The 288,358-nt window shown below is 38.4% G+C and overlaps 3 protein-coding genes across 6 annotated transcripts; all 3 read left to right on the forward strand.

The window, feature by feature from the left end:
- The first annotated feature begins 3,679 nt into the window (after window positions 1-3,679).
- LOC106058624 (insulin gene enhancer protein isl-1-like) lies at window positions 3,680-134,707 on the forward strand. 3 transcript variants are annotated; one of them, XM_056008673.1, is made up of 7 exons: window positions 3,680-4,193; window positions 62,145-62,213; window positions 75,268-75,457; window positions 88,446-88,825; window positions 101,552-101,814; window positions 126,109-126,613; window positions 127,381-127,521. In XM_056008673.1, exons 3-6 carry the CDS (start codon window positions 75,327-75,329, stop codon window positions 126,598-126,600), a joined length of 1,266 nt encoding a protein of 421 aa, XP_055864648.1. In that variant the 5' UTR covers window positions 3,680-4,193; window positions 62,145-62,213; window positions 75,268-75,326; the 3' UTR covers window positions 126,601-126,613; window positions 127,381-127,521. The 3 variants fall into 3 exon arrangements, with proteins under 3 accessions (XP_055864648.1, XP_055864629.1, XP_055864639.1); XM_056008654.1 differs by lacking the exon at window positions 3,680-4,193 and adding an exon at window positions 39,144-39,726; XM_056008664.1 differs by lacking the exon at window positions 3,680-4,193 and adding an exon at window positions 39,147-39,726 and having other exon boundaries at window positions 126,109-126,300; window positions 127,381-134,707.
- Window positions 6,814-7,275, forward strand: LOC129925807 (uncharacterized). The gene has a single exon (XM_056026520.1). The coding sequence runs from the start codon at window positions 6,814-6,816 to the stop codon at window positions 7,273-7,275; it is 462 nt and encodes a 153-aa protein (XP_055882495.1).
- Window positions 134,708-231,751: 97,044 nt separating the features above from the next.
- LOC129922489 (uncharacterized) lies at window positions 231,752-236,167 on the forward strand. Of its 2 annotated transcripts, none has more exons than XR_008774491.1 (2): window positions 231,752-235,260; window positions 235,439-236,167. XR_008774491.1 is itself a non-coding variant. In XM_056008867.1 (2 exons), exon 2 carries the CDS (start codon window positions 233,077-233,079, stop codon window positions 234,619-234,621), a length of 1,545 nt encoding a protein of 514 aa, XP_055864842.1. In that variant the 5' UTR covers window positions 231,752-231,978; window positions 232,157-233,076; the 3' UTR covers window positions 234,622-235,261. The 2 variants fall into 2 exon arrangements, 1 of the variants encoding a protein (XP_055864842.1); XM_056008867.1 differs by lacking the exon at window positions 235,439-236,167 and having other exon boundaries at window positions 231,752-231,978; window positions 232,157-235,261.
- Window positions 236,168-288,358: the final 52,191 nt, after the last annotated feature.

The following is a 288,358-nucleotide window of genomic DNA, read 5'->3' on the forward strand; positions in this document are numbered from 1 at the left end:
GCCATCTCTGGTCACACTTCTCTCACGTAAATATATACCTACCTCATCATTTTCCTGACTGTAGATACATCATGCTAATGTGCTTTCCTATAAAATCCTGTACTCTCATAAATACTAAGATCTCATAGTCACCGGGGGAAATACTATTTGAATTTTAAATAGTCATGTGATAGCCCAGACACACGAAGCACGAACACATGACATGAGCACTTTATCGATCATGTGACAAGAGCAACCAATAGATCACCAAACAGATCACATGATATGCATATACTTATAGCACTAAAGTCACTTAAATCTAACACTAGTTATGGTTTCGACAATTAGCTAGAAACCTGTACATCTTTGAACTGAGCCTTATGCCTTGGCTACACATTATAAGCATAACTGCAAGTTTTAATCAAATCGCTGTACCATAAACAATATATATTAGTGGCCTAAAGTTCACTTTTTATTGAAACAAACATATAATACTATTTTGTATATCGTCTTATTTGTCGAAATTATCTCCTTGTGTACACAGTGAAACATACCTAACTGTACAGTCTTACTAAACATGAATGTGCTTTAAATCCAGCCATCAGACACTAACAGTTGGGCTCCGTTTTCCTTCATCGGTTCATAAAAGTCTCTGTTAGACTAACCACAATTGATTAGTCAATCAGATCTCTCCATTCTTCCTTTCTCCCAGTCATCATTAGTCACATCCGGTTCGTCATGTTTACTAGAAGTTGTCTCCCATTGTTTCTACTGCCTGCATCTCTATTCTTTTGAATGCTTGTCTGAAGGTCTTCTCAAGTCAAGTCTTCTCAAGTCAAGTCTTCTCAAGTCAAGTCTTCTCAAGTCAAGTCTCCTCAAGTCAAGTCTTCTCAAGTCAAGTCTCCTCAAGTCAAGTCTTCTCAAGTCAAGTCTTCTCAAGTCAAGTCTTCTCAAGTCAAGTCTTCTCAAGTCAAGTCTTCTCAAGTCAAGTCTTCTCAAGTCAAGTCTTCTCAAGTCAAGTCTTCTCAAGTCAAGTCTTCTCAAGTCAAGTCTTCTCAAGTCAAGTCTTCTCAAGTCAAGTCTTCTCAAGTCAAGTCTTCTCAAGTCAAGTCTTCTCAAGTCAAGTCTTCTCAAGTCAAGTCTTCTCAAGTCAAGTCTTCTCAAGTCAAGTCTTCTCAAGTCAAGTCTTCTCAAGTCAAGTCTTCTCAAGTCAAGTCTTCTCAAGTCAAGTCTTCTCAAGTCAAGTCTTCTCAAGTCAAGTCTTCTCAAGTCAAGTCTTCTCAAGTCAAGTCTTCTCAAGTCAAGTCTTCTCAAGTCAAGTCTTCTCAAGTCAAGTCTTCTCAAGTCAAGTCTTCTCAAGTCAAGTCTTCTCAAGTCAAGTCTTCTCAAGTCAAGTCTTCTCAAGTCAAGTCTTCTCAAGTCAAGTCTTCTCAAGTCAAGTCTTCTCAAGTCAAGTCTTCTCAAGTCAAGTCTTCTCAAGTCAAGTCTTCTCAAGTCAAGTCTTCTCAAGTCAAGTCTTCTCAAGTCAAGTCTTCTCAAGTCAAGTCTTCTCAAGTCAAGTCTTCTCAAGTCAAGTCTTCTCAAGTCAAGTCTTCTCAAGTCAAGTCTTCTCAAGTCAAGTCTTCTCAAGTCAAGTCTTCTCAAGTCAAGTCTTCTCAAGTCAAGTCTTCTCAAGTCAAGTCTTCTCAAGTCAAGTCTTCTCAAGTCAAGTCTTCTCAAGTCAAGTCTTCTCAAGTCAAGTCTTCTCAAGTCAAGTCTTCTCAAGTCAAGTCTTCTCAAGTCAAGTCTTCTCAAGTCAAGTCTTCTCAAGTCAAGTCTTCTCAAGTCAAGTCTTCTCAAGTCAAGTCTTCTCAAGTCAAGTCTTCTCAAGTCAAGTCTTCTCAAGTCAAGTCTTCTCAAGTCAAGTCTTCTCAAGTCAAGTCTTCTCAAGTCAAGTCTTCTCAAGTCAAGTCTTCTCAAGTCAAGTCTTCTCAAGTCAAGTCTTCTCAAGTCAAGTCTTCTCAAGTCAAGTCTTCTCAAGTCAAGTCTTCTCAAGTCAAGTCTTCTCAAGTCAAGTCTTCTCAAGTCAAGTCTTCTCAAGTCAAGTCTTCTCAAGTCAAGTCTTCTCAAGTCAAGTCTTCTCAAGTCAAGTCTTCTCAAGTCAAGTCTTCTCAAGTCAAGTCTTCTCAAGTCATGCTAATCTTGAAACCTGGTCGTACAATCTTTGTTTTTTTTAAAGACGATTATTCGGAGGTCGCCGAAAGGTCTAAAATTTTCAATCCTGCAACAAACTTCAGTCTTTGAAAAAGTCGTTATTTGGAATAGATATTCGTTTTCTGGGTCCCTCATACTCGTTTAATCAATAGAAGGTAAAGGTTATATAGAAACTGCGCACACCGTTAAAAAAAAGGACTTCATTGTCCCGGATATTAATTAGAAGCAATTAATAGGTAGGTCTCCAACTAGAGAGGCATGAAGCCAAAAAAATAGAGACATAAGCCCATATAAGAGAAATAAAGACGCCCCCCCCCCCAAAAAAAAAAAAAAAAAAAAAACATACAATAATAAAGCTAGAGGCCTTGTTAGAGTTGAGTCTTAACTTCTATTTTTTTTACTCTTGCATTGTGAGATTTCATGTATTTCTAGGATTGCTTAATGTCGCGTGTCTTTAAAAATGTGTATGTTTTTTTTTAATGAAATAAAGTTGAACATATTAAAATGACTAATATAAATACCATTTCCACTTCAGCCTTACAATGGATAGCGAGGGAGAAAAAAACAACTGTCCCCGAGGGGGGGGGGGGGGGAGGGAGAAGAAATTCTCAGAATGATGTGCACATTGAATCACAAAAAAAATTTTCATTTTTCTTCCTTCTACATTCCGACCAAAAATCGAATTCCTCCACTTGCATTCCCTCCCAGCTCCTTGCTCATGAGATGGATCTAGGCAGCCATAAGTGCTCTGTCCAGAGGAGTACGAGTCCATTAAGTAATTAGGTCAAGGGTTAGAGCTACGGGGTAGGGTGGAGGCCGGGGGTTTATGCGCGTGTGTTGTTGGGGTGGGTGGAAGGCGGGATGTATATGTGTGTGTGTGTTTTGGGGGGGGGAGGGGGAGGCTGGAAATGTAGCTACATTTGACGTGCATCAGTCGTGTGGCTCCTCGCGCTGGTCGGTCTGCGGGGCCCTACTCTATGCATCACTTCACCAGTGGTTCCCACTCCCTCCTCCGAGTCCCCTCTTTCTTTGTGTCTGGGAATAGGTGCACGCTAGTGGTGAGAGCCTCCTGGCACCCGTCGCCAGTGTTTGGTAACAGGTCTCAATGGATGCTCTCTCTTAACTGAAGATCAATCTATGTCCTTCAGTCTGTATTACAGTATATATCCCCAAGTACTTACCTAATGAATGAATTTTAAAAAAAAGGTCAACAAACGCAGAAAAAGGAATGTCAGTTCTCTGACACCATAGTGTAACGGAACTGAAAGGGCGTTGCACTTTGATAAAAGGGAAGATGGGGCTGATTTGGTTAGGGGAGGGGATCTCCCACACCAGACGCATTATCTATATTAATATTGCAAACACTCAACTCCCTCTAAATAACAAATGTCATTCCCATGTACCCCCTCGTACAACCCGTCCACCCTCCCATGTATGGACTGTTTTTCAATTTACCTTAATAGAGTGGCACAGGGAATAACTCCACATTGTGTACGAGGATGGTCACTGGGGCAGGAACTTGTGTTGTGTTTTTCCCGATTCGCATTTTTAGTTACTGTTGATTCATTGCAGTTACATTTGGAAAGTATCGCAAGATTTCAGGATGGCCATTCTCTTATTAGACAAGAACTTTATTTGGTGTCCGTTGTCTAAATTGTACGTTTCTTTTTTACAGTTAAATTTCCAAATAATAATAATAATAGTAATTGTGAAATAAAATATAGAATCTGCATATAATTTAAATTTAAATACCTCCGAAAGGTCACGTCTGCTAAGGATCCGTGTTTGCTAATATTTTTATTATGTTATCAAAACAAATATTGTAGTGACATATTTCAGTTTCAAAAATTGTGTAAATAGGCTAGTTGATTTGCGTCTACAATTTGTGTTTGAATGGCGAATTCTTATTGGAGTATGAAATGGTAAACAGGCATCACGTGATTATGGTACCGGAAATGATTCGACACTATTAAACTGGAAACGTCTAGACTACAAAGCTTTCAATGATGACCATGAAACAGGTGAGAGTTGGCGTGCACGCGCTGCTTCTGAGAGTAATAAAAATAATAAGTACGAAAATTCACTGAAACAATAAATGTGTGTGTGTGTGTGCGTTTGGGTGGGAGACTAAAAAGAAATAATATCTAGCAGACGATTTTAGGATCAAGAAAAATGATCATTCTGTTTGTTTCTATTTCTTGGAGCTCTTCTTTCCCCCACCCTATGTATTCACTAACACATGAAACTGCAGGTGATATATATAACACTATTAAAACTTTGTGATGTTGCTATGTTGCTTTTTGGGTGCATATTACTAAATTTCACAAATCTCTCTCTCTCTCTCTCTTATATACTTTCGAAATAAATCCTCTCCCAACCAACAGTTGAAGCGTCAACTGTGTGGAAAAGAGAATTTTTTTAAGAGCTTTGGGAACTTAATCGCGTCTTTGATGTGAGAGTTTTATCTCGCAGAGAAATGTGTCTGTGTTTATTTGTGACAATTGTATATGTATTTATATGTGAGCATTTTATCGTTGTGTGCATTTATCTATGAGTATTGTTTCTGTATTTATTTGTGAAAGATTTATATGTGAGAAGTTTATCTTAAGATGATAATCCAGTGTTTCTCAAAATGTGAGGCCCCTAGGGGAGCAGAGACTCTCTCAAGGGGGCACGACGTCTCGACCAAAAAAAAAAAGTGGGAGAGGGTGTCTGGCCGCGAAAAAAGTTTTTTTGTTTTTGATTGTAGTTATCGATCCATGTAAAATATTAGTAAAATGACCTCATTATCAATGTTTTAAAAACTAAAAAAATGTAAGGAAGGATCGTCGTTTTAAAATAAAATATCAACCATTTTCGAGAGAGGCAATAATATTGGCTCAAAACAATTTGAAGAAGGCGTCTCAAAACATCTCGGCTTATGTGATTCTTCTGGACTCTCTAGGCTCTGAATGATCGAATTTCTTTGGACTAAAAAGCCTCGTTATAATGACAACCTTTGTGCGAAAATAAAAAGATCCGCGACAGAGACTTCTGACTTAACAGGATCTTAAAAACGATCCCGCTCCTTACAGACGTCCGTGTGCTATTTATGTACCTCGAATGTCCCTCACAAAATATTATTTGCTGGCGCTGCCTTTTTATTATAAGACTTAATTTGACCCTCGACTTTTTAAAAATACTAGAGGATAAAATAGTGCGCTTTGAAAGAAAACACATTAGTGGCCTTTATGACATTCTATTTTCTTACGGGAAAAAGGCTTTTTGTTTTTTAAGACACCAGGAGAAAGAATTTCTAAAGATGAGAACTCGTAATACGTTTGGAACCGTGAACCCTTGGAGTGGAAACATGCTGAATTTCCAATTCTATCTCCAGGAAGAATTTCTTCTAGCATCCAAAAGACTTAAAAATAATGTAGGTAACACTATTTCCGAAAAATACAACGGGCTTGCTTGAGCCAAATTTCAATGATTAAATTTGGCTTCTAAACACGTGTTAAACTAATTGCAAGAAAAACTGCAGTCTGAAAATAGTGTTAGAATTATAACTTTTAAGTCTTTTTCTTTCTCATTACATTCTTAAAATCCTCCCGAACAGCACTGTGGGAGCCTACATCGCTACTCTAGGAACACGGCTGTTAATGGGGGCAGGGCCGGTCTTAAGCCAGTGGGCCCCGCGCTTTCATAGGCCCCGCGCTAATTATATGTGTAATTGCATAATGGTGCAAAATATACGAAAAAGTCGTGGAGATTATTATTCAAATCTCCTGAAAATAGACAAAATTGTAATTTTGGGGTGTCATTCAATATGGAAAATACAAATCTTACGCGAAAAAACAAAAGCATTGTCAGCTTTCATATTTAAATAAAAATATCATAATAGGGCGAATTTTAACCAAAACCGTAAGTTGCAATACTTTATTTACATTAATAGTCACAGGCATATAAAAGTAGACCAAAATCTATCTCAATCTCATAAAAAAAAATCAAAATCGATATATTTTTTTTATTTTTATTAGATCTAGAGACCTACATCTAGAATTACAATGAATATGTTATATAGGTCAGATCTAGAGACAGGTTCACTGGCGGATCCAGAACTTTGGAGTTGGGGGGGGGGGGCGATTTTTTTCCAAACCCTAACCCTAACGCCCAGTAAACCCTAACCCTATGCATAAACGTGCGTACAGCATATATATATATTCGATATATGAGAATAAAATAAGACTTTTTCAATCTTCGGTGAAAAAAAAACAGAAAAAAAACAGTCATGTTGAGGCCTTTCTCTTGCAAGCTTGGGGGTCTGGGAAAGCACTGTTAGTTTCCTCAGTGGGGTTCGGGGCGAAGCCCCGACACCCAAAACCGTTTTCTTGCATTTTTCACTGCAGAAACGCATTCTCCTGACATCTACAGCTCATTACTTATTAGTAGGGTTCGGTGCGAAGCCCCGACGCAAAAAAGCGTTTTCTTGCATTCTTCACTGCAGAAACGCATTCTCCTGACATCTACATATTATTATTCATCATTGAGGTTCGGGGCGAAGCCTCAACGCTTAAAGTGTTTTTTTGGCATTCTTCACTGCAGTAACGCAGTAAATTTTTCAAAGACTAGTTGCGATTGTACAATTTCCAGCGGAGCGCAATGTCACTTGTGTTATGGAATGACCTGCTCTTCCAAGTCCATTTACTTTTAGTGAGTAAAGAACTGCAAGGTGAAACAGTAGATTTGAGCACTGCAATGGACTCGTACAACAACTTGATGACTTGGCTAAAGAAACTGAGAGTTTATAGGTTTGTTCAGATTCTTGTGACAGCAAAGGAATTGGCTGAAAACATGGAAGTAGTTGCAATCTTTCCAGCCAAACGTCAACGGAAAAGGCAGTATGATAAACCTGTGGAAAACTTCACACCTGGAAATGCTGAAGATGACTACATGATAAATTGCTTCAACAGAATTGTGGACATTGCAATTCAATCCTTGCAGCCGAGATTTGAACAGCTGAAATCAAACCACAATCTTTTTGGATTTTTAGTCAGCTTCAAGAGCCTTCAGCTTGAGGACATTCAACAGACCAGTCAGCAGATATATGTGGGCGAGAATTAGCAGTTGAAATGGAATTTTTAAGGCATATTCTACCAAATACCACCAAACCCCTGTAGAGATGTTAGCTTATTTGTCCACTAATGAAAGATACAGTGCTTTTCCAAACTACTTTGTTGCACTCAGAATATTTTAGCTATACCAGTAACTGTGGCATCTGGTGAAAGAATCTTCTCGCGCCTTAAACTAATCAAGAATTACTTAAGGTCAACAATTCACGAAAAGAGATTGAACAAGTTGACAATTCATGCTATTGAGCGTGATCTATGTAGGAAACAGAATTTTGATGATATACTGTATCATGGGCGTAGCCGGGGGGGGGGGGTTCTTGGGGTTCAACCCCCCCCCCCGAAATGAAATCCCCCCCCCCCTTCGTGGGGGGGGGGGGGAACGGAATTAAGTGACTGATTTTTGCTTTAATTCTGTTTATTTTAGGTGAGATTTTAATACTAAATCATCACTTACCACAGCACAGCCGATGGGGTTTTGAGTTAAAAACCCTGTACCAGGGGGTTTTGAGTTTAAACTCCCCTACCAGGGGGTTTTGAGATTTTAAAAAACCCTAGCAGGGAGTTTTGAGATGCAAATACCTCTACCAGGGGGGTTTTGAGTTTAAAACCCCCTACCAGGGGCTTTGAGTTTAAAACCCCCTACAGGGGGTTTTGAGTTTTAAACCCCCTACCAGAGGTTTTTGCAGTTAAATCCCCCTCTTCTATAAAACAAAACCAAAAAAATGCAAACAGCAATACCCAAATTCCAACAGCACAATTAAGGAAGATTTTGATTTTAAAACCCTCTCCAAAATTTACGATAAACCCCTCTTCAATATAAAAAAGCAAATTACTCGTTCAAAATTTTATGAGCGTAGCCAAAGGGGTTTTGAGTTTAACCCCCCCTCCTCCAGTTGGGGTTTGAAGCTAAAAAGTACCTCTTCAATATAAAAAAAAAAGCAAATTACAAACTATAAAATCTATGAGCGTAGTCAAACGGGTTTTGAGTTTAAATCCCCTCCTCCAGATGGCTTTTTCTTTAAAGTTAAAAACCCTTCCAGATGGTTTTGAGTTTAAAATTCCCCTACAGAGCGTTTAGAGTTGAAAACCTTTCTCTTCAATATTATTTTAAAGCAAACTACAGTCACCAAATTCTATGATCGTAGCTAAATGGGGTTTTGAATTAAAACTCCAGAGATTTTTTAGTTTAACCCCTCAGCAGATGATTTGACGAAAAAACTTTCCTTTTCGATATAAAATCTAAAGCGAAATACAGGCATGTAATTCCAAAAGCGTAGTCAAGAAAGGTTACACATTTCTACCAGTGGCTTGGGCTCCATTAAAAAAGTGTGAATAGTCTTCTGCCGAAATTGAAAAACATTAAATGTGGCTCAACAAAGATGGCTAAGACAGATTTTAGGAGTCAGTCATAGAGATCGGGTCTAAATCAAAGAAATCATATGCCGAACTGGGAGTCGAATCCTTAGTAAGGTTGTGACAGAGCGTCGCATGAGGTTTTGCTGGACATGTTCTTCGACAAAATGAATTACGCAAAATAAGAGTTGCGGAAACAGCTTTCCGGAAAATGCGCCGAACGGCGTGAGAGGGTCTAAGTCAGTAAGAATAGCACATTAGCTTTTTGAAATAAAACTTTTTAATAGCAAGATAATGCACTGTAGATACCTCAGAATATGCATTTTGTTGGCTTTCAATACCAGAAATAGTGCTCGGCGGCGGGGCTTTGCCCCGCGCTGGGAAGGCGCTGCGAGCTCCCCCAGACCCCCTTGCTAGCAAGGGCGGGGAGTCTACAATAAACAATAAACGTCTTCCGAAAGGGTCAGAATGTAATAAAGATTAATTATGTACACACACACACATATAATTTTTTTCCGCGGGGGGGGGGGGGGGGGGCATCCCCCCCAAAACCCTTCCCGAAAAAAAATCCTGGCTACGCCCATGTACTGTATGACTTCGCTTCACGCAATGCTCGTAAAGTAAAGTTAATTTGATCGTGAATAAAATGTAAAGACGAATTGGTAATAGTTTAGATGCCCAGATACCTTTACTGACCACCATGTTGTTTTTAAGCATATTTATCTCCCTTATCTATATTAAACTTTCCTTAACTTTTTTAAAAGAGATTTTTGTTCTTATGCTGTCAACTTATGAATTTTTAAGTGTATTTACTGAAATGAAGGTCTAAAAAAATGTAAATAATAAATTGATGAAGTTGTTTCTTCTTTTTTTCAATAATTTTTTTTTAAAGAGAGTTTTTTGTTCTTATGCTATCATTTTAAATGAATTTTAATATTAGATCTAATAGCTGATAGAAAGAAAGACAAAACAGCAACAGAAAAAGAGTAGGCAAGTAATTCAAGGGAGATAGTCTAGTATTAAGCCCATAGACATAAATAAATATAGACTGGCCCAAGGAAGTAACTTCATGTAACTTGTATTCGGATTTCCGAATTATGAAAAATTGCATGATCTTCATTCTTAGAGATTAAACAAAACTACACTGCCTCCTTATTTACAATATATATATATATATAGGTGTGTGGCTGAAATAGATATGAATACTTAACTTTTATACTGCTCATAAATGCTGTATAATAAAGTACACAAAATTGCAAGTCACAAATTTTCGTTTCATAAAACTCTTTAATCGGCCAGTCTATATTTATTTATGTCTATGATTAAGCCTTAAAACCAAAATGGCGTATTTCCAATGATAATATATGGTAATAAGAAATAAAACTTAAAAATATATATTCTAAAAACTATTTATCTCCGAGGAAATCAAATTACATATTTGTAATCTGCATTTTTTTCAGCATATTCTTAAAATATAAGAGAAACCTGATTTAGCGTTTCTAGTCACGTAAACTAATACCGACGAATTTATTTTCTTATAAAAGCCTTTATTTTAACATTATCCTTATCCCTACCCAGACTAGGCCCCGCGAAACCCGTCCTGCTAGGACCGGCCCTGAATGGGGGCGTGATTGAAATTTCTGTTATCTGGGCGGCGCCAACAGGAAAAGTTTGAGAAACACTGTGTTGATCTGTCAGATGTTTATGTGAGAGAGGTTTAACTTTGAGGTGCTATATGTATGAGGTTATTGTGTGAGATATTGTGTATGCTAGATCTGTTGTCAGGGACATTGTTAAATATCGAGCTAAATTCCGTACATTCAGCAAGATTCAAATTCCAAACCCTTGTATCGAAGTCTCAATCGATCATTGATCTCTTGGTAACTCTGCGTATTGTTTATGTGAATACTAAAATTAACACAATCATTTTTGCCTGTCTCGATAAGACATTGTAAAACTGGCAGCCTTAGATTCTGTTCAATCTTCAGAACTCCTTCTCTCACCTTACCGAGGTGACTTTAATAGTTCATTCTTTACCGAGGAGACTTTAATAGTTCATTCTTTACCGAGGAGACTTTAATAGTTCATTCTTTACCGAGGAGACTTTAATAGTTCATTCTTTACTGAGGTGACTTTAGTAGTTCATTCTTTACCGAGGAGACTTTAATAGTTCATTCTTTACCGAGGTGACTTTAATAGTTCATTCTTTACCGAGGTGACTTTAGTAGTTCATTCTTTACCGAGGTGACTTTAATAGTTCATTCTTTACCGAGGTGACTTTAATAGTTCATTCTTTACCGAGGAAACTTTAATAGTTCATTCTTTACCGAGGTGACTTTAGTAGTTCATTCTTTACCGAGGTGACTTTAATAGTTCATTCTTTACCGAGGTGACTTTAGTAGTTCATTCTTTCCAGGAGACTTTGTGATCTTTTCCTTCAACTGAGTATTAGAGTTCAAGAGAAAAAAGAGATGACGCTAAATGATAAGAGAGAAATATAGATAGATAGATAGATAGATAGATAGATAGATAGATAGATAGATAGATAGATAGATAGATAGATAAAGTGAGAGAGAGAGAGAAAGAGAGAACAAAAAGTGGAACTCATGGTGTAGTGTGAATCTATTTGCTCCTTGTGTGATCAGATTATCTCTAATCCACAAAGCTTTTAATTTTTTAAATACCATAATAAAAAAGGAACAAGTGAATGTCTGTGTGTTAACATAAGTGTGTATTTGTGTGTGTGTGTGTGTGAGAGAGAGAGAGAGAGAGAGAGAGAGAGAGAGAGAGAGAGAGAGAGAGAGAGAGAGTTCTTCTCAATCCTCTTCTTCCCAAGCCCTACGGTTTAAAATTCTAGCGGACTTTGAATAGCCCCAAGCTTTAGGCTTGGAGTTGTCCTCTGAGAATTAAAACCTTTTCCACGTGGCTACAGCGTATTTTATTATTATCTTTTTAAAGATGATTTGAACCACTGACACGAAGTTTCCCTTGTTACGTACATTGATTTTTTGTTCTTGTAGCCTCCCTTTTTCTTTCAGTCTATCACTTCCTTCTCCCTCTCCCCTCCCCCCCCCTTTTTTTTTCGCCTCGATAAACTCCCTTGTTGAAACTTTGCTTCCCCAAACATGCAAAATTGATGTTTCTACGCCCTGATCGTCTGGCCAAAGGTTTTATCACATTTTGACTTGGGTTGATGTTTTCATTTTCATTGTTGGTGTTGTTTGGTCTTTTAACCGATGTTAATATAGGTGTTTTATGTTGTTACTGTTATTTTTTCTTATGGGTTCAAATGTTAGATAGGTATTTTATGTGGTAACAGGTCAGGTGTTATTTGTGTTAATATGCTTTGCCTAGGTGGTTATGGGATTAAATAGGTGTTTTATGTTGTACTGTTCTTGTTTATGTGTTAAAATGTTGGTTTGATATTTTATGTGGTATCATGTCAGGTATGAGTTATGTGTGTTTGTGTGTTACATAGGTGTTTATAGTATTGTGTTAAATATGTATTTTATATGTCATTATGCTATAGATCTTATGTTAATATGCTAGATAAGCGTTTTTACATGGTACTATGTTATTTATTATGTGGTAAAATGTTGGATGTATATTTTATATGGTAATTTGTTTGAGAGGTATTTTATATGGTAAAATGTTGGATAGGTGTTCTATGTGTTAATGTGTCTCAGGGATGTTTATGGTAATATTTTCCATATAGGTGTTCTATGTGGTTATAGTTTTCATTGCCGTGGCACGTGACCTGCTTATCAACAAAATATTACTTTCTAGTATTATTATCATTTTTTTGTAACAATATGTTGGTAATGTTTGTATGTAACACTATGTTGGTAATATTGCATGTGAAGATGTGTTTGTCATGTTTTACTCCACTCCTAGAAAAAAAAGTCAACATCAAGCTACAAGGTTATCATGGTGGCCTGTCCTCTGTGTTCGCCAACAGATGGCGCCTCTATTGTGTCTCTGGAAGTCCTATGTATCCATGAAATAGTCTGTGTACACAGTCACAGAAACTTGATATGTTTGTTTTAAAACGAATCATTTCATAAATACGATTGTTGGTCTCCTACTGAACAAAGGAAATCAACGATCGATTGAAAGTGCTGAGAATATGTTGTGGTGTTACCAGATTGAATTCTTTGAGTTTTCCAAAGCGCCAACGTGACATAAATTTTTTTTTAAAACAATAGATATAAAACAATGTTGTATTTTTTCCCCTAGTAATGCCCAGGTAGCTGCAGTATCTCACAACATACAGTTTGAGAACATCTGGTCTACTGAGCTCATTAGAGCCAATAAGAGCCAATCGTGTGATACAGTCAATCGTGTCAGGGAGTATTTCTGACACCAATTAATGTGTCGAGTATTTCTGTCACAGTTTGTGATCATTAACAAGTTTTTCTTTGCTACAAAACATGTTGATCATTAAATTGAGAAATGAAATTTATTTTACCCTAAGAGATATTGGGAAAAGGGGGAGCTGTGGCAGGGACATATTAAGTAGCCATTGCTGGCCATGTTGTTTTATTTTTCTTTTAATACAGGCCTAGTTCATTCTTTTCTACTTAGAAAGTTTTTAAAAGAATTTAAAATGCGGTCTCAATGTCTAAATGTCTCAATGTCTAAATGTCAAAGTATAAAGACAAAATGTTAAAAAAAATACATAAAGAGAGTATGCACTATGTCCAATAACAATGCATTATGTCCAATAACAATGCACTATGTCCAATAAGTATGCACTATGTCCAATAAGTATGCACTATGTCCAATAAGTATGCACTATGTCCAAAAAGTATGCACTATGTCCAATAACAATGCACTATGTCCAATAAGTATGCACTATGTCCAATAAGTATGCCCTATATCCAATAAGTATGCACTAATGACCAATGTAAAGAATTAGAACTGAGACATTTAGATTTACTGTCTCGGGAAATGTACATTTCGATAACCAGAAGGAAACATTTCGTCTGTCATATAGTTCCGGTACACACTGAGGAGATTTGTTAACAGTCGAGAGTAACGTACATGTAAGTAGAACTTCATTGTCACGTGCTGACATGATCCCAGCGCAGGATTGAATCTGATCATTGAATGGAGCCTCGTCTTGCAGATGCCGTGTGGCTTTGTGTTCTGTACTTCCTTGTCTATGGACTGTTTTGTGAATTGAATCAATACATCTCGTTACGAAAGCAGTTGATATGGTGTCATGACACAAGACGCCTAGAAGTTGAGTTGAATCGGGTTTTTCCTAAGTGACATGACGAGTAATTAAAAAGTAGGATTACGAACTAGAGAGAGTAACGGACTAGACGCCTTAGAGGACGACACGACTGTGCCCTTTTGTTTATTCATTCAATTGTTTGAAGTTATCAGCCTGAGTTATTAAGTATATTCATTGTTCAATCTGTTGTTGTGTCTTCAACGAACTCGCATGCAATATCAACATCTAGAATCTAGAATTATCAACAAACAGACCATCAACAATTGATACCTCTCCAGTAAAGTACGATCCATCATTCCAAGGGGTGATATTTCTATTCAGCAGATTTAGTTTAGCTGGGCGTGGAACAATGGGGATTGTACTTATCGAGACGTGTCCTTCAATGTCAAACTGTTTGTTGCCTCCCCTGTACAGAATATGTAGACCTTAAGAAGAACTGAATACATGTAATTATTATTTTGTTTGATACCGACAAGGGAAATTAATCCTTCAGAATTCACATAAATGGCTATGTCACGGATGAATGTGTGTATGTATGTATAATCTATTTTTACACTCTGCGCGAATGACCGGAAGTGTGTTTGTTGTCAGCGAGTGGTCCGACAAAGTCCAGCTTGTGTGAGATGTCGTAAAGCTGATGAAAGTGTGTATGTGTTTGGTCGAGTGTGACTTGTTTATGTATAACTACAGCTGAACCAGGGACACCTGGAGACGTATCCAGACCTAAGGTAGTTTGTACCAAGTTATAAGTAGATAGAGTTATATAATAGGAAAGCTGTAACAGGCTACATTTTGTAGGGTTTAGTACCCTTCAATAAGAGCTAATGTTTTTTTTTCTTCCACACGCATTCTCCGATCAAGTTGATACTTAAGGAACTTTTTATTGCTTCTAACAAAACATGAATAGTTTAAAAGGATCACCAATTATTCAATTAATTATTGGTAATTAATTTTTTTTAAATATCAAATAATGGAACTAATTTATACATTATTGATAGATATAGTTTTAATGGAGAATTCCTTTCCCTTTCATAAGCTTTATTTTTTAAAAAGATTTTTGTATTTTGCTTCTTTTTTAGTTAGCAACAGTAATCAGTCAATTTGACTTTTTTTTTTTTACTCTCTATTTATTTCGAAATCTCTGACAATCTTCTTTATTTCCTTTTCTTGCGTTCCATTACATCGTCACCGCATTTCTTTTTCTTTGTTCTGGTAAATCTCTTAAATACCAAAGAATCCACCAAGAGGAGAATATTGTGATTATTCTTTAGTAGGACAATCTGCAGCATACCTAGTGCTACAGGTATTTACAACTCTAGCTTAGACTTAGATCCTTCTGCGCTGTTCGGCACGCTGTCACTGTCAAGATCTAGCATTGGCAATGTCTGAAGCCTCTTCCCCCAAGCTGCATTAAACTTTCAACAAACATTCTTATTAGAAAAAGACATTAACCAACCAGTCGATGACCTCTGGAATTTCATTAAAAACCATCTTAAAAGCATTATAGAAAATCTTATACCAACTAAATACACATCAAACAAAATAAATAAATGCTGGTTTAATAATAAACTAAAGAAGCTTTGTAAACAGAAGGAAAACCTATATAGAAAATTTAAAGAAACTAATGCAGAAAGAGTTTACAAAAAGTATATAAAAATTAAACACTTAACCCAAAAAGTAAGCAGACAGCTGCAGAGTGAATACATAAACAATGTAATATCTAAAGATAACAACAAAAACCTATGGTCATACATTAAGTCTAAGAAAATGGAAACAACAGGCGTAGCGCCATTAAAAGATGAACATAACATAATACATAATGATAATGAAACTAAAGCAAACATTCTAAACAAATACTTTGCATCAGCATTCTCAGCCCCAGGAGACAAAGACATATTACTGAATTTGAACCAAGTAGACAACATAGAAGATATAGTAGTACAAGAAAATGGAATTCAAAAACTATTAGCCAACACCAAACCAAATAAAGCTTCTGGACCTGATGGTATTCCAGCTAGATTACTCAAAGAACTAAGTAATGAGCTAGCCCCAGTGTTCAAAATACTCTTTCAGGCTTCACTTAACCAGGGCAGCGTACCAAAGGACTGGAAAGAAGCTAATGTCACCCCCCTATTTAAAAAAGGAGAAAAATCTGACCCAGGAAACTACAGACCAGTATCACTTACCAGCATCACATGTAAAATCCTAGAACACATAATATGTAGCAACATCATAAACCACTTAGACAAACATAATGTCCTCACACCATACCAACATGGCTTTAGGAAATATAGATCATGTGAAACACAACTAATAGGACTAATTGATGATTTTTCAAAAGGTTTAGATAATAGTGAACAAATAGATCTTACTAGATTTTTCTAAGGCTTTTGACAAAGTTCACCACCATAGTTTGCTTAAAAAATTAAAATATTTCGGCATTAATGGTCCACTGCATCAGTGGATTAAACACTTTCTGATAGGGAGAGAACAAACTGTAATAATAAATGGCTCTAAATCAACACCGATAACAGTAAACTCAGGTGTACCTCAAGGAACAGTCTTGGGTCCACTACTATTTTTAATTTACATAAATGATTTACCAAATTGCATTACTTCTGGAACAAAAGTCAGATTATTTGCAGACGATTGCATAATATATAGAACAATAAAAACAACACAAGACACAGATATTTTACAAAGAGAATTAGATGAATTACAGAAATGGGAATCAAATTGGAGCATGTCTTTCCACCCAGAAAAATGTCAGTTGTTAAGAGTAATAAAAAAACTAAAACAAATTAATTCCACTTATCTTATTCATGGCAAACCAGTAACACAGACTAAAAACGTAAAATACCTAGGTGTTATAATAAATGAAAAACTGTCATGGAATCCACATATTGATGAAACTACAAAAAAATCAAACAAAGCATTAGGATTTATTAAAAGAAATTTCTATAAATCAAATAAGAACATAAAACTAAAATGTTATTTAACCTTGGTTAGGCCAATAATAGAATATGCATCCTCTGTTTGGGACCCCTCAACTCAAGAAAACATTAAGAAACTAGAACAGACACAAAATAGAGCAGTGCGATTCATAACAAACGAATATTCACATTTGACTAGAGTAACACCTTTAGTAAAATCACTAAATTTAGAAAGCCTTCAGGACAGAAGGCTCAAAAGTAAAGTAGCAATAATACATAAAACACTGAACCATAATCTTCAAATACAAAAACAAAATTTAATAAAATACTCTGAAAGACACAAAGATAAAGGCACATTCCTCGTCCCATATGCTAGGACAAATTTGTACAAATACTCCTTCTTCCCTAGTGCTATTAGAGCATGGAATAGGTTGCCTGAGCTAGCCAGGAAAACCAGTGACTTGGCAGAATTTAAGTCATTGGTTAATATGCATGAATAAATGCATGACGCGTAGGACGTAATCATCTTCTTTTTTGAAGTAACGTCTGTATTATATAAGATAAGATGTCACTGTTTGCGCTCTCCTTGTAGTGGCCTCCATGTCATTGCAACTCTTGGTATTCATTTTGACGCAATAACGATTCATAAATCTCCTATTGGCCAATTAGCAGTCGCGGTGGCTTAGCTTCCGAACCTGGGATCCAGGGTTCGAATCTCGGTGAAGACTGGAATTTTGAATTTCGGGATTTTAAGCGGGAAAGTAAATGAGGTTGGTCGTTGTGCTGGCCTCGAGACACCGTTGTTAACCGTTGGTCAGGGGAAACAGGTGACCTTAACATCATCTGCTCTATTGATCGCAATGTCTGAAAAAGGAACTTATAAGCCAATTACTAAGTGTATTGTTATTGATCTCCTTCAGTAGTGACGTCATCTCGTAGAGAAAAGCAGCCTAGTAGTAAAGGTAGTATGCGCTGTGGTGATGGTAGAAGAACCAGTTTTGACGGCATATCTAATCATTTCTCTAAGTTATAATTCAGTCCTTATAAAAAAGATGCAGCTTAAAATCCTATTATTTATTAAACTAATCTTAAATGTCTGTGTACATTCTTATTAACCAATCGAACTTAGAAATGGGACATGGCAATATTGCTAATAGTCTAATTTTTTTTCTCATTGTGGGACATGCATTGGAAACCTGACATTGAACTATTATGGGATGGCATTAAAACAAAAATACAGTTATTTATTATTTATGGAGACATACATGCTTTTCCAAGAATTGTCTATTCAGTCCAAGACAAACCCGTACTTTAAAAATCGCTCTTTTGTTTTAAAGATTTAAAAATAAAAACATGTAAAATCTTCAACAAACAAAATATAATATTAAATTGTTTCCCCTGTAATTCCCGAGCAGCACTGATCTAAAAAAAAATGTATATATTCAAACATCCTGAAAAATCTTAATAAATATTTATGGATGAGAAAAAAATCCAACGGGAACGATTAAACGGATAAGACGAATAAATATTTGATTGGTACACTTAACAGTCAATGCCTTTTTGTGTTTGTATTCTTTTGGTGCCTTCTTTGTCTAGCGTAACAGCAGATGGCGCTGTAGAATGAGTGGATGAATAAAGGGGGGGGGGGTGAGCTTATCACGATTTCTGATGCGCACAGCAAAGCGAGTAACGTGCAATGTATAGAACAAAACGAGGAGGCGACTTCCAACAGCAAACTTTTTTTTTTTCTAAACCCAATCATGCCTAACGTAATTAGTTGCTGTAGTAACAATTGGTGGGGAAAATGAACACGATCGGAGCAAGGAGCAGTGAATAGTCAACTGTATCAATTCATTTTAACAAGGCAAAGTTAGGCCTTTATTAGACCAAATGTACCTTGTAGACATTATTTTCTATTATATATATATATATATATATATATATATATATATATATATATATATATATATGTATATTAGGAGGGGGAAGTTTGTCTTTGAAGTCCAAGGTTCGAATCCTGGGAATTTAAGGTCGCCTCCACGGTCCACCCAGCTTCAATGGGTATCTGAAATGAGTTTGGGAAAAGTAAAGGGCGATAAGTCGTGGTGCTCTCTTCCGTTCCGTTTCTCTCCCCTTCAACCGCGATCCCCCCCCCCCTCTTAGTTCACGTCATTGATGCAATCTCTGCCCACTCACGTGCGTACCGAAATACTTTGTGGAATAGGCTTGGTCACTTCAGTCCACTGAAGTAAGTTGATGACTTAGTGGGCGATCTATTCACTTGGAATGTCACGGTATAGGCTCATATGTCTGTGGGCCGTTACACATATGTTAGTGCGTGTGTGAGCATGTTTGTGCTGCTAGGAATAGTAGCGATGTCCTGTGGTGATTAAGTTCCGGACCAGTTTGATTGGAACTAAGATAGTCATGCATGATTGATGATAGCTGTCGACAAGGACATGCGCAGCCGAAAGGTCTAAAAGTCAGAAAGGAAAAGTTTTATTTTGTGTTACGTTCGAAGGTTTTGGTTTGTTGTCTGTTTTATTTGATTATTTCAGTTTGTCTTTTGTACGGGTGTCGATATTTTAATGTTGTAGAAACAACATAAAGAGTTAAATTGTTTAATTGGTGGAAAGTGTAGACTAGTGCAGAGACAGGCAAAAGAAATTAGTTGAACTGGTGGACGAAATGAGCTAGAGTTGAGTCTATAATCTGAGTGGAAGAACTGGGGTATTCTGGTTAAATCCTTTGGCTGCGGAGTGGTGGGGTCTTGAGCCCACTAGGGCAAGCGATTGTTTTCTGAATTTCCTTAATCCCGGTAGAAACATGTCTCGAAATGTATCTTATATAACTGTAATGATTGGGTCATCATGTTGTGGTAATGATTGGGTCATCGTGTTATCGTAATGATTGGGCCATCATGTTATCGTAATGATTTTGCCATCATGTTATCTTAATTATGGGGTCATCCGTCTTTGACTTGAAAAATTTTATTGTAGAATTTTCCTAGACTCCTTAAACCAGTTTACGAAGAACAACCAGCTATTAATGCCAGGCCACAATGTAATGAAACAGGGCTACAATGTAATGAAACAGGGCTACAATGTAATGAAACAGGGCTACAATGTAATGAAACAGGGCTACAATGTAATGAAACAGGGCTACAATGTAATGAAACAGGGCTACAATGTAATGAAACAGGGCTACAATGTAATGAAACAGGGCTACAATGTAATGAAACAGGGCTACAATGTAATGAAACAGGGCTACAATGTAATGAAACAGGGCTACAATGTAATGAAACAGGGCTACAATTTGAAACCTGTTCATGGGAAAGTATTATTATCTTAACTTCTTTGGTTTTCTTTAATTAAAAAAAAAATGTGCAGATGTTTGTGGAATTTAGGAGTAAAATTCTAGGCTAAGCCATTTAATAGAATTCGGACACAAGGTTTTTTGGTTTGAAACCCTGTGCTTTAGTCCCCGACCACCGCTATACTTAAATACTGTTCTTATAAAAAATGACTCCCGTGTTTGCGTGCCGTTCCACTCCTGATAGTTGTGTGTGAAATAGTGTGTAATCTCATAAACTATTTCTCCCAAGGTTTCACCCGAAGCTCTGTCCACTTCACACGCACATAAATTGTCCAGGAAGTATTTGTGTCTTCCAGTCTCTCTGTCATTTCTGTAATAAACAAGGGAAGTAACTCGGTCACCCTAATCGTATGCCCCATGAACGCCTTGGACAATATCCGACTCTGACAAGATGATGCAAGAGGGATCCTATTTTCTTTTGTTCTTCCTTCATCCTTTTTTATTTCTTTTCTTCTTTTTTTTTTCTCATTCTTTCCGAAAAAAAAAATATGGTGTTCGCTCCTCCATCATTGGTCCGCACTGTCACAAGTCCTTCTTCAAGACCGGAAGTACTCCTCCTGTCTCCAGACATCACGAAGGTAGGTCACGTGATGCCGGGCGACGTGTAACGCCCAGGTGCCCATTACCGAGGCGAGCGCCTTTACGAGGAGCTCGCGTGCATGGTGTCATGAGCACGAGTAAGGAGTGAGTTAAATCGACATCCCGACTTCCGAGGAGGGGACACTCCGCGCAGTTGACTTTGAAATCCCCGAACAATGTCCTCCGCAGCCTTAGTGGACGGCACACCCTCTCTTGGGCTCTAATGGACCTCCCGGATATAAAAAAAAACGTCACTTCCTCTACTTCGACATTTCCGGCATAGCTGAGCAAGGTCTCCAATTTAAAAGAGCTCCAAGATCTTCCTCCGCTTTTTTTTCCCTCTTGTGTTTGGCTTGTCTTTTGGATCTTGATGCAGACGGCTTATAGCGCTCTGGTGTTGGCCTCCAACAGACATACACCCAGTGTCATGTTGAATAGGATTCTTGGGTTGATTAGGTTGATGCTATGTTTTTAATTTTACGTAGTGTAAGGTAAAATAAGATTAATTCAAACTAAATCAAACTAAAAAAAAAAGGATTTTTAAACATCCTTGTATTTTGAAAAAAAATGACCGTTTGGCAATGAAATTACCCAGACAAGATTTTGTCCCAGCTATCAAATGATAGAGCGATCATATTTAATTAACTCAAAGTTGAACTAGAATACATAAAATAACAAGATTAAAAAGAGAATTTTTTTTTTTACTCTCGTATAGGATTTAATCTTCAATTCTAATGGAAACAAACGTCAATATCTAAAAGAAACAAATTAGTAAAATGATGTCTTGTTACAAAGATCTCCCAATGGAACCAACGCAGCTCCACAAATCAATGTGAATGGCTAACCCTTTATAAATGTAGTCGACCACTTTGTAAAGCCCTACCTGGGCAATAGTGTCCAACAATGCGTCACTGTCTAGAGAAATAGACAACCGTCTTGCTAAGGCCAAGGGCTCTTTTGGTCGCCTACAATTGAGAGTATGGCGGAGTAGGTGTCTCCGCCTAAATACAAAATGGAACTTGGACAGTGATTTCGAAAACGGCTCTAATGATTATTTTAAAAATTTGACGGATTTTGTATAAAAATTACTAGCTAACTGGCCACACATTGAAAACTCTGGTTTGATCGTTATAATTTTCCAAAATATAATCCACTTAAAAGTAAATTAGGCTATTTTGAACTGGCGAGTATTCCCACATTCATCGGGTATTCCCACATTCATCGGGTATTCTCTCATTCGACTCAAATGTTAATTTGTATGCAGTAAAGATTTGAATGAATAAATAAGATGTTCATGAACAACTTGCGCGCCGTCTTATTAGCTGGACTGTAATAGAAGAACTTGACCGATCAAGCTCAACGGAAACACTCCTTGCAATATTTAAAGCAGTTCAATAGAAGACATAAATGTGCCTACAAATAATGCTATTCATCAGTTTTATAATGGAAGAGTGGATGAAAACGAAAGTAACGTTTGTATGTCACTTGTATTTGTTATTGTACATTTAGATTGTGACGTTGTTCGTAAGTTGTTTCTAACGCTATATAGATGAGTGTCGTCACGTGATAGACCGTATGAGTGACGAGGGAGAGGCGTGTTAATGAAAGCAAGGACATAATCCCAATCATAAATATCTGCTGGCTATGCTACAGGACAGATGGTCGGAACACTTTGGTCGGGATGCTACGATCGGAACAATACGGTCACCCTGGAGTGGAACGAAGCCATGCAGTAAAACATCCCATGTGAAAGGTAAAAAAAAAAAAAACGGGGGCCACTGCATTTGACAAGCTGTCCTTCTAATTGTTGAAGACAACTCTGCATGCAAGTTTTTCCCCGTAGAGCGATTATCACTCATGTTAGTGGAGTTATCCTTCTTGTTGGTGTCTGAAAGCCCTCGGGTTAGATGAAATTGTCTAATTACAGATCTATAATAATCTATATTTTCGTAGGATTAGGGGTTTTGGGGTTTTGTTCCCTTCACTACTTGATTGCATTTTTTAGATTTGACTATCCTGGGCTTCTCTTGAAAGGAAATGAGAGATGGACGTGCTCTACAGGCTATTAAATTTTTTAAAAAATTAATTAAATGCTTTTAAATGGCGAAAGACATTTTGTCTCTGCTCCTCAAAGTAACTTTAAAAAAAAAATGTAGAACGACTTGACGTTTCCCTTCAAGGAGGTAATACTTTTCTAATCGGTTCATAAAGGAACACGAATGGTGGAAAAATTCCTGGTTAGTCTACAATGTACGTCTTTACAAATACAAACATGACTTAAGAGCATTGTTCTGAACATAACACCAAGTTCTGAACATAACACCTAGTTCTGAACATAACACCTAGTTATGAACATAACACCTAGTTCTGAACATAACACCAAGTTTTGAACATAACACCAAGTTCTGAACATAACACCTAGTTCTGAACATAACACCTAGTTCTGAACATAACACCAGGTTCTGAACATAACACCAAGTTCTGAACATAACACCTAGTTTTGAACATAACACCTAGTTTTGAACATAACACCTAGTTTTGAACATAACACCAAGTTCTGAACATAACACCAAGTTCTGAACATAACACCTAGTTCTGAACATAACACCTAGTTATGAACATAACACCTAGTTCTGAACATAACACCAAGTTTTGAACATAACACCAAGTTCTGAACATAACACCTAGTTCTGAACATAACACCTAGTTCTGAACATAACACCAGGTTCTGAACATAACACCAAGTTCTGAACATAACACCTAGTTTTGAACATAACACCAAGTTCTGAACATAACACCTAGTTTTGAACATAACACCAAGTTCTGAACATAACACCAAGTTCTGAACAAAACACCTTGTTCTGAACATAACACCTAGTTATGAACATAACACCTAGTTATGAACATAACACTTAGTTCTGAACATAACACCAAGTTCTGAACATAACACCTAGTTTTGAACATAACGCCTAGTTATGAACATAACGCCTAGTTCTGAACATAACACCTAGTTCTGAACATAATACCTAGTTATGAACATAACACCAAGTTCTGAACATAACACTTAGTTCTGAACATAACACCAAGTTCTGAACATAACACCTAGTTGTGAACATAACACTTAGTTTTGAACATAACACTAAGTTCTGAACATAACACCAAGTTCTGAACATAACACCTAGTTTTGAACATAACACCAAGTTCTGAACATAACACCAAGTTCTGAACATAACACCTAGTTCTGAACATAACACCTAGTTTTGAACATAACACCTAGTTTTGAACATAACACCAAGTTTTGAACATACATAACACCAAGTTCTGAACATAACACCAAGTTCTGAACATTACACCTAGTTTTGAACATAACACCAAGTTCTGAACATTACACCTAGTTTTGAACATAACACCAAGTTCTGAACATTACACCTAGTTTTGAACATAACACCTAGTTTTGAACGTAAGCTACACATTGACATTTGAATCCATTTGTATATTATGTCGCACCACACTCTAATCTCAAATTTTATCATTAGTAAATATAAAATGAAAAATGTACCAGTAGGGAGGGGCGATACAAGCAATCGCCCTCCGCCCAGTTGACAAACCAATACTTTTTCTTTTTGTATTTTAGTTAAGAAATTACAAAATTAAAAAAAAAAAATGTCACAAATATAATTTATAAACTTATATGCCATAAATTAAATTCTTTTACCAAGTCACCCCACCCCCTATATATATATATATATATATATATATATATATATATATATATATATATATATATATATATATATATATGCTGTATGTGCGTTTATGCATAGGGTTAGGGTTTACTGGGCGTTAGGGCTAGCATTTGGAAAAAAATCGCCCCCCCCCCACTCCAAAATTCTGGATTCGCTAGTGATTCAAACAAACATATCATTTAACATAGAGTTACAAACATATCATCATTCAAATAGAGTTACAAACATATCATCATTCAAATAGAGTTACAAACATATCATCATTCAAATAGAGTTACAAACAAACTTATCATAAATAATAAAGAGTTCACGATACAAACTATATACCTTTCTCTCAAATGTTTGACATGTTTCGGATGTTCCTTCAGAGTTGAAGATAATCTACTTCCTAGTCCCTACCTCCCGCAGGACGAAGGGGAATGGCAGCGAGAAGAGTATGAACGCGGGACTATCAAGATGACAGTAGGGCGTACACACCGCACGCTAAGGCAGCCATTGACTAATTATTGTGTGTCTGTAATGATTGGAAAGACTAGTTAACATAGTTTAAAGACAATTTTTTTAAATGTAAAATTAATATAGTACAGTAAGTGTCATTAACAGAACATTATGTAACGCTGTTTGGCCTGCTAGTCTGCCTCATATGATAAAAGTCTTAATACATCTTTACTAGTCTCCCAGGTACACAAGGGGTCGACAATCACTTGTTCACGTCCTCAAATTATGTCCCCCAAGCTCGCAGCGTCAACGCCCGTCCCCTTGTCAGCTTGAGCGGTATGGGGCGGTAATCGGAAGACCCGGAGACAATACCCCAAAACCATATGCTTGCCCCTTGTCACGGTATACCTTATTAGAGCGGGAACGGCCATCTTTGATTTATAGGCAGACGTGGATGTCTCCAGCTGTTTGATATCACGTGACAGTTGTTGTTGTTTTTTTTGGAAAGGGGGAATATCGAGGATTCATTAATCTGCATAGTTTCTTTGTTCCGTTGGTAATACTTACATGTGACCAACTCCGTCACACATGGGTGGTTTAACTAGAGTCTCTGGACTTGAAGGCAAGGTGTAAACATACTTTTTGACTTACTTATACTATTTGAATCAAATATTTTTTAATGTGTTCTTTCATTGCTCGGTATAATCCTTATTGCAGATGTCTATAGAAGTTTTAGCACATTGATTGAAGTTAGAAGATGTAAGGGTGATGACTTACGATGGAACGTTAGCGCCACGTCACGAGGTCGTCTTTGAGTTCGTCAATTTAAATGTATATTAATTTATTTTTTTTTGCGTTACACGAGGCTTTCAAAGTTTGTTTTCCTTACAAATTGTGTATTTAATTTAGTGATTTAGTGGTAATACAACGAAATAGTACTTCAATGAGATAATGGCACTATAGATAGTGAGTAAACGTGACGTAAGACAAACAATGCACAGAACAATATGACACGAGTGAGACAAGGCAGAAAGCAAACAGTATAGAACAAAGACAAGACACAAAAGAAAACAAGATGTATCTACATTGAATTCAATTGCTGTGTAACAATACAGAGCGCATTACTACATTTGAAATAAAAACAAATCTCTAATGTGTCAATTTACATATTATGACATTGTGATCTATTTTGACTTCCGGTATAATTGCATATACAATGTAACTTAAGATAATGTTTAATTTAAAAAAAAAAGAAGCTAAAACGTATTAAATAATATCTAATTAAATGTTTCCTTTAATGACTTTTAAAATAAAAATATATAGCTTAGAAATAAAGATGTATCTATTTCTATTGTATACTCATTGTAAGGTTAATCTATATATCGGACATAAAGAAAAAAAAAGTTCCCCTTTCAGACCTATGTGGCAGATGATGTAAAGGTCATCTGTTTCTGTGGCCTACGGTTAACGAGGGTGTCATGTGGCCAGCACAACGACCAATCGCCTTTACTTTTCCCCAACTAATGTCAGATACCCATTAGAGCTGGGTGGACTCAGGGGCGCCCAAAGATCCCGAAATTAAAAATAAGAACCTATAGTTGCTTTACAATCTAGACCAATAAGTTAAAAAAAAAAGTCCCTCCTCTTACAAAATTCTGCACATTCTAAATCCTCATATTATCTTTTTTTGACCTGCACTTAGGATCTAGTTTGTTTTTAGAAAAACACAAAAGTTGCCGTTGTGCCTAAACTTTACAAGCCGCAACGTATGGACAGTAAGGTGAAATCGGATTTTTTTCAAATCTCTTCTAGTTTTAAAAAAGAGGAATGGGAAAAACCAGAGAAATTTTATTTAAAATCAATGAAAAACAAAATCATCATTTGAATGTGTATTTATTATTTACACAAAAAAAGTGTTTTTCTTCAGAAATAAGGGTATGTGTGTGTGTGTGGTGGATCGGGTGAGGTAGGGGGCAGGAATGGTACTATCGCCTCTACCCCTCCTCCAACTGGATCCGGCAGTGTACATAGATCATAGTCATTTTAGATTTCAATAAGCTACCATAAATAAACCTCTGGGTAATGTGACCCTCTCTCCCATTCCCCCTCTCTTGCTGTCTCCTTCTGTCTGTCGGTATGTGTCTCTCTTGCTGTCTCCTTCTGTCTGTCGGTGTGTGTCTCTTTGTCCTTTGATATCCTCTGGTTAATCCGACACAATCTGAATAAATGGGAGGTAAGGCGATTAGTGAGTCGCGTTCATTAGGGACATTTCAAAGCAAAAAAAAAAAAAACGTCTTTAAAAATCGTATGAAACGAAAGAAAGAAACAAACCATCTCTGTCTTTTCTAAAAGTCTAAATCTGTACAACTGAAAAAGGTCAGACCTACCTTAATTACAATGGTAGTCACCTACAGCAGTAGATGAGACTCTGAGTAGTTACAAAGCATACGTATATCAACTCTGTTATGTCTGTCTGATACATCCCATTCTCAGATCAAGTTGAAACTTTACACAATTATTGTTTGTACCTAACAAAACATGAATCAATTAAAATTATTTAACCAATTAGTCAATTAATTATTTGTAATTGGTTATTTTGTTTGGTAGCGAAAAAGGAAATGCAAGCTAATTATTGAGAGATGTGGCTATATATGTGGAGTTATTTCCCATATGACGTTCTGTACACGGCTTTTCCTCCAACTTCCCAATCTCGGGTCAAGTTGAAATTTTGCACAATTATTCATTGTGGATAACAATTCACGAATCAATAAAAGAAAAATAACCAATGAGTTAATTGGTAATTAATTTATTTAAATTAATAGACAAAAGGGAGATTATTCCTGCAGTATTGAAATTTATGGCAGTGGTTTTGCGTTTAGTACACATTAGCAGTATTTTATCTTTCATGTATTTTTACCCCAGATGTGTGTTTTTTTATTATTTTAGGCTCTGAACCTCTAGTAACTTCTTTTACCGGGACGTATTGAATAAATAAATGTAGATATATATGAATATATAGTCCACCATTTTAGATTTAAAACTGCCAAATGCAAAAACTTTATAGGTCTTCAACTGGATATATCATAGATGACACATTCAACTACTCTTTACTCAATCATTTGATTGGAACAATGGTTTTAAAAAATATAATTTTTTTATGGATCTATTATTTTTTGTTACAAATAATAGTAAATAGCGCCTAGATCTATTTATGTATGGTGCCCTAACGGTCCAACTGACCAAAGGATAGGTGAAGGTGAAGACCAAAGTCAATTACTAGCTACAAATTATTTATCTGCTTTTATCGACTCACTTCCGTATTGTTAAGACAATATCACAGATCATGGAGCTATAAAAGAAAATACATTATTTGCTGTATAGGTCTTCATATACTAATAGAGTTGGGATCTTGAAGAGTTCTATTCTCAGAACTACAAAATGAATACAAACAAACAAACAAAAATAAAAAAATAATGAAATAGGTTTATTGGCGTGCAATGTATCGATTGCTATTTGTTTAGACTCTATGATAGAATTAGATTTACTAGATGTATGGCCGGCCTCTTTCAGATTTTCTTATACATAGAAATACAATAGAGAGGTGTGGAAGCAGCACCTACCTATATATATATTCTTATAATCCTCTTTCGTAACTAAAATTTGGGAAATTGGGGTCAAATTCGACACCTGCCTTATATATCTACATTTGCAGCATTGCAGCCCATTTGAAAACAGCAGAATTGAACATTTCTCTATATTTCAAAGAAAGTGCCAAAGAGGTTTAGTTTTTTTTTTTCCCCAGCTCTTAGTAGTGTTTCTAGAAGTACATACATAGATTTAAAAGTGTTCGTTTCCCCAGCTCTTAGTAGTGTTTCTAGAAGTACATACATAGATTTAAAAGTGTTCGTTTCCCCAGCTCTTAGTAGTGTTTCTAGAAGTACATACATAGATTTAAAAGTGTTCGTTTCAAATTTGTGTAACAAGTAGTTCCATCACTAGATGATAGCGAGGCGAGATCCACGTGACATGAGTTTAGTTGATCTATTGCATAGACACACACGCGCTAATGCAAATGCACAATACTCACACATTAAAGTTTTTTTTTTGAAGAATGCACTGATCACGTGAGTGTCACGTCCACCTCCCTGCTCTCTCTCTCTCACACACACACACACAAATCCCCCATACATGACATTTGTGAACAAACTGATTCTCATGTCCATCGTAATCCTGTGGCATACACAACTATCTTATCTGATGTGGACAACCCAGGCCTAACTGGATCAACAACCGAAGGATGCGAGGGAAAGGGAAAAAAAAAACGCAATCTGACCCCCTCCCCTTCTCCCGTCCCGTTTACTTCTATGTTTGAGGACCCAGACACGCACATATACACAACTCCGCGTGGAGTGGGATGAAGAAGCAAGAGGGAGGGGGGGGTAGGAAGAGATATGTTGTGATGCAGTGTTTAATAAGCGATAAGACCACACGCCAGTGTTACAAACATATCTGGGTCTGTTTACATTTGGTTGAGAACCACTTCGGCGTATCGCCCCAATCACCCCTGGCAACGTTAACGGGACATAACTCTGGTGTGCTTTCAGTATTTGAGGATAACTCGTGTATCTGAAGGTCTATTGAAAGATTGGGACTAGAGAGAGAGAGAGAGAGAGAGAGAGAGAGAGAGAGAGAGAGAGAGAGATGGAGTAATGCCGAAGAAAATGCCTGTGACTTTATGACTGTGGGTGTGGAAGCGAGAACGAGCGATAGAGAGAGAAAGAGGGGAAGAGAAAGAAAGAGAGACAGAGAGAGAGAGAGATTGAAAGGTGTGCACCAGTTTGAATGTTTCGACTAACGCCCGAGATAAGTTTTATCTTCTTCTGACCGAGCAGTTTGACCACAACATCAACACAAACCCCCCAAAAGTTTTGACCTTATGTCATGACTCTCAGGAGCTGACACACTATTGTTTGGATGTGATGACACACTATTGTTTAGATGTGATGACACACTATTGTTTGGATGTGATGACACACTTTTGTTTGGATGTGATGACACACTATTGTTTGGATGTGATGACACACTATTGTTTGGATGTGATGACACACTTTTGTTTGGATGTGATGACACACTATTGTTTGGATGTGATGACACACTATTGTTTGGATGTGATGACACACTTTTGTTTGGATGTGATGACACACTATTGTTTGGATGTGATGACACACTATTGTTTGGATGTGATAACACACTATTGTTTGGATGTGATGACACACTTTTGTTTGGATGTGATGACACACTTTTGTTTGGATGTGATGACACACTATTGTTTGGATGTGATGACACACTATTGTTTGGATGTGATGACACACTTTTGTTTGGATGTGATGACACACTATTGTTTGGATGTGATGACACACTATTGTTTGGATGTGATGACACACTATTGTTTGGATGTGATGACACACTATTGTTTGGATGTGATGACACACTTTTGTTTGGATGTGATGACACACTATTGTTTGGATGTGATGACACACTTTTGTTTGGATGTGATGACACATTTTTGTTTGGATGTGATGGCACACTATTGTTTGGATTTGATGACACACTTTTGTTTGGATGTGATGACACACTATTGTTTGGATGTGATGACACACTATTGTTTGGATGTGATGACAAAAGAATAACTGAAAACCCACACACACGCAAACAGCAACACAGCCAAGCTCACATGCATCTTCACACACACACAGGGCTAAACTTAGGTTCATACAGCTATACACACAGTCCTATTATATTTTTCTGTTAGTCCTACTTTAAGAGATGTCCATACATTTCAGACTTCACCGTGTGGCCAAACAAAAAAAAAAGCATTGATAATATTCTGCCAATAAGATTATAAGAAAAAAAAAGTAGGTGGCTGTATATTTTGTCTGTGTCCAGGCATATTGTTCCCAGACAGCTAGTTTAACGACAATTCATTTCCAATAAATGATCCAATATTTTTTCTAGGTAACGTCTGTTTTTCACAGGTAAAATTTCAATCAAATTAAAAACATCGCTAAATCTAATTGCTATTAAATAAAATTCCACAGACCTGCAAGTATCTCTAGACAAGACCTGGATATTGGACTACTTCTTCGTAATTGTCTTAAGAATTCAGTCTAAGACTCTTGGAACTCAAGGCCTATGGAAGCTTGCTTCTATTTGCTTGTCTAAACAAAATTTCTGCCTGGGAGAGATCCAAGCACATGTAAATGTGTACTTCCTTATTACCGGTGCATCGTATCCCAAGACGTTCTGGTCAGAAGCGAGGCCAAAGGCCGAGCACACCAGGGAAACTCTCCATATTCTTTCACTGTACCACATCAGATGTGAAGGTGTCCGCAATAAAAACGACCCTTTAAGGAGCGGTGTGTGGATAATGAAATGTTGGGCTTTTCTTCAAATCCTCACCCCATTGTATTTGACTTGATCCTTAAGCACCCCAATCGAGGTTCTGTTTTGCTTCCATATTGACTTAATCGTCTCCTCTAACGACCGCTTTCACTGGCACCTTCACGGAGGTCACACTACCACCCAAGCTATACGGTGAGGCCTGAAACCCATTGCCCGGGAACATGCCTCTTTTACAATATAGAATAATTTCAACAGTATAGTGACTCGGTCGTTGGTTTCTAACAGCTTGAAGTCCTAAACAGATGTAGGCCTATTACATTCTGAGTGACATGAACTTAAACTAAACTTGAGCAGACTTCTTTGAAAACAAACTTGAATAGAGCTAAGTGTACATAGATTCACTTGCAGACATATCTGTATGTTAGTCTTTGGCTGCCCTATCTGCTAGCCCTAGGTAGGCAAGCAAAGGGAAGTTCAAGGGAAGTTCAAGCGTACTTAGCCTCTCAACCACGATTTCCTTATAAATTATAATTTAAAAACAAGCCAATAAATAAATCATGTAATTAATGTTGTCATCGATAATGAATAAGTGTACAAATTACTGTGCTGTTTGGAAATATTAACGATTGAAGCTCCTGAGCTTGAGGAGGGAATTCGCACAGTAAGTGTAAACTCTTTTGAGTGTTATCATGTCAGTTCTGCTATCTTCTGTCGCCAACCTTTTTCTTTCAGTGTCTTTCAAGGTCTCTGTTTATTCTTATAGACACATTTTAAGGTATATGTGTGTGTGTGTGTGTGTGTGTCTTTGTGTTGCTTTAGACGTCACGTCTATCTTTAGAAACCATACAAAGGGAGCTCACTCAATACCGTTAGATGTTGGATAAACAACGTCAACGGTTTACTGACTTATCTTTCCTTGGCATTAATGGCCGACTACTTTGGTCCAGCTCTCTCTCGGACCCATTGGTCAGTTCTAGATCAGACTTACAATCTCAATGTGGCCCGCTTCATATTTGTCAGTTTCGTTTTCCAGCATGTCGAGATGTACGGAGATACCAGAACATTTAGCGTCAGAAGATGGACGAAATGACACTTCCGGTAGTGTCAACCAATCATAGGAGGGTTTTTTTTTAGTTTTATTTTCTTTCTTATTTTGCATCTTATCTTATAAAATACAGACGTTATTTGAATAAAAGAAGATGATTACGTAATACGCGTGTCTCTAAGTCAATATAATCATGGATGTTAATCAATGACTTAATTTCTGCCGAGTCATTTGTTGTTGTTTTTTCTGGCTCAGGCAACCCATTCCATGCTCTAATAGCGCTAGGGGAGAAGGAGTATTTGTACAAATGTGTCCTAGCATATGGAACAAGAAATGTGCCTTTATTTTTGTATCTTTCAGAGTATTTTATTAGGTTTTGTTTTTTGTATTCGAAGATTATGGTTCAATCATGTGTTGGCGTCGACAATGAATAATTGTGCCTAATACTTTGCTGTTTTTAAATATTGAAGATCCTGAGTTTGAGGAGCGAATTCAAACTGTATGTGTTTGTACATCGTACACTACAAGGTTGTGACAGTGTGGCTGTGTACATCGTTGAACACTGGCTTGTGACAGTCACATTATAATCTATTTGTTTATAAATCTGTTTATATATTTGTATGTGAATTATTTTTTTTTTGTTTCCATGTCTAGTTTTGCTTTATATGTCTGTATATCAGGACTCATTAGTTTGTGTGAGCCTGTGTTTGAGGGTTGTTTGTACATGAATATTGAGAGTCCCATGCATTGCCAAAGTAATGTGAATGTAGAGTAATGTGAATGTAGAGTAATGTGAATGTAAAGTAATGTGAATGTAAAGTGATGTGAATGTAAAGTAATGTGAATGTAGAGTAATGTGAATGTAGAGTGATGTGAATGTAAAGTGATGTGAATGTAAAGTGATGTGAAAGTGATGTGAATGTAAAGTGATATGAATGTAAAATGATGTGAATGTAAAGTGATGTAAATGTAAAGCAATTTAAATGTAAAGTGATGTGAATGTAAAGTGATATGAATGTAAAGTGATGTAAATGTAAAGCAATGTGAATGTAAAGTGATGTGAATGTAAAGTGATGTGAATGTAAAGTGATGTGAATGTAAAGTGATGTGAATGTAAAGTGATGTGAGTGTAAAGTGATGTGAATGTAAAGTGATGTGAATACCTGTTTGAATGGAAATGATGCCATAAGAGATGAAGACGACTTGTAGTATGGATATGAATTGTATTTATTAATATAATTGTTAGCTTTTGAAATTAAACTAAAAAAAGGTCTAGACAGTATTTACAGTGCGTCGTTTGTGAAAAGAAGTGCAGAAATATGAGTTTCATAATGTAACAATACACATATAAAGTAAACATCTCTCTCCTTTACAAACAAAAAAAAAGGGGGGGGGGTAGTTGTTGACGACATTTGTTACATTTCTTTCAACCATAAAAAAAATAATGTTTCTAGGCCAAAAACTGCTGCAGGAAAAGTTTGGTTAACGATCATGAATTTCTCGTTGGGGATAAAACATGAGCACACTTTTATTTTATATGTACAAGAAGGTGAGCTTCAATCCATCCATCAATCAATCAATCAATCAATCAATCAATCTATCTATCTATCTATCTATCTATCTATCTATCTATCTATCTATCTATCTATCTATCTATCTATCTGTCTGTCTGTCTGTCTGTCTGTCTGTCTGTCTGTCTATCTATCTAGTATTATTACCTTTTCTGTTCTGTGCTAACTCCTGGTAAATCATCATAAGATCTCAATGTGATTATATAACTTTTAACTAATACAACATACAACATAAACATATACAACATACAATGCAAGCTAACTGAATCACCAAAAAAAAAAAAAGTTACAAGATTTGTGTTTGTAAAATTTTCTCTGTTATCTGTAAGATTGTGATCAGCCTTCTTCACAGTTCACTGAAATCAATGTTTGAACTGAGTCACTTCCTAGCAGACCACTTTAAGAACTTGTGGGTTACAATCAAAAGACTTTTACCTATTTGGAACTGCAGCTGATACATCTTACAGTGTGTGTTATGTAACTCCACCCTCAGACTATCTCTTTGTTTTCCTCCCAGTCCAGTTGATGGGCATACTGGACGCTGGTCAACGGGTCATTGATCAAACCTTAGTGGATATCCAACATCAAACTGCTCCTCCCCATAGAGTGTCCCTTCCCCCTCCCCTGGGCCTCTATCGAACACCTCATCACCAGTTCTACCGCGCGGCTTCACTTAGGTCTGGTTGTTAAATGGCAATAAAATTATTCCGGTAACGATTGTCCGGCTGGCCGGTTGGAGGCGCGGTAATTTGTTAGGAGCAGGGGGTTTGCGTGTTTTTGATAAACATCAGTTATGTTGTCCGGTGGTCGCCTAATGATACCGCTGGCCTCTGGTCAGTTTAATGGAAGGCTAAAAGTACCTATTATGTTTGTTGTTACTGGACTGGTATTAGTGTTGATCAGAGCAGGTGGAATAGAGTCACCTTTTTTTTTCTTAGATAAACTCTTCCAGGGAGTTTTGTTTCTTGCTCTTTCTCTCTGTCTTTCTGTCTTTCTATCTCCGTCTCTGTCTCTCTTAGTCTTTTTCTGCTTCTCACTCTCTGTATATCTCTGTCTCTCTTTGTCTCTCTCTCTCTCTCTCACTCTCTCTCTCACTGTCTCTCTGTCTCACCCTGTCTTTCTTTCTCTCTCTCTCTCTCTCACTGTCTCTCTGTCTCACCCTGTCTTTCTTTCTCTCTCTCTCTCTCTCTCTCTCTCTCTCTCTCTCTCTCTGTGCCTCGTTTACAGATTTTTAATTATATTAATATTTTTTTTTTCTTTTTTTTTCAGTCTGTCCTTTTTCCATGTAACTATTTGTCTAACATTTTCTGTCTGTCCACATCATTCAATCTTTTCTCTCTCCCTCTCTCTCTTTCCTGTCTGTCTCTCTCTCTCTCTTTTTTATTATTATTGTTTTTCTTCCTGTTTCTTCTTACTTTTTCTTCATTTCATTACTTTCATCATTTCATTACTTTCATCATTTGATTGCTTTCTTCATTTCATTACTTTCATCATTTCATTACTTTCATCATTTCATTACTTTCATCATTTCATTACTTTCATCATTTCATTACTTTCATCATTTCATTACTTTCATCATTTGACACTTTTCTTCCCTTGTTCCTACCTTTCTTTCTTCTTTCTTTTAATCCTTTCCCTCTCAGGGGAATCAAAATGAGAAGAATCCCCTCCATTCCATCTCCCTCTTTTTCTTCCTCCAATCCGCCTAGAACTCAATCGAACCTGTAAGTTCTAGACCTGGGCCTTGCACTTCCCAGCTTGTGATGTCATCTGACAGCTACTGTCCACATCTCAACTGCCGTATCTCAGACTGCTATAATGTCATGCCAGTGACACATCCTGTTGTGACCAATGTCCACACTGACAAGACATTCGAGTATCTCCAATTATTTCAGTGACCACGTGAACACACACACACACACACACGACCAATGTGTGAGGTGGATGTGGGGTGAGGCGTGTCTCATCATGAACATCAAGTGACAAGTTTCTTTTATGTCTCTGTCAACTTAATCGGAACATTCTTTTTGAAAAAGCTGATATCAACTCACTCTGTCCGTCTGTCTGTCTGGTACAACTTGTGTTCTCGTTATTTCTCCCACTTCCCATCCTCCGACCAAGGTTACAATTATTCACGAAACACGAATCTAGTAAAAAAAAAATATTAACCAATTAAATAATTAATACGTGTTAATTATTTAATTATGTGTTTGATATAGAAAAAAAAGGGAAATAAATTTACTTGTTTTGCCTGAGTTTTGACTCCGAGGTCACGGCAACCTATATACAAAGTAGCTATGCCTCTCGTCATAGACAATTCACTCTTCTCTTTCATGTTTACACCCTGCAGTCCAGCACTAGAGTTAGACAAATAGAGTCCAAATAAATAGAGTCCAGATAAATAGAGTCCAGACAAATAGAGTCCAGATAAATAGAGTCCAGATAAATAGAGTCCAGATAAATAGAGTCCAGATAAATAGAGTCCAGATAAATAGAGTCCAGATAAATAGAGTCCAAATAAATAGAGTCCAGATAAATAGAGTCAAGATAAATAGAGTCCAGATAAATAGAGTCCAGACAAATAGAGTCCAAATAAATAGAGTCCAGATAAATAGAGTCCAGATAAATAGAGTCCAGATAAATAGAGTCAAGATAAATAGAGTCCAGATAAATAGAGTCCAGACAAATAGAGTCCAAATAAATAGAGTCAAGATAAATAGAGTCAAGATAAATAGAGTCCAGATAAATAGAGTCCAGATAAATAGAGTCCAGATAAATAGAGTCAAGATAAATAGAGTCAAGATAAATAGAGTCAAGATAAATAGAGTCCAGATAAATAGAGTCCAGATAAATAGAGTCCAGATAAATACAGTCCAGATAAAAAGAGTCCAGAGAAATAGAGTCAAGATAAATAGAGTCCAGATAAATAGAGTCCAGATGAATCTATTTCTACAGCTGTTCATCACTACAGCAGTACCACTTGTACCATACTCCTTGTAGAGAGACAAGCGCATCTCTAACATTGTAATGAATTAATCAGAAGACAGGACTCGAGAAGATGACGAAGCAACATTGAATCTCACTGATACTCTTTCAGTGCAAACAAAATGACTTCATTGAGAAATACTTTTTCAACGTAAAACAATCTCACTGTTTCGTTGTGGCTTGCATTTAAAAAAAAAACAAATAACTTAATATAGTACAATACACACTATCCTGTACAATGCCTGGTTTTAGGTATGTCTCCTCTCGAGTGCTCTTTCCTGAACAGAAGTCTCTGCTTTCATATCCCGTGGAAAGACTTAAGTGAGGATGGCCTTCTCGAATGGTGAATGCAATAGAGCAAGAGGGACTGTATCCAGGATGTAACGATTTCAGGGTACGTTGTGGAAGAACAGCCTCGTTATGGACCGAGTACGTGTGTTTGTATTGGATGAATAGATTCTGATGTAACCACGAGACTGAAAGCTAAAGCTTATGGGCTGACAGAAGGGGGGGGGGGGTGAAGTCTGAGACATAGGGACGAGTGTTTTCTGTAATTTTGTTTACATTGTTCCTATTTTTTTCACTAGTTTTTCACTAGTGTTTCACTAGTGTTTCTAATGATTGAAAGCTGTGTATAGTGTGAATTAAAATTTAAGTTCATTTTTTTTTTTAAACATTTGTTTTAAGTTCCTATCATGTCATACGCATACACAGATTTAATTGAACTAGCTGTTTGGAGCTATAGTCTAACAGTCAACTAGTTGAAATAGCTATCTGAAGTTATAGCCCAACAGTCAACCAGTTGAACTGTCTGGAGCTATAACCTAACTGTCAATCAGTTGGACTAGCTGTCTGGAGCTATAAACCAATTACCAACCAGCTGAATTAGCTGAAGCTACAGCCTAACAATCAACCAGTTGAACTAGCTGTCTGAATTTATAGCCCAACAATCAACCAGTTGAACTAGCTGTCTGAACTTCACAACGACCTGTACCAACAAGCCTTCTTCCAAATCAGAAATGATTTTTTTTAAGGGTTAAAACAGAATTCTAGTCCAACGTAGACCAACTTATTCCATGATAATCCAGACAATGGCTGTGGGTGGGGTTACTTTGACCTGGGAGAAACACTTGACTAAAAAAAAAAGAGACAAAGAAAAAAACAAACTTTAAAAAAAAAAGAACGTAGGAATCACTAGTTCTCAAGATGTGTTCTGACCAGAAGTCTATACACATGAACAAGATTGAAGTCCTTTGTTTTAGTAACTTAATAACATTGAACAGTTGCTTTTAAGTACGTACATTCGATTCTGTGGCTGTGGTGAGCTCCCTTGGTGAGGCCAGTTATAATCATCAGGACACAAGTTGAGCCTTGTTTCATTCTAGCTCCAAGGTGTCATTCCAATGAGCTGAGCTGTTAGAACAACTCTCTCCTTAGCTCATGAAATGTCTCCAACTTTTAGGAGAGAAACAAATACCTACCGAAACTCTGGTTGCTCTCATGGATCTAGAGTCTTGATAGCCTTAAGACTTAAAGAGTTTCTCATGTAACAACTGATTAATTAAGTAGCGCCTATGTTTTTAATTAATAATCCTGACTGATTCTTTGTGTTTGGTCTGCGTATATTTTGTGTAGATAGCTCCTGTCTTTGGGAGTAAAGGAATGGAACAGAAGAAAATGAGCCAAAAAGAGAGAAATCTTTTCTTTCTTTTTTTTTATCAGGCTATGACAGATTTTACGTGGTCGTAATCTCCATCTCTTTCCCGTGGACATTCCGGAATATGTCGTTATTTCCCTACATACAAGCCTGCTACCATTAGTAGCCTCCACTGTAGGCGCTTTTTTTTTTCCCCTTTCATAACATCAAGGGAAAGAACTCGAAAAAAAAAAAAGACATCGAATGGCTACTGTAGGCAAACACTGTCCAGGAGAGGATGTCTAGGGAGGGAACTCTTCCTCCCAACACCAAGCGACGAATAACGGTTGGCGTACCGCCTCTGTGGGACTGCCAAACCCAACAAGGCCCCGCCCACTTGGCGTTATTGATTAGGCCACGTGCCGGCCTGTTTCTTCCTCGTCAGCCAATCCCGTCCTCTCTCTCTCTCCGTCCCCCCCCCCCCTCCATTTCCCTGCTCTTTCACTTCTATTCTTACCTCGGCCGTGCTGTTTTTCACTTGGCAGTTCCCTCCCTGCCTCCCACCTCCCTCTCTTGGATGTTTTTTTTTTCTTCTTCTCTCCTTTTCTGTCGCAGGGAGAGACTGACTAGAAAGCGGGGACGGGTCTAGGTTTAGTTTCTTCAGGCCTGGCACGTCTCGCTCTGAATTGAGACTGGATTTTTTTGTTCTTTCAATGTTTCCTAGATGTTCGTAGTTTGTTCATCTATTTCATTCTGCCATATTGGTGAGTGTAGTGAATTCTGTGACCAGACAAGCTTTATTATACCCCCTTGTGCACCCCCCCCCCACCTTTTTTTTTTTTAGATTACTTTTTTTTTTGTTTCATGTTTTAAACAAAAGAAAAACTTGTGTATTATCTCCCCTGTTTGATACCGAGTACTAGAAATAATCTGTATTCCCCTCCATTGGAAGTTGTATTCTTGTTATATCGGCCTGTTACACACATTCGGATTATATATAATATATCTACACTAAAGGAGGCAAGTGTATTGGAGGTTTATCTGTGCATTGTGACCACAGCCCACTATATCTGATTTCTACCAACCGCCACCATTTCGCCCTCCAGGAGTGAAACCATGGCCCTGGAGGCCCCCATCACAAGTAAGTGTTTCTGTAGTTGCTAAGTGAATTAGTCTGACTTAGAGTTAGCTAACCAATACTGCAGGCTATTTATATCTTGTTTGTGTGAGAGCGAGTCAGCACTCTTAGTCTTGGAAAACAATGCCCTATGGTTAATGGTCTTGAGAGATCGGTCAATTCTCAATGACTGACCATTATAACTTAGTGTTGACACTTAAGATTGCTAATTATTTATTGTCTTCAGAGTTAAGTTTGATACTAGGACACACCAAGATAGAAGATACTCTAGGCCTATACACTTAAATAGTTTCACTTATCTCTTCTGTACGATTGATACACAAGTCTAATAATCCTCGATTAGTAAGCCTTTATATTGTATTTATACACTTCAAATGTAGACCACCTAGCAGTTATTGGCTGTATACAAACATTTTAAATTTATCGCTAGGATTTCAAAGTCTTAGTGTCGCCATCTTAGGACATTTAATTTGGAGTCATACATTTGTTTAACATTAACAGCGCATTGAATACCAACACTGTCTTTAACTTATGACATCACACACATACTAAAAAATAATACTTCATTCTTAGAAACATATTATGACTAAACAAAGATATTGTATATCGGAAACACACATATTGTCTAAATAATACCAATTTATATCGGAAACACACATATAGTCTAAATGGTATCAATTGATATCGGAAACACATATATAGGTCTACAAAATGATTATTCATCTTGGAAATACATGTAACTATACTAAACATTAATTCGTCGTCTTAAAGACATATATATACCGGATAATATACAATAATACCTAATTATACACTACTAGCCTTTATATTTTGCGTATTTATTGGATAATATAATTTAAAAAATATTTCTTGTAGTCAATTACTCTGAAGAACACTAGATTACAAGAGAAACTAGATCGACATTAACCTGCGGTGTAGAGGTCAAAGTTTACGTAAGGTCTTAGGTCATAGTCTATCCTTAGGCCGTATATTGGTATCCATAGCAACGCATTGCTTTCATCTTGCACTTCTAACAATGCACCGAAATAAGACGCTGTAAGGGAGACAATTCTCTTCTTACGCTATTACGTCAGTACACTAAGTCATTTCTTCTCTGTCATCTCTTGCACCAAGGTTAGTCAACTTAAGAAACATAATAGAAGTGTCATTGGTTACTGGTCCCCCCCCCCCTTGTAGTTGTCTGCATCCTTCAGTACCAGTGTCCCCGCAGTGACTTACCACTGATCTAGAGTTACGATGACAATGTCTATGTCAACAAAGAACAACTAAATCTAGATCTAGACTTTATCCACTGAGCAATACAATCTGTACATGTGTCTGTTAGGAGAACACCGCGTTCAACAATATAATGTGTCGCATGTTTTTAGAATCCTCATAACATAGATGGTAATACAGCAAGTAGGAAGAGGGTTAAAGAAGAAATAAAAACAAAAAATCTTTTAGATGTACAGATTAGACTTTTAGTGTGTGTGTGTGTGTCTAAATTGTAAGCATGCAGAGACCAGGCTAAAGGTCTAAAGGACCAAATAACAAAATAGCTCATTTTTTTCACTGCCGTAGTTTTAATGGCGTCAAAAAGTCGTCACCGAAGATTCAGTTGTTTTTGTTCTGCATATTTGTCCGCGATGTTTAGTCTTTGTCTACGTGTGTCTGCAATGTGTGTCTGCAATGTGTGTCTGTGTCTGTCTACTTTGTGTTCTGAGTGTGGTCTTCATTTATTTCTTCGTCTCTTGCCTCCATCAATCTTGTTCTATCTTTCATTTCTACTTTGAATGTGACAATGTCCTAGTGAATTGAATCTAGTTCACCATGTGCACGCGTGTATGTGTGTTGATGTGAGGTATGTGTGGGAGCTGCGTAGTAGATGTGTGTGTGTGTGGGTGTTCTAAAATCACCAACACCCCAAAGAACGCAGGCAACACACACGACATGGAAACAAAGTCTCCACTACACAAACATCTAATACACTTATGAGTTATTCATGAGAATCAAACCGATTTCCCTGGTTGCACTGTAGCCGTTTGTGATCAATTGCATCTGGCATCAACACATGTCATGGGCGTGAACAAACAGTGACAACAAACAACCAATGTGACAGTGATCAACTGCCTTTCATTCATGTAGACCCCGGACTTTATTTACAGTTAGGCTAAGACTGTAGCAGTGACAATTATATCTTGATTTTACACAAACTTAATTTAAATGTAATTAACATAGGTGCTTACTTATTTATACAAAAATAAAAAATAAAAGAATTGCAATTAAAAAGCAAATTATTGATAAAAATGTTAACCCATTTTAAACATATAATATTAATTAATATAAATTAAGGTTGTCTTTACGCAAGTGGTAGCCATTAATACACTATTTAGAAAGATTATTAGCAATACAAAGGGAAAAACTTCAACAGATCTCACAACGAAGTAACCCTCATATTCCTCTCGTAGACCTATCGATTCTATGCCTTTTGATTATGTTATACACAGAACTTATGCCGTTAACAGTTTCTGAAATCTAAAATTCACTCAATACATATTATATGTAGATAAAAAAGTTTCCCATTCGAACCTTGTGATTTCTATGGCACGTAATGTGAAGATAATGTTTCTCTCACTGACGATTAACGAGGGTATCATGTAGCCACAGCGACAACCAAAACGCCTTCTCTTTTGGGTGGACTCATGGACGAACTAAAAATCCCGAAACTCAAATTCCCAATCTTCATCGAGATTTGAACCCAAGACTTCTCGGCTCGGAATCCAAGGGCCCCACCACTCAGCCACTTTCCCCACAGAGCATGATATTAAAACATATATATTTCTGTGCCCCAACAGTCCAACACACTAAGTGTTAGGTAAAGGTAAAATAAAACAGTAAGGAAAAATATTGTTCGAGTCTTACATAAGTCTATTGACTAATCACAGTATTGAGATTTTTATTTGACCAATACATTATATGCATCGGACTCCAAAGTTTATATCATCTTTTTGTAAATAATAATTTTAAATGTCTTTTTCTGAATATTTTCATACGATATTTCAACACAAATTTTACTTTAATATTTAATGTAACGAAATGGAGTTTATAAAACTTTGATCAATTTTCACGTTTAATATACGTCTATAATTTCCAAATAGACTTTTAAAATAGTTGTAGTCATTGTAACTAAAGGCCTTCTAGTCTTTCTAGTCTAATCTATATATTAGTAAACAACCTACTAAAATACTCAGAAAGACACAAAAAAAATAAAGGCATATTTTTTATTCCAAATGTTAGGACCAATTCGTACAAATGTTATTTCTTCCCTAATGCCTTTAGACAATTGAACAGTTTTGGCTGAATCCTCCAGGACAATGAATGACTTTGCAGAGTTTACGTCTCTAATTAACAAGCACAACTAAATTAACACACGCTATCGCCTAGGACGTCAGTATCTTCTGTTTTGAAGGAACGTCTGTAATTTATAAGTGTGTGTGTGTCTGGGTTAACGAAGCCGTGTTAACTATATTTATATATAGTAGATTATGAATGCAGTATCTGGTCATAGTGCTGACTATAATCTTTTTATTTCTCTGTGAAGTTTTCACACGAAATTCAAACCTGATTTTTTTTAAGCTAAAACTTTTTTAGTCTGAAACAATGTTTAATTTATATCATTTATTATATTTATTATTATTTTATTTTTAATTAAAAAAATATTATGAGATCTTATGAATCTGTATTCACGCTAAAAAAAAAAAAGAATTAAAAAAAAGCATATACTCTATTTGCAATGATGGATTCCCTGTACACATAATGTGGCGGTGATGTTGTCTGCTTTGACCATATTGTACAGTCTGAACAGGGATTCGTTCAAATGTTTTTGTGTGTTACTGGATTTAAAATAGAAAGTGAATTAAAAAACAAAAAGAGTCTTCATTACATATTATAACCTACATTCTCAATTCTTCATGGAAATGACGTGGTATATAGCACCATTAGTAATGATTACATCTATTGATGTTTATTGGCACATGTCTAGGTCAAACATTGACATATCGGTCAATCGATCTTGGCCTTGATAGGAAGTGGACACTGAATTTAGCGGAAGTGAGTTGATGTCTAAAATAAAATCAATATGATCTTCGATATTTTGGAATGTACCCCCCTCCGCTCCAAAAATAACAAACTATAGAGATAAACTAAATAGAGCAGATATTGTGTTTCAATCCAGAGCGCATCGACCATATACAATTTTGTTTCTAATTTTAAACCTTCTGAGTAATGATGGTCTAAACGTGTAGCTCCGTTACTGAATGGAGACGGTACATTTAGACTTCATAGACTTACTACACCAAGCAAATAGTTCAATTGATAGTCGTCGCAAGACTTAGTTTTAAACAAGTTAAATTTGTTTTTTTTTTTTAAATTTCATTGAGTTTTAGCTCGGAATAAATATCTTGATTTTTCTTTAGGTCAAAAACAATTTTTGTTAATTAAATGTCTCCTCAAAATGAGCTCAGAATTTGTTGTTATGCCTATTATTATGAGTAAGCCCACTTCCTGGTTTTAAACCTAATTCTAAAATTTGACATGGCTGCAAGAGTATCAACTTATCATACAATCCCATTTGGGCTAATTTTGCATTCTCATCATTTAAATCCCTTCATGGACTACCAGCCCATTAGTGTACAATGTATAGCTCATAGCTAGAACTTACTTTCTAATTGACATTTTCTAATACACCAAACTGTACAGTAGTAGATTTTAGTTTTAATAAAATATTCTTGAAGAATTTCGTGTATTACGTAGTTCGGTCCAAACTTGACAAGACTTCATTACAAGCATTCTAGATCGACATTTATCTGTGTGGGAGTTCATTAAACAGATTTTTTAAAATTAATTAAAATTAAAAGCCAGAAATAAACAGAAGCCATAGGATAAGGTTATAGATAGCAATTACTATAAAAACAGTCTTTTAGCATTTCATTAACTCTTTCTCTACTGTCTACTGAGCTTCATATGAATTTACTGTGGGGTATTTACTTGGATAGAGTAAAAGAAAAAAAAAACACTTTTGAGTACTGAAAGGGTTAAAGCCAAGCAGTAATAACATCCCTTTGTTCATCAATGATTGTCTGTTTTGTTGTATTAATTATGGACTTGTATACACTGGCGCGTTGAATAAAATCAAAGCTAAAAATAAATTCGTTAGGCCTGGACACACACTGGTCTAAATAAAGATAGATGCAGACACTGTTCCTCGCCCCGTTTCTATATCCTCACACGTGAACACAATGACACCGTGAGGTGGGGACACAATGGGGGCCTCACGGGAAAACAAAAGGTCTTGTGGGGGGGGGGGGGGCCTTCTGCATGTATTTTACACCCGGGCTTCGGTGTGATGTAACTTTGTCTGGTGCTGTTTATATCTGAGTGTTGATACATCTGCGTGTTTATGTGTGTGTATATGTGCGCGTGTGTGTAAGTGATGTGTTAGCAGACGGCTGACTCCGGGGGAGGAATAACCCGTGGAACCGATCTGGTCACCGGAAATTGGTCTCTTTGTGTCTGAGCTTCCACTTTTAGATCACATTTCAAGGTGTGTGCTTGTGTGTGTGGAGGGGGGGGGGGCTAGATGCGTGAGGGTCGGGGATCGGGTTGATGAGGTCTGATGGTGAAACCTTCCGTGGAGATCAAACATGATGATAGCCAATACACATTGGGACACGCAACACCCAGTGGCACATATGTACTGACACGACCTCAAGCAAACAGTCGCCAACTAAAACACGTCACGCAGTCCAGATCAGAGCCAAATAATTCGTTTATTGGTTGGTGTTAATGTGCGCAAAGCGATATAGAAAACTATAATTAAGCTATGTCCTTCGTCGTAACTAACACACACACACACACACACACACACACACACACTCATCTCTTTCATCTAGTTGCCATGGTTACTTTTTTGATTACGATCCTATTCTCGTTAACAATAGACCAACTAGATTGTGTTCGTTTGAATAGATTTGGAGAGACATTAACTCAGTACTGTAAAGATGATGATTTCAATAAAAAGCCACATATTTCTATCATTCAACTTCATTACATTTTTAAGTTTCTACATACAATTGACCTACTTAAATTGTTAAGGTTAACACCACCCACGCATGCACAAATATTTAGTGATTCAAAGGTAATTAAAAAAAGAAAGCAAAGAATAACAGCGAATTAGAAGAAAAATAGCGATAGTGAAAAGAACAGTGAGAGTGATGAAGACAATATGTGAATATCTAATTCAGGTTTAAGTTATTTATTCGAATAAAAAGCCACTATCTCTAACATTATTTTAACAACTTTTTTTTTTTTGGTTGATAACCGATATTTTTAGCGACTATTGTAGGGAAAAGCGGCAGTTTGTCTGTCAGTCCGCCTGTCACGTTTAGTTCTCAAAATAAAGAACGCGCAATTAAGAATCCTCATTCACCATCGCCTATAGCAGCGGTTCTCAACCTTTTTTTTCTTAGCTCGGCGACCCCTTTTTAGAATCCTCCACTCGGCCGCGACCCATCCCCCTCCCCACACACACAGCAAAAGAAGAATAAACAAAAACAATGCATATTTTCGATGGTCTTAGGCGACCCCTGGCTATTCGTTAATCGACCCCCAAAGGGGGTCGTCATCCACAGGTTGAGAAACCCTGGCCTATAGTCCTATACCTTGATTAAAATATGGTTTTCTGAAAGCGAACCCTATTGTTTTTAAAATTGTATTCCATGTATTATTTTTTGAAAAAACATAAACCATTTTTAAAACAAGAAAAGTAAGTCTATAATGGTATTAACAATCGCTTTTTTGTTAGACATCTTCTTCATTAACATTGATATAGAAATTTAATTACTCATGTGAAGTGTGTAATCTAAAATAAAAAAATATTTTTACAAACATATCAACTCACTTCATCAGGCTGGTAAAAATTTTGAACACATTATTTCCATTCTCGGATTAAGTTGAAATTTACACAATTATTTATTGTACCTAACAAAACATGAATCAATAAAAACATTAACTGATTCATCAATTAATTATTGATAATTTATTATTTTGTTTGATATTGAACAAGGAAAATAAATTGTACAGTATTAAGATATATGATTGTAAATGTGGATTTCTTGCGCTTAGATAACTTTTTTAAAAGTGTTTTTTTTTTTTTTGCTTGTTTTTCGTATATTATACGGCTGCAGAAGTTTTTCAGAGTGCGTGCATTTTTTCTTTGTAAAAATAAAATATGCACATTGTGCACACCTTCTTTGCACATTTTCAAAAAAAAAAAGATTTAAAAGACAGCGCTGGTTAATCCACATGATATCAATCGATGTACGTGTACATTTTAACGTAATTTGTGACTTGCAAGGGTGACAACGAGTTTGTGTGTACTATTAATGTTCCATATTACTATTACCATTATCTCTATAGGATTTAATCGTACATTACTGAATGCAATTCCAATCAGACAACTCTAGCACACAGAGTCCCATTACAAAATAAGAGACATGAGAATATTTTTATTCTAAAGTTAACAAGAGTAATGTGCTCTTTGTTTACATTTGGTTTTTAAAGATCTGGTTTACATTCTTGAAAGCAAATAGAAAACAATTGGATAAAAGAAGAAGAAAATGTAGAATAAAAAAATTGAAGGCATTTCGAAATAAAGAAAAAAAAACAACAACGTTAAAACGCTAGAATTGTCCACCAAATGATAAGCTCAAAGACTTGGAAAAGTAACTCAGCAATGCTAAAGAAGTAAACATAAGTCAGAATTTGTTTTTAAATCTAATCAAGCACAGTATTCCTAGTCGCAGATATATCAAGTTCTAACATTCCTTAAGAAATGTCATTAGATTGAACCTACGAGACTGCAAAAGAATGATGTACGAACTCGGATCTATCGTGACGTCAGAACGAAGTACATACCTGGCCATCAGACAGACATCCACATGGGCGTATCAATTCCTCCGAATTTCGCATACAGGATACATCTGAGAATCCATATATGAAAATCCCCATAAATTAATACGAAAACTACAGACATGGGTGCTTTTATTTAAAGTCTGTCTAGACCATTGATATACACTACAAATAATTTAAGTGTTGACTGTTCGCTTTGCACTTTGACAGACAATTTGTGCACAGTGACCATTAGAACAGAGCAAAGTAAATATAAAGTTGGACTTCTCCAACACACTTTCTTTGTCCACACGTCCATGAGTTTAGTTTTCTTATTTTGGGCCATGAATTTTCTTTCCTACTATTAACCTCCATCTGAAAACGCTATTTTTTTTGTTGTTATGAATGTTTACGAGCTCGCGGATGAGGGATTCACCAACGGAAATACTTTAGAATTCGAGACATTCGATAAGAAGCTATTTAATACCCCCTCCTTTTTTTTTTCAAAGTCACACCTGTATGATTCCTCTCTCTCCCCCCCCCCCCCCCCTTACCGTACCCTCATCTGATGCTATGACGATGTTAGAAGAATAGTGTGGACGTCACTGGTACACATCCCATTTTGAATGCGGGGCCGTTAACATTTCAAGGACCACATCACTTCAAAATGTCCAGTGGAAACCTGTGTGGTTTTATGGGCAAGGGTCAGATCTAGTCCGCAAATGGGGCATCACTGCTGAATTATTTTCTATTCAATAATTGTCTCAATTTAACACTTGTAATGTGTGTTGTCCTTATTCCTAGAGAACTTTAACCCTGTCCTCTCTAGTCTTCAGTCACAAAAACATTTGCTTTCTTCCTAGAGTCTTCTCCCCCAGCAATGTTTTCAAAGCCTTTTAGTCATTGAGACCGGGGACTAGAGAAAAATAAATTAAACAACATTCAGGCAAGGGCGTGATGGCCCAGCGGTATAGCGCTTGACTTTCGAACCGATGGGTCTTGAGTTCGACTTCCCGGTGAAGACTGGGATTTTGAGCCGAGATTTTGAGCAGGGATTTTTTTGGGAAGTGGCCACATGACAACTTCATTAACCGCCTGTCATAGAAACAAATACTACCCACATAGATCGTATTAAGGTACCTTTACTTTGACAGTCAGGCTATCTTAACACACATTCACTTTAACTTGGTCATCCACGCGAGAAACTATTACAAAAATCACTCTGGAAAGATGGAACCCACCGCCCGTCACCTGGGTGCCGTTTCTGTATCCTTTACGTCGCCATCTGTCTGGAAGTCTGGAGCGCGTGAGAGTTACAACACTCAACACGTGATAACACTGTAATTAGTAGCATCAAGTGAGGGAGCAGATAGGGGTGGTGGAGAGAAATCTTTATCATTAGCATAATTAGGTCAAGACGTGTTTCAAAATGTTTCAATAATTGTAAGTAAACAACAAGTGTGTGTCTAGTATCAAAACGTGCTTCAACAGTTATTTAAACAACTTTTCCGTGTGTCAATAGAATGCACTTTGTTTCTTCGCATTCATATACGACATCCAACAAATGACCTTGAGTCTCAGACTAATGAGACAAACACAGATACTCATCTACTTTCTCTGCTATATGCAAATCTTTTTTTTTTAAACCGAATTCCACACACTTTTTTTTCCTTTATTTCTAAGGTAACAAATGTAAAAGTTCTCCAAACTTCTTAAGTTTAAATCGTATGGCAGCGCTTCACTGAGCTTGCCACATTCAACTGAAGCTAATCAGATCGTTGATAGGACATATTATGTTTTAATCTCTGTGAAATAACAGCGTCATTTGTTGGTGACTGGAAATTTTATTTCGTCTTTTGAAACCATGAACTTATTACAATTTATTGTAGATAAAAAAACTATCTCATCCATAACAGGGATCCAGAAACCCGAAAATGATCCCTATGCAACAGGGAAAGCATTCATAATAAAATAATACCTATAATAAAAATACAATAGTAATATAATAATAATATCCACATGAACATAATAATATTAATAATGATATAATTATATATATTTTGCTATCTAATAATACGCCTTTTTCCCCTCTGCAAACTGCATAAGTCACACAGTATGCTATATTACCAGAACAAAGGACCTGACAAAACAGTCGCCAAAAATGCATTTCTGTTATTCTTAAACTTTGGGCATTTTATAAATATAAGTCGCAACATTTGTCCTAATACAAGATCCTTACAAAATTTAGTGTTGAACAGACCCTGCGTTTGGCCAAGTAACCTGTTCAATTGGATACATTATCAATTAAACGTCTGAGTCTAGATCACCTTGACATGACGTTGGGTGTCATGATGTGCAAAATAAGATAATTTGTTTTTAAATTGAATATTTTGACTTTCGTATGCTTTCCATACAATTGTTCACAAAGTCTTACTATACAAACACCTGCTCTTTTTTTTTTTTTATTATTGAAAATAACAAACAAACACAAATCGCCAAGCCTACTGTATAGTATAGGCCCACGCTAGCTTAGAATAGAACAATAGATTTAATTACAATAAAAGTGCAGTGAATTAAAGCTTGTGAATGAATGCCGGGATGGGGAAGAGGGGGGGGGGGGCGGAACGCTAGCAGTTGGTTCAGTGAAATATAATACACCCTTATTTTTAATCCACACCTGAAACTTTAAGCAGATTTGATGCAAAATATGAGGTTCTGGCTTGAACACGGGCGCTCGTGGTGCCGCGCTGAAGTCTGGCCGAAAAGTAACAATTAATTTAAAGTAATTTTTGTGACGAGAATATATAATGTTGTTTATTTTCTGCCCCTCCCCCCTTTCGGTAGGTACTTCGTTGCGCTTCCTTTTCACACACAACTTCCCCACGCTACGCAAACGCTAAAATGTTTCATTCGTAGCTTTCTTAACAAAGTCTAAGAATGAAATAACCATTTTTAGCGGCCCCCGAAAGGGGAAAAGACGCTATTAGTTTTGTGTGGCCTGTCTGTCCTTCCGTCCCGCTTAGATCTTAGAAACTAGAAGAGAAAATAAAAATCGAACATCATGATATTTTAGATCATTCAAAGTTCTGATGCAACGGCTACTTTTTTCTTTTCCGAAAGCGAAAACTCTAATCTTTTAAATCAATTATGCAAGCAGCTTTTTCATAAAATACACCATTTTTACAACTATTCACTATTAATAGTAACAAACACTGGAGGACTTTTAGTCAGGGAGGTTACCTTTTGCAGTTATTTAAACACATTTATGCAAATGGTTTTAGATTTTTATAAAAAAAAATGTAATTGCAAAGTTATGTAAGTTCTGTCATACTAAATATGACATTTACAAAAAAAAAAAAAAAATCTTTATTATTTTTTTAAGAGAAAAATCTATTTACTATGCAAATATGTTGGACATAATTTAAAACAACAATTAATTAGTATTTTTTTCATATCATCGCGTGGACAGAACACTAGGAAACAGACACAAACACGAAACTAATTATAAGACATCAGTTAGGCCAGGTTCACCTATGACTATATCTGCTGGACCTTTGGGGCATCACACAGAATTTGTCAACCTGTCATTTTTTTTTTTTTGGATAGAATTTCATTCTGATATTCTTTCTAAAAATATTCAAACCTGCCTTTTTACCTTCCAGGGTGGACAACTTCTGAAAAAATTTAATACCGTTATTCTTCTGAAAATATTGAAACCTGCCTTTTTTCCTGCCTGGGTGGACCACTTCTGTTGCCGATTTTGAGTTTGTGTTTCCACACAAACTGTCTTTGTAACCTTGTTCTATATTACTACTTATTAAGTTGAGCACAAAAAGAGGTTCTGTACCGTAAGTTGTTTCTTTGCAACAAATCGATCAGGTCCAAGTGACCACCTCATCGGCATCACCACCAGATGTTAAGTTTCATTCCTATATTCGCTCAGATAGCATCAGCTTACAATGCAATGGCGGCGTATCTAGAGCAAGCCCACTTGTAGTTTTCCCCTCATAATACATTTTTTTTATAGCTGGACTCTCCCACACTTACTAGCACTTCAGCGGTCCCGATATATATTATCATGTTATCTTCAGTCTCAGCAGCTCTCCTCCCGGGGCAAGCAGCTCTGTCTGATAATAACGCAGATATTTTCTTTTGATAGTTAATTTCACACTGGGAAGAAGGCGATTAGTAAAATGTAACTCTAAATCAGGTCACATGCATAATTCATATCTGTTTATATGTGTGTGTGTAACCTGAGCACTGAACACGAGGCTCTACAATGTTGTACAGACAGCTCAAGGAACTAGAGTTTTTACAAACAACAATCAACAGAGTTCAATTCAATTAAACATTCATTAGTTACCAATATCTGTCTTTTGTTTGTTTTTTTTTGTTTATGTCTGATGTAACCAGTAGCGAAACAAGATACTCATAGGCCCCAGTAGCGTAGCAAGATACTCATGGGCCCAAATAGCGTAGCAAGATACTCATGGGCCCCAGTACCGTAGCAAGAGGTACCCATAGGCTCGGGTTGTTTAAAAATATATGATCGTGGGGCCCGTCACGGGGTTAAGAATGAAAAAAACAACAAATTAATTTATTCAGTATGCTATCTGTGCATTTGCACTAAGGCTTTCTACTACATGCGTATATTTTATTTCAAAAATATAATTTAGTAACGATAAATAGATGATGGACGCTAAGTAAAATTATGTAGAATTCGATACATTGAAACTTTAGAGTAACGGTTATGAGCCCGGATACATTGATCCCCTATGCGCCATTGTTGGTACTCCACTGGTTTTAACTAAACTTTGGCGAACAAGCCAAATCTGGCCAGCAACCCCATGAGTTCTGTGGCCAATATATATAGACAATTGTTCAGACTTCCCATTCTTACCTCAGTGCCAGAGGTCTAAATAACGCAATAGAGCAGGGATTATAAGATGTGAAATATCTATTTCTAAACAACTTAAAATTGACTATTCTGTAAATGTGTCTAGCATTACTGTAGTGCCGGGCGTTGTCAGAGGGTAAAGGTTACTTATTTTTCTAAAGACACAGTGCGTAAACGTGCGGTGCGTAACGCTTGGCCTCATTTTCGAGTAAGATGATTGTCGTAATCGTGGTTGTTGGTGGCTTACCTCCATGTTCTTATGAGATCGCCTGATTGTCGTAATCGCATCAACTCTTGGAGTTAATAGCATAACAAGGTTGTGATCTCCAGTGGCAGTGTCGCAAACCATTCACCGTGACAACGAAATCGTGTACGAGTCCGCTTGGATAGTCGGACTACACAGGTGGAGGCGTTTTGGATCAATTCGGTCAGAGGCAGACTTGTCAACCAAGAGGGTTATAAAATGTGCACTCAACACCAAGGAAGCGTAGAGTCAGTGATGTAACAAGGTTCCCCCATAGAAACCTCTTTAGGTTGAGCCTTGACAAAAAACTCAATCGATCATCTTATATGTATCATACATTTAGAAGCAATACTGTCATGACACCCAAGTCAGTTACTCCATACGAGTAAAAGTTTCATGACATCAATAGGAGAGTGTCTTCTTTAAAATGACTACTGTAACAATATCAATATAGATGCAAACATTAACCACATTCACCTATGTGACACACGCACATACAACTATTGAACAGTGAAAACTATTGCTCTTTCAATTTTATCAGTAGATATCAACTTTCTATTTATTAATAAATATTATAATAAAATTGCGATTTCCTGGTCTTTCCAAGTCTGAAGTGAATCTATTTGTACATTTGATGTTCTTTCTCACTCAATGGAAAGACGCGAAACAAATTGTGTAAAAAAAAGTTTCTACAAAGAAATTCATAGTCTCATTTTTTTAAAATTATCATTCTCTTGCAATGTCTCTTACATTACTGACTTCCATTACTAGCTTATATTACTGACTTAGATCCTCTCGCGCCTTCGGTGCATTAGGCACCACACTGTCTCCGTAGAAATCTTCACCAGCAATGTCTGATACCTGTTCCCACTCGTGCATAAAGATGTTTCGAATCCAATCAAAATTTGAATGAAAATAAATCGAAATGAAAATCAAACGTTTATAAGTAAAAAAAAAAATTAATTTGAGTTCAAAATTGTACGAAATGTTTCCTTTGTGTTTTTAGGGTAAACACGTAGTTTTTTAATGCTTCAACAAATCTGTTGACTCTATGTGTAGAGATTTTACAATAATTTTGAATCCTTATTTTAGTTTTATAATTTTGTAAAGACCTTAATGATTATCTTAGCTCAGAAATTATAATGAAATCGGTTAAAAACTACAAAGTACTACTACTTAAGACAAAAACGAAACAAAACAAAACCTTCATGAATGACTCATTTTGTGAAAACAACAACACAACAGCTTAATATGTGCTCTAATCTGTAACCCAGCACACAATACTATGCAAGCTTCATGCATGATTAAATTCATTAATTGTATCTTCCATATCAATTTATTGTATTGTACCCATTAAAAAAAAATTTCTTTAATTTTTATTTGCTAAAAAAATCAAACTTATCTGTGTACCTACAATTTATAAATGTCAGACTTTCGCTCATTCTTCTTGGACTTATGACAGTCTACAATTTATAAATGTCAGACTTTCGCTCATTCTTCTTGGACTTATGACAGTCTACAATTTATAAATGTCAGACTTTCGCTCATTCTTCTTGGACTTATGACAGTCTACAATTTATAAATGTCAGACTTTCGCTCATTCTTCTTGGACTTATGACAGTCTACAATTTATAAATGTCAGACTTTCGCTCATTCTTCTTGGACTTATGACAGTCTACAATTTATAAATGTCAGACTTTCGCTCATTCTTCTTGGACTTATGACAGTCTACAATTTATAAATGTCAGACTTTCGCTCATTCTTCTTGGACTTATGACAGTCTACAATTTATAAATGTCAGACTTTCGCTCATTCTTCTTGGACTTATGACAGTCTACAATTTATAAATGTCAGACTTTCGCTCATTCTTCTTGGACTTATGACAGTCTACAATTTATAAATGTCAGACTTTCGCTCATTCTTCTTGTACTTATGACAGTCTACAATTTATAAATGTCAGACTTTCGCTCATTCTTCTTGGAATTATGACAGTCTAAAATTTTGGTGGGATATAAATACTAGTGAATAAATAAATCACCACCTACTTTTGAGTCATTTTTTCTCCCCTGGAGACCATTTGAATTTAACAGCAGTCACCTTCCACAAGACCAAGACTATTGCTCCTAAAACATTTTTAAAAAATAAAAAAATTGAGGTTTCAATTCTGAAATAATGAAATAAATAGTCTAGGTCACAAGAGATCTGCGCAATGTTACATATTTCTGCGATATATTTGACAAAATAAACCAGGTCTGTTTATGTTTCTCCTGACGACAGAGCAAAGAATTGTTTCCTGCTGTAAGCTTGCATTCTCTTCAATGGTGCTAGGAAGTATTTCAAACCTGCAAGTTGGATGAGTAGGCCGAAAAAAAGAATATAAGGGTTTTCTTAGATTTTGTCAGTTGATGTAGATCTGTGGGAAAAACATTACTAGCCATTGGTCACACAGTGAAAATTCGACCGTTATAATTTTTAAAAAATATAATCATCTTAAACATTAAAGTTGGCCTACCTCCAGAGCACTGGTTCAGCGGGAATTACTACAATCGGCTCTAATTTATTCTTTGTATTTAACATGAAGTTAAATAAATAAATAATCGTGCCTGGATATTATGCGCGCTGTCTTCTGTAGACTGATGTGATACAATGTATGTAATCACAAAGAATTTTTTGAAATATAAACTAATGTTAAAGACTTGACTAGATTCTAGATTAAGAAGTGCGAAACTCAGCGGAAAGACTCCTACCAATTATAAAACATTACAAGTAATTAATGGAATGAGAATTCATTGACCTGCATCAGTTTCATGAAATAGAAAATGATTTTTTTTTAAAGAAATTTCTATACATTATTTGTTGAATTAACAATTTGTAGAGAAGTAATGATCGGTAGTCATACATATAGGCTCCCCTATTTAACAGTCTGCAAATAGTCTACTAACTCTCTGCTTGAACTGCCTATATGTGTAGATTTGAACCTTTATCTCAATACGTCATTTCTTATTTACCTGTACTCTCCCTACGTTCAGTGTCAGAGGCTAAACCTGAACCAAAAAATAAAAATACTACCACCACCAAATCGAAAGTGCCAGAATGTTATCGCTCCAAACAACGTGAGTGTTGATAACATTAATTTGTCGGCCGTGAGTTCTTCAGTTATCTCTTATTCTTTTCTTCCCGTCTTTCTCAGCCCCCCGCCGCCTCCATAGTTTTACAGTTTTGTGGGTTATTTTTTTTAAACTTATGCTCGCTATAAAATCTCTACTATAGATGATTCAGATACTCAGTACATCTTCTTGTTACATTTTCTTAACCTTCCTTTTGTATGGTGTCTTGGCTTAGAACAAAATTTAAAAAGAAAAATGTTGTTGTGTTCCCCCCCCCTTTTACCTTGGAGTTCCAAAGGTAAATACACTCTCGACGTGTGCTCTAGACGAAATACAAAGGATCCAAGTTTACGTGTTATAGGCTTCACTTTGGGCGCATTGTGTATTTCATAGGCTGCGTGTTTTTCAAGGTCTATTGCTAATCCGTGCATTTCCATTGTTTAAACAGCTGTGAGCGCACGCACTAGCTAGCAATGCGAGCAGCCGTCTACACGCGTTTATATGTAGATAAATATAATACAACTCACACTGAACATACCCTGTTTTAATACCTAAACAATGCACAGGCACGAGACCTATCCATATCCTACATACCTAACGTGCAGACACTTGGGTTATTATTTCACCAGAGATACTATTTAAATACTTCACTTTATTTCTTATTAACAGCTAGATCTATGAAAAGAATATGTTTAGAATTTAAAGACCCTACATGTGTTCAGAAATATTCAAAAATGGTAACATAAAGTAAGGCATCGTACATGGTTGTGGCTGACATTACCAGTGCGCCATGATTCCAAGATCTCCTCATCAGTTTTAAATTCTAAAGAAACTCTAGTTCTATTTGTGACATTAGGTCCTTCAAAGAAAACACTCAAATAATTAGACTAATTGTTATATGGATTGTTATATTATTATATCGCGGAACAGCTAGACTGTAGCTTCCAGCCACAGAATGAAAATGATAATGACTTTAATTCGAACGTAGAGAGCTCTTTAACCTTGATGGTGGTGGTGATGGTAGTGGTGGTGATGGCGATGGTGCTGATGGTGGTGGTGGTGGTGGGAAGGGGCGTTTCGGAACCTATTTGAGATGATTCCGTCTCTTAGAAACCGCCGCAAAGACGCGAGCCTCAAATGTCATCGGTTACTATGATCGAACATTGACACTTTTGGAAGTAAATGTCAAGTTGGTGGACGATCCTCTTGCCACAAGACAAGTGACCTTCTCGTGTGAGTCACAAGCCCAGGCACTCATTCGCTCACACGCGTACTGATAAGTGAAATCGCTTGGTGAGACACACTTCAAGTGAGGTCAAAGGGAGCCAATTACCAAAGAAGGTGGCAATGATTGTTGCTCCATCTCGTGATCCTGTGGCAATGATTGTTGCTCCATCTCTTGATCCTGTGGTAATGATTGTTGCTCCATCTCTTGATCCTGTGGTAATGATTGTTGCTCCATCTCTTGATCCTGTGGCAATGATTGTTGCTCCATCTCTTGATCCTGTGGTAATGATTGTTGCTCCATCTCTTGATCCTGTGGTAATGATTGTTGCTCCATCTCTTGATCCTGTGGTAATGATTGTTGCTCCATCTCTTGATCCTGTGGTAATGATTGTTGCTCCATCTCTTGATCCTGTGGTAATGATTGTTGCTCCATCTCTTGATCCTGTGGTAATGAAACAAGAATTATGTGATGAAGATCGCGGTGAGACTTGTAGGTCCTACTGCCTTCGGCGTGTCCTACAGGGCTACAGTTCAAAACCCAGCCTCTCTGTTTTAATCTCACTCTAAACCAGAACTGTTGTACACATAGCGCAGGGTGAAGGGCCGCGGATCAATGCCAGGAGACACGGATGAATGGTTGGGCCAACAAGGTAACCACGGATGAATGGTTGGGCCAACCACGGATGGCCGGATGTATGGATCCATACATGGAATCTTTGCCTGTTGTTACACATTAAAAGAACGTGGCGGTGGCGGAGGGTGCCGGTCAGGGCTTGTATGTGTGAGTGTTTGGATACTGACAATGAACTTATGGATTTTTGTTCCCTCTGTGTTTGTTCTGGGTGAGTGGAGCGAGTTGACAGGGTTCTGACTTGCTCGTGAGTGACTTGAGTCTCTGGCATACTTCTGTTGTAATGTCAAAGTTCAAGTCAATGCCCATCATCTATATAGACTGTCAAAAAAACTCTTAAATTATACTACACAATAGAATGGTAGTAAAAAAAAAATTAAAAATTTGAAAATAGCGTGTGCGGTGGCTGAGTGGTTAAGCGCTTGGCTTCTGAACCGAGGGTCTTGGGTTAGATTCTCGGTGAAAAATAATATTTGTTAAACTTAAGGCTCTCTAGAGCCGAGAACTAATTGTGTCGTCTGTCCATAAGAGTCGTCCATTGAGCACAAAGGCAAGTTTTTTTGACCAGGGCATGTAGCCTCTGAAGCCTCGCTCACATGGAGTAGATAAGGATGATCCATTCCATACTACAGCTAATAGCTTATTTCTGTGTGTAGGTCTATTAAGTTTGATTTAATTACACCGCCAAGCTTATTTAGAGGATACGTTTATTTATTTTTATTCGAGTTAGTGCATCAGATGACCTTGGAAAAAAAGTAAGCATTTTTACTGACTATTCCCTGCAAGCAGAAGGTCTGTCTCGCGCAGGTCCCTGCAGTATACACAATAACCTAAAATGTTTACAAAACTGAGTTAAGAAGATACGAAACAAAAGAAATCTAAACATTTTACTTGGTAATTTAAAAACAACAACATCATAGAGTAACGAGGTAAAAAAATTTAAATAACTGTAAACACACAGCGCCCTCTTGTGTCGCAAATATTTACAAGCATGCGCCTCTGGGTTCATTTATGACTTTTCTTGGGTCGCGTTCTAGGCATGGGTCTGGTATGTAAAGCCCCAACATCTCCCCCCTCCCCCCAGCCAAACGTGACTCACAGTAAGTTCTGTATGCGAACACATTTCCCTTTTGTTCCTTCATACGGGTGGTGATAAAGTGCGCCCCATGTTTACGCCACAGAGTAGGAGAGATAGGCAACAGTGCACCCGGTGTCCGTTCGTTTGATCTCCGTGAATCATTTATTTACAGCAGTGGTGAACAGTGGTGAACTTAGGGGACGTGTTAGTTGAGTGAAAACAAAATTCAAAGAATGAGAGAACAAGGGCCGGGGGGTTAAAAAAAGAAATGCGCCGATTTGGGGGGGGGGGGTGTTGTGGCGGCGTCAACAAAAGGGTCCTTGCATATCTTATCGCAAACAAAGTTTGGAAGAAAAAAAAATATGTAACTGTCTCATTAAAATTGTTTCTGCATGAGACTATCCCACAAACGACTTGAGTCATGCACAAAAGAGAAGTCTAAATCTTTATTTTATTAATGAAATGATAATTTTCTTCGAGTCCGTCATTTAGGAATGAAGCATTTTTACAACTAGCGTACCGAAAGTAGACCAGAAAAAAACACATATTAAGTAACATGTATTTTATAACATCGAAATGGCAATTGCCAAAACTTTATGTAATATAGGCCTATAAATCTTGCTGAGACATACAATTCCTCATAGGCCAGTCATGGTCAGTACAAGTCGCTACCATTAGACCATATATTTGCACATTTAATTCTTATAATAGACGTTTTTGCTTTCTTGCAGCTTTCCACATTTAGTGAGCGTGGGCTCTAATTAAAAAAGGGCATGCATACAATCATTATAATAATTATATCTTTTATATAGCGCTACTTGCATGTTTATAGCATGCTCAGAGCGCTATGGTCCAATCTCATTTGTGGACCAGTTTGGGGTGTGGGGTATCTGGGATTCCGTGCTGCTCGAGTCGGGTGTCGAACCTCGAGCCCCCTTCATAGTACCCAAGTTCAAGCGACGACGCTCCCGTGTTAAACAGTATAGCATATATGGAAATTAGGGTAAATAACAATCCCGCTTTTAAGAAGAATGTAATGTTTTAAAGAAGAATGTAATGTTTCAAAGAAGAATGTAATGTTTCAAAGAAGAATGTAATGTTTCAAAGAAGAATGTAATGTTTCAAAGAAGAATGTGATGTTTCAAGAAGAATGTAATGTTTCAAAGAAGAATGTAATGTTTCAAAGAAGAATGTAATGTTTCAAGGAGAATGTAATGTTTCAAAGAAGAATGTAATGTTTCAAAGAAGAATGTAATGTTTCAAAGAAGAATGTAATGTTTCAAAGAAGAATGTGATGTTTCAAAGAAGAATGTAATGTTTCAAAGAAGAATGTAATGTTTCAAAGAAGAATGTAATGTTTCAAAGAAGAATGTAATGTTTCAAAGAAGAATGTAATGTTTCTAAGGAGTAAAACTATTGACGCAGAAAAAAAAGAGAACAAAATGAAACATTCCAGACATCGCTACTCGTGCTACAGTCAAACTATTTAGTATCTGTTGTGATTGCAAATGTTCACTCTTCAAACTCAACAAATGACAAATCTCGTCACATTCTCTAATGCCAAGTGACATTTTCATTTCAACGGAGCCGTCAACTTGACGGGAGTGTTTACTGTAAGTTTGCCCCTGCGACAAATGACCTCATAATGACAGACAACGACAATGCAGACACCCTGGTTATCAACGTGACCCGCCTTGCTCTGCACTGGAGGGTGTGTTGCACCTGGTCGTCTCCAGGTGACTGTTGCCTACCTGAAGTAATCAAGCAATGGGGCGTCTATTTTTTCTCTCCCTCCCTCTTCTTACTGCGTTACCCGGGGGGCGTTTGTGTGCCATCAGTGCTGGGATCGCCTATAGGCAACAAAAAGTTATAGCTTAGGGTCCCATATGCTTGGGGGCCTCCAAAAATGGCTACAGGAATATTTTCAATCATTGTGAGGAAAAATTGCCTTACAAATGGCCTGAATCTCTAATAGCTTAGGGCCTTCTAAAGTCTAAATCCAGTCCTGGTGCCATGTGAGTAGTGGAGCCCCAGTAACACCTTCACTTTTCATGATATTTACTGTATGCGCATTATATTTTAGTTACCATGGATACGCCACAACAGGTTCTCATAACTGTCATGATACGTAAACAATTATCTTATTTCTTGCTGTTACCACAGACTCTTTCTTGCTTAACGAGTTATTTGTATGCCTTTGTCGCACAACGATTCTTGAACGATGATATCTAAACTACGGCCCGCGGACCACATACGGCAATTGCCGAAATACTATCCGACCACTCAATAACTGCCCATGATGAAGCCTCGGAGGATCCCTTTCACTGGATGTAACGGAATACATCTGTTGAAAATATTTATGGCTCTCACCTCAGGTTGAAACACACCACTGGTGTAGAGTATAGATCATTTGAAATTTGCTCTACCAGAAAACATGAGCGGGATTGATTCTGTATGCAGGGCCGGATTTAAGGGAGGGTAGGCGGGGCTACAACCCAGGGGAACCCACAAGACAGGAGCCTCCACAAAATTCTACATTTCGACAGGTTAGAAACTAGAAGGTGTTTTTTTTTTCTTTTTTTTTTTTTCGCGTTATTAGCAACAATGCTTTAAATCTTACAGCAGTTGGCAACACTGTCGTGGATATTAAGTGTCCGCTTACAATGTGTCCATATTCTCGTAATATACTTCGAATTAACCAATGACATTACCTAAACCGTAAAATTGTACTCTGTTTAAAAACTAAAATATACATTTTAAATGTTTGTTTAAACGAATGAAAATTTAATTTACAAGTACTTTCTTTTTATAAAATAGCATGCTTTTAGATGTTAGTATTTTTTTTTCTAAATTAGAAAGTGTATTTTTATAAAAGCTTGCGAAAAAGTGTATGGGCCTCCATAAAAATCCGGCCCTGGCTGTATGACTTTATGTTTAATAAACTAGTTCACGCATATAAAGTCACTCCAAGAAATAGAAGGTCCTAATGGAAGGTCCTAATGGAAGGTCCTAATGGAAGGTCCTAATGTAGATCTATTAGAGTATGAAGTCGTTACAAGGGATCAACGACCATTTCATTCAAAACAAAAAGATTGTACTTCTGAAGTATATTTACACATTTCATTTATTATGTTCATCCCCCACCCCCTCACTCTGAATTATCTATTGCTGCTATGTACGTGAACAATATGTAGGAATGGATATGGTATGGCTTCTGTGAGAATGTCTATATATAGTTGTAACCCTTGTGTCAATATATATGTGTAAACAATTTGCATATTATTCCACAGAAAAGCGCCGCCTGGCTGGCGGGACAGAGGTTGTGGTCTGTAAAGGGGAGACTATCCTGAAAGACAAGGGTGAGCACCTTACTTATTTTACTGTGATCATTTTTACTTTGAATTAAAACTAGATCTATATCGAACTTTTACTCTTTTCGGGAAAACAAAACAGAATTTACATTAGCAGAATAATTTGTCTGATTGGTGAGTCTGTTGCTTGATTCAGAGTTACGTCTCACTAAAATCATGGGGCCAGGTCTAAGTAGTCTGGACACTCAGGATTCGCGTGAATGTTTTGGTTCGTGTTATAAATCATGCTGTTTTCCCTCTATGTAGGTGTGTGTGTGTGTTCGCGTGCTCGCGTGCGTATGCATGTGTGTGTATGTGTGTGTGTGTGAGCTGCTTGATGTGTGTCCGTTTTTGGCACAGTTCTCAGACTCACTAGTCGCTTTATGTTTCCATTGTCAATGGATCGTAGACTACAGACCTGGTCAAGACTGTCCTGCTATTTTAGCGAGATTTCATTACAAACTTTTGTGTTCTTCTCTTGATAGACTACTTCCTGTTTCCATCTACATTTAGTACAACAAACAAAATATAACAAATACTTTTAAAAAAACAACAAGAACCGCACAAATTCTGCCATATTGATCAACACTGCAAGATTTATCTCCCTTTTCTATTAAAAAAAAACATATCAAAATTAATTAATTAACTAATTGGTTAATTCAAATTGAATCGTGAGTTGTCATTGACAATGAATTATTGTGTACAAGGTTTTAACTTGACTGGGAGGTGGGAGAGATAACGTGTACAAGATGTGTACCAGACCGAGTAACTTACTATAAGCTATAGGTACTATAAGTACATATGCTAAAAATAAGCTACATTTCTGAACTATTTTTTTTTTACAACCTATAAGCTATAAATACATGACACAATACATTTAATATACAATTCATATAGAGTACGCGAAGTTTTAATGCCTGAGTTAATATTCATTGATGAGGGAAGGAATTAATCAACAGTTCAATGGCTTTTTTCAAGAAATTAATCATTATATATCATGGGCGTAGCCAGGATTTTTTTTCGGGGAGGGTTTTGGGGGGGGATTCCCCTCTCCCCCCCCCCCCGTGGAAAAAAATTACATATATATGTGTGTGTGTACATAATTAATCTTTATTACATTCTGACCCTTTCGGAAGACGTTTATTGTTTATTGTAGACTTCCCGCCCTTGCTAGCAAGGGGGTCTGGGGGAACTCGCAGCGCTCCCCCAGCGCGGGGCGAAGCCCCGCCGCCGAGCACTATTTCTGGTATTGAAAGCCAACAAAATGCATATTCTGAGGTATCTACAGTGCATTATCTTGCTATTAAAAAGTTTTATTTCAAAAACCTAATGTGCTATTTTTACTGACTTAGACCCTCTCGCGCCGTTCGGCGCATTTTCCGGCAAGCTGTTTCCGCAACTCTTATTTTACGTAATTCATTTTGTCGGAGAACATGTCCCGCAAAACCTCATGCGACGCTCTGTCACAACCTTACTAAGGATTCGACTCACAGTTCGGCATATGATTTCTTTGATTTAGACCCGATCTCTATAACTGACTCCTAAAATCTGTCTTTGTTGAGCCACATTTAATGTTTTTCAATTTCGGCAGAAGACTATTCACACTTTAGGCCTATTAATGGAGCCCAAGCCACTGGTAGAAATTTGTAACCTTTCTTGACTACGCTCTTGGAATTACATGCCTGTATTTCGCTTTAGATTTTATATTGAAAAGGAAAGTTTTTTCGTCAAATCATCTGTTGAGGGGTTTTAAAATAAAAAATCTTGGAGTTTTTTTGTTGTTTTTTTAATTCAAAACCCCATTTAGCTACGATCATAGAATTTGGTGACTGTAGTTTGCTTTAAAATAATATTGAAGAGAGAGGTTTTCAACTCTAAACGCTCTGTAGGGGAATTTTAAACTCAAAACCATCTGGAGGGGTTTTAAACTTTAAAGAAAAAACCATCAACTCAAAACCCCTTTGGCTACGCTCATAGATTTTATAGTGTGTAATTTGCTTTTTTTTTATATTGAAGAGGTAGGCTACTTTTTAGCTTCAAACCTCAACTGGAGGAGGGGGGGGGTTAAACTCAAAACCCCTTTGGCTACGCTCATAGAATTTTAAATGTGTAATTTGCTTTTTTTATATTGAAGAGGGGGTTTATCGTAAATTTTGGAGGGGGTTTTAAAATCAAAATCTTCCTTAACTGTGCTGTTGGAATTTGGGGATTGTTGTTTGCATTTTTTTTTGTTTTTTTTTATAGAAGAGGGGGATTTAACTGCAAAAACCTCTTGTAGGGGGTTTAAAACTCAAAACCCCCTGTAGGGGGTTTTAAACTCAAAGCCCCTGGTAGGGGGTTTTAAACTCAAAACCCCCTGGTAGAGGGATTTGTATCTCAAAACCCCCTGATAGTTTTTTTTTAAATTTCAAAACCCCCTGGTAGGGGGGTTTAAACTCAAAACCCCCTGGTAGAGGGTTTTTAACTCAAAATCCCCTCGGCTGTGCTGTGGTAAGTGATGATTTAGTATTAAAATCTCACCTAAAATAAACAAAATGAAAGCAAAAATCAGTCACTTAATTCCGTTACCCCCCCCCCCCCAGGGGGGGGATTTCATTTCGGGGGGGGTTTGAACCCCAAGAACCCCCCCCCCTGGCTACGCCCATGTTATATATATATATATGACTCTCTCTCTCTCTCTTATTCGTACTTGTTTATAATGTAGAGAAAGCAAAGTATTTGTTTTTACATACTTCAAACATACTAAGTGTTTCAGTTATTTATCATGCGGTAATAGACTTTCTGAAACACAAACTGTCCATACAAAGTGCAACACAGCGAGTGTCTACGTTAAGAGGGGAGACCAGATGCAGGGGGGCGCCACGTTCTGTTTGTCTTTCTGATCTGGCCTCATTAAAAAATAATGAAATTAAAGAGAAGTTCTATCTCTTCTAGTACACATCCACAATCACAGGCACACTAGCAACAATAACACACACACACACACACACCCATGGCAATGTCACCACTATGTTGAGAGGTGTGAGTCTGCGCGTGTGTGTACTGGGGGTTGGGGTGGTCAGGACAGGAGGCAGGAGACTACGATAAGCTATGCTAACGGAGAGGTGGGGGGGTGGGGGGGGTAACAAACCCCTAAGACATCGGTGGAAACATGATTTTTCACTTAGCCCTGGCGGGGTCAATCGATCTGTGAGTGCTTTAAAATTCCAAGCACAGATTTCTAAGTTGAGTACTGTCATGGCTTGGAGCCGTCATTTTTCAAAGAGCCTGCGCTCGCATGCAGGGTTGAGATGGGTTGAGATGGGTTGAGATGGGTTGTTTGGAAGGATGAAGTGAAACAAAAAATATGGAGGGGGGAGGGTGTGACAAGTCGGATTAAAGTATTGGCCGTTTTGGGTGTCTAGGGGATTTTTATGGTTTGAGAATCCTTACTTGCACATATAAACTACAAGCACAGCGTTATAATGCAGGCAACAAATACTATATTTTAGATGTAAAATTATGTACAGTTTATTATACAAAGGATAATTAAAAGGTAAAATGCTGTACAGATGCTAGAATGGGATCTAGCGTATTTACATTAGGAGACTATCATCATCAGATATTAGAACCAAGTGGTCTGAGTGTCATTAGGCTGGTTGCTTAGCTTTTGGTCCTGTGCTGCACTGGTGAGACGGGTGTGGCTGGTACTGATGCTGTCTGCTGGTGGGCTGGCGTAGTGGATCCAGGCTCCGTGTGCAGTCCAACTTGTATGGTTGCAGAGCTAAGCTGCGTCTACCAATCAGTCAAGCCAGTGACGAGTCTGTGGCTAGCGTTGTTACTTGGACTCTTGAAGGATGAGTAGGACTGATGTCTACAGATCTGGTGCCAGCAAATCTGTTATCAGCTTTAGGTTTCTAAGATTTCAGGCGGATGTAGCCTATAGATAAAAGCTGCAACGATATGATGTATGCGTCGGTTTAGCCATAATGATAACACTGGGAGGTAGATGCCTTTCCGTGAAGGACATCTTCAGACTGATGTGGAGAAACTATAATCTAGTTTCATAAATATCAAAGGGAACTAACAAATGAATATAGTGTCCCATCAAGGGGGATAACAATAATAATGGGGACTCCCATAAAGGGAAATAACAAACAGTAGTAAGTGATATGTGATATGTAATATGAGTGACGCTCACCAATCACGGTGAATAGCAAGTACATACATCACTAAGATAAATGAGATGAAAGGGGAAGGAGAGATCAACGTCTGATACTCGCCGATGTTCCCACATAAGTAAACATAGAGCACAAGTAGATACATACTCAGTAATAAGACATGTTTACAGAAATGCTTTGATAACTCCCTGCCAAGGAATTAATCAATGATAATATATCGAAAGCTCGTGCCGAGCGCTAATATATTAGAGTTCAATTAATAATAGTTAAAGAGCTAAATACATCTGGTAAGAATTGTTAATAGACTCTAGTCCAGATGTCTTGAACATTTAGCCACATAGTCATGATATAAAATATAAGTATACAGTAATCTACTTACATTATCCATGATAAGAAAGCACAAATATGTACACAAATAATGTAGTAATAAATGCACAAATATATATATATATTACTAAGTAAAATGGTTCTCAAGCACTTTACTAAGTTACATACCACCAATCCAAAGTGAAATAAGGGAATGAAAATAGTCCAGAGCTCAAGCAAGAGATAGATGTGCTCCCTGTGGGCTCTCCAGCGTGAATGAGATCGGACGATGAAGTTTGTCCATATACACGTGGATAGAAAAGAGGGGGGGGGGTGAGTGGCGGGAGATAAGTGCAAAGGTGGTCTAGACTATCTGGCGTCTTTGACAAAGAGATCCTCGCTTGACCGTGACGGCGTTTCCGGGAGATAGACACCGCGCGAAGGCGCGAGTTGAAAGTCTAGGGAGTTCGCCAGGTGGTCAGAGGATAGAAAGGAGGAGGGGGGGTATCAGAGCTCGGCTGGATCAAAGGAGATTATATCTTGATAATGGCTAGTGCTAGACGAACAGCGTTGCCCGAGGCGTTGAGTTGAATGGGCACTTTGAAGTGACCAGCCGCTCCCGGAAGGGGGGGGGGGGGTCAACGGATGTTTGCCGCGATAGATGGGGGGAGTGTACTCTTGTCAAGAGTCTAGTGTGACACGTGTCAAGGTGGGGATAGTCATCGATGCCAAAGGGGTGGGGTTGGATTGGAGGGGTGGTGGCTGTGTTTTTAGCGCTTGATTGGCTAAATTAATAAAATTGATGATTAATAGCGAGTAAATAAATTAATTAAATGCTTAGACCTGAGTGATATCTTGAGTGAGCTAAAACGGTTCGTCACAACCCTCCCCGCGTAAGATAGGTCTTTGTTAAAAGATCTGTAAAGTGCTAACGTTGATATCACTCAAGTTTCGTCTACTGTCGGTCGTAGCATTTAAGAAAATTCTCCCAGTAGTTAAGAGGTTGCCAAGGTCCAGAGGGGTGTCCGTCCTAAGGGTCCGCTGTCGCCTATGTTCTGTCCGCAGGCGGATTGCCACGTGGAAGGGGCAATTCTGGAACCCTGGGGAAATAGGCCGGGTAGATAGGACTGGGTACATCTCCTTCTTGGGGCAGACCAGTAAGTGGCATGGACGTTATGGCGGAGGGCCCAATGCGCGTATGTTGGACGGGGCTTATCTCTAAAGCCATAGTGAGGCGTTTCTTCGTGAGTGCGATTGATCGGCTTACCTCTAATTTTCCAGACACGGTCAATGTCAGGGAAGAGTGGCCTTAAAGTGTGGGTGGAGCTGTGATGAGGCCCACTTTCACGAGAGTGAAAGTTCACTTTCCTCTGTGACTTCCTGGCAGGATAAGTGCCAGGGATGAGTGGTTTGATAGCTGAAGAGCGGGAGTTACAAGGACTCTCACGAGTGTAGGTATTTCGCTTACCTCGTGACTTCCTAGCAGTGCCAGTGCCAGGGATGAGCGGTTTGATTGCTGAGGAGCAGGGGTTAAACGGACCTTCACGAGTGTAGTTATTACGCTTACCTCGTGATTTCCCGGCAGTGTCAGTGCCAGGATGGCGCGGCTTGAGCTTGGCTGAGGAGCCAGTAAAGGATTTGTTAGAGAGGCGACCAGGGCTTCCAACCGGCTGGTTGCTGCCACCTTTCTGCTTTGTCGTTCTACCGACGGGCAGAGAGAAGTATGGTTTATTGACAACTCCTAGAGGTATGTACCTGGAGCCTAGAATGAAGTCATACACTGGCGATTCCATGACAACTGCTTCAATGGTACCATGCACGTACTTGCACTCTACGTGGACCCTAGCAATAGGAAGAACCTTTGGAGGGATCTCACGGTCAATGGACTGAATCGTCACAGTTCTATCTGTGAGATCAGCTGGGTCAACCAGTGCTTTGCAGATAACTGAACTTACCGCACAGCCTGTGTCAAATAAGGATCGGACGTACCGCCCATTTACCAGAATGGTCTCTATCCCAGGGGGAGATGAGACATGTTGAGGAAGTAACGGTAGGACTTCCGTTTCCGTTAGGCCAAGAGAAGTGGGTTCAGGGGCCACAGTCAGTGTTGATATGACGTATGGGTCGCCCGCTGTTCTATCAGTCTGTGTTTGCTGATTAGTCACAGAGGGTTTGAGGACCGAGGTCATTACTGAAATGGTCTGTGGGGCCTGCTGCTTTTGGCGGTTGCGGTTAGATTTGCGGCTACTCATGCTGTTGTTGCAGTCATGGTAGGCTTGGCTAGGTTTGTTGCCACGCGTGCTGTTGTTACAGTCACGGTGGGCTTCGTTCTGGTTATGACGAGGCTTAAATGCTGGGCGATTACAGTTTTCGTGCGTGGCTGGTTGTTGGATTGGTGCTTTTTTAGGTGGGGTTTTGCTCGAGGGCATTGGCTGAATTGGGGCATCGCAGAGGCTATTAGACTGAGCAGGAGGGTCGGGCTGAGTAGACAATGTGGTATTGTTGAGAGGAGGGGTATCAGGCATGAATGTTTCATCCTTAGCAGTGACCTCTGTGTCCGTTTGGGCAGTGTACCCAGTTGGGACATGAGCCATGGTCTTACTCTCCTCTGCTTCCTGGTCTTGTCTTGCGGATGTGCTGTTCAGCTCCAAACTCTGCGGTCTATAGCTATCTCTGATTTCTAGTATTTCCTTCTCTTTGGCTATGGCTACTTCTATTTTCCTTCTCTCTCTTTCCATAGCTATTTCATGTTCCCTTTCCATCTCCTTCTCAAATTCTGCCCTCACAAATTCTTTCTGCTTTGCCTCATCGTCATATATGACGGCCGCGAGTTCTCTGAGTTCAGCTATTTTTTGTTTCATGTCAGAGTCCGCTTTAGAGCGTGTGCCACTGGCCATGGTGGTGAGGGGTGCTAGGATGGTGAGGGGTGGGTAATGAAGGGGAAAAGCGGAAGGTAGAGTAAGAGGTGGAGACGATGACGGAGCTGCTGAAGCAATTACCTAAGAGTTATAGGAAAGGTGGTATCAGCCTTTGTTTTGTCTTTAAGAACCTGTAAAAGAAGTACAATTACAGCAATACAAAATTAGAAAATTAAAATAGCTCTGAATGACACTCTATAGTCTTGTGCTCTAACAATGATGATAGTTAAAATACTGGGGAGTTGCCTGCTGTGCTTGCAGTATTAGTTGGGTTAATCCCGGACGAGGCTCGCCATTGTGACAAGTCGGATTAAAGTATTGGCCGTTTTGGGTGTCTAGGGGATTTTTATGGTTTGAGAATCCTTACTTGCACATATAAACTACAAGCACAGCGTTATAATGCAGGCAACAAATACTATATTTTAGATGTAAAATTATGTACAGTTTATTATACAAAGGATAATTAAAAGGTAAAATGCTGTACAGATGCTAGAATGGGATCTAGCGTATTTACATTAGGAGACTATCATCATCAGATATTAGAACCAAGTGGTCTGAGTGTCATTAGGCTGGTTGCTTAGCTTTTGGTCCTGTGCTGCACTGGTGAGACGGGTGTGGCTGGTACTGATGCTGTCTGCTGGTGGGCTGGCGTAGTGGATCCAGGCTCCGTGTGCAGTCCAACTTGTATGGTTGCAGAGCTAAGCTGCGTCTACCAATCAGTCAAGCCAGTGACGAGTCTGTGGCTAGCGTTGTTACTTGGACTCTTGAAGGATGAGTAGGACTGATGTCTACAGATCTGGTGCCAGCAAATCTGTTATCAGCTTTAGGTTTCTAAGATTTCAGGCGGATGTAGCCTATAGATAAAAGCTGCAACGATATGATGTATGCGTCGGTTTAGCCATAATGATAACACTGGGAGGTAGATGCCTTTCCGTGAAGGACATCTTCAGACTGATGTGGAGAAACTATAATCTAGTTTCATAAATATCAAAGGGAACTAACAAATGAATATAGTGTCCCATCAAGGGGGATAACAATAATAATGGGGACTCCCATAAAGGGAAATAACAAACAGTAGTAAGTGATATGTGATATGTAATATGAGTGACGCTCACCAATCACGGTGAATAGCAAGTACATACATCACTAAGATAAATGAGATGAAAGGGGAAGGAGAGATCAACGTCTGATACTCGCCGATGTTCCCACATAAGTAAACATAGAGCACAAGTAGATACATACTCAGTAATAAGACATGTTTACAGAAATGCTTTGATAACTCCCTGCCAAGGAATTAATCAATGATAATATATCGAAAGCTCGTGCCGAGCGCTAATATATTAGAGTTCAATTAATAATAGTTAAAGAGCTAAATACATCTGGTAAGAATTGTTAATAGACTCTAGTCCAGATGTCTTGAACATTTAGCCACATAGTCATGATATAAAATATAAGTATACAGTAATCTACTTACATTATCCATGATAAGAAAGCACAAATATGTACACAAATAATGTAGTAATAAATGCACAAATATATATATATATTACTAAGTAAAATGGTTCTCAAGCACTTTACTAAGTTACATACCACCAATCCAAAGTGAAATAAGGGAATGAAAATAGTCCAGAGCTCAAGCAAGAGATAGATGTGCTCCCTGTGGGCTCTCCAGCGTGAATGAGATCGGACGATGAAGTTTGTCCATATACACGTGGATAGAAAAGAGGGGGGGGGGTGAGTGGCGGGAGATAAGTGCAAAGGTGGTCTAGACTATCTGGCGTCTTTGACAAAGAGATCCTCGCTTGACCGTGACGGCGTTTCCGGGAGATAGACACCGCGCGAAGGCGCGAGTTGAAAGTCTAGGGAGTTCGCCAGGTGGTCAGAGGATAGAAAGGAGGAGGGGGGGTATCAGAGCTCGGCTGGATCAAAGGAGATTATATCTTGATAATGGCTAGTGCTAGACGAACAGCGTTGCCCGAGGCGTTGAGTTGAATGGGCACTTTGAAGTGACCAGCCGCTCCCGGAAGGGGGGGGGGGGGTCAACGGATGTTTGCCGCGATAGATGGGGGGAGTGTACTCTTGTCAAGAGTCTAGTGTGACACGTGTCAAGGTGGGGATAGTCATCGATGCCAAAGGGGTGGGGTTGGATTGGAGGGGTGGTGGCTGTGTTTTTAGCGCTTGATTGGCTAAATTAATAAAATTGATGATTAATAGCGAGTAAATAAATTAATTAAATGCTTAGACCTGAGTGATATCTTGAGTGAGCTAAAACGGTTCGTCACAACGGGATTAAATATCTCAGTACAATGATGTGTTCGTTAATAGCAAACATATTTCCCACAAAGAAGAGCGAGCTTCTTTATATATGGATGTGATAGGTATATTTTTAACAGAAATCCACATCGTTTGATTTACATTGATGAAACTTGACAGGAATAGAACTTAGAGCAGGGCGGAGGATATCGGATATGTTAGAACTAAAGCTCTACTTTTAAAATAAGGGATATTTACATTTTTAGCGGCTCCCGAAAGGGGAAAAGACGCTATTAGTTTTGAGTGGAATGTCTGTCCGTCTGCCCGTCTGTCCGTCCCGTTTAGATCTCGTAAACTAGAAAAGATAGTGAAAATCCGAAATCATAATATTTTAGACCCTTCAAAGTTCTGTTTCAACGGCTAATTTTTTCTTTTCTGAAAGCGAAAAATCTAATTTTAAAAATTAGTTATGCAAGCAGTTTTTTCATAAAAATACACCACTTTTACAACTATTCACTATTAATAGTAACAAACACAGGTTGCTTCTTAGTAGGGGAGATAGTCATATACCATATTTTTAACATGTTTATGCAAAAGTTTTAGAATTTTGTTTTACATTTGTATTGCTAAGCCAAGCAAGTTATGTTATACTAACTACTACATTTACACAAAAAAATGTTTACTTTTTTTTTCAGAGAAAAAATCTATTTAGTATGCATATAAGTTGGACATAATTTAAAACAACCATTAATAAGTAATTTTTCATATTATTGCGTGAACTGCAGCATCCATACAGTACTTTAGAATACTGAACTAAAGGATTTTTTTTTTAAGGAAACGTTTTTTTTTTTCTTGAGGAATAAGAGATTGTCCCTTTAAAAAATAATTAGAGCAATTATATATTCATTATAAGACATTAATCAGGCCAGGTTCACATCTAACTTCACTTTCACTTTCACCTATCCTTTGGTCTGTGGACCGCTGGGGCACCACACAAGATCCGTCAACCTTCTTTCTCCGTTCTTCTCTGCCTGGGTGGACCACTTTGGGGCCGATTTTGAGTTTGTGTCTCCACACAAACTATCTTTGTAACCTTGTTAATCAAGTTTTTACTTCAGTTGAATTTTTTTTTTTCTTTTTTGTTTGTTTTATCGTTTAATATCAATATGGACACGAAGATAAATAGAAAGATTCGTTTGAAGTGAATTATATCGATCTATTTTCAAGAGTAAGGGTGAGGGTGAGCAACAAGTTCAGAGCGATAGACTTTGCCAAGGTTGCACTAATTTGGAAACAGTTTCCCTTCTTTCTCACAACGAGGTCTTCAATTGTTTGTTTCAATAAGAAAAATCTTACTGCAATAAATAGAACTATTTAGCAAAAAACAACTCAAAATTTCTTGTATTTGATTAAGTGCCAGGTATCGAAACAAATATTTGGGAAATTGGTTAGCTTGTCAGCCTTTCTTCCTGTCCATCTTTCTATCCCACTAGACCTTCTCATTTCCTTCCATAAATCAGAGTTCTTGTCCTGGACAAAAAAAAAAATATACCCACACACCATATTACCCTTATCAGCTACATACGGTATTCACTCACTCGACAGCCTCTCGCGGCCTCATCACTTCCTTCTCTTATGAAAATTAGCAGGCAACACGGCGACTTCAAGGGGTGATAACACCAGTTAGCCGGCCGCGCCCACCTCTCCGAGTTAGCTGCTCGTCTTTCCCAACATTAACATTTTTCTTGGTGTCTGCTTCTCTTGGCTCGTTGTATCTTGGCTCTAAGAACGGTAACTGCTCACACGCTGGCAGCAGACGATTGTAAAATAGTGCAGACCTATGTCATTATTTCCTCTTTCCATCACAACGACTGAAATAAAACCATTGAAAACATTGTAGCGATAGAGAATGATATAAAGCAATACAGCTGTTAAGCAAGATTGAAAGGAATTATTGAATAGCAGTAGAGAGTAAGTTCTTTTCCTGAAAAGTTTAACCCTAGAGGAACCAAAACAAAACGAAACACAAAGTCTCAAGAGAAAGACACCAATGTTCCAATATGGTTTCACGATTAGATCACGATTAAGTCCTCTTGTAAGTAATGTTGTGCTATTTCTAGCACGCTCTAAGTCGCCCCCCCCCCATCACTTTCTGTAGTCCGATCAACAAGACATGCCAACTATTATTTGAAAGTTTAATTAAAGATTTATTTCTATTCTCATGACTGTATGTATAAAGACTCACTAGCTGATACTCTCCGGCACATAGTTTTTGGCCCGTGAATTCTAGTATTCCTAGAATCGTCCAACAGACAATATATGACTTTTTGTCTACTTAATGTTACACGTAGATGTAGATCTTATAAGGTTCCCATCTTCTATATGGACTATTCATTCTTTTGTATGTTGAACTTGCCTTGCGCTCTCACATTCCGATTCAAATGTTCTCAGGCTAAAATAGTGACAGTAACACTTTCAGTAGCATTGATCTTGTTTTTTTTTCTCGCGTGTTTTTTTTTTCTCCAGAAAGGTAATTTAATATTAAGACTTCTCAGGGAGGGATGGATTATTTGATGTCCACCTATGCACACCCGCATCATCATCTGAAGAGATCTGGTTTGTTAATCTTTCCCAATGGCTGACCGCTTCTTCGACTTCTGTATAGATACAATGGTGGACTAGAAGTTGTACATTTTACACAATGTGGGACCAGATGGCCTTAGACATGTCATGTTGACATGGCGCAATTTAAAATACAATTTAAAGACGAAAACACCCATCCTAGGATGGCGGTATTGTGTGATTTGTGTGATGGCGGTATTGTGTGGGGCACATCGAAAAATCCCGTTGATCTGCACGCCGAGACAGACTTGTAACTTATGTGAGGTGTGCACGTTCAGTGTGTCTGCGTGTTGTTCAAAGGCTGACGATGAGTTAGTGCGTGAATCAGGCCTTGAGTCTTAGTTGAAACTATGCGTTTTAAATCCTTTAGCACGATGTAGCGTACTCAATAAGAAATGGCGCAGTTGTTTTATCATTTTAAAGTGTTGAATTTGTCACACACACACATATATATATATATATATATATATATATATATATATATATATATATCTCTTGTATTAAATATTTGGCTCGTATATGTTTGGGATGAATGGAAAAGAGCAAGGGGGCTATTCCGACCTGGTACTACAAGGCTTATTTGCATATATTTATAAATTTTAGATACGCGAAATTGATGTCTTATTTATGTTAAGAAAAAAATATATTTTATTTTTTGCTGAAAATACTACAAGAGTCTAGTATAGTCAATCAATAAAATAGATGTATTAGCTTGTGCTTTTCACAAACGATATACAGTGTACGTCATATGTTTGACACTATATCTTCATCTACATCTAATATGTTGTTTTCTATGTCCCACAGAGAAGAGAAATGTGTCCGTGTGTGTGGGCTGCGGGTCTCACATCACTGACCAGTACATCATGCAGGTGTCCCCTGACCTCTGCTGGCACGCCTCCTGCCTTAAGTGTGCCGACTGTGAGCAGTACCTAGACGAGTCCTGCACCTGTTTCGTCAGAGACGGGAAAACCTATTGCAAGAGGGATTACGTCAGGTGAGTCTCATCTTTGCTGGTCAATGGTCAGTTAGTTTTGAGTGGTGGCCGTATGAAACAGAGGGTATTTTTTTTTTATCTTTCCTAGTGAAATACCTCACCCCTTTTTAAGATAAAAAGGTTTTGATCAAACGCTTGTTTCTTTGAATGTGACGCTTAAAATATGATATGCGTGTAGATAGGGCCCGACATCATTGTATAGTTTCGTTACTTTTTAGCGGCCCCCGAAAGGGGAAAAGACGCTATTAGTTTTGTGCGAAATGTCTGTCCGTCTGTCCGTCTGACCGTCTGTCCGTCTGTCCGTCCGTCCCGTTTAGATCTCGTAAACTAGAAAAGATATTGAAAATCCGACATTACAAAATTTTAGACCATTCAAAGTTCTGATGCAACGGCTACTTTTTTTTTTTCTGAAAGCAAAAAATCTAATTTTTAAAATCAGTTATGCAAGCAGTTTTTTAAAGAGAAAAAGCTAATTAGTATGCATTATAAGTTAGACCTAATTTAAAATGAATAATAATGTTATAAACTTCAATTTTATGAACATTTTTTTTTTTTGCGGAAATTTTTTTTTTTTTTAATTTTATTTGAGGATTCGAATAAGAGATTGAGCCTTTTCAAAACAATTAGATCAATTATAAGACATCAGTTAGGCCAGGGGAGGCGCGGTGGCTGAGCGGTAAAGCGCTTGGCTACCGAACCGGGGGTCCCGGGTTCGAATCCTGGTGAAGACTGGGATTTTCAACTTTGGAATCTTTGGGCGCCTCTGAGTCCACTCATCTCTAATGGGTACCTGACATTAGTTGGGGAAAAGTATAGGCGGTTGGTCGTTGTGCTGGCTACATGACACCCTCGCTAACCGTAGGCCACAAAAACAGATGAACTTTACATCATCTGCCCTATAGACCACAAGGTCTAAAAGGGGAACTAGTTAGGCCAGGTTCACATCTAACTTTACATTCACTTACACCTATCCTTTGATCTGCGGGACCGTTGGGGCACTACACAAGATCTGTTAACCTTCTTTCTCCATTCTTATCTCTCATTTGTCTTTGATATAATTTCATTTGGATGTTCTTTCTGAAAATATTGAAGCCTGCCTGGGTGGACCTCTTTGGGGGCCGGTTATAAGTGTCACCACACAAACTGTCTTTTGTAACCTTGTTTATTTTAAAAAAATTAATTTCAATTCTAGTTAAGCTACTATGCATATTATAGAATTTTTTGCAGTGTTTTGTTTTGTTGTTTTAAAGTATGTGCTTGTAAAATAAAGATCTTAATTAAACATTTCAATTAAACCTTTCTTTTGTCATGTAATACCTTTGATTATTAGATTTAAACAATCTTTGAGCACGCGCCACGGTAGCTTCATTAAAGGATTATGTTGTGCAGATAGATCGATGTAGCTGCGTTCATTCGCCTCTCTCCGCCCTTCATAATGAACACTTACAAACAAGGTGAAGCAAATCATTTTATTTTCAAAACCTATTATCGAAGTAGAATTATGGCTTTTGCTATCATGAGTATTGTATAGTGCAATTCACGCTCCTAAGTTTGTGATCTAGTGATGTATCAACAGAGTGAGCCCTTCAAGTACTTCACTATTGATTCACTGCTTGGCATTAGAAGCTCTTATCATTTGATTTTTTAAACCAACCAATCACTCTGTTTTTCTCACTTTTTTCATGTTTACGTAAAAAAAAAAAGCCCACACTGTAATGTTTGATTTGAATAATCACATTAGTCAGGTGTTTGATACCAAATTGTCTCCCTTGTGTGTGGAGCTCACACCTGTCATCAATAGAGTCCAATCACAAGATACATCTCTCATTAATATCGATTTCCTCGTATTGACTCCCCCCCCCCCTTTTTTTGTGTAACTGTGTGTTCCTTTAAGTTTTTCTTCTACTCCAACTGTCTCTCACTGATGTGTCTTTATGAAGCCTAATGACTGACATTCACCAATGGAATGGGGGAGAAACGAAGCGCCCGCGCGTGCAAAAGATGAGCTCAGAGCGAGTTCTGTTGTATTCCATGATGGTGTGCTGTTTGTATGTGTGTGCTAGGAGGTGGGGGTTGGCGGTTGGCGCTGAGTATGGAAATAAAAGATAGTGAAATATCGACCCGTGAATATTCAAACTGCCCCATTGGGATCGGAAACAACGCCCCCCCCCCTCCCGTGAAATACCTGGGTCTATTGAACCGAACCCTTTCGACTAAATGGCGACTGGCATGAATAATAGGGCAAGTCAATATGCCATGGCCGCCACTGTTGTTAGTGTGGATGGTCGTTTAGGTGCTCGGTGGGTCCATCATAGTAGCACACAGTAAGTAGTCAAATAGAGCAAGACAAAGAAAACAACTTAGCACAAACATTTGTGTACATTAAAAGCATAAGCACCCAAACACACACACGCTAGTATCAAAGAAAAAGTTTTATCTATCTAAATAATATTAAATATATATCTGTATTCCTATAGATAGTTATATATATATATATATAGTTGTAACTGGACTGTGATGCTGGCCAGTGTAGCCTCTGTGTAATCAACCGGCTCATGCGACACAGGCCTGTGTATTTAAAAAGGGACGGATGTAAACATTCTCCGTGTAGGTCAACGGTGTTTGTTGTTATCTGACTATGAACTATGTGTTGTCATAAAAAACAAGGTTGGGTCAAGTCTGGCGGACTGAGAGGGGAACAAGTTGTGTCTAGCTGTTCTATTCAGACATTGACTTCTGCCCATTTCTAAAGTATTTGATTTCTCTTCATTATTTATTACACTCATTAAAGTGTCTCGTTATATCAGAGCCCAAGGTGTCTGGTTCTTGAATTAGCTACATTGTTTTGTCAAAGGGTTATAGAGAATCGTAACAATATATATATATATTTGTGTGTGTGTGTGTGTATATATATATATATATTTATATATGTACGTGTGTGTGTATGTGCGTGGTTGTGTGTGTGGGTGGGTGATTATACAGTTTCAGTATTAAGTACATACTATGTTCAATTGAAGAGCTTAATTAGTTGTAATGCATTTTTAAAATTGTTTTGTATTCAAGTTAGAAGTATCTTCATTAGCTCTGGAGTAGAATTTGTAACATTTGGCCCATATATTCATAAAAATCATATACACATGCACAAAACACAGTCACAATCATATATATGGGTTCGAATCTCGGTGAAGACTGGATTTTAAATTTTGGGATTTTTTAGGGCGCCAACTCTAATAAGTACCAGAGTTTAATTGGGGGAAGTAAAGGCGGTTGGTCGTTGTGTTGGCCACATGACACCCTGCTCGTTAATATATTATAGACAGACAGACAGACCGATATATATATATATATATATATATATATATATATATATATATATATATATATATATATATATATATATATATATATATATATATATATATATATATATATATATAGATTGATAGATAGATAGATAGATAGATAGATAGATAGATAGATAGATAGATAGATAGATAGATAGATAGTAGCTTGTCGGCATAAATGCCCTTAATTTTAAAATCTTGACTAATATGATAATGGCTCAAACACAATAGTTAAAATACTAACATTACCATCGATTGTCTATGAATATGTGGTATACATTTAATTTTTTATTAACTTAAAGAAACTCAAACAACTTTTTTTTTCTGAAAGTTTGAACACTTGAAGCTTTTTTGTTAATATGTTTGTTAGTTTGTTTGTTTTTTTATTCTATAAAGTAAAAAAAAATTAACATTAACGATTCTTTGAAAACTATGCAGTTAAGACAAAAATGGACCAAAGAAGCTTCACATTTATTCAGTCAGAAACCCACTTTCCGAGACGTGTAAATTTCGTTTCATTGATTAGGAGATTTAATGTGTAGCTCTTCTGGCGTGTAACTTGATTTAATGTGCTGTACAAATTGAACATGCCGCACCACAAGCGCGCACCCCGGCACGCCACTGGTGTGACATTATCCCCACTAGGACATCAATGTTAGATCATGCCGCGATAACGAGGGACTTGTTTCTTCTAGCACACTGGCTCACATTTAGAATGATTTCCCAGGGGGGAAGGGTGGTGTACGGGAGCAGGGCGACCGTTTTTTTTTTTTTGGGGGGGGGGGGGGAGAAGGGTTCCTAGAGTAGTGTACACTCTCCTCCCCCCTCCCCAATCTGTGAAAATTAAGAGTTTTTCACAATAAATTTTGTTTTGTTTTGTGAACGTAGCCTCCTAGCTAGCACTGTTTGGGTCTTCTTGGCTGATTGGTGACCAGTTCGTTTGTTTTTAATGTCTATTTGAACAAGTAATAAGAAACTTGAGTTGACATGACCTACTATGTGATGCAGTGGCCAAGTTGTTACGTTACGTTTAATCTCTTTTTAAATTAACTTTTGTTTAACAATATAGAAATCAAAATCAGAAAAGAGAGAAATAGAAAGAGAGAGAGAGAGGAAGGTAGGTATAGAGGAATCATAGAGAGAGCAATGAGAACTTTGAATAAAAAAAAAAGTAAAAAAAGTTTTTAGTGATTAAAAGATACATCGTTAAGTCTCACATTTAACGGTGTTATCTATACAAAACATGCCCTTCAGAAATTCTTCAAATAGATCCACTTGTATTGTTCTAGTAACCATTGTTACTTTTAAGACAGTGTTGCATATATCGCCTCTGTTTTCTATAGAGACTTTGCTTGTCTCTGAAGACATTTTGACAACAAATTGGCTCGACAAGAAGCGTTGACATACTGGACTAGACATTTTTGTTTCACTATTTCACTGACTATGTTACTAGAATCTCTACTTCTAAATTAGAAATGGACTCTATTTATTTTTCATCTTGCCTCGTCTTATGAATTTTCTTTCTGAAATTTTAACATTCCTGACAGATTGACATTCATCATTAAAACGAATTATCTCCACCTGATCTTATCTCGTCTGCATCATTCGTTCGTCTGCGTCTTGTGGTTCTCTCCCCTTCATAATCGTCATCAAACTTCCATTGCCTTCTCAATTAAATAAATTCCCCGCCTTCAAGATCTGGATTTTTTTTTTTTTTCATTTTCACCCTACTTACGTTTTTTTTTTGAACCAATCTCTGAGAGTCTTGAAGCCCTGGTTCCGACCCCCACATTCCAATTGCCCTCATTCTCTTGTGCTTGATCAAACATGCCAGCTACGTGCCAAAACATTGGGGCGTCTTTGGCGGAACCGGCAACAACTGGCAGCCCCCAGAACGCCGCCGGCATCACCCACCGTCACCACAGCATCAACAGCGTCCTTCTGCGATAAATACTTATGTACATCTTATTCACTCACTCTTTCAAACACTTTCTCGCTCTCACCAGCTCACTCTCAATCAGTTTCACTCACTGACTTCCTCTCTTCCTCCTACCCACTCTTCTTCACTTACTCCTTCCGTCACACTCACTACCTCCAATCATTCCACCCTCTCTCCCACTCTCTCTCCCTCTTTCTCTCCCTTTTCCCTCTTTCTATTTTCCCCTCTCTCCCCCTCTCTCCCCCTCTCTCCCCCTCTCTCCTTCTCTCACAACCTCTTTCTCTCTCTCTCTTCCTCCCTCTTTCTTTGTCCCTCTCTCGTACTCTGCCTTCCTCTTTATCTCTCCCGTAAGCACCCACTCTCTTTCTCACACACTCCCCTCTCCCACCCTCTCTCCCACTCTCTCTCTCCCTCCCTCATTTATTTCCTCTCTCTTTCTCTCCCTCACTCTTTAATTTTTTTTTTTTTTTAGATCTGGAGAAATCGACGTCATAACCTAGTGCGGTTTTTTTTTTTTTGGTTATTTCTTTAACTTTGTATTTTCCCTGTATGCGTGTCAATCTGTTCGTCCGTCTGCTCGAGTCTGTCAAGCAATAAAAACAGTTGCTAATCTAATCCTATACTCTCTATTTCCCCCAACTCGATAGACCCTCGATGTTAACTATGGGCTCCGTGAAATCACAAACCGGCCCTGTATTTTGTCTTTAAGTAGAAAAATAAAAAATGCGTCTTTTTTGTGTGCGTGTGTAACAGGTGATGAGGATAAATAATGCTTGGTAAATAACTTAATTCAGAATTAGTTCGTTTAGTTGGGCTTGGGAGAAGGGGAGAGAGATGGGGGATTTGAAGGGATAAATAGCTTCATACCGGAAGAATGGATTGACAGAAAGTAGCAGCGATAAAGTGGCCGAGTTAGAATTGAACGGAATGTGGGAAAAAATAAAATATAGTCAATTTTCAAAGTGAGGAGAAGAATAAATGGTTAGGGAGGGTGGGGGATGGTGGGCGGTGGAGGGTCATTCATAAAAACTGATGTAGGTGTGTGTGTGTGTCTGAAATGTCTGCAAAAAATAGTTGTAATATTGTATTATTGAATAATATCAAATGTTGTCTTCAGATAAGCTCCCGGTGGGTATCATTACAGCTAAAGCGTATCCTTAGATAAGTAGTTCGTTGTACTCAAAGATAATGTGTAACTGCATTATTGGATAATGACATAACGTCATTACAAAATATATCACTCTGTATCCCAGGACAAGAGTTACCAACCTGACATTCTGAATGTCTTGTAGACATTTCCCAGGACAAGAGTTACCAACCTGACATTCTGAATGTCGTGTAGACATTTCCCAGGACAAGAGTTACCAACCTGACATTCTGAATGTCTTGTAGACATTTCCCAGGACAAGAGTTACCAACCTGACATTCTGAATGTCTTGTAGACATTTCCCAGGACAAGAGTTACCAACCTGACATTCTGAATGTCTTGTAGACATTTTCTGGTGACGTTGCAGCATTCGAAGATATTTTAGTTTTAGTTCTAAATGGATCATGGCCCACACATTATGCATGCACAAGTCTCAGTGAGACTTAACACTAAATGGATCATGGCCACACATTATGCATGCACAAGTCCCAGTGAGACTTAACACTAAATGGATCATGGCCACACATTATGCATGCACAAGTCTCAGTGAGACTTAACACTAAATGGATCATGGCCCACACATTATGCATGCACAAGTCTCAGTGAGACTTAACACTAAATGGATCATGGCCCACACATTATGCATGCACAAGTCTCAGTGAGACTTAACACTAAATGGATCATGGCCCACACATTATGCATGCACAAGTCTCAGTGAGACTTAACACTAAATGGATCATGGCCACACATTATGCATGCACAAGTCTCAGTGAGACTTAACACTAAATGGATCATGGCCACACATTATGCATGCACAAGTCTCAGTGAGACTTAACACTAAATGGATCATGGCCACACATTATGCATGCACAAGTCTCAGTGAGACTTAACACTTAATGGATCATGGCCCACACATTATGCATGCACAAGTCTCAGTGAGACTTAACACTAAATGGATCATGGCCACACATTATGCATGCACAAGTTTCAGTGAGACTTAACACTAAATGGATCATGGCCCACACATTATGCATGCACAAGTCTCAGTGAGACTTAACACTAAATGGATCATGGCCACACATTATGCATGCACAAGTCTCAGTGAGACTTAACACTAAATGCCACTTTTTATTTTACAAAGCTTATATCAGCTCTCCCTCTTTCTGTCTGTCTGTCTCTCTCTCTCTCTCTGTCTCTCTCTAGTAAAAATTTTTTGCAAGCTATTTCTCCCACACATATTTTCGGATCAAGTAGAACTACTTTAAACGTTACATAGTTATTCATAAACAGAGACATGATAGGAATCATTATAAAACAAATTAACCAATATGTCAATTAATCATTGGTAATTTATTATTTTCTTTGACATCGAATAGGGGAAATGGCTTCTACATTATTGAGATATATAGTTGTAAGTGCTGCGTTCTTTTCCTTAGATTAGCTTTTTTTTTTTAAAGGATTATTTTTTTTAAATTTTGCTTGTCCATATCAGGATTAAATTGGTGATGTTTAATCTAAAATAGGAGTCTGAAGGAACACAATACATTTAACCAGGCAGCAATGGGTTAAACTGTTTTTTATCGTCTTACTACTCTTCTTCCATGTATCGAGACATCGATACACTTCTTGATCATCGATACACTTCTTGATCTATTTACATCCCCTCTCATGTGCTTTCATCCTATACAGTTAGTATAAGAAAACTAGAGCCTCATTTTTTAGCCCCTTTCTACTACGCCTCTGAATTTTTGTTCATAAAAAAAAATATCCGCCCACTTCTCCGGTTCCTGCAGCTTGACTAGATCCCCATCCAAATTAGCTGGAGAAGGAATTGAGGCCGGTGTTCTGTTGCAACGTACCATGGTGGTCCCGTCAGACCCGGGGCGCTGCTCCCTGCGTGGCACGTAAGACGATATTTCTCATGTCTTTTTAATAGGTCTAATGAGACGAGGGGGGAGCGCGGAGCAACACACTTGTTTTTGTGTCTCTTTTTTTTTGGGGGGGGGGGGGGCGGGGGCGCGCCCTGTGCATGAGGGTACTGTCTTGGTTTTTACAAAAGGGTTGTAAACAGTGTCTCGACTTAGACCATTCTGTCTAGCTAGCATCTACTAAACAATCTTGGCCCATACTATAACAGACACCTACAAATTACATTCATTTTAGTCTACAGAGCTATATGCATTGTAAAACAATATCTTCGACTTTAGTAGAGATTTAGATACAGGGAGGCAACTGTTTCAATGGCCAAATTGTTTGTGTATCTAATGTACAGGAATATTGATTAGTGAAGTGTCTGGACACATCCATATACTCATTTATTGTTGTTTTTTTTTTTTTTTTTGCACTCTTTAAGTCCTGTCAAAGTGAATTGCTAAGCACTTTCGGTAGTAGCTCAAATAGTTTGTAGTTTTTTAGTTGGCAACAGGGATCGCGTCCTTGACATTGTTTATTTTGTCTACTTCCAAATGTCTACGAATATTCTTTGTCTTACGTTTTTCTTTAGGTTTCATTATGCCTACTTTTTTTTTCTTTCTTTAAGTTTCATTATACTTTCTTTTTCTTTCTTTCTTTAAGTTTCATTATGCCTTCTTTTTTTTTCTTTCTTTAAGTTTCATTATGCCTTCTTTTTCTTTCTTTCTTTAGGTTTCATTATGCCTTCTTTTTCTTTCTTTCTTTAGGTTTCATTATACCTTCTTTTTTTTTCTTTCTTTAGGTTTCATTATGCCTTCTTTTTCTTTCTTTCTTTAGGTTTCATTATACTTTCTTTTTCTTTCTTTCTTTAGGTTTCATTATACCTTCTTTTTCTTTCTTTCTTTAGGTTTCATTATGCCTTCTTTTTCTTTCTTTCTTTAGGTTTCATTATACCTTCTTTTTCTTTCTTTCTTTAGGTTTCATTATGCCTTCTTTTTCTTTCTTTCTTTAGGTTTCATTATACCTTCTTTTTCTTTCTTTCTTTAGGTTTCATTATGCCTTCTTTTTTTTTCTTTCTTTAGGTTTCATTATGCCTTCTTTTTCTTTCTTTCTTTAGGTTTCATTATACCTTCTTTTTCTTTCTTTCTTTAGGTTTCATTATACTTTCTTTTTCTTTCTTTCTTTAGGTTTCATTATGCCTTCTTTTTTTTTTCTTTCTTTAGGTTTCATTATGCCTTCTTTTTCTTTCTTTCTTTAAGTTTCATTATGCCTTCTTTTTTTTTCTTTCTTTAAGTTTCATTATGCCTTCTTTTTCTTTCTTTCTTTAGGTTTCATTATGCCTTCTTTTTCTTTCTTTCTTTAGGTTTCATTATACCTTCTTTTTTTTTCTTTCTTTAGGTTTCATTATGCCTTCTTTTTCTTTCTTTCTTTAGGTTTCATTATACTTTCTTTTTCTTTCTTTCTTTAGGTTTCATTATACCTTCTTTTTCTTTCTTTCTTTAGGTTTCATTATGCCTTCTTTTTCTTTCTTTCTTTAGGTTTCATTATACCTTCTTTTTCTTTCTTTCTTTAGGTTTCATTATGCCTTCTTTTTCTTTCTTTCTTTAGGTTTCATTATACCTTCTTTTTCTTTCTTTCTTTAGGTTTCAATATGCCTTCTTTTTTTTTTCTTTCTTTAGGTTTCATTATGCCTTCTTTTTCTTTCTTTCTTTAGGTTTCATTATACCTTCTTTTTCTTTCTTTCTTTAGGTTTCATTATACTTTCTTTTTCTTTCTTTCTTTAGGTTTCATTATGCCTTCTTTTTTTTTTCTTTCTTTAGGTTTCATTATGCCTTCTTTTTCTTTCTTTCTTTAGGTTTCATTATACCTTCTTTTTCTTACTTTCTTTAGGTTTCATTATACTTTCTTTTTCTTTCTTTCTTTAGGTTTCATTATGCCTTCTTTTTTTTTTCTTTCTTTAGGTTTCATTATGCCTTCTTTTTCTTTCTTTCTTTAGGTTTCATTATACCTTCTTTTTCTTTCTTTCTTTAGGTTTCATTATACTTTCTTTTTCTTTCTTTCTTTAGGTTTCATTATACCTTCTTTTTCTTTCTTTCTTTAGGTTTCATTATACTTTCTTTTTCTTTCTTTCTTTAGGTTTCATTATGCCTTTTTTTTTCTTTCTTTAGGTTTCATTATGCCTTCTTTTTTTTTTCTTTCTTTAGGTTTCATTATGCCTTCTTTTTCTTTCTTTCTTTAGGTTTCATTATGCCTTCTTTTTCTTTCTTTCTTTAGGTTTCATTATGCCTTCTTTTTTTTTCTTTCTTTAGGTTTCATTATGCCTTCTTTTTTTTTCTTTCTTTAGGTTTCATTATGCCTTCTTTTTTTTTTCTTTCTTTAGGTTTCATTATGCCTTCTTTTTTTTTTTCTTTCTTTAGGTTTCATTATGCCTACTTTTTTTTTCTTTCTTTAGGTTTCATTATGCCTTCTTTTTTTTTCTTTCTTTAGGTTTCATTATGCCTTCTTTTTCTTTCTTTCTTTAGGTTTCATTATGCCTTCTTTTTCTTTCTTTCTTTAGGTTTCATTATGCCTTCTTTTTTTTTCTTTCTTTAGGTTTCATTATGCCTTCTTTTTTTTTCTTTCTTTAGGTTTCATTATGCCTTCTTTTTTTTCTTTCTTTAGGTTTCATTATGCCTACTTTTTTTTTTTTCTTTAGGTTTCATTATGCCTTTTTTCTTTCTTTCTTTAGGTTTCATTATGTGTACTTTTTTTTTCTTTCTTTAGGTTTCATTATGCCTTCTTTTGTTTTTCTTTCTTTAGGTTTCATTATGCCTTCTTTTTTTTTTCTTTCTTTAGGTTTCATTATGCTTTCTTTTTTCTTTTCTTTCTTTAGGTTTCATTATGCCTTCTTTTTTTTTTCTTTCTTTAGGTTTCATTATGCCTTCTTTTCTTTTTTTCTTTCTTTAGGTTTCATTATGCTTTCTTTTTTCTTTCTTTCTTTAGGTTTCATTATGCCTTTTTTTTTCTTTCTTTAGGTTTCATTTTGCTTTCTTTTTTCTTTCTTTCTTTAGGTTTCATTATGCCTTTTTTTTTCTTTCTTTAGGTTTCATTATGCCTACTTTCTTTTTCTTTCTTTAGGTTTCATTATGCCTTTTTTTTTTCTTTCTTTAGGTTTCATTATGCTTTCTTTTTTCTTTCTTTCTTTAGGTTTCATTATGCCTTTTTTTTTTTCTTTCTTTAGGTTTCATTATGCCTACTTTTTTTCTTTCTTTCTCTTGTCTCTATTTGATTGCTTGAAGAACGGAAACGGAACCTTACATTCAAAAACGTAATCTAAGAACAGATAACTGCTAGAGAATTCGTAGTGTAATATATATAACTGAGGAATGGCGTCGCTCTATAAATAGATTAACAGCGTCTTCCGGTTTTGAAACCGTTCAAAGACTTGAAGCATTTCTAATGGCGATGCACAATCGTGGCAACGGATTTATAGTCATTTGAAATGTAGGTTTTCTTAAGGTATTCAAATTTAAGTTATATACGTTTGGTAATGTTAAGTCTACTTTTGATTTTGTGTTGACGATGAAAACCACGTGACCAACTCATTTTCTCCTCCTACCCTTCCCCCACCCCCCAACCAAAAAAAAAAACACAACGTTTTTGAAGCATTCAAGAACGACATGGACACAAAAAAAAACCCAACAACATAAATATCAGTTTTGACGGGTTGAGATGATCATGGCGCATCAAGACCTGTCAATCCAAGCATTCTTTGAGTTATTCACACGAGTAGAAACAATCCTTGACGTGCTTGCTACTTATCCTTCATGCTCGCACATGTGCTGTTCTTGTAAGGGCAGGTTGCTAAATTGTTACAAATTATCTGCAAGCCAAGCCTGTGTGTGAAATATAATCTGTGTTCAGCTTTTTTTTTTTCTTGCTTTTTTTTTAGCTTTCTATTTTAGAGATTCTCATAAATTAAGAATCCGGTTTTCCGAATACGCAGTGACGTAGCAAGGGATTTGGGGTCTTCTTTAGTGGCCCCTGCATTTTGACATTCGACATCATGACATGAGATAATGTACTTAATTATAAGTCTGGTATGGTATACATGCAGCATGGTCACTAATTTACATAACAACATGAATAGCAAGATAACATGGCATTGGTTTAATATTTAATGCAAAAAAAAAAAGTTTCGATGCTTATTTGGGAGCCCCTCTATTGGGGGCAGGGAAATTCGGACCCTCACTCCCCCCACCCTAGGCACGCCACTGCGAATACGGAAGTCTCACCAAGCTTTATCTTTTAAAAAGCATTTTTGTCTTTATTTTCAGCATTGCATTATCATATTTCTAAAGCATTTTTAAAATGTATATAGTTCGCAACTTAATATATCAAAAGAGAGTCCTTATTATTGTTAACTTTCTTTTTTGTCTTTTTTTTCCATATTTCGCATTATCTTCCCCCATATTTCTACATATCGCTTTCTCTCTCTCTCTCTCTCTCCTTTTTTTTTTTTTTTTTTTTGTCTTCTATTGAAGTTATTGCTTAAAGAACGTAGACGGGATCCTACAAATCAACCTGAAAACAAAGAGAGATAACTATGAGTATGAAGTTCCCTATTATTGAAACTTGTTTTCTAAACTCTCTTGTTTTGTTCCCCAGGTTATTCGGCACCAAATGTTCCAGGTGTGGCTTAGGATTCTGTCGGGAAGACGTGGTCATGCGGCCCACGAAAGGCACAGTGTTCCACCTCAACTGTTTCCGGTGCATCGTCTGCAACAAGCCGTTAGTCACCGGCGACGAGTTCGCCATCCGCGAAGACGGACTGTTCTGCCGTGCCGATCACGACGTGATAGACCGCTCTGTGACCGCCTCCCCGTGCCAGGACATAGGCAGTCCGGGCAGCGCTTACGGCGGCACCAACAATAACAACAGCGGACTGTGTAATAATAACAACAACAACAATCAGAACAGTCACAATAACAACAACAATAACAACACAGTGGGCAGCGGAGGGAAAGAGACGGAGAATAAAAAATCTGGTAAGTACGAACGTTGTACGTCTGTGGGTCCAGGGTTCCAATCCTTAGTCTGTTTTTAAGAATTTCAAAAAATCACTAAGGTACAGTGACTGTCAATGTATTCTCTTGGCCAAGGGTTATATTGTGCTTAAAGATTAAGGTTACGTTAACATATCCCAGAGATTCTCAACCTTTTCCGGTCCGGAGGTCAAATCAATTAACGACATCCATGTCACGGACAGGGTCAACGCAAAAAAAGTCGTCGCCGTTTCGGTTTGCGTCGCAAATAAAGGTTTTGAGAGGCTGTACAGCACAGCGTTACATGCCGGATATGACCCGCGGGCTGTAGGTTAGGCATCACTGACGTATCGGATTAATTGTCCATTAACTTAATCAGCGATGGAGATCATATTAATATATAATGAACTTGAATCTTTACATCTATAACAAGATGTACATGTGCTAACAACACCAATATTTGCCTCCAGATTGTAAACTTCGATCTGGCTAAATATGCCACATGTTTGATAGATTTGAACAGTTTGAATCTCTGTTGACAGTATCAGAAGAACAAGACTGTCTTCTCTTTATTTAGGTACAGGTAAAATAAGCTTCTTAAAAACCTTATCGGAATGTTGCTTCAACTTTCAGTTGACAACTGCTAGTTCACCTGCCATCGAATATAGCTTAGAGCAGTGGTCCCCAAACTGTGTTCCGCGGAATTCTAGTGTTCCGCAAGGCCTGAAGAGGTGTTCCACGAACTAATAGACTAATGAACTAGTAGGCCACTCGTGAATTAATCTCTCTAAAAAATTAGCAAAGTGTTCTCGCTACTCAGAATGTGCGATGTGTTGTTCAGAGAAAGTCTGGGAAACACTGACCTCTATGATGACTAGCCAATCAACTTCCGCATTCAATCTTGGTCTTTCCTTTCTTTTGGCTTTCGTAAATGTATTTATGTAGAAACGTTTCTTCATTGAACTGCTACAATCTATTGTCTAGAGTGACGTCCCTTGTTATCTTTCAGCATCAATGCAAAGCTTAGGACGACACTGTCACACAAAAGAAATAAAACTGATTCAAAACGACAACTCATTTAGCTCAATGCGGACAATGTGTTGATCGATTTAATTCCATTCGCAAGTAGGCCTATTTCCGTGGATGTAAATACAAAACAAAATGAAATCAAAGAAACATAAATAAAGATTTCAGAACTGTTACCATGGTATCAATCTTAGTACTTTTTATTTACCTAGAATTAAGTAATTAAAAAAAAAGATGAGTGTTGACATATTAAGATAGACCTTTTGTTAATGTCTGTAGATCAACAGACTCAATAATATGTTACCAACATGTAAACCGATCAAAGTCTCTTATAAGTTTCTTTTAACAGGTATAATTATTTAATAATTTAGTAGAAAAGGAATCATTTGTATTTCTTGTTATTGTTTTTGTTTGGTTTTGTTTTTCGAATTGTTTGAAAGTCTGCGCCCGTCTGACCTGCTCCCTAAATGTAATGACGTCTGGAACAATGACCGGACAGGCAAGCAGACGTTCATATTAGACCTAGCACATTGCTCCATGTTTGCTAAACTTGTCATAATCTCCATTCCCCTGCACCAGACTTGCGCGCACGATCTGTCTCCAGTTACCATAACAACAGACCAAGGGGGCAGAACGTCCTCCCCTCTCTATGTGTCTCGTACGCTCCTTTCGCCTTTCTAAAGGTGTAGCTCACTTCCCCCCACCCACCCATTTTCAATCTTTTTCTTTTTTTTTCTCCTCCCAAGTCAATTACAAGTTAAATGGACAGTGTCCCTCCCTAGCTGACCGTTATTAACATCCCTACAGTGGCAGACACCTAATACTTAGGATTTGTTTACTACCGGGGAAGATTTGTTTATACAACGCCTCTGCCTCGCACCCCACCCCTCCTATTCTCCCGCTACTATTTAGTACGGGCAGACGATGAGACACAGCGGCCATCGTATCGTTCGGGCGCGATAACGGGGCGCTGGACCTTCCGCCCGCCCAATTATTACAAACAGCAGGCGACAGATAGAGCGTCCCTCGGCCGTATCGATGCTTATCTCAGGGGTATGACTGGACATAGGGTGACGTCAGCGCGAATTCTGTTTCAGGAGGCGGAGGCGGAAAAGGTTGTTTGTTGAAATTTTCATTATGTTGTCAAGGGGACGTTTACATCTTGATTGTACCGGAAGACCATGTTTGAATGCTTGTCTAAAGATCGCGTGTGGAGCACTGTTACAAAGTCAGCAGAGCAGCTGCAAGCGTTATTTACATTATTCGGACTGGCCAATGTGCAGTAATGTCATAGACGACATTTCTTCTCAGTGTCTAGCTTCTAGTTGAAATGAGACAAATGAAGAAAAAAATCGATAAATCTCTAGTTTGTGTCCACTTCCGGTTGTAAAAGTACAAGAAATTCGTATGCGAAAATAAAACGTTTTGGACTTTTCCAGCTGAAGATGATGACGGCGTAGCCCAAACCTCCAGCAGGACGGCAGGGGGTGACGTAGGGCGGGGTTCGAACTCGGAATGATTGAGACGATGTGTCAGTTCATCGTTTGTTTTGTTTTTTCAATTAACGTTGAACAAAGTAAATCTATTTGAAACATACTGGCAAAGGGAATAGGGCAAAGGTTGCACTGAACATACACGAAATAGAGTGCAGCCTTTTTTGTTTAAAATGATTAAATTGGCTTCAAATAAATCAAAAAATTAACCTAGGCTTAGGCAGAATGAGTCAATGCAATTTATCAGTGACTATATATTATTGTTATATATTAGTGTCGTGTGTGTGTGCGTGATGGTTGACAACTCCCTTATCACCCCCTTCCAAAAAAAAAAAAAAGCCCCTCCACTCTCTGTATTCACAATGTTCCAGATTTGCTCTTATTTTGACCTACCTAATTAATACAAACATCTAACCAGCACATAGTGGGTGTACAAACATCTAACCAGCACATAGTGGGTGTACAAACATCTAACCAGCACATAGTGGGTGTAAAAACATCTAACCAGCACATAGTGGGTGTAAAAACATCTAACCAGCACATAGTGGGTGTACAAACATCTAACCAGCACATAGTGGGTGTACAAACATCTAGCCAGCACATAGTGGGTGTACAAACATCTAACCAGCACATAGTGGGTGTACAAACATCTAACCAGCACATAGTGGGTGTACAAACATCTAACCAGCACATAGTGGGTGTACAAACATCTAACCATCACATAGTGGGTGTACAAACATCTAACCAGCACATAGTGGGTGTACAAACATCTAACCAGCACATAGTGGGTGTACAAACATCTAGCCAGCACATAGTGGGTGTACAAACATCTAACCAGCACATAGTGGGTGTACAAACATCTAACCAGCACATAGTGGGTGTACAAACATCTAACCAGCACATAGTGGGTGTACAAACATCTAACCAGCACATAGTGGGTGTACAAACATCTAACCAGCACATAGTGGGTGTACAAACATCTAACCAGCACATAGTGGGTGTACAAACATCTAACCAGCACATAGTGGGTGTACAAACATCTAACCAGCACATAGTGGGTGTACAAACATCTAACCAGCACATAGTGGGTGTACAAACATCTAACCAGCACATAGTGGGTGTACAAACATCTAACCAGCACATAGTGGGTGTACAAACATCTAACCAGCACATAGTGGGTGTACAAACATCTAACCAGCACATAGTGGGTGTACACACATCTAACCAGCACATAGTGGGTGTACAAACATCTAACCAGCACATAGTGGGTGTACAAACATCTAACCAGCACATAGTGGGTGTACAAACATCTAACCAGCACATAGTGGGTGTTAAACTCAGAAAAAGTAGTCATTATTTCCAACACAAAGTAATTAAATGTACTCTGTGTCAAAAACAGTCCCATGTATAATATCTTCCACAATGACTTACAGCAATTGTCTAACCAACAGGAGACTGATCTTTTTTTTTTACGAAGCTTACAACGGTCTGGGGTGAACTACCCAGGACTGGGTTGGGCATGGAAAGAGGTAGCACGGGACTCTGTTGTAGCCAGAAGTCTCCATTGTAGTCGCTGACTGCTCCCACAGTGGACTTTTGTTTAACAAGGGCACGCAACTCTGTGATTAGAATCGATTGTTCCCTATTAATCATGATTTGTCGGCGAGTCTTTGAACTTTATTAGGAATCATGGCGTACTTAACGCCCCCACCCCCCTCCACTACTTCCAACGGTGATTCTAACCCTTCTTCATTCTCAAGCGTGAACTGAATCTCCCGCCCCCTAGCAGCTTCTTTCAAACGTTGTGTCCAAACTGGATCTGATTTACCTCCCTTTTCTAATGTCTAAAACGATTTATAGCTTGTGGACAAAGAGAGACGTATGGCAGGAGGGGGGGGGGGGGCTGGGGGTGAGTGTGAAGGGGAATCGATTGAATGACAACCTGGTTTGACGGTTGAAGTGAGAGTACATTTCAACAGGGTCAAGAAAATTTCTGCCCCTGGAATCGTCCGTTGAGTTATTGAGATGTTGAAAAGGGGTGGGGGTGGGGGAGGAGTATTGTTACGTTAATTGACCCATCGCTCTTTACCAGTGGAAGATTTAAAAGACTTTTATTGGGGCTAATATTATCTTCTTGTTCGCTGAAATTCTATTCGGTTGAAGTTGATGGTCTTTAAACAATGCAATGGTAGTTTGTTTGTTTGTTTTTTTCCAAAATTTATAATTTAAAAAAAAAAAAAAAAAGGTGACGATGGCGGCCTTGAGAGTTAGCCAGACTTACACTGTACCGCAGACACGTAGTCCCTTTTAAATCCCATTCACAGCACTGACCACGAGTTCATCAATAGTAAACTCCTTTACCAGTGTTTACCAGAGAACATACTGTTCATTTATTGTTCTTGTGTTATCTTCCGTTGTGATTTTACGTACATTCAAACAGCGTATTCTCAGTGTTAGATTAAAATAAAGAAAGTTTTAAATCTCAAACTCGATTTATTTTTCATGCATAATTTTTAGTTTTTTTTTGTAAAGTTTTAAATATTTTACAGATTAGAAAAATACTTAAATAATTTTTTTTTTTAAAAAAAAAAGCTCTTATTCTTTTCTCCAGTAAATTATTAAAATGAATGATTTTTTTAACGACGGATGGTGAAAATTTATGACCTGAAACTATCAACTGAAGTGGCTGGCCGATTTATTTTCCATATTGGAAGAAATGGAGGGAACATAGGTGGAAAATTGAATGGCGGACGTCGGGCAGAAGCGGAAGTTCACGTTTTGATTTTCAAAAGCCCAGAGTCGTTCCGTGTTTGGTGTGGCTCTGGGTGTGTGTCAATAGCGGTGGTCTGTTTGGGGGGTAGACCTGCTGGAATCGTTAACGTCAGTTGTTCAGACTAATCAATAAATTATGGGATGGATTGTGCACAAGATCAGAGGGTGTGATGGCTAGTAGAAATATGTGTGTGTGTATTGTTTGGATCGCAATAGCAATGTTCATAATTTATTCGAGATAATTTAGAGTTGTTCTGACGGTGGTAGAGATGTATTTGTGTTTGCGCGCGAGAGAGAACGATAGAGAAGAGAGAGAGTGAGTGAGAGAAAGTGAGAGAAAGAGAGGGGAAAAAAAGAGAGAGGAGAAAAAAAAAGTTTCTATAACACGTTGTACGTAAAACTTCAGATTAAAAATAATCAAAATATTTTAAAAATACTTTTAAAAGAAAACTTAAGGAAGGAACTGCACATTTTACAGCCATATATCTCAATACTGTAAGATTATTTCCCTTTTTCTGTATCAAACAAAATAAAATTATTACCACTCATTAAATAATTGATTGGTAAATTATTTTATTGATTCATGATTTGTTAGGTACACTGAATAATTGTGCACAATGTCAACTTGATCCGAGAATGGCAAGTGGGAGAAATTTGTACGAGACAGACTGACAGACAGACAGACAGTGGTCGGGTGGGTAGTCACGTAACTGCCGATTTGATGTTCAGGGCGTAAGTCTAGGTGAAAGAAAACATTTTTCCATTCATAGTGAAGAGCAGTATAAGCTTGGCCGACTTTCTGATCGCTACCATCATAGCCAGCATTATAGAGTTCCTCCATTGTGATTCGATGATGACCACTGTAGTCATCCAGGTAGGGGGTGGGGGCTGAGAGCCTTGCACTGGGATTTTATGCCTCCTAGTGTGGCTGGTGAAACCTATGTGAGTCCTGAATGTTCGGCTGCACCCTGGGCAGGTTATTACGGCTGGAGTTAGTGTCATTGGCCTTGCTTTGTTTCTCTGACGCTTTTCTTCTGACAGCACTGTTCTCTTGTCCAATGCAAAATGTGCACCAGTTTTCATAGCGCGACGCCATGATGCTCTATCAAGTGCTTCCGTCGGCAGGTGGCCGTGTCACTGCTGCTGAAGGCTTACAGAGAAGAGCTTTGGGCGTAGCTTCGCGTTAGCATACCCTCTCAGTTATACCATAATTGATTTATAATCAATTCTTTTTTGAAATCTTCATATATATTAATATGATTATTATTCATTTAGCGATTTTCTTTTATTTTTGCAACCAGTGCCAATTTACTAACAAAGTTCGGCTAGACAGGTGAGGAAACGGTATCTGCCGAATCGCAAGCACAAGTTTCTGTTTTAACAAGATAGTGAAAGAGAAGTTCAATGTCATATAAAGCTTCTCCAAATGTCATGTGTGTGTGTGCGTGTGTGTGTGTATGTACAGATGCGATACAAAAAAAAAAGGTAGCAACGTGTGTATGTTTATTTTTAAATCGAGATGTTATCTATCCAATTTTGGCGCACATATCAAACCACTGGCTCGTCAAAGATGACAGATCTTTTTGTTGGCGCTATGTAGCATTTAATCTCTTATTTAGCAAAAGTTTATTTTAGCTAAAACCCATAATTGAACGGCTTCCGTTGTTCGGTAAATCTAGTTTCCATTGAGCGCCCTCGACTTCTGGCCTCCAGCAACACTCGTTACGTTACGAGATAGCGCCAGACAGTTTCACACACAACTTCCCACACAAACAACCATTGAAGAAACGCTAGAAGACCCCCTTCTGACACCATTTTAAATAAATAAATATATATATATATATATATATATATATATAATATATATATATATATATTAAAATGTCCAATGCCATTTTCAATTCGTGTCTCCCTCTCTCTCTCTTTAAATATATATATATAATACAGATATATGGCAGAGTGTTTATATACATGTAGTTCGTTTTAATTTGTTTCGAAATTCACTCGTTCAGTTCGTACATTTATGAGCCACACCTTTGAGTTGAGGACATAATCAAGCATAACGTTGTATATATATACACACATACGGCCCAAAACAAAACAGACATTTATTTCTTCTACGTAGGTCTACTAGCGGCACGTCAGCTCTGAATGGCGCGTGATTTGCCCACTGCTGATTGATGGCGTAACTCTGAGCAGACGATTTGTCAGGACTATTCAGTTTAGTACAGCGAATCTCAAATAGAGCTGGTTGCTGGTTTTCTCTAAATTATTTGCGTTTTCATTAAGATATTTTATCTCTTTTTTTTCCCTTGCTCTCTCCTGTAAACACACACACACACAAACGTGAACATTCACACTTATAAACAATCACATTAAAAACACGGAATACATTCGTTAGGTTAAGAATAAGGAAACAAACTTTTATTCAGATCACATGACAATTATATGTATGAATATATATTTCAAACACATTTTTTTGTTCCTACAAATTTTCTTCCGATAAATTGTTAGAACCGCCAACACTCCATCGCGATCGTCTGTTACTGGCTTTCGTTCTAGGATAAGGTTGAATAGGATTTCTGTTTCGTCCGTCAAGCCTGTTTATAGAAAACTGCCAGTCATTTGTTTGCTTTAACTTGCAGATGTGTACAAAGTTCTGTCCCCTTGGACGTACCCACAAAAATACAGTACAGTGTAAAGAAAAGTGAAAGAAAAGAATGGAAGTTAAAAAAAAAGAAAAAACACTTCCCATACATTATAATAATGTTGAAAAAGTCTTTTTTTTTTTTTTGGTGTGTGTTTGTATGGGGGAACGCCTAATCTGGCCAACTGTGAGACATGTTTGCTTCTTTTTTAAATACAAAGTCAGAAAACGAATCTTATCAGTAATTAATTTTTCGGTGTTACTATATCTTTAGCCCCCCTCTTCCAGTTAGGAGAGTGGAAAAGGCTGAGGGGAGGGGGCGCTAAGAGGGAGAGAGGCGGGTGATACACGTGTCGTGATGGCTTGTTTGAGAGGGGCTGTCATTCTTCGAGGCTGAGTTTGTCTCTCCCTACCCTCCCCCAATCATTTATTCACCTGTTTATTTGCACAGGTCGTCAGAGCGCCCCCCCCCCCCTCCCTTTTTTTTTTCGACGCTGCACAAGAATTGCTGTAAGTATTAGAAGGGGAGTCAAAAATGAAGAGGGCGCCGAATTGTCGAGTTTTGTTTCGATTTTTTTTTTCATTCATTGATCAAACTTTGTATTGATGGCGCTGAAAGCCTTTGAATGAGAAAACTAATATACTTATTAATTTTTTTAAATTTTAGTTTTGAACCCAAGATCATCTATTTTTAGTGAACTCCGTGTAATTTTTTGCCCAGCACATATCAAGACATATGTCAAGACACATATCAAGATACATATCAAGACACATATCAAGATACATATCAAGATACATATCAAGATACATATCAAGATACATATCAAGGCACAAATCAAGATACATATCGAGATACATATCAAGACACATATCAAGATACATATCAAGACACATATCAAGATACATATCAAGATACATATCAGACACATATCAAGATACATATCAAGGCACAAATCAAGATACATATCGAGATACATATCAAGACACATATCAAGATACATATCAAGACACATATCAAGATACATATCAAGATACATATCAGACACATATCAAGATACATATCAAGACACATATCAAGACATATATCAAGATACATATCAAGACACATATCAAGATACATATCAAGATACATATCAAGATACATATCAAGATACATATCAAGACATATATCAAGATACATATCAAGACACATATCAAGACACATATCAAGAGACATATCAAGATACATATCAAGACACATATCAAGACCGTGATGAAGGCTAAGAATTCCACGTGAAAATAAAAAGCATCTGCCCATTATATAAATATATATATTTCACTTTTAGTGATCAGTGATCAGTTTTAACTATATATATATATATATATATATATATATATATATATATATATATATATATATATATATATATATATATATATATATATATATATATATATCACTTTTAGTGATCAGTGATCAGTTTTAACTATATATATATATATATCACTTTTAGTGATCAGTGATCAGTTTTAACTATATATCTATATATCACTCTCTGAATCATTTCAAACAAGTGAAGTTCTATATTCTGGGTTTGGCCAAGATCATTCGTGATAGTAGGCTTCACTACTGACTTGCCACGTCGGCCACGAGCTATTGGTCTCCACTGCCCACAGGTAGCGACGCTGCGGTTTTGAATCCTTCTGTGACGGTTGGTCTCGGTAATGCACCGCAACATTTATAACATTGCTTTTGCTTTTTGTCTGCATTTTGATGCTTACGATACGGCGTGATTCTTGAAGCAATAAAATGCAGTAGCGTAGTGAAAAGAAGAGAAAATGAAATGAAGAAATGTGGCACCGGTATAAGGTTACCTACAGAAAATATATGAAACTATTAGGAAATAATTAGACAAAGTACGTAAATTACCTAAGCGTTGAAATGTCCGCTGGCGATTTAAATTTACTTTGTGCTATAAAAGAAAGAGTTTCCTAATTTGATTTGAAAGTGCTCAAAGTGCAAAAAAATTATTCTATCCATCCATCCATCCATCCATCGATCCATCCATCAATCCATCCATCCACCCATCCATCGATCCCAGTGGCGTTACAACCCATGGAGGGCTCTGGCTTGCTTCAGCACATCCTTCCATTCAGATCTCTCTTGAGCCTTTCAATTCCATGCCAGAACTTGGATGTAGACCTGTCAATTCATAGTATTCGTTGTATTCGGTTTTAGTCGGTACGCAATTTTTGCCCTTCTATTCTCTTTCTGGGTGACCTGGGCAGCGAAAACTAGAATGTTATACATTTTAAACTACAACGCTTGACGTCACTTCCTATATTCTGTTCACCAGAAACACCAAAAGCTATTTTTAGCTATACGCCTAACATGTGAATCTCCACTTAAAAACAACAAATCGCTACAATTACACTCGTCCTATTTTATACAGCTCTTCGTCATTTTAGAAGCCTTTCAGCTACTTTCAGCTACTTTCAGCTACTTTCAGCTACTTTCCTCTATGCCAGTGAGGACAAATTAGCTCCTGAGTTGATCTTTATATCGCACCTACGTCCTAATTCCCAGTTTACTTGAGAAATTATTTCATGCATTTACGTATATGGAACTATTTACATCGCACTAAACCAAAGAGCAGGTTTTAAACATATCGAGTTATTAAGGCATCTGTACATTTATTGAGAACAGATTTTCAAATTCCGGATATTGAGAATGACAAAGAGGAGCCGTGTAGAGGTTTGTCATAACGATGTACTTAAAATAGGTCATGTTCCTGTGTAGTGCCCGGTCTGGGTAAAGGGAGGCTGTAGGCAGTTTTTTTTTTCTTTTTACATGAGATTTCTTTATTCTCTTTAAGCTTCAATACAAATGAACATCATCATCATTATCATCATCATCATCTGTCCCTTGACTTTCGTCGTAGGGTTACTGAGTAACCCAATCCCACTTTTCAGCAATAGGGTATCAAGAGAGAGGCCGGTTCATTATTTTATGTTTGCGCAGCAGATTTTTTTTTGGGCGACCTTATAAATATTATTGGACCTATGAGCAGTTCACGTTGGTGAGAGTACATTTTATATCATGTCCCTTATTTTTGTATATTCAACATGGATATTAGTTGTTATTTTGTGTGTGTATTTCTGAAACGTGAAAGCCCCTTTAAAAGGGAGGCCCTAGGTGGCAGCACAGTCTAGCAATGTCGTAAATTCGGCCTTGCTCTAGTGTGTTCCATGACTTTACACATGTGCTTGATTAGTATACTATGTCGTGTGTCAGCAGCACGCGCACTAATGCATACTCTCTGTCGTCTGTGAGAATCTGTCTACCTTATTTGTTGGGGTTTTTTTTTGTATCCCCATATGTGTCTAAGGAGATATGTCTTTAGGAAAACAAAATCTGTATTATTGTAGCCTCCCCTCATTTCTGCCAATTTTTTTTTACCTAAAAGTATGTATGAGGAGGGGAAAGAAAGAGTGACAGGGGAGCTACAGCAAGCACAACACGTCTGTGTCAATCTGACATGTCATCCCTGAGTTTTGGTTTTCCAGTTTCTCCGCCAAGCAAAGGGAAATAAACCTGGAAGTCGTCTGGTTAATGGCCCCTGCTTTTGGTTCGATCAGCGGTCCTCACACATAAACAGATGGGAAGCTAAATAAATGCTGGAAGCTGGAACGTTGGTTGTGTTTCTTTTTGCTGCAGACGTGAGCCGAAGTAATGGTTCATAGATTTTAGAACGTTAAGTCTATACATGCAAACACTTCTACAAGAACACACACACCTTATAGCACGCAACTAGTATTTCCTTTTTTTTTTTTTTTTACACTAACGCTCTTGGCAGGGTTTACAAATATGAGTTTTTATTTTTAGATCTGGGTTGTTATTTATATAAATATATAAATATAACCTTCCTCGCTCTACCGCTCAGCCACGTCACCCCGCCCACGCCCCCGCGAGATTTTTTAGTCTTTTATTTTTCAACCATAAAAGACAGTCCAAAAAACTTTGTATGATTGTAGATTCTGACCATCTTTGTAGATCTAGAATAGCATAAAGTGACAATATAAACGTATTGATTATATATAAAATTAACTCACACTGTGTGTGTCTGTAAGTGTGTGTCTGTGTCTGTAATGTGTATGTGTGTGTATCCAACTGATAGATGGAATGATACTTGTCTTCCGTTCCTCTGTTCTTCTAAATAATTGTTTCGTTGTTTTTTTTCTCTTTTTAAGTCTTTTCTTGTTTTCAATTCCCCCTAAAGATATGTCAGACAATATATTTGCTTTAATATGACATATCTACCATCGTTTGACCATGCTAAAAATACCTTCATTTTTCTCGCTACTAATTCATAGTTTTAAATATTTTGTTTGTTTTCCTTTTTCTGTGTGTGTTGTCATTAAAGAAAGCAAGTTATCCTGATCATGCACGTAACATCCAATATCCACGAAAAGAAAATCAAAATGAGATCTGACTTGGCGCCAGAAGACAAACTACAGTTTTGGTAGAATGTTTGAGTCGTAAACAAAAACACATCCCAGAATTAGGTATTTTTAAGAACCAAAGTAAAGAAATTTGAGAACTTTTGCTCATTCTTAAAAAAAAAAATTTGTTTGCTTGTTAGTGAGGGTGGGTCTCATTTATTAAAGTTTTCTCTAGCACTAATCTATATATATATTTCTAGACTTGTCAAACGTATCAAAAAGAAAACTGTCTCAATAAACAGATCGTTCATGTTATCTTAATAATACAGGTCAGTCTTTTAACATTGACTAAATTTTGATCCACTTCAGGTCGCGGCGACAAGTCGTCAAGGAGTAGCCACAAGTCTGACCACAAGACCACGCGGGTCCGCACGGTGCTCAACGAAAAGCAGTTGCACACTTTACGGACATGCTACAACGCCAACCCCAGGCCCGACGCCCTGATGAAAGAGCAGCTGACCGAGATGACCGGTCTGAGTCCCAGGGTGATCAGGGTGTGGTTTCAGAACAAGAGATGCAAGGATAAGAAGAGATCCATCCTGATGAAGCAGATCCAGCAACAGCAGGAGAAGGTGGGTCTGTGTGTCTGTGTATACATTGACGTGTTGCATTCTGTCACCTTCTTGTAGGTGTGTTTAAGTCGATGTGTGTTTTTTATGTCGTCACGTGTGATAACATAGTACTAAGGTCGAACCGGAAGTTAAACATGTCGCTACTGTTCGTGTTACTTGTAACAATCCCAAGACCTATAACTGTAAATTGCAAGCACATACGAGACAAGAACATATCACTGATATCAGAGCTTATGTGACTATTTATGTTAGTTCTGCTTTCTTGCCAGCAAAAAATTATATTCCTGCGGTATACTACCAACTTCGTCACAATGTTGAGCTCTTCTCTTTCAAATCTAATTGTATTGAAACAAGTTTTCAAAATTTGCATCTTTTTTTTTTTTTTTCGTCAATGTTATATCCGCTGATGTAACTAGCTTCTTCTTCGTTCTCTGGTAGTAGCTTTTATACATAATATTAAAAACATTAAAAGCGTTTTGTATTTCCATAATTCACTTATTTAATCAAAATGACATTCTTACCGACTAGAGTTACAAAAGAGTTTTTCATATTTTCAAATGTCCTTCTTGTAGTTTATAGTTAGCGAGACATTCACTTAGCTACATCTACCCACAGTAGCACTGAAGTTTATAGTTAGCGAGACATTCACTTAGCTACATCTAGCCACAGTAACACTTAAGTTTATAGTTAGCGAGACATTCACTTAGCTACATCTAGCCACAGTAGCACTGAAGTTTATAGTTAGCGAGACATTCACTTAGCTACATCTAGCCACGGTAGCACTGAAGTCTCAGGAAGTGTCGTGTGCCTACTTTACGTTTCTCATGAATGCCATTGACATTCAGATTGTGAAGCTAGTTAAAGGTGACCATGAGCGACGCACAGTTTTGCCGTCATGTGATCATAAGGTACTTTTGGACTGGAAATCACTGCACTAACATCATGTTGATCTATCTGGGATGCCTGAAAAACTCGAATACAAAAATTGATTTGTACTTTAAAAGACTATTGCTGACTGCAGTATAAGAAACTTCTGTAAGAAATGAATGGTAGATAACCTTGAGCCCTTCAATGTTGACTTGACATAAAGAGCGTCTTGTCGTAGTTTGAGAAACTCGCTAAACGTAAGAATTCAAAGCGTCGTCTTATATGACGTCATTCTGGACAAAAAAAGCCTGCACTCTCTAATGCCAAACGTTAATGAAAGTGTTATGGTGAAACTAGCTTGGCACTTTATAGGCGAACACGTTTTTGTTAAATTTAACGACATCATTCGCCGTTTTCGTACGACAATAATCATTCCCGACAACCACAGGCAATAAAGTTCGATTTTCTCTCTTTCCCAACTGCTTAATTTTATTGTCATAAGGCCAAATGCCTATTTGAATATATTCATTGCCTTTTATTTCTAAAGTCTTTTTTTTTAAACGTTATTTTAAATTTACTTTCGTGTAAGTAAAAAAAAAAACAACCCAGCTACAAAACAAAAGACAGCTATGCATCCAATAAAAATGGCTAAGCCAGACACCTAGAGGCATGCGTCTAGAGATTTCCACTTTTTTTTGTTGTATTCACTTCATTGCCAACATTCCTTCATGGGGCAATAAATAAGGGCCTCATCGAGACGCAATCGCTAGCTGCATGTCTCAGGAAAGACTGTTGGGTGATCTTCTATCTAAAAGAAAGACAATACCTTTCACACACTCATTCCTCTTTCTCGTAAACCCCCCCCCCCACCCCTTAATTCCTTATTTCTCACCCCAAAAGTGTTCCCCCACTTTTTTTGTCTGTATTGCCCTCCCAAATATCGCACTCTGTACCGTTATGTTACGATCCTGAATGAGGGTGTTTGGAAAAAAAAAAGAAGTGGAGGGGGGGGGAATGGGAGGGTGAAAAGGAGTATAGGAGATGGGGGGGGGAGTTAAAGGAGTTGGGGGAGTCTCGGTGTTGAACTGTAAAATACCCCAGCACTAAGTTTTATTCCTCGGGATTTATGCAAAATTTATGGGTATTTCTCTACTTTTTTTTCTCTAGGTTTAGAGGTTTGGAAGGAGCTAAATGCGAAGGGGAGGGGGGGGGGGTCTCTAGGAGTTTTAGAATGTTCATCAACAACAATAACAAAATTAGAGATGGTAATATGTTGGTAAAATGTCCAATGCCAATTTAAATTCGGCAATGAAGAACAAATTAAACAAACAAACAAACAAAATACCCAACACTATAAGAACTGTAACAATAATTTCCAAATAGATAAAAATAAAAACAAAAACGAATCTATTGTGCTCTTCTTCTTTATAAGAAAATGTTTAGTCTTGTGTTCAGTTTGAGATCTGCCTTTAGAAATGAAGATTCTTACGGTGCAAGACCAAGCCTCCTGCGGACCTCAAGGGTCGGTGCGGTGCGAGGAAAATTCCAACCCCAGGGCCATCGAGACATTTGTTTTTTTTTTACAATTTAACCATTTTGTTTGTTTTGTAACAAAGCACAAGTGCTACGACTGTATGGGACACATACCACGTGACCGTGGAGTAATTTTTTAGGCAAAACGAAGCAAAATGAAATGCAAACGTAGATGAAGCAATGTCTTCAAATAAATGCTACTTGACAGAAAAACACAGAATTTTGTTCCGAATTGCTAATAGAAGTTACGTCTGCCTCGACTTCACAACGAGGCGGTGATGCATATTGATGAAAATCAAAAACGTTTTTAAATGCAAATACATTTTATAGTGCAAAAGCGCAGTGCCGTATTTAGGCTTGAAAAGGCCCTATTTTTTTGTTAAAGGCCCTTTTGATATTTTTAAGTCCAGATATTATACATCAGAACTAAATATTCCTTATATAAGCTATGGTTTTTGTTGCCTATACGTCAATCTGGCCCTGCAAAAGCGCGTATTTTCATATGTAGTGGGTTAATGGGTTTTGTGTAGTGTAACTAGTAGAGACACACTCCATAACAAGGTAGAGAGACTGGATGTGCCAATCATGAAGTGAAATAAAGAGAACAAATAAAAATTCTTTTAATTATTGTGAAAAAAAAAAGTTCGTTGTTGATCCTGTCAAACCATGGTCAAACTATACCTTTTAGTCAACCTTCTTGTCTTTTCTTAGTAGCGCCCTTATGTTACAGTTACAATAGTTACTAAAGTCATACTAGGAGACGGATCAACCCCACCCCCCTCCCGGTCCGATCAGCGCACCCCGGCACTCGTCCTCCCCTGGAGGCTAATGACTGTATCAGATCTTCGAGAAACAATGAGAGACAAACAGAAGAGTGGAAGATTGCAGATTGGAGCAGCGCCGCCTCCACGAGTCTCAAACAGACTTGGACGATCTAAAGATGAGCTTAATGTCGATGTCATCGCCGTTGAGTTTGTATTCCTCCGCGTTACACGAACAAATGTCCCCTATTTACTCTTGGTCTATAATTCAAGTTGGCAAGGCTTGCGTTGTGAGGTCGTACTGCTCCGCTGAAAAAGAAAAACGCACACAAAGAATGAAAAAAAAAAAAAAAGCTACTTTTGTGTGTGTGTGTGTGTGTGTGTTTGCTTTGTGTTCGTTGGTTGTAATGTCAGTAGTCGGGACTTCAAGTCATTGTCGTAATCGTGGTAACATAGTAATAAGTCAATAATCTTTGTTTTGATAAACTAGCATCTGCATCGGCCTAGTAAGAACAGCCCAGGAGAAATATTAAAACTCAAACTAATATAGAGGTTCATTTATTTTGGTAATTATTAGTGTTAAGTAAATGGTAGTGTGTGGCTGATCTAAAGACGTCGACGACTTAATGTGGAAATTAGGGGGGGGGGGCACCCAGATAAAGGGAGTCGTTGCATCATGACTTTCTAACATTTAATCTTGGGTAACAGTCCAGCTGGAAAGCTGGGTTTGTCCAGGTATGACCCACTATGTCTTTTATTTACTCTAATCTTGGTGTATTATAAGTTGGTATTGATTTTAGTAGAATAACATGTAAAAAAAAAGTTTATGCAATTATTTTCCAAAAAAAAAATCTAACACAAAAGAAATAACACACCCCCCCCCCTCCCCAATGCCAACTGTGAAACAAGAGGGTAGAAAACAAGTCATTCTACAAGAAACAAATTGAGAGAACAACAACTTTTTAAAATGTCATTGAACTAATGTGCTAACAATGAGGCCAAAACTAGAACTGCACCTTTTGTGTTTGCAGGCGTGGTGACGGAAAGATACGCAGCTAGGGTTCCAAACCGAGGGATTTCGGGTTAGGCTATGATTTTTAATTTCGGGATCCTTAGGGTCTCCAAGTCCATCCAGCTCTAATGGATATTTGACGTTAATAGGGGAAAAGTAAAGGCGATTGGTCGTTGTGCTGGTTACATGACACTCGTGAATTGTGGGCCACGGAGACAGATGACCTTTACATCATCTGAAGGTCTAAAAGGGGAACTTTACTTTTCTGCTATTGGACTACTATATTTCTGAGAGATCATTTGGCACAGAACTTACACGAATTACTTCTGGAAATTACTTTTTTTTGTTGTAGGAAATAAACTTTAACATGTCCAAAAATAATCTCGAACAAAATGAAGTCTAAATAAATAAATAGAGCGACTGTAGAATAGGGTCAGAAATAGCCTCAGAAATAAAGTTCAATATAAAGACTGCTGTAGAGCGCATAAGACTACCGGAGAGCCTTGGAGAGACCAAGGGATAACTAGAGAGCCTTGGAGAGACCAAGGGATAACTAGAGAGCCTTGGAGAGACCAAGGGATAATTAGAGAAATTTAGAGAGGACGAGATTTTTAAAAATGAGGATGAGGAAGCCTTTGTCAAAACAAAAGGAAAGTAAAAAAAAACAACAACTGAGAACGAGAGAGTGAGAGAGAGAGTACGAGAGAGAGAAAGAAAGGAGAGAGAGAGAGACGAGAAGACAATATAAAAATAAAACATTCCAGAAGCCAGCTCGTCCAATTGGTTACATGTTTTGATTGTCAGGGTAACACGTACGTAATGAGCGTGACGTCACTTGATTGACAACTGACATTCTTAGGTGACGTGTCAGGGATGGGTGGTGGGGTATCCTCATTGGACGTTTCAACGTTGTATCTGTTGTTATGAGAACCTGACATATTAGAATAACGTGTACTTAGCGTTATACATACACGTATCTGACGTGATACAAACTAGTATTTTGTATTATACAAACAAGTATTGCAAATTATTAAAAGAAAGTATTGAGAATTATACAAATACGTAACACATACTATAATGACAATGTTGGGTATCACTAGTTGTAATGTAGCCACAAACAACTAATACAACCTCTCCTGTAGGCGTTATAACTAACTTTCACACACATTTGAATGAAAGCTTGATATCTTATAAACAAAATCTAGATTTATTTTTTTAAATAAAGATTTGCATTCTCTGTATCTCATTGTAGAAATGTACCAAACCACAAACTTATTCACAAGGTGTTAAAGAATTTAAATATATATGTAGATCTAGATCTCATCTCACATAGAATCTATTTCAATAAGCACCCGAGTACATTTCTGTTGCCTAGAGGTTCAGCACCCGAGTACATTTCTGTTGCCTAGAGGTTCAGCACCCGAGTACATTTCTGTTGCCTAGAGGTTCAGCACCCGAGTACATTTCTGTTGCCTAGAGGTTCAGCACCCGAGTACATTTCTGTTGCCTAGAGGTCCAGCACCCGAGTACATTTCTGTTGCCTAGAGGTTCAGCACCCGAGTACATTTCTGTTGCCTAGAGGTCCAGCACCCGAGTACATTTCTGTTGCCTAGAGGTCCAGCACCCGAGTACATTTCTGTTGCCTAGAGGTTCAGCACCTGAGTACATTTCTGTTGCCTAGAGGTCCAGCACCCGAGTACATTTCTGTTGCCTAGAGGTCCAGCACCCGAGTACATTTCTGTTGCCTAGAGGTTCAGCACCCGAGTACATTTCTGTTGCCTAGAGGTCCACCCCCAGTACATTTCTGTTGCCTAGAGGTTCAGCACCCGAGTACATTTCTGTTGCCTAGAGGTTCAGCACCCGAGTACATTTCTGTTGCCTAGAGGTCCAGCACCCGAGTACATTTCTGTTGCCTAGAGGTCCAGCACTCGAGTACATTTCTGTTGCCTAGAGGTCCAGCACTCGAGTACATTTCTGTTGCCTAGAGGTCCACCCCCAGTACACGCTAGAAAACTCTAGAGCTATTACATTTCTCTATCTCTAGTTATGCTGACAATGATGACAAATGTCGACAATTCTTTTCGGAGTAAAACTCCAAAGTTTTATTTTCTATTTTCCAGGCTAATATTAAATATTAAATGATTAGATCTAGTTTCATATAGGAAGAGGGAAGGGGGGGGGGGTCGTTCATGTCAGGGACGTAGAATATATCTACTGGTCAACAGATCCTATCCTTTAGTTTGCGAACCAAGCGCAAGGTGGACGGACATTGCCCATCTAATTTACGTTTACACTTTGGAGACAACTCTGAATGGACTATAAATATCTAGCCTCTTACGATCTATTCACTCCTGTCATAATGGTGGTTTAGACAAAACTCACCCCCCCCCCCCCCCTCAAAACAGAGCATTGTGGTTTTTTTTTTAATCTCTTTCACTAAGTAGAGAAAACACAAAGTACATCATGACTTCTGCTGGTTCATCCTCTCATTCTACCGCCCCCACCCCCGGTCACACACAAACGCTCATCACAAATCTACCTCCTGTTCAGATCAGACATGGCCGTGGTTGTCTTCCCCTGTCTACAAGTCTTAATGATGTGTTTTATGCCAAACATTACTACCCACGTGTTGCTCTGTTGCGGTATCCCCTCCCCCCCCTTTTTTTTTTTTCTCTAGTTTTTTTTCTTTTGTGGGTCCAGGTGTTGCGTGAGGATCGCCTTCATCTCCCCTCCCCATCCCCTTTCCTCGAACTGTAGCAAAGGGCTATGTTGTTTTTTAAATTTCAAAGCCCTACCCCAGTCTCCTTGCAGGGCCTTTATGTTAGGGGAACAAACTGAAGTCTAATGTAAGATTGTTGCATAAAATTCTTAGCGGGAATTAAAATACCGCACCTGCAGATGATACTCAGCAGTGCGTCACCTTGACCTTTAGGGCCACGCTGGCCATTGCTTTCAAGTTAACAGTACGATATTGTCTAAGTGTCGGCATCCTTTAAGACATCAGTACATTATCAGTCTCAGAATAGTCCGTTAAGGAGAAGCTACTGCCTGAAGCAAACTGACAACCTAGCGACAGACCAAGTTCTCACTCCTTAAAAGTGGAACAACAGTCTTGCCATACTAACAGCTCTGTCGCCAGAGACTAAACTGGCCCAAGCAGTGTGTACACTCCAGAATGTTCCTATTAGGCGATTTGACTAGACCAGACTTTTTCTTTCAAAGCATCCAATGATTTATCTTGCTGCGACATCATGACACAATATTTGGGCATCTCAGACGTGTCTTTAAGATTACATCACACAACCAAACACCCCACACACACACACACACACAAAGTCTTTCCGTTTACTCCCCCCCCCTCCCCACCTCTTTTCAAACAAAAATAAAAAGAAAGGTGACTACAAATGTTCTTACTACTCCCCTCCATCACCTCATGGCCATTAAGAGACATGTATAAAAACGTATCTTAAAGAGTTGGACCGATGTCCGGTTTTATTTCACAGTGTGTCATTCGTTACGGATCCGCTGGATTTATTTGTCCACATTGATACCTTCAGTTCTGCGAGGTGTGACCTCTGATTGTTTACGTGTGATTGAGACCTTAAAATAGTGTGTGTGTGTGTCAATACAGGTCATTCACCGCTGGTGTGAGCCAAGAAACGTCATGTCAAATAATGACGTGTTATGTTGACGTCACTTCAACGTGTCTCCCAGTCTGACGTCGTACGTCCTGTGTTTGACTCTAAAGCTGTTGTTGTTATTCAATGAAGGAACAAGTTTACAGTCAAGATGGCGACGATGATAGAAAGAGGAGGGGGGGGGGGACTTGGTGAAAGAGAAAAAATGAAAATGGGGGCTTCCGAAGTGTCCAGGCTATTGTTCAAAAGCGCGGACGAAAGTAAACATCTGCACAGAAGTGGACGCTCGAGCCACTGACCGCTAGCTGAAAATGACCAATGCTCCCTTTGTTACAGAAGCCGAAGAGCAATCATTGCGTCCTCCCCGACCACAATTGACCAATGGTCAGAGGTGATGCTACATCATTTTACTCTTGTTTGCCGGTCGTGGAAAGGGATGTAATTAAGATGAATTCGAGTAATTACATCAAGTGAGGAGGAGGGAGAGAGGTCAGATCGAGCCCACCCGTTCTCTGAGGCAATCGTCTGATCAGCCAACAAACACGCAACACTATGTCGCCTCTGCAATCCTGAAAGTGGCTCTTGAAAGTAATCGGCCTTGGGGGCGCGAGGCTAGTTTGAGGTCGCCACGAGCGGCGTGCGAGTGAAGTGTCCGAGGAAAGTGACCTCTTGTGATCGAGTCAACAGTGCCTTCACCGATGATTGAATTTGCACTTTCACGGAAAAACCATGGGCAGGGCATCGGGTGAGGATTGAAGCAGAGAGGGGTGGGGCGGGTCATACAAAAATGTTAAATTATTCGGAGTTGCCTAAAAAGTCGATCTGTCCCAATATGGCCGACCGCAAGTTGTGGAGGGGGCTCTAGTTAAATTAAATGTAATTACATTACCAGCTCGCATGTTTGTACGCTCTTGTGAGTTTGTGCGTGCCTGCGCGGTGAAAAGGGAATAGTGTGCGTGTGTGTTTGAGCCGTACATCTGACTTAAGTTCCTTCCCCTCCTCCGCTGTAATCCCAATCATCCTCTGCCCCCCTACCAACCCCACAAGGAGAAGAGCCACAGGGCGCTCATATTTTGTTTTTACGATAAGTTTACGAACACACGCAATGCGCCCCGCAATATAATTATTATTCACATCCAGCAAACGCTTCGGGGAGGTGGGGGGGGAGGACTCTGTCTTCGGTCTTTTCCCCCCTCTCCTTCTTCCCCCCCCCCCCCTCTCTCACACACACACAAGCGACAATGCACATACAATTTTCATGCAAGGCGCCCTTGCGACTTTCCTCCAACCACCACTACCACAGATAACCATCGGGTAGCGTGAGGGTGTAGGGCAGGGGGGGGGGCGAGCCAAGGAGAACCGGAACGCAATTAATTTGTGGTTGTCGTGAAAAAGGAAGTGGTTAGACAAGTGAATGTAGAGCCAGTGCCCTAATACTTCTCTTCCCGTGAGCCCACAGGACTACTTCAGGCGGCACCGAAACAGCGGGGAAATCCTAGGGGAGAGAATACTGTGTGTTTCTACATTTCTTTTTGATGGGGGATGTGTCTTTTCATGCAAAAGTCTCTATAACTCGATGGTTGTAATCACTAGAACTATATATTGACATGTAGCTACTCCACACCCCCCCCCCTTTACTTTATTATCTCTTCTTACCACTTAATTGAACCATTTTCAATACATAGTTGTAGTTATTAATATTTAATTTTTAATTAATTCTTTTTTTTTCACGGTCAGTCACGGATCAGTTATTACCGCCTCAATGGATTGGCTATGCATGGACGTAGGTTTGCTTCCCTTGAATGGATTTAAGGTTGTTATTTATAGAATTTCTAAGTGAACGTTATAAGTTTGGTGCAGGTTCACGTGACTATTCAAGGCTTTTTTTTTTTTTTTTTATATCATAGGCAAGAACTTCCGAGATGGATTTTGTTAGTAATTTACTGAGTTTGGAAATCTAATTAAAGGTACCGAGTGTTTTATTATGTACAGAGATTTATGAATTCCCTCAACCAATCATTGCTACATGGTAGTTCTGCGCATCTTGTACAGTAATGACTTCCTGAATTATTTCTATCCTATTCATTGTGTGAATCCACATCAAAAATAATTTATTGTAGGATTTTTAGTCGAAGCCATTCTTATTGTATCTGTCTGCCTGAGTGTCTATCTACTAATTATAAGATATGTTCATCTGTGTGCAAGACAACATTTGTACAATTCCACGGTTTGCTGCTTGTTGCTGTATTTACAGAGCTTTTATCAACTCACTGTCTGTTTGGTAAAAAGTTTGTACACGTTATTTCTCCCAACACCTAATCTCTGATTGAGCTGAAATTTTGCACACTTATTTTGTTTTCCCTGACAACACAAGAATCAATAATAAAAAAAAGCTTATCAAAAACAATTCGTAAAAATATTTCTATCGCACAGTTTCATATGTTTGGTCATTCATACATTATATGACTCATTCATACATTATATGACTCATTCATACATGATATGACTCATTCATACATTATATGACTCATTCATACATTATATGACTCATTCATACATTATATGACTCATTCAAACTAATTGATACAATTACACTTAATTTAAGCTTTTTTTAAAAATAAGTATTTTAAAATGTTTTTCTTGTTTAGACGTTTGTGTTTCTTACTAGTCGAAGATATGACACTTTTTACTTCAATTCTCCTTTCGATCCCCTGGGTACTGAGGCTGAGTGGAGAGACCTAACTCAGAGGCTCGGTACAAGGTCAGGAATTTTTGTGTTACTGGAGATTTGACTCTGACAAAAACGCTAGGAGGATGAGAGAAGCGCTAAACAAAATCATTTTTTAAAAAATATGGTTAAACTTCAAGCAACAGTCAGGAAACAACAAAATCATAACAAATGTTATAGATACAAGTAGGTGATTGCCGTATTTGACGCTTTATTCTATGCGTACGTGTCATGTTTAAAAAATCCGCTCACAATCATATACACGTATCTTTAAGTTTTATAGAGTTAAGATTCTTATTGACTTTTTTGTTGTACTGCCATGCAATGAAATACAAGGTAATATTTTTTAGCTAATTCGTTAGTTCTGTTCGCTTTAAACTTCTCGTAACTGATTGGAGCTGCTTGTAACTGTAAACAGTTATATGTTGAGATTTTGATGATTCGAAACAAAAAATAGTGCGTGTGTGTAAAAGACAGAAGAGCAGAAGTAGAAGAAAAGAGAGAGAGAGAGAGACAGACAGACAGAGAGAGAAACGAAATTGTCAGAAGGACCGTGGCCCAATAACGAGGGCAGTTGAGCCTCTTGTTCCGGCTGTTCCCTCGCTAAGATCTGAGAAGGAAATCGCCAAGCAGACTATCATTGTGCCGTCACGCTATGGCCGCTGTCCAGACAAACACAGGAATTAAGTCACCCAATCTGCACCCCCTCTTCAGACCCCCCTCTCCCCGAAACGTTCCCTGTCCATCTCACGATTCTTGCATGCGCGCATGAAAACTCATCCGCCGAACGGCTCTCACGTCATCTGCAATTAGATTCCATTAGAGACCAGTTTTTTTTTGTTTCGGGAGTGACGGGTTTGTGCGGAAGAGGAGTGAAGGCTCACCGCACTAAGAGCCACTGGGAGCATAAGATTTAGATCGGGGGGTGGGGGGAGGGGTGTATTTCGAGGATGAGGACGCCTGAGCCAGGGATGTGAGGGCAGGGTGAGATTGAAGTGGCTCTAACACCCACTTCCAATGCAATGAATATAATAGGCAACACCGTTTCCTGCGTCTGATTTATGCAAACACATAGGTTTGGTGTGGAATAAGCCGACAAATTAACCCTTTCCCCCCTTGAACCAAATGGTAGCGTTGGACTGGTAAATGAAGATACTCAGAACAGGAAGTGGCGAGACACAACTCAAAGACTAAAAAAAAACCCCATCCAACTTGAAGTAAAAAAACAACAACTCTAAAATAAAATATTTCGAGAACGTTAAAGGCCACAACGAAAGAAAATTTACAACAGAACTTTCTCTTTTTTTTTTACAACTAAACGTGACAAACAGACGGACGGACAGACATCACAAGAGCAGTATGCGGATTTAACCTATTGGAGCCGATAAACATTTTCTCGCTTGGCGGTTGAAAGGGTTTCACTGTTCAGATGCAGTCTTGGAGATGGCCATTCTGCACGAAAGCTTAACATCTTTGCCACATCAACTGTTCAAATGGTTGCAGGTGTGCAAAGTCTGTGACATTGCAACACCAAAAGTCTGTTTTTTTCCCCCGAGACTTACAGTCATTCAATATAAGAATTCTTCCCCCAACTCCGTTTTCCGCCCCGCCCCCCCCCCCCAATTTTTTTTTCCTCCTTTGGCGATTATATAAAAGCATCACCATTCAAAAGTCTTCTCTAAAGGGTTGTATACATTTGATTCAATGCCTAATAGTATTTCAAATCTCCATGAAATAATAGTTAGTTTACCACACCCACACACATACTCATACACCCACAAACACACACAAACACACACACACACATAAAACAATTCTATATCTATTTCTAACGGAAATTGGAGATATTAAATTAATCAATGTCAAGGACGCTAAATTGAACTTCACTTCTGCAACTCTATGAAAAAGAATTGAGCTGTTTCTTGAACAATACCCCAAAGTGTGCAAGTTGATTTGTATCACTTCTCCTTTATAGCTTTTTATCTATTTGTGTAAAGTCTAATGCTTGTTCCATATTGAAATTATTCTGTGCTATCAACGGAAGAAATTTGATTTTGTAGTGCTCAAAAGTGCTCAAAAGTGCTCAAAAGTGCTCAAAAATGATCACATTATTTTTGTACACCGGATACACTAGCTATTTTAGTTTGTCCGCCATGTAAGAAAATCACCAATAATAAATAGCAGCTTAAAAAAGCCATTTAGGTAAAACTTACGGAAATCAAGTCTCATGAAAAAAAAATTTAATTTAAAAATGTGCAGTAGATTAGCCCAAACTAAACAGACATGTCGACTGTTTTAATTATAATTAGCATGTAAGTCTTGAATACAAAAAGTATCACCGTAACCATGATACAATAACATGATAGCTCATCCAGTGGCAGATGGTCAGTTTATTTGATCAAAAGGCGCCAATGGACAATGAAAATGTGAACACAACACAGCGCCGTGTTCTTATATTGTCCCGTTATCTCTTGGACTGTGCTGTGGGGGAGGGGGGGTTGAAGGTATAATGAAACACTAATCCAGGAGATACGAACGAAAGAATTGGGAGAAGTTGGATTCTCGCCCATGCACGATCCCAGAATCCCGAGTTGAGATCAGGCGTGTACCGGAAGTCAGGAGTCGACGTCTCCCGAGTGCTGAAGCCCGATCAAAGTGAATCGACTGGTCTCCCTTTGTATCACGTGGACAATGCCACTCATTATGGTCGATCTTTTCATAAATTTGTGAGTCCTCAACCTGTGATCCGAGGACTACTGGAGGTCGAAGAACTGCTGATGGTATGAAGACTTTTGGTGGTGTGAGGACTATTGGACTATTGCTGGTGTGAGGACTATTGGAAATCTGAAAACTATTGCTGTGTGAGAACTATTCCTGGTGTGAGGACTATTGAAAATCTGAAGACTTTTGCTGGTGTGAGGACCGTTGGTGTTGTGAGGAGTACCAGAGATCTGAAGACGACTGATGGTGTGAGGACCGTTGGTGTTGTGAGGAGTACCAGAGATCTGAAGACGACTGATGGTGTGAGGACCGTTGGTGTTGTGAGGAGTACCAGAGATCTGAAGACGACTGATGGTGTGAGGACCGTTGGTGTTGTGAGGAGTACCAGAGATCTGAAGACGACTGATGGTGTTGTGAGGAGTACCAGAGATCTGAAGACGACTGATGGTGTGAGGAGTACCAGAGATCTGAAGACGACTGATGGACCGTGTTCACTCGAGACCAATCGTAACAGAAGGCCTGAACACTGATTTGCAACGTCACAACCTGTGGGCAGTTTAGCTCGTTGCTACATCACAGGTCTGTACGACGAGGCAACCAGCTATTGGCCTTAAACTGCCCACATTTGTGACGTAGCAGGTCAGTGTTGAGGCTTTCTGTAACGATTGGTCTCGATTCACTTCCATGTGGGCTTGCGAGCCAGTAGTTTGATTCTTCATTAGATCTATATAACTATTGGTAATATTCATACCTTATTCAATAGTATCTTCTTATCCTTGGTTTGAGGTTATCACTATGACGACCAAGATCAAAGTGGCCCTTAAGTAACATTGTATATCAGAATAGTTCAACGCCATCCTGAGTTAGACTAAGCGGGACATTGAAGTAGGACTTGGGAGAAAGCCTAGTAACAACGTGGGGAAGGGTCTGTCACGTGGGAGTCTGGGGGCTGAGGGAATAGCTAAGTCTATTGTTACTTTCATGTCTAGAATCCAATCCTTAGCCAACAGTTGTTCGCTGGCACTGCCAGAATTGCGATTTGTTCTAAGGAAGCCAAACAGTCGTAGTGACAGGTCTAGTGCAGTGCCGCTGTCTGATTGATGTCAAGAGTCTTCTTGGTTATGTCAGGGGTCTCGAAGATATCTGTGAGATCAGTTGTCACCTCCCCTTGGGGCCGAGGGCTCATGTTATAATAGGGTATATTGAGATTTGAATATTTGTGTTATTATTTGTTGACTCGCCTCCTCTCTGTTCAAACAAAACACACACACACACACACACATTTACACCCAATAACCCAGTCACACCGCCCAGTCCTTTTTTTTTTTAAATAATTCTTTTGCTGCCGATCAAATAAAATAAAAAAATAAATATAAAAAAAACTAAACCCCAATGATAAGATCCGAAACAAATTTGTTTGCGGTGTTTGTGATAGTATCTCCCAAGCTAGTTGAGAAGCTACGCCTTCATTTCATTTTGTGTGCCTCCTTTTTAAACAAGAGAGAAAAAAAAAAGTTACATTCGAAATGTCTTTTATTCTTGTGTTAACACCCTATCACCCCTCCGTCTCCAGCTGCCGTAGCTGTGTCAGCCGTAAATTTGTCATGAAGACGGTGCCAGGAACAAAGATTAACAGTTCGTTTTGTGTAATCAGTATGATGATTATTTTATTCCCTGGACTGAATAGATTATAATGACAAAAAAAAGGCCTTTCACGGAGTTTTGTTAAGGTGACGTCATCGACACGTCGTTATTCCGTCTCGCGCGAAATGTCGCGCGGCAGATCTACGTCACGGCTCGCCGCTCACAGGACTGCGTTACGGCTCAAGGCTCCCGCAGCGTAGGTCATACAGTACAGGGCTTCCCCGTTTTTTTTTTTTTTTTGAAACTATTTATATTTTTTTTTGTTGTTGTTGAACTGCCCACAACAAAAAGTCTTAGAGTACACCATATGTGGTTGAACTGCCCAAACAAAAAGTCTTAGAGTACACCATATGTGGTTGAACTGCCCACAACAAAAAGTCTTAGAGTACACCATATATGGTTGAACTGCCCACAACAAAAAGTCTTAGAGTACACCATATGTGGTTGAACTGCCCACAACAAAAAGTCTTAGAGTACACCATATGTGGTTGAACTGCCCACAACAAAAAGTCTTAGAGTACACCATATGTGGTTGAACTGCCCACAACAAAAAGTCTTAGAGTACACCATATGTGGTTGAACTGCCCACAACAAAAAGTCTTAGAGTACACCATATGTGGTTGAACTGCCCACAACAAAAAGTCTTAGAGTACACCATATGTGGTTGAACTGCCCACAACAAAAAGTCTTAGAGTACACCATATGTGGTTGAACTGCCCACAACAAAAAGTCTTAGAGTACACCATATGTGGTTGAACTGCCCACAACAAAAAGTCTTAGAGTACACCATATGTGGTTGAACTGCCCACAACAAAAAGTCTTAGAGTACACCATATGTGGTTGAACTGCCCACAACAAAAAGTCTTAGAGTACACCATATGTGGTTGAACTGCCCACAACAAAAAGTCTTAGAGTACACCATATGTGGTTGAACTGCCCACAACAAAAAGTCTTAGAGTACACCATATGTGGTTGAACTGCCCACAACAAAAAGTCTTAGAGTACACCATATGTGGTTGAACTGCCCACAACAAAAAGTCTTAGAGTACACCATATATGGTTTCTTTTAGGCAGTTGACATCTGTGAGGCGATCTTATCTGCCAATAATCTAAATGATGGTCTGATCAGAATGGTTCCGTGTGACAGTAGCGCCGGGACGACCGAGGGCCGTTTGATGGTTCCTGGAAAGCCTGCGAGGTTCAGTACCACTGGTTCATCCGTTGTCACTTAACTTCGCTGCTTAGCAGTTGTTACTTGAACGCGATGCAACTTTTTTTTTGCGTCTCCTGGTTTTAAAAGTATTAATTTGTTTGATATTTTTTATTCCCCTGGTTTAAATGTGTAAACTTGTTTGATATTTTGAAGGTCTTAAAACAGACAGGTCGTTGTGGTGATCGTCGCAAAGGTACAGCATATCCACAGTTGGGCCACCACTCAAGCTCCACTGATAGCTACTTTGGACTGGACTCATTTTTCGTGGAAGTTTGGCGTTGCTGTTTTTTGTATAGAGTGTGTCGGTGTTTTTCTGACGTTATCATGAGTATAAGGATAGGTGGACGTATGGTTTGGTTTTATAGGCTGAAGAGATTCTGATGAAATCACGAGGTGCTCTTTCGTAGTTTAAGTAAATAAATAGAAATATGAAAATTGAGGAAAGGAAAGAACAAATGAGAGACTAGTGACAGTGAGACGTGTTCTGTTTAAATACATTTTGGGTTTCTACATTATCTTCACTGAAGTTGAAAGCTGTGTATATTTGCCAATAAAGTTATATTCAATATTTTGTTTTCAGAGGAAGTTTGTTGAAGTATGTTTCAAGTTGTACTGGTTCGTTTGGAACAATTTCAATTTGTAGAACTTGGTCATTAATGACATTTATTTATCGTCTGCTCCTTTCTTAAGAAAAGTTCTCATCTTTTCATTTATTCTATTTTCTGTTTATCTCTGTTACGTCTTCATTTGGTGTCAGAAGTAAAGTCAATTGATTTCGTAAACATTAAGCAACAAATCGTTTTCCTAAAAAAATTGTTTACCCTCATAGATCTAAAAAAAAACAACAACTTATCATCTCCATGTTATCTAGCTCTATTTATAACTGCCTTTTTACATGTTGTCTAGCTCTATTTATAACTGCCTTATTACATGTTATCTAGCTCTATTTATAACTGCCTTGTTACATGTTATCTAGCTCTATTTATAACTGCCTTATTACATGTTATCTAGCTCTATTTATAACTGCCTTATTACATGTTATCTAGCTCTATTTATAACTGCCTTATTACATGTTATCTAGCTCTATTTATAACTGCCTTGTTACATGTTATCTAGCTCTATTTATAACTGCCTTATTACATGTTATCTAGCTCTATTTATAACTGCCTTATTACATGTTATCTAGCTCTATTTATAACTGCCTTATTACATGTTATCTAGCTCTATTTATAACTGCCTTGTTACATGTTATCTAGCTCTATTATAACTGCCTTGTTACATGTTATCTAGCTCTATTTATAACTGCCTTGTTACATGTTGTCTAGCTCTGTTTATAACTGCCTTGTTACATGTTGTCTAGCTCTATTTATAACTGCCTTATTACATGTTATCTAGCTCTATTTATAACTGCCTTATTACATGTTATCTAGCTCTATTTATAACTGCCTTGTTACATGTTGTCTAGCTCTATTTATAACTGCCTTGTTACATGTTATCTAGCTCTATTTATAACCGCCTTGTTACATAGTGTCTAGCTCTATTTATAACCGCCTTGTTACACAGTGTCTAGCTCTATTTATAACCGCCTTGTTACGTTGTCTAGCTCTATTTATAACTACCTTGTTACATAGTGTCTAGCTCTATTTATAACTACCTTGTTACATAGTGTCTAGCTCTATTTATAACCGCCTTGTTACATAGTGTCTAGCTCTATTTATAACCGCCTTGTTACACAGTGTCTAGCTCTATTTATAACTACCTTGTTACATAGTGTCTAGCTCTATTTATAACTGCCTTGCTACAGTCCATATTTTTGCTGTTGCTGTTTATTCACGTAGCTGCGAGGAAAGAGTTAATACCTCCATGCCTAATCGATACTTTCTTTTTCAGTCCAAAGGGGTGTAATGACCCGTGGTGTCGTTATGGTTTAATACAGCCACACCCCAGCCACACCCAGTCGCATCCAGGCCCTCTTCTCCTCTTTTCATTGTACTACATATTCAAACAATATCGGGATTGTACTAGCAGGAGATGATAGGAATACGTTTGGCATTGACAAATACGAAGAAATATAACAAATTATTTTAACCTTAGAACATTTCTTAGTGTATAAAACATCAGAATGAAGTAAAAAGTATTTTTATGCATGTCCCATAGCATCCCAGATATCAAACTCATTATTGATTTAACACGCATGACTAGATTGACCTAGGAACACGCGTAGGACGTCATTTTATATTCTATTTTGAAGTAACGTCCGTATTTCATAAGTTTAGAAAAATGAAAAAATAACACTGGTCAATATGGAAATGAAACTCTCGACAATGTTTCGTTCTTAGTGCCATGTTCTATTCACTAAGCTAACAAACTATGAGCGAAACATTAGCCTGAAAGAACTTCGTTTCTGTCTGTCACACTTCCACATTCCCTGTGACTTTGAAGAAAGCGTGAGAAGAAACTGAAAAACCCAAATACTATCATTTTATTTAAGTTTATTCAATCCTATTGTTTCCCAAATTTGTTCAAATTATTCAACACAAAATGTAGAAGTACGTTTCAAGTCCCCCCCTCTCCCCTACTTTCTTTTTTTTCTTCCCTCCCCCCTCTCCCACTTTTGTTTCTATGTCCAGGAATAACGCCACGAACTAAAAGGAAATCACCGTAATGAAGGCGCGAAGCAGCGCTCTTCATGGCGGAGTGATTCCGGAAACTAACGATTGGATCTCATTTCTCGTGCGTATTGATTCCTCCGTTGCACACAATCGCCAACAGCTTAAGATTCATACGCAGTAGTTCATACAAAAAATTATTTATAATAATATTAATAAAATCATACTCTAAGCCTCACTCTCAACCCTAATCAACGACCATGAGGCGATATTAGAATAAAATGCATAGAATTTCTCGTTATTCAGCGCCCTCCCTCACAATACACACACACACACACATTTGATTCCAATGAAAACAGTGTGTGTGTTTCCATTCGTTTATGTGGGAGAGGAAGTCGAAGGGTGCTTGAACAGATTTAGGTCGCTGGGTACGTGGACCAGGTTTGTGGACGGTGAAACAAAAGCGCCAGGGAAACTGGGGAAAAACTGGATCTGTTGATGACAAAATGATATAATGGTTTCACTTTTTCTGCCCGATTGATAGCTGGGATTAGTGCGTCCTTCATTCACAGCTACAGCCGTGAGAACCTGAAATGTGATCGCAGTGGTGGTTGTCCGGTTCTTAAAATGCCCGACTGAAAGGCTTGGACGACTGCAGATTCCATATAGAGGATTGTGGCCAGGGCGTGACATAAGCGCTACAGATTATTGTCTTTACCTAATTCGAACCCTGTACAACGTGACGACTTCATCCTCTTCAGTTCTGCACAAAGTTTGGTAATAATCTTCAGTTCTGCACAAAGCTTGGTAATAATCTTCAGTTCTGCACAAAGTTTGGTAATAATCTTCAGTTCTGCACAAAGTTTGGTAATAATCTTCAGTTCTGCACAAAGTTTGGTAATAATCTTCAGTTCTGCACAAGGTTTGGTAATAATCTTCAGTTCTGCACAAAGTTTGGTAATAATCTTCAGTTCTGCACAAAGTTTGGTAATAATCTTCAGTTCTGCAGAAAGTTAGGTAATAATCTTCAGTTCTGCACAAAGTTTGGTAATAATCTTCAGTTCTGCAGAAAGTTTGATAATAATCTTCAGTTCTGCACAAAGTTTGGTAATAATCTTCAGTTCTGCACAAAGTTTGGTAATAATCTTCAGTTCTGCAGAAAGTTAGGTAATAATCTTCAGTTCTGCACAAAGTTTGGTAATAATCTTCAGTTCTGCACAAAGTTTGGTAATAATCTTCAGTTCTGCACAAAGTTTGGTAATAATCTTCAGTTCTGCAGAAAGTTTGGTAATAATCTTCAGTTCTGCACAAAGTTTGGTAATAATCTTCAGTTCTGCAGAAAGTTTGATAATAATCTTCAGTTCTGCAGAAAATTTGGTAATAATCTTCAGTTCTGAAAGAACGTCTGAAACGACAGAAGATTTATAAGCAATGTAACAGAGTTTAAATATTGAGTAGTATCGTGCTAAATATCGCTCGACAATGATCCTATACCTTTGAATGTACATAGGCCCAGCAACACGTCCTTTAGTCTGCACACCAGAAGCACCAAAAATAGATACTTATCGTTACAATATCTCTATTCAAGTTGAACTTCATGGAACCTTCAGGAACACGGACAAGTGCCGCGGAGCTCAAAAAACGCTCTAACGATTTTTCTAGAAATTTAACAGTTGATTTACATCGCTGACAAAAGAATTACTATTTATTATTTAATCTTTACTTATATTTTTTACGTAACCTTATTTAAATCACATCTAGATTCTGGATCTAGAAGTAGATCTAGATTTACACTAGTTCTTAAGAATTCTAAATCAGAAGTCCAGGTCTAGTGTAAGATCTAGATGTTCATATAAATCACAAAAGTATTAATTTCTCGCTGGCTGAATTCGTAACGATTTACGTTCACGCAACCGATGGTGTCGAAATGACAGGCTCGATATAAACCAAATAAAAAGATATTTGATTATACTTTAAGTTGTATAATAGAGTATAATTAGTATTTTTAAAATGTTTTTCTTGTTTATATTTATCAGCCATATATGGGAATCTCTACTGTTACAAAATTAGTTCATGATTAGACGAGTAATTTTAATTTTTTAATTAGTACTATTAACAAGTTAAATAAAAGGAAAGTCTCTAATTTAGTTGTTTCATTACACTTAATGTCTTCTAGACCAAGTATTACACAATCGTCACAGTAAAAAGTGGTCATGTTTTATCGAATACTATTTTTCTTGAAACTCACAACAGTTGCTAACTAACAATTTCAGTTGTTCATGCAATATTAATCAATAAATCAGAACCATCTACCCAGAGTTCTAAACACAGCCACTTCCGGTCTTAGTTGCAAACAAAAGCCGAAAAGAAAACCGTGAGGTTGGAACAATGACCCGTCACGACGCGACATAGACGCGGCAAATCTCTCTCAACGTCCCGCAACCATTTGACAAATTAAAACTGATCCAGCCCGACGCCGGCCTGGCCCTGGTTCACAATGGATGCCAGACTTGAACATGACGACAGCTCAGCCTACTGCTGCCCGCCTCAATTCTTTCTCCCTGGGAAATGTTCTGAGGACTGGGCTATCTATGTGCTGACTGATGGCCTCCTAGACTCGAACACTGGAAGGAGGGAGAAGAGGGGAGAGACTCAATAAGACTTTCATTTTGTGTGTTGCCTTTGATTTCTGTTGCTTATAGATCTTTTTCTCTTCTCTATTTAGTATTGACACATGGAAACATTAGGCAAAGGAGGGGGTGGGGGCGGGGTTCAATATCTTAGCTTGTATTTGTGATGAACTGCGCAGTGGTTTCTAGATTAGGCAATTCCTCAAAGAGTTTCATTTCGGTTTTTGCTAACTCCTTTAAGTAGTGTAGACAACCCTGCATGACTTCTTACACTAAGATTTATTTGTCAGACTCTTTCGACAGATAGACTTAAATGTTTGACTCCTGAGTCCTTACACTAGTGCAGAATGAAATATTTAACTAATTATTGTTGACTTCCTTTCCTGTCTCTTATACTAAGATCTACATGCCTAATTCTTACACTAAGACCTACATGCCTTACTATTACACTAAGACCTACATGCCTGACTCTTACATTAAGACCTACATGCCTGACTCTTACACTAAGACCTACATGTCTGACTCTTATACTAAGACCTACATGCCTGACTCTTACACTAATACCTACATGCCTGACTCTTACACTAAGACCTACATGCCTAATTTAAATAGATATCTCCGTGATTCTGCACAGCTTCCTCAGAAAAGCTTTCTAGATTCTACGTCTTTGGTTTATGAACTGCTTTTCCTTGTCTGCGTTTTATTGTCAGTTTGTTCCATTACTTTGGCGGCTGAAAGGAAATCTAATTTCAACAAGTCCAAGAAACAAAACTTTAACTCTCTGGAATACAAATTGATTGGATTCTCTATGGTTTTAGCACTTGATGCCAAATTGTTTATGCAGCATTCTATTAAAGTACTTTCAACTTTTAGCCAAATTTGAATATTGTGTGTATGTGTGTGTCTGTCTGTCTGTCTCTGCTAACATTTTAGAGATTTAGTATTTTTTGAAGACCACGAATATATTTGTTAATATTGATACGAGGAGTGTATATTATTGAGCCATTCACATGTGTGAATACCTCGTATGAAATCATTGGCGTTTCTGAAGGAATCAATAAATAGACCAATATTATACCGACTAATAAGGAAACCCTGTCAGCATACGTTTTAAGGAGTTCTTCACAAGTGATCTCTTCAACTAAATGCCTACGTGCAATTTTAAATTATTTTTGAAAAAAATTATTTACACAATATCGACTCATTTTTTTGTCAAGAATGGCGATTTTATGATCACAAGGAAGAATGTCATGAAATATAGGATCTGAGATTAAAAGGACCCGTCCACCCCATCCACTTTTTGAGAGTTTCCTGTCAGCTCGTGATTCCACTTGACCTTAATTGACCAAGGTGTTAATGTGACCTTGGGATATTGACTTTAAATTGCTTAGCACATTTTTAAGATTTATGATCGTTGAAAACAACAAAAAGGGGACAGGGACGGAAGGGGGGTGCGGAAAATGGGGGTGGGAGGGGCATCTGTCCAGTCAATCTCACGCCTAACAACATCTCCAGTTCCAGATCGCCAACATTTTTCCTCTGTCCACTGGGCTCGAGTTACAAGCGCAGACGTTGCTCCAGGAAATGTAAGAAATTAATGACCCGTCCCAGGGCATGACAGCACCAGAGCGCTGGACCAGGGCACGGCAACACCGGGCGTTGGACTAGGGCTAGTGGATATTTGATGACCGAAACGAGCTACTCTTTTGGTCATTTGTTCAGCTGAACACTGCCGACCACTCCAGAACCGGACAAGTGGGCGGAGACCCGGACGTTCCCTGAGGTCACGCAGCTTGTCATCACATCTTCGGCTAGGGATTAGATCTCTCGTTCTTATGGTATCAACCCAGAGAGACTACTTCATACTATTTAATATTTAAATATATTAACTTTAATAATCTTAATCATACCATTTCATATCACTAATCTCATTCTGATTGCATCATAATATTTCGTATCATCAATCTTTTTTACATTGCATCATACTGAAGGGACGTCTGAAACTTGTATAACAAACAAAGAAACAAACGAACATAAAAATAATTCAATTTTACTGTGTTATAGCTTAAATACGCAAATTTTTCTCTTTGCCTGTAGTCTTTGCGTTTGTTGTTTTAAAATACGTTGTATCGTTTACATAACAGAAATTGAGAAACGGTTTTATTTTTTCATCAGGGGATATTGTGTATTCAATTAATATTTCATTCCGTCGTTTGATTTTATTTCATCAATCACTCTTTTACTACATTATAGAATATTTTTTGTAATAAAACAAACAGAGTCAGTCTTTATACTGTTTTTTTCTGGAAGATACTATACTAATTGAGAAAATGGTTTTAAAATATTTTTGAATTTGATATTTTATTTGAATTAACTTGTAAGGCCTTTTTTTTTTCAATTTCAACATTTCCCATGTCTCTGATGATTTAAAGCAAAGTGACGAGCGTATTAAAGAAGAATAGCTGCTTCCCCAAGTAAATTCAAAAGATGAAAAACCACTCAATTTCTGTTTGATACAACCTATTTTAAAACAACAAACGCAAAGACTACAGGCAAGAGAAAGTTTACATACAACCACAACACAGAACACATAGGCAGATTTTTTTTTCTGTGTTTGTTTGTCTATGTGTTTGTTATACAAGTTTCAGACGTCCCTTTAGATTTAGTCCCAGTTCAAATCTCCCGCAAGGACAGCGGCAGATGGTAGGATCCAAGCTCGGGACGATCCGGACGACACTCTGAGAAGCGCCTCATGACTGTCACTTTTATGTACAAACTTATCATTTCGAATGTAAAGTTCAAATGAATCAAGTCATACAAATCTAGTAGCGGTATTAGGATAATTCAATACAAATCTTCCATGTCTTTGTTTCCTTCATGTTTGGCTTTTAGTTTTCTCTGTTTCTATTTCAAAGACTTATTTCTTTCCTATTTTCAGAATGGAGGAGGCTTGAACCGACCCCTTCAAGGTGTCCCCATGGTGGCATCCAGTCCTGTCCGCCACGAGCCTCCAGTCGGCATGCAAGGTAACCCCGTGGAGGTCCAGAGCTACCAGACCCCGTGGAAAGCATTGTCCGAGTTCGCCATGCAGGGAGATCTGGACCAGCCGCACGCGCCCTTCCAGCAACTGGTGAGCAATCTCAACATCATGAACAACACCGCCGCCCCATTCCTGGCGCACCCGGCACCCCACCACTACCACCACCCCTCGGAGTTCAGCCAAAATAATGTCTACACGGGCTACCATCCGCCCGACCAGCTGGGCGACCACCAGCCGCTCTACCACCTCAGCCACCACGGCGGCGGTCACCATCACCCGCACCACGGCAGCCATCAGCGGCTTAGCGACCTGGACGATGACGACGACAGCAGCAAGATGCTGATGACGGAGGAGGAAGACGATACGGTGGTATATCTTGAGGATCAATGAGGCTGGGCAACAAGTGAGGACCCCCATTTCTTCATTCATTAATCACTCCCAAGTTCTTAACGACAAGTTTTTTTCATTTTGTTAATTCTCCCTTCAAATTTACCTGGTTTTCTTTTTCTTTCGTTTCTTTTTTTTTTTTTGTTCCACATTTTTATTTCCCTTTTTTTTTTTTATTTTTGCCCCAAACAATGTGAATGAGATAAATTAAATTTACACAAAACTGACACAAAAAAGTCCCATGTCATTTAGATGACAACAGTGTGACATCCTCATGACATCACCGTATCGTCTGGAAACATTGTTGGTGCTGGGTTAGGTTTTTTGTTTTGTTTTACCAAATTTTCTTTGCCATTGCCTTGTGTCATCATCGTCCAATCAATTTGACAGAAAAACAAAATGGATCCACCTACAGGTCCCATCACCTAGCAACGAGTAAACAATCCATCAAACACTTCATCATTTACTTTTTTGTTTTTAATTATGCCAAATGAAACAAATATTTGTTTTGATTTTATTAATTAATCTTTATGAGTCAAATATGTGTGTTTTGTACTAGTATTTAACGGATATAAAATAGTTTAGATAATTATGTGCTTGTGTGTGAATTTAGTTTAAAAAGAGAGGGGGGAAAAGACAAAGAAAGAGATGGAGAGAGAGAAATAGAGAGCATGACAGACAGACAGACGAAAAGTAACATAGTCACTGTAAAAAAGAAAATCCTTGACCTATTTTTTTTTTACAATCTGCATCGTAACCTTTCATTTCTCTTTCTTTCTACAGATGTCATCTTTTGACCATATGGACCCTGGCATGCACAGCCCGCCCCACCACCATGACTTGATGATGCACCCCGGACTGACCGGTAGTCCCGGACACGGAGACTTAATGCTACATCGTGTCTACATGCACTCGGACGACATGGTCGGATCTGTGGGCTCGGACTTCTCTGGAACGCCTTCGGAAATGTCCCACAGTCCAATCTCTCACTGACCAACTAAACAATGTGTTATCGTGTGATGTTTGATGGATTCTATAGACCATAGAGCCCGAATGTCATTTCACTGACCTCTCGGCCAAATAGAGGGCCATGTTATTGCTAGGATGGCCTTCTTCCGTAAGGTCTGCAGGTCATTATACAAGAACCTCGTCTATTCAGAGGCTTTTTTTAAAGTCACAAAACAGACCTCAACGACCTGACTGGAGCGAACATCAGGCGTCACGCCTATTTACCTTCTAAGATCATTGGAGCTCAGACTCTTTCGACGTCTGCTACAGTCACAGCTCCAGACACTTTTCGCCATCAATTCGTGAAGGAACTAGCGATCTAAGATCACCACTAAGGAAGATTTAAAAAAAAAAAAAACGAGATACAAGGAACTTCCAAGTGGTTAAATGTTCAACAATGAAAGGAACAACAACAACAGTACAGAGTGCTTCGCCGAGAACAACAACAACAGTACAGAGTGCTTCGCCGAGAACAACAACAACAGTACAGAGTGCTTCGCCGAGAACAGAGTCGTGAGCACCCATGACTTTTCAGTGGACATTGTGTTTCGTCACTATATCTACTTCAATCTATTTTGTTATACACAGTTATACTGGTTCAACGTACGACGTGAGACTTCACGGATTGGGTTTTCTTGTAAACTTGTCTCCACGCAAAGATATGTAAAGATATACCTTATACGTTTAGATTGGATCATACAGACGGATTGATCACTATGATATGTAGTGTCACTATAATGTGTTTGGATATGTTTTTTTAAACATTTAATGGAATGATTGCGCTCTAGTGTTTCAACTATTAATGGCTAAATAGTGTATAGATTTTTTTTCCTTGCACACCATACATACATCTCTGGCATCGAAAATCTATTAGATCGCATGAGGATTTTTTGTCAAAAAGAAATTGGTTTGATTTCAATAAATAACGGAAATAAGAGTTCATTAAGAATTTAACATGAACTGTTTCTATATTCCAGAGAGACTTCTTGAGATATTTAGTCTAAAACTATGTCTCGAGTCTCGAATTGAATCATTGTATAAGTACAAGTATTTTAGCCGCTACACTTAATGACACATACATCAGTGAAAGGTTTTCAGTCAATTGATAAAATTCTGGAATATTTATTGAGCTCATAGTTTTAACGAATCAACGAGGAAATATTTAGGGGAGGGGGGGATTAAGCAAAACAAAAGTTGTTTGGATTCCGACCTTTTGAGTTCACAGCATCATTACCATTGCAAGAACATTGGGATTTAAAGAAAAAAAAAAGTATATGTGGTCAAAATACATTGGGATGGAACGGGGTGTGGGGGGTCAGTCAAAGAATTGCGTTAGAGGAGAGGCGGGACAAGGAGGAGCGTGTCTTCGAGTTCGTTTGTTTGACATGGGAAGAGACCTTTATTTAAAAAAAATATATATATTTAATGTCAAAGGTTGGGACTGTACTTGTAACTTTTGTTTCTAATTTTTTTTACATTGAATGTGAATATGTGTTGATGTGCATGCTTGTATTTGTCGGTTCAAATAGAATTCTACATATTACAATAAGAGAATAAATTATACAAAGTGTGTGTGTAAATGACGTCACGTAGATCTTTTATTTGGAAGTGAATTTAAGTGTGCAGTGCGTGCAGCCTTCACGTGACTCAAAGAACAACAATGATTGGCTACTTGTCCAATTGGTATGCTGGGTGCATGAACTGACCTGTACATATGGTGGACTCTCTGAATACAATCTATTTTTAGTCGTGTCTATATTTCAATCGTATTTATCCTGAATTTTCATGTCCAACCCACCGTGTTATTTATTGAATGACAATTTATACTTGTATTGTTCTCATATCATCTTGTCGCGGAAACATTTGCTCAAACTGAATTTACAACCTAGAAACGAAAATGTGTTTGTTTGTTTTTATATCTCGTGACAAACAATGATAGCAATAGGTACTGGTGATGTGATGATGAGGGTCAACTGATGATGTGTGTTCATGTATGACTATTAATTAGGTGAAATATAATAGTCTTTTTACACAAAAGTTGATCTTTTTTTTTGCTTCAATTTTTGAACGAATTAGTTTTTTAGTCGCTTTTTCTTCTTTCTTTTCGTGTTTGTTTTTTTCTATCATTTTTCTTTTTTTTTTTAAATTACTTCCGTTCTCTTAACTCTTTGTCTTCACAGATACAAGGCTATAGGTGGGAGGGGCTACCATTAGCCAGAGTCTTTTTATATCTATCTAGAAAGAAGCAACAGCTTCTGCATCATTATCCTAAGTAGATCTCCTTTCAGGCCAGCAGAATCACCATTATTAACTTCTGTAGTTTCCTGTAGGTATAAAGCCAGGGGCGTAGCTAGGAATTTTCCATCGTCTGGGGGCCCAGGGGGCTTGACCTCTTTGAGGGCCCCTGCATTTTGCGTAATAATTAATTTTTAATGTAAAAAGAAACAATCACTTTCAAATTCTCCCTCCTCCCCCCCCCCCTAGCTACGCCACTGCATAAAGCTAGAACTTAATTCCTAAAACTGACTAGATTAAAACTCCCAAACAAACAGACCTTCGCCCCCCTCCCTCCCCCACTCTAAGCCCTTGGGGCTCTTCCTACCTGCCTTTTTTTTCGTATGTCACTGGCAGTGGCAAGAACTGACCACAGCTGAAGGTAGCCACTGACAAATGGGTGACCTGTTCTTGTGGGACGCGTTGACATTAATTTGCCTTGACACACAGTGGACCATCGCTGGGGAATCCCAGAGGCCGGCTCCTTTGATGGCGGGCGTGGTACAAATTAGATCTTTACGAGATGTCCACTAGGTCGTTAATCTTGGCTTGGAAAAACAAAACATGGCGGAAAGATAATTAATATCTAAAGGACACAAAGATTAGATTGCGATAATTGTTGACTCAGTAAAGTGTTACAAGTGATACTGAAAACATATAACAATTCTACGTTTTCATACAAGATGTCATTCAATGATTTAGTTTGATAGCATGTAAAAAAAAAAGCAATGTATATAAATATTTTAAAATCAATTCTTTTTCTATGCTCAAATAATATAGTAAACTATACATTCGTATTTTATTTGGAATTTTTAAAAATAGGATTTGTATGGAGATTGAACACATGCTACTAGAGTTATAAGGACGTCACTCTAACGAACTTAACTAACCGGACCTACAATAAACGGTCAAAGACTAATGTATAGATGTAGGTCTCTAACTAATTGAATCGCAAAGAAAAATGGATGCCATTTATTGCCTTCCTTTCGTATAATTTTGATCAATTCAGTGATCCATGACCTGACCTTTCTGAAATGTTAATAAAACTGTGTTGTAAAGCAGCACGAATTTAGGTGCGAATTTTCAGCTCGATAGGAAAATGAAAATTAAAAAAAAAAAATATGTTAAAATATTTAAAATTCTGCGTCTTTAGAATCTATTATATCAGTAAATAATGTATTTTATTCGATGTTATCAGAATTATTACATAATGTATGATCTGTCAGATGAGAATTTAAAAAAAAAGGTTGAAATTCCAGAATGTTCCTCAGTTCATCAAGTTCTTATGGACTTCTTTGGAGTGGGTTAAAGAAGTTTCTCTTTGGCCACATCTCGTAAGTCAGTGGCCACTAACACGAGTTAAACTGACATTTAGAATCGCTGAAAGCGCACCCGCGTTGATGGTAGGAAATATACGTATGGAAAGCCTTCCACTCGCCAGTTCTAATGGCTGTAAGACTGGGAAATAAGGGGAGGTGAATCACAACTCCCTATTACTGCTTCGTTTTCCGCATTACTCGTTGCAAGATACAGGATCATTAGAACAGTGAAAATCTTGGTGAAGTGAATCCACTGACACACAACAATGGACATCCACTCGTGGAGCGGTACACTTCAAAGGGACTATGGCGACATTTTTGTGATGTCTTCACGGTTGTTTTGTTCTAGCCACGAAAAGTAGACACCATGTTTTCAGGTGCATTTCACCTTGTTCTCTGAGCCGCTCAGGGGCGCATTGACAAGTAGTACCAGGGATTATCTAACTACGACTTGAAAAAGTAGTCTCTGTAATTTTGTCCCCAGCTTTGTCAGTGGCGGCGCGATTGTAAAACGTTGCCCTTTCAGACCTTGCGATCTATAGGGCAGATGATGTTGAGGTTATCCATTTCTTTGGCCAACGGTTGACGAACAAGGTGTCATGTAGCCAGCACAACGACCAACCGCCTTTACTTTCCCCAACTAAAGTCAGGTACCCTTTAGAGTTGGGCCGACTCTGGGGCGTTTTGGGGTGCTCGTATATTTGTGACATGGTAGCGACGCTGTTACTAAAGTAACAATTGCAGTGACATTACGATAAGAACACACAATTCAACAGGGTCACAGTAACAGCTGAAATAACTGAAGCTATTGGCAAGCATGGATAGCCGTGTTCACTGGATGGCCGTGTTCACTAGATGGCCGTGTTCACGAGCTGAATCCCAAGTTTTTCTAACCTTGTAACTCTGTAAACTTCCGAAACAGACTGACATCTTTAAAAGCGAGAATTTTGTTTGACTTTCTCAAAACGATTCTTGCATTTAGACATTATTAGCGCATAGACTTACATGAAAATAATTCTTATTGCTGCGTTTGGTTGTTTCGGTTGTTTGAGCATAGATGGTGAACACTCGTCATTGATACTTCAACTTCAGTCTGTGGCGGCCCTAATTGCGTGTGTATGTAAAAAGTGAGGACGCTATCCATTTATCTGGATAATCTAATCTGGATAATCTAAACTTATCCCTAGTTTGACCCAACACATATTTTACCAAGCAAAACATGACGCGTAAGGTAAAGGCTCACATCTTTGTCCACCACTCCATACCCGCTGTTGTCACTGGGGAAAACCCATTCTTGTTTTCAAAGTCTGTGACTTTCTTCATGTCAGTGTCCCTTTCATTTGTTATGTGTTCATTTCAATGTTACTGTACAGGACGAGCCCATGGACGAGAGATACAGAGAATTTGGGGGAGGGGGAGTGTAAGAGAATCTTTTTTGTTTTCCACATGTGTATGTGTTTGTGTGTGAGGATAACATTTTATTATTTTTTTAAAGTAGTTCAAATGTTTCGATTAGCTTTTTCGGCACCGTATGTAGATTGCAATCTCCCCGCCCCGCAGTTTCATCTACACGCGCCGTCTCTGGTCAAAAGACATTTGTTTTAGTAAGTGTCACCTGTCACTTGTCACTGCCTTTCCCCCGTCTACTTTGAACATTGTCTTAATGACCTCTGTCCAGTTGGCCTGTGTCGGGATGTGTTACTTCATTTGGTCAGCCACGTCCGCTGCCAAGTGACCAATTGCTACTCTCTTTTTCTCCTTTCCAATTCCTTCCCCCTCACATCTGTGCGATGTCCCCAATGCATTAATTCATAGCTCTATATATTTATTAGTGGAAGTGTGTATATTCCTTTTTTTTTTTTATTTTACAAGTGCATACACTACAGACCAATTGAACATAGGTGAACTAAATCTAAATGTATAGCTCTAAACTATTGGCCATTAAGTACAGCATACCCATTGCAAGTTTTCAGTACATTTTGTATACTGACCACTAAACAACAAACCAAATCCACTAAGGGATTGTGCAATCAATCTAAACTTCTTAACAACAAACCTTTTGTTTCTTTTTCTTAGTGTGTGATTTATTTATTGAAATATACTGTGACTTACGTTCCGGTTGTAAATGATGAATGATTGTATGGTATGTGTGTGTTGAAAGTTGTATATTAACTGTATTCAAATTTCTGAAACCAAGTGTACGTTTGTTTATAACAATAGCGAAAACTTTTTAGCACGTTCTGGATCAACACTACCATCATATGGGAACCACTCGATATTTTTTTTAAAACTTAAAAATGATTCTCCTTCGTGAAGTTGTAATTCTTTTTTATTTTTTAGGAAAAGAAAAACAAAATATTCAATATGCTTCAATAGAATTGGTTTGTAAATTAATTCCTGACATTGTTTTTGTGGGATATAAAAGACATTTCATTTTAAAAAATTCACTTGACTGATAATTACTCCACAGTTGTTGTTTTTTTCAGTCGCAGCAAGCCAATTGTTTCAAGACTCTTGATTCAATCAGATAAACCAAACTATTTTGCTTTTGTTGGCTGTTAAGATTAAGATAAGTTTTACAATTATATAAAATCAGTTGAGACCGAGGCTCTCATAACGTGGGATATGGTTCAATAGATTAATTGGCTTCAATTTCTTTAGTCCAAGCTGTTTGTTCCACTGACAACTTACCAGTGCCCACGAAAAGGGGTAGGTGTGTGTGAGTAGTGTGTTTGTGTTGAATGTGTGTGGTATGAGATGTGTGTGTGTGTGTACGCGTGCGCGTGGGTAGGAGGAATATAAAGTTCTCATTTTCTGTCTTTTTATTTCGGTCATTAGAAAATCTGTTTTAAAAAGCAACAGAGAAAGAAAGAAATATATTGTATTGTTAATTCCTAGCGCATTTAGTCAATGACCCCCGGACTATTTTGAAGTCTGCCAGGGATCATTCTCTTCCAGGACTATTGTACACATTTACGTTTCTTTGATGTTAATAAATATATTTCTAATCAGTTTCTAATTATTTTTATTTCACAAGTGGTAAAAACAAAAAAATATTTGTTATTAACGTTGCTAGTTTGTGTCGTAGTCCCTACATGTTATCAATATTTGTGTCTCCATTTGTATAATAGTTATGTATATGCATTCAATACATTTGTAAATAGTATACATTTATTTACTATACATTTATTTTTATGAGTTATATAAAAAATACTTTTGTGTTTCTCCTGTACAAAATCAGATGTTCTATAATTGTTTAGCCGTGGAGTCAGCCAACGAGAAAAGGGCTGGTACACATGTACTCTAGTGTTTGTCTCTGAATTAATGTTTGACTGGAGAATGAGAATGTCCGAAGTCTATATATGAATACAATCACATGTGTTATGGTATAACTATTGTATAATTGTCACTATCAAGTATAACTTTGTGTGCACGACACACTGAGGTTATTGGATAGAACAAGATATAAAAGACAATAAAACACAAACTTTTAGATTGCTTTCTGCTTTTTGTTTCTGTGGGCATTTCATTGTGATGTTTGTGGCTCTTTTGGGAGTACCTGCTGTCCGTATGTCTGTCTGTTTCGTCTAGATTTCAAAATCTAAAAGTGATACTAAAACACACACATATATATATATATATATATATATATATATATATATATATATATTTATATATATATATATATATATATATATATATATATATATATATATATATATTTATTTATTTATTTATTTATTTATTTATTTATTTATTTATTTATTATTTATTTATTTTTTTATTTTTTTATTTTTTTTATTTATATTTATATATATAATATATTTAATTTTCTTCTGCTAAAAGGGAACCCTTTTGTTTAATTATTTATTATGAAACTGTTGGTTTTTGTTTCAAACATAAATAGTTTTGTACAAAGACCGCATCACAAATGAAAATAGTAGAAACGATTAATACAGCGATTGGATCACACGATAACATACTAAGTATTACTTTATGGCCATATCACAAGGTCCTTAAGACTCGCAAAGACCTTCCTTCAGGGAACAATACCAGGAGAATGAAGAAGAGGTATACAGAAAAAGCGAAAACTACTTTAAAAAAAAACAAAGCTTATATTAAGTCTGATTGTATATTAGTTTGGATCAGTCATATATTTATATGTACCGTTGACCAGAGGCGGCCTTAGCAGTGCGCGGGACCCTGGGCGAATGTCAGGGTAAACTAGATATATGGTACCAAGTCACGCTAACAGGATCGTCCGCCTCTAACACTGAAGGTCTTATTATTGTTACAAAATATACAATCTTACGTAAGTACTCTACTATTGGCCTTTTAACTACATTAACTCGAAATGTTCTCCAGTTTAACTTCTGAATCTGATAAATCAACAAAATGCTATGTGAAAGACATCTGCTCTTTGTGGCTAACATCAAGCGTGCAGTCAAGGATGACGGGAAAATATGGCACCAGGTCCATCAGCTCGTTTTGAATCTTCTATCCGAGGTACTGGTCGTGAGCCTCGGCGTTTTAATTTATTGAAGAATTTCTTGCATCATGTTGCATGGTTGGGTCGATTTTGTGAAGCATCTCAACCAAGCCTAAAGACTGTTCGACGTATAACGTTTCTTAGTTCTCCCACGAAATGCGCTGCTGTTGTTTTGTTCCAAGGTGAACTGTTCAACAGTGATAGCCGCTTAGAATGTACAGGTCATAAGAAGATGTCTTAATCCAAACTGAACGGTATTTCGAAACCAAAAATGTCATGTTATAAACTTACATGGTAATTGGTATCATATAAATGCCCAGTAATATTGAGCAACAAGTTGGTGTTTATGAGATCTGGTCTAATATTGAGCAACAAGTTGGTGTTTATGAGATCTGGTCTAATATTGAGCAACAAGTTGGTGTTAATGAGATCTGGTCTAATATTGAGCAACAAGTTGGTGTTTATTATATCTGGTCTAATATTGAGCAACAAGTTGGTGTTTATGAGATCTGGTCTAATATTGAGCAACAAGTTGGTGTTTATGAGATCTGGTCTAATATTGAGCAACAAGTTGGTGTTTATGATATCTGGTCTAATATTGAGCAACAAGTTGGTGTTTATGAGATCTGGTCTAATATTGAGCAACAAGTTGGTGTTTATGAGATCTGGTCTAATATTGAGCAACAAGTTGGTGTTTATGAGATCTGGTCTAATATTGAGCAACAAGTTGGTGTTTATGAGATCTGGTCTAATATTGAGCAACAAGTTGGTGTTTATGAGATCTGGTCTGGTTTTCGAACCTGACGGATGACAAGGGAATCTCCTATCGCGGGGCACCCCCTCAGATGCGGGGCCAGGGGCGCCCCCTAGGGCCTCTACCATTTTTAAGCTGAACATAATAAATCTGTGAGATTAGAAATATTTTTGCCAATTGTTTTTGTTTAGCTTTTAGCTTTCTCAATGCGCTATGATCCTATCACTTTCTCAATGCGCTATGATCCTATCACTTTCTCAATGCGCTATGATCCTATCACTTTCTCAATGCGCTATGATCCTATCACTTTCTCAATGCGCTATGATCCTATCACTTTCTCAATGCGCTATGATCCTATCACTTTCTCAATGCGCTATGACCCTATTACTTTCTCAATGCGCTATGATCCTATCACTTTCTCAATGCGCTATGATCCTATCACTTTCTCAATGCGCTATGATCCTATCACTTTCTCAATGCGCTATGATCCTATCACTTTCTCAATAAGCTATGATCATATCACTTTCTCAATAAGCTATGATCCTATCACTTTCTCAATGCGCTATGATCCTATCACTTTCTCATTTGCGCTATGATCCTATCACTTTCTCAATACGCTATGATCCTATCACTTTCTCAATGCGCTATGATCCTATCACTTTCTCAATGCGCTATGATCATATCACTTTCTCAATAAGCTATGATCCTATCACTTTCTCAATGCGCTATGATCCTATCACTTTCTCAATGCGCTATGATCCTATCACTTTCTCAATGCGCTATGATCCTATCACTTTCTCAATGCGCTATGATCCTATCACTTTCTCAATACGCTATGATCCTATCACTTTCTCAATGCGCTATGATCCTATCACTTTCTCAATGCGCTATGAATCTATTACTTTCTCAATACGCTATGATCCTATCACTTTCTCAATACGCTATGATCCTATCACTTTCTCAATGCGCTATGATCCTATCACTTTCTCAATACGCTATGATCCTATCACTTTCTCAATGCGCTATGATCCTATCACTTTCTCAATGCGCTATGATGCCATCACTTGTCTGGACCAGTTGTGAAATGGGGAAAGAAGGGGGGGTGGTAGCTTTGTGAATGTTAACTTGGTCGTTTTTTAAATGCAGTTCACTCAGGGCTGAGGAGTCCTCAAGGGGACTAATTCAACTTATACCACCACGTCTGTCAAGTACGATTTCTTTCCCTTATTCAAGATACAAACAAAATAATTAATTACCAATAGTTAATTAACTAATTGGATAGTACTTTTAATAGATTCTTGTGTTGTCAGTTAAAAGAAATAATTGTGCAAAATTTCAGCTTAATCCGAGATTGGGTGTGGGAGAAATAATGTGAACAATTTGTTTACCAGACAGACAGAAAGACAGGAGTCAGTTGATATATCATTTGTATATACATGGAAGGGGCAGTCACTGAAAGAGATTCTATCCAAGACAAAAGATGGAAAGAAATGGAGAAAGACGTTGAAAAGATCTTGTGTGTGTGTGAAATATTCCTTGGATGTCAGACGCTTGTTTGTTTCTTCATTCCAAGAATTTGAAAAGCGACCGAAATGTAAAACAGGTGGGGGGGGGGGGGGGGATAGAAATACAAATGAAACCAATAAAGAAAAAAATCTTAGCCTACTCTCCATCTTTACCTTTAAGTAGTTTTTTCCAATTCTTAGACTGCTTAGTGAAACATTAAGCAGTATAAAAATAAAAGAACATGTGACGTCATCAGTCATCGAAAATTTGAATATAGATCATGGAGGCGATTTAGAGTAGAAACTCGATTTATAAAGGAGTCATGGAAGTTAGTCAAGTTACTAAGTTTGAAGTTACTCATCAGTAGTATCGTTGTAACTTTGCCTTGTACTATGCTTTGAAAAATAGTAGCGGTCAAACTAGAGTTTTCCCAATGTGGTTAATTAGCTAGTAATTCTTTTCCAAAAGATATACATCAACTGTCAAATTTCTAAGAAAATCATTAGAGCCGTTTTCGAGAATCCAGTGCACTTTTTGTTTTTTGATCCGATAAAGAGTGAGAAGAGGAACTTTAAAATAAAATTCTCTCTCTCTCTCTTTCTCTCTCTCTCTCTCTTTCTTTCTTTCTCTCTCTCTCATTTTTTTTTCATCCTTCTTGACAATGACTGACTATATGATTGAATCATGTTCATCCATCCAACATATAATCATAACTGACCACTGGTCACTTTCCAGTAGCACTAATCTTTAAGTGAAACCCATTACCCAAGAATCGAAATATCTCTTTACTCTTTTTTCTCGTTACTCTCTCTCTCTCCATCCCACTCTCTTTCTCTCCTCTCTTCCCCCCCCTCTCTCTAACTAGAGCTGGACCTCAAGACCACCATTTTATCGCTTCTAATGGACGCTCCGAGCACGTGCCTCCCTGGACAGTCTCTCTCTCTCTCTCTTTGCTTTCGCACGTGCCTCCAAAAAGAAAGGGGGGGGGGAGAGGAAAAAGGGGGGGGGACTACTGAATGGCAAGAAGTGAGTGATGGCCAAAGCACCCCACCCCTTTTTTTTTTTCTTTTTTCCAACCATCACCGTATTAGCTCCCTCCCAACCAGGAGAGACTGATCTATTATTTATGTGGAAAAGTCTTCCCATTACGAGGTGCTCTGGGGCTGGTAGCATTATGACCGATAGCTTGAGAGAAAGATGAAAGCCGATTGGTTGGCCAAAGTCCATCAATGAAAAAAAAAAATGTTAAGAATAAAGAAGGAAAAGAGAAGGGGGGCTTAAAGTAAAAGCAAGGTGGGGGGAATCAGGGCGCTAGACGGAGCTCGTGTAAGGGTTTTATTAAAGGCGAGGTCGACAAGGAAGACGCCATTCGGTCACAAAATTAACGATCTCCCTCGAGCTGGCTTTTACTGGATGTTTCTCAAGTACAGGAAACTTCCGGTCAGAGTCTTAGAATAAACTGGAGAACCGGAGTCTAGGAAACGGCGCGCTGGCAGGTAAACCAGGAGGGTGGTGACGATGAGGAGGAGATGGGGAAAGGTACAAAGCAACAAACAAACAAATAAATCGTATGGACCTACATGGCGGAGGGGGAAGAGAGCGGTGTGGCAGTGACCTTAACGAAATGACCTTACAAAAGAAAGGGTTCTTTGACATTATAAGATGATTACAAACTTAATACAATACACCAATGTCACATGACTAAATCTATTAATATGTCAATGTAAGATATAGTAAAAGTAAGTAAAGTTCCCTTTTCAGACCGTGTGATCTATGGAGCAGATGATGTAAAGGTCATCTGTTTATGTGGCCCATTTTTAACTGTCATGGGGTCAGCACAACGGCCTACCGCCTTTAATTTTCCAAACTAATGTCAGGTACCCATTAAAGCTAGGTGGACTCAGAGGCGCCATAAAGATCCCGAAAGTAGAGCTCCCAGTCTTCACCTAGGTTCAATCCCAGGACACCAGGTTCGAAAGCCAACCACTTAGCCACCTCATCTCGTAAAAAAAACATATTGATATCCTAGTTCTCTTGACTTGTAAGACAGGTAACACTAATACAGAAACATGTTTGAAACCTAAAGAAAAGCTACTGTCGAAGAATTAGGAAACTTGAATGACATCCGCCCTCCTCAGTTTCCGGTGAACCAATTGTCTAGTGAACCATTTTGTTCGGTAAACCATTGGACTAATATAGTAATAAAAGACTAAAAAATGAAGGGCATTACTTTTTCCATACGCTGGGACAAATGCACATAAGCACTCTTTGTTTCTAAGTGCTGTTACAGCATAGATTATAAAAAGTGGTTGAAATGAGAGAAAGCCAACGATGTAGGAAAATAGATACGCTTAGGGCATACATACTCTTTTTTTTTTAAGAACGTCTTTGAATGATATTATAAGATAGATCAATTTATAAGATAAGATTATATTTTATATTTACATCCTGCGTCAGCAACATCTGGCATCATAGCAACAGTATTTGATGTTGGAGTTTCGAAAAGTCTACAGCCAGGTAAATGTGAGCTCAAGATCCATCAATCTATGGGGCAGACGATGGTAAAGAATTGTTTAGCCTCTTCAAGGACCAGTGGTCAACTATATGGTCACTTACAGCCACCAGTTCCTATACCCCCGCCCTTTCCACCTCCCCTAATAAAATGTGCCAAAATACTTTGTGTATGACTGTATTTGTGTTATGGTGTGCGTGTGTGTGTGTGTGTGTTTCTTTGGTGATGGTGAGAAAACGTTAGCAATTGGTTGGTGGCTATACAATGTAAATGATGCAAGAAAAGCGCCTTGTCGCAAGCTGTCTTAAGTAGGCTAGACGTCTCCAGAATGCCAGAGTGAAAAGACGTGATTTTGTAGTGAATTCGATTTTGCTCTAACTACCATTTTTATGTTATTACTAAAGTCTACCACATTTATTTTATTTCCAATTAAATGTGTCCATATTCTAATCAAAGGTCTATATTCTAATCAAAGGTCTATATTCTAATCAAAGGTCTATATTCTAATCAAAGGTCTATATTCTAATCAAAGGTCTATATTCTAATCAAAGGTCCATATTCTAATCAAAGGTCCATATTCTAATCAAAGGTCCATATTCTAATCAAAGTTTCTATTTAGTTGTGTTCACAAAGAAGTTGTTCAAGCTATTTCAAGTTGTATAAGTTCAAATCTAATATGCCTGCAACCGTTCAGTTGTCTACCAGCAGTTTGGTGCTACAAGTCAACAACCATCAACAACTGTGTGTGGGTGACTAAACCTAAGGTGGTATTGTTATATTAGATTGTATTGATGTTTCAAATGAAAAGTATTGTATCTCTTTGATTTCATAGTGACATTTTTATATGAGCTTGGACATTTTATCTGTGCCAGTCTTTTCAAACAAACTCAATCACAAGGAATTCAAACGTTCACTCTAGAACTAGCACTTTCTGCACCTCTGTCGCACTTTTTTTTTTACCAGTAACCCCCTCCTAGGGGAGGACGGGGGGGGGGGCGTGTCTCAAGCTCAAGCATGCCATTGTTTTAATTGCTACTCTACTCTTGTTATATTTCCTTCAAAGAAAGAACATATCGCTTCGTGTTTATCTTATAAGCAAAATGTCAAAAGTTGGCCAGTGGACAAAATGTCTTTGACATAAAGGCGCCCCCACCCTTACATCTGGTCAACGATATAAACTTTGCACAAATGGCGCCCTCTGGTAGATGAAAGACATCAAAAGTAGCGTGCACGTGCCCGGTGCCGACATTTTGTGTTTCTTCTAGTACCCCCTCCACCCTTTGCCAGTTCGCAAGGTCTTCATCGCTGCATCGCCCCTGGAGCTAGTTTGTTATTGCAGTTGGGATTCTTGGAAGTTAATCGCCGTAATCGGCGCCCTAACCTGTGACTATGGGGCGTAGTAGGGAGGGGAGGTGTGGGACATGGAACAGAAAGAAAACTCTTTATGTGGACTACCTACATCTTGGCCCCTGAAAGAAACCTACACTGTCTGACGCCTACTGCACTTCATAACCCATATCACGTGACAATAATGTGTGTGTGTGTGTGTGTGTGTTTTCGGGAATGAGGAACTTAAAATTGTTGGATTTGAAAAATAATCTGTACAGAGATTTTTTTTTAAAGGTTATGTTTTTCTATAAAAAAAAAAAAAAAAAAACAAGCAAATATACAAAAATCCTTTTTTTTAGAGGCAAGCCGTTACATTGAACATGTATGAATCTATGTCAGAAAAGTCAATACATTCTTAATTAGCTTACACCCGAGCTTGTTCATAACGCAACATCGCCTGAGGGAAGAGGTAACTGCAGGATGGGTTCAATTTGTTACGGAATGATCTCATCTTTGTCCTTCTCTTTCTTTTGTTCCCCCTCTAACTGGTTGCGTTTTAATTTTAGTTTTGTTTATTTTATTATTTTGTTTCAATAATATTTATTATCTTTCCATAAGAACCAACAATTATAGGCACTAATGTGGTTAACGTACAGAGGATGATCTCCCTTTTCTTCAGACATAAAAATAAACATTTCTGGGCGAGTTCGAGATCCTCGTAAAATAACACTCCTTTCTGGCGTTCAGTTCTTCCGCAAGACTGCCCATCAAGAGTAGGCGTTACCTAAAAACTCTGAAGACGGTCATCAGTGACAATCATTATTACTGGCATGTCATAACCGTCACACTGACACGTGCGTGTGCGTACAGTGGTGGGTGGGAAGGGGCGTGGATGCAGTAAGGGAAGGGAGAGGGGGCACGTGGCGATTGATGAAGCGGTTGCCTGTTGTGAATGTCAAGATGGGGGGGGGGGGGGGGAGGGTAGCTGTCACAACAGTGGGGTGCTGGAGTGGACACACCGAGATCCGCTGAAGAGCTCTTATAAGCATCGAACGCAAAACAACATGGAGTCCATGACAACTTCACATTCAGGGAAGGGGTGAGATGTAAAGGGACGCTCATGACGTTGCAAGGCATGACGTTACCACACACGCCCTTTAAAAAATGACAGTGGCAAAGCGACATTTTCGTTTGGACAAAAAATAATGCAATTAATCATATGTTTGTATCATTGACACAAACACACAACTGAATTTTCTGAATGTCGGACACATAACAATTAATCAACCATTAGTCTGGAACATGGAGAAAAGAATAACTGAATTAATCATTTAACTAAAACTTTACCGTAAGTGTAAATGAATTGACCATAAATGTGACTTGGACCCCTTCTCCCCTGCCAGCCTCCCAAAAACATCAAGGACACCTTGTGAATACCTTGAATCTGATCGGCAGAAATGCATCCTGGGAGAAGAATAGCGCCGAGTTTTGGCCAACGTGTAACAACGTGTTCAACACAGCCAGGGAGAACTGGACAAACTATTACACTCGAGTACATTCTTACAATTCTAAACAAGAAATAGGGTTGATCTCAGCACTTGGTGACACGTCATACTCGAGTCGAGTACAGCCAGTCACTGCTGTTAGACTTATGCCTTCCCTACGGAAATAAACTGCTCACTACTACTAATACACAAAATCCCAGAGAAGACTATATTAATAAGGGAGATAATTTTCATATATATATATATTAATTATTATAGTATGTTTGTTTTTTTCAGAAATGTTATTAAAATATGTGTATTACTAAATGAAATGTTTTCAGTTATACAAGCTTCTTGCATTAAAAAAAATTACGTTTGTTTTAAAGGAGAAATAATGCATTTAGTGTACCGCAAGTACCTGCGGACCGAGCCCCACCGGCACCTTTGTCTCGGAGGTCACGGTTCCGCAAGGTTGTCATTCCCGGAAGTGGTAATGGATGTAAGCACTCCGATACCCATAAAATGCTTCCTATTGTCATGCGTCTCAAGTAGCCTCTGACAACCAGTCCAACTCCTGGCCTTCACGTGTGGCTCAGATATTGAGTCCGGCGGAACTGTTGTCACTAACAGAAGAAGGGGCAAATGCGAGTAATTGGCGCCTTAACCAGTAAGCTTCGGGCAGGAGGGGCTAGTTAGCCATGGCTGGCTACCCACCTAGGAGAAGGAAAACTCTGAATTCAAACCTCTGTTGCCTTGCAGCTTTACCCAATCATGGGAAAGGGCTTGTGAGTCAACCCTGAGGAAAAATCAGGAGCTGGCCACCCTAAGGCAATTTGCAGCACCCAGTGCTACACTCTGGCAGAACCTGCGACGCCGCTGACCCCAAACTGTATCGGCAATGCCGTTCTTTTGGATACATCAGCTGCGACGAGAGGGGGGAACTGATGTGTGGGCGACATCGTTCCGACCGGAGCTAATGCCCAGGCATTCATCTCATTTCCATGAGATGATCCATAGTCGCTTCGCGACTGAAGGAGGCCATATATATATATATATATATATATATATATCATGGCCGCCGCCAAACATTATTTCCGGTATTGAAAGCCAACAAGATGCATATTCTGAGGTTCTACAGTGTATTATCCTGTTATTAAAAGTTTTAGTTCAAAACCTAATCTGCTATTCTTACTGACTTAGACCATCCCACCCTGTTCGGCGTATTTGACGTCAAGCTGTTTCCACAAAAATCTGTCACTGGCAATGTCTGAAGCTTCTTCCCAACTGCTCTGAGGACCTCCATGAAAGTGTGGCGCCAAGTTGTACTACGATGTCATCTTATTATGCGTAATTCATTTTGTCAGAGAACATGTCCCGAAAACCTCATGCGACGCTCTTTCACAATCTTACTAAGGGGTCGACTCCCAGTTCGGCATAGGATTTCCTTGATTTAGACCCGATCTCTATAACTGACTCCTAAAATCTGTCTTAGCCATCTTTGTTGAGACACATTTAGTGTTTTTCAATTTCGGCAGATGACTATTCACTGCACTTTATTAATGGAGCCCAAGCCACTGGTAGAAATTTGTAACCTCTCTTGACTACGCTCTTGGAATTACATGCCTGTATTTTGCTTTAGATTTTATATCGAAAAGGAAAGTTTTATCGTCAAAACCATCTGTTGACGGGTTTTAAACTAAAAAATCTCTGGAGTTTTTGTTTTTTTTTAAATTCAAAACCCCATTTAGCTACGATCATAGAATGTGGTGACTGTAGTCTGCTTTAAAATAATATTGAAGGGAGAGGTTTACAACTCTAAACGCTCTGCAGGGGAATTTTAAACTCAAAACCATCTGGAGGGGTTTTAAACTTTAATAAAAAAAGCCATCTGGAGGAGGGGGTTTAAACTCAAAACCCCCAATCGGCTTGGCTACGCTTAAAAAATTTTAGTGTGTAATTTGCTTTTTCTTTTATATTGAAGAAGTATGTTTTCGCATCAAACCCCGCTGGGGGGGGGGGGGGGGTTGAACTCAAAACCCTTTTGGCTACGCTCATAGATTTTAAAGTGTGTATGTTTTATATTGAAAAAGTATTTTTTTTAGCTTCAAACCCCACTGGAGGGGGATTCGAGCGGGCAGGGTTTGAGCCCGGGACCATCGATAAATCCAAACGACAGTCCAGCGCGCAAAACGCAGGACCAGGCAGCCAATTTTGATATTGAAGAGGGGGTTTATCGTAAATTTTGGAGGGGGTTTTAAAATCAAAATCTTCCTTAGCTGTGTTCTTTAAATTTAGGGATTACCGCCAAGCACTATTTCTGGTATTGAAAGCCAACAAAATGCATATTCTGAGGTATTTACAGTGCATTTTCCTGCTATTAAAAAGTTTTATTTCAAAAACCTAATGTGCTATTCTTACTGACTTAGACCCTACCGCGCCGTTCGGAGCATTTGACGTCAAGCTGTTTCCATAAAAATCTGTCACTGGTAATGTCTAAAGCCTCTTCCCACCTGCCATGAGGACCTCAATGAATGAGTGGCGTCAAGTTGTGCTAGGATATCATTGCAACTCTTCTTATGCGTAATCCATTTTGTCGGAGAACATGTCCCGCAAACCTCATGCGTCGCTCTCTCACAATCTTACTAAAGGGTCGACTCCCAGTTCGGCATAGGATTTCCTTGATTTAAACCCTATCTCTATAACGGATTTCTAAAATCTGTCTTAGCCATCTTTGTTGAGCCACTGTACATTTAGTATTATTCAATTTCGGCAGATGACTATTCACTGCAGTTTATTAAGGGAGCCCTGCCACTGATAAAAATGTGTAACCACTCTTGAATACGCTCTTGGAATTAAGTGACTGTAGTTTGCTTTAGATTTTATATCCAAAAGAGAAGTTTTATCGTCAAAATCATCTGTTGGGGGTTTTCCACCTCAAAATGCTCTGTAGGGGGATCTTAAACTCAAAACCAGCTGGAGGGGTTTTAAACTTTAAACAAACGCCATCTGTAGAAGAGGGGTTTAAACTCAAAACCCCCAATTGGATTGGCTACGCTCAAATAATTTTAGTGTGTAATTTGCTTTTTTTTATATTGAAGAGGTATTTTTAGTATTAAACCCCTCTGAATGGGGGTTTAAACTCAAAACCCCTTTTGGCAACGCTCATAGCATTTTGAGTGCGTAATTTGCTTTTTTTCTTACACTGAAGATGTATTTTTTAGCCTCAAACTCCCCTGGCGGGGGGTTTAAACTCAAAACCCCTTTGGCTGCGTTCATAGATTTTAGTGTGAGTAATTTGCTTTTATTTATATTGAAGAGGTACTTTTTAGCTTCAAAGTCCACTGGAGGGGAGTTTAATCTCAAAACCCCTTTGACTACACACAAAACATTTTGAGTGTATAATTTGCTTTGTTTTTATTATTAAAGAGGTATTTTTTACCTTCAAACCCCGCTGAAGTGGGGTTTAAACTAAAAACTAAGTCAAAACCCATTTAGCTACGCTCATAATATTTTGAGTGCGTAATTTACTTTTTTTTTATATTGAAGAGGGGGTTTATCGTAAATTTTGGAGGGGTTTTAAAAGCAAAATCTCCCTTAACTGTGCTCTTGGAATTAGGAGATTTTCGTTTGCATTTTTGTTTTGTTTTGTTTTATAGAAGGGGGGGGGTTAACTGCAAAAACCCCAAGTAGGGGGTTTAAAACTCAAAACCCCTAGTAGGGGGTTTTAAACTCAAAACCCCTGGTAGGGGTTTTTAAATTCGAACCCCCCTGGTAGGGGGTTTTAAACTCAAAACCCCCTGGTAAGGGGTTTTAAACTCAACACCCCATTGGTTGTGCTGGGGCAATTGATGGTTTAGTATTAAAATCTCACCTAAAATAAACAAAATCAAAGCAAAAATCATTCACTAAATTCCGATCCACCCCCCCCCCCCAAGGGGTTGGGATCTCATTTCGGGGGGGGGGGGGTTTGAACCCCCAAACCCCCCCCCCCCCTGGCTACGCCCATGGTGTACATATTTCTACAGCACTCTAGAGAGAAACATAGAACGGAGTACATTGTAAAATCTTTAACATGAAAATCTCCAATAGAAAATTATCTAGTATTTAAATAATAAATAGTATTTTTTAGGAGAAAAAAAAAAAGACAGCTATCTGAACCCTGAGTAAGTCTTATTATTATTATCTCCCTTTGTTACCTCATTTGTTTTATTTTAAAAGCAGTTTTCTTTCCTGCTACTAGCATGAGATTATGTCCCATTATGTCGCAGTGATTGTACAGGTCAAATGAATTGCCGCCCTGGTAGACTAGAAACAGGCGAACACATAGTGTCCTTGATGACCTGCGGGCCAAACAAACAATTGAAATGGCTCTAAGAGAACTGGATCCAGAGGCGGCGCCCGGGCTTTTATGTTGGCGATTTAAATAAATATTTCCAGCACTTGTTATTCAACAGAGTTACTGCATTCAGACGTGGTGGCCCGTGTTCCGATAGCGCAGACAACCCTCAACAGGCACACTACTCACTGCTGTTGACACTGACAAGCCTCGATACACGCACACACACACACACGCATGTGCACAATTAGTTTTTTTTTAAACAATGTCGCTTTGATTTTTTGTATTTATTTTGTTTTTAAACTAGTTCCTGGACTAGATTTTGTTGTCCTTCAGCTCACTTTGTTCAAGATGACATATACGTAACAATGTCCGCGCGCGCTCATGTGTGTGTGTGAGTGAGCGAGTGTGTTGACATGGGATCTCGGCCTATTGTTGTCGTCTGCCCCTTCATATGTTCCAGGCAACGTCACGGTGTCTTAACTTTCTAATAGCTCGTTCTCTACTGATGGTTCCCGACTGATGGTTCCCTGCTCGTCTTCAGAAAAAAAAACTTGGCGTCCTCGACACTCTCTCGCTCTGTTTCTTTACCCTCTTTTACTGCTTCTCTTTGTCTCTTTCTCTCTCTCTCTCTCTCTCTGTCTCTGTCTCTCTCTGTATCTTGCATTTGATCATTCGACCTTTTCTTTCAATACGTTTTTGTTTTCTCTCTCCCGTGTCTCTCTTTCTCTACTTTGTAGTACTTTCTCTCTACCATGTCTCTCTTTCTCTACTTTGTAGTACTTTCTCTCTACCATGTCTCTCATTCTCTACTTTGTAGTACTTTCTCTCTCCCGTGTCTCTCATTCTCTACTTTGTAGTACTTTCTCTCTCCCGTGTCTCTCATTCTCTACTTTGTAGTACTTTCTCTCTACCATGTCTCTCATTCTCTACTTTGTAGTACTTTCTCTCTACCATGTCTCTCATTCTCTACTTTGTAGTACTTTCTCTCTACCATGTCTCTCATTCTCTACTTTCTAGTACTTTCTCTCTACCATGTCTCTCATTCTCTACTTTGTAGTACTTTCTCTCTCCCGTGTCTCTCATTCTCTACTTTGTAAGTAATTTCTCTCTTCCGTGTCTCTCATTCTCTACTTTGTAAGTACTTTCTCTCTACCATGTCTCTCATTCTCTACTTTGTAGTACTTTCTCTCTCCCGTGTCTCTCATTCTCAACTTTGTAAGTACTTTCTCTCTACCATGTCTCTCATTCTCTACTTTGTAAGTACTTTCTCTCTACCATGTCTCTAATTCTCTACTTTGTAGTACTTTCTCTCTACCATGTCTCTCATTCTCTACTTTGTAGTACTTTCTCTCTCCCGTGTCTCTCATTCTCTACTTTTTAGTACTTTCTCTCTCCCGTGTCTCTCATTCTCTACTTTGTAGTACTTTCTCTCTACCATGTCTCTCATTCTCTACTTTGTAGTACTTTCTCTCTCCCGTGTCTCTCATCCTCTACTTTGTAGTACTTTCTCTCTCCCGTATCTCTCATTCTCTACTTTGTAAGTACTTTCTCTCTACCATGTCTCTCATTCTCTACTTTGTAGTACTTTCTCTCTACCATGTCTCTCATTCTCTACTTTGTAGTACTTTCTCTCTACCATGTCTCTCATTCTCTACTTTGTAGTACTTTCTCTCTCCCGTGTCTCTCATTCTCTACTTTGTGGTACTTTCTCTCTCCCGTATCTCTCATTCTCTACTTTGTAGTACTTTCTCTCTCCCGTGACTCTCATTCTCTACTTTGTAGTACTTTCTCTCTTCCCTCATCCCTTTTCATGCTCAATATCTTTTGTATACTTTGTAGTACTTTCTCTCTCCCGTGTCTCTCATTCTCAACTTTGTAAGTACTTTCTCTCTACCATGTCTCTCATTCTCTACTTTGTAAGTACTTTCTCTCTACCATGTCTCTCATTCTCTACTTTGTAGTACTTTCTCTCTACCATGTCTCTCATTCTCTACTTTGTAGTACTTTCTCTCTACCATGTCTCTCATTCTCTACTTTGTAGTACTTTCTCTCTCCCGTGTCTCTCATTCTCTACTTTGTAGTACTTTCTCTCTACCATGTCTCTCATTCTCTACTTTGTGGTACTTTCTCTCTCCCGTATCTCTCATTCTCTACTTTGTAGTACTTTCTCTCTCCCGTGACTCTCATTCTCTACTTTGTAGTACTTTCTCTCTTCCCTCATCCCTTTTCATGCTCAATATCTTTTGTATACTTTGTAGTACTTTCTCTCTCCCGTGTCTCTCATTCTCAACTTTGTAAGTACTTTCTCTCTACCATGTCTCTCATTCTCTACTTTGTAAGTACTTTCTCTCTACCATGTCTCTCATTCTCTACTTTGTAGTACTTTCTCTCTACCATGTCTCTCATTCTCTACTTTGTAGTACTTTCTCTCTACCATGTCTCTCATTCTCTACTTTGTAGTACTTTCTCTCTCCCGTGTCTCTCATTCTCTACTTTGTAGTACTTTCTCTCTACCATGTCTCTCATTCTCTAATTTGTAGTGCTTTCTCTCTACCATGTCTCTCATTCTCTACTTTGTAGTACTTTCTCTCTCCCGTGTCTCTCATTCTCTACTTTGTAGTACTTTCTCTCTCCCGTATATCTCATTCTCTACTTTGTAGTGCTTTCTCTCTACCATGTCTCTCATTCTCTACTTTGTAGTACTTTCTCTCTACCATGTCTCTCATTCTCTACTTTGTAGTACTTTCTCTCTCCCGTGTCTCTCATTCTCTAATTTGTAGTACTTTCTCTCTCCCGTATCTCTCATTCTCTACTTTGTAGTACTTTCTCTCTCCCGTGTCTCTCATTCTCTACTTTGTAGTACTTTCTCTCTACCATGTCTCTCATTCTCTACTTTGTAGTACTTTCTCTCTACCATGTCTCTCATTCTCTACTTTGTAGTACTTTCTCTCTCCCATGTCTCTCATTCTCAACTTTGTAAGTACTTTCTCTCTACCATGTCTCTCATTCTCTACTTTGTAAGTACTTTCTCTCTACCATGTCTCTAATTCTCTACTTTGTAGTACTTTGTAGTACTTTCTCTATACCATGTCTCTCATATTCTACTTTGTAGTACTTTCTCTCTCCCGTGTCTCTCATTCTCTACTTTGTAGTACTTTCTCTCTACCATGTCTCTCATTCTCTACTTTGTAGTACTTTCTCTCTACCATGTCTCTCATTCTCTACTTTGTAGTACTTTCTCTCTCCCGTGTCTCTCATTCTCTACTTTGTAGTACTTTCTCTCTCCCGTATCTCTCATTCTCTACTTTGTAGTACTTTCTCTCTCCCGTGTCTCTCATTCTCTACTTTGTAGTTTTTTCTCTCTACCATGTCTCTCATTCTCTACTTTGTAGTACTTTCTCTCTTCCCTCATCCCTTTTCATGCTCAATATCTTTTGTCTTTCTCTATGATTCTTGAAGTCTGAATCACTTTCTCTCTTTCTCTTTCTTTCTCTGTCTCTCTCTTTTTCTCTCTCTCTCTTTCTCACACGTTTTCTCACACTTTTCTAACTCTCTCAATCACTAAAGTTCTCTCAATGTCCATATTTCTCTATAAATCTTTTTCTTTGTCTTTCTACCCCACTCTCTATATCACTATCTTTAACGCTCTTATTTACACTCTCTCATTCTCTCTAAAAAAATATTTCTCTTGTTTCGTTATTCTCTATTTCTTTTTCTCTTATTCTCTATCTAACTTTCTTTAATTGTTTACACCCCTCTCGTTTTTTTTTCTTTCTTTAATTTCCCTTTCTTTAATTCACTCTCTTTCTCTCTCTCTCTCTCTCCTCTCTCTCTCGCTCTCTCTAACGATGTAGCACTATTCCTTTCTTTTTCTCATTCTCAACTCTCTCTCTCTCTCTCTCTTTAATTTGCTCTTTCTCTCAAACACTCACTTATTCTCTCTCTAGCTATCTCTCCCGCTCTCTTTCTCTCAAACACTCACTCATTCTCTCTCTCAATATCCCGCTCTCTTTCTCTCAAACACTCACTCATTCTCTCTCTCTAGCTCTCTCAAACTCCCGCTCTCTTTCTCTCAAACACTCACACATTCTCTCTCTAGCTCTCTCAAACTCTCTCTTTCTCTCTTTCTCTCAAACACTCACTCATTCTCTCTCTCTAGCTCTCTCAAACTCCCGCTCTCTTTCTCTCAAACACTCACTCATTTTCTCTCTCTAGCTCTCTCAAACTCTCTCTCTCTCTTTCTCTCAAACACTCACTCATTCTCTCTCAAGCTCTCTCAAACTCCCGCTCTCTTTCTCTAAAACACTCACTCATTCTCTCTCTCTAGCTCTCTCAAACTCCCGCTCTCTTTCTCTGAAACACTCACTCATTCTCTCTCTCTAGCTCTCTCAAACTCTCGCTCTCTTTCTCTGAAACACTCACTCATTCTCTCTCTCTAGCTCTCTCAAACTCTTGCTCTCTTTCTCTCAAACACTCACTCATTCTCTCTCTAGCTCTCTCAAACTCTCTCTCTTTCTTTCAAACACTCACTCATTCTCTCTCTCTTGCTCTCTCAAACTCCCGCTCTCTTTCTCTGAAACACTCACTCATTCTCTCTCTCTAGCTCTCTCAAACTCCCGCTCTCTTTCTCTCAAACACTCACTCATTCTCTCTCTCTAGCTCTCTCAAACTCCCGCTCTCTTTCTCTCAAACACTCATTCATTCTCTCTCTCTAGCTCTCTCAAACTCCCGCTCTCTTTCTCTCAAACACTCACTCATTCTCTCTCTCTAGCTCTCTCAAACTCCCGCTCTCTTTCTCTCAAACACTCACTCATTCTCTCTCTCTAGCTCTCTCAAAGTCCCGCTCTCTTTCTCTCAAACACTCACTCATTCTCTCTCTATAGCTCTCTCAAACTCCCGCTCTCTTTCTCTCAAACACTCACTCATTCTCTCTCTCTAGCTCTCTCAAACTCTCTCTCTCTTTCTCTCAAACACTCACTCATTCTCTCTCTCTAGCTCTCTCAAACTTCCGCTCTCTTTCTCTCAAACACTCACTCATTCTCTCTCTCTAGCTCTCTCAAACTCCCGCTCTCTTTCTCTCAAACACTCACTCATTCTCTCTCTCTAGCTCTCTCAAACTCCCGCTCTCTTTCTCTCAAACACTCACTCATTCTCTCTCTCTATCTCTCTCAAACTCCCGCTCTCTTTCTCTCAAACACTCACTCATTCTCTCTCTCTAGCTCTCTCAAACTCCCGCTTTCTTTCTCTCAAACACTCACTCATTCTCTCTCTCTAGCTCTCTCAAACTCCCGCTCTCTTTCTCTCAAACACTCACTCATTCTCTCTCTCTAGCTCTCTCAAACTCCCGCTCTCTTTCTCTCAAACACTCACTCATTCTCTCTCTCTAGCTCTCTCAAACTCTCTCTCTCTTTCTCTCAAACACTCACTCATTCTCTCTCTCTCTAGCTCTCTCAAACTCTCTCTCTCTTTCTCTCAAACACTCACTCATTCTCTCTCTCTAGCTCTCTCAAACTCCCGCTCTCTTTCTCTCAAACACTCACTCATTCTCTCTCTAGCTCTCTCAAACTCTCTCTCTCTCTTTCTCTCAAACACTCACTCATTCTCTCTCAAGCTCTCTCAAACTCCCGCTCTCTTTCTCTCAAACACTCACTCATTCTCTCTCTCTAGCTCTCTCAAACTCCCGCTCTCTTTCTCTGAAACACTCACTCATTCTCTCTCTCTAGCTCTCTCAAACTCCCGCTCTCTTTCTCTGAAACACTCACTCATTCTCTCTCTCTAGCTCTCTCAAACTCTTGCTCTCTTTCTCTCAAACACTCACTCATTCTCTCTCTCTAGCTCTCTCAAACTCCCGCTCTCTTTCTCTCAAACACTCACTCATTCTCTCTCTATAGCTCTCTCAAACTCCCGCTCTCTTTCTCTCAAACACTCACTCATTCTCTCTCTCTAGCTCTCTCAAACTCTCTCTCTCTTTCTCTCAAACACTCACTCATTCTCTCTCTCTAGCTCTCTCAAACTTCCGCTCTCTTTCTCTCAAACACTCACTCATTCTCTCTCTCTAGCTCTCTCAAAATCTCTCTCTCTCTTTCTCTCAAACACTCACTCATTCTCTCTCTCTAGCTCTCTCAAACTCTCTCTCTCTTTCTCTCAAACACTCACTCATTCTCTCTCTCTAGCTCTCTCAAACTTCCGCTCTCTTTCTCTCAAACACTCACTCATTCTCTCTCAAGCTCTCTCAAACACTCACTCATTCTCTCTCAAGCTCTCTCAAACTCCCGCTCTCTTTCTCTCAAACACTCACTCATTCTCTCTCTCTAGCTCTCTCAAACTCTCTCTCTCTCTCTTTCTCTCAAACACTCACTCATTCTCTCTCTCTAGCTCTCTCAAACTCTCTCTCTCTCTTTCTTTCTGTCGTGTCTCTTTATTCCAGACTCTCCGTCTTTTTTGTTGTCCTCATTTGGTCATCTTCAGTTTCACTGACCAAACAATGAGTGAATAGTTTAATTACTGATTCAATCACGATTACAAAATAAAAAAGAGCAATGTCGTATCGATTACAGTTATCGATATGTCAATGCCAGAAAAAAACAAAACAAAACACAATGCGGTATCGCTCACTGTCATGCGTTGTAGTCGAATACGACCAGTGAGTAAACCTGGGAGCGTGCCGTCATGGCGTCACAGGTAGTCGCGCCCAAAGACTGTGCCCAGCTCAGTTTGTTTTGTCATCCATCAGGATTTTAATCGATACATCTTTTTTTTTAATGCATCAATCCTGCATAATCGACTACTCCATCCCGTCCCACGATTGCTATGTGTCAGATTCTCTACCAGTCAAATAATTGTTAATCAAAGATATCTGACTCGATTTACGATTCTCGGAGCTTATATTACATTAAGCGATACCCGAGAATCGATGATCGTATGTTTTGCTAATCGATTCACTGAGAGATGTACACATCTTGAAGTGAATAGCAAAGGGTTAGAGCAGAGGGGGCGGGAACACAAGAGTCTTAGAGTCACACGGTGGCGAGAACACAGTCACACTACGACGGGAAAACACACTGTGGCGGGAACACACAGTCACGGTCTCACACAGTGACGGGAATGCCAAAATCACACTGTGACGGGAAAACAGAGTCATAGTGTCACATGGTATCGGGAAAACCGAAAGTAAAAATATAAAAAAAAACGCACGTACACAGACAGACGAACATAACACTGTGACAAATACAACAAACACACACACACACGCACGCATTACTGTGTCAAATGCAGATTTAGGTATTTTCTTAAATATGTTTTATCTGTGAAGACTGAAGACAATATATCGGCAGAGTGACAGGTTCAACCTATGAGGCCAGAGTGACAGGTTCAACCTATGAGGCCAGAGTGACAGCTTCAACCTATGAGGCCAGAGACTGAGTTCAACTTTACAAGATGTTCAATTTGATTCTCATCACAACATTTCGTTCTAACTCTGTGATTATCTCATCTACTCTCATCTTCACCAATGTAGAAATACATTAGATAAGAGTTTGAACACTATGTGGAACTAGGCGGGCCTTATTTTAGATATAACTGATCAAGGGGATTGGATTAAGATCTATGTCAAACATTGCTAATGTTCCCGTCACGTGTATATATATATATATATATATATATATATATATATATCATGGGCGTAGCCGGAAGGGGGTGGAGTTGGGGTTCAACCCCCCCCCCCCAATGAAATCCCCCTTGTGGGGGGTCGGAATTTGGTGACTGATTTTATGCTTTGATTGTACTTATTTTAGGTGAGATTTTAATACTAAACCATCATTTGCCCCAGCGCAGCCAAGAGGGTTTTGAGGTTAAATCCCCCTCTTGTATAAAACAAAAAAATGCAAATGACAATATCCAAATTCCAAGAGGGAAGATTTTGATTTTAAAACCCCCTCAAAAATTCACGATAAACCCCCTCTTCAATATAAAAAAAGCAAATTACACACTCAAAATTCTATGAGAGTAGCCAATGGGGTTTTGAGTTTCAACCCCCTTTCAGCTGGGTTTGAAGCTAAAAAATTCCCCTTCAATTTAACAAATAAAAAAAAATAAGAAAACAAATTACGCATTCAAAATGCTATATACGAGAATGAAGGTAGAGTATGAAAATGGTTTTACCGGTTTAGCGACACATTCATATCTAATAAATCTAATTGAATGTTAAATACTGTGAATACGGGTTTTCCTGATTTGTTAAAATGATTCCTTCATAACAGACATAAATTTAGTTATTTTTACAATGTAGAACAAAAAAGTAGAGGAATTTGTTTTTTTTTACGAAAAGTTTTTTTCTTGAGGCTTTGAATAAGAGATTGGCCCTTTACAAAACAATTAAATCAATTAGATTCATTTTAAGACATCAGTTAGGCCAGGTTCACATCTAACTCCACATTCACTTTTACGGTACTTAAACCTATCCCTTGGTCTGCTGGACCTTTGGCTCACCACACCTTCTTTCTCCATTTTTCTCTGTCATTTGCCTTTGATAGAATTTCGATTTGATATTCTTTCTAAAAAAATTGAAACCTTCCTTTTTACCTGCCTTAGTGGACCACTTCTGATAGAATTTAATACCGATATTCTTCTGAAAATATTGAAACCTACCTTTTTTCCTGCCTGGGCGACCACTTCGGGGGCTGATTTTGAGTTTGTGTTTCCATACAAACTGTCTTTGTAACCTTGTTTTTTATTCTTTAGGGTCCGCTTGTTGTGGGAGGGACAATAGAAAATAAATTACGTCTCCACCACGATCTAAGGAGCATTAATGCCAAGTTTTATCAACATTGGTCAAACGGTTTTCATTTCTATGCGGGACATACATACATACATTCATACATACGAGTATACATAAATTCATAAATAAATAACTACATAAATACACACATACATACATACATACGGTACACAGATAATTGCATACATTCATACAATACAATACAATACAATACATACATACATACACACATACATACATACATACATACATACATACATACATACATACATACATATTACATACAGTACACAGATAAATGCATACATTCATACAATACAATACAATACAATACAATACAAAAAAATACAATACAATACATACATACATACACACATACATACAATACAATACAATACAATACAATACAATACAATACAATACAATACAATACAATACAATACATACATACACACATACATACATACGGTACACAGATAAATGCATACATTCATACAATACAATACAATACAATACAATACAATACAATACAATACAATACATACATACATACACACATACATACATACAATACAATACAATACAATACAATACATACATACATACATACATACATACATACATACATACATACATACATACATACATACATACATACATACATAATGCATACACTTTTATTAGATATAAAATGTTGTCAAGTTTTATTAGAGAAAAGTTACAACATTTGGCGTTGGCTAAGGAATACAATGGTTCATCTTTGGCTCTCTTGTGTTGCTCTGGAGTCGACTGCCTCAACCCGCTTTCTGTTTGTAGTGATAGCTTGTTGATAACTGGTTGTTAGCTCCTTGATATCTTGTTGATAAAGTGTCGATAAAGTGTTGGTGTTGCGGTCAAATGTCTCTCCTAATCACCTAATGCACATCCACGTTTCTGCTGTTTGCTTTAAGGCTCTACTGGTGAAGCAAGAGATTGCGGGGTGGACCACAACACTGGTATAGCACGTCACAATGGGGGGAGGGGAGGGGCTCTTAGAACCTGGACGATGGGCAGAAAACAACATGTCCACACAGTGACACCACGAGACCTGTCAACAGAAGTGACACTATTCAGGTGACCTGGGCGTACGCTCACATTGCCAGGTAGACTCAAGAGATTTTTAACTTGTATTATGGGAGAGGAGGGGGGAAGCTGGTGTTTGGAGTGGCATAATTATGACGTCAGCTTGATCTCCCCCTCACTCCCCTCCCATGTGCTATTTTAATTCGTCCACGAAATCCCATCACCGAAATGCAGGACAGACTCCTTGAAGAGTCAAACAAAAAGTGTATAGCTTACATAACAAGGCTGGAAGAAAAGTGCGCTACATGACTACCAGGTGAAGAGAACTTGAGACAGAAAGACAATTACAGGTAGAGACATACGGGAGAAAGAGAAAGCAAGCGAGACAGAGAGAAGTAGAAAGAAGAAGAAAAAAAAAAGGAAAGGGGCAGAACTGCGGGCATTCTTTCCAAAGTGTTTATATTTAACCACTTGACAACTGGCTTAACGATGGTTGACGTAAAAAAAATGAAAACCAAGGTGAGTAACTCTTGATCGTGTTAGTAAACATGGACAAGTCCAGATTGACAATGGCGACACATGAGGTCATTCATTTTGGAAGCAATAGAGAATAGAAAAGGTCAGAAAGTGATGCCAGTTTGTTTGGGTTGGTGAGATTTAGGGGAAACCTAGGGAGACTTGTAATACAATTCCTTGTGGAGTAATTCTCAAACTCTCTCACAGACCGAAGTGTACCACAGTGTTTGTCATACTCCGTGACACTGGAGTTGAGGAGCTTTGAACACTAATACTCGCCACTCCTCTCGGTCAGAAGCCATCCGCAGTGACGAATCAAGAGGCAGACTGGCCCACACCTTTACATCTTTTCTGGCTATTTTTCTGCATGCTCTTTCTTCGTCTCTTTCCATGTCTCTCTCTTACTCTCTCTCACTCTGTCTCTCTCTCTGTCTCTCTCTCTCTCTGTCTGTCTCTCTCTCGCTCTTTCTGTCTCTCGCTCTGTCTATCTCCGTCTCTCTCTGTCTCTCGCTCTGTCTGTCTCTCTGTTTGTCTCTCACTCTGTCTCTCTCTCTGTCTGTCTCTCGCTCTGTCTATCTCCGTCTCTCTCACTGTCAATTTGTAGCACTTCGTAGGCTAATCTTGGCTAGGAAAATGTTTATTCCAGAGTGTTCAGTCCATCCAAGACTTGGTCGCTGTAAAAAAATAAAAAATAAAATAAAAGGTATTCCCCTTTTCCCGCCGAAGTGTAGAGTCTAGACGTGCAGTGAGACTAACTGCTAACTCATTAGGAGGGTCTATTTGATTGTCTTGTTTCTTCTGCCTGTTTTGTGTTTCTTCTTTGCATGTGTCTTGTTTCTTGCATGTGTCTTGTTTCTTGCACGTGTCTTGTTTCTTGCATGTGTCTTGTTTCTTGCATGTGTCTTGTTTCTTGCATGTGTCTTGTTTCTTGCACGTGTCTTGTTTCTTGCACGTGTCTTGTTTCTTGCATGTGTCTTGTTTCTTGCATGTGTCTTGTTTCTTGCACGTGTCTTGTTTCTTGCACGTGTCTTGTTTCTTGCATGTGTCTTGTTTCTTGCACGTGTCTTGTTTCTTGCATGTGTCTTGTTTCTTGCACGTGTCTTGTTTCTTGCACGTGTCTTGTTTCTTGCACGTGTCTTGTTTCTTGCATGTGTTTTGTATTTTGTGTGTACCTCTTTTATTTTTTTTTTGCACTTTCGTTCTCTATTTTTTCCATCCATCCTTAAGGGCGCGTTGTGGTAAAGCACTTGGCTTCCAAGCCGAAGGGTTTTGGGCTCAAATCTGGAGACTAGAATTTCGATTTTCTTAGTCCTCTGATGGAAGAAAGTCACCTTATTAACTATCCCTTAGTTGGTGCAACACGTAAGATTTGTCGACCGAATTTCTCCAATCCTCTTTGTCTTTTGCTTTCAATGGCAGGCATTCTTTTATGTTGTCTTCGCATCGCTTTCTATGTCTTCTTCTTCTTTTTTTCCTGCTACTGTTCCCTGAAGGAAAGTATTTTATGAGCCCAGAAGACCCTGTAATATATCATCGTGGGGTCCAATCGCTGTAGTAACTCGGTCTCTAATCTCTTCGTTTGTGATGCGGTCTTTCAATGTGATACCTAGGATCCTTCTGCAACATCTCAATTCCATTGCTAGGACCCTCCTCTCTAGTTCTCCAGTCAGCGTCCAAGCATATACGAATGTGGCCATTGACCAGGGATGTGGTCAAATGTTTGTCAAATGTTTGACATGTTTCGGATGTTCCTTCAGAGTTGAAGATTCCTTGTCCAAACCTCCCCGCAGGACGACGGGGGATGGGAGCGGGCAGGGTTTGAACCCGGGGCCATCGATAAATCCAAACGACAGCCCAGCGCGCAAACCGCACAAACCGCACCACCAGGCAGCCAGGATACTTGACATTAAATTTGGGAAAGGTTGGGCTGGTCGTTGTGCTGGCCTCGTTAACCGCCAGCCATACATCTTCTTCTTCTAGCCAGCTTTATTGCTGCTAAGCTGTAAGCTCTTGTGCAGACTGTGCCAAGGAAAAAAAGTGTGCTGTTTTCTTCATTTATTCAGCACTGCCGTACAGGGTGTTGGTTATGTTGGGCTGTAGTGGAAGTAGGGTCTGCCTAAGGTGGATTAGGGAGGGGCATTCAAAGAGGATATAGTTTACGGTTTCAAAGGGGTGGGCGCAGTGTCTGCATAGGGGGAGTTGTGTGGAGTTTATTTTGTTCAGGTGACCGCCTGCCATACAAACAGATGAACTTTACATCATCTCCTCTGTAGTTGGTAAGGTCTGAAGGAGTTACATTTCTACATATTTTTTTTACTTTGTTTTCCAACCCTAAGTCACTGCCCCATTTATTTCTTCACTAACCCACTAGTTCAATCACTAAATCAGTTGCATTATTTATGTATTCTGTAGACCTGCCTGATTAATGTAGATATATTAATAGTTCAGAAATATGTTTCAAAGTGAAGCTTGCAGGAGGAAAAGTGAAGGGTGGTGGGGAGTTTGGTCAGGAAAATTGCCTGATTCTCAAACATCCTTGTCCAACTGTGAGGCGCCATTCTATTTCATCAATCTAAACGTAAGAACAACAACAACAACAACAACAACAACAAAAAAAACGTGACAGAATGCACAGCATAACTCCAACGGCCGATCCCGCAGCTAGCATGCGACCACCGCGCAGCATGTATTGGTTTAAAAGCATAGCAGGCGTGAGTAGATAGACAACATTCTTGTGGGAGCAGTCTTTGAGGCCTGGATATAGATTGGGCAGGACAGGCAAGACTTCAAGTCACGTCTGAACCAAGAGGTGACGACTTAATGGCACACCCTATCAAACCACTCAGTCAGGTATTTCCTATGGCTCCATTGTGTCTGATGCTCGCACGGTTTGATCAGAATGTTTGTGCTTCCATTGCCTAGTACTATCCAGTCTACACATTAATTCAGTTATCCACAAGACATTCCACCTTAAAAAAAAACAATGATAAAATAAAATAACTTTCTGTGGAGTCTAGCTTGTCTGGTCTAAAGTTAACTTCCTGTACCGTTAGCTGATATCAGGATCAATATTCATAGAATTCTGTTGGCCTAAAAATGTCAGATGGAGCTCTTTGTCTATCAAGTTAACTTTTAAGTACCGCTGATCAAATGAAAGTACTTATAAGCAGAGATGACGAGATGTTGTACTAACAAGAAAATACTACTATAGGACTAATAATGTTCAAAAGTATTGTTTAATGATTGTTAAACATGTACAATAAGCATCTAAGACGCTGACTGCAGAACTAGAGAGAAGGATCCTAGCAACGGAATTGAGATGCCAAAGAAAGACCCTAGGTATCAAACACAAACACCGCAAACGAAGCGATCCGAAACAGGGTTAAGACAGCAACTGGACCCCACGATGACCTGCTAACAACAGTCAAAAATGCTAACTAAAACTCTATGGCTATATCTCAAGGTCTTCGGGGCTCAAAAGATCTTCCTTCATGGAACAGTACCAGGAAAATATAGAAGAGGCAGACATAGAAATCGACGAGAAGACAACATCAAAGAATGGACGGGCCTGCCATTGAAAGCGATTCTATCCAAGGCAAAAGACAAAGAGGATTGGAGAAAGACGGTCGACAAATCTTACGAGGTGCCCTAACGGTCCAACAGACTAAGGGACTGGTGAAGGTGTGAAGGTTAAACATGCATAACTTATAGACTTAGTCAGGGCCGGTCTTAGGGCACTGCAACCTATGCGGCCGCAGTGGGCCCCGCACTTTCATAGGCCCCGCGCTAACACTAGTTAGTTTTAAATTATTAAATTAAACCATTATAGCTTATGACAGGGTTTCCGTGGCCACATGATTTTCCATTAGCTCCTGAAAATCTTCTGAAATTGCAAAGTATAGGAAAAAAGTCATGAAAATGCCCTGAAATTATTAAAAATCCTGAAAACTCGAAACATTTTCTTAAAATAGATTAATTTGTCATAAAATATGAAAAAAGCCAATCCTAATCGCGTAGAAAAAACGGCTTTGCTAACTTTCATTTAATAAAAATAAAAATTCGAATTTAAATCAAAACAGGACGTTTCAAAATTTAATTTACTGAAATAGTCAGTGGCATGTAAATAATAATAATAATAATAATTTTATTTATAAAGCGCTATATTGATCTCTTAAATAAGTCAAAAGCAATATTTTGCTAGTCGATAGTAAATCTAAAAGGTAGATGTGAATGTTTATCGGCTTTTTGTTGGAAAACTATCTTCTATTCTAGATGGCTCGTATTTTAATTGGACCGTGATTGTGTACTTCGTAAAGTATAAATAACGTAATGACGAATTATTTTTTAACAATAATTCTTAATTTTTACTTATTATTCTTAACCCTACGCAGACTAGGCCCCGCGATCTGTAGGACCGGCCCTGGACTTTGTCCCGTTTAGACAGGTCGGCGGAGGGACAACATCCATGGGTCTAGAATTGTCAAAGTTTTAAAAGCTTCTTTATGACCAAAGTCACACAATTTAAATCTGAAACACGTTTACCTTTGTTTCACATGTTCTAGCAATGAAATATGTTATAGACCATGGGCGTAGGCGAGGGGGGGGGTCGGAGTTTAGTGACTTATCTTTTGCTTTAATTTTGTTTATTTTAGGTGAAATTTTAATACTAAACCATCACTTGCCCTAGCACAGCCAAGGGGGTTTTGATTTTAAACCCCTACCAGGGGGTTTTGAGTTGGAAACCTTCTACCAGGGGGTTTTAAGTTTGAAACCCCATACCCCCGAAAAAAAATCCTGGCTACGCCCATGTTATAGACATTATGCATACAAATGATGGCTTAATACAAATCTCCCCTTCCAAGCATTGTCGTGCACATTTAGAACTTTCTATTGTATACAAACACAATCCCAAGACACCGAGCACTAGAACAATGAAATGATTTTATTTGAGTTCACAGAACCATTTAGGATTGAATTCTGTCGTGGCTGAGAGTTAAGCTCTCGAATCCAAATAATTTTTTTTTAAATTTCGGGGTTTTTAAGTACGCCCCTGAATCCACCCTGTTCTAATTGGTAGGCCAGAGAAACAGATGAGCTTCACATCGTCTACCCCCATAGATCGCATGATCTGAAAGGAAGTACCTTTATGTACCAGCTAGTCATCAGTATTACTAAACATTTTAAAACATATTCAATTCTAATTCTAGTAGCAGAAATACAAACAACACAATCACACAGTACTTGACAATAATTTAATAAAGTCTGAGTTAAATATAGTCAAACCAAAACCAAATCAAAGATAAATTGGTTGCGTCGGTATTCCTTTCATCCAGTACATGCGGCAAGATGTCTAATATCTAGTTAGTAGTTTTGTCGTTTAGCCTTCATAAGAAAACATAAATGATTTAGTGGAGAGGTTCAGAACCCTGGAGGCTAGCACTTGACCGCAGGTTCTCCCTGGGCTACTCACACGCACGCACGAGTGCGTGAAAGTCAAACAAGGCGCTCATAATTGCAACTGTCGGGTCTTCGTTTATCTTCTCCCCATGTGGGGCGTCTAGGGGACAGGCGAAAACATGGTGGCTGACACTGGAGGTGTATGTCTGTTTGTTTAAAGAGAAACTTTTAGTGTCGAGCGCCCCCACCCATCCACGCGAACACCGGCTTCCTCCATTTTGACGCAATCAGCTAACTAAGTGCTGTGGGCTCTATCAGCAGTTAACTGCTACCTGTGAAACCTGTCGATGCTTATCGCACCACTGAACGGTACGCTAATATCACCTGCCAATCATCATTAATGACATCACAGTGAGGCAAAATGGCGGGAAGTTAAGTCAACGTGTTCGCAGTACATGACAATTTAATCTATTTGTCTCTCTCTCTCTCTCTAGCTGTGTCTGACTGTGTGTGTGTGTGTGTCTATCTGTCTGTCTGACGCTGTGTGTTTGTCTATGTGTCAGTTTTTTTGGTTTATCTGTCTCTCTCTATCTCTGTCTCTATCTCTGTCTCTCTCTCTCTCTCTCCGTATATATAAATGCAGGTGTCAAATGTCAATCTATGTACGGGTCTAAATAATAATCAAATATATGACCATAGCACTACAACTTCTATCACTAGAGATTAATCAAACATTTATGGTAACAGTAATGTGGGGTGGTGTTGGTTGTAAGTAACCAAACGATCTCTGGATAGCAGGCACAACCAGATTACATTTGAATAATTACACGAGCGTCGTTTGAAAAATGAATATTATATAGCTTTTATGTAGATTACACTGATGAAGAAAAAACAACAGGTTAATTTAATAAATATTTTTTTAAAAGCTCGCTTATATTGAGTGAGATTGAATTAATTATTTTGAATCAATCACCGACTTGATTTTTATTGACTCAAAATTTAACCATATACTTGGTTTGTTGTCCAAAACTGGTGAACCATTTGGTTTATCCGTGGACCTTACCTTATTGACCGAGAGTACCATTGTAGTTACCGGTCGTTGACTTATAGCACCAAACTGCTGGTAAACAACTCAACCCTTCTAGGCGTACATGTTACAACTTCAAACAACATGAATAACTTCCTTTTGTGAAGAGAACTCTGTAGAACTTTATGTATCATGTAGACAAAATCAACTTGTGATCAATGGACTAGATGTAGCAGACGTTAGCAATAATACCTTTTAACAAAATCGAACTCACTCCAATAACGCAACCTTTCAGTCTCACGTTCTGGAGTCGTCTGTCCTAACCAAGACCAAATGACGACAATGCCACCCATGTTGCATCATTCACAACCTATCGCTAACCTCTTCTCACTATCACTATAGAAACCACACACACACTCCATAACAACCATTAGAATTTTTCAAGTCAGCGTATGTATTTTGTCTTCTTATTGGGTATTTTGGTTGACCAAAGAAAATTAATTAATTACGACTGATTGATTACACTGGTTACAGGTTACAGTTTTGTTTGATTCGTGTGTTTTTAACAAGAATGAAAATAAAAACTGATCAATGTTTAAAGTTGATCTGAGAATGAGAAGTGAGAAATTAATAAGAGTTTGACATGACAGACGGAGTGGCTTGATGACTTTGACAAGACAGACGGAGTGACTTGATGACTTTGACAGGACAGACGGAGAGACTTGATGACTTTGACAAGAAGGATGAAGTGACATGATGACTTTGACAAGACAGACGGAGTGACTTGATGACTTTGACAAGAAGGATGGAGTGACTTGATGACTTTGACAAGTTAGACGGAGTGACTTGATGACTTTGACAAGACAGACGGAGTGACTTGATGAATTTAACAAGACAGACGGAGTGACTTGATGACTTTGACAAGAAGGACGGAGTGACATGATGACTTTGACAAGACAGACGGAGTGACTTGATGACTTTGACAAGACAGACGGAGTGACTTGATGACTTTGACAAGACAGACGGAGTGACTTGATGACTTTGACAAGAAGGACGGAGTGACTGATGACTTTGACAAGACAGACGGAGTGATTTGATGACTTTGACAAGAAAGACGGAGTGACTTGATGACTTTGACAAGAAGGATGGAGTGACTTGATGACTTTGACAAGACAGACGGAGTGACTTGATGACTTTGACAAAAAGGACGGAGTGACGATGACTTTGACAAGACAGACGGAGTGACTTGATGACTTTGACAAGACAGACGGAGTGACTTGATATAAGCTTGAAAAAATTAATTAACTTAGACTTTTACTTAAATTTAGATCTCTGCACAGAGATAGGTCAGAAGCGACTTACAGAGCCTCTTCCAAGTAAGTATTTAGGGATTTTAGGTCCTTCAAGAAAGTGTGACGCCATGTTAGACAGCCTTGTTTTCACTCTTTTCTTTACGGTACACTAAAAACAATTCTAACCCATTAATTTTTAAAATACTGGCCATGTTAAGGCATAATGAAAAAAGTAAATGAAACAGTATTTGACCCGTTCAGCATTAATATAACTTTTTCCCCCTATTTTATTTCAATGACTTCATTGTGCACGTCAAGACTTCAGACTCTTTTTTCCTCCGTTTCCTCAGACGTTTCTGTCCAGGTCATAAATCTCACAGAAATTAATGGACGCAACGAAGTTCCCATTATTTTAATTTTTAACTTTGCGGGTCATTGGATTCAGCAAGACGGGATTTCCGTAATGTATTGTTTTTAAATGCAAATTAGCGAATGATGGAATAAGGTCAAGTGGTGTGGGCGAACCTCGTTTTGATTCTGACTTGGACCAATAAGAGAAGAGCAAGAGTAGTTCTCTGTTTAGTCTCCAACTAACACGATTGGGAATGTGCGGGTTACAAAAACTGAGAATCCCTGGTGGAGGCTTCTTTTATAGTTTTTCACTGAATTGTACAAAAACGCTACGCGCTACACCCTGTTCGTTTGGGATGAAAATTGCAGATAAGAAATTGTTTTGACATGAGTGTTGCTTCTGACTTATCTTTGTGACTGTCAAGCACCAGCAAGTGTTTTTTATTTTTATTTTTAAACTTTTTGAAGTAAGAGACACTTAGTCTGTGACATGTTGACACTTAGTCATATTACATTAATATGATCATATTATTAGAGTACTACGTCGTTTTCAAAATTAAAAAAAATAAAAAACTCAATAGAACTTCTTTTTCTCAATCTCATGTTGTGTACTTTTATAATTAATTAGTATTACCCCTTGTCTGGGATCAATCCAAGTCATCGATATTAAATCTGAGGATAACAAACTGACGTCAAGTACGCAAGAGATCAAGTCGTCATTAAAAACTCTGAACAATATTCTCTCGTGTGTATCGGGATGGCAGTTCCTAGCAGTCCAACATAGAGGACGAGAGCCTTGTGACGGATGCTGGGATTTCACAATTTCTAAGATTGAGCAGCAGACGACAGTCAAGAGGCTTAAATGTATCAGATTCAACTCTTGAGCCACTCGACTCCAAACAACAGTTTCATTTACCTGGCGCCTACTTCGACGGAAAGGGGCGTGGGATGAAGTGGGAGTGGGGGGATGTAACATAAGTTTTAGCTTGGCGGGATTACGTCTGCACAATAACCATAACCGGAAGTCGGTACTCTAATATGAAATTGTTCATGAGCGATGTTGGCTTTGTTCCTCCCGAGTAGTTCAGACAAGCGGAAGTGAAAGGATGTAGGAGAAACTCGAAGGAACAAGACGGATGATGAACTGATTCATTTGACTTGTATAAAGACTCAGTTAACCGAGTTAGTGCAGAACAACTCAAATGAATCCATCAAGTTAATAATGTGAACTTCAAACAATGAAAGTGTAGGCCGGTAGTCAATGTGGATATTTCATTTCATTATCAGAAACACGAATGTTCTTCAGAGGGAAGACACCACAGCTCACGTTACAAATTAGAAACACACAACTAACTGATGCTTCCAAGGCTTGTACACAACTAACTGATGCTTCCAAGGCTTGTACACAACTAACTGATGTTTCCAAGGCTTGTACACAACTAACTGATGTTTCCAAGGCTTGTACACAACTAACTGATGTTTCCAAGGCTTGTACACAACTAATTGATGTTTCCAAGGCTTGTACACAACTAACTGATGTTTCCAAGGCTTGTACACAACTAACTGATGTTTCCAAGGCTTGTACACAACTAACTGATGTTTCCAAGGCTTGTACACAACTAATTGATGTTTCCAAGGCTTGTACACAACTAACTGATGTTTACATCATATGTAAGTCTTTGTATGACTCTTACTGCTGACTGTGCTTAGGCAGCAATTAATTACGTACATTATTGAGAGATGGGGCGGGGGTCTACAGGATCTGTAGCCCGGGGCGGCTCCTCTCGGTACGCCACTGAGCTCTAGGTGGTCAGGACGATAGAACTCGGGAGCGACACGACAACATGCGCCATAGAGATACATTACCTATGTCAATATGAACAAAGGAATACCTTTTGTGTCTAGCTGCATGTGATGCATTACGTTTGAGGACTTCTTGTAGGAAGTACTATCAACTGTGTTGTCATCATTGTAGCCTAGAAACAGACTTTTAAGACGGCGCGTGATCCTTATATTAAACAAGACCTGTTAGGTCATGAGTACGTCGATCTATAGTCACGTGACCTATATTGAAGTGAAGACTAAGTTACTGGGGGTCAAAATCAGCCCTGGAGTTGCCCTACGATCCGGCCAACAATTTACGTAGCATATGATAAGCATTAATTCTTCCTAGTGCTTATAGTCTGTACGTTTGAATGATACACTGAGAACTGAACGCATTGAGGCGTAGGCTGACGTAACGTAGTTTAATGTAGTCCTGCAGGTTTGTCAGCGATGTAGGCTCTCTAGGTTTGTAGGCTCTCTAGGTTTGTAGGCTCTCTAGGTTTGTAGGCTCTCTAGGTTTGTAAGCTCTCTAGGTTTGTAGGCTCTATGTATTCAATGTGTACTAGCCAGTGACCATCGAAATTTAAAGAAAACAATTCAGGTTTTTTAATTATTTTCAATTTAATTTAATGACACTATTGCAAATTCTAAATGACTGAACAAAAAAAATAGTTATTGACTATGTATGATTGTTGTATGGGATATAGCAGGCTCACCAGAACCACTGTATACGAATAGAAATTATTACATTATTACAGGAAATAAATTGACTAGTATTAATCTGTAAAGATTGTACAAGATATTTTCTAAAGGCTAATGCAGGGGCCGTCTTTTAGAATTATTTTTTTTTCCAAAAAAAAAAACAATAACAAAACAATCTCTTAGTGTATTACGAATCTTACTGTAATTCCAAGAGGCCCATTCGACGTCGAACTACAGGCCTATTTGGGAGCGGCCAATCGGCATACAAGTATTTAGTTTCTTTTGTCGAGAGTACCTCATCTTTCTTTTGTTAGGAGATATCATAGACTACATTAACTAAACATGTATTGTAACAAACCAAAAAACAAGAACAAAAGTCAACCTTTCCAAGTAACGTGTAACTCTTACAGAAATAAGACAAAACGTTGAGAAATGATCTCGCTGCGCGACCAAGCAATTCAAAATGTCATAGTAAACATTGAATGTAAATGTAAGTCTTGGATGTTCCAAATGTCAGCCAAACTTAAACATCTCCTTAAGTAACAGAATGAAGAGTTTGCTTTTGTAATCTCTCTCTCTCGCAACGAGAACCCTTACTATCTTCAAGGAACAATAACTCTCTCCTACTGAGCTGAACAAATCCAATTGATTGTCTCCCATTTGAGACTCGATCCACAGCTCAGCACGTGATGAATGTGAGAAACAGCTCTCGTGGCCAGGGTAGTCTCACTTCAATAAACAGAAGCACCGAATCTTTGGCGAGCAATTTCTTCAAGAAGTTAAAACAACAATAAAACAGAAGAACAATAGATGATAACCTAGAAGACAAAAAAAAAGAAAAGTTATGTCGTCAGGGGGATATAGCGGGGGAGGGGGAGGGGGGGGGGAGAACGTGAACACGTGCAGTCAAGTTTTTTTAATGGTCCTTTAGAGAGCGCATGATGTCGAATAGACGACTCACCTAAACACAGTGGGAGACTCAAGACTCCACTGAGAACACGAAGCTGATGACACCACTGATTTTGGCGTCAGACAGGTGAGTTGACAATGACATAGGCGGCGCATGACTTGAGTTTCTCTCCCTCAGGGCCGGCCTTAGGTCATTGGAGGCCCTTGGCAACGTGAGTTCGCTGGGCCCAAAAAAAAAACAAAAAAAAAAAAACGAGTAGATACAATGACATACTTTATGACTTCATTATAAAAATCTACCTTATCTATAACTAATCAATAAAGTAACTGACATCTCCCTAATGTTCAATTAGCGTTACGCTTGCTTTTTAAACATATGCATGCAGATGTCAGAGTACACACAGAGCCATAGAATTTGTACTGTTTGAGATTTGATACACGGTTCGAAATGTTTTCTCTAAGAAATTATTTTTAGTTTGCGAGGCCCCCACCAATCGAAGTTTAGGCGGATGCCTAGTTTGCCTAAGCCTAAGGCCAACCTCAACAATGTACATCCCTCACCCCCACCTGTCACATCCTCGTTTGAGAATCACTGTGACACGAGGTGATTTGTATTCTATTTTGAACTAAATCCACGGGGTAAAAATCAGTTATTACTTAGTCCTTGAGGAGTTAGGAAGTGGATATTTTCAGCTGGACCAAATGTATTTTGTACAAAGCACTGATGTATCTATAAGTGTTCTGTGAACGTCGAATTGTGGCTTTATTTCTGATATTGTTACTTGAGAATGCATTCGGCCTTTATGGCTGGATCGACTATGTATTATTTTATATTATTAAATATATTGTCTGCTGACAAGTGTGTTGCTTGGTGCATATTAATAGTTGTGGTTCTACTTAAGACACAAGACATGCGCACAAGAATCGAAAGTAACATCTAATAAATTGATCAGAAATACACCACACCTCTCTTTGGTAAAACTTTCCTGTTCTTCATGTCCTAGACTTACGAATCAAGAAGATTCAAACCGTGTACAAACTATGAACTGAAGGCCTTAGTTCTGATGTTTTTTTCAATTTGAAAACATTGACGAGAACATCAATGCTACTCTAAATCAATAACAATAACATAAAGAAAATACGTTATTGTTTTCTAGCCAATATGGTCAATCGTTTCAAAAGATTTAAACACCTTTTTTTTTTTATAACGTCACATTCGGAAAAGGAGGCGCGGTAAAGCGCTTGATTTCTGAAACGGGGTCCAGTGTTCCAATCATGGTGAATGCTGGGAGTTTTAATTTCGGGATTTTTGGATCTGAGTTCACCCAGCTCTAATGGGTACCTGGCATAAGTTGGGGAAAGTAAAGGCGGTTGGTCGTTGTGCTAGCCACATGACGCCCTCGTTAACCATTGGATACAGAAACAGGTGACCTTTACATTATAGATCGCAAGATCTGATAGGAGAACTTGAACTTTGACATTTGATAAAAGTACACATGGTTATAGTGTTGCGTTGCCTAGAGTTGACAGATTTTGTTTCTAACTAAAGGAAGCTCTTTCAGATCTTGCGGTGACAGATACATGGCTCATCTATGGAGGCTCATTTCATTCTCTGGACGACGGCTAGCGAGAGTGTCATGTGGCCAGTAAAACAACCTTGACTTGAACAACGTTTGTCGGGATTTGAGCATGAGAACCATTTGTTCGGAAGCCAAGTGTTATCACTCTACCACCACGCCCAATATTGGTAATAAATAAGATAAGATAAGATAATTTTATTGATCCAATCAAATGGAAATTCAGTTTGACTACAATTGACAACCTCAGCGTAACTACTTTACAAAAACAATATGGATGAAAAAATTCGAACAGCAAACACTCATACAAATACACATTAACAATCAGCGCTTTATGCTAAATACGCTATTACCACGTCCAATATTGGTAAATACGGTATTACCTTTCTTTCTCAGTTACGCTGTGTCAAGCTTGATAGAGTTTTGATAGAATGGTCCTACCATAAAACTGCTTATCAAAACTACCATGAAATGCTGTATTTAGATATGAAATGGCCCTAAGGTATTTGAGATTCGGGGCTCTTAACAGGCCCCTTATACGTTTACATATTATATGTTTGTGCTAAATATTTCGCGTGGGCTCTAAGCTTGAGCGTATGTTACCTAAAACTAAATCCGGCCCTGATACCCTGCAGATATTTCTGTCCAATACTCTTGCTGGAAGACGTGGATCAAAGAGCAAGAAGATCGCCATCTACCTGACTGCTCACCTGTCACACGTGTCGGGACAATTGTGGGGGAAGGTGAGTGGGGGTGTAGCAGAAGACACCCGGGAGATTTATGGTCATGGGAAGCACAGGGAGGAAGGAATCTCATAGGCTGAGACTGTATCATGTGATCAGCTGCTTGTGTCACGTGGTGCACACGAGGACCAGTTTTGTCACATGAGATGGACAAAGATGACAGATAGGACCATGCCACACTCTGTTGTCATGTCGTCCTTAGCAAGGTTTGGGATTAGTTTTGTTTACATTTCAAGGTAAACATAGAACACAATTTTTTTACCTTCATCATGAATGACATTGGACAATCAAAATTGATAGAATTTCAAAACAAACTGGGAAAAAAAAAGGGGGGGGGGTGTTGTTGACTGAAAAAAAAAAGGGGGGGGGGTCTAAGCGCTAACTTTGAACTGTGTCTGTCTGTCTGTCTATCTGTCTCTCCATCCATCTATCTATCAATCTACCTACCTACCTACCTACCTAACTATCTGTCTGTCTGCCTATCTGTCTATCTATTTATCTATCTATCTGTCTATCTATCTATCTATCTATCTATCTATCTATCTATCTATCTATCTATCTATCTATCTATCTATCTATCTATCGCATAGTGTGTATATGTATTTTAACATAAACTAAAACATTCCTTATATGTTCTACATGTTATGATATAGCGGATAAATGTACCATACAGACCAGATAGAACACGTGGATGTTGGCTGAAATGCAGCACCTACTTGCACGATGGTCTGTGTTGGAAAGTCTACATGTGTAAGCACGATGGTCTAGGTTCGAAAGCCTACATTTGTAAGAACGATGGTCTGGGTTCGAAAGCCTACATTTGTAAGCACGATGGTCTGGGTTCGAAAGCCTACATTTGTAAGCACGATGTTCTGGGTTCGAAAGCCGACATACATGCATTATTTTCCTTGTTCTAGTTGGTTGGAGCAGTACAGAAAGTGCAGACGAGTTACACAAGGACAAAATCTAAAATCATATCAGAACTCAAAAGTCGGTTATGTATCCAACGATGTTCCACTAACGTATACCAATGGCGTCACCGACGTTCATATCATGCGATTCACCCCCCCTCCTTTTTTTTTTTTCAATTCTACCATTGCTCCCATACCAAACAATATTTTTTCCCCTGCATTTCAGTGAGGATTTTTTTGTTCTGTAGGTACCAAGCAGTGTGGCGAGATACAATCCTGACGAATTACGAGCATTGTCGAGGTCTAAACACCCGAATGTTGTGGCAATTACCGTTGGGAAATAGAAGACCAAACGACGCCCGCCATTGTTGGAGTTTGTACGACAAAGGTGCGCGTGGGCACCCGCTTCTCTCGCAGGTGAAACAAAGAAACGTCACGTGGTCTTCACTTCCGGTGGGAATACGTTCGGATTTTCATTCGGGAGAACAATTTTTTTTATGAGAAACTCCCTTTTCCCCCCTCCCGGCGCGTGCGGGACGTTCTTTTCCCTCAGTCACCTGACAATAGCGTCCCTGGCAACGCAGCATGTCACCGCTGGGCATGATGGCGATTTGATTCTCTCAGCGAGGACCGTAGATGAGGTGGCATTGGGGAGGGCTCTGGTGGAGATTTTAAAGGGGAGGGGTGGTGCAGGTCGAATGTTGAAAGGCGAACTATATTTAGCTGGGGGGGCCCCCCGGTTCCATAGCACGTGCTGCTTCACGCATGTCTTCACCGATAATGTCCCTCACCAGCCAACCGTGACCCCGCGACGATCGTGACGTATCATGTTATGATCTGAGATCAAATGCCCCCCGACACGCTCACCCACCCGTAGACATAGAGGACGCCCGGATTTACACTCACACAGGCGTGCACCAAAGGAAAAAAAAGTCTGTTAGGCCTTAATAAATCCCTGAGTTGGATCGAGGCTTTGGTGCCTGGTTGATGTAACAGAGGCTTTCGTTGATGTAATGCTTGCCATGACGTAGGCAGCTTTCTGGCAACACCCTGTGAGAACAAAACCAATGGGGGTCTGGGCTAACGGCCTTTTCATCTCCGTTGGTTAATCTATGCACAATTTTAAATGACAGTCTTGAGACTTAAGACTCACGGAAAGGTGCAAGTCTGGATGTAAGGGTGGACGTCTGTTTAGTTGCCGGTGTACAAGTTGTCAGTGAGCGACAGTTCTCAATGACAGTAGCCAAAGTACAAGTTATCAATGTTCGGCATTTGACAGTGAACTACTGTTGTCAGTGAACTTCAGTTGTCAGTGAACTACAGTTGTCAGTGAACTACTGTTGTCAGTGAACTTCAGTTGTCAGTGAACTTCAGTTGTCAGTAAACTTCAGTTGTCAGTGAACTTCAGTTGTCAGTGAACTTCAGTTGTCAGTGAACTACAGTTGTCAGTGAACTTCAGTTGTCAGTGAACTTCAGTTGTCAGTGAACTACAGTTATCAGTGAACTTCAGTTGTCGGTGAACTACAGTTGTCAGTGAACTTCAGTTGTCAGTGAACTTCAGTTGTTAGTAAACTTCAGTTGTCAGTAAACTACAGTTGTCAGTGAACTTCAGTTGTCAGTGAACTTCAGTTGTCAGTGAATTTCAGTTGTCATTAAACTTCAGTTGTCATTGAACTTCAGTTGTCAGTGAACATCAGTTGTCAGTGAACTTCAGTTGTCAGTGAACTTCAGTTGTCAGTAAACTTCAGTTGTCAGTGAACTTCAGTTGTCAGTGAAATTCAGTTGTCAGTAAACTACAGCTGTCAGTGAACTTCAGTTGTCAGTGAACTTCAGTTGTTAGTAAACTACAGTTGTCAGTGAACTTCAGTTGTCAGTGAACTTCAGTTGTCAGTGAACTTCAGTTGTCAGTGAACTTCAGTTGTCAGTGAAATTCAGTTGTCAGTGAACTTCAGTTGTCAGTGAACTTCAGTTGTCAGTGAAATTCAGTTGTCAGTAAACTACAGCTGTCAGTGAACTTCAGTTGTCAGTGAACTTCAGTTGTTAGTAAACTACAGTTGTCAGTGAACTTCAGTTGTCAGTGAACTTCAGTTGTCAGCTTAAGATAAATGTCTGTTTGTGATAGTCGTTAAAGCCGAAAAAAAAAACCCAGCCCTATGGTAAGAAATAGATTGGAAAATGTATAAAAAATCCAACAGTTTGGGTGAAAGCATTTTTGTTGACATTGTTTTGAAAAGGTTTAGAGGTTTGTATTTATATTTAGATCCGTTTTCTCTTTCTTGTAGATGGGTCATAGATCGTTTACTTACAATCCAAGCGTGAAGGGTTCAAACGTTGCCAATAAGATCGAACTTCTTTTGACGTGAAGCAAAGAAATAACATACATTCCGTAGTTCATTGAGCTCTGATGGTTGTCCAAATAAATAGTCGATACTTTGTTTTACGTTTAACTAGTTGATCATGGGCGTAGCCAGGATTTTTTTTCGGGGGGGGGGGTGGATTTTTTTCTCCCCCCCCCGACCCCCTTCCCGGCGAATTTTTTTTATATGTATTTATGTGTGTGTGTGTGTACATAATTTTTATTGCATTCTGACCCTTCATTCTTTCGGAAGACGTTTATTGTGCCCTAGAATAGGTTCTTCCATGAGTTAGTGGGAAAATTGTAGATTCCCCGCCAATATTAGCAAGAGGGTCTGGGGGAGCGCTAGGAGCTCCCCCAGGGCGGGGCGAAGCCCCGCCGCCAAGCACTATTTCTGATATTGAAAGCCAACAAAATGCATATTCTGAGGTATCTACAGTGCATTTTCCTGCTATTAAAAAGTTTTATTTCAAAAGCCTAATGTGCTATTCTTACTGACTTAGACCCTACCGCACCGTTCGGAGCATTTGACGTCAAGCTGTTTCCATAAAAATCTGTCACTGGTAATGTCTGAAGCCTCTTCCCACCTGCCATGAGGACCTCAATGAATGAGTGGCGTCAAGTTGTACTAGGATATCATTGCAACTCTTCTTATGCGTAATTCATTTTGTCGGAGAACATGTCCAGCAAACGTCATGCGTCACTCTCTCACAATCTTACTAAAGGGTCGACTCCCAGTTCGGCATAGGATTTCCTTGATTTAAACCCGATCTCTATAACTGACTCCTAAAATCTGTCTTAGCCATCTTTGTTGAGCCACATTTAGTGTTTTTCAATTTCGGCAGATGACTATTCACTGCAGTTTATTAAGGGAGCCCTGCCACTTGTAAAAATGTGTAACCACTCTTGAATACGCTCTTGGAATTAAGTGACTGTAGTTTGCTTTAGATTTTATATCGAAAAGAGAAGTTTTATCGTCAAAATCATCTGTTGGGGGTTTTCCACCTCAAAATGCTCTGTAGGGGGATCTTAAACTCAAAACCATCTGGAGGGGTTTTAAACTTTAAACAAACGAAATCTGTAGAAGAGGGGTTTAAACTCAAAATCCCCGATTGGATTGGCTACGCTCAAATATTTTTAGTGTGTAATTTGCTTTTTTTTTTATTTTGAAGAGGAATTTTTAGCATTAAACCCCTCTGAATTGGGGGTTTAAACTCAAAACCCCTTTTGAGAACGCTCATAGCATTTTGAGTGCTTAATTTGCTTTTTTTCTTACACTGAAGATGTATTTTTTAGCCTCAAATATTAAACTCAAAACCCCTTTGGCTGCGTTCATAGATTTTAGTGTGAGTAATTTGCTTTTATTTATATTGAAGAGGTACTTTTTAGCTTCAAACTCCACTGGAGTGGAGTTTAAACTCAAAACCCCTTTGACTACACTCAAAACATTTTGAGTGTATAATTTGCTTTGTTATATTAAAGAGGTATTTTTTACCTTCAAACCCCGCTGAAGTGGGGTTTAAACTAAAAACTAAGTCAAAACCCATTTAGCTACGCTCATAACATTTTGAGTGCGTAATTAACTTTTTTTTATATTGAAGAGGGAGTTTATCGTAAATTTTGGAGGGGGTTTTAAAATCAAAATCTCCCTTAACTGTGCTCTTGGAATTAGGGGATTTTCGTTTGCATTTTTGTTTTGTTTTATAGAAGAGGGGGGGTTAACTGCAAAAACATCAAGTAGATGGTTTAAAACTCAAAACCCCTAGTAGGGGGTTTTAAACTCAAAAGCCCTGGTAGGGGTTTTTAAACTCGAACCCCCCTGGTAGGGGGTTTTAAACTCAAAACCCCCTGGTAAGGGGTTTTAAACTAAAAAACCCATTGGTTGTGCTGGGGCAATTGATGGTTTAGTATTAAAATCTCACCTAAAATAAACAAAATCAAAGCAAAAAATCATTCACTAAATTCCGAACCCCCCCCCCCCAACAAGGGGGGGATTTCATTTCCGGGGGGGGGGTGTTGAACCCCCCCCCCCCTGGCTACGCCCATGTAGTTGATACTTTGTTTTACGTTTAACTAGTCGTTACTTTGTTTTACGTTTAACTAGTCGTTATTTTGTTTTATGTTTAAATAGGTGATACTTCGTTTCTACATTTTATGTGGTCGATAATTTGTTTTACATTTCATGTCCATTGCCTGATAGGAATCCTTCTTTATCTCGAGCCATTACTAACACCATGACTAACTAGCTGACTTCCAGGCTTGACCAAGCCCAGGTAGTGCATGTGCCAGACAGCATCCCGGTCTTCCATCACGACTATCAACGACTAATCTATGGTGTCCGGAAGACCTGGAACTCAGGCGGTCAGTCCGACCATTCGGAACAAATTAACACACCGGGTCTAATCGGTCCAGTCATCTAGAACCCGGGGAACGATTTCGACCTTTTGTGCTGCATGGGCTGCAGGTAGTGGACAGAGTCCATTAAAATAATCAGCTGAATGCAACTGGACATTAAATGGACATTACAGATTTGATGGATGAATGGGCATTGGATATAGTATTAAAAAGTATTGGCAAGAAGATCATTGTGCTTTCTCATCCACAGTTCTATTTCTGTCCAGGTCTAGACATCGCACTGCTCTAGGTCAGTCTCTACGTCAACTCCATAAGTTACAACAAAAACTTAATTACGTATTTGCTTCCAAACATGACTAGTTTAACATTTATTGTGTATTTAGATATATCCAAACACGACTAATTTCACATTTATTCTGCATTTAAATATCTACCTGTAGTAACATTTTAAATTGGGTTCAAAGGTTAATGATTACTTTCAAAACATTTTTGTTCCTTCTTACTATTCCTCCAACTAAGATGTAAATGTTCATGGGTTCAGGACTCGGGATAGACCCTGGACATTAGACTCTCGTAGTTCGAAAATATATCAAACCATTTTGTCAGTTTATGTATATCTAAAAAAAAAAACAGAAACAAAAACAAAACAAAAAAAAAACATAACTACTTAACTGGCACACACCGTGAAAACTTTGGTTTGACCGTTATAAATATACATAAAATCATCATAAAATTAAATTTCATCTTGAAAACGGCTCAGCGGAATTGCATGCAATCGACTAAAATTATTTTTTGGGGTAAAAAGTTGAATAAATAAAAAGACGTACTTGAATATTTCGCACGGTCTTCTGTAGACATCGATGAAGATCTCACTGGAAAGACTTTTTGCAATAATAAAACATTACAATATATATAGAATAAAATGAATAGACAAGCACCTTATTTATCAAGGAGGAATTTTTTTTTTGTAACTTTTTTTTTTATGTTATTAGTTTTCTGTAAAAATGTGCGAAACTAATTCACATAGTTTGCCTTCTGTTATGTTCTGTTATTTATTTATCCAAACGCGCTAGATGTAGAGATAAGGTTCGGCTCATTGTGAAGTATGTTCTTTTACTTCTTTATAATCTTGTCATCTTAAAAAAATGTTTCAATAATTCTTGTACATTCTGTCACCAGTCTCCTGAGTATTACATAATGTTTCCTGTTGTGGCACAATGCTGCAGCAAGCTGACAACTTTTACAATAGAAGATGGAATGAAAAAGTGAACTCTTGACATAAACGCAATTTTGATATATAAAAACAGAGGTGTTCTTATAGGATTTATAAATATAGTTAAGTCAGACCAGGGAAGTATCCATTAAGTTAAGTCAGTCATGTGACTGAACCTTTTCCTAAGAGAACATGCAGTTTACATTTCTGTTACTTCAGAACAACACCAACAACAATTTAATTTAGTTGGTTGTATAAATATCACGTCACAACAGAGACGTCTCCTTTAAAAACAAATTCTACAAGGATATCCCGTAAATTCTATTACTTTTTAAAATGAATATTTAATGTCTACGTGTATCTGAAGCATCAAACAAAAAGTATAAGTAAATAGGTGCATGTTGTCGTCCTTTCTAGAATTAAAAATAAAGTTGTTTTATTTTTGAAGATTTTGTCCATTCAGATTTTATGAGAGGTAGCACCAGAGCTGTATTTTAAAGTGATGGTACTGACAAGATGGAATGTGTTTGCTGCACATGTCATTGCTCAATCTTTCACACTCAGTAGCCTCGCTTTGAGTTTTTGGACAAGTTGTGATGTCACTATTAACTTCAATGTTTAATAACATTATTATCATAGAAAGTTTTCTTTATGTGCGCTGATGTATCTATTTAATTTCTAGTTTTTATTCCAGAACAAGTTTGAACAATTTCGATGGGCTTTACTTTATCGTTAAATTTGTTCATCCATTCCAAATGTACGAACCTTCAGCACCATTGGCACTTCCCTCGGCACGCTTCTGCTTAAAGAAAAAAAAAGTCTTTGTTTATTAAGAGATTTCATTGCGGGTCTATTTGACCTGCAGATCTCAATGGGATTCGTGAAGAAAATGTCTTTTAACATCTTAATATTTATTTACGCTTCTGTCATCCTCCAGGGCGCAAGTCCACCCTCCACAATCAACACACACACACACACACTAGTACCCACACACGTTTACACACTTGTACACTTTGAAAATAAAAGTTGTAAATAAGACTGAGTTATATAAAAAAATAAAATAGAAGTCTATTCTCGATCTGACGCTATCCCAAGCGAGTCCAGCGCCCCCTTCAGCAAACATTAGCTTCATCCAAGTAGCTCTCTGCCGAGGCTTTTATTTCATTAAGCACCTTAAGTGAATGACACGGCTCGCATGAGATCTATTTGTAGCAATCAACCACTACACGGGGATAGATCAATTAGTCTTGAGGAACGCTAATTGATACGGCGTTATTATGTGGGCAGAGCGAATACAGTTTTGACAACCGGGCCACCATGTCCCTCACCCGCCCGGCAACCCTAATTACCTTAGTTGTCGTTTTTTTCCCCCTTCTTCTTGCTGTTGTTACAAGGGTATTAGAAGCATTAATTGGAGGAAATGTGAAAATGGGTTTCAATTTTCTATTCTCGCTTCTATCAAACATTTTTTAAAGTTTTTTTTTAAAGGAAAAAATTCTCTGATGTTGTTTTTACCCCCCCCCCCTTTCTCTTCTCTATTAATGCAACATTCTCTTGTTGGGGACACCAGAGACATACTGGCTAGAGAGGAGAGGGAATCCAACGGTGGCTTGAAATAACACTACACTTTTTTTTTTCAACTTTAATTTTTACATGTGATTTATATTGTCAAGATGGAGGTTGTCCGTTGGGGAGAATCATCGCGACTTGTTTTTGTGTCAGAAACTAAAAAAGAATGAAAGAAAGTAAAGAAGAACAAAGAAAGAAAGAAAAAACACTTGCAGAGTTTCTCGCTTCGATGGTTGCCTCGGTGATTGGCCAGGAGCGCGAGAGAGTGGCGATGTCAACTTCCATTTCTACACACAACATTTGATCCTTGTCTCTCCAGAGAAGTCCTCCATTGGACTTGATCACATTCTTTAGTTCCTTTCTCCGCTAGTCGTACATCTTTGTTTGTCGCTACGGACGCTGTAGGGCTAAGTTTGTTTTTTTTTACTGCCCCCTTCCATATCTTAGCCTAAAGTTCATAATCTGAATGAATGTTCAATCTAATCAATACAGTTAGACAAATATTCTGTGACATTCTTGGAATGACAGAAAATCAGTCAAATCTTTGATTATTCTATTCTATTTTTTTATTTTATGTTTTTATTCACGGAGGTGCGGTGGCTGAGTGGTAGAGCGCTTTGCTTCCAAGCCGGCGGCCCAGTGCTCGAATCCTGGTGAAGTCTGGGATTTTTAATTTTGGGAAATGCTAATTAACATAAATCTGTTGATTTTCATATTAATATTCAAATGTTGTAACGCTATCCCTTCTTCAAAGTATTTTGTGAAGTATAAGGTAAGATAAGAAAAGACCTGGGACAGTTCCCAATGAAACAGCCGACAGTTAGTGAAGTATAAGATAAGAAAAGACCTGGGACAGTTCCCAATGAAACAGCCGACAGTTAGTGAAGTATAAGGTAAGATAAGAAAAGACCTGGGACAGTTCCCAATGAAACAGCCGACAGTTAGTGAAGTATAAGATAAGATAAGACCTGGGACAGTTCCCAATGAAACAGCTGACAGTTAGTGAAGTATAAGGTAAGATAAGAAAAGACCTGGGACAGTTCCCAATGAAACAGCCGACAGTTAGTGAAGTATAAGGTAAGATAAGAAAAGACCTGGGACAGTTCCCAATGAAACAGTTAGTGAAGTATAAGATAAGAAAAGACCTGGGACAGTTCCCAATGAAACAGCCGACAGTTAGTGAAGTATAAGGTAAGATAAGAAAAGACCTGGGACAGTTCCCAATGAAACAGTTAGTGAAGTATAAGATAAGAAAAGACCTGGGACAGTTCCCAATGAAACAGTTAGTGAAGTATAAGATAAGAAAAGACCTGGGACAGTTCCCAATGAAACAGTTAGTGAAGTATAAGATAAGAAAAGACCTGGGACAGTTCCCAATGAAACAGTTAGTGATGTAGGCATAAAACCTGTACGATTGATTTGTTATTTATTTCATTAATTTATTTTTACAAAATACTCGAGAATTTTATAGTGAGAACCGGAAATATCGAAATGTAATGACTAAAAAAGATAAAAGGCAAACACACACACACGAATCAATTTGTTTATGGATACTTTGAGAGTAACATCTACCTATATTTGATATTATTGGACAAAAAGAAATCTAAACCACTTCTGACTCACTTTTACGTTCAGACGTCATGGTGTCAGCAAATTGAATCAAATCACACCAGCATTGTTGATACACCATAGTCTGTCACACATCATCAAGTCCTCAGAGACAAACGAGACCTGTTTTAACAGAGGACGAAAGTAGAATCATGTCAAACTGAAGAATACCATTTCAAATAATTTGTACTGAAAATGAAAGAAATCTCAGTGACACAATTCAACAGGTTCAAATTTTTTAAAAGGAACAATTTTGTTTCCGTTGAGTCTGTTCTCTTGAAGCGGATGTTACGTGAAACAACAAGAACTCATTGATCCAGCTTCTCGTACACACCAGGGGCGGGGAAGAGAGGGAGTCCAAAGAAAAACATTTCCATTGCCTAGAACCAGGGCATTGTTTCTACTTGATACTGACATTCTCGACACTCGTCTGCAACAATTCTTTACTTTACAAGAGAAGATATGGCGCGCCAAAACATGTTGCTGGATTTTCATATTGAAATTGAATTTTTATCTGTATTTCTGTATCAAATTTAGAATAATTGGGAGGGGGGGGGGCTTTTTTGTAAAGAAATTAGGGTTAAAACAAGAAAGGCAAGTTATGATTGGACAAAATGGAGATTGAACTGTCTTTCTGTAGATACAGCCCAGTGAAATGCATCTTTTTTTATTCCATGGAGCCATGTAGCTTAGTGAAACATCACGCCGGCTGATTTCAAACTTTTCTAGCTTTTTTTTTTTTTTAACTATTCCTCTTATCAGCTTGCAGATTCTTCTTGGTAAGGAACAACAAGTCGAAAGGAAGCCTCAATAAATCTACCTGGACACGGACGGATCTTGAAAGGATTTTCCTAGAAATTTGACTGTTTAAGTATATCTTTGGGAAAATATTTACTAGCTAACTGGCCACACAGGGAAAATTCTGGTTAGACCGTTATAATTTTTTTCTAAGTATTATCTTCTAAAATTAAATTTGGTCTGTAGGTCTAGATAATCTCTATCTTGAGGACACATCATATCAGCAGATATTTCCGCCTGTTTTCATTAAAGAGTGAAATAAAGAACTTGATGCTGAGAAACACTTTGGTAGCGTCTTCTAAGTCTGGATCTATACCATAGATCTAGATCCAGTATTCTACAAAATCTAGTCTAGACCATTTTCCAGTATTCTACAAAATCTAGTCTAGACTATTTTCTTTAAATGTTGCCATGTCTGGATCTGTTTCACCAAACTAGAATGCGTACATACTCTAAGTAGATTTATGCATGGGAGTAACCAGGATTTGTTTTTCGAGGTTAGGAAGGGGGATTTGGGCGGGGTAAAAATTTTTCCTTTTAAAAAAAATTTATTAGTTACTATTAGTTATAGTAATTCTTTTAAAAAAAAAAGTTGTCAGTTTTATAACGGGGGAATTGTCAAAAACAAAACAAAACATTTATGACTTGTTTAGAAATATGTGCATTTCTTATACTGCGGGGGGCTGGATAGCACCGCGTCAAGTGTTGGATATACTGTAGGCTTTGTATCATTGCTTTAGCCGTCTGACTAAGTTAATCAGCACTTAAGATTTAATAGGTACAATGTATGTTATTCAGATATTGGATACAATACAATAAATCGTACACAAATTGTGCAAGTTTCTAGCGTTCCTCCTATAGTTTACATAAAAGTCCAAACCTCCTGGAAGAAAAAAAACATGCATGTTTTAATATTTTGTTTAAAATTTAATGCCATATTTAAAAAATATATGCCAACAAAAGACCTATTTTATAAATAAATTAAACAAATCAAATTAATTATTTAACCCAGTATTCCAATTTCGCGTTCATAATTATGACATGTCTATGCCAAAGAATTCTTGTTTCGTTACATTATTTTGACACATTTGAGAAACGTGTTTTTGTGTCTCTCTATCCTTGAGAAATTCGCGTCCTTTTCCCAGTGTTTCTGTGTCTGGAGACCAGCACATAGACAAGAATGGCGCTGGGCGGAATATGATGGTTGGAGCGTTGCATCCCTGGGTAACCCGATACACTACGCCACAGACTCGCACAAATATTTATCTTGAATGACATGCGCTGTCCACGACGGAATGCAGCGTGTCTCCGGCTCGGGCTGAAAGGCACTCGGGCTATGCATTCACTCACCTTGGTATGCCTTGTATCATGTTCAGTTGGCCCTTAACGTGAGTCAACATCCACATCAAGCCCTCTTACCGCTAGTCAAGATCCAGGCTAGAAGCTTACTACCTTCTAATACTTTGAGTCTTCCACTAAACAAAAAACAGTTGGGGGGGGGGGGGGGGGTTAGCGCGCATTGCATTCTTTTTTCTTACTGCCATGTTACAATCGTTGTCCTTGTTGATCACATGGAACATTATATATATACATATACAATTAATTACAAGATAACAAAGAGAGTTTGTGTTATGACCCTAACTCATTGGAGGCCACCAACAGGTCCGTCCATGGTTTTACAAAGCAGATAAACAAGGCTTTGATATTTTCTGTGCGACTATCAGAAGCTACGAAGTACAAGTGAACCGCGACACTAGTTCCCTCCATACACTACGTTTATTTAAAGCTCAATACGTTTATTTATAGCTCAATACGTTTATTTATAGCTCAATAAGTTTATTTATAGCATGATTGCCTGCGATGAAATACTCGAGGTCCTGTTTGTCGCATGTTTGAATATGTCCAGCGTAAACTGCGCAGGATTTCTTTTTGTAGACAAAGAGTTGAGAACTTTCTAGCATATATCAAAATTGTCTTATCACAGATCTGCTTACCTCATTACCAGCGTACCTCATTACCTGCATACTTCTTTACCTGCTTACTTCATTACTAGCTTACCTCATTACCTGATTACATCAATGCCTACTTACCCATTACATGCTTATTTCATTACCTACTTACCTCATTACCTGCTTACCCCATTATCTGCTTACATCATTATATGCTTACCTCATTACCTGCTTACCTCATTACCTGCTTACCCCATTACCTGCTTACTCCATTACCTGCTTTACCCCATTATCTGTTTACATCATTATATGCTTACCTCATTACATGCTTACCTCATTACCTGCTTACCCCATTACCTGCTTACTCCATTACCTGCTTTACCTCATTACCTGCTTACCTCATTACCTGCTTGCCTCATAACTTAGTTGTTGTTTTTTCTCTTGTTTTTTTTTTTTTTTACACATTTAAGGAGAAGAGTGGCCCGAGTGGTCGAGCGATAGCGCAATTCAAGCTTTCTTTTCTAATTAAAATTTCATCCATATTCCAGCCTGAACTGTAATAATGTGAGTTTAACTGATTAGAAAAAAAAAAAGGTTTTAAATACAAACAAATGTCAATAACTATTCATACAAACTAAAATAAAAATATTCTCAATGTGTTCATACAATAGTAGAAAAAAAAAAAAAACCTGAACATTAAACATGGAAGAACAAAATAATAGCCATCAGGACAAACTGGGCTGGCTCTAGGCGGGCTGGGGTGGTGGGGGTTGGGTGGCCCATGTCACGTGATCGAATCAAGACGTTTGAGGACACTCTGTTCTAAAGCCTTTGAATCCCGCCTTGATACGTTCTGTTAGATCTAAGCCAATGCCTTCGGGGGAAAATACATTTGAAAATAATTAAATCCAAGTAAGTAGAGAGCACGGAGCCAGCGATGCATGAACAGTCCGAATTCTTGTTGGCTCTGTAGGGGGAGAGCAAAACATGCGCCATGTTCATTACAATGTTGTATTTTAAACCAATGTCATCTTGTTAACCCACAGACACATACAAACAGACACACCCATCTAGGCATTTGATTCTTTTTCCTGCTGTAGAATGTTGACTAGTTTTAGTTGTTTTCAAACTACTTCAGACTCAGGTACACATATGCATAGTCTTCAATTCCGAAGGTTATGTATATCACATGGCCACACAAACCCAGTTGCAACCTGCATATTTTGGCACTTCCAATGCAGACAAAGTCGTTGTTCTCGGAGGATCTATTTAAGTTGTTTTTTTAATCCTCTGCGCCTGTCTACGGAAAGGGGTCTTCTATGAGTCTCAAATGTGTGTCCAGTAACCTTCGTGAGAGCTCTCCAGCTGTCTCTTTCAGAGACCATCCGCTTCCATCTGCTTTCCTCTATGATAGACAGAGCAAACTTGCGCCTGATTTGATCACTATAGCGCTTACAGGGGGGGGGGGCACCTCTGTTACGCAGTCCACCTTTAGCTCGCCAAAAAAAAAATCGCCTTTGGTATGCGGTTATCCTCCATTCGGGATAGATGTCACTAATTGTTTCCTCTTCTGAGACAAAATATTACACCATATGTAATTGTACAAATCAAAAGTATTCTTCATGTCGACCCACTATATCTGTGTTATTTAACGAGACCTAATGTTAGGGGTTTGTGATAGCGAAGTGCCTAGAGGCTAAAAGGGACCTCACTATTTCACGTACAAAACTTTGCTAAACGCTGTTCTGTCCGAATAATAAATTTTCTGAACTCAAAATGCAGGAAATTACTTAAATACAGGGGCGTCGTCCAGATTCCCGCTGTGGGGGCTCCCATTTCTCTGTAGACTTCTCGGCTACAACGACGAAATCCCTAACAACGGGCCCTCCAATCTGCACAGGACTTCAGAATCCAGATTACTGACCTGATTTTTAGTATTGTTTTGTTTTTTAACTAGCAACAACATGTAAGACGATTAGTCTCTGAGTTTGATTTTATTTAGATTTATACGCATAAGCCTGGAAGATTATAATGGAACGAATTGAGATCCAGAGGTTGCCATAGTCACTATTAAAAACCTCCTAGAAGGAAGTTGGTGCCTGTTGCAACCTCTGGATATGAACTTTGATTAAAGTCTCGTCCATTACGTTTAGTAAACTGTTTGATCTCCACCTCTTTCTCAAGCGACTGCAAGGCTACATTCTATGGCTCACCAACTTTAATGGACTGATTTAGAGCATGACTGTATCACTCGGTCTCGGTCTCTCGGTGTTATCACACTCCATTATCGATACCCACAATCCATCACTTCGAATGTTTCTTGTCGCTAGCTTTGTTTCTAGCTCCGAGCTAAATTGTAAGAATTTCTCGCTCCAATTTTTAGTTACGATGAAAAAAAAAAACCACAAGGAAATAAGTCAATGGAAAAAACAAGATACGTCCTAAGGTAAATACAGAATAAATGGTTGGCATGAAGATAACAGTTCAGTAGCTCTTGATGAACGAACTAATCAGTGGCGTAGATTGGGTTGGGGAAGGAGGGGGCAAATTTGAAAATACCCCCAAATGAGTGTTTTTTACGTTAAAATTTAAATATTATTTATTTATTTATTAATTTAAATATTAAATATTACGCAAAATGCAGGGGCACCAAAAAGTTTGAGCCCCCCCCCCCCCGGGTCCCCTAATGATGGTAAATTCCTAGCTACGCCCCTGGCACTAATGCAATGACAATACATCCCTCTTAGTGAAGGGGGAGGGCCGTCACCTGTTTTCTATTCAGAGCTCTCTTAAGACTTTCGTCTCCAGGCTCTTGAGATGTAGATCTTCCTTTACATCACCATACGTGGTCTGGCTTTGGCTCACCTTCCTTTGGGTTTTAGCCAGTATATTATTTTCTCCCCTATGTTCTCTGACAGTATTTCACGTTGACCTTTCAAAGTTTATCTTTTTTTTTTAAATATTCTCTTTCACTGTAGAATGAATGATCTTCCTATGAATGGTATGTGTCTTGGTTTGTACAGGTCCTCCACCCAATAGCATCTTGTAAAGCTCCATACATTTTTCTTTGAATTTGTCACTCGCTATCATTTAGCAGATTGTCTGTTGTCCAGTGTCCAGATCAATGTTCAAAATAGTAATATGAAGACATAGACAATGCATCACTTGACTGCTAACTTAGACATAGACAATGCTTCACACTTGACTACTAACTTAGACAATGCATCACTTGACTGCTAACTTAGACATAGACAATGCATCACTTGACTGCTAACTTAGACATAGACAATTTTTCACACTTGACTACTAACTTAGACAATGCATCACTTGACTGCTAACTTAGACATAGACAATGCATCACTTGACTGCTAACTTAGACATATACAATGCATCACACTTGACTACTAACTTAGACAATGCATCACTTGACTGCTAACGTATCTTAATGCTAGAAGTCCTGTATTATGCTTAACATAGATTTCAGTGGGGTTCTTACTTTCGATAGAATGTGGACTCAGTTTTCAGTCAATTACAATTTATAATATAGTATATATTTTTTAATTAATTATATAATTAGGTAGAATAATAAATTTCAGCCATAGTTTTAATTACGATTGGTCTACAGTCTACACACACATTAAATTCGTCTTCCATAACGACATCATATAGGATATAAACGTTTTAAATGGATGTTGTGTCCATGATGTGTCTCTACAATCATACAGAGATACTCAAGCCTTGCTACGGGGGAGAATATTTTAGAGACATGCGATTTAACTTCCCCTTGCTGTAAATATTTTATCGAAATGGGGGTGTTAATTTGTTTTCATCAATGCTTAAAATATAATGAATGTTGCTTTAAAAAATGGTTTCAGAAATTAGTGTTCAAAACAATTGATAAAGTCTTTTAATAAGTCATAAAAACCTGGCTTGGTCAGGTGCTTTGGAAACCATCAGAAGAAAAGTGTGTGTGTGTGGGTAACATTTTATGGGAAAGAACTAACAAAGAGAACTAACAGAGAGCACTAACAGAGAGAACTAACAGAGAGCACTAACAGAGAGAACTAACAGACAGAACTAACAGAGAGAGCTAACAGAAAGAACTAACAGAGATAACTAAGAGAGAGAACTAACAGAGATAACTAACAGAGATAACTAACAGAGAGAGTTAACAGAGAGAACTAACAGAGAGAGCTAACAGAGAGAACTAACAAAGAGAGCTAACAGAGAGAACTAACAGAGAGAGCTAACAGAGAGAACTAACAGAGAGAGCTAACAGAGAGAACTAACAGAGAGAGCTAACAGAGAGAACTAACAGAGAGAGCTAACAGAGAGAACTAACAGAGAGAGCTAACAAAGAGAACTAACAGAGAGAACTAACAGAGAGAGCTAACAGAGAGAGCTAACAGAGAGAACTAACAGAGAGAGCTAACAGAGAGAGCTAACAGAGAGAGCTAACAGAGAGAGCTAACAGAGAGAACTAACAGAGAGAGCTAACAGAGAGAACTAACAGAGAGAGCTAACAGAGAGAACTAACAGAGAGAAAGAAAGTTGTGTGCTCATGAACGTTCTCTCCACCACTTTTTGTTTTCATGCGTGAATTTCCCGTTAGCGTGTACTGCTCCTTCATCACTGGGCGTGGTCTGATCAAAGCTCGGACAGTGGTCAACTAATTGGAATGTACCCAGTGTTCTGGGACATTGCAAAGGTCAACGCGTGCATTTTTATTTGTCTGTGTGTGGTGGTCTCCCCTAAACACCCATCCCCGAGCCCTTTTCCAAACTCCCTTGTAAGGGCGTTCCTATTAGCAAGCTTTCTGGTAGTGAGTTCCGGATGGGACACTACAAAGTGACCGCAAACGCGGCGGGAGGTCGGCAGCACGTGGCCTGGAGTTGCAAGGGTGGGTAAAAGCTGACCACTGCTTGAACTCGAGACATCGCCCCCTGTTGCACGCACCTACGTCATAGGGTCGTGCCTGGAGAAAGGGGGATGGAATCTCCGTGCATGTCCGTGCATGGGTCAGCTGGTCATCATGGAATCTGTGAGCGTTTCCAGAAATGTATAGCGGAAAGAACACGTAACGACACGGCTCTCTGGATCAAAAGCCCAGCTGTTACTGGAGATGTTGGAGTGTCCTGGTAGTCTTACGCAGCACGTCAACATAGAATCGTTCTGAGACCCTATGGACATCTGTTGGATCGATTCTCAATATAAATAGTACACTGGCCAGTGGAGCCAAATCGTTGTCAAAGTTGTCTGACACCAAAGAGAGAGAAGGTGGTGAGGGCGTAAGGCCAGATTTTACTCTAAGTGGAGGCCCTGGCAATAGTTTTTGTGGAGGTCCCTACTCTCGTCAACCGTCAATATAATTGCACTTAACAGTATTAATAGATTTAAAAGCATGTTGTGTTTGTAAATAAAACAATATAGTATTTGTTAATTTAATCGCTTATTTTACTTATTTTCTTATATTTGAAATGCACATTTTGTTAAAAACTTTATATTTTTGAAATGTAGAGACGCCCTTTAGGCCCTGTGGTAGATACGTACCTAGCTTAAGGTGACGTTGTCCAAAAATCGCAAATGTAACTAAGAGTCTGTCTCCTATTTGCTGACCTCAAACCAAATCAGAATCAGCTAGTCTTGTAGGCAGCCCAATCAGCCGACTGGATTTTCTTAGTTTTACGAAATAAAAAAAAGACTTTTAAAACTAAATTTCTATTGAACAAACTAACAAATAAACTGATGCTTTGCTAGCATTGAAACTTACACACACCTCTTCTGTTTTGTGTTTCTTAATTACTATTTAAATTTCTTCTTACAGAAATTAAAACGCAACTAACAAATTGTGTTTTAACGTGAAATGTTTCTAATCATCTTTAAACGTCTTTTGTCGTCGTAGTCGTTGTTGTTATTGTTGTTGTTTCTGCTGCTGCTGTTGCTGTTTCTGCTGCTGTTGTTGTGGTTTTTCTGCAGCTGTTGTTGCGATTATTATTGCTGTTGTTACTGTTGTTGTTGTTGCTCTTGCTGTTGTTGCTCTTGTTGTTGTTGTCATTGTTTCTGTTGTTGTTGTTATTGTTGTTTCTGTTGTTGTTGTTGTCGTTACTGTTGTGGTTGCTGTTGCTGCTGCTGTTATTGCCTTTGTTTAAGTTGCTGTTGTTGTTGCTGCTGTTGTTGTTATTGTGGTTATTGTTCTTGCTGCTTTGTTCTTACTGTTGTTGTTATTGTTGCTGTTGTTGCTGCTGCTGAAGCCGCTGTTGTTGTCGCTTCTGTTGTTCTTAATGTTGATGATATTGTTCTTGCTGCTACTGTTGTTGTTGCTGCTATTGTTTTTATTGTTGTTGTTATTGCTGCTGCTGTTGCTGTTGTTGCTGCTGTTGTTTTGGTTGTTGTTGCCGTTGTTGAGGCTGTTGTTGTTGTTTCTGCTGCTGTTGATGTTGCTGTTGTTGTTGTTGCCGATGTTTTGGTTGTTGTTGTTGCCGTTTTTGTGGTTGTTGTTGTTGCTGCTGTTGCCCTTATGGGGTTGTTGTTGTTGATGTTGTTGTTGTTGCTGTTATTTATATCTTTTGCGGACGTTGTTGATAAGGAAACCGTGCGAGAAGTTCTTGTCAGTCCTAAACCATCGATACATTGTGGTGTGTCCAGGTTCTACTATGCCACGTATAGATCATGGTGATTTACGAAGGCTCTGCTGTGACACGGAGAATGCTACGAAAGGAAAATGTTCGAATCCCATCATTTTCAGGTGGTGCCTTGTAAAACACACACACACACACATACACTAACAAAGTCATTACTCACAGGTCTGGCTCGTGTACCTGTTTCTCACCTTTCAGCGAGCTAATCGCTCCAGTTAATTCTCTCCTGATAGCTGTTTCCTGCCTCGTCTGGTGGTCGCAGTGTTTGTAGAAAAAGAGAGGGGGGAGGACTGGTCACCCTGACCTTACATGTCTTTAATGAGATAGACAGTAAAGTATAACAACAAACTAAAGAAACTATTTTTAGCATATCTTTGGCTGGTGTGAGTTATATATTAAGGTTATGTTATGGACACAGGTAAACTAGAGTTTAACAAACGATTTTAATTAACTGTTTTTTAAATCAATTTTAAAATATAAAATTTAAATTAACTAATTATGATTGCACTTCGAATCAAGCCGGGTCTTTGAAATGGACCATTTTCAATCTAACTAATATACTTCTAAATGTGTTTTTTTTTACACTAGTAACATTAATATTTGACATTCAACGGAGTAATATTAATTCTGTTCAAATTTGTTACAGAAAGTTGTTACATGAAGGCCTTGTGTAAGTTTATATCATACATTTTGTTAACGTACTTTGTTGTCGGGCTGGCCATACAATCATCCTTATTGACCAGTTGACAGGAGTACGTCCTTCGCATGACCTTTACATTAGAAAAAAAGAAATATAACAATGTCGTAGTAAATGTCTAGCCTGAGCCCTTAGAATAAACCAATATCACTGTCTAGAATAAACCAATATCACTGTCTAGAATATACCAATATCACTGTCTAGAATAAACCAATATCACTGTCTAGAATAAACCAATATCACTGTCTAGAATATACCAATATCACTGTCTAGAATAAACCAATATCACTGTCTAGAATATACCAATATCACTGTCTAGAATATACCAATATCACTGTCTAGAATAAACCAATATCACTGTCTAGAATAAACCAATATCACTGTCTAGAATAAACCAATAGCACTGTCTAGAATAAACCAATATCACTGTCTAGAATATACCAATATCACTGTCTAGAATAAACCAATAGCACTGTCTAGAATAAACCAATATCACTGTCTAGAATAAACCAATATCACTGTCTAGAATAAACCAATATCACTGTCTAGAATATACCAATATCACTGTCTAGAATAAACCAATATCACTGTCTAGAATATACCAATATCACTGTCTAGAATAAACCAATATCACTGTCTAGAATATACCAATATCACTGTCTAGAATAAACCAATATCACTGTCTAGAATAAACCAATATCACTGTCTAGAATATACCAATATCACTGTCTAGAATATACCAATATCACTGTCTAGAATAAACCAATATCACTGTCTAGAATAAACCAATATCACTGTCTAGAATATACCAATATCACTGTCTAGAATAAACCAATATCACTGTCTAGAATATACCAATATCACTGTCTAGAATATACCAATATCACTGTCTAGAATATACCAATATCACTGTCTAGAATATACCAATATCACTGTCTAGAATAAACCAATAGCACTGTCTAGAATATACCAATATCACTGTCGCTATCATCAACTGGTGTTACTGGGTGGCTTGGAAAATAGAAAAACCCCTGAAACGTTTTAGAAATACAGTTTAGCTGACAATAAAACAAAATGTATCATACAACACAATAAACTAATATGTCCCTATCTATTACTGCAGTGTTTCTCAAACTGGGGGCCTCCTCCCCCTTGCATTTTCATGAACATTGAATTAAAATGTCAGCATTTATTTGAGGATCATGAGGTACCCCAGTCACGTCAACACGCACAAATAACATTTTGGGATTTGATAATAAGATAAGATACTCTTACATTTGATAAAGAGATAAGATATTCTTACATTTCATAAAGAGATAAGATAATCTTACATTTCATAAAGAGATAAGATAATCTTACATCGCAGGCGAATATTTCAATTTTCTAATAACGTAATGAGCTTCAACAACTATCTGCGATGTTCTCAGAACTTCAACAACTCTCTGCGATGTTCTCAGAACTTCAACAAGTATCTGCGATGTTCTCAGAACTTCAACAACTCTCTGCGATGTTCTCAGAACTTCAGCAACTATCTGCGATGTTCTCAGAACTTCAACAAGTATCTGCGATGTTCTCAGAACTTCAACAACTCTCTGCGATGTTCTCAGAACTTCAACAACTATCTGCGATGTTCTCAGAATTTCAGCAACTATCTGCGATGTTCTCAGAACTTCAACAAGTATCTGCAATGTTCTCAGAACTTCAACAACTCTCTGCGATGTTCTCAGAACTTCAACAACTCTCTGCGATGTTCTCAGAACTTCAACAACTATCTGCGATGTTCTCAGAACTTCAACAAGTATCTGCGATGTTCTCAGAACTTCAACAACTCTCTGCGATGTTCTCAGAACTTCAGCAACTATCTGCGATGTTCTCAGAACTTCAACAAGTATCTGCAATGTTCGCAGAACTTCAACAACTCTCTGCGATGTTCTCAGAACTTCAACAACTCTCTGCGATGTTCTCAGAACTTCAACAACTATCTGCGATGTTCTCAGAACTTCAACAACTATCTGCGATGTTCTCAGAACTTCATCTTATTCTACTACGTTGACGAGGTCCAGGCAAAGGACGGTTCTAATGATATGTTCTCTCACAGGTCAACTAGAAACTAGCGTCCCGGTAAGTCGTCTTCCCTAAATCCGGGACTCTAATGACTGGACTAATATTTCTAAGACCAATATTAAGGCAGATAATAATTACACTTAAGACAAGTTTATAAACAACCCTCGGGAGACCTAGGGCCTATTTTACAACCAGTTCAGGACACTGGAAGGGCAGCTGTTGGGGACGCGAAGGGGGCCCCCCTGTCATCATGAGCCATCATCGGCTTATCTCTCAAATTATTCCCCCTTGCCACTCCTCCTCCCTCAGCAGACCAGGTCCATATGTACAACCCCGACCCCCATGATTTAGTATCGGCGTGATTGTTATCGGCTGCCCCGTTTGAGCCAGTGGGAGGCGGGCTCGCGTCGACCCTTATTTATCATGTGATTAGCGAGAACATTGCTCGGGAGTACATGGGGACAGGACCATGAGGGCAGGGTGGGAGAAAGAGGTCAACATTGGGGGGGGGGGAGTATTCCATGTCACGTATTTAGAAAGTGTTCTATAAATGCAAGGACGCCCCCCCCCTCCCCAGACACGTCTAACATTAGTGTATCTGCAGATTTCTCCTAGTAAATTCATACATGAAAAAAACGTAGCCTAAATAAATCATGTGTTTCGTTCAGGTTTCTTGATACTTTCCTTGATATCACTCTGTTGACCTATCAGTTAAAATCTATGTTGACGATATTTAAAAGATAAAAAAGTTTTCCGCTAACATCAACTACAATAATTGTAGTGAAAACCATAAGATAGGGTTGAACCCACAACGTTGCTAAATAATTGTAAACACATTTTGAGTGTTTCGACCCAGCTTCCTCTCTCTCGTACAACTCTCTGACAGCGTCTAGATAATTCAATCTGACATTACAAAGTTAAAAAATGAGGTGAAAAAAAAGTTATGTTATACTGTTATAGTACCGTGTCTTTAGAAAAACTGAGACTAGCTATTTCTATCAAGCATACCTGCAATCAACTTTCGTTAAGCTAGAATACACTTGTCACGTGATGGGGTAACATCAAATCATTTTTGTCATTACCGCATCAATTAGTTTCAATAAGTCCATATTTACTATATCAATTAGTTTCAACAAGTCCTTATTTACTGTATCAATTAGTTTCAACAAGTCCTTATCTACTGTATCAATCAGTTTCAACAAGTCCTTATTTACTGTATCAATTAGTTTCAATAAGTCCTTATTTACTGTATCAATTAGTTTCAATAAGTCCTTATCAACTGTATCAATTAGTTTCAATAAGTCCTTATCTACTGTATCAATCAGTTTCAATAAGTCCTTATCTACTGTATCAATCAGTTTCAATACGTCCTTATCTACTGTATCAATCAGTTTCATTAAGGCCTTATCTACTGTATCAATCAGTTTCATTCCTTTGCCCCGGCTACTCATTGATCGGTCTCAATCATTAGTCTAGTTCAGTTATTGAATTATAAAACCATACTTTACAATTTATTTGTGTGTGTGTCAATATGTTCAAACAAAGACATGGTGGATGACTTCCATTCCAAGCTGAGCAGAAAATCAAACTCTAGTCCTTTAGTACAGATTTCAACGAGCTATACAGACTAAATAAGCCTATTGATATCTGTAGAATGTATAAAGGTTTAAAAGTTAAATTATTTTACTAATTATCAAGTTATGAAGTGTTAAAGCAGCATTAGAGATTTCTGAATGCAATGCCTGTGTGAAATAAACTGTTTTACCATTGACTTGAACCTGGACACTCTGCAGTGACTCCAGTCTATGAGTGTTGTAACTTTGCAGAGACAAGTCATAAACTTTAAGTGACGAGTCTCAGGTCATACGATCCTTGCATTTGAGTTTTTGAAGTATCAGACACAATGGACCAGTGGGCTTGAATGTGAGGCTCGCGACTATGTTTCGTCTGATCCCCAAAAGAATATCTGTGAACTTGATCACATTTCGGCGGCGCTACTTGATAGCTCTTTGGAATACAATCGTCTAGGACGCGGTGACGTGAACACATAACAAGAAAATACAACAAAATAGCTTATAAAGAACAAAGCTTATATTAAGCGTAGTTGTATCAGTTAGTTTTGGATCAGTCAGGTATTTAAATGTGTACTAGATCTAGACTAACACTACTAACTATGTGCGATTAGAAATAGTTTGACTCATTGTTTTTGGTTAGCTCTTGGTTCATGCTTTCCTAGTGGCGTAGCATCCATGGCGCGAAGGGGCTCAATGAACCCGGGCCCACGCCCATTAGGGGCCCACTGCGCTTGGGCCCATGACTCTTAACTTGTTGAGAACTTGGGGGTGACACCAAAGTGAAAAAATAAATGCACTTTTGTAAAAACCGATAAAAAATAGAATGTAAAAAGCTCACTCAAAATTTCCTGAAAGTTGTATTACAATTGAAATGAACTCCAAAACCAGTGTTTGAAGCTTTAATGTAAGAATTTGCTTTGCATCAGGTTTTGTAAATTGTAATGGTGGCTAGCACTAACCGTGCGTTCGAGGTGACAAACGTTTCCATATTGTCCCATTTTTTCCCCCTTGTCTGTTCATAAAACCATTTGGTAGTATTACAGGAATGGAAAAGGGGGGGGGGGATAGTTTGGTTAAGAAACACGGATAGTCCTGAGTGTCACTAATTAAAATTTCGATACAGCTGCAAATTATTCAATTTTCTCAAAGCTCAATAAGTTTTTATTTTGTGTTGTATTTAAAATATGTATAATCAACTTTTTTCATAGATATTAATAAATCCTTCCCATATTAGCGTTCAGGCTGATCCGTCAGCTGGTAAACGTACCAACAAAGTCATTAGTAATGAACATGAAAATCTGATCTTGTTTTGTCCACTCGCTAATGCTCCTATATCAGCGACCATGACTTTATAATTGATCAACTCCATCGGGTATATTACAATGAACAGTGTATTTGATCATGAACTATATTCAACTTCTCAATAACATTGACTGCTCAATAGTATTATATGCTCGTATATCTGCGACTATGAATTTATAATTGATGAACTGCAGCGTGTATATTACATTGAACAATGTAACTGTAAATGATCAGGAACTATATACAACTATACACAACTTCTCAATAACCTTGACTGCTCAACGTGGATTCGTTAACTGTTTGTCGTGTGTGTTATTGTAAGTGAAAGTATAATCTGGTAGTATGACCAAAAAAAAATTAGTCTGACATAAAGAAAATTAGTCTGACATAACAAAAATTAGTCTGACCTAAAAAAACAACTATTGAATACGAAGAAGTTTCCATTGTGATATAGTGTAAGACGTTCAATCAAGTCGATGTGTCCTCGAAAGTCTTCATCGCATTGTTTTGTTGTCTTCTGTATTGTATACAAAATGTGAATGTAATCATTATATCCTAATAAAAAGGAAATGAACTCTAAACAAAATAAAAAATAACATTAAACATTTAGCAAGCCAAAGAAACATCAGAGTGTTAACATAGGAATCGTTAAACTTGAATAGGTTTGTGCTATTGCAATGAATGAGGAAACGACTTTGGGAGCAGGTTTATAACAAGATCTAGAAGATAGACAGGTAACTAAATGGATCATGGAATAGTGCCTTTCACTGACATGCTTAGTATTTGGTTGAAACTTGGTTCATAGCTCTTAAAGAAGTTTAACGCCATATATTTATACAAAAACATCAGAAAATTGCTATGAATATTCAAATTTGACAGGAAATCAAAGCCCAACAGATTCAAAATGAGAAAATAGATCTGTTGGACAATGCAGTTCTGGAAAAAATACCGGTACTATAGGATATCAATTCTGTACCATTTGTCTTTACCATTGGTGGCAGCGCTCAAGACAAATAAAAAGTTGATATCAAACTCGTATTATTTTTTTGATACTGTTTAGTGACCTCCGTTGACGGAACATCCAAAAGAAATAGAAATTAGATAGTCATTTCTAGGTTTTCATATATGTGAGTATCAAACGTCAGCAGAATTTGCTGAAAAAATGCTCCAAGCAATTAAAAAAAACAACATTTATCCTTAAGTAAACTCCTAGGCTAAAGCTATATATTTGAAACTCCGTTAACTCGTTTCATTCTGTTCAAAAATTGTACAAACATTGACTTTGAATTAGAGTTGGAGTTCAAACAGAGTCAAACGTAATAAGATGATTAAAAAGCTTCTCTACTTGCATTGGAATGTCTTTTGGTCAATGTACCGATACAATCAGATTACTCAATTGTTTTGTCATACATTGTATTCTTCTTATTAGGGGAGAGGCCCACCAATATATTCTTGAACCTGGGCCCACGGTTATCATGCTACGCCACTGCTTTTAACGTTCTTATCACTTGTCTGGAACAATAGGCGTACAATTTCTTTCTCTTGATTGATACCAAACAAAATAATTAATTTTTTTTTATTCTTGTTTTGTCAGGTAAAAGAAATAATTGTGCACAATTTCAGCTTGATCCGACATTGGGTGTAGGAAAACTAACGTGTACACACTTTTGACCAGACACACCAGGGTGAGTTGATATAAGCTTTGTGAACACTAACGAAAAGAATCATTCCTTGAAAATGTGTATACATTTGAAAAGACATATACAATGTGTGTGTGTGTGTGTGTATTGAAAGAAGTGAACATTGGTTTTGAGTAAATCAGCAGTACGGGGTCAATAGACGTTTAAAGTGATGTCATTGCCTGGAGAAACCGCTGCAATAAACTACTTACAAATAATACTAAAACAAAAACAAGATACATTATTCCGATGAGATCTTAGATAATAGACCATATTCCTATGATATCTTAGACGAAAGACCTCAATCCAAAGACAAAAAGACAACTACACCTTGAAGATTTCAACAATAGACCACTATCCTTGACAATTTTAGTCTATAGACCACATTCTTATGAGACCGCATAGATAGCATTGTATGAGAGCTTAGACAATAAACTGCTTTCCAATGAGAGCTTAGACAATTGACTGCTATCTTTGAGCGCATAGACTCAACCAGTAAATCGTGTAAACTAAATTAAGATTTCTAGTAAGCTGAGCATACAGCTCAATATAATCATTATGCCTGATTATTGGGCTTTCATGACAAAACGCTCCAATAACATTCTCAATCGAATTGGTTCACTCTTTGCAGACGATAGACTTGGCTAAATCCCATGAAATGGCGCATTGGATTGAAAGCGTTAGCGCAACGGTATCATGGCAGACTGGACATTACCTGAATCTAGGTCACGGCTCATCGGACTTCCGGTGATCCCCTGCCGAGAAGAACGTGTTTTCGGCACAGCGCATGCGCCACAGCCTGGTCTATCCATCTTGGCCAAGAGTAATTAGCAAGTCTTGTCCCTAGAACTCTTCCCGGAAGACAACTTCCGCTGTTGCTATGACGATTACACCCCAGCTCACTGACCTAGGAATAGGACAACGCTAAATTTATTTGTTTTTGAAAGAAGAGAGAGAGAGAGCGAGAGAGAGAAAGATGAAAAAAACTTTGAGAAAACTTAAACGAGAAAAGGATACGTGTTCGATTTCTTGTCACTGTATAAAATAAGTGCGGCCCCGGTATAGCACAAATGTAAACATGTGAAAAAGCAAGGTCTTGGTAAATTTAGTGTTCCTTTTCACTCACTTATCTTATCTTATCTTATATAATAAAGACGTTGCTTCAAAAAAGAAGATGATTACGTCCTACGCGTCATGCATTTAGTCATGCATATTAACCAATGACTTAAATTCTGCCAAGTCATTGGTTTTCCAGGCTAGCTCAGGCAACACATTCATGCTCTAATAGCACTAGGGAAGAAGGAGTATTTGTACAAATTTGTCCTAGCATATGGGATGGGAAATGTACCTTTATCTTTGTGTCTTTCTGAGTATTTTATTAAATTTTGTTTTTGTATTTGAAGATTATGGTTCAGTGTTTTATGTATAATTGCTACTTTACTTTTGAGTCTTCTGTCCTGAAGGCTTTCTAAATTTAGTGATTTTATTAAAGGTGTTACTCTAGTCAAATGTGAATATTCGTTTGTTATGAATCTCACTGCTCTATTTTGTGTCTGTTCCGGTTTCTTAATGTTTTCTTGAGTTGAGGGGTCCCAAACGGAGGATGCATATTCTATTATTGGCCTAACCAAGGTTAAATAACATTTTAGTTTTATGTTCTTATTTAATTTACAGAAATTTCTTTTAATAAATCCTAATGCTTTGTTTGATTTTTTTTTTATAGTTTCATCAATATGTGGATTCCATGACAGTTTTTCATTTATTATAACACCTAGGTATTTTTCGTTTTTAGTCTGTGTTACTGGTTTGCCATGAATAAGATAAGTGGAATTAATTTGTTTTAGTTTTTTTTGTTACTCTTAACAACTGACATTTTTCTGGGTGGAAAGACATGCTCCAATTTGATTCCCATTTCTGTAATTCATCTAATTCTCTTTGTAAAATATCTGTGTCTTGTGTTGTTTTTATTAGCGGCCCCCGAAAGGGGAAAAGATGCTATTAGTTTTGTGCGAAATGTCTGTCCGTCTGTCCGTCTGACCGTCTGTCCGTCCGTCCCGTTAGATCTCGTAAACTAGAAAAGATATTGAAAATCACAGTATTTTAGACCATTCAAAGTTCTGATGCAACGGCTACTTTTTTTTTTTCTGAAAGCGAAAAATCTAATTTTTAAAATTAGTTATGCAAGCAGTTTTTTAAAGAGAAAAAGCTAATTAGTATGCATTACAAGTTAGACCTAAATTACAACAAATAGTAATCTTGTAAACTTTATTTTCGTGAATTTTTTCTTTAGTGCGATTTTTTTTTTTTTTTTTTTTTGAGCATTCGAATAAGAGATTAGACCTTATCAAAACAATTACATCAATTATAAGACTTCAGTTAGGCCAGGAGAGGCGCGGTAGCTGAGCGGTAAAGCGCTTGGCTTCTGAACCGGGGTCCCCGGATTCGAATCCTGGTGGAGATTGGGATTTTCAACTTCGGAATCCTTAGGCGCCTCTGAGTCCATCCAGCTCCAATGGGTACCTGATAGTAGTTGGGAAAAAGTAAAGGCGGTTGGTCCTTGTGCTGGCTACATGACACCCTCGTTAACCGTAGGCCACAAAAACAGATGAACTTTACATCATCTGCCCTATAGACCACAAGGTCTGAAAGGGGAACTAGTTTGGCCAGGTTCACATCTAACTTTGCATTCACTTGCACCTATCCTTTGATCTGCTGTACCGTTGGGGCACTACACAAGATCTGTCAACCTTCTTTCTCCATTCTTATCTCTCATTTGTCTATGATATAATTTCATTTGGATGTTCTTTCTGAAAATATTGAAGCCTGCCTGGGTGGACCACTTCGGGGGCCGATTTTGAGTTTGTGTTTCCACACAAACTGTCTTTGTAATCTTGTTGTTCTATATATTATGCAATCATCTGCAAATAATCTGACTTTTGTTCCTGAAGTAATGCAATTCGGTAAATCATTTATGTAAATTAAAAATAGTAGTGGACCCAAGACTGTTCCTTGAGGTACACCTGAGTTTATTGTTATCGGTGTTGATTTAGAGCCATTTATTATTACAGTTTGTTCTCTCCCTATCAGAAAATCTTTAATCCACTGATGCAGTGGACCATTAATGCTGAAATATTTTAATTTTTTAAGCAAACTTTAACAGGCAACACCTTCAATACATATATTTATTGTCAGTGACGAAGCTAGGGTGGGGAGAGGGGGTCCAAATAGAAATTCCCTTGCCCCCACCCCCACTTGAGGGGGAGCCCCCAAATCTTGCTTTTGGGTTAGGGTTAGGGTTAGGGTTAGGGTTTTCTGTTTTATTTTGGATTTAACAATTCCGTTTTCAGATGGAAAAAATGTGTATTGGTGGTACCTCATTCTTTAGACTTTGTGTATGGTATTGATGGTATCTCATTCTTTAGACTTTGTGTATGGTATTGGTGGTACCTCAGTCTTTAGACTTTGTGTATGGTATTGGTGGTACCTCAGTCTTTAGACTTTGTGTATGGTATTGGTGGTATCTCATTCTTTAGACTTTGTGTATGGTATTGGTGGTACCTCAGTCTTTAGACTTTGTGTATGGTATTGGTGGTACCTCATTCTTTAGACTTTGTGTATGGTATTGGTGGTACCTCAGTCTTTAGACTTTGTGTTTGGCATTGGTGGTACCTCAGTCTTTAGACTTTGTGTATGGTATTGGTGGTACCTCAGTCTTTAGACTTTGTGTATGGTATTGATGGTACCTTAGTCTTTAGACTTTGTGTATGGTATTGGTGGTATCTCATTCTTTAGACTTTGTGTATGGTATTGATGGTATCTCAGTCTTTAGACTTTGTGTTTGGTATTGGTGGTACCTCAGTCTTTAGACTTTGTGTATGGTATTGGTGGTACCTCAGTCTTTAGACTTTGTGTATGGTATTGGTGGTATCTCATTCTTTAGACTTTGTGTATGGTATTGATGGTACCTCATTCTTTAGACTTTGTGTATGGTATTGGTGGTACCTCAGTCTTTAGACTTTGTGTATGGTATTGGTGGTATCTCATTCTTTAGACTTTGTGTATGGTATTGGTGGTACCTCATTCTTTAGACTTTGTGTATGGTATTGGTGGTACCTTATTCTTTAGACTTTGTGTTTGGTATTGATGGTACCTCATTCTTTAGACTTTGTGTATGGTATTGGTGGTACCTCATTCTTTAGACTTTGTGTATGGTATTGGTGGTACCTCATTCTTTAGACTTTGTGTTTGGTATTGGTGGTACCTCAGTCTTTAGACTTTGTGTTTGGTATTGGTGGTATCTCAGTCTTTAGACTTTGTGTATGGTATTGGTGGTACCTTATTCTTTAGACTTTGTGTATGGTATTGGTGGTACCTCATTCTTTAGACTTTGTGTTTGGTATTGGTGGTACCTCAGTCTTTAGACTTTGTGTTTGGTATTGGTGGTATCTCAGTCTTTAGACTTTGTGTATGGTATTGGTGGTACCTTATTCTTTAGACTTTGTGTATGGTATTGGTGGTACCTCATTCTTTAGACTTTGTGTATGGTATTGGTGGTATCTCATTCTTTAGACTTTGTGTATGGTATTGGTGGTACCTCATTCTTTAGACTTTGTGTATGGTATTGGTGGTATCTCATTCTTTAGACTTTGTGTATGGTATTGATGGTATCTCAGTCTTTAGACTTTGTGTATGGTATTGGTGGTACCTCAGTCTTTAGACTTTGTGCATGGTATTGGTGGTACCTCATTCTTTAGACTTTGTGTATGGTATTGGTGGTATCTCATTCTTTAGACTTTGTGTATGGTATTGATGGTATCTCAGTCTTTAGACTTTGTGTATGGTATTGGTGGTATCTCAGTCTTTAGACTTTGTGTATGGTATTGGTGGTATCTCAGTCTTTAGACTTTGTGTATGGTATTGGTGGTATCTCATTCTTTAGACTTTGTGTATGGTATTGGTGGTACCTCAGTCTTTAGACTTTGTGTATGGTATTGATGGTATCTCAGTCTTTAGACTTTGTGTATGGTATTGGTGGTACCTCAGTCTTTAGACTTTGTGTATGGTATTGGTGGTATCTCATTCTTTAGACTTTGTGTATGGTATTGGTGGTACCTCAGTCTTTAGACTTTGTGTATGGTATTGGTGGTACCTCAGTCTTTAGACTTTGTGTATGGTATTGGTGGTACCTCAGTCTTTAGACTTTGTGTTTGGCATTGGTGGTACCTCAGTCTTTAGACTTTGTGTATGGTATTGGTGGTACCTCAGTCTTTAGACTTTGTGTATGGTATTGATGGTACCTTAGTCTTTAGACTTTGTGTATGGTATTGGTGGTATCTCATTCTTTAGACTTTGTGTATGGTATTGATGGTATCTCAGTCTTTAGACTTTGTGTTTGGTATTGGTGGTACCTCAGTCTTTAGACTTTGTGTATGGTATTGGTGGTACCTCAGTCTTTAGACTTTGTGTATGGTATTGGTGGTATCTCATTCTTTAGACTTTGTGTATGGTATTGATGGTACCTCATTCTTTAGACTTTGTGTATGGTATTGGTGGTACCTCAGTCTTTAGACTTTGTGTATGGTATTGGTGGTATCTCATTCTTTAGACTTTGTGTATGGTATTGGTGGTACCTCATTCTTTAGACTTTGTGTATGGTATTGGTGGTACCTCATTCTTTAGACTTTGTGTATGGTATTGGTGGTACCTCATTCTTTAGACTTTGTGTTTGGTATTGGTGGTACCTCAGTCTTTAGACTTTGTGTTTTGTATTGGTGGTATCTCAGTCTTTAGACTTTGTGTATGGTATTGGTGGTACCTTATTCTTTAGACTTTGTGTATGGTATTGGTGGTACCTCATTCTTTAGACTTTGTGTATGGTATTGGTGGTATCTCATTCTTTAGACTTTGTGTATGGTATTGGTGGTACCTCATTCTTTAGACTTTGTGTATGGTATTGGTGGTATCTCATTCTTTAGACTTTGTGTATGGTATTGATGGTATCTCAGTCCTTAGACTTTGTGTATGGTATTGGTGGTACCTCAGTCTTTAGACTTTGTGTATGGTATTGGTGGTACCTCATTCTTTAGACTTTGTGTATGGTATTGGTGGTATCTCATTCTTTAGACTTTGTGTATGGTATTGATGGTATCTCAGTCTTTAGACTTTGTGTATGGTATTGGTGGTATCTCAGTCTTTAGACTTTGTGTATGGTATTGGTGGTATCTCATTCTTTAGACTTTGTGTATGGTATTGGTGGTATCTCATTCTTTAGACTTTGTGTATGGTATTGATGGTATCTCAGTCTTTAGACTTTGTGTATGGTATTGGTGGTACCTCAGTCTTTAGACTTTGTGTATGGTATTGGTGGTACCTCATTCTTTAGACTTTGTGTATGGTATTGGTGGTATCTCATTCTTTAGACTTTGTGTATGGTATTGATGGTATCTCAGTCTTTAGACTTTGTGTATGGTATTGGTGGTATCTCAGTCTTTAGACTTTGTGTATGGTATTGGTGGTATCTCAGTCTTTAGACTTTGTGTATGGTATTGGTGGTATCTCATTCTTTAGACTTTGTGTATGGTATTGGTGGTACCTCAGTCTTTAGACTTTGTGTATGGTATTGATGGTATCTCAGTCTTTAGACTTTGTGTATGGTATTGGTGGTATCTCAGTCTTTAGACTTTGTGTATGGTATTGGTGGTATCTCATTCTTTAGACTTTGTGTATGGTATTGGTGGTACCTCAGTCTTTAGACTTTGTGTATGGTATTGGTGGTACCTCAGTCTTTAGACTTTGTGTTTGGCATTGGTGGTACCTCAGTCTTTAGACTTTGTGTATGGTATTGGTGGTACCTCAGTCTTTAGACTTTGTGTATGGTATTGATGGTACCTTAGTCTTTAGACTTTGTGTATGGTATTGGTGGTATCTCATTCTTTAGACTTTGTGTATGGTATTGATGGTATCTCAGTCTTTAGACTTTGTGTTTGGTATTGGTGGTACCTCAGTCTTTAGACTTTGTGTATGGTATTGGTGGTACCTCAGTCTTTAGACTTTGTGTATGGTATTGGTGGTATCTCATTCTTTAGACTTTGTGTATGGTATTGGTGGTACCTCAGTCTTTAGACTTTGTGTATGGTATTGATGGTACCTTAGTCTTAAGACTTTGTGTATGGTATTGGTGGTATCTCATTCTTTAGACTTTGTGTATGGTATTGATGGTACCTTAGTCTTAAGACTTTGTGTATGGTATTGGTGGTATCTCATTCTTTAGACTTTGTGTATGGTATTGATGGTATCTCAGTCTTTAGACTTTGTGTTTGGTATTGGTGGTACCTCAGTCTTTAGACTTTGTGTATGGTATTGGTGGTACCTCAGTCTTTAGACTTTGTGTATGGTATTGGTGGTACCTCATTCTTTAGACTTTGTGTATGGTATTGGTGGTATCTCATTCTTTAGACTTTGTGTATGGTATTGATGGTATCTCAGTCTTTAGACTTTGTGTATGGTATTGGTGGTACCTCAGTCTTTAGACTTTGTGTATGGTATTGGTGGTACCTCATTCTTTAGACTTTGTGTATGGTATTGGTGGTATCTCATTCTTTAGACTTTGTGTATGGTATTGATGGTATCTCAGTCTTTAGACTTTGTGTATGGTATTGGTGGTATCTCAGTCTTTAGACTTTGTGTATGGTATTGGTGGTATCTCAGTCTTTAGACTTTGTGTATGGTATTGGTGGTATCTCATTCTTTAGACTTTGTGTATGGTATTGGTGGTACCTCAGTCTTTAGACTTTGTGTATGGTATTGATGGTATCTCAGTCTTTAGACTTTGTGTATGGTATTGGTGGTATCTCATTCTTTAGACTTTGTGTATGGTATTGATGGTATCTCAGTCTTTAGACTTTGTGTATGGTATTGGTGGTATCTCAGTCTTTAGACTTTGTGTATGGTATTGGTGGTATCTCAGTCTTTAGACTTTGTGTATGGTATTGGTGGTACCTCATTCAGTCTTATATTGACCAGCAACGCCAGTCTTATATTGACCAGTAACACCAGTCTTATATTGACTATAGTAACACCAGTCATATATTGACTAGTAACACCAGTCTTATATTGACTAGTAACATTTACCAGTCTTATATTGACCAGTAACACCAGTCTTATATTGACCAGTAATACCAGTCTTATAGTGACAAGTAACACCAGTCTTATATTGACCAGCAATACCAGTCTTATAGTGACAAGTAACACCAGTCTTATATTGACCAGTAATACCAGCCTTTTATTGACCAGTAACATCAGTCTTATAGTGACCAGTAATACCAGTCTTATATTGACCAGTAACACCAGTCTTATATTGACCAGTAACACCAGTCTTATATTGACTATAGTAACCACCAGTCTTATATTGACCAGTAATACCAGTCTTATATTGACCAGTAACACCAGTCTTATATTGACCAGTAATACCAGTCTTATATTGACTATAGTAACACAAGTCTTATATTGACTAGTAACACCAGTCTTATATTGACTATAGTAACCACCAGTCTTATATTGACCAGTAATACCAGTCTTATATTGACCAGTAACACCAGTCTTATATTGACCAGTAACACCAGTCTTATATTGACTATAGTAACCACCAGTCTTATATTGACCAGTAATACCAGTCTTATATTGACCAGTAACACCAGTCTTATACTGACCAGTAACACCAGTCTTATATTGACTATAGTAACACCAGTCTTATATTGACTAGTAACACCATTCTTATATTGACTAGTAACATTTACCAGTCTTATATTGACCAGTAACACCAGTCTTATATTGACCAGTAATACCAGTCTTATAGTGACAAGTAACACCAGTCTTATATTGACCAGTAATACCAGTCTTATATTGACCAGTAACACCAGTCTTATATTGACCAGTAACACCAGTCTTATATTGACTATAGTAACCACCAGTCTTATATTGACTAGTAACACCAGTCTTATATTGACTATAGTAACCACCAGTCTTATATTGGCCAGTAATACCAGTCTTATATTGACCAGTAACACCAGTCTTATATTGAAAAGTAACACCAGTCTTATATTGACTATAGTAACACCAGTCTTATATTGACTAGTAACACCAGTCTTATATTGACCAGTAATACCAGTCTTATATTGACCAGTAACACCAGTCTATATTGACCAGTAACACCAGTCTTATAATGACTATAGTAACCACCAGTCTTATATTGACTAGTAACACCAGTCTTATATTGACTATAGTAACCACCAGTCTTATATTGACCAGTAATACCAGTCTTATATTGACCAGTAACACCAGTCTTATATTGACTATAGTAACCACCAGTCTTATATTGACCAGTAATACCAGTCTTATATTGACCAGTAACACCAGTCTTATATTGACCAGTAACACCAGTCTTATATTGACTATAGTAACCACCAGTCTTATATTGACCAGTAATACCAGTCTTATATTGACCAGTAACACCAGTCTTATATTGACCAGTAACACCAGTCTTATATTGACTATAGTAACCACCAGTCTTATATTGACTAGTAACACCAGTCTTATATTGACTATAGTAACCACCAGTCTTATATTGACTAGTAATACCAGTCTTATATTGACCAGTAACACCAGTCTTATATTGACCAGTAACACCAGTCTTATATTGACTATAGTAACCACCAGTCTTATATTGACCAGTAATACCAGTCTTATATTGACCAGTAACACCAGTCTTATATTGACCAGTAACACCAGTCTTATATTGACTATAGTAACCACCAGTCTTATATTGACCAGTAATACCAGTCTTATATTGACCAGTAACACCAGTCTTATATTGACTATAGTAACCACCAGTCTTATATTGACTTGTAACATTTACCAGTCTTATATTGACCACAAGGCACAAAGACCTCACTTTATTTTCTGCTTGACCTTTATTGGCCCTGTAGTTGTGTTGGCCAATTAATTAGCCAAGGCTTGTGAAAATAAGATAATAGCTTCTATCCAGATCACACTCAGTTTTAACAGTCTGGATAATGTATGGTGTACTCAGGTTACTGCTCAGTTTTAACAGTCTGGATAATGTATGGTGTACTCAGGTTACTGCTCAGTTTTAACAGTCTGGATAATGTATGGTGTACTCAGGTTACTGCTCAGTTTTAACAGTCTGGATAATGTATGGTGTACTTAGGTTACTGCTCAGTTTTAACAGTCTATATAATGTATGGTGTACTCAGGTTACTGCTCAGTTTTAACAGTCTGGATAATGTATGGTGTACTCAGGTTACTGCTCGCTTTGTGTCTGTGTGCATAAGTGCGTGTTTGTGTGTGTACCTTAAATTACATAATTGAAATTGCATGGAATTATTTTTTTTTTAACTTAAACAAAAAAACAAACAACTGAAGCCCTAACCCTATCCCTCAATTTATCCCTATCCTTAAACATGACCTGATCTCTCTTTTTTCTATCCTTAACTCTTTCCTGATATGGAAATGGAGGTTACATCTAAAAGAGTTATCGAAGGTAACAAACATAGAGATTCAGAACTGACAATTTGAATAGCAGACGATACGTTTATTGACATAGATCTATAAAATAAAACACAATATATTGGCAAGTCCAGCCATAAAGAAATACAAGTTTCATCTCACAGAATTAATGATAATATCCAAAAAAGCATAAAGTCCACAACTAGTAATGCTTTCTACAGTTCACATTTAACGTCTACATACATCTAAGAACATGGTGACAGATGAATTCTGACCATGTGGGCAACTATCAAAGCGAGGCTTTTTACCCATAATTCCCAACTAGGTCTCACTCTCCACGTGAAACACCATAAACGCACTAAATAAGTGTACTCCGTGACTCTCGACTAGTTCATGTCACAGTGGCTATCAAACAATGATGTGACAGTGGCTATCAAACAATGATGTGACAGTGGCTATCAAACAATGATGTGACAGTGGCTATCAAACAATGATGTGACAGTGGCTATCAAACAATGATGTGACAGTGGCTATCAAACAATGATGTGACAGTGGTTATCAAACAATGATGTGACAGTGGCTATCAAACAATGATGTGACAGTGATAGGGTGGTTTTCAGTTTGTAAGTATGTGGTTTCATAGTCTACATCAGGGATGCCCTAATTCAACCTGCGGGCCATTTGACTTTCCAACACGCGTCTCGCGGGCCACATGAAAGTGGCCGAAGAGTTACAAAAAAACAAAAAGAAATTGTTCTGAAACAATTGTATTAGAAACCTGCGGATATAGTACTACATTAACTAAGGGGATATTTGATGATTGTATTTTTTACGGATTTTTTACGGTTATATGGATGTATGCAAACGCGACATGAAGCTCTTCAAAATCGACACTGGCAACTGGGAAGAGGTGGCACTGGACAGATCCACATGGAGAGAGAGCATAAAGGAAGGGTCACAGATTGCAGATATCATACACAACAGAAGCAGAAAGAATGGTGAAAATGCAACGGCGCCTGGTGATTATATATACCCAACCTGCGATTGCAGCTGTGTATCAAGGATTGGCCTCTTTAGTCACACAAGAAGTTGCAAAGGGAAAAGATCGTCTCTCGAGACGTAAAATGCCACAACAACAACAAAAAAAAAAAAAAAAAATTTACGCGTCAGAAAATAGCTTCAGTTTTTTACTTAAAATGTGAACAATAGTTTAGGTAGCTTTACAATCGACTCATTTTCTGGTCACTTTTTGGTATATATTCCTTCAATCCTCTAATCTCTAGGCGTAGTTTAACAACCTTTTAATTCGCGGCTCAAATAAAGAATGCCGCCATGTTAATTTTTATATGCCATTTATATGTTGTTGTTTTATTAAACAGCCACAATTTCTTTAGAAAACAAACATGTTGGCTTATTATATGTTTCCCACAAAAAAAGTAAAGATACCTTTTTAAAATTTGTCCTACTATGTTCTTCATTAAGAGAACCAATGTCAACATCGCACAAATGTTACAGATCATGACACCAATCAAGCGGAGGAAATGTGAGAGCCCTAACGTAGGTAAAGATACATCTTGCAGCTTTGTGCCGACATTTCGGCGGGACGGATGGAACCACGTCTTAGGCCAGATTTGGCCCGCGGGCCGTATTTTGGACATCACTGGTCTACATTATTTTATCTCTCTACTATTTTAGTTTTCTTGTTTATTTATAAAACGTGAATATTTATCTTTTTTTTTTCTTCTACCCCCTCCCTCGACCTCCATTCTCATCATCAGTCGAAAAAAAAAACAAACTCGACTGGAGGGTAGAGATGAGCGATGGAGCGCACGCGCCCTGGGCCGTGTTTGCTTTGAGCTGCTGGGGTATCCGACCAGGTTGTTGACTCAAAGTGTTACGGAGGTGTCTTGATTTCCACAGAGACCTTCTGGACGTGGGTAATGGTGATTGGACTGTGAAACTGCAAGCCTGGAGGAAGGGGACCCCGGGATCAAGGGAGAACGGGTGTAACGCTGGACGCCCCTGGTAGCGGCACGTGGAGAATTCTTGGAGGTTTGTGTTGCCACTGAAATCCTGCCCTCCACCCACCGCCCCTCCTCCTGCCCATTCTTTCTAAAGGAAAAAAAAATTCTCAGTGTCCCGGGTCTTTTTAAAGCAGTAACATGGTACCAGTCGAGTGTCTCGTGTGTCCGTCCATCTGTGCTACTGATGGTGTTGATGATGACATCAGTACGGGCCCTGACAAACTGCTGAGAGTTGATACCTTCTTGAAATGTCATTGAAAAGATCAGCTTCGTATTTTATTTAAACGCTTCCACAATGACGTCACCAGAGGGAAATACAACAAATGGTTAGCGTATTGGTCTGATCGTTAACCTTAAACGCACGACTAAAAAGAAATAATTATGAAATTAATTACCCATTAAACCTCCGAATGTATTTTTTTTCTGTGTTAAAGAATCACATCGTATTTATCTCAATTTTGTATTTTACTTTCATTGTAAGTAAATACATAAAAAATGAATAGAATAAAAACTGAAGTACAAATCAAAGATGACGTGTAATACAAATGTAAAGTATGGTAGTTTAATATCCAACGCAATAGTGATTGCCTAGTTGGTGACTTCTATAAGTATGTTAGATGGCTCTCTTTCTCAAGTTCAAATAAACTATATTTAGTTACATCGAGTTCGCTCCTGCTTATTGTGAATATATAAGTCATGCTGGTCTAGTGTCTTGTCAGCTGAGAGAGTTTTTTCAAAGCTTATACCAATTCACTCTGTCTGACTGATAAAATGTCTCTACACGCTATTTCTCACACACCTAAGCTCGGATTAAGTTAAAATTTTGCACAATTATTTCTTGTACTTAGCAAAATAAGAATCAATAATAAAGATTAACTAATTAACTAGTAAAGTAAAGTAAAGTTCCCTTTCAGGCCATGCGATCTAAAGGGCAGATGATGTAAGGGCCATCTGTTTCTGTGGCCCGCGGTTAACGATGGTGTCATTTGGCCAGCACAAGGAGCAACCACCTTTACTTTTCCTCATCTAATGTCAGATAGCCATTAGAGCTGGGTGGACTCAGACATCCAAGGATCCTGAAATTAAAAATCTCAGTATTCACAAGGATTCGAACCCATAACCCTTTGTTCGCAAAACAGGCGCTTTACCAGTCAGCCATCACGTCTTTGTCTACATTTATCAAAATAAAGTAAACGGACAGATAAAGCAATTAATTAAGTATTATGTTTGGTATGGAGCAAAGGAAATGAATTGTTCTTGACTGATTTGGTGGTATAAGTTGAATTAGTTCCATGGGGACCATTGTTTCTATCCAGCACTGCCCTAATGTTCAGACATTGAAGGTGTCATGCTCAAAGCGTCTGGAACAGAAAACTTGTGCATGAAAATGTTCCTTAAGTTGATGAATGACTGTGGATTCATGTAGTAGCAATCTGGTGTAGATTATACAATGTCCTGGCTGCCTTAAGCCATATCTAGATCTTTCTTGTTTCGACAGCGAAACTTGTTTAGGGTCATCTCCCCAGCCCTGTGGGATGTCAGGCTAAGTGGCTGAAATCACTTAGCTCCCTATCAAGGGGGCTAGAGTTTGAAACCCGACTCAAGCTGATTTGTGTTTGCTGAGCGCCTAAGGGCAGCAGGGAAACCTTCTCCCAGAAGGTCTACAAAAGAGACTAAACCAGACGGCACTGAGCATACTTAGAGCATAAAAGTTGCACTCTACAAAAGAGACTAAACCAGAGGGCACTGAGCATACACTCTACAAAAGTAAGTCAAACAAATTGAAACAAACAATTAATTTATCAAATATTTAAAAGTCTGGCTGTTTTTGTTAGTTTCATTTACGCCTTGAGTATTTCTCTTCACCGTCGATGTGGCCATCTTAATTCTCTTCACCGTCGATGTGGCCATCTTAATTCTCTTCACCGTCGATGTGGCCATCTTAATTCTCTTCACCGTCGATGTGGCCATCTTAATTCTCTTCACCGTCGATGTGGCCATCTTAATTCTCTTCACCGTCGATGTGGCCATCTTAATTCTCTTCACCGTCGATGTGGCCATCTTAATTCTCTTCACCGTCAATGTGGCCATCTTAATGTTTTTGAACAAAATAAAAATAAGCATTCCCAGTCAACTGTTTTGTTTAGAACTATAACTAAATAAAACAAACAGTTTACAAGACAACAAATGACGAACTAAGAGTAACATATAAAGCCTGTCGTGATAATGGGCCCGCATGAAGGTCAACATTGTTTAAAATCTTGAGTTTCTGATAGCCTGCGGGTATCACATATTCTAATAGTTGAACAGAAAGGAGCCAGTGCGTTATTTTTTTATTTATTTTTTTCTATTTGAGAGAACCATGCATAGTACCCACCATACAAACTAAGCATTGGATATGAGTACTTTCTGATGACTGATTGCCCTGGAATCATAACACTCTTAACATACGCCACACCCTGGAGCTTTAAAGGATAGTCAGACGTGAAATGAAATACAGAAACTGAAGTCACAGACAGAAGAGAACTAGGGACACAGCTAAGATTCAAATCGGAGAAATATTTTCATGTTTTCTTTTATTTGTTTCAATTTTATTTTGGGCTAAGAAACGTTCTGATCACGTGACAGTTATAAGTCTCAGTCTGCCACTTGATACACTCGCTAAGGAACGTTTACAGTGATCCACATGGTCTTGGAATACTTTCGTGGGACTTGAAAAATAACACAAATTCATGTCCGTGAACATCTTGGTCTTTCTTTTTTCTTTGGGTAGGGGGGGTGGGGCTTGAGCCGTGGAGATTAGTGTGAGTATTAAGAGGTGAGCAGGCGCAAGGAATTGTTCAAAACATCGACGCATCATTCTCTCATGAGCCTTAATTACAACAGACAAGAGAGTTCTCTTGCTGAGTCCCCGCAGTCTCCAGTTCCAGAGCCAGCACGAGCCATCAAGAGGCAACTGTCGAAATGACTTTTGGTAGCCTGGATGTAAACATACGTCATGATCACAGCGTCCAGGTCATAGCCGCAGTCCCGGGTCTGGCGACATGCAAAGCCTGCTGGATATAGCGAAGCAGTTATACAAGGATGGGGAGGGGGAACTTGCGAGGCACCCCAAATTCAGATTATCATCCCTCCCCCCCGAAAAAAAAATTCAGAGCCGCAAACAAGGTTTTAGCGGTCTTGTAATTTCCCCCCCCTCCCCCTCTGCTGGTGCCCGAGGTACACTCGAGTTTTGACAACAAAGATCATCAAGAGACTTACCGGTCGGCACCAGACGTCCTAGCACAAATGAGCGCACATGATTTCTAAGATTACACTTCTTACCTGAAGGCGACTCTGTTAAATCCCTTCGCCTTCACATCTCCCCCTCGCATGTCTGACGTCATTTCTGGGTGAATGAAAGCAGCAGAAAGTAAAAATACTTTCAACATGTTTCTAAATTTAGCCAGAAATAATCCGTTAGGGCTGCGCATTACTTTCGTATTACAGTCCCTGCTCTCTAGACACACTTTCTTCTTAGTAAAACATAAAAGTTGGTCAAAAGTGTTAAGTTTATTGGTATTGCAAGTTTAAAATAAAAAGTAATTCATTTATATCAATCTAAAAGTTCAGACTTCTTAATTATATCTGCTTAGCGAAGTTCATAGGGCGTCGCGCTAATGACGCAAACGTGCGAATGCCATGGGGTTTGATTTAGGCAATGACAACTAAAATAGGAATGTTTAGTTTACTCTTGTATTGAAACGTAAAGTAGACTTTTTTCATAGAAATTACTTTTTATATTGTTATGGATTTTTACCCCCTTAAGACTTAAGACTATATTTATATTAACATGATTTATACTGAAGACACGGGTTCATATCAATAATCAACCCCACTCCTAGATTTAGATCTTGCCACTGTTGACCACTGGTGACCAACCTAGTCCCACTTGAGGGTCAACTAGCCACTGTTGACCACTGGGACTAACCTTGTTCTACATAGACACGCGTGTCATGGTCCACGTAATCATGAAAAAAATCGTCACATTCAATAGGATCGGCCATTTGTGACGTCATAATGCAGCAAGAGTAGATGCTTCGAGGGGTCAGATAGTCCCACGTCATTGTGTTGGATAGTCTCGTGACTTTGGGTTGGATAGTCCCGCGTCACGTGATAATGGATCAGATAGTCCCGTGACATAGGGTCGGATAATCCCGTTATATTGGGATGGATAGTTCCATGACATAGGGTCTGATAGTTCCGTGACATTGGACCTAATAGTTTCGTGAAATTAAGCCAGATAGTTCCGTGACATTGGGTAGGATAGTCCCGTGACATATGGCCTGCGAACAGCAGATTTGGCATAACTGTTTTCAACATTTATTAGCGACCTGGTGATCCAATAGGACGGCCCAGCAATTCATCTCACTTCAATGTAAATATTAAATTAGCCAATCATTGACTGGACATTACTTCTCATGTGTAAGTACACACTTAATAAAAGCCATTATTGTTGTAAATGTCTTTGTATTTTACCTGTACGGAGCCCAAAGCGCGAGCTACACCGAGTACCACATTAATTTGCAATTTTTAATGTATTTTTTAAAACTCGTTGCCGTGGCTTGAACCTTTGCATTCACTTGCGCTGAAGAGTCCATATTGTACCCTATACGCAAAGTGTATCGAGGCATGATTGCTTTCTACTAGATCGAAGCCCCTTACAGTATTCATCCACATGAATATTACACATAGAGGACACTCAGTTACTCAATATGTACTTCTGTATCACCCATACTCAAGTACTTTACCCCTAATGGTTCCTTTGTATTAGTTAAAAGATTGCTCCCCCTCCCCCATGGCCCAATTATTATTTGCAGTTCTGTACAATATGTATGTAAAAATAAGACTGCCTCTTATAGCCAAAAACATTTTGAGATATTGTATATACACAGTATTTCTATGTCTTTGAACCTTGATCCATGCGAACTCCATGAGGAGTTTTGATGGCTTCTTCAGCGTAGCTCCGTCTCTCTTTGTGTTAGTACGCCCCTGGATAACCGTAGATTGATTTATACATCAATCGTTCAACACAGTTTCCCTCTGACTCACACTTCTAACCCGTCTTTTATAAAACTAAGTTAATTGATAGAAATCTAGACCCAACCAATAAGAAAATGTACGTACAACTAGGACAAAGTTTCATTTTCAGTTGAAAACTATTTTCTTGATCGAGACTGTGTATTAGGGAAGTCCCTGTACAACCAAACTTAAAACAATATATAAAAGTTATTGTCGAAGAATCTATTTTCAGTTGACCATGTTGGAGAGATACGAGGAAAAAAAAAGAAAGGTGGGAGGGGGGGACCAAACTTGTTGTCCCTCACCTCACTAACTGGCAACAAACGTCAGTAGAGCGTGACCAGATAGCTCTCCAACGCCAAACTTGATGTTTATCTCAATGAGCAGGCGACTTGTTTCATGTTCAGCCGCAACCTTCTTGATAATTGTTCCGGATCACCTCGCGCCAACGAGGCTTTGTCTCCCTTGAGGGCGAAAATGTGCGGCATTTTTTGTGTGTGTTGTTTCTTAAATCTATATTTCTCGCCCGGAATTAAAACCTCCTCTGATTTTCCATAGAGATATGACACAAGAGGAGTTGTAGACCAAGGGACACTGACAGGATGCGGAGAATGCTGTGTGGTGAGGGGGGGGGGAGGTTAAAAGCGGAGATTTCACCAAAAGAGTCGGAGTGTGGGGTAGACATAGGGAGATGGTAAGGCAGCGGTTGCAACTCCTAGGAGTACTTCAAAGGTCGGCCCGCCACCCACTCTCATAAAATACCACGTGACTGTTAGAAGACCGATCAGGTTTGAAACGATCAGAGCCAATAATGTCAATATAGATGGCTATCAGTTAATGCCTCGTATGTATTCCGCGGGTCTACGAGGTACCCGCAACACCACAGAGAGGCCAGTGATGCGAGTCAACGCCGTTTGATAGAGGTCTTGACACATCTTTTGTACAAAGTCCGTGCAGATAATTAAATCCGACTGCCGGACCTTTCATTCACTGTCCGGTGTTCTCAACACAGCGATTCACCTTGAAGACAAAACAAAAAAAAAAACACTTTTGTCTCTTCAGACTGCTCGAACTTCGGAGCTAAAGAAAAAAAAAGGGGGGGGGGGGAGGGAGGAATCGAAAGTAGGCGCCCCATTGATGTTGGTAAAAATGAAAGACAGAAAGAATTGAATGCAAGAGTCGCAGGTATTTCTTTCTGCTTGTATCAAACGATGTGATAACTCGGGGTTAGTGCGGACATTCCTGGTGCTTGTGACATTCTGTGCCAATTCAGAATAGCCGCCAAATCAGACCAGCCGTTACTTTAGTGCCGAGGATAAAAAGAAAATCATCGAACCAAGGCAGTCTCGTTCTGAATAAGAAAAATTTTTTTAGGGGGTTTTTTCTCAATGTTTTCTTTATGAAGAACTTTTTGTGCCCAGTGTTTTTGCATGCATATACAAGTACACACTTTTTGATGACGAAATAACAAAACTTCACGTTGCCTGTCAACTTACGAAGACAACCAGCAATGATGAATATGGTAGATAAACATTTCGTAAACTGCCAGCAAGTTTTTTTTTAATATCCTTGTGGTTTGTAATCATAAAAATAATCATTTAATTTATATCGCATGATGACTTTCAAGAACAATAGTGGACAGATAAACTAAAGTAAGTTTTGATTGGTCAAGTCCTGGTGTTCATCTTGAAGCTAGGGAAGCGTATGCGGTGAGGTCAATGGGGGGAGTTCCAAAACTTTGGCTCATGAAGGCCGTGGTTCATGAAGGCTGAGATTCATGTAGGCTGAGGTTCATGAAGGCTGAGGTTCATGAAGGCTATGGTTCATGTAGGCTGAGGTTCATGAAGGCTATGGTTCATGTAGGCTGAGGTTCATGTAGGCTGAGGTTCATGTAGGCTGAGGTTAATGTAGGCTGAGGTTCATGTAGGCTGAGGTTAATGTAGGCTGAGGTTCATGTAGGCTGAGGTTCATGTAGGCTGAGGTTAATGTAGGCTGAGGTTCATGTAGGCTGAGGTTCATGTAGGCTGAGGTTAATGAAGGCTGAGGTTAATGTAGGCTGAGGTTAATGAAGGCTGAGGTTAATGTAGGCTGAGGTTAATGTAGGCTGAGGTTCATGTAGGCTGAGGTTCATGTAGGCTGAGGTTAATGAAGGCTGAGGTTTATGAAGGCTGAGGTTAATGTAGGCTGAGGTTAATGTAGGCTGAGGTTAATGTGGGCTGAGGTTAATGTAGGCTGAGGTTCATGTAGGCTGAGGTTAATGAAGGCTATGGTTCATGTAGGCTAAGGTTAATGAAGGCTGAGGTTCATGTAGGCTGAGGTTAATGTAGGCTGAGGTTAATGTAGGCTGAAGTTAATGTAGGCTGAGGTTAATGTAGGCTGAGGTTAATGTAGGCTGAGGTTAATGAAGGCTATGGTTCATGTAGGCTGAGGTTAATGAAGGCCGTGGTTCATGTAGGCTGAGGTTAATGTAGGCTGAGGTTAATGTAGGCTGAGGTTAATGTAGGCTGAGGTTAATGAAGGCTGAGGTTAATGTAGGCTAAGGTTAATGTAGGCTGAGGTTAATGTAGGCTGAGGTTCATGTAGGCTGAGGTTCATGTAGGCTGAGGTTAATGAAGGCTGAGGTTCATGTAGGCTGAGGTTAATGTAGGCTGAGGTTAATGAAGGCTGAGATTAATGAAGGCTGAGGTTCATGTAGGCTGAGGTTAATGAAGGCTGAGGTTCATGTAGGCTGAGGTTAATGAAGGCTATGATTCATGTAGGCTGAGGTTCATAAAGGCTGAGGTTAATGAAGGCTATGGTTCATTTAGGCTGAGGTTAATGAAGGCTGAGGTTCATGTAGGCTGAGGTTCATGAAGGCTATGGTTCATGTAGGCTGAGATTTATGAAGGCTATGGTTCATGTAGGCTGAGGTTAATGAAGGCTATGGTTCATGTAGGCTGAGGTTAATAAAGGCTATGATTCATGTAGGCTGAGGTTCATGAAGGCTGAGGTTAATGAAGGCTATGGTTCATGTAGGCTGAGGTTAATGAAGGCTGAGGTTCATGTAGGCTGAGGTTAATAAAGGCTATGATTCATGTAGGCTGAGGTTCATGAAGGCTGAGGTTAATGAAGGCTATGGTTCATGTAGGCTGAGGTTAATAAAGGCTATGATTCATGTAGGCTGAGGTTCATGAAGGCTGAGGTTAATGAAGGCTATGGTTCATGTAGGCTGAGATTTATGAAGGCTATGGTTCATGTAGGCTGAGGTTAATGAAGGCTATGGTTCATGTAGGCTGAGGTTAATGAAGGCTATGATTCATGTAGGCTGAGGTTCATGAAGGCTGAGGTTAATGAAGGCTATGGTTCATGTAGGCTGAGGTTAATGAAGGCTATGGTTCATGTAGGCTGAGGTTAATGAACGCTGAGGTTAATGAAGGCTATGGTTCATGTAGGCTGAGGTTAATGAAGGCTATGGTTCATGTAGGCTGAGGTTAATGAAGGCTGAGATTAATGAAGGCTATGGTTCATGTAGGCTGAGGTTAATGAAGGCTGAGGTTCATGTAGGCTGAGGTTCATGAAGGCTATGGTTCATGTAGGCTGAGATTCATGAAGGCTATGGTTCATGTAGGCTGAGGTTAATGAAGGCTATGGTTCATGTAGGCTGAGGTTAATGAAGGCTATGATTCATGTAGGCAGAGGTTCATGAAGGCTGAGGTTAATGAAGGCTGAGGTTCATGTAGGCTGAGGTTCATGAAGGCTATGGTTCATGTAGGCTGAGATTCATGAAGGCTATGGTTCATGTAGGCTGAGGTTAATGAAGGCTATGGTTTATGTAGGCTGAGGTTAATGAAGGCTATGATTCATGTAGGCTGAGGTTCATGAAGGCTGACTTTAATGAAGGCTATGGTTCATGTAGGCTGAGGTTAATGAAGGCTATGGTTCATGTAGGCTGAGGTTAATGAAGACTGAGGTTAATGAAGGCTATGGTTCATGTAGGCTGAGGTTTATGAAGGCTATGGTTCATGTAGGCTGAGGTTAATGAAGGCTGAGATTAATGAAGGCTATGGTTCATGTAGGCTGAGGTTAATGAAGGCTATGGTTCATGTAGGCTGAGGTTAATGAAGGCTGAGATTAATGAAGGCTATGGTTCATGTAGGCTGAGGTTAATGAAGGCTATGGTTCATGTAGGCTGAGGTTAATGAAGGCTGAGATTAATGAAGGCTGTGGTTCATGTAGGCTGAGATTCACGAAGGCTGAGATTCATGAAGGCTGAGATTAATGAAGGCTGTGGTTCATGTAGGCTGAGATTCATGAAGGCTATGGTTCATGTAGGCTGAGGTTCATGAAGACCGTGGTTCATGAAGGCTATAGTTCATGAAGGCTGTGGTTCACGAAGGCTACTGAAAAAGCCCGCAAACCATAAGTACAACAACAACAAGAAGAGTTCAGTTCAGGCTGCGCAGGGCCCAGGGCCCTTTGATATATGGACATACGTTCTCAAGTACGACAGCATTTCTTTGCTGTAGATGCAATGATGTCAAATTATGGCAACTTGTCATCAACGAAACCAGAATTTATTGTATCCTCGGTTTTAAGTTCCTCGTTAAGCTGCTCCCTTACTAGTATGGAATCACCCGTGGTTGGGACATGAAGTGAAGAATGTCTTCCATCACCAGCGGTTGGGACATGAAGTGAAGAATGTCTTCCATCACCAGCGGTTGGGACATGAAGTGAACAATGTCTTCCATCACCAGTGGTTGGGACATGAAGTGAACAATGTCTTCCAATCTTTGGTTTTATGGCATAGAATAGTTCGTAACAGACATATTAAACAGTAGTGAGGGGCGAGTTATTATTCAAATAATCCGATCAGATAAACTGGCTTCTAGTAAAGAAATTCTTTTAATTATATACAATTTTAATCTTTCTTCAGACCCCCTCCTTGGGGATACGCGGACCACAGTTGGAGAACCAACGTGTAGATCACCTTTTTCTGTGGCTGTAAAGCCCCATTCTGAAAATGCACTTCCGACCACATGTAACACAGATAAAGGTAGCAGCAGTCGCTTTGAAGTAGAGGAAACAACCCTATTTCATTTGGCACGTTTCTCTTACAGAGCCTAATTGTCTGTATTCATTTAGTGGCTTAGTTTTGCCTGTCTTAAGAATCGTTCATAATAAACCTACGTACATGTGTAATACATTTCAAAACTATTTATGTCTTAGTTATGTTTACTTTTTACTTTTTTACTTTATTTTTTGTTCGTTCCTATATTTAAACTCAACCAAGCCTTTTGAAACTCACTATTTGACTCGGTTAATATTCATTTCAAAAATAGTCAAGCTGCCAGTTCTTTTGTGATAGCTTTTTTTTTTCTCACTCCACAAAACAGTTTAACAGCGCCCACATTGATGTTTGACCTCATCGATATCAAGGCCTGGCGTCATGAGTGACAGTGCCAAGTCAAACTCGGCCCACAGGTAGCACTCGCCTGTGTCTGATATCCGCGTCAGGATTAGCCCCCATCTGATCGTGAGCAAGCGACTTCAACAAACATGACAGACGTGAGTCGTGTGATAAAGACAGATAACTGCTGATGGGTCAGTCTATTTATCAACGACACAGAGGGGAGAAAATCTGGGGTGGACGGGGGGGAGGGGGATATGAGCTCTTGTAAATCGCTCTTCTTGACAAGACTATGACACACCAGTCTAAATTAAGTTGGGTTAGTCTCAGTCGGGGGTTGATTCGATCTACTTCCACTATACAACAAAATCTTTCGTTAGAGAGAAAATAAAATTTATACCAAGACTAATTAATTATATTTATCTTTTTGTTTTTTTTAAAGGAAACCTCAGAATTTGCTCTATTCAATTTTAGCTTTATTATCATGGGAATCCTTGGGCCTTAAGCCTCTTTTTTTATTTACCTTAAGTTCTTTTTAATCTTTCAATTTTATGAAGATTATAAGGAAAAACACACAAAAAAACGCTTTTTAAACAATATTTGTATGTTTTATGATTGGTTTGCAAAAGAATGTTTTAGATTTTTCGGATGTTACTTCAGAGTTCAATATAATCTACTTCCCAGTCCAAACCTCCTGCAGGACGACGGAGGATTGCAGCGTGCAGGCTATGAGGCCAGGACCATCGACCTAACAACAGCCCAGCGCGCTTACCGCACGACCAGGCAGCCATCCTTGGTATGAGATTTGAAGTAACTACAGATACTATTTCCATTCCTTGTAATTTTGTAATGATCTCGTACTTGTTTAAAAATTATAGAAATTGATTAGACTATCTCTGTACACAACGTTGCTATAACAAAAGCAAGTTTGGATTACAATAACAATACTGTGCTCATTAGAACAAAGGGAAAGAGAATAGTAACAAAATAAAAAAAATAAAAATAAAAATAAAATAAAATACTTAAAAAAAGGATCAAGGGGAAGAACTCCATATTTACATCACACGTATCTCAAAATTTGAAAATTTATTTCCTTTTTTCAACAACAAACAAAATTAAAATAATTACAATTATTTCATTAACTCATTGGTTGTTGTTTTTTTTTTTGACTGATTCATGTTTCGTTACCAAACAGACAGACAGATAGAGTCAGTTGAAATAAGCTGTGTGAAATTAAGCAAAGAGTATGCAGAATACAAACAAACAAACAAACACAAATTACAAGTTTCTATCAAGATACTTATGGTATTTAAAAATTTAAATTTCCAGGTTCAGATTAAAATACTTTGATGTTTTAAAGAGCAAAAATTTTTGGTGCAATAATCTCCATTTCCCCTTTCCTCCCAAGGGTAAATGATACTTGAATGGTATATTCTGTATTTGGTAAACCTATTTAGATTCAAACATGTAGACATATTTGAATAATAAATTTATTAATTTAGTTGGGTAGTACTCACCTGCCAATTGACGCTACTAAGAGGAATGACACTGCAGTATTTTTACGTAGCCTTATTAACTCACTCTGTCTGTCTGTATGTCTGTCTGTCAGGTCTGGGTGGAGTTTACTCCACGTTATTTCTTCCACTTCCTAGTCTCAGATCAAGTTGAAACTTTGCACAATCAAATAGTAGTAATTATTTTTTTTGTTTCTTTTATAGAATATACTAATCTAAAAGGAGATAAGTATTGTTTAGAGAATTACGCCGTTTGCAAAAAATGTTAAATTATCAATAGACTATAAACCTTCTAAATTTATAAATACTTGAATAGCTCAGTTGCTAACACGCTGGTCTTCTATCATGGAAGCTCGAGACATCGAGTTCGAAGTTAGACTCGAACATTTAAAAAAAAAAGCTTTTGAAATGACAGCACGGAAACCTTCTCCCAATTCTCCAGCTCCACAATAGTGATTGGACCATAGTGAACTGAGAAATATATTTGCATGCAAGCTGCGGTAAACGGAAATACTTAATAAAAATATTTCCTATTGTAGAACCTTATTACTGCAAGTCTAGAGCTATTAAAAAGTAACCACACGATTGATTCAAAATAATGTATGCAATTTCACTCAATATAATTATGACTATTGAAAAAACGAAATCTTTAAAATGTTGTTTGTTGTAATGTATTGCTTTTTTATATATTCATATTTTAAAATCATTTGTCAAGCTAGAAATTTTCCAACTCAGCTGTGAATTTGTTTTGAACGTAATACATGTGTTACATAGTGCGACGTCTGGCCCACAGGGCTCGCACGGGAGTTCATGTTAAAGCTCACTTCGCAGCTTGTTAAAATCTTTTTTTTCCCCCGTCATTCAAAGCCTTATATTACTTGGTGCTATATTTAAACTACATTCAAAATGTGCCATAGACCTCCACAAATGCAGTCGCGTGTAATTTGATCAAGTTGTAACAGTGTAACTCGTAACGCTGTGTCCATACGTGTAACTGAGTCTGAACATTTTGTCTACATGTATATTAAATAACTCTCCACGGACCTTTTTTTCTATCGCCCTCGTGAACCCAGACGAAGATAAAACCAGAAGACTTGGGGGAATCCTCATGATATCTTTATACCCTGGAACATTGTTAAGGCAACGTGTTACGGGAAAGTCATAAATAAAAATGGAAGTGTGTTTGTATTGCGGCGGTCCTCATGTTACTTCAGCTCAGCTCCAGTCAGCTCTGAAAGCGGGCGGAGTTTACATCATAAATAGTTACACGACGAATTCGGATTTAAAAAGAGACTCGTAGAAGCCAGGAAGTGTTTTATAATGAAGAAAAAAAATTAAAATCTTTAAGATTGTGTAGTAAAAAAGCGATATTATAACTATAATTGAATTCTTTTACATTAAATTTAATTGAGTAAATAGTAATGAAAAATAACTAAGAAAACTGGTCAAAGCCAGTCAAAGGTCGTAAAGAGAGAGCTGGGGTTTGAGCTCGTTGTTATAGCGAGCAGGGCCACAAGACTTTCAACAGACTTATCCAAATAAAAGGACGATCTATCCCAGACATTAACTGCAGTGTCTTCTCTTCACATTTGCTTTGTTAGTCCCATCATCTACACACTGGACTGTTATTGTTATCTTGATTATCTTCATTACCTTTCCTTTTCCACCACACACCTCAGTGGTTGGCTAGATGTCCAAGTCACTGTATAATAAAATAAAAGAACTTCAATAACATGTTTCTACATTTGAAGGAAGCTTACATTATCCTTTGAAACAACAAAAGGTAGTCTAGGCCAGTTACAGAGGAAAGATCGTTGAAAAAAAAGGTGTAATAATGAAACAATTGGGAGAAAAGTTCTTTACAATTTCTCTTATAAGATTGAAAACTCTTCATGGGTTGACGCGCATTTCCAAACGCCTCTAACGATGTTCAATGAAATTTTAAAGCTTATGTATATCTTTGGGGAAAAAACATTACTAGCTAGGTAATTTATAATATAGTGAAAACTCTGGTTTGACCGTTATCACTTTTCAAAATATAACTATCCCAAAGTTCCATTGGGCTATTTTAAACCCGCACTCGACTCAGGTGTTTCTTTGCATTCAGTCGAAGTTGAAGAAATAAATAAACCTTGTCCATTTTGTTCTCACCGTTTTATGTAGAAATGAGCTGGACCCAAACAGAAGAACTAGTTTGTGTAAGTTCACTGTGTAGACTCCTTGCAGTCATGAAGAATTGAAAGAAAGAAATTAAATAAGAAATTACAGAGCACTGTGACATTCATAACTGGAAAAAAAAAAGCTGTCTTTTAATGTTACAACTTTTTTTTGTTTAAATAACAAAGTTATGCTGATGAAAAGAAAAAGGCGAGAGTCGACAAGGAAATAAATTTGTTTGCAGTTTTAACTGCGTAGGAAATCACTGTTAGTTGGAAGGAACAACATTATTTATTTTTTTTTTTTTAGTTTTGTTTCTTTAGTATTTTATGTCAATCCGTTTAATTTCAAATTACTTAGATTTAAGTACTGCTGCCCCTTAGGTAGCACTGTATGTTCCATCATCGAGAGAATTCGTGTTACTTTTGAGAACTTTCCATTGCTGTAGTCAGTGGGGTTTGAGAACCGTGATTTATAAAGAATGCTCAAGTGTTAAAGTCTAAGGAAGATTTTATACTCTGGGAACCGCCCTAGGAGTTTCATTTTATATAGATATATGTACATATATATTTTTTTTTGAAGGGGAGATAGTTAAACTGAAGACATTTGAATCTCAAGAGTAATTTAAGAGTGGACAACTCCTGCCTGGACGACCTATATGATCAAGGAAAGATAATCTTTAAACACGGCCATCAAATACAGTCAACCCGAATGAGATGTTAGCAGGGGTTACCGGGAGATGTAGGGGGTGGTACTCCTCAAGTTATACATCTGAATTCGAATGGGAGGGAACATTGTTATGCCAAGACAGTGGAGGAATCTCTCCCAGAAGACTGCAAGGCAGAGGTAAGCAAAGATAGTCTAGGACAACAAAACTAAAAGATGCGATAATAACTTATGACCGAAATGACAGGGTACGCTCCTTTGGTGGGGGCTATAAATAACGCTGTTCAAGAAATTTGAACTAAACTACCAACAGAACGAGGAAGGGGGGGGGAGGGAAGGTATAGAGAGGGAGGGCAAGAAGATCTTGAGATGAATCACGTGACTGATTTGCATAACCACATAAAGAATCGTAAACAAAAGTATTTTAAAAAGTCATAAATGAACTAAAGTTTTGACGCGCAGAGAATATATTTGTTTTTTGTTGTTGTTTGCTAATGTGTTATATATTTGCTTCTTTTAAATGTTTTTTTTTTAATATTTATTTAAAAAAAACTTTTTCTAAATGTAAACTATTTGGTCATTAAGTGAAAAGGCAAACATTTGGTAGTGAGATACGAATGTGTAATTACCCTGCTATAATAGGCCAATAAAATAGCTACAGCCAGTGCCAGCTTACGAGGTTTGCGGTGTCTTACGTTGTTGTATTGCAATAGCCTAATCCTTTAAACTTCATTTCATATTGCTATAGGTCTAAGCTTTACGAGAATTGCTGTCTACTTTTGTATTGAAATATGAAGACTTCAAAAAGTAGAACTTCGTGTTGCCGTGCGTGGGTGTCAGAAGGTAAGTGAGCCCCCCCCCCCTAAAGTCCCAAGATTATATAAAGTCTTTTTTCATAGCCAATTGTTTACTAGGGTGATGAGTAATATGTAAATGCAATATCACACATTTCAAACATATTAGTATAAATATCTCATATTTCATACATATTAATAGAAATATCATATATTTTATACTTATATCACATACATATATCACATATTTGATACATATTAGTAGAAATATCACATATTTCAAACATATAAGTAGAAAAATTACATATTTCATACATATAAGTAGGAATATCACACATTTCAGCATGTCAGTAAAGACATCAGATATTTTATACATATCACTAAGGACAGTGTAGACAAATAATGCATTAAAACCAGAAACAAAGTTGAAACAAGCAGACGATTTCAACAGACAGTCTGCCAAACATAAAGATCGCTCTAGTCGTGTCTTGTCCGATCAATAAATTAAATATTGGAAGAAATAAAATCCCCTGTCTTCCACCAGGATCGCTAAGCGGAAATGAAACACAAAACGAACTAAATTTGATCAACATTGTGGTCTCAGTAGTCCCACGAATACCTGGCCAACTTTCCGTGATGTAACCATTCGAGTTGCCTTAAGGCGGATTTTGACGTCGAAGTGAAGCCAAATAAATACGTTACTTAAAAAAATACAAATTGCAAAGGGATTTTGATGCTTCGCTGCATATTCGGAATGAAGCAGTTCAATGCTGTTGAAATGGCAAACAATCCATTGTTATAAACAGAAATCTAAATTTACGATTGAACAAAGCTAACTATGAAATATAACTAAGTCAACAATAATGAAGTCATTTCCTATAGGGAGAATATTTTGAAAAAGTATGTTAAAAACCTAAACTCCAGTTAAGTGTGACTTTGGTAACAAAACAAATTGTTTTGCGGACAATTTACTCATCAAAACAAAACAACTCAGAACTAAAAATGTGCCTTTGTTCAAGCGACAGGATGGCAGGGATGGAAAGCCATGTGTAAAAATGTTTAAATCGTCTTTCAAGCATAGTGAGGAGGAGGAGGAGGAGGAGAGAGGAGAGAGAGAGAGAGAGAGATGAGTAATAGTAATAAACAATAAAGAAAAGAAGGAGGGGGGACGGCGTTATGCTATTTTAATTAATGTAAATAAATAGAGAATTAAAAATGAAATTCAAAGTGCTTGAATGAGTAGATGATGAGAATTGACTCTCAAAACAACATGCAAGCTTACACAAATAAACCCAGAGACTGATTACTTGAAGTAAAACTGGGCTCTGGTTTCTAGTTACTAATAAATTTGAATGGCGATTGTTTAAAAATATTATTTTGATCTAAATAAGGTGAAAGAAAAGAAAAGGTTGATGTGGTGTTTTTTAAACCAAAATTTTTTTGTTTGGCTCTAATTCTCTTTAATGTTTTTTCCTTCCCTTGTTGTAGCACACTGAATTTGCCACCAAAAGGGGGCGGGCCACCGCTGACTCCCTGCGCTACGCCTCAGCAGCTGTCATAGCTGTCACAACAGTGCTGTCAGTTACAATGCCGTCACTAATCTAATTGTCAATCTCACCTGCTAATTGCCAGTCCTAAACTTTGTCAGATACAGAAATAGGGTAAAAAAGAAGATGCCTGAATGTATGCGTGTGTGTGCGTGTGTTTAGAGGGGTACATAGACCAACCTGAGGTAAGAGTTCCATCCCCTCTTTTCTCTGACTGGTGATTCTTTCTTTTTTTTTTTGGGGGGGGGGGGGGGTTAAATCTCGCGACGATATTTGAGATGCGCGTGCAATAATAGTATCTCGTTAGGACGTGTTCGTTAGCCCCCCCCCACCCACACACATTTGTGTGTGTGGTTACATGGGCGTTGCTTGTGTTTAAGTGAATGATAAATTGACTCATCTCTAGTTGTTTGTACTTTAATTTATGTCCATTTACGTGATAAGTCTACTTTAAGTAATAAAAAAAAGACCAATATTTGAAAGAAAAAATTTTTTTGCTACTGACATCGTTTTTTTTTCTTGCTCAAATAGAGAGAACGAACAGATGTTCTTTTTCAACGTGACAAGCAAAAGAAACGAACACAATTACAAAGTTTCAGAGGAAATAGACGGTGGCGTAGGAAACCCTCATTCTTTTCCACACACCCACGCACACAAATATTGACTACGATACGCCCATGACTATATCTGCTACTATCTTTAATACTGTTGTAGTAATTACGTTTTTAAAAGTAAAGTTCCTCTCTCAGACTATGCGGTCTATAGGTCAACTTTTTTATGTGGCCCACGGTTAACGAGGGTGTCATGTGACCAGCACAACGACCAATCGCCTTTACTTTTCTCCAACTGTTGTCTGGTACGCATTATAGCTGGGTGGATTCAGAGGGGCCCAAAACATCCCGAAATTAAAAATCCCAGTCTTCACAAGGATTCGAACCCAGGACACTCCGGTTTGGAAGCCACCACGCCAATCACCCTTTTATGAGGCTTGAAGTTAAGAGTTTGAGAAAATTTGTTTTTAAATGATACATTAAATAGATTACAAATGTGTGGACCAATCAAGTCTAGATCTACTGCCTACTTGTAAGACATGTTCATTCTGCTTGTTATCAACCTGTTCTTCCACGTCTGCAGCATATCCCAGACCACCTGCACTGGGCGTCACATCTTTTGTACCTCTAGGTTTTTACGCATCACTGCATCACCCCTACCTACTTTCCCCCTGCCAGGTTTTACAGAGGATGTCACATGTCCCTGTCATATGTCACCATCTCATTAACTCCCCCCCCCCCGCGCTATCGGGCTCAAATCACCCTACCCCCCTCTATCTTACAGTGCTACTTACAGAGTCTCCATCATAGAGGCATGGAATCAAAGTCACGTGACCAATGACATCACCGAAATGACTGTACGGTTCCAGAGCTTTCCCCCCTCCCCCAATCCAAATTACTGACCGTTAAAAAAAAATTATGGGACAGAATTCATTAAAAATTCATCCGCCCTATAGTGGGAAGGGGGGGGGGGTGAATAGCATGCAGTATCGCTGCCAGGGATCATTTCCCCATAGACATGGTCATCGACGTGCCCGCTTCATTAATAGCTGATAAGAAATGAACGTCCCACCTCCCCCCATCGTCGCGTTCATTTTTTTTTTGTTGAAAAGCCAGTCCTGACCGTAACATGGGCGAGTAATGGAGCAAATTAATCTACCGTAGCGGGACGAATATTTCCACCCAAGTTCCATTTTTTTTTCTTTTTCTGTTGTTTCTCTCCCCTTTTTTTTTCTCCATCCCTGCTGGAGCGAATCACAAGATGAGGGCTGACACACAAGTCCTGAGAAGTGCAGGCTGCCTCCTGGCTTTCTTACCCGTCACACTGTTAGCAATAAACACATACACATTTCTGGGGGGGGGGATAGAAAAAACACACACACGCATACTTAGACTAACACACATTAAAATTACGCTATCTTGATCAACAAAGTACTGAGTAATTGACTTTCACCAAAACCTTACGTTCAATTTCGAGAAGAGCTAGTTTCCGAGAAATGCCGCAAACAATGAGCAAGCTTGAGGAATCACGATTCATGAAAACACTCACATACACCACACAAACATCAGCATTCTAGTTGATTAAATGAAATCGTTTTTGAAAATGTTCACCTCCTAGTCTAATGTGACAGGAACCAATCGACTTGATTGTAACACAAACTTACATTTAACTTTTAGTTTCAAATGTCCTTTTAAACTTTTCCTCTTATTTTTAATTCCTTACCTTCTTATCTTATACATTTTAGACGTTCCTTCCAAAGAAGAGATAATTACATCCTAAGCGTATCCAATGGTTAAATAGAGACGTCAACTCTGCTAAGTTTTTGGTTTTCCGGGCTGATTCAGGCAACCCATTTCATGCTATAAAGGCGCTAGGTAATAGTTATTTGTAACATAAATTCGCTTTCAAAACCTTTGACTTCCAAAATTATTTTCTCAAAAATGAAAAGGATACTTAAATATTCAACAATTCCCACGACAATAGAGACAATCTCACAGAACAATACCTTTTTTTTTTTCGTTCGTAGTTATATTTCCTGCATTGTAAAAAAGAAAACAAAAAAAAAAATCCCCGAGATCACGTGATTCGATGACGTAAATAACAATGTCGCAGGTGGGGGGGGGGGGGATTGGCGTTGAAAATGAGTTCGCACATATGGCTACCTTTCGTCAGAGTCACTGACAGGTTTGCTAATTCCACGAGCTGTCCACAAAGATTGTCAATAAATAAATAATATCCAAAAGCCAGACGCGATGCCATGAGATGCTGTGACAAACAGGCTGCTTAGCGCTGTCTGAATCACGAACATAATTAATGCTATTGATTTGCCTCGCCCAACAGTTGTAGGTACTGATCGTGATCAATCTGAATTGCTTGCAATTATACAAGATATTTATAAGAGAACGATATATCAGTTGATTGGTGATAAAGTGCTAGTAATGTTGTTGAACTGTCTGGCTGTCAAGTGGGCATGTGATGAAAGTAGTATACCCAATAGTTTGTTTTTTCAATTATTTTTTTTTTAAATTAGATTAAATGTTGAATTGCAAACAAAACAAGAACAACTTTAAAAAAAAACAAGATTACAAAGAGAGTTTGTGTTACACAAACTCAGAGGCGGCCCCCGTCGAAGTCGGATCCCTGTCGGATCTGCATATTCGCAAATAATATTCAAGAGGTGATTTAATTTTGATGTAAAATGTTTTACACGTTTCGGATGTTCCTTCAGAGTTGAAGATAATTACTTCCTAGTCCAAACCTCCCGCAGGACGACGGGGGATGGGAGCGGGCAGGGTTTTTGAACCCTGGGCCATCCATAAATCTGAACGACAGTCCAGCGCGCAAACCGCACGACCAGGCAGCCATCCGATGGTCAAAAGTAATAATGTTTCAAAGATTCATTTGCCGTAAATTTAAATTTAAATTTAATAAAAAAATAGTAGATTAGTTTTAGTATATTAAAACATTACAATATTGATCAAAACGTTTGGAAATGAAAATCTACACTTTTTTTTTACACTTGTGAGCTTGCGCTCCCAGAGCTATATTTTTATATATTTTATTTTTATAGGCTAGTGCCAAACTTATTATTTCTACTTCCGCTTTTTGTGTATAAAAAGTGATGCCACGCTGTTTTAAAACAGTTCAGTGTACAGTTGACCAGTGGTCAGTACCATATCTGTCTGTGTGACAGCTGAATATCTTTGTGGTCTGTCGTCTAATTATATTTTTATTCCTGTACCTGGGACGGCCTGTAAGTGTAGAAATATTTTATATTTTTTTACTAGATCTATATTATGTGTAAAGTAGTTATTTTATTTTCTACTGGACTATTTGTCATAATAGTTGGCAACATGCTGTACGGAAGATGGCGGCGTCCATCAGTCCTAATAGAATATTTTATAATATAGTTTTGCATTTATGTTTTGCAGGCTATTATTACTGCTGTGTAACTGCTGTGTTACTGCTTTTAACTGCTGCTTTTAGCTGCTGAATATTACTGCTTATAGATCTAGCTGTTGTTTATAACTGCTGTTGTTAGATCTATTCTAATTCTAGGGAATCTAGGATCTAGTGTTATTTTGTTTCTTTATTATCGCCTTAGTAAACTTAGTTATATTTATAGTCTGTTTCTCAGTTCTGTTCTTAGTGAATAGTAAAGTACTGAGCCTAAGGATAAGATATTCTTGTTTTAGTGTTAGTGTTATGAGTGTAATAGTAGGATACTGTAGATCTAGACTAGTTTATTGTAGTGTGTTTATTGTAGATCTAGGTCTAGTGTTGTAGTTTTAGTGATTTAGTTAGATAGTTGTTTTGATCAGTTTGTGTCAGATAGTTGGTTTGGTTAGTTTGGTAGTATTTGTAGTGGTGTAGATTTAGAGGGTAGTTTATAGTAGTTAGTGTATATATTATATTTTATTATTATTTTATTCCATGTAAATAAAGTTTCATTTTGTTTATTTATACTAAACTAAAGTTTGTTATCTTGTTTCCATTTAGTTTAGTTTAGTATGTCTGGTTACTTAGGTGACTCTAGCCCCTTGGTCGTAGACTGAGGTGTCACAGATGAGCCCACCCAGTAGCGCAAACATCTGCCTACTGTTGGTAAATTTTAATGTTGAGCAGAAGAGAATAGGCCCTCCCACTCGCGCCTGCCTGACCTGCTCACATTTTTGGTGTCAGAAGTGGGATCTGTGCTTGAGTGACCAGACTTGTATTTTTTTTGGGATAGATTAGGTTTTTGTACGAGTTTAGGCAGTGATAGGAAGTAGTGATAGTGTATAGTTCAGTTTTTCTTTGGGCGTTTGTTAGAGAGGTTATTAGGCTTTAGTTTTGTTGAGTAGTTACGTAGATGAACAGCGAGGCAGCAGCAGCAGCAAGAATGCAGCCGTCTCAGACAGTTATCTTGGTGCCTAGGACAGAGATGAGTATCCGGCGCTTCCATGGTGATGGTCCTGCCAGGGAAATTGAAGAGTTCCTTCAAAATGTTGAGAGAGCTTGGAAGTCTCAACACATGGTGCATCCAGAGGAAAAATGTGACTTCCTCTTTGCACATCTAGGTGAGGCAGTGAAGGCCGAACTTAGGTGTCACCCTCAGACGACAAGGGCATGTCCAGATGCCCTTGTACAAGTTCTACGCTCCACTTATGGAGAAAGGCGGAGCATCAACTGCCTCATTGGGGAGCTGTTCCGAATAAGCCAGCACCAGTATGAGTCTGTCCGCGCATACTCACACCGTCTCCTTCAAGCATTTGAAGCACTCACAGACAGGCAGAGAGCTCTATCTGAAACTCCCTTCAGCAAGTCTATCCTGAGGGACCAGTTTGTAGAAAACCTCAGTGACAGGATCCTAAGGAGAGATCTGCGAGAGAGACTACTTGACAGGCCAGAAACTGAATTCCTGGCGTTAAGAGACATGGCCATCAGGCGGGCCCAGGATGAGGATGTCGCACCGCAAGTCAACGTCACATGCAGTGAGATAAAGATTGAAAGCCAGCTAGCTGCGCTCTCCAAGCAAGTGGAGGAGCTTGCAGCCCAGATTGTGCTCCTACAACTTTCGGGACCACAGAACTCTAACTGTCCCCACTGCAACCACCATCAACCTGACCACATTAGCGGCAAGGTGAGACAGATTGTCTCACAACCAAAGCGCACTCTTAACCATAAGAGGCCAACGATGAAGAACAGGAAATGCTACACATGTGGCAAACCTGGCCATCTTGCAAGAAATTGCAGGCTGCAGAACAGGTTCCAAGGTCAGCGAAAGAAGCCAATGAACCGGGATCACCAGCAACACCCTTCTAGAAGCAACTGCTCGAATTGTGGAAGCCGGGACCATTTCACCCGAGCTTGCCCTGATGTCACTGCAGCAGTGAATCACATTCAGGTTGCCTCAGTGGAACAACCACAGGCAGTACAACTGCAACCGGCCCCCAAGCCAACAGAATTGTCTGTTGAGGTGCCACAGAATCCTAGGCGATCCAACACTGCTCCTGATTCAATTGTTCGCAGAAACCAACCCGCAGTGGCAGAAATGATGTCGATTCATTCAGAAGTTGCCTCACCTGACACTTCCAGTAATCATGCAGAAGGATGTAGGGAAACAAATCCTTTCCTACAGTTTCATCCGGTCCAACCAGAATCCACCTTGCTTTCTCATGAGGTTCCTGAGTTGCAGAAGAAAAGGAACGACCTTCTGAACATTGGGTGCAGAGTTCTTGTCGAACAGAGAGTCAGAGGCCAGGGAAGAATGTTCATGCAGTATGAACCTTCGTGTTTTGTAATTACTGCAGTACCCAAGTATGCTTCTGGCTGGTACATGGTGGAGGCAGAAGACGGCAGTACTTACCGATATGTAAGAGAGGAGGAAATGAAGTTCGTTTCCTCACCATACTAGCACAATTCTTCATTTGTATATTTGTAATTTTTATTTAATATGTTGGTTGCATTCCTATGTATAAAGATGTATTAGTTTGTAGTAACTCTATGAGTACATGTTATCTACATGTGTATTTAAAAGCTTTTTTAAAGCTTAGTAGTTGCTGTACCTATTTGAGGATGTACAGAATCAAGAGTATTTTCTTGTGTTTTTAGCTGATGAAGTGTATATATTTTTTTGCTTTTGTCCTTGTAAAGCAATGTAATCTAAGTCATGTCATGGAGATGTATATTTTTGTGTGAAATAGATTTTAGTGTGTATTTTCTTTGATGGTAGAATATGTCAGCAGTATGTATGTAATGCATTTTAAGTAGTTTGTTAGTATTTTGTTTTGCGAGGACGCAAAAATTTAAGGCGGGATGAATGTGAGCTTGCGCTCCCAGAGCTATATTTTTATATATTTTATTTTTATAGGCTAGTGCCAAACTTATTATTTCTACTTCCGCTTTTTGTGTATAAAAAGTGATGCCACGCTGTTTTAAAACAGTTCAGTGTACAGTTGACCAGTGGTCAGTACCATATCTGTCTGTGTGACAGCTGAATATCTTTGTGGTCTGTCGTCTAATTATATTTTTATTCCTGTACCTGGGACGGCCTGTAAGTGTAGAAATATTTTATATTTTTTTACTAGATCTATATTATGTGTAAAGTAGTTATTTTATTTTCTACTGGACTATTTGTCATAATAGTTGGCAACATGCTGTACGGAAGATGGCGGCGTCCATCAGTCCTAATAGAATATTTTATAATATAGTTTTGCATTTATGTTTTGCAGGCTATTATTACTGCTGTGTAACTGCTGTGTTACTGCTTTTAACTGCTGCTTTTAGCTGCTGAATATTACTGCTTATAGATCTAGCTGTTGTTTATAACTGCTGTTGTTAGATCTATTCTAATTCTAGGGAATCTAGGATCTAGTGTTATTTTGTTTCTTTATTATCGCCTTAGTAAACTTAGTTATATTTATAGTCTGTTTCTCAGTTCTGTTCTTAGTGAATAGTAAAGTACTGAGCCTAAGGATAAGATATTCTTGTTTTAGTGTTAGTGTTATGAGTGTAATAGTAGGATACTGTAGATCTAGACTAGTTTATTGTAGTGTGTTTATTGTAGATCTAGGTCTAGTGTTGTAGTTTTAGTGATTTAGTTAGATAGTTGTTTTGATCAGTTTGTGTCAGATAGTTGGTTTGGTTAGTTTGGTAGTATTTGTAGTGGTGTAGATTTAGAGGGTAGTTTATAGTAGTTAGTGTATATATTATATTTTATTATTATTTTATTCCATGTAAATAAAGTTTCATTTTGTTTATTTATACTAAACTAAAGTTTGTTATCTTGTTTCCATTTAGTTTAGTTTAGTATGTCTGGTTACTTAGGTGACTCTAGCCCCTTGGTCGTAGACTGAGGTGTCACAGATGAGCCCACCCAGTAGCGCAAACATCTGCCTACTGTTGGTAAATTTTAATGTTGAGCAGAAGAGAATAGGCCCTCCCACTCGCGCCTGCCTGACCTGCTCACACACTTTAAGTTTAGAAATTGAAATTCTACATCTTAATCTAGTCTATTTTAGTCTAAACTAGATCTAGAAATTCTAGATCTAGACTCTAAAATAATTTTAATTAGAATATAAATCCAGATCTAGATATACTGTAATAAAAATCTAGATCTAGTTTAAAAAATCTAGATTAGATCAAAATCAAGATATCATTCCTTTTTTAAACGCGAGTCACATAACGAGGCTTAATAAACATTACTATACCGAGTTCTTTTTTCATTTCATTTGAAGAATTAATTCCATATAACGTCAGAGGGAAAAAAAAACACTACGTCACACGGCCTAGCTAGACTAAAAATCGCCTTCATCTATAAGAGCCATTTATCGAGTGTTTATAGACTTTGGTGCACCGAGTGCGTTCTTTAAGCATTTCATTTAAAGAATTCATTCCATATGACGTCAAAGGAAAAAAACACTACGTCACACGGCCTAGCTAGAATAAAAATTGCCTTCATCATTACGAGCCTTTTATCGAGTGTTCATAGACATTGGTGCACCGAGTGCGTTCTTTTAGCATTTCATTTAAAGAATTCATTCCATATGACGTCAAAGGAAAAAAAAAACACTACGTCACAAGGCCTAGCTAGACTAAAAATCACCTTTATCAACACGAGCCATTTCTCGAGTGTTCATAGACATTGGTGCACCGAGTGCGTTCTTTTAGCATTTCATTTAAAGAATTCATTCCATGTGACGTCAAAGGAAAAAAAAACACTACGTCACACGGCTTAGTTAGACTAAAATATGTTTTCATTAATACAAGCAATTTTTTCGAGGGTTAATAGACATTGGTGCACCGAGTGCGTTCTTTTAACATTACATTTAAAGAGTCCATTCATATGACGTCAAAGAAAAAAAATTCCATTACCTCACAATAGGCTAGTACCGGTACCATAAAAAAAAATGTCTTTATTTACACGAGATATTTAACGAGGGTTCATAGACATTGGTGCACTGAGTTCTAATAGATATTATTTAAAAAGGATCAAAGCCACATTGTTTTTGTGTTTTGTCTGTCAGTCGGTCTGTCCGTTATCTTGATATAAAAAAAACAACTAAAAGTTATTAAAAATTGATTAACCTTTATTTTACGTTTCAAAACATCGCAATAATTTTTAGGTATGAACACAATTGAAAAGTTTATATAATAGATTGTTCCGGATGTTTGTATAAATAGTAAAAGAAAAAGAGAATTTCAGATAAATGTAATACCGTTAATTAAATTTTTTGGATGGTCTCGTATAAAAATTAGATGTACTACAGCCACGTGGAGAGATTTTCATACCTTACTTTGGTGTTTGGATTCTGTTTTCCTTAAAAATCGGAACATAATATTAACGATAATTAGATTTTTTAATGTTTTAGGTAGAAAGTTAAATGTACTGTAAGAGAGTAGTGAGTTAAAATATTTTTCATAAAAATCCGTAAAAACATTATTTCGTAAATGAGAAGATTATTTGTTTATTAATTAGAAGAGGGAGTTCAAACAATTATTTGGCGTTAGTAGATTTTTAAATAAATTCGGAAATTTCTGGCGACGATTTGTAAGAAACAAAATCCGGAACTTTCTTTATCGATTACAAAACTTCTATGTTATGTTTTACAAGAAAATTAAATGTCTAAAAAGTAATTTTCAGTAATCAATTCAAGTAAATTACTTTTTTTAAAAGCCTTATGCGATTTCAAACAATCATTAGGCATAATTCATGTTTTATAAAACAATATCCGGAACATTTTTACACTTAATGAAATATAAGTCAGTATAGAGATTATGATTTAGCATTAAAATGCTATTTACATAAAAAACGGAACAACATATTATTGATAATGTGTTTTTGCAACGTTTAAGCATGGAAATTGAATGTAATATAAGTTAGAAGAGCAAACAAACATTTGTTGGCGTTGATTAGTTTTGCACAAAAAAATCCGGAACAATCAATTTTAGATACTTAAAACTATTGAGATGTTATGGGAGGAACATTAAAGGGTAAATCAGATTTTCAATAGCTTTTAGAGTTCTAGTTTTTTAAATCTAATCGTGACGGACAGACCGACCAACAGACAAAACGCACAAAAATAAGCTTCTTTTATTCGGATGGGGGCACTAAACAAAAAATAAATAAAATCTGATTTTTAAAAAAAGTTTAAGGAATTGGTTTAGCACCTGATCATGTTGCGACGTTACGCTACTGCACGAAAATCGGTGCATAAAAAGTCCATTTAAAAAAATGTGCGTGATATTTACATACAAAGTGCATTATTAGCCTTTATAAACAAACAGAAATGTTTTCTTTTAATTTTAGCAGCTAGTTGACCAGAAAAAACGTCTTTAACTATTATTTGTATTTGTTGTAAACATTTCCTGTACATTTTAAAAATATATTTGACTTAGTGATACTGAAAATACACAAAAATTGTCCATCTTTGTTAGCATATTGTAACATTGCCTCCCTTACATTTACGTAATTGTTTTAGAATTGGTGTATTTTTATGAAAAAATCGCTTGCATAATTAATTTTATAAATTAAACGGTTTGCTTTTAGAAAACCAAAAGTAGCCGTTGCACCTAAACTTTTCAAGCCGGATTTAATGATGAAATAATATTTTTCATATCTCTTCTAGTTTTCGAGATCTGAGTGTGACAGACGGACAGACGGACAGACGGACAGACGGACATTTTGCACAAACCTAATAGCGGCTTTTTCCCCTTACGGGGGCCGCTAAAAAGACAATACATTATTTATACAACTTTTAGAACGATTGTTTTTCTTAAAATAACTGATTGAATCATGAATGTAAGGTTTTAAAAAATGTAATATATTTTATCCCCCCCCCCCCCCCTGCTTTTTCCACTGGTTAAGCGAATGTAAAGATCTACTAGACTTTATAATATTGCACTGATAGGTTCTTAGATCTAGACTTTATAATATTGCAATGATAGGCTCTTAGATCTAGACTTTATAATATTGCACTGATAGGTTCTTAGATCTAGACTTTATAATATTGCACTGATAGGTTCTTAGATCTAGATTTTATAATATTGCACTGATAGGTTCTTAGATCTAGACTTTATAATATTACAATGATAGGTTCTTAGATCTAGACTTTATAATATTGCACTGATAGGTTCTTAGATCTAGACTTTATAATATTGCACTGATAGGTTCTTAGATCTAGACTTTATAATATTCCAATGATAGGTTCTTAGATCTAGACTTTATAATATTGCACTGATAGGTTCTTAGATCTAGACTTTATAATATTCCAATGATAGGTTCTTAGATCTAGACTTTATAATATTCCAATGATATCTTATCTTATCTTATATAATACAGACGTTACTTCAAAAAAGAAGATGATTACGTCCTACGCGTCATGCATTTAGTCATGCATATTAACCAATGACTTAAATTCTGCCAAGTCACTGGTTTTCCTGGCTAGCTCAGGCAACCCATTCCATGCTCTAATAGCACTAGGGAAGAAGGAGTATTTGTACAAATTTGTCCTAGCATATGGGACGAGGAATGTGCCTTTATCTTTGTGTCTTTCAGAGTATTTTATTAAATTTTGTTTTTGTATTTGAAGATTATGGTTCAGTGTTTTATGTATTGTTGCTACTTTACTTTTGAGCCTTCTGTCCTGAAGGCTTTCTAAATTTAGTGATTTTACTAAAGGTGTTACTCTAGTCAAATGTGAATATTCGTTTGTTATGAATCGCACTGCTCTATTTTGTGTCTGTTCTAGTTTCTTAATGTTTTCTTGAGTTGAGGGGTCCCAAACAGAGGACGCATACTCTATCATTGGCCTAACCAAGGTTAAATAACATTTTAGTTTTATGTTCTTATTTGATTTATAGAAATTTCTTTTAATAAATCCTAATGCTTTGTTTGATTTTTTTGTAGTCTCATCAATATGTGGATTCCATGACAGTTTTTCATTTATTATAACACCTAGGTATTTTGCGTTTTTAGTCTGTGTTACTGGTTTGCCATGAATAAGATAAGTGGAATTAATTTGTTTTAGTTTTTTTGTTACTCTTAACAACTGACATTTTTCTGGGTGGAAAGACATGCTCCAATTTGATTCCCATTTCTGTAATTCATCTAATTCTCTTTGTAAAATATCTGTGTCTTGTGTTGTTTTTATTGTTCTATATATTATGCAATCGTCTGCAAATAATCTGACTTTTGTTCCTGAAGTAATGCAATTTGGTAAATCATTTATGTAAATTCAAAATAGTAGTGGACCCAAGACTGTTCCTTGAGGTACACCTGAGTTTACTGTTATCGAAATTGATTTAGAGCCATTTATTATTACAGTTTGTTCTCTCCCTATCAGAAAGTCTTTAATCCACTGATGCAGTGGACCATTAATGCCGAAATATTTTAATTTTTTAAGCAAACTATGGTGGTGAACTTTGTCAAAAGCCTTAGAAAAATCTAGTAAGATAGCATCTATTTGTTCACTATTATCTAAACCTTTTGAAAAATCATCAATTAGTCCTATTAGTTGTGTTTCACATGATCTATATTTCCTAAAGCCATGTTGGTATGGTGTGAGGACATTATGTTTGTCTAAGATGTTACTACATATTATGTGTTCTAGGATTTTACATGTGATGCTGGTAAGTGATACTGGTCTGTAGTTTCCTGTGCCAGATTTTTCTCCTTTTTTAAATAGGGGGGGGGTAACATTAGCTTCTTTCCAGTCCTTTGGTACTCTGCCCTGGTTAAGTGAAGCCTGAAAGAGTATTTTAAACACTGGGGCTAGCTCATTACTTAGTTCTTTGAGTAATCTAGCTGGAATACCATCAGGTCCAGAAGCTTTATTTGGTTTGGTGTTGGCTAATAGTTTTTGAATTCCATTTTCTTGTACTACTATATCTTCTATGTTGTCTACTTGGTTCAAATTCAGTAATATGTCTTTGTCTCCTGGGTTCTCCTAGGTTCTTAGATCTAGACTTTATAATATTGCACTGATAGGTTCTTAGATCTAGACTTTATAATATTGCACTGATAGGTTCTTAGATCTAGACTTTATAATATTGCACTGATAGGTTCTTAGATCTAGACTTTATAATATTGCACTGATAGGTTCTTAGATCTAGACTTTATAATATTGCAATGATAGGTTTTTAGATCTAGACTTTATAATATTGCAATGATAGGCTCTTAGATCTAGACTTTATAATATTGCACTGATAGGTTCTTAGATCTAGACTTTATAATATTGCAATGATAGGCTCTTAGATCTAGACTTTATAATATTGCAATGATAGGCTCTTAGATCTAGACTTTATAATATTGCACTGATAGGTTCTTAGATCTAGACTTTATAATATTGCAATGATAGGCTCTTAGATCTAGACTTTATAATATTGCACTGATAGGGTCTTAGATCTAGACTTTATAATATTGCACTGATAGGGTCTTAGATCTAGACTTTATAATATTGCACTGATAGGTTCTTAGATCTAGACTTTATAATATTGCAATGATAGGTTCTTAGATCTAGACTTTATAATATTGCACTGATAGGTTCTTAGATCTAGACTTTATAATATTGCAATGATAGGTTTTTAGATCTAGACTTTATAATATTGCAATGATAGGCTCTTAGATCTAGACTTTATAATATTGCACTGATAGGTTCTTAGATCTAGACTTTATAATATTGCACTGATAGGGTCTTAGATCTAGACTTTATAATATTGCACTGATAGGTTCTTAGATCTAGACTTTATAATATTGCAATGATAGGTTCTTAGATCTAGACTTTATAATATTGCACTGATAGGTTCTTAGATCTAGACTTTATAATATTGCAATGATAGGTTTTTAGATCTAGACTTTATAATATTGCAATGATAGGCTCTTAGATCTAGACTTTATAATATTGCACTGATAGGTTCTTAGATCTAGACTTTATAATATTGCAATGATAGGCTCTTAGATCTAGACTTTATAATATTGCACTGATAGGTTCTTAGATCTAGACTTTATAATATTGCACTGATAGGTTCTTAGATCTAGACTTTATAATATTCCAATGATAGGTTCTTAGATCTAAACTTTATAATATTGCACTGATAGGTTCTTAGATCTAGACTTTATAATATTGCACTGATAGGTTCTTAGATCTAGACTTTATAATATTCCAATGATAGGTTCTTAGATCTAGACTTTATAATATTGCACTGATAGGTTCTTAGATCTAGACTTTATAATATTGCACTGATAGGTTCTTAGATCTAGACTTTATAATATTCCAATGATAGGCTCTTAGATCTAGACTTTGAAGACGGTGCGCAAAATTTATTAAAATCTTTAACGAATAAAAAAATGTTTTGTTTTTTTTTTACGAAAATCCCACAATGCAGTCTGACATCTCAAGGTCTCTTAACATTTACTTTTTTTTTAGTAGATCTAGCAAAAGTTTATATGAAGACTTCCTACTGTTTGTGTCAAAATAAATTAAATTCGTTATATAAGTTCTTTTTATCAACAGTAACTTCTAGACTCTGAGGATGTACTCACCCTCCTATCCTCACTTAACTTCTAGACTCTAAGGATGTACTCACCCACCTATCCTCACTTAACTTCTAGACTCTGAGGATGTACTCACCCACCTATCCTCACTTAACTTCTAGACTCTGAGGATGTACTTACCCTCCTATCCTCACTTAACTTCTAGACTCTGAGGATGTACTCACCCTCCTATCCTCACTTAACTTCTAGACTCTGAGGATGTACTCACCCTCCTATCCTCACTTAACTTCTAGACTCTGAGGATGTACTCACCCACCTATCCTCACTTAACTTCTAGACTCTGAGGATGTACTCACCCACCTATCCTCACTTAACTTCTAGACTCTGAGGATGTACTTACCCTCCTATCCTCACTTAACTTCTAGACTCTGAGGATGTACTCACCCACCTATCCTCACTTAACTTCTAGACTCTGAGGATGTACTCACCTTCCTATCCTCACTTAACTTCTAGACTCTGAGGATGTACTCACCCTCCTATCCTCACTTAACTTCTAGACTCTGAGGATGTACTCACCCTCCTATCCTCACTTAACTTCTAGACTCTGAGGATGTACTCACCCACCTATCCTCACTTAACTTCTAGACTCTGAGGATGTACTCACCCTCCTATCCTCACTTAACTTCTAGACTCTGAGGATGTACTTACCCTCCTATCCTCACTTAACTTCTAGACTCTGAGGATGTACTCACCCACCTATCCTCACTTAACTTCTAGACTCTGAGGATGTACTCACCCTCCTATCCTCACTTAACTTCTAGACTCTGAGGATGTACTTACCCTCCTATCCTCACTTAACTTCTAGACTCTGAGGATGTACTCACCCACCTATCCTCACTTAACTTCTAGACTCTGAGGATGTACTTACCCTCCTATCCTCACTTAACTTCTAGACTCTGAGGATGTACTTACCCTCCTATCCTCACTTAACTTCTAGACTCTGAGGATGTACTCACCCTCCTATCCTCACTTAACTTCTAGACTCTAAGGATGTACTCACCCACCTATCCTCACTTAACTTCTAGACTCTGAGGATGTACTTACCCACCTATCCTCACTTAACTTTTAGACTCTGAGGATGTACTCACCCTCCTATCCTCACTTAACTTCTAGACTCTGAGGATGTACTTACCCTCCTATCCTCACTTAACTTCTAGACTCTGAGGATGTACTTACCCTCCTATCCTCACTTAACTTCTAGACTCTGAGGATGTACTTACCCTCCTATCCTCACTTAACTTCTAGACTCTGAGGATGTACTCACCCTCCTATCCTCACTTAACTTCTAGACTCTGAGGATGTACTTACCCTCCTATCCTCACTTAACTTTTAGACTCTGAGGATGTACTCACCCTCCTATCCTCACTTAACTTCTAGACTCTGAGGATGTACTTACCCTCCTATCCTCACTTAACTTCTAGACTCTGAGGATGTACTCACCCTCCTATCCTCACTTAACTTCTAGACTCTGAGGATGTACTCACCCACCTATCCTCACTTAACTTCTAGACTCTGAGGATGTACTTACCCTCCTATCCTCACTTAACTTCTAGACTCTGAGGATGTACTTACCCTCCTATCCTCACTTAACTTCTAGACTCTGAGGATGTACTCACCCTCCTATCCTCACTTAACTTCTAGACTCTGAGGATGTACTTACCCTCCTATCCTCACTTAACTTTTAGACTCTGAGGATGTACTCACCCTCCTATCCTCACTTAACTTCTAGACTCTGAGGATGTACTTACCCTCCTATCCTCACTTAACTTCTAGACTCTGAGGATGTACTCACCCTCCTATCCTCACTTAACTTCTAGACTCTGAGGATGTACTTACCAGATAGATTTATAAATGCATCACTCTGCAGGTGTCGTGAGTCTAATTTCTTTTTCAAAAGCTGTCCAAGTAAATGCTAAGTTACAAAAACAACGGATCTATAGAACAATTTGGTTTCATTATTTTATTCACTGTAATTTTGCCCACCCCCCCCACCCCCCCCCCCAAAAAATAGAGTTAATTTTAGCTGAATTAATTATTCTGTTTTTTTGTAAGTGGTAAACGAGAGCCTTGTGAAACATTATAGTCAAAAATATGATATGCTGCCATCTGCATTCAAACTGATAATTTTACATTTATTTTAGGACAATACAGTGATGAAAATGAGAAAAAAAAAGTATGAGCAAAAATCAATACATTCAACAATAAAAAAAAGGATTTGTGGAAATTTTGACTGCCTAATCTGGCCACATTATCAGTAGGACGAGATCTGGTCTGTTGCACTGTTGTTCTCTCGACCCACTCACAGATAAATTGCCAGATGGTTTCCTGCGAGATGACCGCCAGGAGCGCTAGAGTCACGTGCTGGTTACCTAGACAACCGCGTCATCAACTCGCTATGGGTGCTGTCCCTTTAGACAGGTTTGTCCTTTGCCTCTCCCCCCTCCCATCCCCCAACCACACGTTGTGCATGTTGTCAGTGTTTGGTAAATACCTTGTTGAAAAAAAAATTCTTGTGATTCCCCAGTAGAATATTAACATGAATCTCTTTACTGAAATAAAGCCAATGTGTTTTTGTTTTCTTTTGCACATACTAAAATAGAATGTAAATATATTCGCCTATAACACCAAATACAATAATTCGTTCTAGTGTGCTCCCATATTCATAGAGTATATTTAAATTGTTAAATATACCTTCACCTATCTTTCTCCATTCCTCTCTGTCCTTTGCCTTGGATAGAACCTCTTTCAATGACAGGCCCGTCCATTTTGTAAAGTTGTCATCTCATCGCTTTCTCTGTTTGCTTCTTCTTCTTTTTCCTGGTACTGTTCCCTGAAGGAAGGTCTTTGTGAACCCCAAAGTGCTTGTAATATGGCCATAGAGTTTTAGTTTGCGTTTTTTATTTTTGCAAGAGTTAGTAGGTCATCGTGGGGTCCAGTCGCTGTAGTAAACCTGTCTCTAATCTTTTCGTTTGTGATGCGGTCTTTAAATGTGAAACCTACGTTCCTTCTGTAGCATCTCAATTCCATTGCTAGCATCCTCCTCTATATCTCTGCAGTCAGCGTCCAAGATTCGCAAGCATATAAGAATGTGGCCATGACCAGAGAGCGTACCAGTTTGAAGTCAAGGGCTATGCTTTTCCAGTTTAATTTAGCTAATATTTATAATTTTTGTATTTTTTGTTAAATTATTATTTATTTATTTTTAAAGTTTCCAAAAGAGCACCAATCAAGGCAGTGTAAAAAACAACAACAACAACATGAATCGTGTTATGATAAATGAATAGCCATTATGGAATCTCGTTAACAATGCTATAATTTTTTTATTTTTTTTTTAAAAGGGTATTTTTATTTTTTTAAAGAAATAAGAACATAAACCTATTAAATTCCTTAGTTAGACAATTGCTGGAATATGCAATTAAGGGAAATAAAATAAAACAGTGGTTCCCAGACTTTTTCCTTAAAGGAACACTTCACTGTAATAAAACATGAATGATACAACGAAACTAGAATAAGCCTACACTCCACCACTTAAAAAAAAAAAGAGTATTAATTTAAAATGTTAATAGATTAAAGATTCAAAAGTAAAGTATGATAATATAAAACACATTACACCATAACTGCCAAATACAACATCCCAATGAAACAGGCTGCTGTGGACCCAGTCTTATACCAACACATCATCAGATAACTATGACTCGCTGTTAGACACACAGAGTCTCATGTTATTATGATTGAGCAAGTTAAGATTGTCTGGGTAAAAATAGTCAGCACTTTTATTGTCATAAGATGCCAGCCAGTGACTTGGCAGAATTTAAGTCATTGGTTAACATGCATGACTAGATGCATGACGCATAAGACGCAATCATTTTTTTTTCTTCTGTATTATATAAGATAAGATAAGCTGTTTTATTTCTTTCATTCTATTGCGTCTACAGTAGGTAAATGTGGACAAAAGACGACATTCAAAATGAAGTTGTGAAATGGAATATAATAAAATAATTTGTTCATTTTGAAATATACTTTGTGTGTCCATTCAAATTGTATACATTTTTGAAGTTCAAACTACGGGAGACAATTCAGGTACTCTCTTGAGATGCGGGTAAACCTAAAACCAAGTCACGTGAATTTTAATAGAGTAAAAAAATATTTTTTTTTAAAATGTAGTTTTACTTTCAGACCTTGCGAGCTAGAGGCAGATGATGTTAAGGTCATCTTTTTCTTTAACTAAAGGTTAACGAGCAGGGTGTCATGTGGCCAGCACAATGACCAATCGCATTTACTTTCCCAAACTTAAGTCAGGTATCCATTAGAACTGGGTGGGCTCATGGACGCCTCTATAAATCCCGGATTTCAAAATCCCAGTCTTCACCGAGATTCGAACCCAGGACCTTAGGTTCGGAACCACTTAGCCATGAAGCAAGCTTTCCTAAAAATCCTGAAATTGTAAAATCACACATTCCTTATTGAGATTTAAACTCGGGACGTCGGGGCACGGAAGCCAACCATTGTACCTCTAGCCTGCTACACCCCATTATGTACAATGGAGTTTCTTTAAAAAAAAATTAACATTTGTTATTGATTAAATCTGTGAGATTTTAAGTGTTCCCCTATCAATTCTGTAATCCGTTAACGTAACAAGATTGCTCATCACCGATTCTCGATGTTCCTTATCAACTTCCCTCCCCTGCACATTTTTTTAACTGCTTGTTTTCCAGAGGTGAGATTTGAAAAAAAAAAGATTCTGCTTATCAATTGTTTGAGTGTGTCCCGTTTTTTGTCTGTATTTGACGGACGCCGCAGAGCTGTGAATTGACTTCTGAACGATACCGTATTGAGAGGTGCTCCAGAAGAACTCAGCTTTGCCCGGTAACTCCCTGACAGGGGGAGATTACAGAGTGGGCTGACTGGAGGACAAACAGGGTTCCCTGGACAAACAAAGGTCTGCAGGGAAACAGGGTTCGTTCTTGTTCAAATCAGGTATGGGGCGAGAGGGACATTGACATAAATAAACCTTTTACTCCTTCTGCCTGAGCCTCGAATGCTGCTACTTTAGGTTTTTACCATGTTCTTTGCTACAACGATCCCAAAGGCACCATCATTATATCTTATGTATGTTTTATATCTTATGTATGTCTTATATCTTATATCTTATGTATGTCTTATATCTTATATCTTATGTATGTCTTATATCTTATGTATGTCTTATATCTTATGTATGTCTTATATCTTATATCTTATGTATGTCTTCTGCTTCGTTATTTTTCTACGCACAACAACAAACACGCGTATAAGTTAATCTAGATCCAACTGTCTTGATATTAATTAATATGTTTTTTTATGAGTGGATAGAATTAGAACGACTTGAACACTTTTTAGCGGCCCCTGAAAGGGGAAAAGACGCTATTAGTTTTGTGCGAAATGTCTGTCCATCTGTCCGTCCGTCCCGTTTAGATCTCGTAAACTAGAAAAGATATTGAAAATCCGACATCACAATATTTTAGACCATTCAAAGTTCTGATGCAACGGCTACTTTTTTTTTTCTGAAAGCGAAAAAACTAATTTTTAAAATTAGTTGTGCAAGCAGTTTTTTTAAAGAGAAAAAGCTAATTAGTATGCATTATAAGTTAGACCTAAATTAACACGAATAGCAATCTTGTAAACGTCATTTTCGTGCACTTTTTTTTTTAATGCGAAAAGTTTTTTCTTTTTTTTTTTTGAGCATTCGAATAAGAGATTGAGCCTTTTCAAAACAATTATATCAATTATAAGACTTCAGTTAGGCCAGGAGAGGCGCGGTAGCTTGGCTTCCGAACCGGGGGCCCCGGGTTCCAATCCCGGTGACGACTGGGATTTTCAACTTCGGAATCCTTAGGCGCCTCTGAGTCCACCCAGCTCCAATGGGTACCTGATATTAGTTGGGGAAAGTAAAGGCGGTTGGTCCTTGTGCTGGCTACATGACAACCTCATTAACCGTAGGCCACAAAAAACAGATGAACTTTACATCATCTGCCCTATAGACCACAAGGTCTGAAAGGGGAACTAGTTAGGCCAGGTTCACATCTAACTTTGCATTCACTTGCACCTATCCTTTGATCTGCTGTACCGTTGGAGCACTACACAAGATCTGTCAACTTTCTTTCTCCATTCTTATCTCTCATTTGTCTTTGATATAATTTCATTTGGATGTTCTTTCTGAAAATATTGAAGCCTGCCTGGGTGGACCACTTCGGGGGCCGATTTTGAGTTTGTGTTTCCACACAAACTGTCTTTGTAATCTTGTTTTTTTTTTCTGTTATCAAGATCTACACAAAATATATGCATACACTACACTTATCTACTTATCTATATACGAGCGTAGATTAAGTGTAGATTTGTGCTCTAAAGACTTGACTATATGACAATAGGCTATTGTTTAAAGGCAAAAACTGTGTATGATTCATATTTTGTTGGTACAATAAATAGATCAAATTATTTAAAGTTTCAACCCCATCTGGGAATTGGTGTGGGAAAAATAACGTGTACAATTATCAAAGGGGAAAAAGCCCTAAATATTTGGCAATATCTGCGAATACTGGAGGATTTATTTCCCTTGTTAGTATCAAGCAAAAAAATAAAATAAATTACCATTAATTAATTGACTAATTCTTTTTTTTTTTTTTTATTGATTCGTGTATTTGTTTTTGCCAATGAATAATTTTAATTGTGCAAGGCTTAACCTTGATCCGAGAATGGGTGTGGGAGAAATAGATTTTTTTCTATATTAAGTTATTGATCCTATGTTATAAATTACAGACTTTCCTTAAAAAACGGAATATAATTACGTTCTAGGCCTGTCCATGTACTAATCTAGTCGTGCATGTTAATTAGAGACGGGATGGGTGAACAGTGGGTTAGGGTTAACAGTGGGCTTAGTTCAGAAGTTTAATTATATTGTGCATTCTAAATTTAAGTTGTTGTTTTTGTGCGGACACTAATTCTTTGATTTCGATTCGGATAATTAAATTAGAGGATTCTTATTCCAATTTTTACTAATTCTAATATCCTCGGCAACGCTTGGATGTTGAGTCACTAAACCTAGTGTCTGGAAATACAAAATTATTCTTATCATCCAACATTCAAGTCACAACAACAATATTATTGCAAAGAGAAAATTTTATAATTAATTAAAAGGGTAAGTGTATATGAGCTGTTATACAAATAATCTCTCACACACATGCTCTCTCTCTCTCTCTCTCTCTCTCTCTCTCTCACACACACACACACACAGAGAGATAGAGACTCTCAAAGTTAAAGTATAAACATTGTTTTTACTTTTTTTTTTCTTCCATTGACCAATTGTCGTCATTACCCCAGCTAGCCTCCATTTCACTGGTTCATTCACGAGTTGACACACAAACAAAAAGATGGTACCATTAGTCCACCTATCATCACCTAGTAATACCAAAAGCTCTTCCAGAGAACTTCACGCCATTGTTCGGCGTTAGCACACTTCGTTGGACACGGAGACACCACCCAAAGGCAGAACGAATTAGTTGGACAAAACCACTTGACCTCGTTGAACCCTTTTTGTTCTAGTAGACTCGGGGCTACCACGGCTCTGTAGGGTTACACTGAATCATGGTTTAGAAGAATTAGGAGACTTGAATAGAGACTTCTCTCGAAACAAACACACACACACACACACTCAAAGGCAACCAAACACTATCAGAAACTCTCACAACCACAAACATCGACATTCACACACACGACATTAACACACACATAGACATTCACCCACACACATAGACATCCACACACACACACACACATAGAGGTAAATGTTTCGGCGAAGGAAGCCATATTTGTTATCAACAATGACCAGATCCACGCGTGTCTAACTAAAGTCAACACCATTTAAATGGAAAGGGGAGAGCACCGCGTTCAGTGAGTCCTACTGAGGTCGTTTTTTTGCATTTACTTCCATTTCATTTGCAGAATTAAAATTTAAAAAAAAATCTTGCCGTAAGCGATAGGTTCCTATTTCCATCAACTTGGCGACATAAGAGTGTCAATAAGAGTGTCAATAAGAGTGTCAATATTGAACAACAACAACAAAACGATGTTGACCTACAGATCGATGAGACACTTAATGATTAGGTTTTAAGTCTATTAAGTTTGTGCCTTGTATTGAAGACAAAGAGATGGACACATGGTTTAATGGTTCCTCCTGTATTGTAACATCCTGACATGTCGGTTGACAAACTGTAACATTTTTACAATGTCAGGGGCCAGTGAGTTTCCAGATAATCATTGACAGGCAAATAGACATTCTGTTCCAATTTGCAATCAGAAATGTGATAGAGGTCACAGAGAGTCGGGTAGAAGTCCCTGATAGTCAGATAGAGGTCACAGAGAGTCGAGTAGAAGTCACTGATAGATAGAAGTCACAGAGAGTCGAGTAGAAGTCACTGATAGATAGAAGTCACAGAGAGTCGAGTAGAAGTCACTGATAGATAGAAGTCACAGAGAGTCGAGTAGAAGTCACTGATAGATAGAAGTCACAGAGAGTCGAGTAGAAGTCACTGATAGTCAGATAGAAGTCACAGAGAGTCGAGTAGAAGTCACTGATAGTCAGATAGAAGTCACAGAGAGTCGAGTAGAAGTCACTGATAGATAGAAGTCACAGAGAGTCAAGTAGAAGTCCCTAATAGTCAGATAGAAGTCACAGAGAGTCGAGTAGAAGTCACTGATAGATAGAAGTCACAGAGAGTCGAGTAGAAGTCACTGATAGATAGAAGTCACAGAGAGTCGAGTAGAAGTCACTGATAGTCAGATAGAAGTCACAGAGAGTCGGGTAGAAGTCACTGATAGATAGAAGTCACAGAGAGTCGAGTAGAAGTCACTGATAGATAGAAGTCACAGAGAGTCGAGTAGAAGTCACTGATAGATAGAAGTCACAGAGAGTCGAGTAGAAGTCACTGATAGATAGAAGTCACAGAGAGTCGGGTAGAAGTCACTGATAGATAGAAGTCACAGAGAGTCGAGTAGAAGTCACTGATAGATAGAAGTCACAGAGAGTCGAGTAGAAGTCACTGATAGATAGAAGTCACAGAGAGTCGGGTAGAAGTCACTGATAGATAGAGATCACAGAGAGTCGGGTAGAAGTCACTGATAGATAGAAGTCACAGAGAGTCGGGTAGAAGTCCCTGATAGATAGAAGTCACAGACAGTGGGGTAGAAGTCACTGATAGATAGAAGTCACAGAGAGTCGGGTAGAAGTCACTGATAGATAGAGGTCACAGAGAGTCGGGTAGAAGTCCCTGATAGATAGAAGTCACAGAGAGTCGGGTAGAAGTCCCTAATAGTCAGATAGAGGTCACAGAGAGTCGAGTAGAAGTCACTGATAGATAGAAGTCACAGAGAGTCGAGTAGAAGTCACTGATAGATAGAAGTCACAGAGAGTCGGGTAGAAGTCACTGATAGATAGAAGTCACAGACAGTCGAGTAGAAGTCACTGATAGATAGAAGTCACAGAGAGTCGAGTAGAAGTCCCTGATAGATAGAAGTCACAGAGAGTCGAGTAGAAGTCACTGATAGATAGAAGTCACAGAGAGTCGGGTAGAAGTCCCTGATAGATAGAAGTCACAGACAGTGGGGTAGAAGTCACTGATAGATAGAAGTCACAGAGAGTCGGGTAGAAGTCCCTGATAGTCAGATAGAGGTCACAGAGAGTCGGGCAGAAGTCACAGAGAGTCGAGTAGAAGTCACTGATAGATAGAGGTCACAGAGAGTCGGGTAGAAGTCACTGATAGATAGAAGTCACAGAGAGTCGGGTAAAAGTCACTGATAGATAGAAGTCACAGAGAGTCGGGTAGAAGTCCCTGATAGTCAGATAGAGGTCACAGAGAGTCGGGTAGAAGTCACTGATAGATAGAAGTCACAGAGAGTCGAGTAGAAGTCACTGATAGATAGAAGTCACAGAGAGTCGAGTAGAAGTCACTGATAGATAGAAGTCACAGAGAGTCGAGTAGAAGTCACTGATAGATAGAAGTCACAGAGAGTCGGATAGAAGTCCCTGATAGTCAGATAGAGGTCACAGAGAGTCGGGTAGAAGTCACAGAGATTCGAGTAGAAGTCACTGATAGATAGAAGTCACAGAGAGTCGAGTAGAAGTCACTGATAGATAGAAGTCACAGAGAGTCGGATAGAAGTCCCTGATAGTCAGATAGAGGTCACAGAGAGTCGGGTAGAAGTCACAGAGATTCGAGTAGAAGTCACTGATAGATAGAAGTCACAGAGAGTCGGATAGAAGTCCCTGATAGTCAGATAGAGGTCACAGAGAGTCGGGTAGAAGTCACAGAGATTCGAGTAGAAGTCACTGATAGATAGAAGTCACAGAGAGTCGGGTAGAAGTCACAGAGATTCGAGTAGAAGTCACTGATAGATAGAAGTCACAGAGAGTCGGGTAGAAGTCCCTGATAGTCAGATAGAGGTCACAGAGAGTCGAGTAGAAGTCACTGATAGATAGAAGTCACAGAGAGTCGGGTAGAAGTCCCTGATAGTCAGATAGAGGTCACAGAGAGTCGAGTAGAAGTCACTGATAGATAGAAGTCACAGAGAGTCGAGTAGAAGTCACTGATAGATAGAAGTCACAGAGAGTCGAGTAGAAGTCACTGATAGATAGAAGTCACAGAGAGTCGAGTAGAAGTCACTGATAGATAGAAGTCACAGAGAGTCGAGTAGAAGTCACTGATAGATAGAAGTCACAGAGAGTCGGGTAGAAGTCACTGATAGATAGAAGTCACAGAGAGTCGAGTAGAAGTCACTGATAGATAGAAGTCACAGAGAGTCGAGTAGAAGTCACTGATAGATAGAAGTCACAGAGAGTCGAGTAGAAGTCACTGATAGATAGAAGTCACAGAGAGTCGGGTAGAAGTCCCTGATAGTCAGATAGAGGTCACAGAGAGTCGAGTAGAAGTCACTGATAGATAGAAGTCACAGAGAGTCGAGTAGAAGTCACTGATAGATAGAAGTCACAGAGAGTCGAGTAGAAGTCACTGATAGATAGAAGTCACAGAGAGTCGAGTAGAAGTCACTGATAGATAGAAGTCACAGAGAGTCGAGTAGAAGTCACTGATAGATAGAAGTCACAGAGAGTCGAGTAGAAGTCACTGATAGATAGAAGTCACAGAGAGTCGAGTAGAAGTCACTGATAGATAGAAGTCACAGAGAGTCGAGTAGAAGTCACTGATAGATAGAAGTCACAGAGAGTCGAGTAGAAGTCACTGATAGATAGAAGTCACAGAGAGTCGGGTAGAAGTCCCTGATAGTCAGATAGAGGTCACAGAGAGTCGAGTAGAAGTCACTGATAGATAGAAGTCACAGAGAGTCGAGTAGAAGTCACTGATAGATAGAAGTCACAGAGAGTCGAGTAGAAGTCACTGATAGATAGAAGTCACAGAGAGTCGAGTAGAAGTCACTGATAGATAGAAGTCACAGAGAGTCGGGTAGAAGTCACTGATAGATAGAAGTCACAGAGAGTCGGGTAGAAGTCACCGATAGATAGAAGTCACAGAGAGTCGAGTAGAAGTCACTGATAGATAGAAGTCACAGAGAGTCGGGTAGAAGTCACTGATAGATAGAAGTCACAGAGAGTCGAGTAGAAGTCACTGATAGATAGAGGTCACAGAGAGTCGAGTAGAAGTCACTGATAGATAGAAGTCACAGAGAGTCGGATAGAAGTCCCTGATAGTCAGATAGAGGTCACAGAGAGTCGAGTAGAAGTCACTGATAGATAGAAGTCACAGAGAGTCGAGTAGAAGTCACTGATAGATAGAAGTCACAGAGAGTCGGATAGAAGTCCCTGATAGTCAGATAGAGGTCACAGAGAGTCGAGTAGAAGTCACTGATAGATAGAAGTCACAGAGAGTCGGGTAGAAGTCACTGATAGATAGAAGTCACAGACAGTCGGGTAGAAGTCACTAATAGATTGAAGTCACAGACAGTCGGGTAGAAGTCACTGATAGATAGAAGTCACAGACAGTCGGGTAAAAGTCACTGATAGATAGAAGTCACAGAGAGTCGGGTAGAAGTCCCTGATAGTCAGATAGAGGTCACAGAGAGTCGAGTAGAAGTCACTGATAGATAGAAGTCACAGAGAGTCGAGTAGAAGTCACTGATAGATAGAAGTCACAGAGAGTCGGGTAGAAGTCACTGATAGATAGAAGTCACAGACAGTCGGGTAGAAGTCACTAATAGATTGAAGTCACAGACAGTCGGGTAGAAGTCACTGATAGATAGAAGTCACAGACAGTCGAGTAGAAGTCACTGATAGATAGAAGTCACAGACAGTCGGGTAAAAGTCACTGATAGATAGAAGTCACAGAGAGTCGGATAGAAGTCCCTGATAGTCAGATAGAGGTCACAGAGAGTCGGGTAGAAGTCACAGTGAGTCGAGTAGAAGTCACTGATAGATAGAAGTCACAGAGAGTCGGGTAGAAGTCCCTGATAGTCAGATAGAGGTCACAGAGAGTCGGGTAGAAGTCCCTGATAGTCAGATAGAGGTCACAGGGAGTCGGGTAGAAGTCACAGTGAGTCGAGTAGAAGTCACTGATAGATAGAAGTCACAGAGAGTCGGGTAGAAGTCCCTGATAGATAGAGGTCACAGAGAGTCGGGTAGAAGTCCCTAATAGTCAGATAGAGGTCACAGAGAGTCGAGTAGAAGTCACTGATAGATAGAAGTCACAGAGAGTCGGGTAGAAGTCCCTGATAGATAGAAGTCACAGACCGTGGGGTAGAAGTCACTGATAGATACAAGTCACAGAGAGTCGGGTAGAAGTCCCTGATAGTCAGATAGAGGTCACAGAGAGTCGGTCAGAAGTCACAGAGAGTCGAGTAGAAGTCACTGATAGATAGAAGTCACAGAGAGTCGGGTAGAAGTCCCTAATAGTCAGATAGAGGTCACAGAGAGTCGAGTAGAAGTCACTGATAGATAGAAGTCACAGAGAGTCGGGTAGAAGTCCCTGATAGATAGAAGTCACAGACAGTGGGGTAGAAGTCACTGATAGATAGAAGTCACAGAGAGTCGGGTAGAAGTCCCTGATAGTCAGATAGAGGTCACAGAGAGTCGGGCAGAAGTCACAGAGAGTCGAGTAGAAGTCACTGATAGATAGAGGTCACAGAGAGTCGGGTAGAAGTCACAGAGAGTCGAGTAGAAGTCACTGATAGATAGAAGTCACAAAGAGTCGGGTAGAAGTCCCTGATAGTCAGATAGAGGTCACAGAGAGTCGGGAAGAAGTCACTGATAGATAGAAGTCACAGACAGTCGGGTAGAAGTCACTGATAGATAGAAGTCACAGAGAGTCGAGTAGAAGTCACTGATAGATAGAAGTCACAGAGAGTCGGATAGAAGTCACTGATAGATAGAAGTCACAGACAGTCGGGTAGAAGTCACTGATAGATAGAAGTCACAGAGAGTCGAGTAGAAGTCACTGATAGTCAGATAGAGGTCACAGAGAGTCGGGTAGAAGTCACAGTGAGTCGAGTAGAAGTCACAGAGAGTCGAGTAGAAGTCACTGATAAATAGAAGTCACAGAGAGTAAAGTAGAAGTCACTAATAGATAGAAGTCACAGAGAGTAAAGTAGAAGTCACTGATAGTCAGATAGAGGTCACAGAGAGTCGGGTAGAAGTCACAGTGAGTCGGGTAGAAGTCCCTAATAGTCAGATAGAGGTCACAGAGAGTCGGGTAGAAGTCCCTGATAGTCAGATAGAGGTCACAGAGAGTCGGGTAGAAGTCACAGAGAGTCGAGTAGAAGTCACTGATAGATAGAAGTCACAGAGAGTCGGGTAGAAGTCACTGATAGATAGAAGTCACAGAGAGTCGAGTAGAAGTCACTGATAGATAGAAGTCACAGAGAGTCGAGTAGAAGTACTGATAGATAGAAGTCACAGAGAGTCGAGTAGAAGTCACTGATAGATAGAAGTCACAGAGAGTCGGATAGAAGTCACTGATAGATAGAAGTCACAGACAGTCGGGTAGAAGTCACTGATAGATAGAAGTCACAGAGAGTCGAGTAGAAGTCACTGATAGTCAGATAGAGGTCACAGAGAGTCGGGTAGAAGTCACAGTGAGTCGAGTAGAAGTCACTGATAGTCAGATAGAGGTCACAGAGAGTCGGGTAGAAGTCACTGATAGATAGAAGTCACAGAGAGTCGAGTAGAAGTCACTGATAGATAGAAGTCACAGAGAGTCGAGTAGAAGTCACTGATAGATAGAAGTCACAGAGAGTCGAGTAGAAGTCACTGATAGATAGAAGTCACAGAGAGTCGAGTAGAAGTCACTGATAGATAGAAGTCACAGAGAGTCGGGTAGAAGTCACAGTGAGTCGAGTAGAAGTCACTGATAGTCAGATAGAGGTCACAGAGAGTCGGGTAGAAGTCACTGATAGTCAGATAGAAGTCACAGAGAGTCGAGTAGAAGTCACAGAGAGTCGAGTAGAAGTCACTGATAAATAGAAGTCACAGAGAGTCGGATAGAAGTCACTGATAGTCAGATAGAGGTCACAGAGAGTCGAGTAGAAGTCACTGATAGTCAGATAGAGGTCACAGAGAGTCGAGTAGAAGTCACTGATAGTCAGATAGAGGTCACAGAGAGTCGGGTAGAAGTCACAGTGAGTCGAGTAGAAGTCACTGATAGTCAGATAGAGGTCACAGAGAGTCGGGTAGAAGTCACAGAGAGTCGAGTAGAAGTCACAGAGAGTCGAGTAGAAGTCACTGATAAATAGAAGTCACAGAGAGTCGGATAGAAGTCACTGATAGTCAGATAGAGGTCACAGAGAGTCGAGTAGAAGTCACTGATAGTCAGATAGAGGTCACAGTGAGTCGAGTAGAAGTCACTGATAGTCAGATAGAGGTCACAGAGAGTCGGGTAGAAGTCACAGAGAGTCGAGTAGAAGTCACTGATAGTCAGATAGAGGTCACAGAGAGTCGGGTAGAAGTCACAGTGAGTCGAGTAGAAGTCACAGAGAGTCGAGTAGAAGTCACTGATAAATAGAAGTCACAGAGAGTCGGATAGAAGTCACTGATAGATAGAAGTCACAGACAGTCGGGTAGAAGTCACTGATAGATAGAAGTCACAGAGAGTAAAGTAGAAGTCACTAATAGTCAGAAAGAGGTCACAGAAAGTCGAGTAGAAGTCACTGATAGATAGAAGTCACAGAAAGTCGAGTAGAAGTCACTGATAGATAGAAGTCACAGAGAGTCGAGTAGAAGTCACTGATAGATAGAAGTCACAGAGAGTCGAGTAGAAGTCACTGATAGATAGAAGTCACAGAGAGTCGGATAAAAGTCACTGATAGATAGAAGTCACAGAGAGTCGAGTAGAAGTCACAGAGAGTCGAGTAGAAGTCACTGATAGATAGAAGTTACAAAGAGTCGGGTAGAAGTCACTGATAGATAGAAGTCACAGAGAGTCGGGTAGAAATCACAGAGAGTCGGATAGAAGTCACTGATAGATAGAAGTCACAGAGAGTCGAGTAGAAGTCACAGAGAGTCGAGTAGAAGTCACTGATAGATAGAAGTTACAAAGAGTCGGGTAGAAGTCCCTGATAGTCAGATAGAGGTCACAGAGAGTCGGGAAGAAGTCACTGATAGATAGAAGTCACAGACAGTCGGGTAGAAGTCACTGATAGATAGAAGTCACAGAGAGTCGAGTAGAAGTCACTGATAGATAGAAGTCACAGAGAGTCGAGTAGAAGTCACTGATAGATAGAAGTCACAGAGAGTCGGTTAGAAGTCCCTGATACTCAGATAGAGGTCACAGGGAGTCGGGTAGAAGTCACAGTGAGTCGAGTAGAAGTCACTGATAGATAGAAGTCACAGAGAGTCGGGTAGAAGTCCCTGATAGTCAGATAGAGGTCACAGAGAGTCGAGTAGAAGTCACTGATAGATAGAAGTCACAAAGAGTCGAGTAGAAGTCACTGATAGATAGAAGTCACAGAGAGTCGGGTAGAAGTCACTGATAGATAGAAGTCACAGAGAGTCGGGTAGAAGTCACCGATAGATAGAAGTCACAGAGAGTCGAGTAGAAGTCACTGATAGATAGAAGTCACAGAGAGTCGGGTAGAAGTCACTGATAGATAGAAGTCAAAGAGAGTCGGATAGAAGTCCCTGATAGTCAGATAGAGGTCACAGAGAGTCGGGTAGAAGTCACTGATAGATAGAAGTCACAGAGAGTCGGGTAGAAGTCACTGATAGATAGAAGTCACAGAGAGTCGAGTAGAAGTCACTGATAGATAGAAGTCACAGAAAGTCGAGTAGAAGTCACTGATAGATAGAGGTCACAGAGAGTCGAGTAGAAGTCACTGATAGATAGAAGTCACAGAGAGTCGAGTAGAAGTCACTGATAGATAGAAGTCAAAGAGAGTCGGATAGAAGTCCCTGATAGTCAGATAGAGGTCACAGAGAGTCGGGTAGAAGTCACAGAGATTCGAGTAGAAGTCACTGATAGATAGAAGTCACAGAGAGTCGGGTAGAAGTCCCTGATAGTCAGATAGAGGTCACAGAGAGTCGAGTAGAAGTCACTGATAGATAGAAGTCACAGAGAGTCGGGTAGAAGTCACTGATAGATAGAAGTCACAGAGAGTCGAGTAGAAGTCACTGATAGATAGAAGTCACAGAGAGTCGAGTAGAAGTCACTGATAGATAGAAGTCACAGAGAGTCGAGTAGAAGTCACTGATAGATAGAAGTCACAGAGAGTCGAGAAGAAGTCACTGATAGATAGAAGTCACAGAGAGTCGGGTAGAAGTCACTGATAGATAGAAGTCACAGAGAGTCGGGTAGAAGTCACTGATAGATAGAAGTCACAGAGAGTCGAGTAGAAGTCACTGATAGATAGAAGTCACAGAGAGTCGGGTAGAAGTCACTGATAGATAGAAGTCACAGAGAGTCGAGTAGAAGTCACTGATAGATAGAAGTCACAGAGAGTCGAGTAAAAGTCACTGATAGATAGAAGTCACAGAGAGTCGGATAGAAGTCCCTGATAGTCAGATAGAGGTCACAGAGAGTCGGGTAGAAGTCACAGTGAGTCGAGTAGAAGTCACTGATAGATAGAAGTCACAGAGAGTCGGGTAGAAGTCCCTCATAGTCAGATAGAGGTCACAGAGAGTCGGGTAGAAGTCCCTGATAGATAGAGGTCACAGAGAGTCGGGTAGAAGTCACTGATAGATAGAAGTCACAGAGAGTCGAGTAGAAGTCATTGATAGATAGAAGTCATAGAGAGTCGAGTAGAAGTCACTGATAGATAGAAGTCACAGAGAGTCGAGTAGAAGTCACTGATAGATAGAAGTCACAGAGAGTCGAGTAGAAGTCACTGATAGATAGAGGTCACAGAAAGTCGAGTAGAAGTCACTGATAGATAGAGGTCACAGAGAGTCGAGTAGAAGTCACTGATAGATAGAAGTCACAGAGAGTCGAGTAGAAGTCACTGATAGATAGAAGTCACAGAGAGTCGGGTAGAAGTCCCTGATAGTCAGATAGAGGTCACAGAGAGTCGGGTAGAAGTCACAGAGATTCGAGTAGAAGTCACTGATAGATAGAAGTCACAGAGAGTCGGGTAGAAGTCCCTGATAGTCAGATAGAGGTCACAGAGAGTCGAGTAGAAGTCACTGATAGATAGAAGTCACAGAGAGTCGGGTAGAAGTCCCTGATAGTCAGATAGAGGTCACAGAGAGTCGAGTAGAAGTCACTGATAGATAGAAGTCACAGAGAGTCGAGTAGAAGTCACTGATAGATAGAAGTCACAGAGAGTCGAGTAGAAGTCACTGATAGATAGAAGTCACAGAGAGTCGAGTAGAAGTCACTGATAGATAGAAGTCACAGAGAGTCGAGTAGAAGTCACTGATAGATAGAAGTCACAGAGAGTCGGGTAGAAGTCACTGATAGATAGAAGTCACAGACAGTCGAGTAGAAGTCACTGATAGATAGAAGTCACAGACAGTCGGGTAAAAGTCACTGATAGATAGAAGTCACAGAGAGTCGGATAGAAGTCACTGATAGATAGAAGTCACAGAGAGTCGAGTAGAAGTCACAGACAGTCGGGTAGAAGTCACTGATAGATAGAAGTCACAGAGAGTCGAGTAGAAGTCACTGATAGATAGAAGTCACAGAGAGTCGAGTAGAAGTCACTGATAGATAGAAGTCACAGAGAGTCGAGTAGAAGTCACTGATAGATAGAAGTCACAGAGAGTCGGGTAGAAGTCACTGATAGATAGAAGTCACAGACAGTCGAGTAGAAGTCACTGATAGATAGAAGTCACAGACAGTCGGGTAAAAGTCACTGATAGATAGAAGTCACAGAGAGTCGGATAGAAGTCACTGATAGATAGAAGTCACAGAGAGTCGAGTAGAAGTCACAGACAGTCGGGTAGAAGTCACTGATAGATAGAAGTCACAGAGAGTCGGGTAGAAGTCCCTGATAGTCAGATAGAGGTCACAGAGAGTCGAGTAGAAGTCACTGATAGATAGAAGTCACAAAGAGTCGGGTAGAAGTCACAGACAGTCGGGTAGAAGTCACTGATAGATAGAAGTCACAGAGAGTCGGGTAGAAGTCACTGATAGATAGAAGTCATAGAGAGTCGAGTAGAAGTCACTGATAGATAGAAGTCATAGAGAGTCGAGTAGAAGTCACTGATAGATAGAAGTCACAGAGAGTTGGGTAGAAGTCAATGATAGATAGAAGTCACAGAGAGTCGGGTAGAAGTCACTGATAGATAGAAGTCACAGAGAGTCGAGAAGAAGTCACTGATAGATAGAGATCACAGAGAGTCGAGTAGAAGTCACTGATAGATAGAAGTCACAGAAAGTCAAGTAGAAGTCACTGATAGATAGAAGTCACAGAGAGTCGGGTAGAAGTCACTGATAGATAGAAGTCACAGAGAGTCGGGTAGAAGTCACTGATAGATAGAAGTCACAGACAGTCGAGTAGAAGTCACTGATAGATAGAAGTCACAGAGAGTCGGGTAGAAGTCACAGACAGTCGGGTAGAAGTCACTGATAGATAGAAGTCACAGAGAGTCGAGTAGAAGTCACTGATAGATAGAAGTCACAGAGAGTCGAGTAGAAGTCACTGATAGATAGAAGTCACAGACAGTCGAGTAGAAGTCACTGATAGATAGAAGTCACAGACAGTCGAGTAGAAGTCACTGATAGATAGAAGTCACAGACATTCCGGTAGAAGTCACTGATAGTCAGATAGAGGTCACAGACAGTCGGGTCACAGAGAGTCGATTAGAAGTCAGTGATAGATAGAAGTCACAGAGAGTCGAGTAGAAGTCACTGATAGATAGAAGTCACAGAGAGTCGGGTAGAAGTCACTGATAGATAGAAGTCACAGACAGTCGGGTAGAAGTCACTGATAGATAGGTCACAGACAGTCTGGTAGAAGTCCCTGATAGTCAGATAGAGGTCACAGAGAGTCGAGTAGAAGTCACTGATAGATAGAAGTCACAGAGAGTCGAGTAGAAGTCACTGATAGATAGAAGTCACAGACAGTCGAGTAGAAGTCACTGATAGATAGAAGTCACAGAGAGTCGAGTAGAAGTCACTGATAGATAGAAGTCACAGACAGTCGAGTAGAAGTCACTGATAGATAGAAGTCACAGACAGTCGGGTAGAAGTCACTGATAGATAGAAGTCACAGAGAGTCGGGTAGAAGTCACTGATAGATAGAAGTCACAGAGAGTTGAGTAGAAGTCACTGATAGATAGAAGTCACAGAGAGTCGAGTAGAAGTCACTAAGAGATAGAAGTCACAGACAGTCGGGTAGAAGTCACTGATAGATAGGTCACAGACAGTCTGGTAGAGGTCCCTGATAGTCAGATAGAGGTCACAGAGAGTCGAGTAGAAGTCACTGATAGATAGAAGTCACAAAGAGTCGAGTAGAAGTCACTGATAGATAGAAGTCACAGACAGTCGGGTAGAAATCACTGATAGATAGAAGTCACAGACAGTCGAGTAGAAGTCACTGATAGATAGAAGTCACAGAGAGTCGAGTAGAAGTCACTGATAGATAGAAGTCACAGAGAGTCGGGTAGAAGTCACTGATAGATAGAAGTCACAGAGAGTCGAGTAGAAGTCACTGATAGATAGAAGTCACAGAGAGTCGAGTAGAAGTCACTGATAGATAGAAGTCACAGACAGTCGGGTAGAAGTCACTGATAGATAGGTCACAGACAGTCTGGTAGAAGTCCCTGATAGTCAGATAGAAGTCACAGAGAGTTGAGTAGAAGTCACTGATAGATAGAAGTCACAGAGAGTCGAGTAGAAGTCACTGATAGATAGAAGTCACAAAGAGTCGAGTAGAAGTCACTGATAGATAGAAGTCACAGACAGTCGGGTAGAAATCACTGATAGATAGAAGTCACAGACAGTCGGGTAGAAGTCCCTGATAGTCAGATAGAAGTCACAAAGAGTCGGGTAGAAGTCACTGATAGATAGAAGTCACAGACAGTCGGGTAGAAATCACTGATAGATAGAAGTCACAGACAGTCGGGTAGAAGTCCCTGATAGTCAGATAGAGTTCACAGAGAGTCGAGTAGAAGTCACTGATAGATAGAAGTCACAGAGAGTAGAGTAGAAGTCACTGATAGATAGAAGTCACAGAGAGTCGGGTAGAAGTCACTGATAGATAGAAGTCACAGACAGTCGAGTAGAAGTCACTGATAGATAGAAGTCACAGAGAGTAGAGTAGAAGTCACTGATAGATAGAGGTCACAAAGAGTCGAGTAGAAGTCACTGATAGATAGAAGTCACAGAGAGTCGGGTAGAAGTCACAGAGAGTCGAGTAGAAGTCACTGATAGATAGAAGTCACAGAGAATCGGGTAGAAGTCACAGAGAGTCGAGTAGAAGTCACTGATAGATAGAAGTCACAGAGAGTCAGGTAAAAGTCACTGATAGTCAGATAGAGGTCACAGACAGTCGGGTAGAAGTCACATAGAGTCAGGTAAAAGTCACTGATAGTCAGATAGAGGTCACAGACAGTCGGGTAGAAGTCACATAGAGTCAGGTAAAAGTCACTGATAGTCAGATAGAGGTCAAAGACAGTCGGATAGAAGTCACAGAGAGTCAGGTAAAAGTCACTGATAGTCAGATAGAGGTCACAGCAAGTCGGGTAGAAGTCACAGAGAGTCAGGTAAAAGTCACTGATAGTCAGATAGAGGTCACAGACAGTCGGGTAGAAGTCACTGATAGTCAGATAGAGGTCACAGAGAGTCAGGTAAAAGTCACTGATTGTCAGATAGAGGTCACAGACAGTCGGGTAGAAGTCACAGAGAGTCGGGTAGAAGTCCCTGATAGTCAGATAGAGGTCACAGACAGTCGGGTAGAAGTCACATAGAGTCAGGTAAAAGTCACTGATAGTCAGATAGAGGTCACATACAGTCGGGTAGAAGTCACATAGAGTCAGGTAAAAGTCACTGATAGTCAGATAGAGGTCACAGACAGTCGGGTAGAAGTCACATAGAGTCAGGTAAAAGTCACTGATAGTCAGATAGAGGTCAAAGACAGTCGGGTAGAAGTCACAGAGATTTATGTAAAAGTCACTGATAGTCAGATAGAGGTCACAGAGAGTCAGGTAAAAGTCACTGATAGTCAGATAGAAGTCACTGATAGTCAGATAGAAGTCACAGAGAGTCGGGTAGAAGTCACTGATAGTCAGATAGAAGTCACAGAGAGTCGGGTAAAAGTCACTAATAGCCAGATAGAAGTCACAGAGAGTCGGGTAGAAGTCACTGATAGTCAGATAGAAGTCACAGAGAGTCGGGTAGAAGTCACTGATAGTCAGATAGAAGTCACAGAGAGTCGGGTAGAAGTCACTGATAGTCAGATAGAAGTCACAGAGAGTCGGGTAGAAGTCACTGATAGTCAGATAGAAGTCACAGAGAGTCGGGTAAAAGTCACTGATAGTCAGATAGAAGTCACAGAGAGTCGGGTAGAAGTCACTGATAGATAGAAGTCACAGAGAGTCGAGTAGAAGTCACTGATAGATAGAAGTCACAGAGAGTCGAGTAGAAGTCACTGATAGATAGAAGTCACAGAGAGTCGGGTAGAAGTCACTGATAGATAGGTCACAGACAGTCTGGTAGAAGTCACTGATAGATAGAAGTCACAGAGAGTCGAGTAGAAGTCACTGATAGATAGAAGTCACAGAGAGTCGGGTAGAAGTCACTGATAGTCAGATAGAAGTCACAGAGAGTCGGGTAAAAGTCACTAATAGCCAGATAGAAGTCACAGAGAGTCGGGTAGAAGTCACTGATAGTCAGATAGAAGTCACAGAGAGTCGGGTAGAAGTCACTGATAGTCAGATAGAAGTCACAGAGAGTCGGGTAGAAGTCACTGATAGTCAGATAGAAGTCACAGAGAGTCGGGTAGAAGTCACTGATAGTCAGATAGAAGTCACAGAGAGTCGGGTAGAAGTCACTGATAGTCAGATAGAAGTCACAGAGAGTCGGGTAGAAGTCACTGATAGTCAGATAGAAGTCACAGAGAGTCGGGTAAAAGTCACTGATAGTCAGATAGAGGTTACAGAGAGTCGGGTAAAAGTCACTGATAGTCAGATAGAGGTCACAGAGAGTCAGGTAAAAGTCACTGATAGTCAGACAGAGATCACTGATAGTCAGATAGAAGTCACAGAGAGTAGGGTAAAAGTCACTGATAGTCAGATAGAGGTCACAGAGAGTCAGGTAAAAGTCACTAATAGCCAGATAGAGGTCACTGATAGTCAGATAGAAGTCACAGAGACTCGGGTAAAAGTCACTGATAATCAGATAGAAGTCACAGAGAGTCGGGTAAAAGTCACTGATAGTCAGATAGAGGTTACAGAGAGTCGGGTAAAAGTCACTGATAGTCAGATAGAAGTCACAGAGAGTCGGGTAAAAGTCACTGATAGTCAGATAGAGGTCACTGATAGTCAGATAGAGGTCACAGAGAGTCGGGTAAAAGTCACTGATAGCCAGATAGAGGTCACTGATAGTCAGATAGAGGTCACAGAGAGTCGGGTAGAAGTCACTGATAGTCAGAGAGAGGTCTTAGAGAGTCGGGTAGAAGTCACTAATAGTTATATAGAGGTCACTGATAGTCAGATAGAAGTCACAAAGTGTCGGGTAAAAGTCACTGATAGTCAGATAGAGGTCACTGATAGTCAGATAGAGGTCACAGAGAGTCGGGTAAAAGTCACTGATAGTCAGATAGAGGTCACTGATAGTCAGAAAGAAGTCACAGAGAGTCGGGTAGAAGTCACTGATAGTCAGATAGAAGTCACTGATAGTCAGATAGAAGTCACAGAGAGTCAGGTAGAAGTCACTGATAGTCAGATAGAGGTCACAGAGAGTCGGGTAAAAGTATCTGATAGTCAGATAGAAGATTTCGATAGTGTTGATGAAAGTGCGCCAAGCATTGGCCAGTGGCCATTTTATTGTCATTGATCATTTGCATTGAATTTCAATCATGTTTTCCTTGCTGTGTAAGTTATCTGTGGCATTTTATGTCTCCAAAGACTATTATCTTCCATTTATTCATTCACCCGTGACTAAAGAGACCAATCCTTGAGAAATACCTACGGGCACCGGTTTTGCAATCATTCAAGCATTTTTTTTATTTTTTTTTTGGTCTTTTCCTTCCCAAATAATGGAATGGTTAGAGTGAATATAATTAAATGTTCATGCACATTTCTCCTTTGTTGACTATTTTAAAGATACAGTGTATTGCCTTTTTAATGTCGACCATTTTGAAGATATACTGGAAGGGAAATTTCTAAATAACTAGTTTTCAGTCATATAGTATGTACAGAATGAAGTGAGTGTTGATATGTTAAGTTTGTTTTTTGTTTTAAGTTGTATAATTTGGTGCACTGTTGGCATTGCAGAATTGAATTTTTAAAGCTTTTTTTGTTGATAGGTCATTACCCGATAGGGGTAAAGACGCTATTAGTTTTGTGTGGTTTATCCGTCCGTCTGACCGTCCGTCACGTTTAGATCTCGTAAACTATAAAAGATATTGAAAATCCGACATCATAATATTTTAGACCATTCAAAGTTCTGATGCAACGACTACTTTTTTCTTTTCTGAAATACGAAAAATCTAATTTTTTAAAATCAATTATGCAAGCAGTTTTTTCTTTAAAAAATACACCATTTTTACAACTATTCACTATTAATAGTGACAAACGCTGGAGTCTATTTAGTAAGGGATATAATGTATACCATATTTGTAACACATTTATGCAAACGGCTTTAGATAATTTTTTTTACAATTATATCGCAAAATAAAATAGATTCTGTTATACTAACTACTACCACAAAAAATTTTTACTTTTTTTTTTTAAAGAGAAAAAATCTATTTCGTATGCATATAAGTTGAACATAATTTAAAACAACAATTAATAAGTAGTTTTTCATATTATCGAGTGACCTGCAGAGTAGCTATATAACTATAAAACACATAACTAAAGGAATTTTTTGAATAAGAAATTGACCATTGTTAAAAGATTTAGATAATCATTAAAAGACATCAGTTAGGCCATGTTCATATCTAACCTCACATTCACTTTCACCTATCTCTTGGTCTGCTGAACCCTTGGGGCACCACAAAAGATCTGTCAACCTTCTTTCTCCATTCTTCTCTATCATTTGCCTTTGATAGAATTTCATTCTGATATTCTTTCTGAAATTATTAAAACCTGCTTTTTCACCTGCCTAAGTGGGCCACTTCGGGGGCCGATTTTGAGTTTGTGTGGAAACACAAACTGTCTTTGTAACCTTGTTTTTATTTATATTTAGTTTAGCAGCATTAAAGTTCAAATTCCCAACATCCATTTTCAATGTCGTCCATGTTGAAAGTACATTCTACAGATCTACAGATGCAGGTCCATGCTGAAGTTACATTCTACAGATCTACAGATGCAGGTCCATGCTGAAGTTACATTCTACAGATCTACAGATGCAGGTCCATGCTGAAGTTACATTCTACAGATCTACAGATGCAGGTCCATGCTGAAGTTACATTCTACAGATCTACAGATGCAGGTCCATGCTGAAGTTACATTCTACAGATCTACAGATGCAGGTCCATGCTGAAGTTACATTCTACAGATCTACAGATGCAGGTCCATGCTGAAGTTACATTCTACAGATCTACAGATGCAGGTCAATGCTGAAGTTACATTCTACAGATCTACAGATGCAGGTCCATGCTGAAGTTACATTCTACAGATCTACAGATGCAGGTCAATGCTGAAGTTACATTCTAAAGATCTACAGATGCAGGTCCATGCTGAAGTTACATTCTAAAGATCTACAGATGCAGGTCCATGCTCCATCGATGTACTCTTCCCCCCCTCTCCACTTTCCAGATCATGAAGTCACTCGACGCTTGCACTGGACGTGTGCCCACGAGCTTAGCGACGACCTTTGTCCACCTTTTTTTTTCTTTTTTTGCTCGTCATCAACACAGAAGCACGCGCCCAACGGAACACACTTCAGTACACACACGCGCTACCCAGGCTCCTCCAGTTTGATTGCCGCCACCCGACCTTCGGCCCCGCGCGTGTGCTTGCCGGACAACGGGACCGCCGGACAGGTGCCCAGCGCACGTTCATTGAGACGAGCAAAAAATGAAAGGCTCGACCCTCGTTCAGACTGACCACGTGGCCACATGCCAAAACTTTTGACACGCCAACAACAAAAAAATGTGTCCGAAATCCCTTGTTGCTTTTTGTTTTCTGTGGGAAAGCTTGAAAGACGCTTCCCACAGAAGGAACCTCCCAAGTTTGTTTTCATTCGAGGTTAATTAAGGGGAATGTCCAGCCGTCATTTTTGTCCTCGATTGATTGTCAAATTCATTAGAATGCAGAGAAAGAGTTATGATCACCAAGAACTATTTCCCCAGTGACTCAAACTCCATGGCAGTAGTTACTGATCCATCAAATGGGCGATAACTTTGACACGTGTCCTTTAGAAAACACGAATAATCTATTTCTCTAATCACTATTTTGTTTTAAAACAAATAATAAGGAAGTTACAATTTAGCATTCTTACAAAGGATAGCAAAATGGAAGCAATAGTCTCTAGATTGTGCAATAGTGTCTTGAAAAATAGTCATTATATAGCTTCGCCTCGAAGAATATACCTATTATTTTAATTAAATAATATTTATTCCGACATTACTTTTATTAATACTAGGTCCTCAGAGGTCCCTGATTCATAACTCCTCCCCAATGCAAATTAAGATTTACACACAAAAAAAGCTAGGTCATATTAAAACATTTTTTTCTGCTTTATAAATAGCACAAATGTACACCAGTCACAAGTGTACACCAGCCACAAATGTACACCCGTCACAAATGTACACCAGTCATAAATGCACACCAGTCACAAATGTACACCCGTCACAAATGTACACCAGTCATAAATGTACACCAGTCACAAATGTACACCAGTCACAAATGTACACCAGTCATAAATGTACACCAGTCACAAATGTACACCAGTCACAAATGTACACCAGTCATAAATGCACACCAGTCACAAATGTACACCCGTCACAAATGTACACCAGTCACAAATGTACACCAGTCATAAATGTACACCAGTCATAAATGTAAACCAGTCACAAATGTACACCCGTCACAAATGTACACCAGTCACAAATGTACACCAGTCATAAATGCACACCAGTCACAAATGTACACCCGTCACAAATGTACACCAGTCACAAATGTACACCAGTCATAAATGTACACCAGTCATAAATGTAAACCAGTCACAAATGTACACCCGTCACAAATGTACACCAGTCATAAATGTACACCAGTCACAAATGTACACCCGTCACAAATGTACACCAGTCATAAATGTACACCAGTCACAAATGTACACCAGTCATAAATGTACACCAGTCACAAATGTACACCAGTCATAAATGTACACCAGTCACAAATGTACACCAGTCACTAATGTACAACAGTCATAAATGCACACCAGTCACAAATGTACACCCGCCACAAATGTGCACCAGTCATAAATGTACACCAGTCACAAATGTACACCAATCATAAATGTACACCAGTCACAAATGTACACCAGTCATAAATGTACACCAGCTACAAATGTACACCAGTCACAAATGTACACCTGTCATAAATGTACACCAGTCATAAATGTACACCAGTCACAAATGTACACCAGTCATAAATGTACACCAGTCATAAATGTACACCAGTCATAAATGTACACCAGTCATAAATGTACACCAGTCATAAATGTACACCAGCTACAAATGTACACCAGTCACAAATGTACACCAGTCATAAATGTACACCAGTCACAAATGTACACCAGTCACAAATGTACACCAGTCACAAATGTATACCAGTCACAAATGTACACCAGTCATAAATGTACAACAGTCACAAATGTACACCAGTCACAAATGTACACCAGTCACAAATGTACACCAGTCATAAATGTACACCAGTCATAAATGTACACCAGTCACAAATGTACACCAGTCACAAATGTACACCAGTCATAAATGTACACTAGTCACAAATGTACACCAGTCATAAATGTACACCAGTCACAAATGTACACCAGTCACAAATGTACACCAGTCATAAATGTATACCAGTCACAAATGTACACCCGTTACAAATGTACACCAGCCACAAATGTACACCAGTCATAAATGTACACCAGCCACAAATGTACACCAGTCATAAATGTACACCAGTCACAAATGTACACCAGTCATAAATGTACACCAGTCACAAATGTACACCAGTCACAAATGTACACCAGTCACAAATGTACACCAGTCACAAATGTACACCAGTCACATATGTACACAGTCACAAATGTACACCAGTTACAAATGTACACCAGTCATAAATGTACACCAGTCACAAATGTACACCAGTCACAAATGTACACCAGTCACAAATGTACACCAGTCACAAATGTACACCAGTCACAAATGTACACCAGTCATAAATTTACACCAGTCATCTTAGGGAGTAAAAAATGCAGGCTTAAATAAGTGAATAGTTAATACTGTGAGTAGACGTACAGCTGTCATGGATGTAATCTAGAAAAAAAGAAGGGAAAGAAATGCTGCACGAATCTGACAGAAAACGTCGAGCAGATTCTCGTTACAGTGTAACGTCTTGTTGAAGTTAAAACAAGATAATAATTAACAACTGATACAAACATTTGACTAGGTTTTATAGCAGACGACTCTCGCTAAAACGGTATAGATTGTAAAAAGTGGTGCTTAGAAGATGAGATGACATTTCTTACTTAAATTAGTGTATCTTTTGAAACATTGGCAATAACGCCTTCTTTACTTGACAATATTCAAACTTAAATTAAAAATGAAAATCCCATTGTGGTAACCCATGCTAAACCTCCTTGTTGCAATCAGGAGCTCATGGCTGTTGGGGGCATCCAACAGTTTGAGAAACGCTTGTATAAGATAAGCTAGAGCTAGCCTTAGATCGTGTATAAGATAAACTAGAGCTAGCCTTAGATCGTGTATAAGATAAGCTAGAGCTAGCCTTAGATCGTGTATAAGATAAGCTAGAGCTAGCCTTAGATCGTGTATAAGATAAGTGTCACGTACACTGTATCTATATTTAATAACAGTCTATTAGCTTGTCGGCAGAAGTTGAGCTGGCTCGGGGAAAACCAGGCATGCATTTACTTTCAGTTTCAGAATGTATATGATTGGCTTCGAAATGTTAATTGTTGATTGTTGCTGCATTTATTGGTCAGATTTCAACCAAGCGGCAATGAGATATGAGTCACATGGCAAAACGCCAAAAGCTTTGTAAATTTCTATATTTTTTAATCAGTCTTGTTTTGGAACGTGTTAGTGATAACATCAGTCTTGTATGTAACGTGAAATAGAGGGCTTGTACCTTTTGTATTAGGACTCAGTTATATTATCGTGTAGATCAGTTATTCTATTCAAGTACATTTAACCATTGTAATTATTTGTGAATAGCTTTTTCAAGTTCTGAATTAAAGTAATTGTTTTAGACTAAGAGAAGTTTCTTCATTGAATACAATAAAATACTTGAATCGTATTGTCAAATAGTAACTCCTAGATCTAAATGATCATCTTATCAACTGACAACTTTAAAATCCTCGGCAATCACGATCATTGATGGTGTGATACAGATCAAGATAATCTACAACGTGACATCCATTATAGCATCTTCATAGACCTTGACATCTGACAGCCACCATTGATTGAACGTGATAATAAGCTAGAGCTAGCCTTAGATCGTGTATAAGATAAGCTAGAGCTAGCCTTAGATCGTGTATAAGATAAGCTAGAGCTAGCCTTAGATCGTTTATAAGATAAGCTAGAGCTAGCCTTAGATCGTGTATAAGATAAGCTAGAGCTAGTCTTAGATCGTGTATAAGATAAGCTAGAGCTAGCCTTAGATCGTGTATAAGATAAGCTAGAGCTAGCCTTAGATCGTTTATAAGATAGGCTAGAGCTAGCCTTAGATCGTGTATAAGATAGGCTAGAGCTAGCCTTAGATCGTGTATAAGATAAGCTAGAGCTAGCCTTAGATCGTGTATAAGATAAGCTAGAGCTAGCCTTAGATCGTGTATAAGATAAGCTAGAGCTAGCCTTAGATCGTGTATAAGATAAGCTAGAGCTAGCCTTAGATCGTGTATAAGATAAGCTAGAGCTAGCCTTAGATCGTGTATAAGATAAGCTAGAGCTAGCCTTAGATCGTGTATAAGGTAAGCTAGAACTAGCCTTAGTAGATAAGCTAGAGCTAGCCTTAGATCATGTATACTGAACAATCAGTGTTCGGTTTAATTCGATGTAGGACTAGTTAAGATACAATTACAGTTGGACATTTCGACCATTAGTTTAACGTTTAACGAATTTTGTAAACATCCATGTTTCTTTCATGACTGTTCGTTGCTTTTGGTTTTCTTTTTGACCGAGTGCCAGACAGACACATGGTTCGTACATTGTACAACAGATCGAACAGAAAGAACACAGACTTCCTTTTTTTTTTTTTTTCAGTATTTTTTACTTTTTTTTTTCTTCACATTGTTACTTTTTTGTTTGTTTGTTTAAAGCGAACACATAATTAAAACCTTTTATCTCCTAATCAATGCTTTGATTGGTCCATTATATGGAATATGTTGTCACGTGTTAAGCCCCACGCGATGACGAAGGCGTCATGCGGAGATAACTCTGATGAGTCTGAACACAAAAACAAACCAACGCAAGGACGACCAGGTAGGTCATCAATGAAATCATTTGTTCCCAGACGTCTGCACGATGGAATGTTTTTATCTCTTTACTCGATCGACATCCATTTCAAACATGCCCACCCCCCTCTTTTTTTTTTCTTTTAGTGACTGACCGATTGTGTGTGTCCAATGACCGTCTTAACTGTAATTACTCAATGGGGAGTACAAAAAAAGATTGCTCATTCTCGTTAGAGTTCTCACACTAAAGGTCATTAGAGGTCATCTCTTTCTCTGATCCCATATTCACCCTATCAAAGGTCCTTTATATTTTAACTCGATTTTTCTTTCTCTCTTTTTCCCCTCTCTTAAAACAAGCCTAAACTAATGTTGTGTTTCTCCAGAATGTTTAGACCAACCTCTCCCAACCCTCTCCACTCGTTAGAAAGTCTTCACTGCACTCTTTTTGTCCCTCCCGTTAGAAGGAGAATCTTTACTCTCTTGTAGTGTTTTTGTGTAGCCCACCCCCCTCCCTATGTCACAGAACTACTCGGGGGAAACCTAGAACAATTATATGTCATTTTTGTGCTGGACAGAACAATCTGCGCTACCCGCTTGCTTTTCTCACGATTTGCCCGAGACCAGCAGATTGTCGGGAGAAGCGTGGCTCCCAAGACATTCTCCGCCCCCAGTCACGTGATTGTCATACTCCAATCAATACATCTCACTTGGAGCCTACTGACTACTCTTCTACGGCCTTTTGCTTCATTTTCACCCCCCCCCCCTTTTTTTTTTAATTTTTTTTTTTTTTTGTAATTTGATTTTTCATTCAATCTACCTCAACCCAATAGATGTTTTTTATATTATTTTCATGCTATAGTTATGTGACTTATCTTTTAGTTTCAAAAGTAGGTATGTCCTCCTCAGGAGTAGTGAACTTCAGCCCACCAATGAAGAGATGGAATGAGCAGGTCGTCTGCTACAAGTATCACATAATGTATATTAACTCTGTCTGTCTGTCTGGTACAAATTTATTTTTTCCACTTCCCAGTCTCAGAACAAGTTGAAACTTTGCACACTTTATTCATTGGCGTTATAGCTTTTCCTTCGTGATCGAAGATGAGCACATTTCTTATATCCTATGGACTCGAAGATGTCTGTAAAGTTCAATCTTCGCTTTTAAAAAGCCGGCCGCAAAAGTGGCATGGATAGGTTTGGTCAGTTGCAGATAGGCCTGCTTCTTCTCTCAGCTTTTTGTTGGTTTGGCGTTCTTTCACCCTGGCCACTCTTCTTGCTTTAAATCTCTAGACTCCGAGACTCAAATTACTGGTATTTGATTACTTTGATAGATAACAACAAGGGAAATTAATCCTTCAGTATTTACAGATATGGTTAAATATGTCGAGTTTTGTCTGCCACACCGATATCTAAAAAAGGGGAAAACTTCTACATTCTTGAGTGATATAGCTGTACGTGCGGAGTTATTCCTCTTACATTATCTTTATTTTTTATAAAGGATTTTAAAAAATATTTTGCTTGTTCAGTGAATTATCATTGCTTTAATCGACACATTGCTTTGAAGTACTCGTATTATCTTGCCAACTCTTCATTGGTTCTGAATGGACACTGGACTGTAGTTCAAAAACGGCTCTAACGATGTTTCTATAAATTTGACAGTTTTGCACATCTTTGGGAAAAATTAAAGTACCTATTGGCCACATCGGGAAATTTCTGGTCTGACCGTAAAAATTTTCAAAATATAATCATCTTAATATTACATTTAGCTGACATCTTTTAATTTTGAACAAGCTTCCGGTTGGAATTTGTGCACTCGAACACATTTGTATTCAGTACAGAGCTAAAAATAAATAAATACATGAGCATTTTACACACCGTTTGCTGGACAGTGAATAGAATAACTTAATAATGCAACGCTCACTGGAAAGACTCCTTGCAATAATGAAGCATTACACTGACATCAATATATTGAGAAGTAATAGACCATAGTCAGCTTCAAAAAGGAGGAATTGATAAAAAAAAAAAAACCACTTTTGTATCACTTATCTAAAATAAACCAGATCACTGTAACGATTGATAGATGCAAGTACACTGCATGATTGTGTTTTTAGCTAAATGTATTTCTTTTTCAAGAGATAAACTTTATGTCCCCAGTATTAAGGTTAAAAAGTTGTGTTTAACTGTTGTATTTTGTTGTTGTTTTTAGTTTGTATTGTTGTTGATGCTGTTGTTTTTTTCAATGGTTCTCATGCTATTCTAATGTAAGGACCACTCTATTAGATCAAGTTGGACGCTTGTGTTGTGGTTTTAGTCCTTAAGTCGAGCCCTCCATCTCCCCTGCCGCCCAACAATTCTTCCTTTAGAATTCTCGTTTCTGAAGATATAGTTACGCCTAAAATTGATAAAACAAAACTCCGTTCGCACGCCAAATCACGAGCAACTATGTTGATGGAGGTATTAGGTAGGAATCCGAAAAACATAGGATGAGAATCTCTAATCACAGGGAAATTTGTAGGTAAGGTTTAAGTTTTTCCTACATATTTTTCCGCCAAAAATTAGAGATATAAAATAGAATCAGTATATGTTTTTAAAAAAAGCACTTCATGTAATAATGTACAAAGGTTTGTATGACATTATATTGAACTATAAAGAATGTCTAGTCCAAGCTGGTCAACAGACAGACAAAGAAGCACCAAAACAAGAACGGGAACTCACAATTGTCTGTGTCACTTCCATTCGACTAAACCACTGGTCAGTACGCAGGACGTGACTTAGAAAGTAGAAATTGTCCACAAACTGTGTGGTATTTAGTATCACCGAGTCAACAATCTGACATGGAATAAACAGAGCAATTCAATCAACACATAGACATAGGAAAAGGACGCTGCTAAAAAAAAAAAAGTTGGGATGTTGGAATCCAAGACACAATCACTTGGACACACAGGACAACGAAAACTATGTGCTGGACATCTCAAGATCGAAAGGTTCAGCGTAACCCGAGTCATCTTGACCTAAAGAACGTCGTGTGTGGCACTGAAGTGTCCCCGAGAGTTGATCCCACTTCACTTCGGTTCAATGCGGCTTGTCTGCAGGCCTCTCGAAATTCTCCTAAAACGTTGAAATTTGTGAAGGAGAAAGAGATCAAGTTTCACTTTACAAAATTATGGTCAATATGACTCTCTCTTTCTCTGTCTCTCTCTTTCTCTCCTTCACTCTGTGTGTGTGTTTGTGAATGTCATTGTTGTTGTTGTTGCAGTATAACAACTTGCTCAGTGTATAAGTTAGACAAGACAAACCGTATTGATGTTTGCGAACAAAAATGAGCGAGTCGACATGTTTCTTTGTTACAGAGACACTGACAAACTTGGCTTTGCTTGTTGACTAGTCTGTTTGAAAACGATTTGTTGGATAAGATTGAAGCAAAAGTAGTGTTGAGCCAATTGCACAGCAGCAATGATAGATGTGTACCAGTTACACAGGAGAAATGATAGATGTGTACCAGTAACACAGGAGAAATAATAGATGTGTACCAGTTACACAGGAGAAATGATAGAAGTGTACCAGTAACACAGGAGAAATGATAGATGTGTACCAGTAACACAGGAGAAATGATAGAAGTGTACCAGTAACACAGGAGAAATGATAGATTTGTACCAGTTACACAGCAGCAATGAAGGATGTTACATAAACCGGAACAACAATTGACATGCTTGCAGGAGCCACAAAATGGCATCAACACTTAAGAGAATAGTCATAATAAGGATTGACTTCTTTCACCAAAAGTAATATTTTCCCATTTTCTATTAACCTCATGATGTTGCCTTCATCCAATTGCCCCCCACCCCCAGATACACCCTCACAAACACTTCATCTCATCTCATGCCCTCACAAACACCTCATCTTATCTCATGCCCTCACAAACACCTCATCTCATCTCATGCCCTCACAAACACCTCATCTCACCTCATGCCCTCACAAACACCTCATTTTATCTCATGCCATCAAAAACACCTCATCTTAATCTCATGCTCTCACAAATACCTCATCTTATCTCATGCCCTCATAAACACCTCATCTTATCTCATGCCCTCACAAACACCTCATCTTATCTCATGCCCTCACAAATACCTCATCTCATCTCATACCCTCACAAATACCTCATCTCATCTCATGCTCTCACAAACACCTCATCTAATCTCATGCTCTCGTCTAAGATAAAGGTAAAAAGGAGTTTTAACAAAATATGAACACATACAAAACATACGCAGACACAGATGATGTATTAAATCTACCCAGATAAACCCAGGTTTTATTTGTATTTTCTCTGGTTGCAGTTGGGCCCACTAATGAGCAGGGCACGTTAAGCTGCAAGCCAACTGCGGGCAGAATGGCCGGACATCTTTTGAGTGGTTATGGACGATCCATAATCTTGTTCGATCTTCCTGACCCTGGACTTCAAGGATGAACACTTCAGTTCGTGGAGGGGGTTCGGGAGGAGTTTATGCGGGGAGGAGGGCCACAACGATCCAGCGCCCACCGCTGAGTGCAAACATAGTTGAGCCTGTCTTGGTGTTCCTCTCCAAGTTCCCGTAGTGCAAACACTCAAACGGCTCTAACAAAAGATCTTGTTGTGAGAGTATAAAGTACAAAAAAATACTCTTCGTTAAAAAGCCATATTTTGTTTAATAGTGATCCTTAGTGTTGGGAGGTCGCCAGCACGGGGAACCATATTCAGACTACCTTTTTTTAAAAAATATTTTCTTTTGATGGGAGATAATACGCGTAGAAATGACATCGAGACGGAGTTGTCTGGACCTTCATTATTTGCCTTCGCGGTGCATGGCTGTATCAGATTACTTGAGTAAGTCTGTGACTTCATCTCTCTTAATGTGACCCGGAGCGTCTGTGACAGAAGTCTTTAATTGTGTGGTTTTAATGTGGAAACATGGTGTATCTTTTTATATTACGTATGGATGTAAATACCGATCATAGGTACTAAATACCATGGGGATCTAAAAGGAGTGTAACAAATTGAACAAAATAGTTAAAATAATCCTGGAGTAATCCAGTCAGCACAAATTTAACGGAACATTAAAGTTGACATATTAGAACGACATAAGTGAGCACGCCTTGGCTGAACATTCATTTAGCTCCAATCGGAACATGGTGCAGTATGAACGGAACATTGCAGTAGGCACACACACACATAAAATGAAAACCGATTCTTCTTGCTATTGACTCTGGTGTTGAAAGATATTTGGTGATCAGAAGAAACAGAATAAACACACACACGACTGTCTAGACCAGGAGCTCGATTGGAACTTTCCCAATGGAAGAAAGAAGCTAAGGTGACAGACAAGTCCTAGCAGACGATCTCGTGAAACACCGCCAGACATGGTGGGGTCGACAGGGACCAACAGGCGCGGTCAATTGTATGTTTACATACAGGTTCGAATATCTCTGTGTGTGTGTGTACTGTCGTTACTTCCGATATCCAATTGATTAATTTTTTTTTGTTAAGTTTGTGGATTAATGACTTCTGATTTGGATGACTCCGCGTGACTCTCTCTCTCTCTCTGTCTCTTTCTCTCTCTGTCTCTCTGTCTCTACCTCTTCCGTCTTTAAAAAGAACGCGACGCCCCTGTTTCATTTCAATCTAAAAGCACGACTTAGAACACAATGTCGTTTTATCAAAGCTTATATCAGCTCACTCTGTCTGGTAGAAATCTTAACACGTTATTTCTCCCACTATTCATTCTCGGATCAAGTTGACACTTTGCACAATTATTCATTGCAGATGATAACACATAAATCAGTCCAAAAAAAAAACAACAACCTATTAGTTAAGTAATTAGAAGTAATTAATTTTATTTGATATAGAAAAAGAGAGATACATCTTCTCTTATATAAGCTTAGTTTTTATTTATGTATTTTATTATGTTTTGCTTTTGAGTCTAACTCAAAAACTGATATAAATTGAAGTATGACAGACGTCCTATTTATAACGTTCAAAATGAAGACCTTTTAATAATATATACATCAAACAGAAAACATGCTTTAAATTTTAAATTTCTGCAAGCAGGACCACATTAAGATATTAATAAGGCCCTAAGCTTTTTCTGATATAAGGCCCCATGTAATCAATAGAAGTAAATTCTTTCGTCTGCTCTTTTTTTCAAAATTATTGAATATATTTCTGCAATCATTTCGGGGGGTCTTAGGGGCCCTAAACTAAAGATAATCTTGCCTATAGGTATATTCAGCACTGTCTACAAGACAGAAACTCTTATTTTTTAAACTAGGCCAAAACAGCCATGATGATGTCTTTTGAATGTATAGATTTTAAAGAAAATTTCTTAGTAAACTTCGTCAGTTTGGAAATGGTATGAATTATTCTTGCGTACCGGAACCACCTCAATAGGAAGCACAGTCTAAGATAGGCCAGACTTATACTTAAGGCTTTATATATGATATTATTTCATACGTCCAAGAGTTTAATGATAATTATTGTCTCCATGCAGGGGGCGCTTACTTTTCCAGTTGACGCCCTTTTATACAATGACCTCACCGGGGTCATCGCGTACGCTCAATAATCTGGCACGGGTATCTCATTGCCTTGGGGATCCCGGTCCTTGTTGGCCCAGACGGCGTCGCGAGGGTGGCGCAGTTTGCCCCGCTGTTTATCCGAGCTTGTGTTCAACGTCCGTGGCGGCGAAGGGGAAGGGGGGGTCTCAGAGATTTCTCTGCAGAGATTGTATTGCCGCGTTGTTTGCCGTAAGCGCTGCCGGCTCCGTCCTCCGGTATCGGCAGTGTTTGGGAAGCTCATGGTCCCTCCATACCCACCGCGGTCTCCGGTTATATCCACAAGTTATTGTATCGGGGACAGGCTAAAGTCATCATATTAAATTTCTGTGGAGTCATTTTGTCATCCTTCTGCACTGCGTGCTTTGTGAAGGGCAACGTGTATTTGTGGCGTATGTCAGGGCGCTGTATGGAGGCGAAGTCTAACAAATAGCTTACAAGCAAGGCCACAATGATGGGCTGGAAGGGGGTGGTGCAGTCGACACCCCTATAAGCTGCAGGAGGTGGGGCTACCGGTACGACTATTGACATAAAGAGATTCTCTCCCTTTCATGGAACGCAGTGTTCAAAAAGTTAATTCCTAGTTCAATAGTAGAAAAATCAAGTACAATGCAAAGCAGGAAATAAAGAAGTCAAGTACCATAACTGTGTTAAATAAATACATCGAAAATCTTGAAGTCATTACTAGACATGACATGCTATAGATATACATTGATGGCCAAACACAAATTGATACAAGGACATCGTTAATGAAAATCGCTTTGTAGATCGTTTATTATATTATTATTATAGGCCTAATAAGTACAGACAAAAGGGTTTTTTAAATATTTGTTTAGCCCGTAAACTAATCGAGTATAGAAATAAAAAAATACAGTTGCATTTATGTAGCAAAATAAACATTGTCGCACGGAGTACATTAAAATCTTGTGTTAAGTTGCCTATGGTTAGAAGACTCGAGCTTGACAACTTTTTCCGGTACTGCGACCTGTAAGACATGACTTGGAAATCTCTTTGACCCTCGTCAAATCTTTCCAAATCTTATATCAACTCACTCTGTTTGTCTGTCTGTCTGTGTGGTAAAAAGTGTGTGCACGTTATTTTTCCACACCTATTCTCGGATCAAGTTAAAACTTCGCACAATTATTTATTGACGTAGACACGACCTGAATCAATAATTTAAAAAGTAACCAATTAGACCATTAAGTACTGGTAATTAATTATTTTGTTTCATAACAACAAAGGAAACTACAACTTCAGCATTCACATAGATGGCTAAATTTGTTGGGTTTAGTCCCATTAAATAAGTGTTTACGCTATTTCTCCCTCACGCATTCTCCAATCAAGTTGATTAAAATATGAGCTCCAGACTGTACAAGTAGATGTGCAAAAGGACAGTTTGGCAAGTGCCAACTAACAGTCTGTATTGATGCCAAGTCAAAGAGAGTTGGTCACAGTCAACCACAAGGGGAGACCTACGTGCTTCTAACTAAACATTAACTTTTAGTCTGAAAGCAGAAGGATGCCAATAACCAAAATAATATTTTTTTTACCGAAGAACGCAGATTTAATAATGTAACGAATTTCACTGTTATTATTTTGTTTTTTAAAATGTTTTTATATAGCGCTATAGTCCATTCTCTATTGTGGACCTGTTGGGGAGGAGGGTATCTATGTCAATCTATGAGAAGATTTCAATGCTACCTTGTTAGGTAGCATGTCTTTGCGTCCGTCTGTGCGCCCTTCACTATCTCAAAACAACTAGAAGAGATAAAAACACAGTTTTATCGTAGTTTTGTAAAATTTAGATGCAACGACAACTTATCAGACTTATCAGACTTATATAATGAAAACAAACCGTTTTGTTTGTAAAATGAAATATATCAAACTCATTTCTCATAAAAATTTCTCATAAAAATACACATTTTTTATGGGTTCAATATTTAGCCTACTATCAGTTTAGACATTCCAAGGTAGTAGCTACTTGAGCTTTCTCATTGTGTGTCCGTTTTCATCTTCCGACAGTCAATCTGGTCTAGATTAGATGTATCTAGAAATATATAACTATACTTTTAAATGTTTTAAATTCTGGGTAACAAAAAAAACAACAACTATTTAATAACTTGAAAACAACAGACTTTATTTGTATTTCAATCTAGAATAGCAGCATAGCAACTAATGGAACGTTGCAGGATTCAGAGCGAGTCGCTAGATGACGATGTCACGATGACAATGTAGAGCCACTAACTATGAGAGTTGTTAGCCAGTGGTTTAGGTTAGTTTATCGCGCATCCATAGGCGGACACGTTTGGTAGCATCTCTGAGTTTGTATGAAACCTTAAATTTTGTTTTGTTTTCCTAAAATATTTTTGTATTTTGTCATAACCAAAGGAAAATAAAAAGTAGATCCAACCTTGTTTCCCTGCCTAGGAGTTACCACCAACCAAAGTCGTAGGGGAAAAATGTACCTGCTGCTGAGGCCACAGTCTTCAAACCGTGGTTTTTACTTTCCTTGACAGAAGATGGCATCAATTTCAGCTGGTGAAACTCGAGTTGCCTCTCCTGGAAAAACAAAAACATTAACCATTAGGCAAGGGGAAAAAGTAATTAGGAAAAAAAAATATTTTAGGGAAAAACTTTCAGCAATTAAATTTTCTTTTTCTTTTTTTTTTTTCAAGCTTTTGGAAAATATTATGAAAAGTAGAAAAGCCAGAGAAATAACTATTTAAAATGAAAAAAAATAAATTATCTTTAAAAAAAAAAAAAAACTTAATATTTTAAAATGTAAGTTTACTAAACACATTGTTCTCAAGAATGCATAAAATGTTTTTTTTTTTTTTTCAAATAAGTATAAATATATAGTACATATATATTTAAAAATACTTATCTTGAGAATTGTAGAGCAGTGTTGTTATACAGATAAATGAGAGAAAATATAACCTTATAAAGTTAGAGCATTTAACATTAACATAGCGGTACGAATTAAGAGACACTCTATTGTATGGAGCGTATTTCATCAATTATATACTATAACTTATTTCTTTAATCTAACAAATCATTTTTACAACCATTAAGACAATGTAAGTATAACCGATAGCTGCTTGGTCGTGCGGTATGCACGCTGGACTGTCATTCCGATTTCTCGATGGTCCCGGGATCATACCCGCCCGCTGCCATCTCTCGTCGTCCTGCGGGAGGTTCGGACTAGGAAGTAAATTATCTTCAACTCTGAAGGAACATCAGAAACATGTCAAACATTTTACAAACAGCAAAGAAACAATTACTTCTTTTCACTGGTTATTAAATGAATATTCAATGCATTAGTTATAGTAAAAATGTCATTGTATCTGTTTATTAGCCTATAAATGATATTTTAATACGTTACAGACCATTATAGCGAGATTTTCCTTTGGGAGACTTTACTTTGGGAGACTTTACTTTGGGAGACTTTACTTTGGGAGACTTGACTTTGGGAGACTTTACTTTGGGAGACTTTACTTTGGGAGACTTTACTTTGGGAGACTTGACTTTGGGAGACTTGACTTTGGGAGACTTGACTTTGGGAGACTTGACTTTCCTAACTTGCGGCCGTGTCACACAGTACACCACAGGATGTCATTCTGGTAGATAGAGCTAAATACATCATCACAGATCAAACTAGCTAATTAGGTCGATAACCAATCTTCTTTTCTAATTAGTTAGCTTGACCAATCTCCATTTCGAACGCTTAATTATACTAGAGGTAACAGTCACGTGATCTGAAATACACAAGGTGATTGGATCGTATACCAACGTCTCAATCCGACATATTTAGCTGATGTTGTATTGGGCTTTGTCTTCTTATCTCTCAATGTCTTCCAAACTCTGAGCAAAACTAAACATCAGTGTCCTAGACCGTCATTGAAGAGTCCAGGACACGGGAACTCTAGCCCCTGACAGGGTCAATTCCAATCAAACCTGTCCGCCACTAACCTCATTAGCCGGAGCAGAAATCAGTGAAAATTTAATCACCCTAGTGGCCGCCCCGGGGCTACCGTCGGAGCCGCAAGACTTTTAGTTTTTCAGACAGGGACGCTAATTCTCTTAGGCTGCTCAGATGTAGGGGCTGCATTAACCAATTACTTGTACGAGGAGTTGGAAGAACGTTCAAATCTGCCGCCCATCTAAGCCTAATACAACAGGCGAGTCTATGCTAGAATTGTGTCAGTACAGTGACAATGACACACATAGAAATATTAATCAACACCATGTTACAATGGGGAAAAAAAGAATATCATTTATTTTTCTGTTATCTTATAATGTTATATTTTTTTGTTAAATGTATCCTAGTGGTTTTAAGAAAAAAATGCTTGTTAACGAGGGTGTCGTGTGGCTAGCACAACGACCATCCGCCGCTATTTTCCTTAACTGAAGTCAGGTTCACATTCGAGTTGGGTAAACAGTGGTGGACACATGGGCGTCCTTAAAAATCCCGGTATTAAAATTTCCCACTCTTTACTGAGATTCGATTCAGGACCTCTGGCCTCTCGGTCTACTCAGCCACCACGTGTAAGCATATCTATAAATAGTTTGTTGTTGGTGTATCCGATGAACGGGGCCTCGATAGTCCAAGTATTTGAAACAAACTCTACACAACTCATGTAAAGGTCATCTGTTTATGTGCTCTACGGTTAACGAGGGTGTCATGTGGCCAGCACAACGACCAACTGCCTTTGCTTTCCCCAGCTATTGTCAGGTACCCATTAGAGCTGGGTGGACTCAGGAGAGTCCTAATAATTCCCGAAATTCAAAATCCCAGTCTTCCTCAAGATTGGAACCTAAGACCCTTTGGTTCGGAAGCCAAGCGTTTTACCACCCAGCAACAATGTCCCTAAACAACATTAACAAGATCTTAAAACTCTAAGTGTAAACAAAACAAAGAGCAGGTAACTCGAAGTTTTTGTGTGAATGTACACAAATTGAAAGAATATTTCGTGAGGCCTACAGTTGACATTCCCAGTATGTCACTAAACAGGTTGAGAATATGAGGATCTCGTGTCACACATTCTACCCAGTGTCACGAGGTTACGAAGCCAATGAGCGCCCTATTACCGCCACTGCCTATCAATAAATAGACCCCAGGTCTTCCAGATGTTAGACACCAAGACCTGGGTCGAGTCATTTGTCAGCGTAGACATTATTGACATTTAGATCGCTAGTCAGCAGCATCTGCCCGCAGTGCCAGTAAAGTATGGTGGTCTATGCCGAGACTAGACATCTAGTGCAGTCTCTTGTTACGACATGACTAATAGTTAACCGTTCGCACGCATTGCTCAATTGAGACCCCGTGCTTCAGATCAAGTCAAGCCGGGAGGAACAAATACCCTTATGGTGGGCGTTATCTAGGAGGGGGGAGAACGGTACGTCAGAAATGTTGGATCAACCGCATGACAACGACTGCGGTAACAAAAAAAAAAAATCTAGGCACGAAGTTGAGCCGGTGCAATATAAGAAAATAATAATACAAGAGAAAAACAAGCCACGAAGAAAACAACGAAGAGGGTATGAGGTGCCAACTTTTCCTTGCTGGACATCCTTTATTTTCGTAAGTCAGTGTAAGCAAACAAGTTACACAAGTTGTAATTGTAGACAGGAAACAGAGTCATGGAGAGAAGCTTAGAGCAGCTTTCTTTCAGACCCCACTAAGATGTTCATGTGTGTGCAATATGACAGAGCTGAACAATTCCAGGCGTGTGGTACACATTCAGACAACACGTGCTAGCTATTGAGCTGTAAAGGAAGACCAAGTCCCCCCAACTGACAGGTAGGTAGACATTCCCTATGTATCATACCAGCACGAGGAATGGATACGCCCAGGACGAAGAATTCGGAGAAAAGTATTTTTTTTAAGGATGGGGCCATGGCGAAGGCAATTCATCTTCTTATATTCGATCCCTTCCTACTGTTGGGATTCCTCATTTAGCCCTTGCCGGGGGATATTCATCTTGGTCGTAGAAAGTCTTGATTTATGACTTGACATGAGCTACTTCTGGTATAAGCATGTTGACATATCCATTACTCAGTTGATACTTCCTTAATATTCAGCGACTTTTGAGAATATCAACTCAACGCCAGAACTTAAACACTTGGTTTAAAAAGAATTATCCAATCAAAAGTGTTCTATTAAGACCCGCTTACCCCTCCCCCAGTCACTGGACACTGTTTGCTTATTGTTTCAGTGTTCCTGGCATTCATGTTTCCAAACACTATAGGGTGGTCGGGACAGGGTCAAGATGACATCCAAAAAAAAAAACGGAACATAATATTAACGTAACTATTGGAAGTGTCGAAAATGTTTCAATTTATTTTTCTATTTCCTAGCTCTACGTCCCTCCTCTCATTTTCTGTTGGAACGTTTCCAAATTGATGTTTTTTTTGGGGGGGCCATCTCTGGTTTCTGGCACGGCCAAAAAAATCAAGCGGGCCAAACAACAAACAACTATCGGTCCAAGAGGCTAGGCGGAGCAGCAGACACAAGCATCGGTTCAGCCCCTGACACATGCAGAATAAGCAGACAAGACGTATTTTGACACGGAGATAAGCCATCGAATGGCAGGACCCACCCACAGACACAGACATAGACTACCCAAACCAAACTTCAGCCACCAGCATAGCTTGTGTAGAGAGAAGAGAGACATGATCTCAGAGACATGAAGACAGAATGGAAAAAGAGAGAGAGAGAGAGAGAGAGAGAGAGAGAGAGAGAGAGAAGTTAATCGACAAAAAATGGTAGATCTACTGCATACGGCTAAACGAACATGAGAAAATCTTCAGACAGAAGAAGACATTAAACTGGCTCTACATTTTGATAGACAGTAGAGATTATGGAAATAAAAACTCCATCTTAGAAACATCCAAATCTAGAACTAATTTTTTAGACTAGAATATAGAATCAATAAAGAAGCATTCTATATTAAGTATTATTTAATCTTCAAAAACTTTGCAGTGTTCATAATTTGATGGAAAGTTTCTCTTAAACTATCTGAATAATGCTTCAAAATGTCACAGTAGAAGGGGGATACACATATACCTATATATTTCAGTAAAATTACCATGGATGATTTACAAACACACTAGCTTTTCTCTTTAAATGACAAAAGAAAAAAGTGTCTATAACAATCATTCAGCATAAACATGTTCTTTGTATTCCTAGAGAGTTTTTTTCAATCAATCGACCATAAGAAGAACAAATAGTGGAAAATAAAAGACGGAAAATTTCTTAGACGTTCAAGAGATCTTAGACCAGGTCATATTTTTCTGGCTGGGTCGTGTTGCAAGCGTCTCGTCTTTACCCGAAAGACGGTTCTGAAATCCAATCCAGGCACACAGCGAGGTTTCAGCTTGGATTTCTAACCAGGAAACGAAGAGATGTGTAAAATTATCTTTCGTTACAAGTCCCTCAAGCTTGACATCAAAAGAAATCGAGTGGGTGTTAAATGTTAGCCGAGAAGTTTGTAGTCTCATGGCTGTATTTATGGCCAACAAGAGGCTTAGTGTATAACAGATCATAGTCCTGGACTTTGGTGACAATATTAGGCCATCGCAAGACAACACAGTTACAGAGATGACATATATTACTCCTGAACGTAATGGCAATAAACTGACATCTGACTACTTTGAAAATGTCAGTTAACCAAGACAACCTACAACCCTGTAATGTCACAGCATTCAAACCCAACAACTTTAACCTTATCTCTGAATATTTAAGTATTAGTTTCCTTTGTTGCTATTTAAACATAACAATAATTTACCAGCAATTAATTTTCTAATTGGTTACTTTTTGTTATTTATTCATGTCATGTCTATGTCAATAAATAATTGTGCGAAGTTTCAATTTGATCCGAGAATGGGTGTAGTAAAAATAACGTGTACACACATTTTACCAGACAGACAGATAGACAGACAGACGGAGTGAGTTGATATAAGCTTTGTAAAAATGATTGCAAAAATCATATCTACACATATTTCCTTTTAAATAAACCCAGAAATAACCAAACTAAAGAAAACAATTTCAAAGAAAAATCATCTTCATGTCGGTATGCAGCCTTATTGAATATGAACTGATGCTGATGTGTATAGATGTACGGGTACATGTACATAGTAAAGTTAGGCCCATCGGTTTGTTTGAAAGTGTATAGAACGCAATAACACTGTCTGTACACCACATCGTCCCACAAAGGAAAAATTAAACAAATCAAATGTCTTCTTCAAAGAGAAAAAGGCATCCCAGGAAGAAACTGCCCAGACACGAGGATGCAGTGTTTTGTCAAGGTGACGGTAAACTTCAGGGCAGACAGCGCCCCCAACACTAACACCACTAGTCTACCACTTGATCGCAGTAAACTGTAAATAATAGAGAAAGAAAGCGGACATACCGACGCGTCTTTGATGACAAGAGTCTCGAGAATGAGTACTTTGAAAAGGGAACGAACTGTTTGAAATGAATTACATGAACATAAAATAACGTCAAAACGAGGGGGGAAAAAATAGAGGGAAAATAAGGGAGCGAAAGCTTATTTTAAAATGATTACATTAAACACGGATTATCTGCCCATTTTCTGGCTCAAATCAAGAGCATATGAAATGTTTACGTTGTCTAACACTGGTTTAAAAATTCATATATCTTCTCACCTCAGCAGGAGGGGGGGGGGAGAGCTCCGAGACAAACTTATCAACACGGCATGTGGGGAAGCTGGGGTTTCGCAAGACGT

Source organism: Biomphalaria glabrata, chromosome 1, assembly GCF_947242115.1.
Source record: "Biomphalaria glabrata chromosome 1, xgBioGlab47.1, whole genome shotgun sequence".
Taxonomy (NCBI): domain Eukaryota; kingdom Metazoa; phylum Mollusca; class Gastropoda; family Planorbidae; genus Biomphalaria; species Biomphalaria glabrata.

Excerpts from the sequence above, each read along its gene's own strand:
- LOC129925807 (XM_056026520.1), top strand. The coding sequence starts at position 6,814 with ATGTCACTTGTGTTATGGAATGACCTGCTCTTCCAAGTCCATTTACTT.
- LOC129922489 (XM_056008867.1), top strand. The coding sequence starts at position 233,077 with ATGAACAGCGAGGCAGCAGCAGCAGCAAGAATGCAGCCGTCTCAGACA.
- LOC106058624 (XM_056008654.1), top strand. The coding sequence starts at position 39,702 with ATGGCCCTGGAGGCCCCCATCACAA. Across the intron at positions 75,458-88,445 it reads TGCAAGAGGGATTACGTCAG|GTTATTCGGCACCAAATGTT; the intron begins GTGAGTCTCATC and ends TTTGTTCCCCAG. Across the intron at positions 88,826-101,551 it reads GACGGAGAATAAAAAATCTG|GTCGCGGCGACAAGTCGTCA; the intron begins GTAAGTACGAAC and ends GATCCACTTCAG.